The sequence below is a fragment of the Sciurus carolinensis genome, chromosome 2, assembly GCF_902686445.1.
Source record: "Sciurus carolinensis chromosome 2, mSciCar1.2, whole genome shotgun sequence".
In the NCBI taxonomy this organism is placed as follows: domain Eukaryota; kingdom Metazoa; phylum Chordata; class Mammalia; order Rodentia; family Sciuridae; genus Sciurus; species Sciurus carolinensis.
In genome coordinates this window covers 178,932,836-179,221,193 of record NC_062214.1, presented here as the reverse complement: position 1 = coordinate 179,221,193, position 288,358 = coordinate 178,932,836, and the positions used below count along the sequence as shown (strand labels likewise).

Genomic DNA, 288,358 nt, shown 5'->3' with positions numbered 1-288,358 from the left:
CTCACCAGAGCAACCTCCAGTTATATAATTACACACACCCACCTCACACACCACACACTTTAGATTTCTGAACTTCTATTCCAATCAGGAACAGCTAAGAAGAGAGGGATGATTCTTGTGCATGTTTCTCATTTTTCTGGTACATAGTCCAGGTCCTTCACTTCCTGTGGTATTTTGAGGAAGCCACCATTGCCTCACAGATACTGCCTCCCACCATGGAAAGTGTAAGAGCCCATTCCACCCTCCTTCCTGAACAACCACAGATGGACAAATGACTTATCTAGGTCAATTGAATGTCGTTTCCCAAAACTTACACTCATAAGTGAGTCTCACAAAAATGTTCAAACAGTGGAGGCCTTTGTTTATGGAATCCATAACAGCAAAAAGCAAATTATTCTTCCTGCAGGACCATTACTTCCATTCCTACCCTCCAGAGTTTGCTTGTTAGAAGACCAGTCCTTGGGTATCCTCTTGAGTCTGAGATCCCAATGCCCTTCCAATAAATTTCCTTTTGGCTTATGTCAGTCAAAGTTGATTTTTTCTATTTGTAACTAAGAATCCTGACATCATTACAGATTATGTAACTTTACCCAACCTGTCCAAAGAACCATTCCTCTGTATGACCCAGGTCCCAATTATCTACCGGGAGTTATGTCATGCATACTTCTAAGCTCTTCTATGTTTTTTGGCCTTCCAATGCCTCTTCTGATACACATAATGCCTGAGACATTTCTCTGAAATTCTGCCACTTCAAATATTCTGGCAACACAGGAATTCTTAGTGGAATGATCAGGATGCTCTATGAGATGCTAAGGAGTGTAGTAGCACCAGACAACATACAAACTTTTCAATGCTTTAAATTCACCACATTCTCATCATGGACCCAGAGCTATTTTATTTAGTTAGGTTTTCAGGGGATCCAGCTTCTATTTGTCAGGTTTATGTTGTTGATGCCTCCTGCTCTCACTAAGGTGTTCAGAGTCTTAATTAGATAGCTGGTGTAAAGTGCTTTGACAGCATCAGATGAAAAGTGCTAGAGAAATCCCTAGGGAATTTGTTCATTTTGGCTGGAAAGACACAAGAAAATTAGAAAGCTTTAACAACCCAGCTGAGGTTTACAAGTAAACTTTTGGGTTTGTGTGGTATGTTACAAAGTTTAAGTTTTTATTATTGTTGTCTTAGTTTTATTCTCCTAACTATAAATCAAAGAGTCACACCAAAACCCTCTGCAGGACACATTAAATTTAAATTCTCCATAATGGGTCTATGAGATATAAATAATCAAATTATTATCTGCAGATCTATAATCTTTTGAGCAAAGGGGAAACCTTCCCAGACTCATGTATTCAGGTAACATTTTGCAAGGGGAAAGCTGGGATTTTAATTCGAGCAGTTAAGAAAGGACACACCCACTGAAACACAGTTCCTGAGTAGGGGTCCCTTCCCCAAAATTAAACATAATATCCATTTCTTTCTTAGGACTTGGACTTGGGTTAATTTGAATGCTCTTCAGTAAGCCAAATCCTCTGCTTTAAGGTGGACAAATGATGAGAAAGTAAATAGTAGTATAAGTGGATCAAAAGCCTTTTCATTTAGAATGAAAAGATATGGCACAAGGCTGCCACTGAGCCACACGTCACAAGCAGTGACAACCCCAGAGAGGAAGGCAGATGTTGACCTGGGAGTTCTGTGTTGTCTTTTACTGACTCAGGGGGAGACCAGATTAGAATGAAGAGAACCCCAGCAAGACTGCAGCTCCAACCAGGAATCTGAGCCTCTGTGGGAGCCATGCTTTCTTGAGGAAGCTTTCAACATGCAGAGTTCACTTCTCCTTTCTTTACTACCCAAACCATATGTAGCCTTAAGTGTGGTCTTAGGTCATGATGTCTCCTTTTTCTATTTCTTATCTCATAAAAGTTCTGTTAAAAAAAAAAAAAATTCAGCACTGGGGACATAGCTCCAAAGTAATGTTTGTCCAACATGTGTGAGGCCCTGAGTTCAATCCCTAGTAGTGCAAAAACAATAAACAAACAAACCAACAACTATCTTTGATTCCATATTTGAGAACAATTCCAAAGAACTCATCCCAAGAAGTAATATACATACAGAAGAGAAATATACATACAGTACACATTTGGAAAAGGTCATGCTGGTCTCTACTAAACACTGCCATGTCTCACCAGGAGAACAGAAATCTATTTGTTAATATATAGTAGTTTCATTTCAAGTCAGTGAGGAAAAATGGGACCTAGAACAAATGGCTAGCCTTTTGGACAAAAAAAAAAAAAAAAAAAAAAAATTTAAATCTCTTTATGACTTTTTGTACTGGAAGAAATTCCAGATGGATCAAGCATTTAAACACAGTTAATAATATTATAGACATATTTGTTAAAAGAAATTCAGTGAATTGTGTCTATAATCTTGAATGAAAAATCATTTCTAGACATGACATAAAATTCAAGAATTATAAAGGAAAAGATTGGTGAATCCAATGATATAAAATGTTAAAAGATTTATAACAAAAATGTTATATTCAAAATTAAAAGATACATTATAAATTTTGATGAATTTTTAAAATGTGATGAAGAGGTAATTCCAGGAATTAATATTCCTCACATATCTACAAAAAATTTTAAAAGAAACAAACAACCCAATAGGAAAATCAACAAAAGATCTAAACAAGCCATTTGCAGAAAATAAAATAACCCCTAAATGAGGGAAAAATTGAAAGTAACTTATAGTTAAATACAAATTTGACCAATGTAAGTTACTGTTTTCCCTATTATATAACAAAGAGAAAATGATTTGCTAATTCCATGTTAGCAAGAAAGTAAAGAATTGGTCACTTGTGTACACTATTGATGAGAGTATAAATTGGTATCATTTTTTGAAAGGCAACAGGTAATGTCTAATAAACTTATACTTCTAAGAATTTATCCCATAAGTATATAAAATAAACATAAATATATATTTGCTACAGCATCTTTTGTAATAATCAAGACTCTGGACACATTCTGCATGCCCATCAATAGGGAATTAGTTAAATAAATTATAGAAAAATCCATTGTGTTACTTAGCTTTGCTTCACTGTGACCAATATATTTGACAAAAACAACTTAGAGGAGGAAAAGTTTATTTGAACTCGGGTTTTAAAGGTTCAATCCATGGTAGCCAACTCCATCCCTCTGGGCCCAGATGAGGCAGAACATCATGGCGGAAGGGCATGGCAGAGAAAAACAGCTCAGAATATGGCAGACAGGAAGCAGAGAGAGCTTGAGTGCAGGATCCAGGGATAATATAATCCCCAAGGGCTTACCCCCAGTGGCCTACTTCCCTCAGTCATGTCCTACCTGACTACAGTTGCCACTTGTCAATTCATTCCATTAATCCACCAAATGGATTAGGTTACAGCTCTCATAATCTGATCATTTTGCCTCTGAACATTTCTGAATTGTCTCACACATGAGCTTTTGAGAAACACCTCATATTCAAACCATAGCATCCATGCAATGAACCACAGTCATTATGAACATTAGAATAGATCAATATGTACTATTAGAAAAAGATATTCAAGATAGGTAGTTATCTACCCAAAAACTAGTTGTCAAAATATAAGTATAGCATGATCCCACTTATGAAAATAAAAATGTGCTTGAGATGTAGACTCATCAGACATTTTAGGGTAAAAAAAACACAGTAGGTACTATTAATTGTGTTTTTCTCTTAGCAGAAAGTTCATTTTTATTTTTGATCTTTTATACTTTTAATTTTTACTATGAGCTTGCTTGACTTTTACAGTGAAAATCTAGTTTAAAAGTAATAATAAGAAGATACAAACAAGGCCAGGGCAAGTGATGAAAGTTTAAAGACATAGCAAAGGCAGACAAGACCTGTTATGAAAGAGAAACAAAGATCTATATCCCTTCTAAAGGGGAAGCAAAAAAAGAAAAAAGTTCAAGGGTCCCAGCATACCCAAGAGGCTTCTGTCAGTAACAGAGGGCAACTTCTGAATATTGCCCCAAAATCCAATAATAGCCTGGTCTATCCATTGGTGCCGCTGCAAAAAGACTGGGAGAGGTGTGGACTCACACTGTGGCAGATGACAAGCAGCCTTATGGGAAGAAAGCTGATGAGCTGAAGGAAAAGTTGAAATGCTTTTCCTCCCTTCCTGTTTTCTCCTCACTTTATCTTGGAAGGTTATTGCTGCCTACCAAGCTAAAGGAAAACCTGATGCAGCAAAAAAGAGAGTCATCAAGGTTTGGGGGGACAAAAAGCAAGAAAAACAAAAAATAAGAGGATGAAGAGGAGGAGGGAGAGAACATGAAGATGATGAATAACTTGATTCTGGTGCAGTTTATTTTTCTTGTCTGCATTTAAACCTCCTATATACAGTGAAAGTACACAACTCACGCATTAAAAAAAATTGAAATGGTGGGCTGTATAAAATTTGTTTTTAAACCATACAGGGTTGTTTTGTATAGTTAACATGCAATTGAATGTGTCTTTAGATAGCCCTGTCCTGGTGGTATTTTCAATAGGCCACTAATCTTGCCTGGTACGGGGCAGGGGTTGTTAATTGGCATGGAAATTTAAAGCAGGTGCTTGTTGGTGCACAGCACAAATTAGCTATGTATAAGGATGGTAGTTTTTTTCCTCTTCAGTTGTCTCTGATATAGTTTAGACAAAATAGTTGTTCTGTTAGCAAATACCACTCTGACAAAAATTGCAGCTGTTTTATTGACTAAATAACTAAATAAATGAAAATTAAAAGTCTCATCTAACTTTTAAAATTAATGATTTCAAAACCTTTAGTCAATGAATATTTACAGAGGGTAGACTGTTCTCCAGACTCCGAAGATAGATATCTACAACACAAGCCCTACCCTCTGGGAAGGGAAGTACAGAGGAAGCCAGGCACCAAATAAATAACTGCCCAGATAGAGGAGTAGGTAAGAATGAGCCCATCTTTTGAGATGCCCAATGTTTTCATATGCAGGACTCCAAAGAAGCCCACAATGGACTCACTAGCACAAACCACCCTCTGTCTTTCTCATGACCTCAGACACCAGAGTTAAGACCCTCTAGCATACCAGGTCTTCACAGCCCTCCAGGAACTGAAACATAGCCATCCTTTGAAAAGCTTTGTCACTCTCTCAATGAAATGCTCACCTTTGGAAGCTCATCTCTCAGGCAACCTCAGTCAAGGGACCTCGCTCTCAGCTCAGCCCCAGCTCTACAAGAACCACAGGTGCATTAAGCCTCAGATGCAGAGTAATTACCAGGAAGAGGGAGAGTTAACAGCTGAGGCTTTCAAGATAGGCAGAGGGTGTCCCCTATGACTGCATAACAAGGGTTATTCTCCAAGTGCCACTGCCCCTTCCTGCAACACCCTCTTTAATACAAATGCCCTGGCCAGCTGCTCCAAAAAAGCTTGTTTGATAATTCTATGGAGAGCTCAGAGGTGATTTCCCAGCTCCTAGCACTTTCTGCTGGCGGGACTCCAGAGTTGGCATTCTTCCCCACACGACCCTGCTGTTAGAGGGAAAGATTGAGGTCAAGAAACAATTCAACCTGGCCCTTAGAACTGTGGGCCCAAGTGGTCCTTAACTGTCGGCTCTTGGTGCTTCACCCTTTGCTGTACAGATCAGCAAGAGGGACTAATGAGGTGATGTGGTCTGATCCCACTGGGCATGCAACCCTGCACAGAGATCCAAACCCAACGGTTTCATAAACTGGGGTAGAAATTAAAGACGAGGAAAGTTCTGCTAGCTGGGCAGGGGAATGTGTCAGCACCCTCACAGCAGGCCCAAGTGAGCACTGCTTTCGTAAATAGTTTTGACCTCTTTCCCTTCAAACTTGGTGTTATCTCAACAGCCCTCCAGAGGGGCCCTCTGTACATGACCAGCATGGAGCAAACCCTCCACCTTCACAGCCCCGACACCAAGAGCCACATGCGAATTTTCTGAATTGCAGGAATCCAGGGGAGAGGGAGGAAGGGAAGCTCTCACTATTTTCCACCAGCAGCAAAAAAAAAAAAAAAAAAAAAAAAAAGCACATTAACAGATCAGGATGGAGGCCCGGAGAGAGGAAGCAGAATGCTGGTCTCCTTCACAAACATGGCGGATATTGGACAACTCACTCTCTCTAGAGCACAGTCACCTTATCTGGAAAATGCTGCCTACCTCACAAGTTAGAAGGATAACCTGAGATAACAGTGAATGAGATTTGCCAACATAATGTCATATTAACATGTGTCCCTTGCTCCAAGGCAGCTGGCTCATACCCTCCATGCTCTTGGAAATAGGAGAAACTCTCTCCAGGATGTTGTCACATCATAGTCAAGAAGTGGGGAGGACAGGATGGGAAAAATTTCTGTACTATGGTGACTCAAATTTTATTTATGTTTTTACCTTCAGGGGAGGTTCAGCAGATAAAAAAGAGAGCGAGAGAGAGACATTTGTCATCCAAATGGAGTGAAATAAATTTCACAATTATTATTTTTCCATAGAAAATACCAGGTAAGAGGAAAAGAGTATTGTTTGTGGAATGGTACACTAACTGTGGTGATAAGGGTGTCTTGGGAAGGCTGCTCTACTGCTCCAGTCTCAGGTTCCTCATCTGTAAGTGTTCCTATCTCATAGTAACACCAACCCAGAACATGCTGGGGTACCTCGGTAGCATGGGGTACCTGCTCTATTGCCAATGGCCCCATTTCATCGTGGAGAAAATAAGGCAGAGAGAACTTCCTCCTTTGGGAACCAGAAAGTGGAGCAGTTCTCAGAGAAAAGGCTGACCCAGTAGTCCATTGTCACTGTCTCAATCCTACCTTTCTTTTCATTGTCTACATAATAGGAGACAAGACTCTTTACCGATCTCTGTGCCTCCTTGTCCTGCTCCAATCTTTCATTACTTTCTTTTTTAAACCTATCTATTTCTCAAAGGTGAAGTCGAACCTCATTTTCCAAAATATACTTTACTTCTACTTCACATTTTGGGCCCCTCCCTCAGGGCCCTTTCTACCATCCAGCTCCACCCACCAGCAGACTCCGCCCACCCACAGGACCCCTGCCACTCACAGAGCAGCTACTTTTCTTTCACTGTTCTGAATCTAGGTGACTTCAAATTTTACCTTCATTTTCACGTTGGACCATAACACAGTCAAGTGTTGCTTAAGATGTGGATACATGGTAAGAAATGCATCAGTAGGTCATTTTGTCATAGTGTGAACATTATGAAGAGTACTTAACACAGAGAGTACTTAACAAGATGGGGTAAGTCGACCCCTGGTCGTGGCCTCTTGATACAGTTGAGACACAGTAACCATTTGAGGTGAGAGGCAGCTGCCAGAGTAACACAGCACACTCTCTTACAGTAAACCTGTTTTTATGAGTAGAAGCAATATGCTTTAAAACAATAATAAAAATATAATACAGTAAATACATAAACTAGTAACTTAGTCTTTTACTATCAAGCTTTATGTGCTGTGCATAATTATATGTGCTATACTTTTATGGGACTGGCAGTACCACAAACACAGGAGTAATGGTCGTGTTATAATGTCGTGATGGCTACCATGCCACTAGGCAATAGGAATTTTTCAGCTCCATTATGATCATATGGGGCTACATCCTCATGGTCATCTATATGATCCATCACTGACCTGGACATCATTACGTGGTGCATGACTTTATTCAACTGGTGGCCGCAGGCCCAAAGATAATGGAAAATACTGAATACAGGGAAGGAGGCAACTGCTAGTTGGCTGTTGTTGGGCTGCTAAGCCTGGCCCATTCTCAGGAATGCCCCTTGAGGAAGGGGCAGCTGACCCTCCGACTCCTCAGGAGGCCATCTTCCAGGAACACTTACTGTGTTGCCAGCGTGTCTAGGCTCTGTGATAACAAGTCCCACTGAACAAAGCTCAGTAAGGCGTAGACTAAGGCCCACCTTCTAAGTGTTCATTTCCTGCTCTTTCCCACAACAAATGGCAAGAGGAACATTAGAAAAGTCTACCCCTCCAAAAGAAACCAACCACTTCTAGGTGAAATTAGAAATGGCCCCACTCACCACCAGGAAGACATTCCGTGTCTAAGTCTGAGCTGTTCACTGCTTCTTTCTCATTGCCTTGCGGCCCTTCCTGCCCAACCCCCTCCGCAGTCCTCACACCTCCACAAGAAGGAGCAACGCTCTTGAGCTGTAGCCCAATCTGAATCAATACACAGGAAAAAAAAGTGTTTCCCTAAAAGAGACAGAGTCTTCAGAGATGCAAGAATTCGACAACATAAACATTCACAATTTACTGCCTTAGAGTCACAGCCTCTCAAACACATTTTCTGATTATGGTGTGATTGCATTTACCTAATAAAATTGTATATTTGAGTGGAATTCGAGAGGAAAGAAATAGGCTGCTTCAAAAGTATAGTCTCGTCATTATACTGTGCAAGAAAGGAAATTGCTTAGAGCTTGGAAATGCAGGTTTAGCAGCTTCTGTCATTCATCTTTAGGTTTTGAGAATCTTCCGGCCTGGTTTTAGCTAGGACTCAGACTCAGCACCCATAGCTTTTTGGTCAGCCAGTTTTCTCTGCTAAGGGAAGCACAGAGCTCAGAAATGGGAACTTGGAGCTGATGTTATTACAGCAAAAATCTCTGCCTCTTTCACATCATACTCCATAAATCGTTGCCTTTTCCTTTTGCAATTGGTAATGGAACTTTCTGGCAAAAGCATCCTCTTCAGTTTGAACTTCCTATTTTACCCTGCTTTAGAGTTTTGTGATGATAGGTGGTCTGTAAAGTTTATAGACCCCGGGGAAGGCAGCCAGTCCCTGGCCCGGAATGCAAAATGCCTGAGAGAAATGTCCAATCTCTCTCCAAGTTTTTATTTTGACAAGAATTATAAAGAAGGAGAAGGGGAAGGCCTTGAAAAACAAATGAGCAACTTCTTTAAAAGCTTTCAAAATCAAATGTAAAATTCATTAAGAAAAGTAATGGAAATTTTATGGCTGGTGCACAGATAAATTCGTTGCTGCCTCTAAATTCATCAAGCATACATACAGAAGTGTATACCAAATTAATTGGAACTAACAGCCTCTTAGCAACTCTAACCAGCTGCAGGAGCCAGAGTAAACTAGTTGGAACAAAACAAAGAACCCACCTTCCTCCTCCTTCTTCCAGGTCCTGATTGAATTAAAAGCAAATCTTTCTTGACTTTAAAAATATTAAGCAACTTTCTTCTTCCATTCTCCACTGTTCAGGCCCAAGCGGGGTCAGAACTAGACACAAATGAGGTTTCTTTGGATATTAGGAACCCCAATTCTATTTCACATAGCTATAAAGGAGTTCTTGAAAGATATTCTAATGCTAGTGTTAGATGTTCTGATCTAGGTGCATGAGCTGGAGAAAGGAACATTGAATTTGAATAATTCTCATATTACTTTCTAGGACTATATGGAGAGAAAGTCCTTCACCTGTTTCTTCAAGTTAACGTTCTAGTTTTGATACGGTTTTCAAACAGGCCATCAGCAGATCAAACAAGAAAACCAAAGAAACTGGATAAGTCATTACAATTACTTATTTGAAAAAGTACAGGGAAACCATATAGTTTGCATCTTTTTTTTTTTTTTTCTTTATGGTGCTAGGGATTGAACCCAGAGCCTTGTGCTTGACAGGCAAACACTCTACCAACTGAGCTATATCCCCAGCCCAGAGATATATCCCCAACCCTGCATCTTGAATGTTCCCCAAAAGCCCATGTGTCAAAGGCTTGGTCCCCAGCTCATGGCACCACTGGGAGGTTGTGGAACCTTTAGGAGATGGGGCCTAGTGAAAGTTAGGTCACTGGACCCCAGCCCTTTCTTCTGTCTCTCTTTTTGCTTCCCCAATACCATGAGATGAACAGGCTTCCTCCACCAGGTACTCCACCATGATATGCTTTGCCACAGGCCTGAAAGCAATGGGCCAACCGGCCACAGACTGAAATCTCCAAAACTGTGAGCCCAAAATAAACTTTTCCTCCTAATAACTTGATTTATCTCAAGTTATCTGTCATAGTGATGGAAAGCCAACTAACACAGAAGCCATGTGCTCCTGAAAACGTCAGCTCCACCTACTTAATTAACATAAATTCTTGTCAAAGAATTCTAAATGGAATTTTATCAGTAATTATTAGTCATATAATTAAAAATTTAATAACATTAATTTTATTAATAACAAGTAACCTTTGTTGAGGACTCTTTTTATGCAGAGCACTGTGCTAAACATTGTACATCTATCATCTCATTTAACCATTCATCATCACAACCCAGTGAGTACCATACTACTATAATTCCTATTTTTTATGTTTTGGTACCAGGGATTGAACTCAGGGGAACTTGACCCCTGAACCATATCCCCATCTCTTTCTGTAGTTTATTTTGAGACAGGGTCTCACTAAGTTGCTTAGGGCCTCACTTAATTTCTGAGGCTAGCTTTGAACTTGATCCTCCTGCCTCAGCCTCTCAAGCCACTGGGATTATAGGCATGCACCATCATGCCCAGCTGTGAATCCCATTTTAAAGATGAAGATACTCTGAGAACTTAAGTAATTTATCCAAGGTCAGATAGTTACAATATTTGTTCTAATACAAAGTCAAGTTGCAAAAGCTCTACTATCAGGTAAAGGTAGACCTCAGGATCCTGTAGACCTTTGTCCTCAGGAAGCTCGTGGAGAATTCGAGTGAGTCAACAGAGAAGCTTTGTTTTAAAAAACACAGACGCTGGGTTTGGCCACAGAGTGTTACGAATGGATTTCAATCCTCCTGTGAGGCTAAACCTGAACATTGAGGCCTTTGCTCTTCTATAATAGGAGTTTTGAGTTTCACCTACATGAAGAAGGCAAATAATTTCCATATGATTCTAACAAGTGTTCACTTGGGGTTATTTGTCAAAGAAAATAATGATAATATGGAAACTTTCCACTTCTTTCTTACAGTGATTAGCAGTCTGGACAGTTACTCTAGAGGGTGAAGTCTTCAGAGGAGAACCACACCCCAGTTTGGGAGGGCTTGTTCCTGAAGAAGCCCTGAGGTAGCTACAGCCTGGGCCAATACTGTCCGCCAACTGGGGCAGCCTGTTAAGTCAGAAGCTTTTCCCAAAAGAATGAGCAAATCCTGAATAGAAGTGACTTTCACTCGCACAGTGTTATCAGTTCATCCATTCGATAAATATTAACTGATTCCCTTCTATGCGCCGGGCTCAAGGAAGATCTGGGGACCCAGAGGTGAGTGAGCTTAAGAGATGAACTTTCCCCACTTTAAATGAAAAGAGTGATGATTCAAAGAAGAAATTGCAGTCGTTTTAAATAAGGGGCTTCGGGGCAAGGACATGAAGGTAAATGCTTTGATAGTCTACACTTTCCAAAGATATGAGATATCTAATTAGGTCTCTGGAGAATTGGTAACTTCAGATTTGCAACATTTTGTGCATTTGTTTGTTCTAATTGTGTTTCTGGATGACTGCTTAATTAGCCACTTGTAGGGAATAGCAAGAAAGCAATTGCATACTGAGTGTTTTTCAGTTGTGGTTTTGGCAGGGACTCTGTATCTCAGATAAGAATTCATTTTTTTGTAACAATAAAGAAATTAATTAGTAGTGACTTAAACATATAAAGCATTATTTGTCTCATATAACAATAAGTTTGAAAGTATTTCCAAGAACTGGCACAGAAGCCCACAATTACCATCTGCTATACCAAACCTCCTTCTATCTTTTCCTCTACCATCCTTAACATGTTGGCCTTTACTCTCATGCTGGTTGCCCCTTGGTTTCCAAATGGTTGCCCCATGCCAGCCATCATATCTGAGTTCCAGGAAGGAGGAAAACAAAGAGGAAACAGTAGCAAATTCCAGTTTATATCTTTCTGGCCAACATTATCACATGGTCACTGCTAACTTCAAGGAAGACTAGGATAATCAATGCTTTGTTTGTCGTTATGTTCTAACAGCTTCTCTAGTAGAGGCAGAAAGAACAGAAACAGGTTGAGATTGAAAGGTTAGTCAATTAAGAATATTTGCCACTCCTTTCAACTATAAAAAATATCCATAGACCATATTCCAGTCTTCCTACAGGGTTTTTAAAGGAAAAACACCAAAGAAGGGGGAGTTGTCAAAACTATGATGCATTTTAAACATATATATTGTGCATATAAAAATGGACGGGGGTGAGGGGTGTTAATGCAATAACTATAGGTAGAACTCCATTTGGCAAAACCAGCCCTTGAGAGGCCAGGCCAAATGAGATGCCTGTCTTCCCAGTGCCATCTCCAACCTCCACTGAAAGCCCTAGTTATAGATCCCATAACCTCTAAAAGACAGCAGCAAGAGGACCTTGAGTCTTTCTCCCAAAAATATTTTTAAGTCAAAATTAATCCTGACTATCTTCACTACATAAACAAGAAGGTGATCTGAAATCGAAAGAGCAGAGAAAGTTCCTGAAAGAATTCATAAATTATGACTTCCCCCACATAGATGTCTGTCTCATATTCTTGAACTTTGTGATCTTATTCTGTGATCATGAGCCACATGTAACTCTCAAGTATTTAAGAGTATTTATTCACTTGCTTCTTTACTTTTTTTAATGTGGCCACTGGAAATTTAAAATGACTTATGTGGTTTTACATTACATTCCCATTGGACGGCGCTGACCTAGAAGGAGACGACATCTCAAAGAAGTCTCCCTGTAACACTCTGTTACACTTCGCCTCGTGTACCCTGGGCCCATCTCTGAGTTCAACCTCCACAGTTACATGCATGTTACAATTTCCCAGTTCCCATCTCTAGGGGCCTCTTTCTGCCTTTCTATCCAAAAGCCTTCTAGTGCCCTGGGAGCTAGCTCAGGGAAGCTTGGAAGTGCGCAGGAGCACCCTTCCATCAATAAGGAATGCTGAATGAATGTCCTGTCTCCAGTTGTCCCTCAGCAGGACAATTTTAAGGTATGCTCCACACTGTCTCTCAGAGGGTCCCCAATAAGACTGAGTCCCTTCTGCCTAGGCCAATAAGTTGCTCATTCCCTTAGACTGTATTCTCTCTTACCTCCGCTAGTCCCTCACTTGTTCTTCCTGGGATCACCTCCCAAATAAATTTCCTCTTCAACAGTCTGTCTCAGCTCTGCTTTAAGGGGCCCCAAATGAAAAGAGCAATTTAAACATTTCACAAATCCTTTAAAGGACCTGTGCCAAGTATCCTTCGATTTCACGATTCATATTTAATTTCTCTTCCTGAACTATTATCAGGAAAGATGTCTTCAATTACTACTTTTTTTTCCCTATCAACTCATTTAGAATTCATTGACAATGGCCTCTAAAAAAAAAAAAGGAAAGAAAGATTCTTCTCTAATTAAACAAATAGCAGATCATTTGAAAGAGTTTGAGGATTTTTTTCGATTTCCAAGTAATTTGCTTACATTTAAACTGTGCTTATATAGTGTTGGTTTAATTATCAAGTCATTAAGGACATTGTTTTGGCTCTTTGAAATATTTTGTTCTGCTTTGGGGCAGTTTCAGGGTTTTTTTTAACAACAGAGTCAAACATCACAGGACTTTTAAATATGGTTCTCATTGAGTCTGCAGGAAAAGACAAAACCAGCAAGGCAGCAGGGTTAAGAGGGACAGCACCAATCCCCAAATTCTATACACAAGTAGAGTCAGCTACAGGGTGTTCTGGAGGCCCCAACCTGCATTTTCTGCTGATGCTAGGCCTGCCTGGACAATACAGAGTAGTAAATAGTCTTTAAAAAATAGAAAAAGGAGGGCTGGGGATATAGCTCAGTTGGTAGAGTGCTTGCCTCACATGCACAAGGCCCTGGGTTCAATCCCCAACATCACCAAAAATTTAAAAAAAAAAAAAAAAAAAAAAAGATTTTAGAGCCCAACAGATCCAAATTTAAATCCTGTCTCCACCACTCACTAGCATGATCTTCTTCAGATCTCTGAAAGGCTCTTCTCTCAGAGCCCCAACGTTCCTATGGATAGAATATGGAAAGATGAGACTTTCAAGGAGTGAGCATGAGAAATATTTGTCCAGGCTGTTACATTTAAAGGAGCTTCACATTTAGATTGTTTACATATAAAGCATGTGTACAGAAAGTAAAAAGTGAAATTTTAAGGGTTTAAGCAATACCTATGTTTTTTACATTTTTTTCTGGAGTTTCTTTGGTCTTTTATATCCTAGTAACCTGAGAGATCTCTTGGGTTCCTCTGGAGACACACTCTGATAAGTATAATTCCTAGGTCTCCAACAGTTCTTTTCATCCCTTTACAGGGAGCAATTTATTTCAAACTACCCACTTTTTCTGCTTTCTCTTTATTTCTTCTTGGTGAGCTCCACATTCAGCTCTCCCTTGGGCCTTCCCATTGCAGCCTCTTTGCAGCCCTGGATTCTCCAGTACTCCACCTTTTATCTTGGGGTATGGCTCTGGAATTGGGCATCCACATGACAGTCATTCAAGAAATCAGTTCTTGGTGTGGCCTCAGAATGTTCTTACTCGTGAACTATCTCTGTGCAAGGCCCTGATAGTTACTTTCAAAATCCCTAAAAGTAGGCTCTGGACTCCACCAAGAACTGCTGGATCACGCACCCAGCAAAGCCCTGGCATATAGTACACACAGAACTCAATAGCTGCTAGATTTTCTCCTCTTCTACCCTCAGTCTTTTTGTCTGAAATCTCAGGAAGCTGGGACTTTGTTCAACATTTCATTTAATTAGAAATAAGTATTGAGGGCCTGCAAGGTTTACAGTACTCCGCTGGATTCTAAAATAAAGAGCAAAAGAGGAGAGCTCTAGAGGGACATGAAATGACATCCATGCCCTTCCAAGTATTTGCAATCTAGTTGAATCTAATTCAGAGGAATATATTGGGACTTTAATAGATGTTTGTGAAATAAAAGACATACATACAATGAAAAGCAAAACATCAGGGATTTGATGGAGTTTATGATACTGTGTTAGTCAACTTTGCATCACTGTAACCAAAATACCCAGCAAGAACTACTCAGAGGAGGAAAAGTTTATTTTGACTCACAGTTTCAGAGGTTTAGTCCATGGTAGACTGACTCTGTTGCTCTGGGTCCAAGGTGAGGCAGAACATCACGGTGGAAGGGCATGGTGGAGGAGAGCTGCTCCATTCACACTGGCCAGGAAGCAGAGAGAGGAAGGGGAAGGGGCTGCAGGAAGATGAACCTTTCCAAGGCATGCCCCGAGTGATCCGCCTCCTCCAGCCACGCCCCACCTGCCTACAGTTAATAACCAGTCAGTCCATTCAAGCTAGGATGGACTGATTAGGTCACGGTTCTCACCATCCAGTCATTTCACCTCCAAACATTCGTGTATTAACAAAGCAGTTTTGAGGGGACATGTCATATCCAATCCATAACAGATACTATGGGCTAATGCCACCTAGGAATTCCTACATCATGCTTTAGCCAGCCTTCCTTTCACACTGTTAAATTCCCCCACACAGGGGACAACAACAAATAGGAATTGAATAAGTGTGACATTTTCAATTGCCTAGAATATGCTCTAAACTCCAGTGGTGTTGCTGGTAACCTCCCTGAAGGTCGAATGGGCCTTTTCCATCTTCCTAAGTCCAAACCCAAATCTTAGGATCATAATACCCTCTGACTGGAGGCACTGTATAGGACAGCATGAGAGATACATGAATAGCCACAGGAGAGAACAGAGTGAGTGAAGGTAGCTAGATCTGTCAAGGGCTGCCTGTCCAAATGCTGGCTAAGTTGCTGAGGCCACTGGAGAGAGGCAATACCTGTGTCCTGACCACTAGTAAACATGGCCCAATCAGTGGACAGGAATCTGACCTCCCTCTATGCTAATATAAGGCAGCATATCATTAATTGATAAGAAAATAGTGATCAGAAAATGCTACAAAACTCAGAAGTGGAGTGATCTCATTAGGGGTAGAATTATAAAAGAGGTAACATGATATTACTTAACAAAGTTGCCCTTGCCTTAAACATAGCCCTCAATATCAAGTAATACCAGAGATCAATTTATTCCTCCCCCTACTTTCCACAGAACTTCCTAGAAATTCTTACCAGAGAGCTGCTTGCATTACCTCCCACCCCTTATAATCTCAATAAAGACTATCTCAGTGGGCAACTCAGTTCTGCAGCCAATTACCAACAAGCTCACAACCTGAACCCTCTTTAAAATGTGCATAAAAGATAATTAGTTGCTTCTTTAATAATATTCTTTTCATGGTTTCTTTCTGGGTATTTTCCATAATTAAATTGTCTACAGACAAAACAAGAATTGCTGCTATTAATAGCATTTGGCATTTTGTAGACACCTTTGAACGAAATGTAAAAAAGCACTTTCACCAAATGTTCATTCATTATGTTTCTTTTGAGGGCAGGGCACTGGACCTTTCTAAAAGGAGAGAGAGAGAGAGAGAGAGACAGAGACAGAGAGAGAGAGTTAGTTCAAGTGATCTAAAGGAGTGTGCATGTATTTGCTTCACCAAGAATGACAAAAAATGGTATCTCTCTCTCTTTTTATTTCGCTAAATTAACATGATATTTAGAGAAATTTTGTATTTTATGTCAATCACAATAACTTAAAAGTTCTAGAACCTCCATTCTCATTATCTATTGTAGCCCACCAGGTTATCTGCATATTTTTCTGCTCTTTGGCTGTGATCTACAGCCTAAAAGTGTTCTACTCCTTCATCTCTGTCTACATGGGCCTAGGAAAAAAAAAAAAAAAAACAATAATAAACATAAAGCAGTTCATGAATCCCTCTTTCCCACAATCAATCGACCTTCTCCTGTGTATGTGGGTCACACAATCAAGAGTCATTAGTCTTGAAAATTTGGCCAAAAGGGCAAAAACAGATCTATAAAATCAAAGATAAAAAATGATCTGTCATTTAGCACATATTCATACCTGTCGATATCTTGCCATCCCACAATGGCAGCCTCTAATTTCAGAAGAAACATAGAATATAAGACACAGGGAGAAGGGACACTGACTTCCTGGGAAATGAGCACTCCAGATGGTTCCAGCTTCTGATTCCTCTCTACACAATTTAGAAAAATACCCAAAAGCATATTTGCTATTTCCTGTATTTTGATATTCAAAAAAAGCTTTGAAGAATTTTGAAATTTGGATATCTAAATCATCACATTTCTACATCCCCAAAGGCAGAAAGAAATAGTATGCAAATTTTTGCCAGGGATATTATTAAATTAGATTATGGCCTAAGGAAATCCGTTAGGCTAGGAATTAACAAACACAGGGACAGGGACTCCAATGCTTGCTCTAATACTTGACTAATTGGTTATTACAGTATACTCCCATAGGAGACATTAAGTGTGCAGCCTAAGAATATGCATGATTTAAGGAAAAGAACACTGTGCTATAGATTACAGAGGACAAGAGAAGTGAAATGTTTAGTCTGAATAATTCGAACCATCTATACAAAGCAAATACAATTGATGATTACTCGACTCACTAATTTGACAGTTGCCATGTTTATTAGTCAAGGTTCTCCAGAGAGAGAGAACCAATAGGATACTGTATAAATATATATGAGAGGGGATTTATTAGATTGGCTCAGGTAATATGGCGGCTGACAAAGGCCCATGGCAGGTCAAATGCAAGGGGGAGGCCTTGGTTCTGTTCAAGTCTGAAGGACCCAGAATAAACGGAAGCTGAGGGTGTGATTCTCCCTTCAAATCCAAAAGACTGAGAACCCAAGGGCTCCTAGCATGAGTCCTGGGATCCAAAAGCCTAGAGTTTTGGTGTCCCAGGTAGCAAAACAGAGGCCATTCCAGCTCTTGTAGAAGCCAGTTCCCTAGAACACTGCAACATTATGCTGTTTCCCAGAAGAATCTTTAAAAATATATTAGTCAAAGTAATCCAGACATCTGCAAACCACTGAAGTTGGAGCATAATGGAAGATTTGCCAGAAAGAAAAATCCATGTGACTATATTTTTCTACCTGAGACTCAATAATTTCAGTTACTAAGATTTTTATGTATTAGTAATCCAAAAATGTTCAAATTGACTTTGAGATTCATAAAACCAAGTTTCACTAGTATATAAATTTAATAAATGTCCACTCTCTGTAATGATGTTTATTCTAAAATTACCATTTTCCTTATGAATTGTCATTTGGAAGATTTCTTATTTGTGGTGAAATACATATAAATATGTGTGTATATATACCATATATGTATATACTGTTCCATTTGTTCAGTAGCTTTCTGAGATCCCCAAGCACCTTGTTGGGAGAATAGAAAGGGAGATATCATAAATAAACTATTATTATTTATAATGTACATTCTTTATTCTCATGCACTAATGCACAATGTTATTTATTAGTTTAATCACTGTTGTGAGGATTGTTATTATTATTTCATGAAAGAAAACTGAAAATGGAAATTGGAAAACAGAAAAGAGAAAAATACATTCTATCTTGAGGACATGTAAGATTTACTATGTCTAATCTGCACACAGACAAACTATATTTATTTCTGCTGCAATGCCTTATTTGTCAATGTATTAAATTACCTCCTACCCCAGTAACCACTGGAGCATTAGTGACCATTGGAACATAAACCTCATTTCTTCCCATCATCTCCCACATCCTTCCCTTCATTTCTGGTCTCACTCCAAGAATTCTATTCCCAGACTTCAATACCTCAAGTTTCAGATTACTATCAGGCACAGTAAGCCATTTCAGCAGGTCCAGAGGGCCCAGGGAATTTGGGAGATTTAAAAATTCTGAGTGCATCAACTCAAATGTCCCCATTCCAAGTTTCAAAGTCCTCTCTCCTTCCATATAGGTCTTGACCTGGTATGTTGTATGCACCTGCTGGGTTGTGAATTCAACCTTCTCTGGAGATCAGCAGACCTCATGATTAAATATTGAGTCTGCTCTTTAACTTTTCATTCCCTCTGGCTGCAAGAGATGAAAGAATATTTATATTTACCAAGAAGTACCTCCGCCATTTACAAGTCAATGGCTTTAAATTGGCCAATGATCTCCCTCAGTGTTTCACCAGTACATCCACAACCACCAGTTTAGGTCATTCAATTATCGTGCTCATAATTACCACTTTCCCCAATCTCCCTGTGCCTAAGCTACTGATCCACCAATGCATTCTCTCTTTCACTGGTATCCCATTCCAACAGCTCAAAAGTTTTTTTCAAGTCACTTCCTAGGACCATTTCTTCCTTAACAGGTTTCCTAGGACCACTTTAGTCTCTGTTGGCATAGTTCAGTTTCCTGGAAACCATCCTGACAGCAGTTTTCCTGCAGAAAGTGTATATAGGGTAATGCTTGGCCAACCCACAGGTGCAAGGAAGTGAAGAGCAGAATTGGTCAGAGGAAGAGGCTGGACTGGAACAAAGACTTCACCCATCCCCTGGAGGTTCTGAAGCTGAGATCCACCTTGGGGAAAGAGGGCCATACCTGGCACTCCCACATCAACTAGTCATTGAACAAGGGGCACAACACAGAATAAGGCACCTCCCTTCCTGGGAAGTGACTCAGCTATGAGCCCTCAGTACAAAACACTACTGGAAGCTGGGGCAATAGGTGCTTGTCCTGAAAGGGGCATCTGGACAGAGCATGCACTATGGCATCCACTTCAGCCCTGAAAATTAGCAACCAGTATGACACAATTGATTAAAAAAAAAAAAAAAAGTCAGTACCTCCCAGTCTGCATCTAAGGGCTTCTCCAACCTCTTCTGCCGCAGCACCTCTACTAAGAATTCTACAGTCAAGCTGGTCTCCCAAACATTCCCTAAATAATCTTACAAACCTGGGGCTGCGGAGATAGCTCAGTCAGTAGAGTGCTTGTCTTGTAAGCACAAGGCCCTGGGTTTGATCCCCAGCACCCAAAAAATAATAATAATAATAATAATAATAATCTACAAACCTTCCTGCCTCTCAGCCTTGGTTCAGAACTTGCCTCCTGCTGCAACACTCTGCTCCTTCCTCACCTTGTTTCTGATTGTTTCTCATTGGCCCAAGCTCCACCCCATCCAGGAGGACCCTGCCCACTCAGCCCTCCTCTGGTGACTGACAGGGAACACCCTGTACTAACCACATGATGCTGAGTATACGGTGTCCATGAGTTCATTATTTTAATGTACATTTTCCTTGGCTTCAACTAGACCATAAGCTCTGCTGCTTGCTAGGACACAACCTTGGACAGCGAGTGTGCAAGTCTCTGGGCCTCAGCTTCTCCATATGTGTTAAACCTGAAACCTCATTACTTTAATGAGTATCTGAGTACCCATTATGTGTCATTCCTGACCACAATTCCTTTCGTTTTTTTTTTTTTGTTTGTTTGTTTTTTGGTACCAGGAATTGAACTCAGAGTCACTCAAACACTTAACACTTAGCCACATCCCCAGTACTATTTTGTATTTTATTTAGAGACAGGGTCTCACTGAATTGCTTAGCACCTTGCTGTTGCTGAGGCTGGCTTTGAACTCGCAATCTTCCTGCCTCAGCTTCCTCCCAGCTAGGATTACAGATCTGGGAGGGGGATGGCCTTGTTTAGAGAATATAAGAAACCAGAGAAGGTCAATGTACCTTCACAGCCTCAAGTGGAAGGAGAACGAATGGAAAGTAACAGAAGGACAAGGCAGAATTCAGAAAAAAACGAGAGTGGTGGCAACCAAGTTCCAAATCCCAAGTCCAGGCCCACCTTCTGCTTTTTCTCAGAGAAAGTCATTACTAACACCTAAGGTCTACTGTAATTACTAGTTTTAATTTAATTTTATCAAATCTGCAAGAATGCTCTCCTTTCTTTCCAAATATAAAGAGAAGTTCAAGAGGGAAAAAAAATAGAAAATTAAAGTCAGTGGAAAGGAAAAAGTGACTTTGAGAGTTGGTCTTTCAATCTGTGCTACTTCCTTTAGATATGAGGGCCCTAAGGCCATGTCCATTCTTTATTCCTAATTTGCTCTAGCCAACTCCCTCACAGGTGTTTGTCTCATCGACTCTAAAATTGTGCTCTTAGAATGAACTTCTCCAGGGCTCGGATAAATAAACATCCTTCTTCTATGAGATCATGTCTCCTTTTTATAAGATCTTTTTGTTCCATTCTACCGGAAATTCTTAATGTGTGCTTTCTCAATTTTGCAAATGGGAAGACCCTGGAGAAAGGAAATTAAGGTGAGGAGAGAAGGGGCAGGTGGGGGCAGAAGATAAAAATGTGGCCAAGTATAAATCTCAGGCCAGTCTATCAGAGTGTCTGCCTGGGGCTCATCTTGAAAAAACATGCTTACAAGAAAGACTTTGAACCCCACAGAGGAGAACCGTGGTCAGCAAATCTGCTGACTTAGGCTAAATACTATGTCTAACAAGTTAGAAGAGGCAGTAACTGCAGCTCTGCCTGTTCCTGGGTCTCTGTGGACCTACGTGTTTATCTTTGCACTGCTTCACGGCTAACCTTTTTCACAGGATCTTGAAATAAACCCCCGTAGGTCCAGCAGTTGTGCACAGGGACCCATCTTATTTCCTGACTGCTCCGCCACCAACTGCTTGGTGGATCACCAGCACCCTTCCAGTGGCCCTCGCTTCTGTGTCCAGGAGCACACCTAGTACCAACTCTGGAAAGAAAGACCCAGTAATGCTTCTGAAACTGGGCTTCCTACTGAGCAGCAGGTGAACCAAGGAGAGGTAAAAAGATGGTAAGGCTTCCTAGAGACAAGGAACTGACAATTTTACTTCAGGTACAGAGGCAGCACAGAGACACATGTGCCGCTGGAATTACAGCATCTGTGCTAGTCAACTTTTTGTTGCTGTGACCCAAATACCTGAAGAAAACTTTAGAGAAGGAAAAGTTTATTTTGGGCTCAAGGTTTCAGAAGACTCAGTCCATGGTCAGTCAACTCCATTGCTCTGTGTCTGAGATAAGGCAGAACCATCATGGTGGAAGGGTGTGGTGCAGAAAAATTGCTCACTTCCTAGTAGCTGTAAAGGGAGACAGAGAAAGTGGCCAGACAAATGATAAACCCTTCCAGATTATGCCTCCAGTGACCTCCAACTAGGACCCACCTCCCAGTAGTTCATTCAGTTATCAATGCATTCATTCAGCAAATGGATTAACCACTGATGAGGTCAGGGCCCTATTCGTTGCCTAAGTCCCACCTCCAAACCTTGCTGTATGGAGGATCATCCTTCCAACACATGAGTTTTGGGGACATTTTAGATTCAATCCATAACAGCATCTTCATGAATGGTCCATGGACTATGGCAGGTTCAATTCTTCTTCCCCAGTTTAGCTTGAATTTCCGTGCTTCTCCACAAGCCAACATTTCCATTAAAATTCACCTGATATCCCAAAGTAGAAGTACCTATTTTAAGTCAGGAAGTTGAGTTCTTTTGTCATGTCATATTACTTACTAGTAAGACAAGACTAAGCATGTCATCACTCCGCTGGGCCAGGTATCTTTTCCTATCATTTGAGAATGTTGGATCAGATTATCTCGGTAGTCCCTGCCACTCTCAAGTTACAGGATGACCCATGGGTCTCCTATACATGCTCTTCTCCTCAGCTTTAGAAACATTGACTCAGAATCTTTCACCTCTCCTCTGAATAAAGTTTAATTCATGTTGCATTTCACAGGTCCCCAGAGAGCTGTTAATTGGTCAAGTTGGAAATGGCAGTTAGGAAAAAAACAGACATTTCGGGTAGTAGCTAGTCAATGGGCATTTCCAGAGAAAAGGAGATTTGCCCAGTCCATGTTCCATTAGCTATTCATCCATTGAATTTGAGTTTCTTCCCTGATAGATGCCCAGTGATTTTACATGTCAACCTAATCAAATCAACAAAGTTGGCCTCAGGCTCTCCATTATCTGAAGAAGGAAACTGAAAGTGGAAAGGTGGGAATTCAATTTCGAAACTTCTGCTGATTTTGTCAAGTTTGCTTATCTCCCCACACAAGGAAAGGGCCAGGCCAGCATGGTGGACATCATTATCATGTAGTCACTCGTCAGTCATGTAGCTTCATGTTTTACCCATTCTCGTTTGAACATCATATCCTCTTCCCACTAATAAAGCATAATCTGCTTTAATTTTTGTTATTAAAATTTCATCATTTAATTATTTTTCATGAACATATTTCCATCTTTGTTGAATACTTAATTAGTAAAATAAAATTCCATTATTAGGTCAATGAAAAAACTAACACCTAGGAGTTTTTTTAGACTTTACTAGGTGTTATGCTTTAAGGGAAAAATTGAGTCATGGCATAGTTAAGTATATGCAGTGATGAATAGGTCTCACTGTTCTCTTGAAGTTTCTATGATTCTCTGAGTCTTGAAAGAGACTCCAAGTTCCTGGACACTGTTGCTTTTCTCCTCGACCACCTGAGAGTGGCCGTGTGCCACACCAGCCTGTCACTCTGCAGCTCATTTGACAGATCCAACAATCCACTCCAGCCAGCCGGTTGTTCTATCAACCTGTCCTTGAATATCTTAGGCAGCCCATAAATGAGACCAGCATGATGGCAATTCTGTGGGTATAAAGCAGATATTCTCAACTTATTTTTCTTTTTATTTTTCTCTAATTTTTAAACTAAAAATATATAGAAAAGTACAAAGAAAAAATTCTAATAATCATCCAGTTACCCCCTCCCACTCAGAACTGACTACTACTTAAATCTTGTCATATTAATTTCTAGTCTTTTCTTTAGTTTTTAATTTTAAAAGTCACTCATTTTGGTAAAAAAAAAAAAAAAAAGATACATCTTGTTATAAAGATGTAAAAATGAAGAAAAAGCACAAAGTCAAATGTAATAAAAGAGAATCCAAATCACACAGCCAGGAATAACAGCTGTTGTATTAAATTAAAATGACCACACCTATCTTTCCTTATCTAAATATGGATATTAAAAAGATAAATAAGTACAGAAAGAGAGGGAGGAGGGAAAATACATTTATAAAATGTAACATCTTCTTATGTATGCCTGTTCATTAAAAAGTATTCATTTTAAATTCAGTTTGGTTTTAAAAGAAGTAAAAGAAACAACAGTGAAATTGAAGAAACTATTGAACTTCAAATAAATACTTCTTTACTTTTTAATTTTTGAGAAGATAGCTCTGAGGCTAATAAAATTGTTTGTAAAACATTGGAGGATTCATTTTAAAAAAAAACTAATTATTAGAATGACTTCCATATTCTCATATCTCCTCCTATTCTTCCCCTTTTCTTCCTCATGTGAGTATTACCATGTCGACATCATCCCTGGCTATAGCACTCAGGTCTTGTTCTTTAAACATAATTCCCATATTTGTTTAGAATTAAGTCAGGGTTCACTACCTGTATTTCCCAGGACTTCTAATTACTGTGTTCCCTATTTCAATTCATACCTTAAGTAGCTTTCCTTGGTTGGAGCTTCCTTCAAGAAGTTCTTGTGAGAGCTGCACATTTTAGGCTTTTTATTTTCCTGTTGTGATAAGAATACTTAACGTGAGATCTGCCCTTCTAAACGTTTAAGTGCACAATGCAGTCTTGCTAACTATGGGCATTATATCGTGCAGCTGACCTCTAAAGCTTAATCAGCTTGCACAACTGAAACTTTATGCCCCTTAGACAGAAACTCCTGGATTCCCTTTCCCTCCACCCCTAGTGATTATTCTACTTAGGTTTCTATGTATTTGGCTATTTTCTGTACATCATGTAAGTGAATCATATAGTACAGGACCTTCTGTGAATGGCTTATCTCACCTAGCAAAGTCCTCCAGGTTCATTCTTGTTTTGCTGAGTCTGAATAAGATTCCTTTGTTTGTGTATGACACCTTTTCTTTACTCATCTGTTGATGGACATGTGAGTTGTTTCCAAAACTTGGACATTGTGAATAGTTCTGTAATAAATGTCAGAGTTGTAATATCTCCTTAAGCTACAGATTTCAATTCTTTTGAATAAATACCCAAAGCAGTATTGTTGGATCATATTATAGTTCTCTCTTTAATTTTTGAGAAGCTTCTGTACTGTTTTCCCTAGTGATTGCACCATTTTGCATTCCCACCAACAGTAAGAAAGGATAGGATTTGCAGATTCAGTTTTATCTTCAATTTGAACAAAACTTGTTATTCATTTGGCTGTTTCTTTCAGAGACACCCAATATTTTATGTTGATTGGTTTGTTTTTTTTTTTTTTTTGCCTTTCACATCTTTTAGTCTAGATTTCATTGCTTCAATGTTTGTCTTTTAATTACATTCACTCAGATTGTCTCAAGCCTTTTTTCTATGTTTATAATTCAGGTTTGGGCAATGTTTCAATTTTGTTCTTCACTAGTATCAATTATTAGCTCCATGGTCATATTGTTTAGTTCTTCAATTTAATTCCATATCACTTGTATAACTCTGTGACTTTTCAATTGTTTTATTATCTTTATTTATTATATTTGTTCTTACAAAGTCAAATTGTTCTAAAGTACAAAGCAATTGCAAAGAATTTTCTTCTGTCCCTTGAGTTATATTTTCTTTTAAAATGGAGTCTGTGTGATATACATCTTACATACATGCCTGTGTTGCAAGGAGAGGGGAGTTCTTTTACCATGGTGGGTTTGCATTGCTACCATGATGTTTATTTGTATTTTGTTCAGGCTCAATAGTACTGCACAGAATTTGTGTGATCTGAAATAAAGGCTTCATGGCTCCCTTCTCAACATACCTGAGACCTATTTAGGTCTGAGATGGTGGTCAGGAGAGATTTGGTTGAAAACTTCGTCCTGCTCTCCCTTCCAACATTATGATACCCAGGCTGATCCATGGTGATTCTCACAAAGGATGCAGATGGTGCTGCATGGGTCTGGTCCCTTACACGGTGACTTCAGGCTTCAGTGAGCTTCTCCAATTCTGAGTCTGACCATGAACCTACTCTCACATACCGGCTTCTTCCAGGATCACTTTCACATCCCTTAGTCAGAAGAAAAACATAAAGTCAGTTTGCTTCTGTTTGAATTTGGGACAATTAGTGAGAATTATCAGAATTTTATTGTCTCACCAGTCTGAGAGCTTCTGGAAGATTCCACCCTGCCCAGCATCTGGTGAGACTTTCTGTAGACCCAGTTGTTGTTGTTTAAGTTTGTTGTACCATATAATGTCTCTTTCTTCATTTGGTTATTACTTATGATATTTGGGGGACTTTTACTCTCTCCTTACTTCATCATGTTTGGGGGAAAGGATATACTTTTGGTATGCCATCTGAGCTCATGGCATCATATTCTTCCAGCGATGTTAAATTGTACAATACACTCCCATGTGCAGCCAGGATGGTGAGCAATATCTGGCAGTAGAGTCACACCTCCAACCATGAATGCACACTTGGGAACAAGGAAGAGCTGCCTGCTCTTTACATAACACTGGGTGAGACCTACTCTGGGCTACGCATTGTTTCAGACACTAAAATACAGAGACAAGAACAGGGCCCACTCTGAGTCCTGATGGAGCTTAAAGCCTAGTGGAGCAGACAGACATTAATCAGAGGACCACAGAAATAATGTAAAGTTAAGATTATTTCAGTTTTGTGAGATGCAAAGAGGTCATGCATGGATGATGGTGATACCAGCATAGTACTTAGTGCTACCCAACCATACACGTAAAAGTGGTTAAAACAGTAAATTTTGTTAGGTGTATTATACTCCAACTTTTACAAAATGAGATTAAACATTATGAGAGGGAAATAAATGGTGCTATGAAAGCATAGATGAAGGTAGGTCAGGAGATTCTACCCTGAGGAAGAAATGATTGAGTTGAAATCCAAAGGAATAATAGGAGGGAAGTTATTACAGGGATAACCTTGAAACCACTCCAATTTATAAAAAAGATAAATCATTCACAAATGCTGGTACTTTATTATTGGTATGGCAGGATAATAGATTTGAAATATTAACCAATATTTTTCATTGTATTGGCTCTCACCTTCTCACCTTCTTCTCGTTCCCCTCCCCAGGTGGCTAGGTTAGCCCGGGGCCTGCTCTACAGGGAGAAAGAAAGCAGAAAGACACCGCAAGGAAAAGATCAAACAGCCTTTAACATTTGATCTGGATTTCATTTTTTCCAAAGGTTGAGGAATTTAGGTGAAGCAACAAGAATTTAGGGGACAGGGGGGAAATAAACACGAACAAAAGAGCAAGACTTGCTTCAACTCCGAGATTTAAAAGGATTTTCCAAGCTTGAGATAGGAAGCCTAGTGGACAGCTAAGAGATCATGGAAGTTGGAATACTGAAGAAGGGACACCTTAGGCCAACCCCAGGAAGGTACTAAAGTCCCCAGGCAGTTGAGCAACATCTGAGAGCAAAGGAGACACCGAATTCTTGTCAAGAGTCCCGTAGGGCAGCAATGGCTGCCTGGTGTTTCTGGGACAGGTGGCAGAGCTAGGGACAGCTCACAGAGTTTACTGAACTCCAGTGTGATGAAGTAAGTCCCACACCCCTCTCCCCAAAGGCCAGTACAACAAGCTAATGAATCTCAAGCTTTGAAGAGGATGGATGTCTCTGTGGCAACCTGAATGAACTGATAACGGAAGACCAGATGGGTGACAGACATGGCAACAGATGCCGGCGTGGCCAGATGACATTGAGCATCACAAGACTACCCAGCATGAACACCAACACCTTAGCATCACCCCCTGCCACTTGCCACGCCAGCAGCCCCAGAACAAGAGACACCAACTGACTAAGATGAATCTCTGCCATCCTCAAAGAATAAGGAAACAAAATACAGTTTGAATGGCTCATGGGAGGATAAAGCAAGCTACGACTTTGATGATGTCTAGGCTGAGACTCATGGTAAAAGAAAATGACCTTTGACATACTCCTTACACTTCTTAGTGATGCACCTGGGTATCATAGCATGAAGATTTAGAAGCACGGAGGCAAATCTCCCCTCTGGACCATCAGACTGGTACAGTCCAGCACATCAGCTATGGGTGGTGGCCAGAATTGGGCCTCTCCTACAAGGGATTTATAAATGGTCACAGGCCAGCCCTGGTGCAAGAACTGGCAGGCTTGGCTGTCTTGTTTTAGCCCATAGTGCAGTTCCTTTCTCATTTGTCACTTGTTTTTAGGAATATTTCTTAATGACAGCCATGTGTCATAACTTTTCTTTGTCTTTGTCTCTCTTTTTAAACACAATGCTTAATATTGAGCACCTAAAACAGGAGCACATAGTAGACACTCAATAAATATTTGTTGAACAAAAAAATTCTACCTTTGTATGCTCTCTTAGAGTGTTTCATACCGAGTTAAATATAATTTAGATGAACTTCGACTTACTGCTGGGAGGCCTAAGTTTAACAGCTTGGCCAACTCGGCAGGAGATTTTAGATATGCCCAAAGACAGTCTAATGATTTTAGATAACTTGACCTGATTTTTAATATTCAAAAATTCAGATCCAACTGCGTTCTCATTTCAAAAAATATTTTCAACATCTGGAGTGCAGGATACTTAATTGATTGTTCCTATTGATACCCAGTTGACTAGAAGCCTGGAGGTTAGAACCCGCCACTTTTAAAATATAATCTAAGCTGTTCAGGCCTCTAAATGTAGTGTTAAACTCACACAACATGAAGAACGCTGTTTAATGTTGCAAGACATCCATGTAGGGATTCCAAACGGTGTGGACATGCCGCCCTCTGGTGGTGAAATGCTATACCAACTGAATTTATCTCACTGGAAAAAATTTCCTACAGTCCTGTGTAAAATAGTATTCACTATCTCTGGTGATAAAGTAGACCACACTCCAGGACTTTGTAAAATCTAAAAATGTTACTTATTCCATTTCTTCCTCATAAACAATCCTACTGGAAAGAATACTACTATCACCCCCATATTACAGATGAGGCAACAGAAGTTGCCCTAGCCCAATTTAGGAAATAAAAGAACTGAGATTCAAGTCCAGGTGGATCTGATTTCAAAGCCCACAGCCTTCCATAATATCTGTATCTCTAATGCCTTACACATAGAGGGTAATGTTCATAGCTGTATCTCTAATGCCTTACACATAGAGGGTAATTTCTTCTATAATTTGAATCTGAAATGTCCCTGAAGACTTGGTCGCCAGTCCATGACACTATTCGGAAGGTGGTAAAATCTTTAAGAGTCAAGACCTAGATGGATAAAGTTAGGTCATTAGGGAATTCCCTTGAAAGGGATATTGTGCCTTTGAAGGGGATATTGGGATCCTGTTCCCTTCCTGTTTCTCCCTTTGCTTCCCAGCCACAAGGTAACAGGCCTCCTCTTCCACATGCCTCTGCCGTGATGTTGTATTTTCTTTAGCCTATTATTATAAGGTATTTAAAACACCTCCTTTTTATATTTATGCACACATCATCTAGCAAGTCTTTATGGAAGGCCTACTATGTGCCAAACACTATTGAAGTGTGGTGAGGCTTGAACAGTTGGAATGATGTATCTAAAACCTCAAAGTCAGTCTGTCTTCTCTAAGAGCTGGAACTGGACAACAATCCTGCATCTCTTTGCTGTGTGTTATTTTGGAGCATGGACCCTGATTATTAACATCCCACATTATCTACATTACTTAATAGTTAGTAACATGCAATAGTTTTTTAAAAACAAAATGGCCGTGTTGTGTTTTTTAATTTCCATCCAAGCCTGGCAGAATTGTCAGCATTTGGAAATCTGAACTGCAGGCAATTTTTGTAAGTGTCAAGGGGCTCAGCTTCAGAAGTCATGAGCTCATGGTAAGATCCAGGATTAAAGTATAAAGACCCCAAAGCCACCTCCTGTTTTCCAGCTTAATGAGCCACTTCACAGCCAAATGTTCAGGAAACATGAGCAGGGAATGGGAAATTGGAGGGAAGAGCAGTTTGGGTATCCATCTAGTGGATATTATATTCAATTCAAAAATGAAAACATTCGAGTGTATGTTATTGAATCTGGATTCAGACAGCAAGAAACGCATGTCATTAAATTCCTATTTGTAAAACAAGGAAGCCGATAACCACTGAGATCCCTTTCATCTCTAAAATACTCTGATTGAAATGAGAGGAAAATTGCCTTTCTGCTCCTTTTCTCTGAGATCAGAGAATCAATGTGAAACAGACCCCACAGGGCTCTGAAATTTCTATCTCATTTTGTGACCTCAAATTTATTCAATCAACAGAGATCTTTTAAACAATGCGTGCACCCTATCTTAAGGTAGCTTCGCTGTTGGATTCTTAAAAGAAAGTTGAGGTCACTGATTCTGTTCTCCCTCAGGCAACTGCATCTGCTCGTTGTGCTCAGCTGTGGCTGAGTTCCTGGATGCCTCTTTCTCTCTTTTCTGAGGGATTTTCAGAAAACACATAATTTTCCTGAGGCTGAAAGGTCAAGTGCAGTGGAGAGGGAACAAGGAAGTGATTTTGGTGGTAAGGTAAGCCCTAAAAGGTCTTTCCTGCCTGAAAAGTATTGTTGCAGAGGGGATTGGCAGGAGGTCAGCAGACTCAGATAATCATTGCAGGAAGTTTCAAATCTGGTGACCAAGTCTCTCCCAATCACTAAGGAAAGTAGCAGCACAAAGCCTCTGTGTTCTCCCAGTGTCTACTGCCAGAAGCCAGAGCACCAGAGGCCAGCAGGTAGTGAGGGTTGGCAAGAAAAATGTTCCTGCAGGTCCATGCTTCTCCCAAGGGCTCTCCAAAGTCATCAGGGTGGGGTCTCAGTGGAGTGGGAGATCCCCACAAGGCCTATGCATGGGACAAGCTGGTTAAGGGATTCAAGGGCACCCTCCAGAGGACCTGTGGGCCAGCATGTCACACATACACTATATACTCCAGGCTTATCAGCAGAGACTTTGGGTTACTGTTAAGGGGATCCAGGGAATCCTGGCTGACTGCTAGCTGGGTGTTGGAACCTTTAACAACTGCTGGTCCTCTGTGGGTCCGCTGCCCTTTCTTTAAAGGAGATGGTAGGATTAAACAGTCTCCAAAGACCAATCCAACCCCAAATTTTCCTTTCACAATAGTGAAAGTAAACTGACAACCCTGTGACCCCCTTGGTCTTCAAAATCAAATCAACAGAAGCTGCACATCTCCAAATACATTTCCACCTTTCAACTGACTTACCTGCAGAATTGCGCAGGACACGTGAAATTTGCTTGGCTCCTACCTACATGTTTAAAGGTCACTTGTCCCTATGGTTTGGATTTATTAAATCTCTTACTATCCAGTCTTAGTAAAATTGAATCTAAATTAAAACTAGGTAAAAAAAAAAAAATAAGAATGGCTGGCATTCCCAGTGTGGACTGAGTGATTTACTTAGCACTGCCTAAGTCTCATAGTGCCTCATTTCTGTCTGAGTATAAAAATGTCTTCTTTTAAGGTAAACCCATCTGAGCATTCATTCCACTCCACATAACTTTGAGTGTGAACCAGTTTCTTAAGGTTCAAATACATGAAATGCTCTTCTGCAAGGCTACCTAGCCTTCAGATATACCTGGCAAGTTTTCATTTACTTGTCTTAGCTTAACTACAAACTGGGATTAAGTTCCATGGAGCATAACAGGGAAATTACACCTGTTGATATATGCACAAGGTCTTTTTCATTTTTGGATGAACACCTTTGGGCTACACGTACATTTCAAGTTGTAAAAATATGGAGTGTCTGGCAAAGGACTATGACCATTCCTCGTGTAACAAAAATTCATATAAGATTCTAGGAATTAGGGTTTTCTGATAGCTGTGTGTGTGTATGTGTGTGTGTGTGTGTGTGTGTGTACTGTTGTTTGTTTGTATGTTTGCAGGTATTACCTTATAAGAGTTTAAGCCCATGTTTTTATTTATTTAACAATTCTTCAAATTAAAAAAAAAAAAAGTCAAATTCTTAAACTCTGAGTCTATTCTTCCACCCACACTACTCTGATGCTAGGTGTCAGAACTGACCTGACCAAGCAAAAGGGGAGCCATCCTGAGCCCCACAGGGGTCTGCAAACACTACGAGTACGCTGTGGCTCAGAGTGACCGGCTACCTCAACATCACTGGCTCAAACTAACACCATCTGGGCACAGGAAATGATTCCATCCATCTCTCCACGAAGACCTTATCACAGAATGCAATTGTGCCCTGGAGTCTTGGAAGCTCTGTATTGCTCTGATGCCAGTATCAGAACTAGACACTGTTTCAGTGACATAACACAAATTAATCTCTCTCAAAGAGCGTAAATATAATAGCTTCTCTCAAAATAAGCAATCATTTCCCAGTAGTACCAAGCATCCATTTTTGATTCATTTCCTACTCCAGTTCACAGTTCTGAAGATACAAATTTCATGATGGTTACAAAAGCAATGTTATGCTATGTTACATCATAGCAAAGGGACATTGTGCAATACTAAACAATTCTTATAACTTTGTGTGTGTCTGTGTGTGCTAAGGATCAACTCAGGGCCTTGTGCATGCTAAGCATGTGCTTTGCCATGGAGGGTCGTCCCCACCTCCTGTAATACCCTTGAATTTATAGAAATAGTTCTCAACAGAACAAGTATAAAGCTTGATACTGATTCTCTATGTGAGCAACTAGACATTGAATGTTGGAACTGAAAATCATCATCACAAAATATTTAATGTGACTTAACTAAAAATTTTCAAAATTATAAATCAAAATGTTTCAATTTAATGTTACTTTTATTAAAGATGCATGTTCAATAATTATAACTTACACCTCACTTTTAATTTTAGTTTGGTTTGTTTGTTTGGGGATTTTTTGGTTTTGGTTTTGGTTTTTGGTGGTTCTGTGGATCAAAAACCCAGGGCTTAAACAATGGAACCAGACTAGGTGTCCATCAACAGATGAATGGATAAAGAAAATATGATTTATATACACAATGGAGTTTTATTCGACCATAAAGAAAAATGAAATTATGTCATTTGCAAGAAAATAGATGGGACTAGCAACCATTATGTTAGGTGAAATAAGTCAAACTCAGAAGGTCAAGGTCAGTCATAGGTTTTCTCTCATGTGGAAACTGGAGAAGAAAAAGGAAAAGTTAGGGGTAGGCAGGGATCTTGTGAAAATCAAAGTAAGGCCAAAGGGAAGTGAAAATCATGAAGGAGATCTCATGAAAATCAAAGGGAAAAGAACCAGGACACAGGAGGATGGGAGGAATGGGGAAGTGCTGGGAGTGATCTTAGCCAAACTATATTGTTATACTGTGTGCATGTAAGAATATGTAACAACAAATCCCATCATTATGTACAACTATAATGCACCAATGAAAAAGTACACCTGTGGATTTAAAAAAAAAAACAGGGTTTCATACATATTAGGCAAGTACTCTATAACTGAACTACATCTGCAGCCCTTTTTTGTTAATTTGTTGTTTTTAGATATACATGACAGTAGGGTATACTTTGAGATATTATACATATATGGAGTGCAACCCATTACAATTTTGATCCCATTCTTGTGGTTGTACAGGATCCATATATGAGCATAGGAAAGTGATGTCTGATTCATTCTACTGTCTTTTCTATTCCCATTCCCCCTCCCTTCCCTTCGTTCCCCTAATCCAATGAACTTCTATACTTCCCCTCCCTACCCTTCCTTCCTTGTGGATGTTTACCTTGTTATAGGTAAGCATGCACATATCAGAGAGAGCATTCAACCTTTGGTTTTTTGGAACTGGCTTATTTCACTCAGCATGATATTCTCCAGTTCCATCTATTTAGCAGCAAATGCCATGATTTCATTTTTGTTTATAGCTGAGTAATATTCCATTGTATGTATATACCACATTTTCTTTATCCATTCTTCTGTTGAAGGGAACCTAGATTGGTTCCAAAGCTTGGCTATTGTGAATTAATCTGCTATAAACATTGATCTGCAGACCTTTTTAAGATATTGTCACTAAGTTGCCCAGGCTGACCTCGAACTTGTGATCCTCTTGCCTCAACCTCCGAGTAGCTGGGATTACCGGCATACCCCACACAGCCAGTGTTTGAGTCAGCTTTTGCTGTGACTAAATGACCTGACAAGAACAATTTTAGAAGAGGAAAAGTTACTTGGGGGCTCACAGTTTCAGAGATCTCAATCCATAGATGACCAGCTCCATTCCTCAGGGCTCAAAGTGAGGCAGAACATCATGGTGGAAGAGTGATCGGAAAGCAGAGAGACTCCACTCACCAGATACAAACTATATACCCCAAAGGCACACCTGCATCAGCCACACCCTACCCACCTTCAGTTACTTCAGTTACCCCTCAGTTAATCCATTTTAATTCACTGATTGGGTTAAGACTCTCAAATCTAATCATTTCACCTCTGAACTTTCTTGTATTTCCTCACACATATGTTTTTGGGGGACATCTGATATCCAAACCATAACACCCAGCATGGTTTTTTAAATCTCTGGATGAACATGTTTAGGCTACATGTGGACTCTGAGTTATAAAAATCATTGCATTATTAATATTTTTTGAAAATTTGTATTAAAATTTCCTTTTTACTTTTAAATTTATTCGCATTTGTATTTTAGATGTGCATGTGTCTAAATGATGTACACTTAAGTTTACTGTTTAAAGTTTTATATCAAGATCATGATAGAAGTATAATATAGAAAAGGAGACCTTACAAATAAGTAAGTGTCTTAGTCCATATTCTGTTGCTATAATTAAATACCACAGAAGGAGCAATTTATAACTATAATGGTCTATTTGGCTCACAGTTTTGAAGGTCAGGAAGTACAAGGTTGGATTGCTGCATCCGGTGTGATTTTTTTGCTTGTGGGGACTCTGCAGAGTCCCAAGGTTGTTTTGGGCATCACATGGTGAGAGAGAATGGCCCAGCAAAGATCTCAAATCCTCTTCTTATAAAGCCACAGTCCCATCACTTCATTTAACCTTAATTATGTCCCAAAGGTCCCATGTCCAAATGCCATAGATGAATTAAGTTTCCATCTACTTGATACCTTATAGTGGAAACTAGATTTCAACATGAATTTTGGGTATTTGAACCACAACAATATGCTATAAAGAAAAGCAGCAGAAATTCTTCAAAAAGCAGTTTGCATGAATATTTTTTAAACTGTAAACAATGAGCAAATTCCTGTCAGGTATGACTCACATAAAATTCCTGATCAAGATATTATTTATTTTCTACTTAATGAAGATTTAATGACCGTTAAAAAAAATTAAAATTAGACAAGTATTCTCAGCAATTCACAACCTGCAATGGTCAGATAAAATTCCTACAACTAACCACAGGTTCTTTACCAAGTTAGAATATAATTACACATTACAAAACGTAAGTTACACACAGAAAAATCACAAAGGCAATTACTAAAACTGAAAAAGTGAGTGAAGGTCAACCTGTAATATTCAATGGAGATGAGTAAATTCTGCCTGAGAATCTTATTGTGATGTTTTTAAAACGATGACATTATGTATTCAAAATTTACCAAGCATAATGATGTTTTTTGTGTCACTAGAAGCACAACATTTGAGTAAAAATGGTTTCAAATTCTGATGCAAAAATGAATAAAAATATAATAAAAAATGATCATTCCCAACAGGATAAAATTCAAGATGAGGTTAGTAATTTAATGACCAACTAGATGAGAGAAGAAAGCATACTTTAAGAAAAAGTTACTGTTATTCTGCCAGTGTGGTGGTGCATGCCTGTAATCCCAGCATCTGGAGAGGCTGAAGTAGGAGGATTGCAAGTTTGAGGCTAGCCTCAGCAATTTAGGGAGATCCTCAGCAACTTTGATTCTGTCTCAAAATGAAAAATAAAAAGGGCTGAAGATGTAGCTCAGTGAAAAAGTAACCCAGGGTTGAATTCCCAGTACTAAAAAGAAAAAGTTATTATTATTTAATTCACTGAGTTGTACCAAGATCAAAATTCATATAGAAAAAATAATAATGATTACAAATGTTATTGAATGATCAGAAAAGGAAAACAAGTTCATTTTTATCAATATTTAACTGGTTTTATATCAGCTATGCAAATAGGCACAGAAAATTCAGTGCATGTGGGATCCTAATTAGAATATATTATACTGAAGGTATGTATAATATAAAAGAACAAATACAAAATAGTGATAACTCAATGGACTGGAGGCAGAGCAAGATGGCAGTAGAGTAAGCTCCTTCAGAAATCATCTCCCCACAGACACCAATCTGAACAATTATTCATTCACCAAAACCACCTTCACAAGAGCTTAGGAAGACATGTGAGAGACCATAGGCCTGGTTTTAGTATAATCTTAAAAAATGCATTGCAGAGGGCAGGAAAGAAAGAGTTGAGTGTATGAACCCTCTTCTAACTCCAAGCAGCATGGAGAGAAATACCTCCTTCTTGGGGAAAGGAAAAGTCCAATCCTTATATTTGAAACTCAGTACCAAGCACACTACCATGAAACCCTATGCCAGGCAGAGTCCCACAGCCTCTCCCCCAGAGCATGCACTAGACTGCTGGAACTGCACTGGCCAGGTAGCTGACTGCCTGCACCACTCCTCCACCAAACCCAGGCAGCATGAGGGTAGCAAGAACTCACCCACTGGTGAGCAGGGCACAAAAGTTAGCAGAGTACTTTGGCTTTAAGCTCAGTGTTGAGTCATCTTGGTGAGACCCAACACTAGGCAGAAATGAAGGCCCCATACTAAGACCCATGCTTGCAGATGGAGGAGCCTCTAGATCTGCTCTGGCTCTAGGGAATAACTGCAACCCACTGGGACAGACTCGAGTTCCTGCCCATGTCACTGCCAGCCCTGGAATGACCCTGGGGCACACACAACTTCACAAGACTGCACAAGTTCCTGTGCCTGTGAGACTCAGGTGCCATCCAGCATAGCCCAGCCTTGGCAAACAAGGGACTGTCTCCACCACTCACTCCTCAACCTCAGATGGAGCCTCTAGACCAGCTCTAGTACCAAGTTAACACCCATGCCCCAATGGGACACAGTCATGTTTTGGCCTGCATCCCTGCCAGCTGCAACATGGGCCTGGGTGACACCCCTGAAGCTGTTCAGGCACTAGCAGTTGTTAAGACTCAGGTGTAACCCAATGTAATATCAACCTTGGTGGTCAAGGGACTGACTTCATCAACATTACTCCAATCTCAGTCAGCATAGGGGAGCATTTTCTTGGGTAGGACGTTGTAGTAAGCACAGGACTTTGCCTTGGTAATCAGTATTAAGTTAGTGAAACCTAATACTGAGTAGATCCTAAAGGCCCCTATTTCCAGGTCAGTGCCTGCAAGAACCTCTGGAACAGCCCCAGAGTCAGTCAGAGACATGGAACCCCAGACTATTGAACATAATTCCAGTCAGCATCACCTGAGGTTGGTTGCAATGGTCTTGAGTCACAAGTCCTCCACAGGAGGATCAACCCATAGAAGCATGGGTCTTGGTCCTACCCAGTGCTGTGTGTCATGACAGGGTGGGGTTCAGGGTGTGACACAGCATTGCAGCATTGGTGGCTACAGGTGTGGCATAGAAGCTTAGGGTTGTTCTTTTCATAGTGATTCAGCCCAGAGGGCAGACTCTATACCCTGACCACAAGCCAGTGACTGTGGACAAGGCATGTGAACATGGCCCTAGGGAAAAGTATGTGGGGACAAACTACCCTTTTTAGGTATTCCCCCAGTTCTTGCTGAACAACACATCAGCTGTGGATTTGGGACAACCCTGGGCTTGGATCACCTTCTAGTACTGAAATAGCAACAATACACTACCAGCATAAATGTGGCAAACCTGGACTTACGGCACTCTCTAGTGCTGAAATAGTGGACTTGATTACAGGATCTGAGAAAATAAGCAAACTGCTTAAAATTTCTTGGAAAACAGGAACAAACAAAACCAGATTATGTAGATTATAATAAATACCCAACCCTTCAATGCACAGATGACATTTCATATTGACAAGTATCAAGAACTTTCAGGGAAACACAATCTCACCTGAGAGTCAAAATAGATCACCAAACACCAACCAAATGGTAACCAGCAAACTTGAATGGAGAACATATAAGAGTTGTTTTAAGGAAACTCAGAGAACTTCAAGAAAACACAGATAAATGATTCATTACTCTAATAGAAACTTAACAGAAAGATAAAAGCAGTGAAAAAATGTGTCCAAAAAAAGAATAAATTGGCATTCTTGTACAAAAAAGAAAGAAAGGAAGGAAGGAAGGAAGGAAGAAAGGAAGAAAGGAAGAAAAAGAAAGAAAGAAAGAAAGAAAGAAAGAAAGAAAGAAAGAAAGAAAGAAAGAAAGAAAAGCTGGAGCTGAAAAACACAAATTTGAAATGCAACTGAAAGCAGCAATTGCAGAATAAAGCAAACATAAGAAAGATTTAGTGAGTTTGGAGACAGGATATTTGAAAATACACAGCTAAAGGAGAAAAAAAAAAGAAAAGAATGAAGAAAGCCAATGGGAACTTTGGAACATTAAAAGACCAACTATTTGGGTTATTGGATTCAAGAAGGATTTGAGAATTCCACAGGGTTAGAAAGCTTATTCAAAAATATAATAACAAAAGTTCACAAATATATAAAAAAGTTCAAATGTCCAGGTATGTAAAGGTCAAAGGTCACCAAATATAACTCAAACAAGTCTACCCCAAGACATATTATAATCAATCTCTCAAAGGTTAAAGATAAAAGATTCTCAAGGTAGCAAGAGAAAAAAACAAATAACACATAACAATATCCCAATTCATCTGACCAAAAACTTAACAGAAACCTCATAGGCTAGGAGAAAATAGCATGAGATTTTCATACACTGAAGGAAACACACGCACACACACACACACACACACCTACAAAGAATACTGTAATCTAAAAACCTATCCTTTAGAAATGAAAGAGAGATAAAGACATTCAAAACAAAAGCTGAAAGATTATATCTCCACCATATCTGTTCTACAAGAAATGCTAAAAACCTAAACAGATTAATAACAAGCAGCAAAAATAAATCAGTAATAAAAGATCTCCCATCAAAGAAAAGTACAAGACCAGATGACTTCACTGCTGAGTTTAGACATTTAAAGAACTAATACTAGTTCTTGAATCATTCAAAAAAAATTGTAAGTAGAGAATTCTTCCAAATACATTCAATGAGGCCTGCATTACCCTGATATCAAAACCATGACAAGGACACAATAATAAAAGAAAGCTATAGGTCAATATCTTGATGACAGTAGATGCAAAAATCCACAACAAAATACTAACAAAATCCAAGAGCACATTAAAAAGATTATTCCCCATGATCAAGGGGGATTCATCCCAGGGATGCAAGGATGGTTCAACACATGCAAATCAATAAATATGGTATAACACATTAACAAAATGAAGGACAAAAAAAAATCATCTCACAAATTCAGAAAAGGTTTCTGATATAATTCAACATACCTCATGATAAAAACACTGAACAAATTAGGAGTAGAAAAAATGTACCTCAACATTATAAAATTCATATAAAATAAATCAACAGCTAATATTATTCGGAATAGGGAAAGCTGTCTAAGATCTAGAACAGGATAAGAATGCCCACTTTCATCACTTCTATTAACATAGTACCAGAAGTCCTGGCCAGAGCAATCAGAGAAGAGAAAAAAATTAAAGGACATTCAAGTTGGAAAAGAAGTTTCAAATGACTGAAATTATGTAAGGAAAACCTCAAAGATGCCACCAAAAAGCTTTTATAACTAACCAATGAATTCAGCAAAGCTGAAAGATACAAAATCAACAAAGGAAAATCAAGAGTATTGTTATAAGTCAATAGCCAATTACCTTAAACAGAAAATAATCTCATTTACAATTACTATAAAAAATACTAAGGAATAAGTTTAACCAAGGAGAGAAAGACCTCCAAGATGAAATAAATGAAACAAGGAAATAAATGAAATGAGAAATTGAAGAAGAGAAAAAAAAAAGTAAAGTCTTGCTCTGTTCATGGATTGCAAGAACCAACATTGTTTAAATGTCCACACTACCCAAAGTGATCAATAGATTCAATGTTCAATGCAATCTCTATCAAAATACCAATGGCATCCTCACTGATATAAAAAAAAATCCTAAAATTTGTATGGAACCACAAAAAATGGGATCATAAAAAATGAGATTCTATCAACCCAGAAGCTTCTGCACAGAGAAAATAACAATCAACAGAGTGAAGAAACAACCAAAACAATGAGAGAAATACTTGCACACTATTCATCTGACAAAAGGTCAGTATCCAGAATTCATAAAGAACTCCAACAACTGAACAGTAAAAATATGAGTAACTATTTTTAAATGGGCAAAAGACATGTTTAAACATTTCTCAATAGAACACAAATAAATGTCCAACAGGCATCTTTAAAAATGTTCAACATCACTAAATCACCAGGGAAATGCAAATCAAAACCACCATGAGATAGCACCTCATGCAAGTAATAATGGCTATTATTAAAAAGACTAAAGATAACAATTGTTGGCAAAGACACAGAAAAAAAGGGACCCCTTGCAAACTATTGGTGGGAATACAAATTTGTAAAGCCATCATAGAAAACAGTAGGGAGTTTCCTTGAAAAAACTGTCATAGGATCCAGCAATCCCACTACAGGTAATATACTCAAAGGAAATGAAATCACTTCCATCTTCTCTATAGCACTATTTACAATTGCCAAGAAATGGAAACAACCTAAATGCCCACCAACAAATAAATGGATAGAGAAAATGTAGTACCCATTTACTTTGCAATACTATTCAGATATAACTTGAGGCAACATGAATGAAACTGGTGATCATTATGTTAAGTAAAATAAGCCAGGCACAGAAAAACAAGTACCACATCATCTCAGTCATATGTAAATATTAAAAAGATGATCTCATAAAACTTGAGAGTAGAACAGCAGTTACCAGAGAATAGGGAGATTAAAGAGGAGGGAGGGATGAGGAGGACTAGGGTACAAAATTATAGTTAAATAGAAATAAGAAGTTCTGTTTTGCTATTGTACTATAGGGTAATCATAGATAACAATAATGTGCCATACATTTCAAAAAGCTACAAAAAAGGTTTTGAACTGTTTCTCCATAAAGAAATGATGTTTGAGGCAATTGGTACATCTACCCTGATTTAAACATGACACAACATAAGCATGTATCTAAATATTACTTGGAATACCATAAATATGTGCAATTTTATATTTTCATACGACTGTATTTTTTTAGAAAAAGAAACGTGGAAAACTGAGAAAATAATGTGCAATTTTGTACACTGATTAAAAAGACGAACAAAAGCAAGCTAAATGGTTTGCCTAATCTCACTAAAAGATTGGCAAAGAAAAAAGTGATGCGGTCAGAATTTTTGCCAAAAATCCAAGAGCACTTCTTTGTGCTACACGTGGCATGTAATTGCAATGCGTTGTAGGGAGAAATGGGTTCAACAGCATCAAGAGCAACACCATTATTTGGAACAGTTCAGATATGAAACTGGTATCTTCTGGATCTACCCAAAATGGACCATCATTATGAAACATTGAAACTTGACCCTCACCATAATTTGACACATAATGGGAATATAGATTACATGCTATCAAAGTAATTTGGGTTCCACAGAGAAAAGATTCAAGATGCCTAGCAGAGTTTGGCAGAATAATATTCTCAAATCAAAAGTGAAATTAATTTTGAATTTGTGCTGCCCATATTTTTTTATTGTAAACAAATGGGATACATGTTTTTTCTCTGTTTGTACATGGAATAAAGGCATACCATTTGTGTAATCATAAATTTACATAGGGTAATGTTGTTTGATTCATTCTGTTATTTTTTCCCTTCCCCCCACCCCTCCCACCCCTCTTTTCCCTCTATACGGTCCTTCCTTCCTCCATTCTTGTCCCCCTCCCTAACCCTAACTCTAACCCTAACACTACCCCCCCAACCCTCATTATGTGTCATCATTCACTTATCAGCGATATCATTCGTCCTTTGGTTTTTTGAGATTGACTGATCTCACTTAGCATGATATTCTCCAATTTCATCCATTTACCTGCAAATGCCATAAATTTATCATTCTTTATGGCAGAGTAATATTCCATTGTATATATATACCACAGTTTCTTTATCCATTCATCAATTGAAGGACATCTTGGTTGGTTCCACAATCTGGCTATTGTGAATTGAGCAACTATGAACATTGATGTGGCTGTATCTCTGTAGTATGCTGATTTTAAGTCCTTTGGGTATAGGCCAAGGAGTGGGATAGCTGGGTCAAATGGTGGTTCCATTCCAAGTTTTCTAAGGAATCTCCACACTGCTTTCCAGAGTAGCTGCACTAATTTGCAGCCCCACCAGCAATGTAAGAGTGTACCTTTCTCCCCACATCCTCGCCAACACCTGTTGTTGTTTGTATTCTTGATAATCACCATTCTAATTGGGGTGAGATGAAATCTTAGGGTGGTTTTGATTTGCATTTCTCTTATTACTAGGGATATGGAACATTTTTTCATATGTTTGTTGATTGTTTGTAGGTCTTCTGTGATGTGTCTGTTCATTTCCTTAGCCCATTTGTCAATTGGGTTATTTGTATTCTTGGTGTAGAGTTTTTTGAGTTCTTTATAGATTCTGGAGATTAGTGCTCTATCTGAAGTATGATTGGCAAAGATTTTCTCCCACTCTGTAGGCTCTTTCTTCGCATTGCTAATAGTTTCCTTTGCTGAGAGAAAGCTTTTTAGTTTGAATCTATCCCAGTTATTGATTCTTGCTTCTATTTCTTGTGCTATGGGAGTCCTGTTGAGGAAGTCTGATCCTAAGCCAACAAGTTGAAGATTTGGACCTACTTTTTCTTCTATAATCTGCAGGGTCTCTGATCTGATTCCGAGGTCCTTAATCCATTTTGAGTTTAGTTTTGTGCACGGTGAGAGATATGGGTTTAGTTTCATTCTGTTGCATATGGATTTCCAATTTTCCCAGCACCATTTGTTGAAGAGGCTATCTTTTCTCCATTGCATATTTTTGGCCCCTTTGTCTAGTATGAGAAAATTGTATTTATTTGGTTTTGTGTCCATGTCCTCTATTCTGTACCATTGATCTACCTATTTTGGTACCAATACCATGCCGTTTTTGTTACTATTACTTTGTAGTAGAGTTGAAGTTCTGGTATTGCGATACCCCCAGCTTCATTTTTCCTATGAAGGATTGCTTTAGCTATTCTGGGTTTTTTATTCTTCCAGATGAATTTCATAATTTCTTGCTCTATTTCTGTAAGGTACGTCATTGGGATTTTAATTGGAATTGCATTGAATCTGTATAGCACTTTTGGTAGTATGGCCATTTTGACAATATTAATTCTGCCTATCCAAGAACATGGGAGATCTTTCCATCCTTTAAGGTTTTCTTTAATTTCTTTCTTTAGTGTTCTGTAGTTCTCATTGTAGAGGTCTTTCACCTCTTTTGTTAGATTGATTCCCAAGTATTTTATTTTTTTTGAAGCTATTGTGAATGGGGTAGTTTTCCTAATTTTCATATTTATTTTAAAGTCTTAAACTATGTATTTTTAAAATTTTTGAGGACTTTTTCTAAATTGAAACAGATACAAAATATGCAACAAATATGATATTCTAATAAAATATGAAATAATATTCTAATAAACTTATGATTTTCCCAAACTATGAAAAAAAATTCATGTTCAATTAATTTTGAAATGAATTTCAGAAAGATTATCATAAAGAAAATCATAAACCAGGGTATATCCTTAATTGAAAATGACTGTTTATCAAATTGAGTTTCATACTTATTTTAAAATTCAGCACTAGGGCTGGGGATGTAGCTCAGTGGTAAAGCAAGAGTCTGTCATGCTCAAGGTTCTGATTTCCATCCCAGAACCTGTAAAAAGAAATTAAGTAAATAAAGTTCAGCAATGGACATTTGGAAAGTGTCGCCGCCCGCGGCAACAATTGCATGGGTATTTATCGGAGGGGCCTAGAAATAAACTATTTTTCCTATATTCACTAATGTATAGAGGAAGAGAGACTTTGAGAGAAAGATAGGCTTTGCTTAGAGGAAGAGAAACTTTGCTTATCAGGAAGAGAGACTTTGCTTAGAGGAAGAGAGACTTTGCTTAAAGAAGAGAGACTTTGCTTTTAGAGAAAGTTTTAGAGAAAGAGAGGCTTGCTACGCTTATCAGAGTTCTATTTCTTCTTAAACTCTGCTGCTTCTTCTTAGAGGTGTGTCCTGCATCCTGTGAACTAAAGGGTGCAACCTAGAGGTGTGTTCTCAGTTCTCCGCTCTACGATCTGCCTTCTGCCTCTGCCAACTGCTTCTTACTGCTAGCTGCTTCTTCTCTCTGCTAGCTGCTTCTGCTTCTCTGCTAGCTGCTTCTCCTAGCTGCTTCTTCTTACTGCCGCTTCTGCTTACTGCTGCTTCTCCTCTCTGCTAGCTGCTGCTTTTTGACTTCTGCCTACTGCCCACTAATATCCCCTCCAGGAGGTGGAGGGCAGGGTCACGCTAGTTGAGATCAGGCGAGGAGCCAGCTGCCCTATCACGGCAAAGGTCAAAATGAGCAGACCGGAGCAGGAGCACTCGGGAACACCTGTGCACTCGTTGTGTGCGTGGACTTAATTGAATACGGCCAATGATAAATCACCTGGGTGTGCTTATGTTAATCAACCTCCTCACTGCCGATGTGATCAAAGCAACCTCCGGCTGGCCGCCAGGCACCATCCCAGCACAGCCCACATGGCACAGTCCCCAACAGGAAAGAACAACTTCAGAGTGATGGACCTAGAGGTACTTTAAAGAGACAACTATAATTGTGGTAGAAAAATAGCAATTTAGATGATGATTTAAAATATGTTCTAGTATTTTCCTTGAAAAAAATAATTTAGAGTAATGAGGACCCAACTGGAGGAGAGTTTCTAGACCTTATTTTATGCAAGTATCTGATTTTTTTCTGATTTGATTTTTTTAAAGATTTCAATAAAATATTGCAAAGCAAGTTTTTAAAAAGAATGATTTATTCTTTTGCACACAACCCCATAACTCTCTTTGAATACATTAGTAATCTTTGTAGCTCATTTTTTAATTTAATAATGTTGTAAGAACTTTATTGGCAATTCTAATTGCTACAGCCTCAGCAGAGTGGTTTCCCTAAATTGGAATTCAAAAACCATATAAGAAACTCAATGTCTCAAGAAAGATTATATAATTTGACATTACCATCAATAGAACAGAAATTTTGTGAGAACCTTAATTAAACAGCATCATTAAACTGCTGACATGAGGCAAGCAAAATAAGAATGTGAAATAAAGGTGTTATTTCTAAGTTACATATGTCTTTAATGTGTGACTCACCCAAACATGACCAACCCATCAACAGAACATCTAGGGTTATACAATGATGACCACACAATTTTCTTTGATATGAGCCAATTTTCAGTTATGTAAGACTATAACTTTTTACATTTGTTGTGAAGTTGTATTTGTTTTGGCAGGAAGATAGAATATGATTTAACAATTTGTTTGCTTACTTTATAAATTTTAATTAATCATAATCATGGTATATAAGCCTCCATTTTATTCACACCCTGGGTCCTACCAGGTGTGTTCCTTGGTGGGGGAGCACATACTCAGCATCACTAAAGAAAGCCTCCTTACCTAATACACTACTTTGTATATGATTTTATGCAAGTTTATGTTCTTCTCTTTGTAAACAATATCCTTCAGAGAATATTTATTCATGAAATGAATACAGACATTGCTTTCAAATGCAACTTCCACCACCACTAATGAACTGATCATGAAATTACTAAAAGATTCAACACAGGAGTCTGAAAGATTCAAAAGTGATAAACAAAGTTGTCTATAGTGACTTCCTTCCCACAAGCACAGTTCAGAAAAGGGAAAAAAGGAGGACATTGACTGATCCTCCTCCGGCAGGTGATCAAAAATTGATTTCAATGGAGATACGTCACGTTAATGGTGTGTCTTCTTGATGTAATGGATACACATATGACATATGGTTTCTGTGGTCTTTCTCATAAAAATCTACAACCACAGTCCAATGAGAAAGTTGTCAGACCAATCCCAACTGAGGAACATTGTACAAAACACCCTACCAGTACACCTCAAAAACTGTCGATGTCTTCAAAAACAAGGAATGCCTAAGAGACTGTCTTAACCAAGAGGATCCTAAGGGGACAAAATTAAATATAACGTGCTATCCTGGATGGGATCCTGGAACAGAAAAAAGACATTAGGCAAAAACTAGGGAAAGCCCAAAAGAGGGAGAACTGGTTAATAATAATTTACCAATATTAGTTCATTCATTGTGACAAATGTACCATGCTAACTCTAAGATGTTACCAATAGGGGAAAACAGTGTGGAGTATATGGGAACTCTGTACTCTCTTTGTAGCTTTTCTGTAAATATCTAACTATTATGGGATTTAAAAAATTAGATATTTTTAAAATTTAACAGAGCATGCATGAAGGACAAAATGACCTCAGATGAGGCCACCTAGCAGTAAAGGAGAATGGAATTCCCTAAGAAGACTCACCACAGGATGGGTAGAGGCTGAATTTGTGACCAAGGATCATTCTGAGTCTCAGACTGTCCTAGGTGAGGCCTGGGCTGGATACAGCAGGGTAGTGCTTCTGGAACATTCCTACGTCAACCATCTTGACAGCATGGACATGCTTTGTAGGAAATGATCATACGTCTGTCACCAAGAGCCAAATCCTCAAATCCTCAGGCCATTTTCCCTCCTTATCTCTCCTGAAGGGGACACTAGGAAAGCACTTGTCCCTCCCACCCTAAGCAGGGACAACATCAGGGGATGACCACATGGGGGCATATGAGGCTGTCAAGAGCCTCAGGCAGCAGTGATCAGTTACCCTGGGAGGTAACTGGCAAACCACAGGTCTGATCTTCAGGTCTTTCCAAGCTGACCCTAGGGTGACTGAGGATGTGCCAGGCATATGGTCCCTCAGCCACAGCAGTGAATAAGACACATCGCAATTGATTTTCATTTCTGAACTTGGTGCCAGTATCCTCACTAATGGCTGACAACTTAATTCTGGTCTGTTAGAGGTCACATGTTCCTTGGTCTAATGAAATAAATGATTTTTGTTGTTTTGGTTTCATCATCTCCACTTTAAAATGGAATCCGTGCAAGATCTATTCACGCACACACACCCTCCCCATCTTAGGGTCCATCTTACACTGAGAAAGTCGCAATGGTACAATGATAGGGAGCGGGGGCAGTTCTGGGTCCTTTGAAGTCCTCTTTTGGTATTATCCAATGTCTATTCTCTTAACACCGGCAGTTCTGGTGACCTACCTGTGCTGATCTGGTTCACAGCCGGACTCTGTGACCTAGAAGAGTCTGAAAGACTTCAACCACGCACTTTTATTATAAATGGTTTCAATGGCCTTACCCCCCCCACCCCCAGTTTCCAGAAACCAGATTACTGGTTTTCAGGCCCTACTCCCGCTCTTCCCAGCTGTGTAAAAACTATCAGAACCTTCCACACCCCAAACTACACTCTGGACCTTCCTTTATCTGTATTTCCCATGTCCCCATTTTCACAGCTGTCTGTGCCTGGTGGTGTAAGGAGAATCTGTGGGGAAAGGTTTCAAAAGGCCCAGGCAGAAATCAAGACACAGCATTTCTGTATTCTCGAAACTTGTAATGTGTGGGAGGAATTTTCCTTCTGTACAGGACATTCCTCAAGACTGTTACCAGCACATAGACAGACACATGCACAGAGGCATAAGGCAGATCTCTGTGGGGAAGGATGATAGGGTTATGAAGATGCTCTTCCTCTTCTTTTCATTGCATTTCATCAATTTTGTTATTGCACCTTGGGGCTCTTTCAATCTCTCTATCTAAGCTAGCCTGCCTGGACTGCCATAAATCAGGATGTGAAGATGGGGTTCTAATATGATAGAAGGCCGGTGGTCTTATAAGAAGATAAGAGAGAGAAAGGATCTTTCTCCCCACTCCTACATACTGAGGAAAGGTCGTGTAAGCACACAGTGAGAAGGATTCAGTCAGCAGGCCAAGAAGAGGGCTCTCACCAGAACCTGAACATGCTGACACCCTGATCGCCACACTTCCAACTCCCAGAGCTATGAGACAATAAATTTCCATGTTTAAGTCATACAGTTCATGGTGTTTTGTTACTTCACCCCATGCCAACTGAGATAGTTACTGTGTCTTTTTTTTTTTTTAATAGTGGATTCTTGTAGAATTAAAGATGAATGTAAGTAGCCTATTGACTGGGTTGTCAACATTTATTCATAATAAAGAAATTTGCTTTATAGCAGCATTTATTCTGCAGTACAAGCACTTGCCTCATTACAACCCAAGTACAGTTTTGGGAAAAAAAAATATGTAGCAAAATGTTTAAGACCAAATATATACTAACTAAAATAACCACAAAATAACTGTCTGGAAAAGGGAGAGAGTCCAACAACAACAAAAAAGAAGGATTAAACTTGATGTAATCTTCTTAGAAAAGTTTTTGGAAGACATTAGAGTTGGGTTTTGTAAAGGAAGATTATCAGAAAATGAGTCACCCAGCTAAAGGAAATATATAGGATGGTCCAGGATAGTGTAAATAGGTTAAACTCACATCTGAAGCAGAATAGATGTATTCCAGGAGAAGGGAAAATATGATTAGAGATGCAGAGGAAAGGAGGGAGAAAAGACACTGACAGTCAAGCAGAGGAATTTGAACTTATTTCACAAATTATAGGAAACCCTTGTAACTTCTTGGGCAAGAGAGTTTGAGAAAATGAATCTGATGACTCTATCAGCAAGTTTATGTAACATGAATTAACGAGGGCTATGACTGGGATGTTGAAAGAAGAATTTTCAAGAAATATCAGATGACAAGAATTGCCAGGACTTAGGGATGGATTTAATTGTTGCTAAATAGTAGTTATCAGTTCTTAGGCATGACAAGTGGGATATGCTGACAAGGGAAATGGTGCAGACCTGGTCCATTCATGTGGAGGGACTTGGCACTCATACTGGGAGCACCAGTCCCAAGTTTTCCATAACTAAACACTCAAATATTCTGGAGAATCCCTAACACTGACACTGTAGGATCACAAGTTCAAAGTCAACCTCAGCAACTTAGTGAGATCCTAAGCAGCTTAGTGAGACTGTCTCAAAATAAAAAACAAGAAGGGCTGAGGATAAAGAATAGTGGTAAAGCACCTCTGGGTTCAATCACCAGTATTAAAAAAAAAAAAAAGAACAGGTACATATTTCTATGATTTATGAGTCAAACTATTTCAAAGTGAAAACTATTTCAAAAAATTAATAGAGGGCTGGGGATATAGCTCAGTTGGTAGAGCGCTTGCCTCACAAGCACAAGGCCCTGGGTTCAATCCACAGCACCGCAAAAAAAAAAAAAATTAATAGAAACAGTTTAATAAAAAGGTCTCCATATCATCTTCCAAGGCATGCCCCTGGTGACCATTCTCCAATTAGGCTTCATCTCCCACAGTTTCCACCACCTCCCAATAGTCCATTCAACTGCGAACCGGTCCACGCATCCATCTTTTGATGATATCAGAGCCCTGGTGATCCAATCACTTCCCAAAGCCCCACTCCTGAACATTGCTGCATAGAGGACAAGGATTCAACCAATGAGCATTTGAGGGACATTCCAGATCTAAACTATAACACTACACCCCAACACACACACACTCACACTCACACATACACTTCCCAGCTCTGTCTGATAAGAGATTGTAGAAGCAATAACACCCCAGTAGCAAGGAGTCTCCTAAAATGTAAATATCATTTTTCAGAGAAAGGGAGCAGGATTCCTTGGAAAAATGGCTAATTCCAGGGCTAGGTCAGGGAAGGTATAAAACATGTAAATAATACAAAACAGTAAGGGTGAGCTCAAAAAATGATGGGGTCATGTCACAAAGATGTAGGTGTCACTTTGAAGGAGCATCAATAGCCAATTTTGAGATAATCTTACAGTAATGATAATAAAAGACCTATTGAGTAAAGAATTGGAGAATATCATGCTATGACGTGAAATAAGCCAATCCCAAAAAAACAAAAGCCAAATATTTTCCCTGATAAGTGGATGATGATATAAAATGGAGGTAGGGTGAGGGGGTGAGAAAAGAATGGAGAAACTTTAGGTTACACAGAGGGAAATGAGACGGAGGGGGTATGAAAAAGGTGGAATGAGACAGACATCATTACCCTAAGTATATGTATAATCACACAAATTGTATAAATCTACATTGTGCACAACCATAGAAATGAAATGATGTACCCCATCTGTGTACAATGAACCAAAATGCAGTCTATAAAAATAAATTAAAAAAAAGAATCTGACCACACCAATGTAAATTAATTGATTAAGTTAATAAATAAGAAAATTCTGCCTCCACTAGAAAGTCAATAATAAACACAAGAAGGATTGATGGAATTAGAAAAATCACCATTTGGCATCTCTTACAAAAATAATTAAATCATGCAAGAATCATGAATGTATACATGATAAAAGTAGGGGATGATCATTAAGAATCTTGTGATACCTACTTAGTCTTACAGTAAGCCCTACAAGATACATATTAATTACAAAAGGTAAATAAAATACAACAGAAATGCCTCCTTAACCAAATCAAAATCAACTTTGCCAGGGACTCTCAAACATCATTTGCCTGCTTATCTGGTGCCCTGGAGAGAATTCAGCATTTCTTTATACAGAGTGTAACACCTAAATCTAATCATGACACAAACTGAAATTAGGACACATTCTACAAAATAACTGGCTTATGCACTTTAAAAACTCAATATCAGAAGATTCAGGAAAACACAAACACACACCCTACAGGAACTGATCCAGGTAAGAGGAAATTAACCAAACTGGATACACCTCCATCTCTTGGATTTTCTATTGTTAGAAAGGAAATAATTAAAGAAAATTGGTGCAATCTGAATAAATTCTGTGGGTTAGTATTGAATCAGTTATTAAATGTCTGACTGATAATAGTGCTGTGGTTATGTGAGGAATTTTTTTTCAGGAAATACACATTAACATATTTAGGAGAAAAACAACATCATGTCTGCAACTTAACTCTCAATTTTTATGCTGCTTGTTTTAATTACATATAAATGTGCATTTACATAAACATATTTTTGTGTATATTTGAAATACACATTCATACATTTTAGTATAAATCACATATTTCTTTTTGCCAATGCAGCCCCTTGATCTGAAATTACTATCAGTCATCACAGAAGTGATTTGCATTTATAGTAATATTATTTCCTTTATTTGAAGATCTTTCTCTAAAGTGGTCATTTTGCATTCATCCACCTCAACTCCTAACCAGTATGTGAACTTCTTTGAATCAGACTTTTTTCTTTTGGAACAGGCAATGGAACCCAGGACCTCATACACCCTAAATATCTAAGTCAGCTTTTCGTGACTATGACAGAGATGACTGACAGGAACAACTTAGAGGAGAAAAATTGTATTTTAGGCTCAGAGTTGCAGAGGTTCAGTCCATGGTCTATTGGCTCCATTGCTCTAGACCTGAGATGAGGCAGCACATCATGGGGGAAGAGTGTGGCAGAGGAAAGCTGCTCAGCTACTGGCAGTCAAGAAGCAGAGAAGGAGAGCAAAAGCATGAGGCGCATGGGACAAGATTTAATTTCCAAGGGCACAGCCCATGATCTAGTTTCCTCAGCCTTGTTCCAAATGCCTACAGTTATCACCTAGTAGTCCATTTAAATCATTAATCCATCAAGTGGATTAATCCACTGATGAGGTTACAACTCTCTTAATCCTATCACTTCAACTCTGAACATTCCTGCATTATCTAACATGAATCTTTCAGGGAACACCTCATATCCAAACCATAAGACTAGACAAGTGCACTGAGCTACATTCTGAGGTTGTTGTCATCATCTCCTCCTCCGTCTCCTCCCCCAACTCCTAATTCCTTGCTCTTCTTCTGACAGGGACAGGAATAGGGTCTCCTAAATTTCTCAGGTCACTCTCAAATTTGAGAATGATTTTTTTTTTTTTTTTTTTTTTTTTTTTTTTTGCGGTACTGGGAATTGAACCCAGGACCTTGTGCTTGCGAGGCAAACACTCTACCAACTGAGCTATCTCCCCAGCCCTCAAATTTGAGATCCTCTTGTTTCAACCTACCCCAGTAGCTGGGATTACAGGCATGCATAGCGATGCCCATCTGAATTAAACTTTTGAATACAATTGTTTAATTGTTTTAATTGGTTCCTTTAGCTTTATATACAAACAAATAATAGTTTGTGTGATAAATTTTATCATTCCTGTGTAGGAGAGAGATCTCTAGACCACTATCCAAGCCACAAATCCATATTGCCAGACTCAACATCAGATTAGCATTCTGCTAATCTGTAACAACAAATCGACAAATCCCACCATTATGTACAACTATAATGCATCAATAAAAAAAAGGAAAAAAAAAAGTAGCATTCGGTTTTTCCCTTAATATTGGCCTAAAATCCCCAAAACATCTGGCCCCAACCGCTTCTCTGATGTGCTTCTCCCTCCTTTACCTTTTTCTGTAACCATAGAGTTCATTGTTGCTCGTAGCACACAGTAAACAAGTTCTTGCTTTTCCACAACCTTCTCTCTATTCCTAGAAAGCTCTTCACTCCGGTATCTTCATGGATCATTCCTGCATAATCTCTCAGTCTTTACTCAAACTCAGCTTTATGGGGAAGACCAGAGCACACTTCCCAGGAAGTTTAAATTTAAATGACCTCCTTCTCCAGCCTCCTTCTTCCCCTTCCTGCTAATTTTTCCCCATAGCACTTACCACCCTCTAATATATTATAGTTTACTTACTTATTTTATTCTTGTTCTCCCCCTATTTAGAATGTTAACTCCGGGTTTCGTCTATTTTATTTACAATAGTGTACCATATAATAGGTGCTAAGAAAGAAAAACAAAGAACAGTTCCTGACATTCAGGAGCTGACCTGGCACTCACCACCAGGTTCTGTTATTCTCCAATTAGACATGAGCAATCTCATGGAATCCCAAGCACAGACAGGTTCCTCTGTCTCCAGAATGTGATGGCACACATAATTTTATCTAAGCACATACAAAAACAAGTTCCCTGTGCCACCCACAAAATGCCAAATACTTTCTCTTTGGAGCCAGAATGAATGACTACTACTTTTTTACCAAATATGGTTTTATTCTCATTCTAATCTCCCCTCCCTTAAGATTTATTGATTTATTTCTACCAAGTCAAAGGAAACATAGGCATCCAATCTAGAGCAAATCTGACTTCCCTAGACCCTCCACAAATCACCAAACAAAAGCCCAAATTCTATGATAGCTTCCTTAAAGCATCATTTTGATAGGAGACAGATAGACTTGAGTGGTGGGAACATGAGGTTCTATAAACTGGGACCACTATGCTGACAACCACATGCTTTCACTTTTAAAAAGCAATTTACCTGCAGCCCTGGCTGGCTTAAGTCTACGGGATATGTTGCATTCCTCTGCAAGCTATCTGTTATCTTCAGAAGAAATGCAGACACAAAATAAGGTCAATAAAAGGAACACAAGCTACCCTGAAGGGGAGGAAATTCTGTGACCCTTACATAAACTAGATCCCGGAACTTAGGGAGATAAGGCTAATTCCCCCAAAACATAAAATCTGTAAGAACACGTTCCAAGTAGAACTAGTCAACATGGGCCAAAACGACCTAGAGTTTTCATGGCAGTGGGGACTTGTAAGTATGATGTTATCTATCATGTTATCTGTCAAAAGTCAAGAATTGGACCTGGGTGGAATTCTCTAGAAACTTCCCTGGGACCCCCAATAAAACTTGAGGGCAGGAGGGGCACACCATTTTTATTCCTCTCGGAGAGGACCCACTTTCTCCCTTAGGAGTGTCCCCTGCCCCTTTCCTTTTTTTTCTAGAAAACTCCTGCCTGTTACTCTGAATGACATGTCTGAAATCTTTCTTGACTGATTGCAAGAATCAGGTTTTGAAGTGGGGGGAGGGAGACTTCTACACTGCCTCAGTTTCTCCGGGGACCCCAGCCCTATAACACTTTCTGAGATACCCTATGGTGTGTGTTCTTCCACAGTGCAATGAGTCCCAAAGTCCATGTGCTCAACTGCAGGTGTGTTCCTGTTGGCCTTTGACTGGGAGACATCGATAGTGCTCAAAAAATATTGTGGAAGGAAAGAAAGGGAAGGGGAAAAGAAAATTCCTAATGTAACATTCACTAATTAAACAAATTGTCACCTACTAAAGGGTTAAGTATTCTGAATTTAATAGGAACTCCAAGTTGCTTACCTTATAAAGTTCACCCAATTGAAGTTCTCATTGAAATTTAGTTTTAATCTAGTCTCTGTCCAGAACTAGAAGTTAACAAATCTATAAAAATTGTACCCAAAGAAGCCTGTCCATTTATTCAGGGTATAAAAGCACACTGGATTTTCCTTTATCTGACTCAATACTGCTTAGTAATAATAGATACACACAAAGTAAATGTCACTTTGATAAACTATCTTTCACCTATCAGCTTCAAAACTTGGTTTTAGTGAACATAATCCTCTACAATCTGTTATCTACACTTTGAACTTTAGGACCTTTAATTGTAATCATGGAATGCGACATGAACATCCAAAGGTTATTTATTCTGATTACTTATTATCTACACTATTCACTATCCTGAAGTTATGAGGGATAAAATGGGGTGTAAAGCCACTTGTTCATTTACTTCAAAAGCTCAGAAAGTAAAAGAAGACACAACCTTGCATCTCATCATATAGTTTCAGGATTTATACTTCATTTATGCATGAAAAAAGAAACACAAGAGAAATTACTTTAATTCACTCCACCCTATCAAAAAAAATAGAACAGTCTTCTCTAATCCCTAAGGGGAAAATATCCTGCTTCTCTCACCACTAATCCTGCTCTGGCAGATACCTTGATACAAATGCTGGCAGCCTGTACACTAAACAACTCAAATAAATCCCTAAGAACAGCATAGGAAATGATATACCCCACCAACTTTCCATTCTCAAGAAGGGTCTCTGGGAATTGTCTTGTCATCCTGGAGAGATAAGCAAGAAGGGTTTGTGTCCTCAACACTTTCAGGGGTTCTCAACATTTGCTGATTGCCTAGTTCATCTCAATGAAATTAAAATCATATCAATATCATGTACACAAAAAGGGACTGATTCCTCTTTCCATCAGAGCCTCTGCTGTGTTGTAATGCAAAGTAAATAGGTTTTCTGCAACTTGGAAATCTATGACAATGACCCAGAACACTTTTATATGGACAGACTGAATAGAGCACAGCTGAGCAAACATAAAAGAAGTTTATCAATTAATAAATAATAACATTAACATTTCGTACCAGTAGAGTAAGTACATAACCTTAACAGGGAATGTTGGCAGGGGACCTTGAGGCACGTATACTTAGCTTGGATAAGGCTGTGGAGAATTTACAGACTTTTTTTTAATTAAACAACATGCAGCATAGCAGACTGACCAAATAAATCTGACTTTCCCACGCCATCATTTGAACCTGCTTTGGAGACTCAGAATTTCCCCAGGAAGTCAAGGTCTTATGGAGCATTTGCAGAACATATTAGTTACTAATTGCTGGCTAATGGCAAAAGCTCTACTAGTTCTTAACCCTTTCCAATTAAAGGAATAAAACTAATTTCCATCCTTATAAGCAATCAATAAGAAATAATAACTGTAGAACACTACATAGTGTAGTAAGTGCCTTTTCCCTGAAACTCTTTTGAAATCTACAACCAACAGGGAAGGCGTATCTATCAATCAACGATAATTATCTAATGCTAGTAGGTGGCAAGTCCCATGTTATATTCCTACATTCAGAATCATGTGATTGTCACTGACCTCAGCAAGTTTACAATACATATGAGGCAAGGTTGTAAATGTTTGATAATAGACACTTGGAAAAATGAAGACAAAGGAGGTCAGGACTGGTTGAAGAAATCTCAACCAAGAAGAAAAGCAATTGAAACTGGGGAGAATGCTAGGGCTACAGCAAAGAAGTAAGGGCAAATGAGAAGAGGGTAGGGAAGCCCACAACAAGGCAAGATTGTGTTAATGTGGAAAGTTATAAAGCAATATTAAAAAGTGAAAACAGGGGCTGGGGAGATAGCTCAGTTGGTAGAGTGCTTGCCTTGCAAGCACAAGGCCCTGGGTTCAATCCCCAGCAGCTGCAAAAAAAAAAAAAAAAAAAAAAAGTGAAAACAGGTCCATACAGCACCCATCACAGGGACTTAACTCTGAGAATTCATAAAGACAAAAATTAAAAAGAAGTTGGACCTTAACTAAGCAGAGTACCTTCCCAAATCTTATGATCAGATAATCACCGATTCTTGTGTGGAAGGCAGAAATTTCTTTCTCAGTACTTCACCAAAAGAGAACTGTCAGCACATGCTCCTAATCTGTGAATCAACACATTTCTAACGTTCTTTATTCTATGAAAAAAAGAGGCCATTGATAATTTTTGAATAGGTATATGAAAGGAGTGTTTAAGAAAAATTAATATGACTGTGGTATGTGATTTAGACTGGCAGGAGAATCATCTGAGAATGTAACAACTAGACCTCAGGTGCATCATCCGGGTAAGGGAAATGTGACCCATTAAGGAAATTTCCAGTAAGAAAGAGAAAAAAGTAAATTAATACAAAAGTAAATTTTTAAATGAGAGATAAGATCAGATGAAAATGGGAGGAAAATGATTTTACTCTATGATTTAAAAACAGAGAAGCTCTGATGAAACATGTCAGTGACAGAAATGAAGGTAAGAGCCAAGGAGGTTAAGTAGAAAAAGAACTTTTTGTCAGATAATATCTTTCTTTCATTCCCCCCTGAGATAAAGAACAGCAGTTAGTTTTTTAGGGTGTTCCTGGGATGCGCGGGGGAGACTTCCTCTCAAAAAGGAAAAATTCCCAGATTGACAATGCTCTGATTGCAGATAGGTACTAGGGAAAACAGAATGCCACAATTTGATGAAAGAAGGGATGGTGGCACCAAGCCACTGCCCTGCTACCCAAAAGGAACATTCCTGAATCCGTGTTACATAAAGTATTTCTGTTTATGGCAATGCTGTAGCTATTACCTCCATCTCTACACTCGCCAACACAGCCTCTTTTCAGGTCAAGGAGGAAGAAAACAGTGCAATTCACAAGACTAGAGATAGAGGACAAGTGTTTGAAAGGGTTTTACAAAAGCTCTTGGCACATTTTCCAGATGATTATTATCTGGTGGCCCTAGGAAAAATTCATACTAGCGTCGAGATAATCTACACTGCCTATGATTTCCTTTTGTATAGGAAAGAATGAACTGTAGTTAGTTGTACCCTGGTTTCTGCATACCACGGTACTCTTTTACGTAAGTTTTTAAAGTAAATTTCTTAAAATCTAAAGTTTTAAAAAAAAAATTAAAGCTTTAAAAATTGTTACATTTTTCTCAATGCTCACGTCCCTATGTTCAAATTCTCTAAATAAAACAAATAGAGATGATTAACAGATATCATGTCTTAACCTCATGGGTTCCTTGATATTTACTTTGGCCCAAAAGCAAAACATAAAAGTGGGACTTCCAGCCTTGTGCCAATATCTGGCTCGGATGTTAAATTCTCTTAACTTCCACAGCCACCTGGCTTGCCCCAGGATGGACTACGCTTCCCAAGAGCACACGCCCGTCAATCACATGAAGTGTATTGTAGTCCTCACGCTCTGATTCAGGAGCTACCAATTAGCTGGGGCCATGTCGGTGAGACTGTGGTCCAACCAGGAATGGTGGTGTGGGAGCTTCGCGCTATGATTGGCCAATAGGTGACCTCGAGGCGGGGGCAATGAGGCGGGAGGGGCGAACACAGCGATTGGGCGAGGAGCCCGCGGCGGCAATTAGGGATTGGCTGCGCGCTGGGTCAGGAGGCCTGGGAAGGGGCGGAGAAAGAAAGCTAGAGCAGGAAGAGCAGTGGCGAGGCGGCGGTGGCTGAGTCGGTGGTGGCAGAGGTGAAGGCGACAGCTCCACGGGCTGGCAGCGGCCGCGAGAGCAGGATGCAGGTCCGGGTTGGGCTGACGCTACTGCTCTGTGCGGTGCTACTGGGCTCGGCCTCGGCGTCCTCGGGTCAGTATCCTTTCCCGCGGCCTAAAGGCCGGAGCCGCCGCCCCCCGGCCTCGTTCGGTAGTCGGGCGGTGGGGGCTCAGGGCTCGGGACTCCGCTGCCTGTGGTCACACTCGCACTGGCCTGTCACTCGCCGTAATCTTGGGCTTCGGTGGGCCTGACCATAGTAGGTATTTTGGGAGGCGGAGGAGGGGAGAGAAAGAAGGGGCGGTTACACTGCCCACACCTCTTTCTCAACGTAACAAACTTTACGTGGCTTCTCACGGATAAGGAATCGACTCCATGGGAATGAATCCCAACAGCTGGCGTAGACCCACCACATGAGCCCGACCCTTGTGTAGCTGATGTACTGCATTCAGCCTGGAAACCTGCGTTTGTGCTTTGTAATTGACACACTTGGAGCTGTCACTTTGGGCACAGCAGGGGCCAACAACCCTAGCGATTGACAGTGGTTTGGTGCGTTTGCCTAACACCTAAGGTAGTCCCTAGTCTGTTTTTTAAAAAACGGAGACTTATGATGTAACTGTAGCCACTGTCCAACCCGCTTTTTAAAACCTTCCTGAGAGAGTGGTGACCTCTGTCACAGTGTCTGAGTTGTCTCATGTTTGTTGACAGCGATTTTATCACTTTTGAGGGATACATGGTTATCACAAATTGAACAACAAATAGTTTCACCTTTTTATATAGATACAGAAATTCATGGGCTTTTGAATTTACTGTCAATTACCTAGTTTATGCTCTGGTTTTGAAAGTTGTTTTCTTTGTTAATGTCTTGGTTTGCCTACATCAGAAAACTTCTCTTGTGGGAATGTTGATTTAAGAAAAAAATAGTATCTCTAAATGTTGATAAACAATTAGTATAGGAAATCTGGAATTTGAATCAGTGTCAATTAACAAAATAACTGTTCTCTGGCTTTAAATTTTTTTGGAACAAGGCAAAAAATAAATGCCAACTCCCATTTTTTTAACAGAAAATTTCCCAGCTGGTTATTCAAATCCCCAAATTATCTGCCCTAGTTGTAAATCAATGCTGTAACGTCATCCTGCTTCTAAAATAAGAGACCTAAACCAAAATTCTGTCCATGATGTGGTTTAAGACACCATTTTAAAAGCAAGAACCATATTCAAACTACTTTACTGGCAGCATGCTTTGAGCTTCATTCTATTCCAACTTGTAGTGATGGTCTGTGTTCATGCCAAATCTTTAAAATCTATATGGTACATAACTCTTGAAGCACCTCTAGCAGTTGTTTGATTAAAAGAAGTAAGAAATTAAGCTGCTGAGTTTAATAGCAAAGTAACTGACCACTTTAAACAGAATTCCTCGTAGGTTTTGTTAAGAATTTGTTTTAGGTCTGGAATAGCTCAGGTATTTTTACAGGAACATGGTCTGTGAGTGATTCTTCACCCTAAAGATTGAGAAGTAGACTAATTAAAGATATGATATTTATCTCTGAATTCATTTATCATAGTTTAAAGAAAATTAAAGCATACAGATTTCCCTGTGTCTTCCTTTGACTTCGTTTCATATGCACAGAGCTCCATGCCAGTGGAGATGATATTTAAAGATCAACAGTTGGGTCTCTGAGGATCTTACAGTAAAATACTGTTAACACTAAAGTGTTAAATCTTGGGTGTATTGATGTAAGCAAAGATTCAAAAAAAAAAAAATGTCTGCTTTGATTTCCATCATTGTTAAAAATGTGCCAAAACATTTCCCTGGTGAAGGCAAAGTCTTAGCTGGACCTAAAATAACATAGATAGGCATGCTGAAAGTTAATAAAAGCCAATTGGCTTCCCCTATTAATGAATTCCAGCAGATTCAACCAACTGAAGATGGAAAATATTTGGAGGAAAGATAGTGTTTTTCCTTGTCATTGTCTTCTAAACAATGTAACAACTACTTACATAGCTAGGTATTATAAGTAAGAAAGGGTGTAAGTTATATACAAATACTATGCTCTTTTATATAAGAGACTTTTAGCATCCTCAGCTTTTGGTATCCTGGGTTTTGGGGGTTGAGGGTCCTGGAATGAGCTCTCCATATAAATAAGAGACAACGGTGTTGTACTGATAAGTGCAAATATCATAAAATGTGTGATATAAAGTTTTATGAATTAAGTGCTTGGATTTTTCATTTGGCTTTTTTATTCATTAAAGTGCTTATTTTATATAGAATTTCAGCCTAGTTTTAAGAGTTTAGAATTAAAGCTTTGCTCCTATATAAAAATCAAGTTTGGGGTAGTAATTTTAGTGTGAATGTTAACTGTTACCCAGGGAGGGTTGCATTTATAACTAGGTAAAATTTGGTTAACCAACAAAAATGATCTCAGTCCTATTATTAGCTATTACTTAATAGCTAATAAAGACGTAGGAATATGATACTTGCATTAGAAATGTTTCCTTTCCCTGTTAGTAAATAGAGGATTAAAAGTTTTTTCTCAAGATAATGGTGAAAAAGTGTAATGTTTCTCACTTAGAAGTACATACTTTCTTGGGACTAGAGATGTAGTTTAGTGGCAGAGGATGCAGGAGACCCTGGGTTCAATCCCTAGGGCATACAAACACACACACACACACACACACACACACACACACAGAAATACAAATAAAAAACAACAAAAAAAACTTATTTATGACATGCAATGTTATAGAATCTTTTTAATTAGATCCATTGCCGGTATTTCAGATAACAGTTATACCATAAATTCGGAGAGTAATTTTCAGAGAGGATATTGAATTTCACTGCTTTCGTTCCTTACAACATTTCCAATGAACAGGACAGATGGTGTCATCCCCTTTTGACAGATTGAGAAAATGGAGGCTGAGCAAACTTTTGACACTGAACCTTGTCTATCCAAATTAATATATGATGAAGCCAGTGTTGTACTTAGTTCTTAAGAGACCTCAGCTTTGGGATAAATCAGAATCAAGAATATTCCAGGATCTGTAGAGATCCTAAGCAAAGTGACAAAGCAGAAGACAGTATCTGGTCTCTTTTCACTTAAGACTTTGTTTTTGAAGGTGTGCTACCTGACAGGTGACAAAAAGAATGTTATAATCGCTTTTTCTTGAAAGTATCCCTGATACTTTGTGACTGTGTTAGCTGATATAATGAAAATTTATCTTTTTTAAAGGAAGGTGTACAGTTAATGAAGTAGTATGAATAATTGTATTTTGGATGTGATACTGGTGAATGAGAATCCATAACTCTTTATGGATTACATTTTTTCTTGTTGCTTGGTGTTTGTGTTCTGATAAACAGCATTACTATTTACTTTTTATTTATGGATAACTCCAGTGTTTTTCATCTTTAGCTGCATGTTACATATTGGAGTGCTTAGGGTATAAGCAGCTTTTTAAATATATGTTATATGAATATATGTATCAATTTGAAAGAGAAAATACTTATGCTTTTCGATGGCAACCTGGAATAGGCTTTCCTAGTTTAGTAACTGAGAACAAATTCTCTTATTTATCAACAATCTTACTGTTTCCTAGTTTGTAAAGAGAGAGGGAAAGAAAGACAGCATGATGCAATTCTCATGAAATAACCCTGATGTCACAAGTCATGTCTCTTGGAGTTCAGAAACACATTTTGCTTCTCTAATGCCTAACAGTTTGTAGTGTTGCAAATGTGTATGTCTTTCAATTTACTTATAGGTGTCTATATTACTTACCTATTGGTACCTTTGTGACCTGTTGTGACAAGGTACTAGATTTAGTAATTAGTAGAGTTCCATCTAATCCAAAGTTTCAGTCTTTGGGGATGTATCATACACATTTGCACACCTGAAGACTTCTCTTGATATATTAACTACATAATATGCTTAACTACATGTACACATACAACTGATAAATAATAGAGATGATTTTCTTAATTTACCTAAAGATATACTGAGAATGGAACTTGAACCATCTGTTAGAACTTGGGCTTAAGGTTATACTTGGGAAGAAGTTAACAGGAAGGATGATTGTTAATTGACATCACTACAAAATGTAAGGGCACTATGGACCCAACACATGCCATACCTTTCTCCCCACCTGCCAAAAACCAAACATACTATGAGTGTAATCTAAAGTAAGTGAATGTGAATACCAGCTGTAATTTAAATATCTTTGGATTGAGGCACTTTCATATATGGCAAAACTTAAGAGGTAGACTGGTTTTCTCAGATATTCAAAACAATTATAAAATAGAGTTATATATTTTTGCATGAGTTGATTGTATTTCTTTAAGTTAGCTTAGCTTTAATGACAATCCAAATCCAAAACATGTTTTTGTTATAGTTATAACTTACAAATAATATTTAGAATAGAACTATATGAAGTAAATATAACAACAACTAAATTTTCCAGTAAAAATCAGATGGTCTTAGAGTATCTACTGATTAATTTCTCATATATCTTATGGAGCAGAAAATACTGAATCTTACTCTTGTATAAAATCAACAAGATTGAACAAGAGATCATCTGAAATTTTTATTTTTTTTAACTGGCAATCTATGCAAAGAGCAAACATTTGCTCCTGAATGTTGAGTTATTTCATATGTTTATGTAAGAGCAGGAAAAAGAATAACAAGCAGTTAAAATAACAATAAGAGCTGGGAAACATAGAAAGAATAAAAGGAAAATCGTGTAATCTGACATAACCAAAGCAATCTATATGAATTTGGAAGAAAGGTGTAATTGGTGGCTGGATTTATTATTTATTTAGTATAAGCTGTCAATTTGTTAATAAATAGCTCTCATGTGGGTAAGTACACAATAATAGGATGCTACTTTTTATCTCTATCTGGTTATCTCTTCAGTAAAGTGGAACATAAATTCTAACATAATTGGCGACTCTACTGACAATTATCATTACCATTATTATTATTATTTGCCATTCTTGACATTAGCAAACAATTAACTGCTGATTAGCACTAAAATAAGCTAATGTAACTCCAGATCCTGAGCAGAGGAACAGAATAAGTAGAAGACTAGAATATGAAATTTGAGATTTATTTTTATGAACTGAATAACTCATTCTCAGTAATAGACTATATACAAAATATTTATAGAAATCAGATGGAATTAAAGTGTCTGGGGTTTGTTTGTTTTGACTGGAGCACAATTTGTTTTCCTACCTGGAGAAAGAAAAAAGTTACCCCCTCAACCTATTTTTTCTTTTCACTTAATTTTTTGAAACCAGATCCTGAATACAACCATTTTTAAAATAATTCAAGGTTAATCCAGCACTGATTACTTGGTTTATTTTTCAGATGTTTCTTTTAATAATACTTGTAACATCCCAACAGATAATATGACCAAGTTGTCTTAAAATTTCTTTACAGATGAAGAAGGCAGCCAGGAAGAATCCTTAGACTCCAAGGTATGTACTAAAATTTGCACAGACCAGTATTTACTGCATGATTTAAAAGCATGGATTTATGGACCTTAGAAAGGATATGAAATCTGTGTCTTTTGAGTAGCAGATGTAAATTAAAAAGAAAAGAAAAAGGTGATCTCAATATTAGTTATTAATTCTTCTCGTGACCCACACGAGAGAATAATAGATACTTCCATTAAGAATGTTGGCTATTAGGTTTAATTTCTACTTGAATATTTAGTGTGTGTATCTGAGAGACTTAAGACAGTAACATTTTTGTTGCCTAATGAGAGATTGGTTTTGATTTTAGTGTCTTGTGTGTATGTGTGTGTGTGTAGTTTCTTTTAATTTTGAGGATTGAACTCCTGCCATTTGTTTCCACTTACATAAATTTTCCCAAAAAAATGAGTTAATGTACCCATTGGTTGGTTAAATGAATAAGACTGAGTCTTACATATCCAAGGAGGACAGTTAGTTAACCCTAATCTCTAGAAGAAATGTAGATAAAAACGAAGTTATATATAATACAGTGTTATCATAGGGGAAACACAAGGTGTAATAGGAACATGTAGAGGGATAACCTAAACTGGACTTTTGGAATTAAGAAAAGCTTCCTGGGAAAAAGTAGCATCTGAATTGAAATTCAAAGAAAAGAGTGAATCAGGCAAGTGACGAAGGCATGTCATGAACAACAAGTGGGAGCCTGTAGGGATGAGCTGAAGCAGATGTAGCTGGGTTTGCAGAAGTGAAGGAGTGTTGGAGGGAGTCTTGTTTCTGTTGATAACTAAGAATACTTTATATTCTCAGACTGCTTTGCCATCAGATGAGTCAGTAAAGGACCATACCACCACAGGAAGAGTAGTTGCTGGTCAGATATTTCTTGATTCAGAAGAATCAGAATTGGAATCCCACATTCAAGAAGAGGAAGACAACCTCAAGAACCAGGAGGGGGAAAGTGTCACAGAAGAAATCAGCTTTCTAGAATCTCCAAATCCAGAAAACAAGGACTATGAAGAGCCAAAGAAAGTACGGAAGCCAGGTAGTCGGGACGTTTTCTTTACTTTTGCTTGATTTAGGAAAGAGATAACTGAAATTTTAAAACTAGTGAGTGTAGAAAGATGCTGAAGAAGTCTGATTTTATTGATTATTAACCATATGTACAGAGTATAGGTTTATGGCATTTCTTAGATTTAAATATATTAGTTATTCACTTAATAACTTATTAATAAGTTATTAGTTATTCACTTACCAGATTTGACCCATGTTACATGAACTGAATTCAATAGAGGAAATTCCATACGGGTTATATTAATACTCTAACATTTCTTTTTGGATACCAAAAATAATAATTTAAAATTATCAGGGCAGTACACAAAATAGAAGCACAGAGAGAATTGTCTACAGGTTGCATTAGCTGTTTTCAGAACTGTTAGAATTTTTACTACAATAACCTTTCAGTCATCCTAGATAATTTGAATTAGATATTTATCACTCTCCAGTTGAAGCTTTTGTAAACATGTAAACTGTAATCCTTTTTCTCCTTCTTGACTCTTCTTTTAAATTTAAATTTTGATATTTCTCACAATAGTGTGAGCTAAATGCCTGTTCTAAAAAATGTGTCTACCTTGCCTTATCCTTCCACCCTTCTGTCATTTAGTTTATTATTTCAGAAATCATGACCATAGCCATTTATTATTTCATTATTAACCACTCTCAGGAATTGATCTAGATTTGAACTTTTAAAAATTCAAATTCATTTTTTAACTGCAATGTACCTTACTCATGAATAGAAAAACCATTTTTAAAAAATTAAAAGTACTATAAATCCCATCATCCCATCAACTAGAAAAACAGCTATTAACATTATGGATACACTTACAGGCTTTTTTTATAGGTATATGAATACTTTTTTAAAAAATTATTTGTTTTTTTTATTTTTTACAGACCACATTTTGATTCATTGTACACAAATGGGGTATATCATTTCATTTCTGTGGTTGTACACGTTGTAGATTCATACCATTCATATAATGAATACTTTTTTGGTGAAAGTATGGATTTTATTAATATGTAAGGATAGAAAGTAACATCATAAGTACCAAAAGATTACCCAGAGAATTATGTGTTATATTTAATAAGTTGTGTAATATTTTAACTTACAATTTTAAAGCATCAGTGTGTTCTGTAATATTGTATCCTCAAACATTATCTTTTTACTGGTATTCATTACTTGACTGTATTAGGTCTTCCCTCTAAAAAATACATTCTAAATATAAATATTGCTATGCAAATCTATTTTTTTCACTTTTTTTTTATTATTATTATATACAAATGGGATACATGTTATTTCTCTATTTGTACATGGAGTCAAGGCATACCATTTGTGTAATCATACGTTTACATAGGGCAATGATGTTTGATTCATTATTTTTTTTTCCCTTCCCCCCGCAAATCTATTTTAGAATATGATCTTATTTCCTTTTCAAGTTAGAGATGAGCAATATTATCTAAACTTCAACTCTCTGAACTTTTAAGAAAACTAAATTTGGTTAAAATGTCCATACTATTTTATAGCCTGCAATTTGTACTTAACAGTTTGCCATGAACATTTTCCCATGTTATTACTCTTTTACAATTTGATGGCTAATGGCTATAAAAAAAATTACATAAATTTACCATAACTTAGAAATATGTTGTTTACTGTGTTCTGCTGTGAGATCATTTAAATCGTATCTTTATGCATATCCATGACAATTTTCTCAGAATCTTTTTTTTTGGTACTGAGAATTGAACCTGGGATGCTTTACTACTGAGCTACATCTCCAGTCCTTTTATTTTGAGACAGGGTCTCACTAAGTTGTCCAGTCTGGCCTCAAACTTGGAATTATTCTGCTTCAGCCTCCCAAGTAGCTGGGATTGTAGGCATGTGCTACCATACCAGGCTTTCTTAGAATTCTTAAAAGTAAATTTTGCTGGGTTAAATATAAATTTTAAAAATATATACATAATTATTAAATTACTTTTCAGAAAAATAATCCTGTTTACTTCTTTTGAGACTAACATTTTTTCCTTTACCTAGCCAAATATATATGACTATTTTAAAGTTTTGCCATGTATTTTAGTTTAATTCATTCCTTTTTATTTTGTATTAGGAAGAGTCTTAAACATGCACAGAAGTGGAGGGTAAAATGACCCCCTCATACCAACCTATCACCCAGCTTCAACATCTGTCAACATTCTGCTGTTCTAGTTTCATCTTTACCACCCCATACACTCTTGCCTTTTTTTTCTTTTCTAGAGAATTTTAAAGCAGATTCCACATGTTCTTTTACTGTTGTATGTATCTCTAAAAGTAAGATTATTTTTATAACAAAAACCATAAAGTTAGTTTTTATTCCTTTAGCACCTAATACCCAGACTATTCAATTTTCCCACTTGTTTCAGATGTCTTTTTTTAAATTTGTTTTTTTTTTTTTTTTTTTTTTTTTTTTTTACGTTTACATAGGGTAATGATGTTTATTTTATTTTTCCCCTCCCCCCCACCCCTCCCACCCCTCTTTTCCCTCTACACAGTCCTTCTTTCCTTCATTCTTACCGCTCTCCTTAGCCTAACTCTAAACCTAACCCTAAACCTAATGCTAGCCCGTCCCACCCCCCATTATATGTCCTCATCCGCTTATCAGCGAGATCATTCGTCCTTTAGTTTTTTGAGATTGGCTTATCTCACTTAGCATGATATTCTCCAATTTCGACCATTTGCCTACAAATGCCATAATTTTATCATTCTTCATTGCGGAGTAATATTCCATTGTATAAATATGCCACAGTTTCTTTATCCATTCATCAACTGAAGGGCATCTAGGTTGGTTCCACAATCTGGCTATGGTGAATTGAGCAGCAATGAACATTGATGTGGCTGTATCTCTGTAGTATGCTGATTTTAAGTCCTTTGGGTACAGGCCAAGGAGTGGGATAGCTGGGTCAAATGGTGTTTCCATTCCAAGCTTTCTGAGGAATCTCCACACTGCTTTCCAGAGTGGCTGCACTAATTTGCAACCCCACCAGCAATGTATGAGTGTTCCTTTTTCACCACATCCTCGCCAACACCTATTGTTGCTTGTATTCTTGATAATCGCCATTCTAATTGGGGTGAGATGAAATCTTAGGGTAGTTTTGATTTGCATTTCCCTTATTACTAGGGATGTTGAACATTTTTTCATATATCTGTTGATTACTTGTACATCTTCTTCTGTGAAGTGTGTTCATTTCCTTAGCCCATTTGTTGATTGGATTATTTGTATTCTTCGTGTAGAGTTTTTTGAGTTCTTTATAGATTCTGGAAATTAGCGCTCTATCTGAGGTATGGTTGGCAAAGATATTCTCCCACTCTGTAGGCTCTCTCTTCACATTTCTGATAGTTTCCTTTGCTGAGAGAAAGCTTTTAAGTTTGAATCTATCCCAGTTGTTGATTCTTGCTTTTATTTCTTGTGCTATGGGAGTCCTGTTAAGGAAATCTGATCCTAAGCCAACAAGTTGAAGATTTGGACCTACTTTTTCTTCTGTAAGATGCAGGGTCTCTGGTCTGATTCCGAGGTCCTTGATCCATTTTGAGTTGAGTTTTGTGTAGGGTGAGAGATAGGGGTTTAATTTCATTCTATTGCATATAGTTTTCCAGTTTTCCCAGCACCATTTGTTGAAGAGGCTATCTTTTCTCCATTGCATATTGTTGGAACCTTTGTCTAGTATGAGAAAATTGTATTTATTTGGGTTTGTGTCCATGTCCTCTATTCTGTACCATTGATCTACCTGTCTATTTTGGTACCAATACCATGCCGTTTTTGTTACTATTGCTTTGTAGTAGAGTTGAAGATCTGGTATTGCAATACCCCCTGCTTCGCTCTTGCTACTGAGGATTGCTTTAGCTATTCTAGGTTTTTTATTCTTCCAGATGAATTTCATAATTGCTTGCTCTATTTCTGCAAGGTACATCATTGGGATTTTAATTGGAATTGCATTGAATCTGTATAGCACTTTAGGTAGTATAGCCATTTTGACGATATTAATTCTGCCTATCCAGGAACATGGGAGATCTTTCCATCTTCTAAGGTTTTCTTGAATTTCTTTCTTTAGTGTTCTGTAGTTCTCATTATAGAGGTCTTTCACCTCTTTTGTGAGATTGATTCCCAAGTATTTTATTTTTTTCGATGCTATTGTGAATGGGGTAGTTTTCCTAATTTCTCTTTCTGAAGATTCATCACTTATGTATAAAAATGCATTGGATTTATGAGCATTGATCTTGTAACCTGCTACTTTACTGAATTCACTTATGAGTTCTAAAAGTTTTCTGGTGGAATTTCCAGGTTCCTCTAAATATATAATCATGTCATCAGCGAACAGGGATAGTTTGAGTTCTTCTTTTCCTATTCGTATCCCTTTAATTTCTTTGGTTTGTCTGATTGCTCTGGCTAGAGTCTCAAGGACGATGTTGAATAGAAGCGGTGAAAGAGGGCATCCCTGCCTTGTTCCAGTTTTTAGGGGGAACGCTTTCAGTTTTTCACCATTTAGAATGATATTAGCCATGGGCTTAGCATAGATGGCCTTTATAATGTTTAGGAATGTTCCCATTACCCCAATTTTTTCTAGTGTTTTGAGCATGAAGGGATGCTGTATTTTATCAAATGCTTTTTCTGCATCTATTGAAATAATCATGTGATTCTTAACTTTAAGTCTGTTGATATGGTGAATGACATTTATTGATTTCCGAATGTTGAACCAACCTTGCATCCCTGGGATAAAACCCACTTGATCGTGGTGCACTATCTTTTTAATATATATTTGTATGCGATTTGCTAAAATTTTGTTGAGAATTTTTGCATCGATGTTCATTAAGGATATTGGTCTGAAATTTTCTTTCCTCGATGTGTCTCTGTCTGGTTTAGGTATCAGGGTGATATTGGCTTCATAGAACGAGTTTGGTAGGGTTCCCTCCTCTTCTATTTCATGGAATAGTTTGAGGAGTATTGGAATGAGCTCTTCTTTAAAGGTTTTGTAGAACTCGGCTGAGAACCCATCTGGTCCTGGACTTTTCTTTGTTGGTAGGCTTTTGATGACCTCTTCTATTTCATTGCTTGAAATTGGTTTATTTAAGTTGTGTATGTCCTCCTCGTTCAGTTTAGGTAGTTCATATGTCTCTAGAAATTTGTTGATGTCTTCGAGGTTTTCTGTTTTGTTGGAGTATAGATTTTCGAAATAGCTTCTAATTATGTTTTGTATTTCACTCGTGTCTGTTGTGATGTTTCCTTGTTCATTCCGAATTTTAGTAATTTGAGTTTTCTCCCTCTTTCTCTTTGTTAGTGTGGCTAAGGGTTTATCAATTTTATTTATTTTTTCAAAGAACCAACTATTTATTTTGTTAATTTTTCCGATTGTTTCTTTTGTTTCAATTTCGTTGATTTCGGCTCTGATTTTAACTATTTCCTGTCTTCTACTACTTTTGGTATTGGTCTGCTCTTCTTTTTCTAGTGCTTTGAGCTGTAGTGTTAACTCGTTTATTTGTTGATTTCTACTTCTTTTTTTGAATGCACCCCATGAAATAAATCTTCCTCTAAGTACTGCTTTCATAGTGTCCCAGAGATTTTGATATGATGTGTCTTTGTTCTCGTTTACTTCTAAGAATTTTTTTATTTCCCTCCTGATGTCTTCTGTTATCCATTCATCATATAATAGTGTATTATTTAGTCTCCAGGTATTGGAGAAGTTTCTGTTTTTTATTCTGTCATTTATTTCTAAGTTCAATCCATTATGATCTGATAGAGTGCAAGGTAGTATCTCTATCTTCTTGTATTTACTAACAGTAGCTTTGTGGCATAAAATATGGTCTATTTTAGAGAAGGATCCATGTGCTGCTGAGAAGAAAGTGTATTCATTCTTTGTTGGATGGTATATTCTATATATGTCCGTTAAGTCTAAATTGCTGATTGTGTTGTTGAGATCTATAGTTTCTTTATTCAATTTTTGTTTGGACGATCTATCCAGTGGTGAGAGAGGTGTGTTAAAATCGCCTAGTATTTTTGTGTTGTGGTCTCTTAGATTTCTGGAATTGAGAAGGATTTGTTTGACGTACGTGGATGAGCCAATGTTCGGGGCATAGATATTTATGATTGTTATGTCTTGCTGATTTATGCTTCCCTTAAGCAGCATGTAATGTCCTTCTTTATCCCTTCTGACTAGTTTTGGTTTGAAGTCCACATTATCTGAGATGAGGATGGATACTCCAGCTTTTTTGCTGTGTCCGTGTGCATGGTATGTTTGTCCCCATCCTTTCACCTTTAGTCTATGGGTGTCTCTTTCTATGAGATGAGTCTCTTGCAGGCAGCATATTGTTGGATTTTTCTTTTTAATCCAATCTGCCAGTCTGTGTCTTTTGATTGATGAATTCAGGCCATTAACATTCAGGGTTATTATTGTGATATGATTTGTATTCCCAGTCAATTGACTCATATTTGTTTTTGACATGATTTGGTTTCTCCTTTATTTGGCTATTCCTTTAGGCTAGCGCCTCCTGTTGCTGATTTGCATCGTTGTTTTTCATCTCTTCCTCATGGAATATTTTGCTGAGAATGTTCTGTAATGCTGGCTTTCTTTTTGTAAATTCCTTTAGCTTTTGTTTATCATGGAAGGATCTTATTTCATCGTCAAATTTGAAGGTAAGTTTTGCTGGGTATAAGATTCTTGGTTGGCATCCATTTTCTTTCAGGGCTTGGTATATGTTGTTCCAGGCCCTTCTAGCTTTTAGGGTCTGGATTGAAAAATCTGCTGATATTCTTATTGGTTTCCCTCTGAATGTAATTTGATTCTTTTCTCTCGCGGCCTTTAAAATTCTGTCTTTATTTTGTATGTTAGGTATTTTCATAATAATGTGCCTTGGTGTGGGTCTGTTGTAATTTTGTATGTTTGGAGTTCTATAAGCCTCTTGTACTTGGTTTTCCGTTTCGTTCTTCAGATTTGGGAAATTTTCTGTTATTATTTCATTGAATAGATTGTTCATTCCTTTGGTTTGTTTCTCTAAGCCTTCCTCAATCCCAATAATTCTCAAATTTGGCCTTTTCATGATATCCCATAGTTCTTGGAGATTCTGTTCATGATTTCTTACCATCTTATCTGCTTGTTCAACTTTGTTTTCAAGGTTAAATATTTTGTCTTCAATGTCTGAGGTTCTGTCTTCCAGGTGTTCTATCCTATTGGTTATGCTTTCTATGGAGTTTTTAACTTGGTTTATTGTTTCCTTCATTTCAAGGATTTCAGTTTGGTTTTTTTTCAGTATCTCTAACTCTTTATTGAAATGATCTCTTGCTTCCCGTATTTGGTCTTTTAACTGTTGATTGGTGCGATCATTTAATGCCTGCATTTGCTCTTTCATCTCCTCCTTCAATGCCTGCATTTGCTCTTTCATCTCCTCATTAGCTTCCCTGATCGTTTTAATTACGTACATTCTGAACTCCCTTTCTGACATTTCTTCTGCTGTGCTGTCATTGGGTTTTATTGATGTAGTATCTAGGTTTGTTTGGGACATTTTCTTCCCTTGTTTTCTCATAATGGTCAGTTGTCAGTGGGACCCTGAGATATTGCAGTTTTCCACTATTGGCTTATAGTGTCCCAGTAGATTTCCAGTGTATCACCTCCCAGCCTTCAGTAGCCTGATGTCTTGGAGGAATCTGATAAAGCAGCTCATTCGAAGAATACTGCCCCTAGCCCCCTACTGGTTCCACGTTTTGGAACTGGCTCTGTGCGGAAATGCTCTCACTGTGGGCCTGCACCGTGCAGCTGGCCGTGTGGGAAGAGCCCACTGCCGGAGTGTGGAAGACTACCTTGGGAAGACTCAAGCTGCCCTGCCCGGCTCTGCTAAGCCACCTCTATCTGGGCCTGCCACCCGGGCTGAGCTTTACCCAGTGGGCAGACTCACCCGTGGCTCCACTTCAGTCCGAGTCTCTCAATGCCTCCCCTTCTTAACTCCTGGGTTGTGGAGTGACCGGGGGTGCAGTCTCCCTCTAGGCCGCCATCTTGGATCGCCCCGTGAAGAGAGCCCGCAGCCGGAGTGGGCAGAGCCGCCTGAAGAGGTCTCCGGCTGCCCTGCCCTTATCCCTGAGGCTGATTGCAGATCGAGGCTCTCCGCTGGTTCTTTGCAGGAGTACACTGCACTGCAGCGGCTCCGGGACTCGGAGCCTGCTCTGTTCAGACAGGCTCTCACTAGCGGGCCAGTTCCGTTCCGAGAACCTGGAGAAGCTGGCTGTGTGGGCAGGGCCCACCGCCGGAGTGCGCAGGACTGCCTGTGGATGACTCTAGCTGCCCTGCCCGGCTCCGCTAAGCCACCTCTATCTGGGCCTGCCACCCGGGCTGAGCTTTACCCAGTGGGCAGACTCACCCGTGGCTCTATTTCAGTCCGAGTCTCTCTATGCCTCCCCCTCTTAGCTCCTGGGTTCTGGAGCGACCGGGGGTGCAGTCTCCCTCTAGGCCGCCATCTTGGATCTCCTAAATTTGTTTTAATTAGTTATACATGACAGTAGAATGCACTCTGATACATCATATATAATGGAGTATAATTTCTCATTCTTCTGGTTATACATGATGTAGAATCCCAGTGGTCATACAGTTATATATGTACATAGGGTAATAATGTCTTATTTCATTCTACTATCCTTCCTACACTCATACCCCCTCCCCTCCCTTGCCTCCCCTCTATCTAATCTAAAGTAATTCTTTTTTCCTAACACCCCCCTTATTGTGAATTAGCATCTGCATATCAAAGAAAACATTCAACTTTTGGTTTTTTGGGTTTGGCTTATTTTGCTTAGCGTGATATTCTGCAACTCCATCCATTTACTGGCAAATGCCATAATTTCATTCTTCTTCAAGGCTTAGTAATATTCCATCAGATGTCTTTTTATAATTGATTTGTTTGAATCAGTATCCAGGCTAAGTAAGAGCTTATGTTTATCATAATCTGTAGCAGTCTCCTGCCGTTCTTTGTAAGTGTCATTGTATTTAAGAAAATAGTGTCCTTTGTGCTATACAGTTTTAGATTGAGTAGGTTGTATCCTTGTATTGTTATTTTAGTTTATTCTACTATTTGCTGTATATTCTATAAACTGGAAGTTAACTCTAGAGGCGTGGATATATTTGGTTCTGTTTTTTTGTTGAATATATTTCATAGGTGGTGGTATGTACCTAGTGCCTTACTTTGGGAGGCCTATAGTATCTGATGTCCCACTTTTGGTGATAATAAGATTCATCAGTGAGATCAATTGGTATTCCCTTGATTCAGCTATACCAGATTGCTTCTTTGACCTTTTGCCTAGAAGTTCTGACAACCATTTGTGTTTATTTTCTGGATAAAAACCATTTGGGGTTACAAAGCCATGATACTTTCTACCATTCCTACTGCATTGGTTACTTTGGATTCTTTTATAGAGAATTTTCCCTCTTGAATATTTGGAGCAAGCGGGATAAATTGTTGATAGTTTTTCCCTTGAAATGTTTTCAAATAATAAATCGATGCCCTTCCAACAAAGACCAAAGATGTACATTTTTTTTTGTATTGTTTGTTGCTTTGTTTTGTTTTTGAGCATTGTTAAGGATAGAGGGGGAAAACAAAGTATGTTTTTCTATACTCATTAAACATTTCTCATACCAGATATGTGGGAATATTTCTCCACATATCAAGCAGGCCCTGGATAGTAGAGTTCCCATTGGACACCATCTGGGTGCCCTCTGGTTTAACTCAGTCTACTGGAGAGAGCATCAGGTCCCACAGGTCGAGAGATGGATGAGTCCCACAAGAATATTTCCCTTCTCCCACCTCACATGTGAGTTGCAAGCCTCAGGTTGTTGTGCCCAAGTTCTGATTAACAGGTTGTAATTTGGAGTTCTCATGATCTCTTCTTTGGGTTCAGGTAATATGCTAGAGCAGAAAGTGAGCTAGAGAAGAACAGAGCTTCCCACCCTCTCTGAGTATGCCCTCCTCCAAGAACTTACATGTGTTCAACAATCCAGAAGCTCTCAGAACTCAGTCCTGTGGGGTTTTTGTGGAAGATTCATTATGTAAGCATGGCTGATAACTCATTTGCCACTCATTTTTTTAAGCTCAACTTTCAGCCCCTCTGAAGGGTGGGACTTAAAGTTCCAATCACATGGTTCCCCTGGCAACAAGCCCCCGTCTTGACTGTCTAGGAGCCCCCAGCTTCCAGTCATCTCTTTAGCAAACAGAAGATAATCTATCAATTTAGAGATTCTAAGGATTTTAGGAACTATATGTGAGAAAATTGGAAGGAATGCTAAACATACATTTCAAAATATCACAAGGATTATTGAAAATTCATAGATTTTTATGAATTTATGTTTTACCATATTATAGTCATTCTCTTTTGTTTCTCAGATCATCCCATTTTGGGGCTTTGGGAACCTTTTTTTAAGTTTATTCCTTTGTCCTTTTGACTTTCATAACTTTTTTCATGACCTTTTAATTTTCATAAATTTTTCAGGCAGGCCAAGATGTCTCAAACTCATCTTAATACATTTCCTAACTCAGAAATTAATCCCAGTGTTTTTCCAAGGAACCTGAGTTAATTTTCATGGTTTATATTCTACTGTTGAAGCCTTGGGGATGTGTTTGACCACTGAGCTCTTTGGTAGATAGAATTAGGAAATATTCATACTAATAATTCCAATTCAAATTAAATATCATAGGTGAGGCAGTGCAAAGGGTTGGGTTGACAAATTGAACTGAGAACAGTCAGAGCTCCTATCCAGTAACAAATTTGATTCATATTTTCAAAAATATAATTGTCACAAGACAGTCAAAGCAAAGAGAAGACCGAGATTGCCAGAGCTTTGCCCATGTCCTTTCTTGCCTCAGTTTAGGGCTCTGGCCTGGGTCTTAACTTGCCAGATCTCTGAGTGATACATGTGAGTGTCACTTCTACAAAAGAGCTGTCTTGATCATGAGACATCTCTAGTATGTTCTTGGTAATTGTGTGATTTTTGACATTTTCTAGGTAGTCATGCCTACAGTATACATCCCAGGTTTATGCACAGTGAGCATTCTAAACAGACCAACTCCATCCTGCTGAAGCATTCAGTGAGTAAGCACTGTTCCTGTAGTAGATACTTTTAATGTGCTTACCAGGAGGCCCCTCATTAGCATGTTTCTAAAGTAATTTGACTAAGTCATCTCTATTTCTTGGACCAGTAAGAGGAGAGAACAGATTGCACAACTGCCACTAGCTATTCCACCCATCCAGACTTTTGTTTGTTTCCTTTTACATTTGTGTTCTTTTTTGTTGATGCTGGCATTCTTAATTTCTAATGACATTAATGTTATATTGCTTTATCCTAATCTATATGCATGTATAGTTTCAAAAGAACAGCGGCGACCTTACCACTGACTATGGGGCCACTGAATGCAGTCTGAGATTTTTTTTTTTTTTTTTTTTTTTTTTGTGGTGCTGGGGATTGAACCCAGGGCCTTGTGCTTGCAAGGCAAGCACTCTACCAACTGAGCTATATCCCCAGCCCTGAGATTTCTTTGTAGTTCTTTTTGTCCTTAGTATATATTTTAGTAGGGATTTATAAGTGTTTTAAAATCACTTGAGTAATTTTCTGTGTGGTTATACCAACAACTTTATAAACATTTAGACTCATTTTAATTTGTTTTAGTTTTCATTAATGATTGATATTCATTTTTAATTTCTTCTTAGTACATGAAAAGGCTTACGCTCTTACACATATATAATAATTATTTATGCATGACTTTGTGTGTATGCAGTTCCAAATACGTGAGTCTTCAGTGTCTGGCATGCCAGCTGTCTTCTGTAACGTTATCTGCAGTTCTTTTCTCAGCAGTACCAACCCTTCACTGTTCCTTACCTATACCCTGCAATTATGCCTTGGGCCTTTGTTCAGGTTCTCCCCCATGCTTAAAGTGCCTTCCTTACCCCTTAAACAAATCCATCTGCCAAATTTCTGCTCATCCTTAAAGATGAACGTATATTTCCCCTTTCTGAAATAGTTACTGAACTAACCAGGGATGATTGAAGAGTTTCTGGATATGAGAGCTTCCTATCTGGACTCCCTGCTTTTACTCTTTCTCCCTAATGTGTCAGATTCCTGACCACAACCACACTGATTCTTCTTTTGCTCAGAAACCTCCCATGGCTTCCTGTCATGCTCAGAATCCAAACTTACCTTTACTAACAAGCCCTTACATCATCAGGCCCTTCCTCTGTCCAGCTTCACTTGCATGACTCCAGCCACACTCACCTTCTTAGTGTTTCTTGAACATCTTACACTTATTCCAACTGTGTTAGGGATCTCTAAGACCTCAGCCCCAGATTCAGTGATTCACAGTAAAGACTCAGAGGAGTCAGCATGTAGTTGTGTTCACAGCTGTGATTTGTTACACTAAAACAAAACCAGCCAAGGAAAAGGTGTATAGGGTGAAGTCTGGGGAAAACTGCATGTAAGCTTTTAAGAGTTTTCTCCCAGTAGAGTCATACAGGATGTGCTTAATTTCCCCAGCAAGAGTTACAATAACATATGTCAGACATTTTCTATCATGGAAGATATCATGGGGTTTTTCTTGAGGGCGGGTTAAGTTGGCACCCTCTACCTGGCATATGCCAAAATTGTAGACTCTCAGAAGGAAAGCAGATGTTTGGCATAAAGCTATACAGTATGGGTGAGCCACTATTATCAGTTAGAATGGTGAAAACTCAGCAGAATTCTAATTTCACAGAAGGGCAACCCTTGTAAGCAGGTCTTTTGAAAGATAGAAGTTTATACCTGCTACTTTTTTTGGGGGGGGGTGCTGGGGATCGAACCCAGGGCCTTGTGCTTGCAAGGCAAGCACTCTACCAACTGAGCTATCTCCCCAGCCCCTATACTTGCTACTTTAACTCTACACTACCTGATCTACCCCCTTGGTCACTGACCAAGGTATCTTCACAATAAACTTATTCTCAGTAAGTCCCAGCAGTAGTGAGGCCAACCTTCTGTACTGATTTTAGTTATGCCTTTTAGTCCTCTGCTTAGTAGGCTAAGTATACTTAGCCAGTTGAAACAAATCCTATTAATTGTAATTTGTCTATAGAAAGCCAGGTGGCTTCCTCCTCAAGTTTCTGTATTAATCCTTCTTTAACCTGTCCCATCAATTCAGGCACGCATGTCTTGTAGCCAGTGAGGTGAAGCTGACCTGAAAGCCGTCCAGGACCAGGGCAGTGTCAGGAGTGCAGTCCCACGGGTATCCATGATAACCCTGGAAACCCAAGAGTTTACAATTGTTGGGCACTTCAAGCAAGACATACGTTAGGATACCATGTAGCCTCCCTCCATGGGTAGCTTGTCCTTGGGTTCCTACTCCAGCCCAAATAACTTAGTCCAGTCCTTGGTTTCACTGGGTCTGCCAATAGGTTCCACTTGTTTTACTCTCACCTAGTTCATCTACCTCATGAGTCTCAACCACAGCCACAGGTTTTCTACGTGGAAAGTGCAAGCACCTCTTGCTTTTTGTAGTCATCCCTGTCAGGTGTAATCATGGGCTCACAGTGTGAATTCACTCTCTCCCCCAACAACTTGGAAAAGCACACAGAGTTTTCCTTTAGGAAGCAGTAGAAACTTCAGGAATAGTTTTAAAAAGCAAAGATCACTAATGCTGTCTCAGCTCCTCCTGCTTCCTCAGGTCAGGGGTTTCAATTTGTTTTCCTCAGTTATTACAAAATCATTGTTTCCATTAAGAGGTCATAATTTACATTTTTTCAGTCTTCCCCTAATCTCATCCATAACTTTTTTTTGGGGGGGATGGAGTGTGCAAGAGGGTCAAAAACATCTTCACAGAAAAGCATTTTTATACAATGTCACAAGAAAGTTGATGTTCATAAATTGATTCAGAGCAAAATCCTGGACTTTCAAAACATTCAAAATGGGTTTGCATCATATCCTTGCACCCCTTTCATCCCTGTCTTTTATCCAGGGAACAGCCTGGAAAAGAAGAGTCCCTCAAAGAACAGCCATACTTAATAAATTAGATTTTATGGAGGTGTGTGGAGCAGGAAGGGGTGAAGGAAGCTGAGTCAGGGTGTCACTCCATTGTTATAAACTGCTGCTAATTGGGAAGGCAAACACAAGGGGCAGCAGCAGTGTGATATGCTTGAGAGGGAGTCAGACTGACCTGTTCACAGTAGAGGATCCCTGTGATGGACACTGTCCCAACTTGGAACTTTTGGAAGTAATCACATGTTCAGAGTGCCATCAGTTTCTGTATCAGAAATATCTAGCTAATGTACATCTGGATTTCAAGTGATCCCTTCAAAGAACAAACTCTTTCCTGTGGGCATTTTCATGTGACTCAGACAGTTCAACCAAGCATTCATGACTTTTTCAGTTTAGGGCCCCAGAGAGAGGCATCCTAAATGTGCAAGGTTGCAGAGTGTGAGTTCTCTTCATTGAGCCTATGCCGGCATTCAGTTCAGCACAGCTCACCCTAAGGCTGAGCTTACACCAGGCAGTTTAGGTCAGGTTTTAGATCAGGCAATTAAGGTCAGTGAATTCAGGGTTCAGCAGACTTTTGTTCAGCAGTAACAGAAGTGAGATGCTCCAGAGCTAACAAGTCCAGGTGATAAGCAAGGCTTTTCTGAACCACTTTGGCTAGTCAGTGTTCAGAGTCCAAATCGTCCTACTCAAAAATACACCCATCAGGTTGGAAAATCATCAGCCTTTAAACATACCTGAACTCTCACACGAATTTATCAGCAAATGAAAACCAGTTTTTGAAGACTTCTTTTGTAGAGCATCTCTTTTTCTTATTATCTCCCTTTTTTCAGAGACTTCAATCAGGGAAAATCCACATTTTCTATAGCTGAATGATCAGCTACAGAGACTTATTCTGTTTCCAGTACTCAGAGCTTAAAATCTAACCCACCCACTGGTGGCAGAAAGCAAGTAATTTGTGTTCTCACTGATACATTTCTTTTTTACAGCTTCCCTTGATGATTCATGTAGTATTTTTGAAATCATAAATGTTTAATATTTTTAATTGATTTTTATCATATATCCAGATACATAAACTATTAAAAATATCCATTTTTTCCCATTTTGTACAGTTTACTCAAGCTCTCAGTAGTTAAGTTCAGCATTTGCTACATTAACCTTATAGCTGCCAGGTAAGAGTCAGGCTGTGATGCAGCGAAGGCAGGGAGGCTACTGTAGCAACAGCAGCAGCCACGCTGGAGAAAGCTGCTAGAGTGTTTCCTCCTCCCACTTCCCCCTACCCCGCCCCCATTTATCTAAAATTTTGCTCCAGCCCTGGGACCTGGTTTAGTTTCTCCCCTTACTTAGAGAAGAATGCAAGCTTTTAACATTTTTGGCCTAGCCTAGGGAACTTTAGGGTCCTTTATCCTCCCACTGGAGGAAAGAAGAAAATCAAAGAACATCACACATCACCTGGGCTACTCTCTTTTCACCTCAGTATAACCAGTGGGGCCAACAGCAGCCAAAGCAAACCGACCTTTCTAAAGTTGGTTCTGTCATTTTCAGATCTCACATGTATTTTTACCTCAGATAACAGAGAGCTACCCAGCTGCAACTTTGATATCATGGGCAACTCTAGCCACTCGGACACTGAAGAATCATTATATGCTGTCCCTTATCCTTCCCGTTTTAAAACAGTGCTTTCGGGGCTGGGGAGATAGCTCAGTTGGTAGAGTGCTTGCCTTATAAGCACAAGGCCCTGGGTTCGGTCCCCAGCACCCAAAAAATAAAATAAAATAAAATAAATAAAACAGTGCTTTCACCATATCTCAGTGAGTCTGGGTCACTCTCACAAATTCCACTTCTGTTGCCAGCTGTGCCAAGGGTGCCCAAGACCATCCCAAGTTTTGATGATTTGCTGGAAGGAAACAGGACTTGATTATGATTTTTTTTTGTTCCACATAATTTTTTATTTTTGTATTCTTCTCTAGATATACAAGATAGAAGAGTGTATTTTGACATATATACATGGTGTATAACTTCCCATCCTTGTGGTTGTACATGATGTGGAGTTAAACTTGTCATGTACTACATATGAATGTAGGAAAGTTATGTCCAATTCTTTCTACTGTCTTTTGATTATGTTTTATTACAATAAAAGTATACACAGAAAAATCAGCATAGGGAAAAGATACATGTGGCAAAGTCTGGGGGAAACAAGGTACAAGCTTCCAAAGGTCTTCTCCCAGGCACATCATACAGAATATATTTGACTCCCTCAGCAGCAAATCATGACAGTACTTCAGAAATGCTGCCTACCAGGTAAACTCATTAGAAACATAGTTCCTATGCTTTGGGGATTATTCATGTAATCACTGTCTACCTAGAACATACAAAAATTGTAGACTCCTTAAAGAAAAAATAGGTGTTGAACATAAACCATACATTTATACAAGCAATTTAGGCACAGTGAGTAGCTTTCATAAGTTAGAATGGTAGGAACTCTCCCAAATTCTTAAATTCCTGGACATCATCCAAGGACCTACCATATAAGCAGGCTTTTCAAAGGATAATAGCCTTCTGTGTTAACTATTTTATACACATCATCACAATCGATGTTTGTTGAATGAGTAAATTGCCATCAAGAGAGGAATGATTACATTGTGGTAGTCCCTGTTTTAGAATACTTGTAGCCATTTTAAAAAGAACGTGATTGGTTACAAATTAAGTTCATCAAATAGTGGTAGAAACCAAGGTTTATTTGGCTTGCAAAAACAAAACTCCAGAAGTAGGCAAGTAGGTAGTTGGTTAAGTGCTTTTGCCATCAGGACCTCCAGCTCTTTCTTTCTCCCCTGTTCACTGTCCTTAGTAGATTGACTTCATTCTCATGTTTGTTCCACATGATCAATTCTGGTGGTAGTTGCACCTCTAGGTCCTAGATCCTCAGGAGTGCCTGAATTAGCAAAGCCAAAGCCCTCCAGAACCCACTGGTAGAACTCTGCCATTTCTGCCCTTTCTGCCTCATGGAAGAATGTCAGTGATATAGTAAATGAAATCATCATATTATAAAATAATTCCCTGTTATGGTTTGGATCTGCAGTGTCCCACAGAAAGCAATGCAGCAATGTTCAGAGGTGAAAAGATAAGATTTTGAGGGCTCTGGCTTCACCAGTGAATTAATCCACTTGATGGTTTAATCATTGAATGGGAAGTGAAGAAAATGATAGGGAGGTGGGCATGGGTGTAAGAAGTAGGTCACCAGGGTATGGCCTTAGGGACTATATATCTCTCCCCAGTGCCCCCTGTCCCCACTTCATGGCTGCCATGAACTGATTAGCTCTCCTCTACCATGCCCTTTCATCATGATGTTTCTGCAGACAAGCTGACTGACCATTAACTGGGACCTTTGACACCTTAAGCCAAAATAAATCTTTCCTCCTCTACATTGTTCTTGTCGGGTGTTTTGGTCACAGCAGCAAAAAGCTGATTAACACATTCATGTAGTATGAGCCTGTATTAGTCAGGGTTCGCTAGAAAAACAGAACCACAGACAGTCTACTAGCAAATCTCCTCTTGTTCAGGAGAGGTTGGTCTTTGTTCTAATTAGTATTTATCTATTAGATGAGGTTGACCCACATTACAAAGGGTAATCTACTTTACTCAAAGTCTACCAATTTAAATGTTTTCTCCTTGGGCACAGGGTGCACTCCTGTAATCCCAGGTTCTTGGGAGTGCAAGTGTGAGGGCAGCTTCAGCAGTTGAGCAAGACCCTGAACAACTCAGCAAGACCTTGTCTCAAAAAACAAAACAAAAACAGTCTGGGGATGTAGCTCTATGGTAAAGCGCCCCTGGGCTAAATCCCTAGTACCACAAAACATTAAAATAAAATAAAAGTTAATCTCATCCAAGTGTCACCTTCCAGAAACATCCAGAATAATATGTGGGCATCATGATTAGATTAATTAAGACACAAAATTAAAAAAACAGATCCTTTATGTGAAAAAAATGCCCTTTTTTTTTTTTTTTCAGGTTTACAAATGAAAACAGTCCAAAACTTCTTTTCTGTTAACTGTCATTACCTCTGGAGAAAAGGAATTTGAAGTTGTAGATAAAGATGACTGATTTTTCTTTAATTTGGTACACTTTTCTATTGTTTGGATTATCTCCTAAAATGAGCACATCATCCTTATAATTTTAAACACTAAAAAGAAAAATGAATAAATAGAATAACCAACATCATGAAATATTTTAGTGGCACAAAGGGAATTGAGTTTAAACTTAATAAATCAGGTTCCAAAGGAAGCAAGTTGGTTGAGTAACAGAATGGTGTTTCTACCTCTTGCTTAGTGGGGATGGCAGGGAAGGAATGCCCTTCACCTAGTAAGCAAACAGATAAAAGTTAGGAGGGAAAGAAAGCATAGACCATGGCCTGCAGTGGGTTCAGACTTTAACTGGAGAGACTTTGTTACTCTTGTTTCTTTGGTTTGCTTTTATAAGAAATTATTTCTGCAAGAAAACTCTTTTAGAAGATCATTCTTATGGAAAACCAACCCATGCCTGCTCCCACCAGGGCCTCGGAAACTCAAATTACCTGTTAAGCCATTGTGTAGAGAAACTCATTGTTCTTAAATAGCAGTTTTCCTGGGCAAGTTTTACTCTGTATGATTTTGGGCTATGTTGTCACCTGATTGTTATGAAGTTTGTCACTTTGTATTGGGTATATGGGCCAGTGTTTGTTTTGTTTCTTTGTTTTATGTTTAGTTTCTTTTCATATAGAGTTGAGATTTGTATGAACTCTGATCTTATTTTTGTTCATCTCTATCTGACATTTTTCTTCTGAAAAATACATTTTAATCTATAAAGCAATGACTCCCTTAGTGTAGTGAGTGTTTACACATAGTTTTTCAACTGTGTTTAGCAGTTCACAACTGTATAGGCAAAGTAATCTGCCTGTAACAAATCACTTAACATTAGTATTTTCCCCTAAATATTTCCCAGGCAACAATAATGTTTCATTTGTCCTTACCATTTGCTTTATTTTCATTTATTTGTTTTTAATTTTTTAAAATTGACAGATAACATTGTATTATTTGTTATGTATAACACAATGTTTTGAAGTGCCCATAACATTGTGGAATGGTTAAATATTGCTAATTAACCAGTGCTTTCCCTTACACTGTCATTTTTATGCTAAGAATAGATAATAGTATATCATTATTGATTATAGTCACCTTGAAATACAATAGATTTCTTGAAATTTATTCCTTCTAACTATAAGTATGTATCCTTTGACCTTTCCCACACCCCCATCACAGCCAACCTGGCCTCGCAGCCACCCTTCATTCTACTCTCTACTTATGAGATCAGCATTTTTAGATTTCACATGAGTGAGATCATGCTGCACCATTTACTTTAAACCAAGTATGACAAGTATTATTTCCCTTAAATCATCTACACAGGTGTTTTGTTTTAGTACTCTGGGAAGTTTTATGTGTGTGTGTGTATGATTGGTTTGTTGATGGAGTTTTTATCTTGGTGTTTAATAAAATTGATAAAAACTATTACAGTTGTCTTGAGATTGCTAACTTTTTAACCCAAATTGTTTTTCAACTACATTTGACTACAAAAATACTTGATTCAGTTGCTATTTACAGTAGCATGAGATTGCCTCAAACAGGCAGTATAAATGGTTCATTTTCTTCTATTTAACAGAACACTGATCTAAATTCATAGATACAGTATCAGTCTTTAATGACACTGTGAAAGTTCTCAAAATGGGAACTTTGCAAAGTAAATTCTTGGTGTTTATTCCTATAGATCAAACTAACTTTTTTGTGTTTTGTTTTTATTTTATAATTAAAAATGAGTACAGGGTATGTTTATATTCCCCAAACATTTAATTCAATATATAACAGCAGTCTAGCCACATTTACGTTTTTCTTTCTTGAACTTTTTCCTTCAGCTTTCAAACATGCTGTATTTTATATATTAAAAACAAAAACCTTCCTTAAAGTTCCCCTCCAGTTACCATCCTATTTCTCTACTCCTCTTGATGGCATAATTCCTTGAGAGAGTGGTCTGTAATCATTGATTTCACTTCTGTGTTTCTGTTCTCTAATCCAGCTCTAAGAGGTGTTAGCCCCCTCCAGACCACTAAATCATCCCTTCACCAGTCACATTGTAATTGGTGGATATCTGGTCATTTCTTGGTCCTTATCTTAGTAATGCCTCACTACTATTTGTTCCCATCTCTGAAGATGTTTTCTTTACTTGGCTGCTGGTTCCTCTACCTGCCTAATATTGAAACATGAGACTCAGGACTCGACCTTCTGTCCTTTTTCCTGTCTACACTACTTTCTAGTTACCTTTAATTCCTTTCGTGTTGATGATACCCATGTTTCTATTTAGGGCTGTACCAGAGTTGATGTGACCAATCTGCTATCAACAGATCTTTGAGGCTTTATTTCAGGTTGATATTTTTAATTGATTTGATGACTCATTTAACAGTGGAGTTTTAAGAATGCTCCTGTGTTGTACAATTTCTTTTTTTAATTTATTCTTTCTGGATATACATGACAGAGTATATTTTGACATATTATACATACATAGAATAAGGATAACCAGTTCCAGTTAGGATCTCATTATTGTGGTTATATATGATGTGGAGTTACTTTGGTCGTGTATTCATATATAAGGATAGGAAAAATTCTGTCTTTTCTATTCCCATCCCTGCTCCTTTCCTTCATTCCCCTTTGTCTGATTCAGTGAACTTCTAAACTTCTATTCAGTCTTAGTTTTTAAAATTACAGTACTGCACAGATCTCTCTCACATGTAATCTCTTTGAATACTTGTGGGAGTTTTCTATAAGAATTCTAGAAGTAGAAAAACTGCATCTAAAGATATAAACCTTTTAAATCCTAAGAAATATGACTAACTGTCCCTTTTAGAGAGATTGTGCTAATTTATATTCTTACTAGTAGTATGAAAATACATATTTACTTAGCTGAATAGTGCTGAATGTTTTTGTTTTGTTTTGTTTTCTAGCTTTCTTGATTTTTTTTCTTTTTTTCTTTTTTTGATTTGTTTGTTTGTTTGTTTGTTTTGGTTTTTTGGTACTAGGGATTACACCCAGGGATGCTTAATCCACTGAGCCACATCCTCAGCCCTTTTTTTTTTTTTTTTTTTTTTTAATGTTGAGGCAGGGTCTCACCAAGGTACTTACGGCCTCACTAAGTTGTTGAGGCTGGCTTGGAACTTGCTATCCTCCTGTCTCAGCCTCCCAAGTTGCTGGGATTACAGATGTACATCACCATGTCTGGCTTTCTTGAATAATTTTAATTGACTTTGCAAGAGCAGATTTCTACTAGTTTAAATATAAAGCAATACAATAAGTTCTCATGTGCCATAAATTAAGGATCTTACTCTTAATGCTCAAAAAGATTGTGAGACCATCATCATCATAGACCCCAAATATGGTTCCTTATCTAGAAAATCTAAAGTTTTACACAAAGCTACAGAATTAACTTAATGTCACATTTTTCCCCCTTTCATTTTAAGTATCAAATTGTGCTGGCCATCACTATTTTAAATTGCATAACCAACCAGCTTGGTCATACTGAAAGAGTGATTACCTTGTTTCTAAAACTGATACTATTCTTGTACAGGTTTTTTAAAGGATAGCTTTGAAATCATTATACACTCTCTCCATGGGGAAAAAAAAATGAGTGAAATTAACACTATCATGAGGAATTTTTCCTTGAGATAAATGATTTGAAATTAGGAAGTCCCAGTCAGTAACTTTTAAAATTTTTAAGACAGGTCTAAAAGGTAGAAACAGCTGTGTGTAGTGTCACATGCCTGTAATCCCAGCTACTCAAGAAACTGAAGCAGGAAGATCACACATTGAAGGTCAACCTGGGCAACTTAGCAAGACCCTGTAACAGAGTAAAATTTAAAAAGGTTCAGTGGTAGAGTACCCCTGGGTTCAATCCCTAGTGCCATACAAAAAAAAAGATAGTAACAGTTTCCATTTTATAATTTTGCTTAGAGAAATAGCTAAGAGATTCAGAATTCTCTTTCTAGTAACTTGCTGTTAAACACATTATTTTGACAACTTTCAGTTTTGATTATATTGAAGCAGGTGCATCCTGGAGGTTCTTTCTGCTACAGCTAGTGCTGAATCAGCAGCATGCTAACACCTGTTGCTGCCAACATCTTTTTGTCTATCTCTAATTTTTCCTGTATAGTTCTATATGAAAGTATAAGTTTGGTGAACTGGAATTTCTATAATAAGGTATTTTTTTAAATTTTTTGTTGTTGATGAACTTTTATTCATTTCTTTTTTAATTTTATATTTTTAATTGTCAATGGATCTTTTATTTTATTTATTTATATGTGGTTCTAAGAATCGAACCCTACCCCCCAATGCCTCACACAGGCAAGGCAAGTGCTCTTCCACTATCCACACCTCAGCCCCAAGCTATTTGTTTTTAAGACAAATTTTCAACTATCATAGAAAAAAATAAATGTTCTTTTAAACCATTATATGCTATTTGGTTTGAAATTCAGTTTACAAGCTGCAGTTCTACAGATACTGTCTTTCCAAAACAGATTTGGATCTAGTAACAGTGCCTAGGGATGCCCATTTCAAAAATCTGTATCCAGAATGACTTCTCACAGGTTGTTGCTGAAGGATAATTTGCCTGTTAATTCCATTAGAGATAATTTCTTTAAAACATGGACGGATCAAAGGTGAAGAGGTAATTTAGAACATGCCCTTTTTCTACACTGGAAAGGAAAGAGGGATACTTTCCAACCTTTCAGAGTGAGGGTGCCAAGAATAACAATAGTAGCTGTGATTTCTTGAATTCTTATTACCTTAAATGATAGGCATCATGTAAAAAATTTAGTGGGAGCTAGATTATGATTAAAAAAAAAAAGTCCCTGGACATATGATAAGTGCTGTACTAAAATGCTATGGGATCACAGACAAGTGTATTAGATTGGGGAGCATTTTCCCTGTATACCTTTGTTCTCTTAAAGAAATTGACATGACATTTAGGAAAAAAGGAGTTATGCTGAGCACTGGAATTGATTCAGTTGTATTTTGCCTTATTGTTTGCTCCCTTGTTGGGCAGAAGTTTTCTGGTTGACTGAACATTCTAAGGTTTATCTCAAAAAGTTTGGGCTAGATGTAGATGTGAGTAGTCACCTGATAGTGCTCACCTGTTGACTCAACCTCAGGTCCTCCCTCATCAAAAATCAGTGCTTGAGGCTGGGGAGATAGCTCAGTCGTAGAGTGCTTGCCTTGTAAGCACAAGGCCCTGGGTTCGATCCCCAGCACCCAAAAAAAAAAAAAAAATCAGTGCTGGCCCTTTTAGGTTCCCCTTTACCATTCATATATTAAGTATCTTCTTCACCTTCATATTCTAAGAATTGAAATCAACAGCATTGAAACCATGAATACCAGAGTCATGGTTCATGTTTAGATTTTATTACTTTTCTTTCAGCTTTGACTGCCATTGAAGGCACAGCACATGGAGAGCCCTGCCACTTCCCTTTTCTTTTCCTGGATAAAGAATACGATGAATGTACATCAGATGGGAGGGAAGATGGCAGACTATGGTGTGCAACAACCTATGACTACAAAACAGATGAGAAGTGGGGCTTCTGTGAAAGTAAGTATTGCTCAACCGGAGGCTCATCCGTGTTGCTTTATGTTTAGGGCAACATCTTGAAGGCCTTTTTGGAGCCATCCTTTTCCACCTTGGTCAGGAATGGCCAACTGACCAGTTACAGCCTTAATGAATGAATTTCAAAACTGAAAGCATGTGCTGCCTTTGTTTTCAGACTAACACTCAGCTTATTACAGTCATGTCTTATTAAAAGGTTTTTAGTTTGTGTGCACAGGTAGTTCCATAAACCCTTTAGGCAAGGTTGCTGCATTAATTAGCACAAAACATTGTTGGCAGTAAAGAAAACAGACAGTTATGATGACAGTTAATAGTGATTAGAAGAAAACTAATTCCTATTTTAAATATTTTGAGTGAAGTATGCTGTGCCAAGATAATTTTTGACAAATACAATTTATTAATCATACCAAGTATAAATGTTAGTATAAAGGGACCAACCTCTACAGGCAAGCTGTGTTTTCAGGGGAACTTTCTAATTATAAAAGAACTACAAAAATCTTGAACAGACCCACTTTTAATACCAATTAACATTTTTAGCATAATGACTCTGATGCAATATTTGGGTATTCCTAGAAAACAATATCAAATATAGTCCATCTTTGGATATAAGCCAGTATGACTGGCAACTCCAGTTTAATACATCAGATTTTTCTGTAGTACAAGAATCCATTTGTGTTTGTTTAAAATCTTAATGAAATATATGTCTTTTGATGATCTCTGTGTCTGTTTAAAATTATATTACAGGGCTGGGGAGATTCTCAGTTGGTAGAGTGCCTGCCTCGAAAGCACAATGCCCTGGGTTCAATCCCCAGCACCGCAAAAAAAAAAAAAAAAATATATATATATATATATATATTACAGTAGCAAATTAATTTTTGAATAATCTATAACAATTCTGTGATTTTCAGTGTGATAGTAGAGAATATGAGAAAATTAAGGAACTTGAACATTAAATTTGGATCTGTATTTAATAAAAATATAGTTTTTATTATATAAATTAAATATAATTTTTATTATGTAATTAAATACTTACCTTTGTAAAAATATGGATTTCAGATAGGGCCAAGGTATCCTTTGTCTACAACAGTATTTTACTGTTATTATCTAATATCTTTCTGTTCTTATTTTAGCTGGCCTTGGCATATAATCTGAAATCTTAGTTGAATTATATATAAAATGTCAGTATTAATAACAGAAATGTACACTTTAAAAGCAGCTTAGTATTGCTTTCTCAAAAAGAAACTGATTTTTCAATGAATTTTGTATTTTTTGTTTTTGGTTTTTTTTTTTTTTTTTTTTTTTTTTAGTTGCAGATGGACACAATACCTTTATTTTGTTTATTTAGTTTTATGTGGTGCTGGGGAAAAAACCCAGTACCCAACATGTACAAGCAAATACTCTCCCACTGAGCCACAACCACAGCCCAATTTTGTAATTTTTAAGTCATGTCAGTAAATGCCACTCACACTTAAAACTAGTGAAAGATCATTTGTTGTGTTTGTATGACCTTCCCAAAGAAGGAGTCAATTCCAATGTTTGATAAATAATTGGAATAGCATTAAAATCCATTTAAATGCATGTGACATTTTATTTTTAGCTGAAGAAGAGGCTACTAAGAGAAGGCAGATGCAAGAAGCAGAAAAGATGTATCAGACTGGAATGAAAATCCTCAATGGAAGCAATAAAAAAAGCCAAAAAAGAGAGTATGTATCCTTTTTCTCCCAATGTAGGCTATTACTGAGAAAACAAGCGAAGTGCTTTTTTTAAAAAAAACTGTACTGCCAGAGACACAGATTTCATAAGTTCCCAGAAAATGACATGGTTCGTACACATTCATATTATGATTTTTATCAAATTTAATTTGTTTATATAAGATTATAAATATTGATCACAAGAATGAACAATGAGAAAAGTGGAAATAATTGACTAAGGTTGTAAATAAGGTTTTAAGAATCAAGAGTGCATATAACACTCAGGATTCAGCATAACTTAAAACAAACAAAAGGAATTGTCATTAAGTATATTGTTTGTTTCTTGGTTTTACTTTGGAATTTTCAACTGGAATTAAAGAATTTGCATTTTGAAAATATAAAAGAAGTGATTATATACTAACATTTTATGTCCTTTTCATTTTTGCTGACTTTTATTGTAGCCTGTGCACAAAATTGCAATACCTATTATTGGATTATTTATTGAATATCATCACATTACAGTTCTCTTATGGCAAACCTAGTTAACCTTTTTAATAGATTTTTCTAGAATTACTGTTAGTGTAATTAGACTATTCCAAGATACTCAGGTAATAGGAGTACTACTACTTTATCAAAATATCCAGAATATTTTCTACACATGTAAATAATATGATTTAACAGAAATAATATCAGGAAAGTTTTTATTATGAATGATAACATTATTTGTGCTGCATTTTAGTAGATTTTGAAAAAACTGTTAATAGCAGTTCCAAAACACTGCTAATTTGTTTTTTACTTCTTTATATTTAAAGAGCATATCGGTATCTTCAGAAGGCAGCAGGCATGAACCATACCAAGGCCCTGGAGAGAGTGTCATATGCACTTTTGTTTGGTGATTACCTAACACAGAATATCCAGGCAGCTAGAGAAATGTTTGAGAAGCTGACTGAGGAAGGTTCTCCCAAAGGACAAACTGTGAGTGCACTTTCAGTGAAGTATCTCTCTGCACACGGCATTTGCTAATTTTAACAATAATTTACCCTCTATACCCTCATGTATTTTAACAAGTAAAACTGCAAGACAACATCACTTTAAACACAAATTTTTGGGCAGATTATTTCACCGGTCTTCATGTATTCCTTTTCCTTCGGGTGAGAACACTTATGGTCAGTGAAGGCATTTTTGAGGTTATAAAATTGCCACAATTACATTAATGGCTTTTCCAAATTAGGTTTCTAGAGAATGAAATGTGTAGGTTATTCTTTTTATCTGAAATTACTTACCCTTGCATTTTCACCAAGTTATAAAACTAAGAAAGTAACCATTACTGATGTACCACCCAGACCTGAGCACTGATAATGTTAATACATGCATACCCTTCTAAGTCTTCCTCTTTGTGTGTGGGTGAATATATAATGTACAAATTTTTTATTAAAATGAGTTGCCTTTGTCTATGGTTCCATGACTTGCTCTTTTTACCTTTTAATTTCAGCAAAATTTTATATCATATAATACCCAAACCATATTTATATGGTTTGCAGTTCAAAAAGTTTTTTACGTATCTTTGGTCTGTACAAGTACACACTTGTCTAGAACTACACCTTATATTTGGTTGTCTTTTTCTAACATAGCACCATGTTTTTTTTTATTTCCCCTGTGTTAGGGGTAGGCAGTTTTCTGCAGAATGTCCTACCTCTGCATCTTAATAGTGTTCCTTTATTTCTCCATCCTCTATATTTCCTGTAAATTGGATATTACAGCTAATGACTGACGAACTCAAGTAAAATATTTTTGGCTGAACTACATTTTAAGGGATATTCTAGATTCATATTGCATTACATTAGTTGATAATATAATATCTGTGTTATCAATTAAAACATTAGTAATGCTAAGATTAACACCTGGGTTTAGGAGGCCATGACATTTATTTAAAATGTCTTTTTAATTCAGATTTATTCAGGCTGTGGGATTTGTCTAATGATAACCCAAAATTTCTATTCACAGAGAAAGTCTATTTTCAGACTATTCAAACAATAACAGGAAACATAAATCATTGTTTTCTACATATCTGAATATCTAATGAATCCATAACTCTTTCTAATTGTTTTAGTTTTAAAAAAGGATTTTAATTGCTCCCCTTTGTTTCAAAGCTTTTTTCCCTTATTTAATAAATCAGTTTCTATAATTATCACACATATTACATATATTCTTTGTCTTTAGAGGCATTCTGCAGTGAAGAATGGTCTTACTCATAAAGCAGCATTTTCCTCTAATAATAGAACCCTACAATGACACAAAAATTTACACATCGCACAGTATTCTCTCCATGATAAATTCCAGTTGATGCAACTTGCAAAGTCCCAAAATCACAGTGGCTTGACACTATCAAGAGTTCTTGCTCAGGCCTTGTTTGATAGAACTCCTAATTGCATCACTCTCTTCCAAGTGATGACACCTGGTCTTGTGCTATTTCCATCATGTAGCTTCACCATCAGGATCACAGTTTCCAAGCCATCATGAAAAGGAAAGATCTGGGAGAATCTCTGGAATGCTTTTTAAGGGCCAGTTTGAAAAATGGCTTACATTCTTTCCTGCCACATCCCAGGCACATAGTCCTACCTAACTATGCAGGAGGCTGGGAAATGTAGCGGAGCTTATGGATTTTGATGAGCACTAGCATTCTCTGCCACACTTGCTTTATAACTTTCATATCATGAAGGATGATCCACAGAAAGCAAAGGGTAGAACTTTACCAATGCACTGTTTGGTGGTTTTTCTTAGAAATTGTAATATACTCTAGATTGTGGAGTGGCCTTTCTCCATTGACTCCTTGCTGTCTTTTTATTCCTGGTATAGTTTTATCTCGGTGATCTCTTGTCCATTTTCATAGGTATCTTACTGTGCATAGATAGAGATGTATGTTGAAATAACAATTTGAGAGTTGTTTTGTCTTCATGATGGCTCTTCATAAAGATGAAGAAGAATCCTGTTTAAGTGTGTTTAGCTTTGTTTTTCTAGTTAATATTTTAAGATTGTCTTTGATCTTCAGATTAAACTCTAACTTGTTTAAAGTTACATTTAATTGTGTCATTTTAAATCCTGAATACATATCTGAGGCTCTTTAATTTCATTTTTGTGAATACTTGAATTCAATTTTTTTTAGCATTTAAAGACTCTTGCGTCTTTTCGTAGTGCATAGAATTGTGTCTGTCTTGGGTAAACTTTCACCAAAGGAAGAATTCTTATTTTTACCATTTTATTTCAGGCTCTTGGCTTTCTCTATGCCTCTGGACTTGGTGTTAATTCAAGTCAGGCAAAGGTAACACTATTTAAACTTTATTGTATATTATAATTTGAAGTGAATAAACATATGCCTATATTCAGCTAAATGTTCTTTTTGTTCTTTCTCAGGCTCTTGTATATTATACTTTTGGTGCTCTTGGAGGCAATCTAATAGCCCATATGGTTTTGGTAAGTAATGAATTCAGTAGAAGGTGAGTAGTGGTTTATAATGGCTACAACTTTTCCAGCCTTCAAGATTGAGATTTACTTAATACCATATGTTTAGTTGAACATCCTTCCCTTCTTGTTAATGGAGGTAACAAATTGAATCTACATGTGGATGAAAAGTTTCTCTGAGTTGGAATTGTCAGAATCTTTTTAGATTAGATTATTGTAGATTTTACATGTAATTTGATGAAAGATTTACTGTACAAAGAACAGTATCCTGTAAAAGACATAAGAGTATCTCAGTGTGTTACTAGATAGCATTGGTCACTTAAATAACTTAGTGGCAAATATGTAATCTTTACACCAAATTCTTTTTCTGTTAAGGTGCTTAATCTGCCTTCAGCTTTATAAACTGACTTTAAGTCATATGACCTCTGCTACATGCTTCTGTGTTTCAAATGAAAATAAGTTCATTCTTACAGGAATGTAAAAGATAGAATTAGTGAAAGAAATGAGACAGAAATCAGAGAAAGCCATCATTTATGGGATATGAGACTTAACAAAAAAGGAAAATATAGTTTTCTGGCCAACTGGATAGATCCTAGATCATTTTACCTGTGTGTATTCAAGAACTATTTAACTATTTAGGACTGAGGATATAGCTCAGTAGCTCAGTTGGTAGAGTGCTTACCTCACAAACACAAGGCCCTGGGTTCAATCCCCAGCACCACAAAAAAAAAAAAAAAAAAAAAAAAAAAAATAGTGCTCACCCTGAACAAGCTTTTAATCTAAAAAGGGAGAGATAAAGAGACCATTATAGTTCTATACTCTGAATGTAATACGACACTGGTATTAAAAGGGAACGAGGGGGCTGGGGAGATAGCTCAGTCGGTAGAGTGCTTGCCTTGTAAGCACAAAGCCCTGGGTTCGATCCCCAGCACCCAAAAAAAAAAAGGGAACGAGATCTACAGAGATATTTCTGAGGAAAGAAGAAAATAGAGTGTGAGGGTTTTTTTGTTGCTGTTTTGGTTTGGATTTGTTTTTTGTTTTTTTGATGACCATAGTAGTAAATAAATGGAAGAAGCAGAAGGATGCTCAGGCAGTGATGCAGTAAATACAGAGGAAAAACAACCAGAGGAAAAGTGATATTTGCAAGGAAATGCAAGCACTTTGCTATGACTAAAGAGTAGAACTCCCTGTAGTTCATGAGCTAGGTGGGAAAATGGGAATCACGTAAAAAACGCTCTCATGATGGCAAGGAGCTTCTTGTTAGAGGCTAAACTGCTAAAGGAAGTAAAGCAAGTGGAAAATAGGTATTTCTCTAACTTTCTGAAACATGTCTGATTTCTATCATGGTTTTTTCATCTGTGTAGTCTACAGTAACATTTATTTCTCTAACAGTAAATTGAAAAGTTCCTTTCAGGTGAATTTTCAGGAAACATGAAACAAATTTTTTGTGTAGCAAATGTATTTTAAATATTTTACAAAAATATTTTTTAAATTATACATACCAGTCTTCTTGGTGACTACAGAATTAGAACATTAAATATATACATGTTATTATACAGTTATGTCCTAAGGGATTATTAGAGTTTATACAGTTACTTGTACAGAATGATTCCAGAGAGTTAGTTGTACTTTGTTTTCTGTTCTTTTTAATTAATGATCTTCCCACTTACTCTGAAGTTATTTATTACTAGTATTGCTATGCCTGCTTCCAGTAATCTCATCCTCCCTATTTTGCTATTTTTTATTTCTTTGCTACTTTGGAAGATTAACTCTTTTGTTGATTAATAATAATTAATATTTTATAAGATTAAAATTGGTTCTAAGCAAAAGCCTAAGAAATTTTCTCTTATGATTAAAGTGCACACATAAATTTCATGGCATTTATTTTGATTGCTCTAGGAACTCTGTTTGCTAGTTCTTAACTATAGTGTACTTATTGGAGTTGCTGAATAAAGGACCTGAGAACTTAAAGCTGAGAATTAAATGAGCTGGTAATGTACTGTGATCAAAAGGCAGCAGAATTACATTCTGAGTGTACTTAGCTTTGTTCATTCCAAGAAAAATGCCACTGAATCATATGAAACTGCTCTCCTCTCACTTGAAGGTGTCTTTCAGGGTTATAGGTACTGGGCTGGCATCGGAGTCCTCCAGAGTTGTGAATCTGCACTGACCCATTATCGACTTGTTGCCAATCATGGTAGCTATTTTTTTCTTTCACCTTCTAGGAAAAAAAAATTTAAATAGATCTATGTTTATTGTAGCATGTGAAATTTCATAAATGGTTCTCTTAAGTAGAATCATTCTTAAACCTAGTTGATTGAAAAATGTTTCTTTAAAATTTTGCTTTGGGTTCTACTTTTTAAATATTTTGTGGGAAAAAAAGGTGATTTAATTGATTCCTATTTTGAAATGCATACACTACTGTAGAAAGAATTTATTTAACATCATGTTTGTCAGTGTTTGGCAGCTGGAATCCTTCTGATTTCCTTCCCATTTTTACTTTGTCCCCCTATTTCAGTTGCTAGTGATATCTCACTAACAGGAGGTTCAGTGGTACAGAGAATACGGCTGCCTGATGAAGTCGAAAACCCAGGAATGAACAGTGGAATGTTAGAAGAAGATTTGATTCAGTATTACCAGTTCCTAGCTGAAAAAGGTGATGTGCAAGCACAGGTATGTGTTTAAACATTTCGTGGAATATCTGATTAGTATTTTAATGTGGTGAGGAAGGCAAACATTCACTTATGTAAATAACATTTCTCATCTCTTTGAGCAGTTATATTGGAGTCACATAAGGCACATTAAAAGAAATACTAAGGGCTGGGGCTGTGCTCAGTGGCAGAGCACTTGCCTAGCACATGTGAGGTACTGGGTTCAATCCTCAACACCACATAAAAATAAATAAAATAAAGGTATTGAGTCCACCTACAACTAAAACTATTTAAAAAAAAAAGGGAAAAGAAAAAAATTCCAAGAGTTCTACACTCTCAAAAGATTGAATTTGGGTTCATCTGAAATGGGGCCTATGTATTGATAGCTCCTAAAAGCTGGGCCTATGACTCCCCCATGTCCAGCAGTGATAAATCACTGCTTCAATAGAGCAGCATTGACCCTGATGATAAAAGCTTTTACCAGAGTCACCAAGGATGAAAACTATCACTTGCCTAAACAAGAAGTCTCCAAGCTTTGTAGAGCTATTTATCTTATCTATTTATGCTTCATAGTTTATTTCGATGATAGTAAAATAAAAAGAACTTCAACATCTATATTTTTTCTATGACAGTTGTAGTTATTTCTGATTTAGAACATGTAGAAATAAGTAGATGCCTAGGGTCTTGGGAGGTTGAGGCAGGAGAATCGTGAGTTCAAAGTCAGCCTCAGCAACTCAGTGAGACTCCCTCTCTAAATAAAATACAGGACTGGAGTTGTGGCCCAGTGGTAGAGTACTCACCTAGCATATGTGAGGCACTGGGTTCAATTCTCACCACCACATAAAAATAAATAAATAAAAATATTGTGTCCATCTACAGCTAAAAGTATTTTTTTTTAAAGTTAAGCATCCCTGGGTTTAATTCCCGGTACCAAAAAAAAAAAAAAAAAAAGTAGATGCTTATTAAATATAATTAGGTTTAAGGCAAATGAAGGAAATCTTAAGTTGTTTAAAAAAAAAAAATATATAGTAAAAAGTAGATCCAAATCTTAGCTCATGGAATTTATAGCAAAATTTCTTGTCTGATTAAACATCTTTCTTTTAAAATGATTATATTTTAGGTTAAATTTTCTGTTATATTTACTTTATCTTCCTTTTCCATGTTTCCTTATCTCTGCTTTCTTTCCCTCTTGGTTTGAGTGCTGTTTGCTGTTGTATCTCTTCCTCTCCACTAGCATGATAGTTGGATATCCTTTTAGTACTCGTACCTAAAGATTGTAACTGGCATCCTTGTTTATCAGTCTAGTGTGGATAAGCACTATTAACCATTGTCAGGACAACACTGAATCCTTAGAGCCCTCTGTGTTTATCTCATATATATTTTTTAAACTCACAAGGTATTATTTTATACAGTTCATATCAATTTAAATGTATTCATACATTTACCTTTTCATTGTACTTTATTTATTATTGTATTGCCAAGCTTCATAGATATTTTCACTACTTAGCTGAAGATCACTCTTCATTCCTTTAAAGCAGGTTCACTGGGGATAAATTCAGTTTGCAAATGCCTTTATTTCACTCCCACTTCAGGATACCACTTAGTTCTTAGAAAATTTAGGTTATCAATTAATATTTAAATACTATAATTAGATAATCGATGTTAATTAATAGATAATATTTTGGATTAATTTTAAAGTAATATTAAAGACTAAATGTCTAGTTTTTTTTGTTTTGGCTTTTGGTTCTAGGGATTGAACCCAGGGTGCTCTACCACTGATCTACACCCTCAGTTCTTTTATTTATTTATTTTTATTTTGAGACAGGGTCTCACTAAATTGCTGAATCTGACCTTGAACTTTAAATCATCCTGCCTCAGCCTCCCATTAGCTGGAATTACAGGTGTACGCCACTATGCCCAGCTTAAATGTCTAATTTTTTGAGGAATGAACAGAAGCCTTTTAATGACCAAATAGTTTCTGGTTGGTCTGATGTTAATTATGTGCTAGTTGCTACCACTTGCTTTTGCCTTGTTTTCATTGATTTTTCAGGTTGGTCTGGGACAATTGCATCTACATGGAGGGCGTGGAGTAGAACAAAATCATCAGGTAACTACCCTGTTCCTGTGACTTTGCACCTCACTTTGTAGCAAGAAGTCATGCTCTGGAAGTACTTTTTGCTAGTCAATGCCAATATCAAACTTGTGTCATTTAAACATATATCATAAGTGTACTTTCAAAATCTACCTAACCCCTGAGGAAGTTAAAGAATAAAAATAACTGTGGAGTGGAGATAAGAATAAAAGTAGCTGTGGGAGTGGAGATAAGATTGCTTGTAGAGAATGTAAAGTAAGAACGGAGTAAAATATGAGCCCTGAAAAACTTCAGTGTTTAAAAGTCAACTGATTGGGGCTGGGGCTGTAGCTCAGGGGCAGAGTGCTTGCCTAGCACATGTGCTTGCTTAGCACTACATAAAAATAAATAAATGAAATAAAGGCTTTCTATCCATCTACAGCTACAATTTTTTCTTAATAAGTCAGCTGATTCAGTAAAAATCAGCAGAGGCTTAGATGGCACAGGTAGAGAATTAGGAATAAAACAAGTAGAGTGGCATTTTGTAAGCCAAGCTAAAAGAGTTGTTTCAGTACTGGAAGGAGAATGTTTGAACTATGCCAAAACGCTACAGAGAGGTGGAATGAGATGAGAGAAAATTTTTATTGGCAATATGAAGGTCATCGGCAACTTGACAGGCTTTCTTTCTGAAGTAGTATGGATGGAATGCAATTAAAATTGATTTAGAGTGCCTGTAGAGAGTTAATTTGAGAAGCTTGGCTGTGAAGCAAAGCAACTACCAGGTAACAGTCATTAAAGAAAAATTGAGTATCTGAAAGAAAGATGCATCTTCTGTGGTTTTGGGTTGGTTTGAAGGGGAAAGGATCAGAAAGAGGGTTAGATGAAATCAGCAAGGGAAAGAAGGAATAATCAATGCTACAAGTCCCTAACGAAGATGTACAATACAGTTGACAATGATGATGAGGGATTTCTACAGATGCCAGTATGTTTAGTTATGATTCTAAGTAGAATCCAAAATTTTTCTCTAAATAGTAAGAAGGAAATTGTATTCCTTTAACGAACTATGAAAATATGCTTCATACCTTGTAAAGACATCTTAGTTTCTCTTTACCCCGGTTACCAATAGTACAGTGGACAAATAAGTGTGCTGCTGTCAGGTGTCCTAATGCTTGCTCACATTACCTTAAATAACACAAGTCTTCTTGGGTCTGAAGTTTAAGGAACACTAGAAATTTCCTTGTAGATGTAACTATAAAGTGATTTAAAAATAAATAGTACCTTGATGTAGCTATCAGGTGAAATAAAATTCCTGGATGCACAGATTTCTATTTTGAAATATTCATAACTGGTGTTCTTGTTTTTAAAGCCACTGCCATATAACAAGATTTTTTTTTTTTACTGTTCCTGAAATAGATTCTTTTACAAACTAATTATTTTCATAAATTCTTATCTCACAGAGAGCATTTGACTACTTCAATTTAGCAGCTAATGCTGGCAATTCACATGCTATGGCCTTCTTGGGAAAGGTACTGTACATTCTGTGAATGTGTGATATAACAGCAAGAGGCGTTTGCATAGTAAGCACATACTATATTCAGGAGCTACTATTTACCAAAAATAAATATAAATAAATGTCCAGTGTCAAGGGTATTTTACCTTACCTTAAGGTAAGTGCTATTTTGAGGCCTTCTCTTAGGCAACTTAGAGATACGATAGCATTTGTTCATCAGTATGTTAATTCTCTGTTGAAATAGCTATCATTATCAGAGCGCCTACCTTTTGTGTCTTTTGTGCAATATTGGGGAATTTATCATTTATCTGTACATTTTTGCTAAGACCATCACAAATGCCTGTTTGCTCTCATGATTGATTGGAATCTATCTGCAGACCTTTTGGTTGTCTTAAGTATGACAGCCATGACCTACCTCTCAATTCAGTTCTTTTCTTCAGCAAGGCAGCATTATCTAAAGACTTAGTAGATTCCATGTCATGTAGTTGTCTCAAAGCTTCTTTTTTTATTATTTTGAAAATTAATACACTATAAACCAATGGGTATTTTCAGTGGAACCAAATGCCAAAGTAAGGAAGTTCAGATAGACTGTATCACCAAGGCTTTTACAGATAGAAAGATCTCAGCAACCACATGATCACAACTAGTTAATTAGGGTCTGGAAAGTTTATATTTAAATATTCCAACATTGTAGCATAGAAATGGATATTTCCCCACCTGTTTTTGTTAGGCATTTAAAAACTTGTCACTCCAGCCCTTTTGGCTCTTACTCTGAATTACTAATTAACTCTATCTCAAAAAAGAAAAAACAAATTCTTTATTTCCTTAATGTTTACATGGATAAAAAATAGCATTGGCCATTCTGTTTTCCTTTCTCTTGACTTTTTTTTTTATGTTCTATATCTGATATTTAATTGTGTGTTAAAACTTTTAAAATAACCTTCTAGTTATTTCTTGTCCTGAACAAAAACCCACCATTTAGCTTATGCTGGGGAAAGCAGTGGATGAGGAGAGAGAAAAGTGTACACTACTGATCATCACCTTGTCCTTATTCACTCGTCTTATCCCAAGCGTTCAGTTGCCCTGGGTAGAATGAGCAAGAAGATTCATCTGGAGGTTAAAGATTTCTTCTCTTAAGATGAATCTTTGAGTTGATGTTATATATTCATGTTCATAGATAATCATTAATTCAACATGACACCAAATATATAAAAATACTAAAATGTTACATACTAATATCTTGTACAGTATTCTAAACTTTGTGGAGAGATTTTTTTGTGACCTAATAGAAACCAAAATGAGATAAGAGCAAACTATAATTGAGAGAGGGTTTTTAGTCAGTTTTTTTGCTGCTGTGACTAAAAGACCCACCAGAACACTTGTAGAGGAGGAAAGGTTTATTTAGGGGTCTCGTGGTTTCAGAGATCTTAGTCTATAGAAGGCTGACTCCATTCCTCTGGGCTCAAGATGAAGCCAAAGAGTGTGGCAGAGGGAAACTGCTCTCATGGTGATCAGAAAGCAGAGAGTCTCCACTCTCCAGATCCAAAATATATACCTTATTGCCATGTCCCCAGTGAACCATTTCCTCCAGCCACCCCCCACCTGCCTACAGTTACTCAGTTAATCCCATGAGGGATTAATTCACTGATTAGGTTAACCCAATCATTTCTTATCCAAACCTTGCTTTGTCTCACATGTGAGCTTTTGGGGGACACTTTACAGACTAACCATAATAGAGGGTTACAGCTCTAAATAAAAACTGGGGTATGTTTTCCAGATGTATTCAGAAGGGAGTGATATTGTACCTCAGAGTAATGAGACAGCTCTTCACTACTTTAAAAAAGCTGCTGACATGGTAAGAATTCATGACTTTGTGTTTTAAAATGCGTGCCTTATTAATATTTAATAAATAACTTTATTATATTAAAGGATTAATCATAACAATTTATGCCATAAGTTGATTAAAAGTGCTTATGTCAGTATGATTCATGCAAATGTATTAACTAAACAAAGCCTTCCCAATAAGAAGCAGTTTTTTCTGGCAACAAGATTGTTATTAACTCTCTATTTAAATTTCTTTGAGAAATTTTCCTAATCAGGGAAATCTTGATTTTCACAATGAATTTGGGAGTTATATAATCTACTTTGTACTGCAAACTTGAAGTTTAAAAACATATAATTGGATTCCTTTGATAATCATAATACATGGCTTAGGTTTTCTTAGACCCACTGAAAACTGCACATGAATACTTGAAACCTTAGGTGCCTCAGCATGCACATTTCCTTCTCTGTCAATTGTATGTCACTTTATTAGATATCATTTGATTGCTTCCCAGAGGAAGACTGTTACTCCTTTTCTACCATGTCTTCTACTGCTCTAGTTATGAATGGATTCTAGATTATCATCCTTTGAGTCTCAAAATCTTAACTTAGTTCTGTGACACTCCACTGATCTTTTTTACCTGATAGCAGTATTGCTGTTATTATAAGACTATTATTCTTTCTTTTTGTGATGCTGGGGAGTGAACCCAGGGCCGTTGCATGCTAGGCAAGCACTCTACCACTGAGCTACATTCCCCAGTATTATATGACTGTTGACTCTACCCAATGATATTATCATCCTTCATTATTGGGGTAAAAGGTTAGTGATGAAAAACTACCAAAAAAGTTGGACCTTCTAATTTTAATTTTGATGAAATACATTATCATATTTTGTATTGTAAATTCTTGGTACAGATGATCATAGGATAAGTGCAAGAAAATTAAATCTAAATGAATATGTTCTTTGTAATCAAATTTTTGATAGTCCCCAAATATTTAAAAGTCAGCCTTATTGTTTTGAAATGAAAACTTAAGACATGTTTTAAATGTGCTTGAAAATAATTTATTTTGCAGTTATTTATTCTTGCTTATTTTTATTGAATTCTTTTACTCTTGTCTGACTTCTCTGGTTTGCAGGGCAACCCAGTTGGACAGAGTGGTCTTGGAATGGCCTACCTTTACGGGAGAGGCGTTCAAGTTGTAAGTGTTCTATCTAATGTTCTGACTTTAATAAGCAGTCAGCTGATAAGGAAGTATTCCTTAACTAGCCCAGTCAACCCAGGTGAGACTGTTCCATTGCAACCAGAGCTGAGCCTTTCTTTTCCTGTTGTCTCTGAGTTTGGCTCACTACCACCTTACATCCCACACTCCAGCCTGAGCATCTTCTGAGAATGGCTCTCTCTCTGGCTCTCTCTGAATCGGTGAAGCTGTTTCATTCTTCATCTCTGCTCTCTACCCAACTCACTCTCCTCATTTCTGCAGAACTTAAGCATCCCCCTTACCTTCTTTACTTAAGTCGAAGAAAATGCTTAAGTCTCTTGTTTTAGAGGGGGTAAGTTCCTCATTCTGCCCTTTGCCCCTTCAATCCACCAACTCTCTTCTCTCTGCAGAGTTTCTCCAAAGAATGAACTTTACTAAACTACTTCTGTTCACTCTTCAGTCTAGCAATCAAGCTTCCCCTTCATATAACTATTTATCTAGGTTACCAATAACCTCGTTAATGTCAGTCCAGTTGACTTTTCCTTACTCCGTTCCCTAAGGTTCTGTTATTGAAAGCTCTTGGTCTTCCATGGTTTCACATCTTTTTCTTCTGTGCTGCCTCCTTCTATTCATTTTAGAATATTAAAATTCAGAGTAATCTTTATTTTAACTTTTCTCTGTGAAATACATATGACCTTTGAAATCTAATAATCATATAGGGTCTGATAAGATATACAGGAAAGGAACAAATAAGGAGAGAATAATTTTCCTTACTTAATACTAGAAAAATTGAGGTTTAAAAAGAATTAGTTAGTAGAAAAGAGTGACTATTTCATTTTTTCAAAAATTTTTTATTCTTTTTAGTTATGACAGGAGAATGAATTTTGACATTTCATACATACATGGAATATTACTTCCCATTCTTGTGATTGTACATGATATGGAGTTACACTAGTCCTATGTTAATATATGAACATAGGAGTTATATCTGATTCATTCTACTGTTTTCCCCCATTCCCCCCTGTCTAATTTGGTAAACCTCCACTTATCCTCCCCCTCCCCCACCTATTGTGAGTCAGCATCTGAATATCAGAGAGAACATTTAGCCTTCAGTTTTTTGGGATTGGCCTATTTCACTTATCATGATATTCTCCAACTCTATCCATTTACCAGCAAATGCCATAATTTCATTTTTTCTTATGTCTGAGTAATATTCCATTATGTATATGTACCACATTTTCCTTATCTGTTCATCTGTTGAAGGGCACAGAGGTTGAACACATAGCTTAGCTATTGTGAATTACTGCTGTGAATGTTGATGTGGCCACATCATTATAGTATGCTAATTTTAAGCATATATATATATGGGTATATGCCAAAGAGTGGGATAACTGGGTCAAATGGTGGTTCCATTTTAAGTTTTCTGAAGAATCTCCATACTGCTTCCCAGAGTGATTGCACCAATTTGCAGTTCCACCAGCAATATGTGAGTGTACCTTTTTCCCCACATCCTCACTAACATTTATCATTGCTTGTTTTCTTGATAAGTGCCATTCTGACTGGAGTGAGATGAAATCTCAGTGTAGTTTTGATTTGCATTTCTCTAATTGCTAGTGATGCTGAACATTTTTTCATATATTTGTTGACCATTCATATTTCTTCTTCTTGAAGTGTCTGTTAAGTTCCGTTGCCCATTTATTGATTGGGTTATTTGTTTTTTTGGTGTTAAGTTTTTTTAGTTTTTTATACATCCTGGAGATTAATGCTCTATCTGAGGTAAAGGTGGTAAAAATTTTCTCCCATTCTCTCGACTCTCTTTTCATGTTCTTAATTGTTTTCTTCGCTGTGAAGAAGCTTTTTAGTTTGATAAAATCCCATTTATTGATTCTTGATTTTACTTCTTTGTGCTTTAGGAGTTTTGTTGAGGAAGTCAGTTCCTAAGCCAACATGATGGAGTTTGGGCCTCCTTTTTCTTCTATTAGGCACAGGGTCTCTGGTCTAATGCCTAGGTCCTTAATCCACTTTGAGTTAAGTTTTATACAGGGTGAGAAATAGGGGTCTGATTTCATTTTATTACATATGTATTTCCAGTTTTCCCAGCACCATTTGTTGAAGAGGCTATCTTTTCTCCAATGTGTGTTTATGGTGCCTTTATCTAGTGTGAGATAACTGTATTGATGTGGATTTCTCTTTGCATCTTCTGTACCATTGATCTTCATGTCTGTTTTGGTGCCAGTACCGTGCTGTTTTTGTTACTTATAGCTCTGCAGTATAATTTAAGGTCTGGTATTGTGATGCCTCCTGCTTCACTTTTCTTGCTAAGGATTTCTTTGGCTATTCTGGGCCTCTTACTTTTTCAAATGAATTTCATGACTGCTTTTTCTGTTTTTATGAAGAACGTCATCAGACCCTTAATAGGAATTGCATTGAATCTATATAGTGCATAATATTAATTTTGCCTATCCAAGAATGTGGGAGATCTTTCCATCTTCTAAGGTCTTCTTCAGTTTCTTTCTTTAGCATTCTGTATTTTTCAATATAGAGGTCTTTCACATCTTTTGTTAGATTGATTCCCAAATATTTTATTTTCTTTGAGGCTATTGTGAATGGGATAGCTTTTTAAATTTCTCTTTCAGTTGATTCATCACCGATATACAGGAATACAATTGATGTATATGTTAATTTTATGTCCTGCTACTTTGCTAATTTCTTTTATGAGTTCAAGAAGTTTTCTGGGGAAATTTTTTGAGTCTTCTAAATATAGAATCATGTCGTCAGCAAATAGGGATAGTTTGAGTTCTTCTTTTCCTTTTTGTATTCCTTTAATTTCTCTCTTTTGTCTAATTGCTCTGGTTAGAGTTTCCAGGACTATGTTGAATAGAAGTGGTGAACGAGGGCATCCCTGTCTTGTTTGAATTTTTAGAGAATGCTTTCAATTTTTCTCCGTTTAGAATGATGTAGGCATTAGTTTTAGCATATATAGCTTTTACAATGTTGAGGTATGCTTCTATGCCTAGTTTTTCTAGTGTTTTGAACATGAAGGATGCTGTATTTTGTCAAATGCTTTCTCTGCATCTATTGAGATAATCATGTGATTCTTGTCTTTAAGTCTGTTGATGTGATGAATCATGATCATTGATTTCTGTATGTTGAACCAACCTTACATCCCTGGGATGAACCCCACTTGATCATGATGCACTATCTTTTTAATATGTTTTTGTGTGCAATTTGCCAGTGTATTAAGAATTTTTGTATCTGTGTTCATCAGGAATATTGGTCTGTAATTTTCTTTCCTTGATGTGTCTTGTCTGGTTTTGGTATCAGGGTGATACTAGCTTCATAGAATGAGTTTGGAAGGGTTCCATCCTTTTGTGTCTCATGGAATAGTTTGAGGAGGATTGGTATTAGTTCTTTGAAGTTCTGGTAGAACTCAGAATCTCTCTGGTTTGGGACTTTTCTTTGTTGGTAGGCTTTTGATGGTATCTTCAATTTCATTGCTTGAAATTGATGTGTTTAAATTTTCTATGTCCTGATTTAATCTTGGTAGGTCATGTATCTCTAGAAATTTACCAATGTCTTCAAGATTTTTTATTTTATTAGAGTATAAATTTTCAAAATAGTTTCTGATTATCATCTGTATTTCAATAGTTTCCATTGCGATATTTCCTTTTTCATAACGAATTTTAGTAATTTGAGTTTTCTCCCTTTTTCTTTGTTAACTTGGACAAGGGCTTACCAATTTTGATGATTTTTTTTTTCAAAGAACCAGCTTTTTGTTTTGTCAATTTTTTCACTTGTTTCTTTTGTTTCAGTTTTATTGATTTCACCTCTGATTTTAACAGTTTCCTGTCTTCTATTGCTTTTGGTATTGATTTGTTCTTTTTCTAGGGCTTTAAGATGTAATATTAAGTTATTTGTTGACTTTCTATTCTTTTAATGAATGACCTCAATACAATGAACTTTCCTCTTTGCATTGTCCTCATAGTGTCCCAGAGATTTTGATATGTTGTATCACTATTCTCATTTACCTCTAAGTATTTCTTTATTTCATCCCTGATTTCTTCTGCTATTCCTTCATCATTAGGTTGTGTGTTATTTAGTCTCCAGGTGTTAGAGTAGCTTCTATTTTTTATTTTATCATTGATTTCTAATTTCATTCCATCATGATCTGATAGGATGCAAGGTATTATCTATTTCTTTTTATATTGGCTAAGAGTTGCTTTGTGACCTAAGATATGGTCCATTTTAGAGAAGGACCAGGTACTGCTGAGAAGAAAGTGTTTTCACTCATTGATGGATGAAATATTCTACATATGTCTAAGTCTAAGTTAATTTTGTAGCTTTTTTATTTAGTTTTTGTTTGGAGGATCAGCCAGTGGTGAGAGAGGTATGTTAAAGTCTCCCAGTATTATTGTGTTGTAGTTATTTGCTTCTTGAAATTGAGAAGGGTTTGTTTAATGTACATAGATGTGCCATTGTTTGGGGCATAAATATTTATGATTGTTATGTCTTATTGATGTATAACTCCCTTAAGCAGTATGAAACGTCCTTCTGTGTCCCTTCTGATTAACTTTGACTTGATGTTCACTTTTTCTGATATGAGGTTAGAAATTCCTGCTTGTTTATGAGATGCATGTGAATGATACGATTTTCCCCATCCTTTTACCTTCAGTCTGTAGAAGTCTTTGCCTATGAGGTGAGCCTCTTGGAGGCAGAATATTTTTGGGTTTCATTTTTTAATCCGATCTGCCAGTCTTTGTCTTTTGATTAACAAGTCTAGGCCATTTACATTCAATGTTGTTATTAAGATATGGTTTTAATCCCCAGCACTGCAAAAAAAAAAAAAAAAAAAAAAATGGTTTTTATTCCCTGTCATTTTGATTGATTTCTAGTTTTTAATTTGAATTAGTTTCTCCATTGATTCACTGTTCTTTTAGTGTAGTTCCTCCCTTTGCTGGTTTTCACTTTTGTTTTTAATTTCTTCTTTATGAAATACCTTTATTGAGTATGTTTTATAGTACAGACTTTCTAATCGTGAATTCTTTATCTTTTGTTTATCATGGAAAGTTTTTATTTCATCATCAATTCTAAAGCTTAATTTTTCTGGATATAGTATTCTTGTCTGGCATCCATTTTCTTTTAGAGCTTGGTATATATTATTCCAAGACCACCTAGCTTTGAGGATCTGGGTTGAGAAATCAGCTGAAATCCAGATTGGTTTCCCTCTGAATGTTGCCTGATGTTTTTCTCTGGCAGCCTTTAAAAACCTATCCTTATTCTGTATGTTAGGCATCTTCACTATAATGTGCTTTGGAGTGGGTCTGTTGTATTTTGTATATTTGGGGTCCTGTAAACCTCTTGTATTTAATTTTCCATTTTATTCTTCAGGTTTGGGAAATTTTCTGATATTATTTCATTGAAAAGATTGTGCAGTCCTATCATTTATATTTCTAAGCCTTTATGCGTCCCAAAACATCTTAAATTTGGTCTTTTCAGGTTATCCCATATTTCTTGCAAGTTCTGTTCATCTTTTCCTCCACAGTCATTGTTTTCAAGATTGTGTATTTTGTCTTCATTTCCTGAAACTCTGTCTTCCAAGTGATCTTGTCTGTTGGTTATGCTTTCAATTGAATTTTTAATTTGGTTTAATTCCCTCATTTCAAGGATTTCTGCTTTTTTTTTTTTTTTTCTCAGAATCTCTATCTGTTCATTGAAGTGATCTTTCACTTTCTTTATTTTCTCTCTGATTTCACTCTTTATACTGTCCTTTACACTACAGATGAATTTAACTGTGTACATTCTAAATTCCTTCTCTGCCATTTCTTCCACTGTGGTATTGATGGATTCTGTTATTGGAATATCTTGGTTTGTTTAGGAGAATTTGTTCCCTTGCTTTTTCATGTTGTTTGTGTGTTTACCCATCTAACAGTATGGATCTGAGGCAGTCAGGCTTCTACCCTGTGGACTTATAGTGTCCCTGAAGGTTTCCAGTGCCTCACTGTTTAGGAGGAGACAAGTAATAACAATAACCAATGCAAACAATATACAGCAAATAGTTCCTACTGTGACATCTGCAATGCTAATTATCACAATAACCAGAAATACTATGATCATTTACTGCCTACAATAAAAACAGCAAGTTTGCAAAAGGGTTTATAATTTCAAAAGGTGGACAAGAGAACAGAAGTGCTATAGGATGTGATGATTATGAGGAAGGAGGAGAGAAGATAGAAGTAAAAAATTGAATGAAAGAGAGAATAGAGATTGGCAGTTAGCAGAAGAAAAAAAGCTAATCAAGGGAAACGAGAAAAAATATGTAAAGTAAAAATTTTTTAATTAAAAATAAAACAATATAAAAGCTTAAATATACTAATCAAACATCCTAGTTCTCAAAAAACTAATCCATGAAAAATAACTGGCTTCAAAAATGCTAGAAATGAGAAAAAAACAAATATGAATATGTATAAATGTTCATGTACCATTAAGGTCACAAGCAGAGAAAAGAATTTTTAAAAAAGGAAAAAAGAAAAAAATCTTGATGAAAAGTTAAAGAATTCTTCCATTAGAGTTCAAAAGATTCTCAGCTTCTCTTCTTGGCAGTTTTAGGTGAGGCAGTTTTAGGTGAGATCGTCTGGAGTGTGATGCTCCACCCTCCAGACTGCTGGAGTGAGAGAGGTAATCCCAATGGTGGAATTCCTGGAGGCAGGGTTTAGGCTTAGGTGGGCTCCATGCTCTTCACTGAATGCCAACTGGTCTGGAGATTCTAAATCAGTGCACCTCCAGGACCCAGTACTTGCTGGTCCACATTGGGAAACTATACCCCAGGGACCTCCCCTGGGAAGCCAGTTCTTAGTCCTCTATGTCACTGGCAAACTCCACATTTCCTGTTCTCGGGTTCAGTCTCTAGTCTCTCCAACCCCTGCCCTTCAGAGTTCCTGGCCAGATATGTCTCCCCCAGCTGGTCCTGCAATGAAACCTCTTCACCTTTGATTTTCTCCTGTCCATTGAAGCACATTTTATGTCATGGGCCTGAATTTCAGACCAAACTCTTTTGCCAGCTGCTGGCCCCAGTGCCGTGGCTGCAAAATGGTTCCTTCCTTTGTCCTCCACACCTGCCTGGAGAGATGATGGCTTCTTTCCCACACAAGGATATGTGCATTGTCAGACAATGCCCTTGATCTTTAAATACTCCATACCCACACACGCCTCAAACCTCCCAAGATGTGGGTTCTTTTAATTCCCTTATCCTTCCACTTTGCTTGAGGAGGGACCACTCTGACTGGTGCTTTCAGCACAGCCATGGCAGCATCTGTGCTGCTGGGGATTTCTTATTTTATTATATCCAACCTCCTGAGTTGCAGATCTGCTTTGAACATCCAGTGTTAGATTCCAGTAAAGTCCCCCGCCTTTTTTTTTTTTGTTCACCAACCTTATGAAGAAGTGCCTGTCTGCTCTCTTGGTTTTATGTCATGGAGCAGCCAGGAAAGCAACCTCCTCTAACAAGAGCACCACATAAAAATAAATAAATAAAATAAATGCATCTGTCCATCTACAACTACAAAAAAATAATTTAAAAAATAAAGTGACTTTTTTTTTTTTTTTTTTTGGCAGTGCTGGGGATCAAACCCAGGGCCTTGTGCTTTCAAGGCAAGCACTTTACTGACTGCCCCTAGAGTGACTATTTCTTAATTCCTGGTCTGATGTTCTAGTATTCATGCTTTCTGAAAGCAAATATACAAATGTTTCACAAAGACTCTTATTTGCTTTTCTTTACAGTCCTAAATATTAATCCCCCAGTGACTTGAAGTATATCAACATCTGTGTATTATTAAAAAAAATTAGAAGGTCTCCTTTTTAATAACTCTTCAAAATTTAGTTTGTTTGCTTTACTCATTCCTTAAAATGAATGAATCCCCAAACTTCTGAATGTATCAGCCTTTTGAGCTTTTTCATCATTTGACTTCTTTTTCTGCAGAATTATGATCTGGCACTGAAGTATTTCCAGAAAGCTGCTGAACAAGGCTGGGTGGATGGGCAACTACAGCTTGGTTCTATGTACTATAGTAAGTAACATTGAAATTTATCATGAATTCCCCAAGATCTAAACTAATCCATTTTCCACTAGATGGCGCTATGATATGGAAGTGGGAACTACCCAATTCTGGCTAATTAATGTTCTCCCAATTCATTTTTTTGTGCATCTTATTTTTCACTGTAAAATTATTTTAATCAGTATTAATATATATTAATCTATATTAACCATGTTCACATATTTACTAAACATAAATATTTATAAATACATATTTATTATTAATATACTTTATATTTATAAGTATTTACATTTACTAATATAAATGTGAACCTGATTAATATAGATTAATATATATTAATATATTAATTTTTTTTGGTACTGAGAATTGAACCAAGGGGTGCATAACCATTGAGCCACATCCCCAGCCCCTTTTTTATATTTTATTTAGAGACAGGGTCTCACTGAGTTGCTTAGAGTCCCACTAAGTTGCTGAGGCTGGCTTTGAACTCGTGATACTTTCATTGGAGTTTATTCCTCATAGGGAAAGCTTCTCTGATACTTAACTAAATCTTATTTAAGGCTCTTTCACGTGATTTTTTTTTTTTTTCTTACAGACGGCATTGGAGTCAAAAGAGATTATAAGCAGGCCTTGAAGTATTTTAATTTAGCTTCTCAAGGAGGCCACATCCTGGCTTTCTATAACCTAGCACAAATGCATGCCAGCGGCACAGGTGTGATGCGATCATGTCACACTGCAGTAGAGGTAAGGGAGTTTCTAATGATTTGTATGTAGGAAATTGATTTATCCAATAGGAAGCCATACCCTTTTAGTTCTGGTTTTCCTTGCATGATTTTTTTTCTACAGTAGAAAAAGACTCAGCTTTTTAGCATTGATATACTGAGGGAAGACTGTGGGGGTCCGTGTGTAACTATTCTGTTTTGTCTGTTCCCATTAGCATCAGTGTTTATAAGAGCAGATGTTGGTGTCTATGGTATCTCTTGCGCCTCAGATAGCATCTGATAGCATCAGAAAAAAAGAATATTGTTGAATAAATGTTCCAAAGGGGAATGCTAGTATCTCCTAATCGGAAATTTTCCTCTTCAGCTCTCTCATATGCGACACTTCAGAGTGACATTGATAAATTCTTACCAAACTCTCTAAATCTGTTTAGTGTCCTTATTGTAAAGTGGGGCTGCTAAAAGGACTTACCTCATAGGATGGCCCTTCATCAACCTCTTAGGAGGATTAAGTATGTTAATATGCATAGTATATATAAATCATTAGAACAACACCTGTTCAGAGTAATGGCATATAATGCTCTTATTTTTATAAACCTGTTTATCTCTAAAGGGTAAATGAAAGTGAGCTGCTAGAGGTTCAAGAGCAAATTTAACAATCATTTGTAGCCAGGGCACAAAAGTTTTTTTTTGGCATATTTTATTTTCTTTTTTCTGTTCTCCCAGTTATTTAAGAACGTATGTGAACGAGGCCGTTGGTCTGAGAGGCTTATGACTGCCTATAACAGCTATAAAGATGGTGACTACAATGCTGCAGTGGTCCAATACCTCCTGCTAGCTGAACAAGGCTATGAAGTGGCACAAAGCAATGCAGCCTTCATTCTGGATCAGAGTAAGGTTCATTTTAGTCCTGCCTTGGGCCTAACTGCATTCAGTATCTTCTTAAAATATAGCAAATAACGAAACACTGAATTTTCCCAGGATTGAATCCCCAGAAGTGGCTCAGTAATTAGTCTTATTATCAGTATTGTTATCAGAACATGTTTGAAGACGTTTTGATATCCTGAATTCACTGACTTTTTTGAACTCAGTGTTTTATTCCAATTTAGTACCTATTATGCTCCAGATATTCACCCTAGTTGCAAATGAAGCATGAGATTCTAGTGCCTTTCCTTAAATGCCTGATTTGTATTTCACTTCTTTTTCTGTAGGAGAGGCAAGCATTGTCGGTGAGAATGAAACTTATCCCAGAGCTTTACTACATTGGAACAGGGCTGCTTCTCAAGGTGAGAGATTAATTCTAGGATAAGAGTTTTACCCAGTGACTTCTTAATTGATTTTCATCTCCTATGCACATTAAATCAGATCATTCATAACCTTAAAATTAAGCAGAGATACTAACTATGGCTTCACTTGTTTATATCATGATCAGTATTTATTCTCAATGGTAGTACTAGTACCAGAGTTTTTAAATGGAATCGTAAAGTCTTTGTACATTTCCATCATGCTGTGGTTCGCTCTTTGGTTTCTAATTTCAGGCCAGTTTATTGTGTAAAATGAGATTTGAGTAGAATTTTTTTTTTTTTTTTTTTTTTTTTGTGGTGCTGGGAATCGAACCCATGGTCTTATGCTTGCAAGGCAAGCACTTTACCGACTGAGCTATCTCCCCAGCCCCATGAGTAGAATTTATAATAGAATATCATCCTGAAACTCAAAAGGACTCTAACTTTTCCCACTCTTTTTCTTTTGAATATTTGTTTCTCTCACATAAATCTCCTGAAAATTATCTGCCTCTTCCTTCTCCTAAACAGTAGTCATGCTGAACCACTTTTTACAATTTAAATGATAGGATAAAATAGAGCATGAAGATTTAAGAGGAGTATTAGTAAAATAGAATATTAGCCAATTTGTTTCACCTCTTTCTATTACAAAACATTCTATAGAAAAGCTGTACTTCTAGTTTAAATTTTTACTGACTTGATAGTTTGAGGACTTTGTTATAGTTTGTGTACTGCAAATTAAAATTCTTTGTCTTGTACAAATATTTTAAGGGAAGGCAAATAACAAATTAATCTGTCTTAAGCACACTTTATTTATTGACAGTTTTGCATTTAACTTTTGTTTAAGGCTATACTGTGGCTAGAATTAAGCTTGGAGACTACCATTTCTATGGATTTGGCACGGATGTAGATTACGAGACTGCATTTATTCATTATCGGCTAGCTTCTGAGCAGCAACACAGTGCACAAGCTATGTTTAATCTGGGATATATGCACGAGAAAGGACTAGGCATTAAACAGGTGAGTGGCTTCAAAACAGGTGTTTGAATAACAATCATGACAAGGAAAAAATGCCTGCATTTGTATGGATAATAGGCTTTCTTTGGAATTCCATCAGATTTTAGGCCAATAAATTATGATTTGTAATATTTCAGAAGACTGCCCTTAATGCTCTCATCTTCCAGCACACATGTACACGTTAATACCTACACTGTTATATTTAGGGTATTAAATTAAAGGCAGATTCGTGACACAGAAATCAATGCCGCCTGTGTTATCACTTCTTGTTCAAGAAACACCGTCCTTGGGGTGGGGATATAGCTCAGTTGGTAGAGTGCTTGCCTCTCATGCCCAAGGCCCTGGGTTCAGTCCCCAGTACCACGTAAATAAATCAATAAATCAATAAACAAATGTTAAAAAAAAAAAAGAAACACTGTCCATAATCAGGCAAATTCTGTTGTTTCTAAATTATTTTGAAATGAATTAAAAATTTTCCTACTGATAAAATTATTTCCAATTCTTAGTCCTTCTACTGAAGTCTAATGCTCCCTAGAATTGTAGTGTTAGCATTTTTGCCTGTGTCCTCTCAGAACTTTGAAAAATTTTACTTCTTACACATTTTTTTAAGTTTACTTTTAAATTTTTCTTAAGTTTCAAAAGGATCTAAATTTCCACCTATTTTAAAAATTAAAATAAATATTCTTGAAATAAAATTAATAAATTATTGAATATCCAATAGACTCTAAATATCAAAATAACTTGATACCCAGTGTTGATTTTTTAAAAATAAACAAATAAATTCTTTAATTATATTTTCCTTGTCTCCTTAAATTTATATTTTTAGCCCCTACTTTCATAGAATTATATACTAATGCTATATTTTTAGTGATTTGGTCTTTAACTGGTCACCTTTTCATACTTATCTGAAACAGTATATACATTTATTTTTTATTTTGTTTGATCTCTGTTAAGATTCATAAGATATTAGTCACAGTTGACTAGTTATTAATCTGTTATTAATCAATAAAATAACTAAAATTTTTGTATTTTTTTAAAATCTGTCTGTGTATAATTGAGAATAGCACCAATTCTCATTTTTATTTTTATAAATGTATGAATTGAACATTGTTCACATAAATAAGTATATAGGAATTGGAAGAGTTTTATTACAACACAGTTACCATTCTTTTAACTGCTTTCAAGTGGTATGCCAAAAATCAGAGTGATCTCTCATTAAAAAGTATTTTTAGTGCTCTATCCCTGACAACTTTGATTAGGAACCCCCTTCACTAATGTTGAAAGAATTAGAAGCCGGAGACTGGCAGAAGAATGTGTTTCCTATCCCTGGAGCCATTCACTTTCTCAGTTTTTGAAGAGTCCTGAAAAAGCTTTGCCAAATTTATGAAATGATTTCATTATACCCTTTACTCTGTCACATAGGGGCATTTTGTTGACCTAATGTGTTTAAGGATGGAGGGAAGGTTGTTAATTTCATTTTGCTAATGCTATTTTTTGACAGATTATGTTTTTTACCACATTTCGCTATTTTATTTCTGTTTCAATATGTCAGTGTTAGTATTTTAAAGTTACCTCAATATTTACAATATAATCACTATTAAGTATTTAAATGTAGTTTTATCAGAACACTGGAGTGCAGACTCAGTGCCTTGCTTCCAGAAGATCTGTGCCACATGACACATCAGAGAAGGCTCTCTGCCTTGTCAGCCAGTCAGATTTAGTTTCTATCAGAAAAACTGACTTCATTTTTTTAATTCAAGTAAAGTTTGCTATGTGTTTGATGATTAATGATGATTACATATAAATTATGCATTCATGGGATATATTTAGCAGTAATTTAACTGAAAGAAATCAAGATTAAAATGATCATTGATAATGTTTTTATAATAGATTACAAAACATGAGGGGCTGGGGTTGTGGCTCAGTGATGGAGCTGGGGTTGTGGCTCAGTGATGGAGCGCTTGTCTAGTATGTGTGGGGCACTCGGTTCGATTCTCAGCACCACATATAAGTTAATAAAACAGGTCCATTGACAACTAAAAAAATTTTTTTTAAATAAAACATGAAAATTAATATACTCTTCTCAGTTTAATTTCTAATGTATAGAGAGCTAATACTATAAATTCTTATGAATAAAGAATATGACAAAAAGTCATATTTCTTCAATGAGAGGAGGGAAGGGAACTTAGGTTCAGATTTTGAAAATAGCTTATACAAAAATCACAATAATTGTTACTTTGTGTAATATCAAAATTACATTTTCCTATTTTTTCTCTTTTTTTAAATATATTGCTAAGTGTTAATCAGTTCGGCAAATATTATAGCTAGAAAAATGTTAAGTATTATAGAGAGATAAGAATTGGCTACAACTAGAAAAAAAAATTCAAGATATGATTTGATAAAGTTTAAATTATTCTATGGAATCATCCTCAGTCTGTGTTATTACATAAAATTTGATCTATGATCTTGAAAAATACAGCAGTCTAAAAAAATCATCAGATTTTGTTTAGGTATTGGGGATCCACCCCAGGGTCTAATGCATGCTAAGCAGGAGCTATGCCACTGACCTACACCCCCAGCCCTGAGTTACTATATTTTTTTTAAAAAAATCAGAGATGTTAACCATACTGTTACTATTACTTGAAGATACTTTCTTTTTAACTAATGACACAAGGACAAGAATAAAGAATAGCTCAAAGTAAATGCTTATATTTAAATATATGAGGAGGAAAATTATTCTGTGTGAGTAGCCTTTCTTTCCTCCATCTCATGAAATTCTTTCCTAAGAGTTTGGTATTTTTTTACAATCGTCAGGGCATGGAAAAAGTTGGATTTTTAAATGCAAATTATCACAACTCTCACTGTCCACTTTTCCTATATATCTAAATTCCCAACACTGCTTCCTGGGTCAAAATTAGTAGTGATTTGTTTTACCTTTCATAGAAATATGTCTAAGACAAGATACCCTACAGTGGGTTCATAATTAGTCAGTGTTGGAGACTTCTCCAAAACCAGTATTTCAGCGTTTCTCTTTGTGGTGACCCTGAAGTTTTTATGCCCTGGACAGAGCACACGAGAAAGGGGTGAGGTAGGAGAAGAACCTTTCTTTGTAAAGTGCAGAGAGGTCGCTGTGCACACAGGCCAATTCCCAGGCATTTATCTGATTAGAGAAAGCCTATATGTAAGTTCAGGAACTAAAATATAGAGACCTTTAATATTGTCCACAGAAGTACCTCTTGGAAATCTTGAGTGTGAACTGGAGATTTAAAATGAAACCAGAGTTGCTTACACCAAGTGAAGTTTTAAGTAGAAAAAAACAGCTTAAAACCTAGAGGCTATCCTTGGAATTCTCCAGGTTAGCAGTATACATGACTATAGCCAGCATATCTTCAAAGCAAATAGTATGTTACATTGGAGAAAATAAAGTTTTCTAAATTTTAATTAAATTTTTCAAAATTGTGCAGTTAGATAATTAAAGAAGTTTTACTCAAGTAAAGCTGGTTTTTTTTTTTTTTTTTAGATAAGGGAAATTCATTTTAGGTTAAAGTAAAACAAATATTCCTAATATTTAAACTAAATAAACAGTTTTACATATTTTGACAAGAAATAAATTTGGAATTCGTTACCTATATTATAGGATATTCATCTTGCAAAACGCTTTTATGACATGGCAGCTGAAGCTAGTCCTGATGCCCAAGTACCAGTCTTCTTAGCACTCTGCAAACTGGGTGTTGTCTATTTCTTGCAGTACATACGGGAAACAAACGTAAGTGGTCCATGCCTCTTTTAATTAAAATAAAAATGATATCACTTTCTCAGGCCTGGAGATTTGTTTAAAAAGTTGGAAAGCATAGGGAAGAGTATTCTGTGTTGGATCTCATTCCTTCTTCTGCCCAGGTGAAGTATCACAGGACCTCATCAGGTGAGAGTCAGATGTAGACATGAAGCAGTAACACAGTTTTCAGGTAGCATTTCACATCGGTTCCTAATGTTAAAGCATTTTTCTTTAATGCAGGTGTTTTCCAGTTTAGGGAAAAGAGACTAACGCATGGCAATTTGAAATAGTACTTAAATAAATCCAGTAAACATTAAATGAGATGACTGCCTGGTAGGACTTGAACCAGTTCCTTTAAAAAAAAAAAAAGTCGGGGGAGGAAGAAGAACCTGAGAATCTGTACAACCTGTTGTACCTCAGATTCTTCCAATAGTGAAACATAAGTTTAAAACGCCACCAAAATTTTCCTCCCTAAAAATAACTTGAATTATTTAAAGAGGCTATCAGTAGAACCTAAAAAGAAGATGGGTTACCCGTTTTCTTCAAAGCTACCTATTTTAGTTAAAGATATTACATGTAGGTGTTCTTGAGTTCTGTCAGTTTTAAATTTTGCTCATAGTACTAATAGTTCCTAATAGCAAATTACAGAATTTAACTCTGAAAACCCAAAATGTTCAAAACCCTTGTTAAAAACAAGGGCCATTTAACTTTAGTTTATTCAGTACCATAAAAGGATGATGTTTAATGTCTTTCAGAATAATTTGGTATAGCACTTTGACCTCAGATTCAAGGTCAGCTTTCCCTCCATGTTACAGATAGAAATGTAGTCCATGCTGCTCCAGCAGCAATAAGGAGAAATGAACTTCTCCCTTTTGCCACCTTTAGCCATGCTGCTGAGATCCTCCACACACAAGGCTCCAGAGCACTGCACATGTTAGATTCTGTCCTTCCTGTTGTTCATACATGTGTAATATCAGTTGCTATAATTGCTTTGATGAACCAGAATATGTCATACACTCTGCCAGTTGAAATTATCTTTTTCCTTTAGTTGAAAAGCCCACTGATTCTCTCAGGGACTAATTCAGATTCTTCTATCCCAGAGTTCTCATCACTAAGTATGTTCTAGGATTTGATATTGCAGTATGTCATAATGAGTATATTATATCTGCTCTTTTTAATATAGAAATGTAAAGACAATAAAATATCTCATAATCCTACCACCCAGATATTCCAACTTTTAAAAAGTACAAGTGTAATAAGTATTAAAGGACAAATAGTACAGAAAAACACAAAAGCTCCCATTTCAGGCCCCTCTTCAGTTGTTTCTTATAATTTTTTTCCCAGAAAAATTTAGCACCTGTACCTACAAATATGCATTATGGAGATCTTGTAAATTTAATACTGTTTAAATAAAGAATAAGCCCCATATTTACTAATTTGGGGGTGAGTGGTAGTCAGAAAATATCAGGAATAACTTCTCAAAAATGACAAATAAAATCCCATAGACTAAGAACATAACTGTTAGTTCAAATTCATGTGTTAATATACTATGAGTTTTAGTTAAAGCCTAACCAGAAAGCATTATCCATTCAGCTATTAGGCATTGAATTCTAGTCGTCTTTAGTTACATGAAAGGTAGCAGGAATAACTCAGCTGTCAACAGAACAGCTCTTCAGCTCGGGTGCAGCACCACAAAGAGATTACAGAACCAAGATGCTCACGTTTCGCCCTGTTCCTTTATTATGCCAATGTTTCTTTCCATCTTTTTCTGCGGAAGATGATTGGAAACTGGTACATTAAATTACCAGTGGCAGGAGGGGAACCCTCTTAGACATTGTATATAGTCAATCTCTATAATAACCCTATTCCTGAGACACATTATTGTGAACTTCAGTCGAAAGCTTTTAAAACCTTTTTTTAAAACATGTTGAAAAAGCAGTTAATTAATTCAGCATTTATCTCTAATATGTGATGTAACTTTCATGATTCCTTGCCTGGCATTGAAGTGATGATGAGTTTTACATTGTTTTCTTTAAGATTCGTGACATGTTCACCCAACTTGATATGGACCAGCTCTTGGGACCCGAGTGGGATCTTTACCTCATGACCATCATTGCATTGCTGTTGGGAACAGTTATAGCTTACAGGCAGAGGCAGCACCAAGACATGCCTGTGCCCAGGGCTCCAGGGCCACGGCCAGCTCCACCCCAGCAGGAGGGGCCACAAGAGCAGCAGCCACCGCAGTAACAGCCACCATGTCCAGCCTTGACCAGTGAAAACAAAGGAACTTGTTTGCTGAGAACACTTGCATTTGATATAGAACTTGGGATCAGTGGCCACCTCCTGGAAGAGGCACAAGGAAGCATTGAATTCCTAAAGCTGCTTAGAATCTGATGCCTTTATTTTCAGGGAAAAGTAACTTAACTAAGTTGAATGTTTGTTTCAGTGCCATATGGAATAACAACTCTCAGTGGCTTTTCACTTTTTTTCTTTATTCCTTTCTTCCTTTTTTTTTTTTTTTTGGAAACACATGAGACACTCAAAGTAATTTCTGCTGCATCCGGCTATCTTTCTTTATAATCTTTTTGGTCATTCTTTCAGTGGGCATAAGTTCTTATATCAAACATCTTTGAGGTCTTGTGCATTGACACTAAAAACTGATCAGTGTAAAAAGGAAAACCCATATGTTTAAAAGTCTGAAAGTAAACTTGCCTTTTAAGTTAAAAAAGAAAAAGAAAACAAAAAAAGATGTCTTCAAAGTATTTTGGAACTGCAATAACTGAGAAATTTTTACCAGACCACATGCAAGTATACATATGCCTCATACTTTTTATTTTAAAAGGGAAGGTTGGGAAGTTTCTTATAGGTGATGGTCACACTTCATACCATGCTTTTGTCCTTCAAAGACTGAAAGGCTTTAAAGAGTTCTATGTGAACATCACTTCTTTGTAATAGAATATATGTAAAACTCTGTGAACTGACTCCTTGCACTAACGTGAATTTTCCCCACCTACTTAATGTAATTTGCTTGTTTGAGTGGTACAGATCCTCGACCCAGAAGCCAGAGGTTGGACGAGCTGAGAGAAATTAAAAAGCAACATTGAAGATCTTTGGATGGGTACCAAGATCATAGATACACTTTCCCAAAAGTTGAAGTATTTGTTCCCAGATTTTATTTTAAAATACTTTGCATTTTTTACTGCTCAAAGAAGATATCAACATCCTGAATTCTTCAATATGAAATATCATTGTCAGGGTATGGCATACAGTAACTACCATTATCATACTAAACTCGGAGAACTGAAGATGGATTAAGCTCAGTGACTGACAAAAGCAAAGGCCTGTTTGGACTATTTTGTATGTTCAGGTTGCTTTTTATTTCTAATAGTTTTATGTTATAATAAAAAGTTAACCATTTGCTTAGTTGTCACATTCACCATCTTCCCACTTAATGTTAGGAAATTCAAGGCTACTACACTTCATGCTTATGTGATTAAATAGATGGGAGAAAACAAAAATAACAAAAAAGAAAATTGAGAACTTCATGTAATCTCTCACATGAAAGAATTAAACCAAATTTATATTTCTTTTTATGGTTAAATGGTGGTATTTGCCATTCAGTATCTATTCTGAGCCTACATTAGTGAGCAGTCCAATGTCAGTCCTTGTATATTAACCTTTGGACTTTTTACCCACAATCCCTCATCTGTCAGAAAACTTGAAGAGTTTATTTCTTGTAGAGTTGTAATGCTTTGGTTTTTGAAGTTGGAATTTTATTTAGAATTAGATTTAATTAGTCTATAATGAACATGAAGGATTTAAATGTGAAGTTGTATACTTTTCTGTATGTTTGGAATATTAAGGGAAACCTGGTGAGCAAACTTCTCCCAGATATTTGCTTCCAAATTTGAAGAGGTGGTTGCATATAAAAGCATATCTGTAAGAGGTATGAAATGTTGCCCTCAAAAGTGTAATGTTGCTTTGGACAACTCTTATAGTGACCCCCTTGATCTCTTGCACTTAGAAACTTGAGTGCAGATGGAACAATTTGTGAGGGTCTTCATGGCTGCCTCAGCCCCCACTCTTCAGAATAAGTATAATCTATATAGCAGCCACACACAGTTTTTAGAAGGCATTAATTTAATTTAGAAGCTGAAGAAACTGGGCATGATGGCACATGCCTGTAGTCCCAGCTACTCCAAAGGCTGAAGCAACAGCCCGGGCAACATACTGAGAGCCTGATTCAAAAGAAAAGATTTGTTGAAAAACCCTGTAAGATGACTACCAACTTCCAGTTTTTTCCTGCACCATCCACCTCATTTCTCCTTAGGTAGCATTTTTTAAAATCTATCTTTACTTCCCTCCATTAATACTTGGAGAAGATATTTCTTAAACAGCATGCACTTGGGCTGGATGTGAAAGTATAGTCTTATTCTTCATGTAATAACAGACTTCCTGTTAGTTTACTCCTTACTGTGTCCTTTTTTATTATTAATACTGCAAATATCCTTTCCTTGGTTTGCTTCTACCTCCTCTTTTACCCTGGGCCACTTGCTTTTAGAAATTTGAATGGTAAAATAACTCAGTTCTTATGGCTTCCTTTAAAGACTGTCTCAAAATACTTTGCTCCCTTTTTCTTTTTGTTCATGAGACATGGTACCTAAGCAAATAGGAATTGGGTTTGGTTTTTCTCCTAAAATTAATGCACAATACTTATATAATCAAATGGCATCCATTTGAATAAAGTGACAATAACTAAAGCTAGTTAATGTCAGTGACATTAAACTAACTCCAGGATTCAGGAGTTTTAATGTTAGAATTTAGACTTACCAGATAGAGTGTGGCTTCATTCTCCATGGTAGCCCACCTTCCTGATGCCTTTTATAGTCTGTCTTTCAGCCTTCGAAGGTAATGACATTAGCACTCTAGTCAGCTTCTCTTCTCTTGTGCATTAGCTTGGTTGGTTAGCCAACAGTTTCAGTCTTGAAACCATCCATTTTGCTTCTATTTTATTTTGCAAAGGTGGCACTGGTGGGTGTTTTTTCCAATTTTTTTTTTTTTTTTTTCCTTTTTGTGTTTGAAGTTTTTTCTGTTTTCTGGGTAAGGCTTACTTTAGTTTTGATTAATAGTCAATGGCACAGAAAATGGAAATCAGAATTCATTATTTAGTACTTAAATCAGATAAACTTTATGAATCAATTATCTTGATGTTCTTGAGGATTTGTTACCCTTTTGCATATAAGGCTAATTTCTGGGACTTTTACCACTAAACTGTTTTGTCTCTACCATTGGGAAGCTTTAGAAACTTCCACCAGTGATCTGGTGATGATCTGATGGTTCATTTAGTTAAGGAGCCTCCAGGAAAACTAATTATTTTATATAGAGAATTTCACTTGTTTTTCCCTCTCTTCTCTGCTTTTTATGTTTGCTCTTCAAACCATTGTTTTGGAAGTATGCATGCTGGCCTGTAGATGAAAACCATAGTTCTTCATGTGTGTAGCATGTGTACTAATGTCTAACTACATCTGCAAAAACTTCCTCTACAGAGGTTTGGATTAACATTTCACATGCACATTTCAAAAACAAGATGCTTCATTCAGGTAAATAGCCCCTTTACCTGCCAAGAGTAGCAGGGCTATTTTTGCTCCAAAGATAGCTGGTATTTGTTTTGAAAGTGAACCTAATATATATTACACAATATTTGGACCAGAAGTATGCAAAAAATAACCAGAGCAAAAGAAAACTTCTATTTTTATGCAAACTTTTTCATCAGTCATTGCTCAAATATGAGTGAAAATATGCAATTAGTGAATGCCATATTTTCTGAGGCACTACTTGGTTTTTAAATGTGTAGTTTCATTGAAAAGAAGCTAAATTTCTCCATCCACTTGATATTTTAAGAAAATTTAAAATGACCACCCCAAATGACAATATTTGGGTCTTAAGATGACTATTTGTACAAGTAAAAAGTCTGATTTTATACACAAGAAAGATTCCTTGGTTATGTGCAGGGAGCCATCTCACATGTACTGTTTTTACTAATTTGGATTGACAAGTTAACACTATTTCTCTTTCATTAAAAAAAAAAAAATGTTGTATGATTCAAGTAACCACTATACATACTTAGAAGAGGAAGTTTAAAAAGACCATGCTGGCATTGTGAAGGGATACCATGTAGACTTTTTTGTGAATTTATTTTGTATTTAATGAAATGCAGTATAAAAGCTGGTGACGTGTAATATAATTGTGTAAACAGACAAACCCTGTTAATAGAGAGATGTACAGATTCGTTTTATACTGTATCTTGAAACTTGTGAAATAAAGATTCTGCCTCTGGTTTTCCTGTATCCTGTAGTGTACCACCACAAAGCACTTTTCCAACCACTCCTCTTAACTAAGGAAACTTCAGAAATTTAGAAGCTTCTGGAAAACATTTTTGGGGGGCCCTTTGAATCCCTGAAATTCATTGAAATCATTTTCAACTTCTGAAATTCAGATTCCTGTAAGCCAAATATTGTTCTAGGGAGAATATGAATTTGCCATTTGTTAAATCTCTGATGTTTGTCCTAAATCAGCCTGTGGTAAATGATTCACCTTAAATTAACCCAGTTATAGCATCATTTATCCAAAGTGCATTTGCTCATTCTCTAGTCCCAGGAAGTTTTTAAAGTTTGCAGAGATGTCAACTTACAACACAATAAAATCTAGTTAGAATAAGTAAGAAGATCTGAGTAAAAGGGAAATGGAAAATAACTATTAAACTGGGAGTGAGCTTTGTATGCAAAATGCGAATCAGGGACGAATGTAGTTCAGTAGTAGAGTGTTTGCCCAGCACGGTGAGGACCTGGCTTTAAATCCCAGCAGTACCAAAAAAAAAAAAAAAAAAAAAAAAAAGGAAAATCAGAAATGGGATACATTTTGGCCCTCAGCTTCATAACAGCCAACTCAGAGGTGATCAAGACAGAATGTTACAGCTTAGAAGGCCCAGAACCTTGGATAAAATGGAGAATGCAAATTGTGGCAAGTTGGATCTTAATGTTCACTTCAAGGAGCACAGCCAGCCACCCCAGGTGACCTTGGGTGAAATGAAAGCTGTGGGGATGCTGGACATGAGAGGTATACCAATAGCAGTTGGGCCATTCAGCCTGGAGTTGGGTGTGATGCCTACTTACCACTTAGCCCCTTTCTGAGGAGTTGTTAAAATGCAGTGCTCAGACTTCGTTGAATGAAACTTGATGAGAAACAGCCTCTTTAACTTCCTTTGTGCTAATTTAGATTGCCTATACTAGCTTTGAGATTTGCTTGCACTAAATTACAGCCTATACTTGACTGATGTAAAAGTAAAAATTTAGAAGGTAATTTCTGTAGTAGAAACTATGAAAAATAAAAGAAGGAAATTTTTTTTTAGTTTCTGGATAGTTTCCATGAATAAGCAAATAAAAATAAAATGAAATTTAGTTTAAAAGGAAGTGCCGCTGTGTCAGGAATCTGTCATACCTCTGTGTGACTTCTGTCACCACCTAAAAGCCATCAGATTGAACAAGCTTATAATTAGATCCTGAAAATTCTATGAGCCTAGTGTATTGTTAGTGTTCATTTTGAGCAAAATTCTGATTTTCCTTAGAGGACAAATTCTTTGGATCAACTTCTTTTAAACATGACCTAGTGTTAATTCTTAATTGTATACTAAATCCTGTTTCTAAAAGCCCCACATATTTTTTTCTCATGTAAATTGAATATATCATCCTACATTAGCTCACCTTCAAAACATTCATGTAAATATTTGTTGTTGCCCAATCCAGCCTTCTTTTGCTTTCTCACTACCTCCGGGTAGAACTTTGTTGAAGTTAGCCTCGCAGGGTTGAGCATGATTTCTTATGTGCCTTGTAAGCATTCGGAGATTCAAATCTCCTAAGGGTTCTGACTTTGAAAATGAAAATTTCATTGACTTTTATATGATTCAAGATTTAAATATGAACAGAAACCTCCTTTCTTGGAAACAGATTTATTTCAGGATATGAAAAGCACAGCTGTGAGTTTCAGAGTCTGGCCATCTGGGTTTCCCCACTCTTGCCCCATGGCCTTGCCCATAGTATGCTTCTCTAAGGAATTTTTGATTAATTGAATTTTTCCCCCTAAATGAAATCTGAGCCAAATAGAGACTAATCCTGATTGTGCATGTGTATGCACCCATGGTGGGAGCAGAGGGAACCTTCTAGCCGGTTTTGTTTCCTTTATACACTAGTGTAAAATTTACTTGAAATTTTCCAACCTACACATATATGTTCTTTTATATACTATTTGGTCAATGTTATTTGACCTGTAACTTTTTTTTTTTTTTTTTTTTTGCGGTGCTGGGGATCAGAACCCAGGGCCTTGTGCTTGCAAAGCAAGCATTCTACTGACTGAGCTATCTCCCCAGCCCAACCTGTAACATCTTAAACCATGCTTGGAAATTTATTGACAGGACTGAGAGAGGTAAGAACAGTGCAGTATTTCCCTATAGTACTTTTTCTTCTGGTGCTAGGCATTGAACCCATGGCTTTACAGATAGACCCCAGCTAGCTTAATAGTCCCATTTTGGCTAGAAGTGAAGTATATGCTGTAAGTGGAACTGTCCACAAGAACTGTTAAGAACAGCCTTTCTTTTTTTAAAAGCAAAGAAAAGGGTAATTGAAGATTTAAGTTTAATCGATATCTGTATTGTATTACTTATTTCAGGCAATTAAAGTCCCATAACAGAATTGATATTTTGTGTACTTAGGTTAGCTAAGGCACAGAAGAATCAACTAGGTCTCACCAAACACAATATAGTAAGTCATGAACAGAACATTATGTCTTAGAGTAGTGAAATAGAGGAAAGGCCTAGAACAGGCATGAAACCCTAACTTCAACTGCAGAAAAAGTAATTACAATTCCTTTGACCTATTACTATTATTAAAAGGAGCTTTATAATTGTGTCCCCAGGTCAGGACAAGAGTCATGACAAATGGGACAGATACATAAGGAGCAGATCCAGATACAACAACCTCCACAGGCTACAGTGGGGTGTTGCACTCCTAGGTGCTGCTCCTCTGATGTTTGATCCCAAGAGATTTAGTGATCAGTCCTAACCCCACTGAATGGCCCCAAAAAGTACAGAGGGAATAGTAAAGGGAAAAAATGCCTGGACCGACTGGGTGGCCTTCAGCAGACTGCTCACTTCATGTGGTTCTTACAGGCAGCATAGCACCCAGTCTCAAGCTGCTAGGACCCTAGCCAACCACAGAAGATCTTAAAGGCTGGAAGTAATCAAATTGACTTTTTTCGCTAAAAGCAGACTCTTACAGGCCTTGATGGTGGAAATAACACACTCGTCATCCTAAAATGGTTAACTCCAGACAATTTATAGGCCAAGTCACCCTTCATGTTAAAAAGACTGATCTTAAATTTATAACCTAAGGTTTCATTTTGTCCATCAGCCTTTATTACACTCTAGACTATGTTCCAGGCACTGAAATGTAAAGTGAATTTAAAAATGAGCACAAATGAAAAGAATAAATTGAAAGAGGCTCTTGTCCTCTGGGATCATCTTCACCACTAACTAAACACGACATCTGACCGACACTAAGTGCTTTACAAGTTTTATTGAACTGAAAAATCCTCCTTGATGTTGGCACAGTTCATGTCATTCCCACTTAACAGAGGAGGAAGCTCAGGCTAAGCAACTTGTACTAGATCACACAGCTAGTGTTAGTCACAAAACTGGAATTCAAGTAAAAGACTGTCTTGGCTATAAAACCCAAGTTCTTAACTATGATGCTATTCCATTGTCCTTAATGTGGCGTGGTAAGGTTTATAACGGAGGGGCCAACATAGTGCCATGGGGAAAGAGCAACAGCAAAATTTGTAAAATCTGCCCTGTCTATGTGTCAACTTGTCCACTCTGTCAAGCTGTTATACTCTTACCACGCACTTCTAAAGCAGTGTTAACAGGTATTCCACGCTGCTTTACAATTTTAAAGATAAAACCCATCTGGAGCATGTGAGGGTTGGTTCCTCTCTGGTCCACCATGTCTAGTGTCGGGTGGGGTGACTCAAATGGTATGAGGAGCCATTTGACTAGAACCTAAACCTTTTTCCCATTAATATCTGCCAGGGCCAAAATATCCAAAATAGCTTCCACCCTGAGGTGCCTGGATGGGATGGGACGGATGAGCCAGAACGGCTGTAGACGGGCTATCCACTTCATGTGTGGTTGTCTCAAGGCCTGCAAAATTGTCTCCAAGCTAGCATCCTGAGTCCAGGGGGAGAACTCAGCCTCCGAAATACCAAATACCATTCCCACCACATCAATCCATCACTTAGGCCAGTTCAGATTCAAAGGATGCCATATGGGAGAGCAACAGACTCCATCTCCCCATGGAGAGGATCAGCAGGGGAGGACAAGGAGGAAGAGTATTGGAGACAAGGCTTCCACAATCACCTTTTCAAGACCAAGGTTGTTTCCCTGATTTCAACTTTTAGGAGCTTCTAATGTAACTTACCAGCCCAGTTTGTCTACAGATTTATAACTAGACCTCCCACGTCCATTTTCCTGAAATAGCTGAACGAATGAAAAAAGATTAATGAAGGGTGTATGTTATGCTGTGTTAATCATATCTGTTTCGATTCTTGCAACTGTTCCTGCCCTAAGGCTTTGCCTCTTTGCCCGACGTCTTCCCCTGACCTGGTTCACTCCCCCACCCCCCACCCCCGCCCCCGTCTCTATTCAAACTTGCCTGTGCCTACATTAAATCAGATCCATCTGTTATTTACCCCTCTGTTTTTTCTTTATAGCCCTTCTTATCATTGTTTACAATATTTGTGTAATCTTGATCTCCCAGTTGGTAAATCCCAAGAAGACAGGCACCAATCTGTCCTATTCAGCAGTGTGTGTCCAGAGCTTGGCATAACGCCCAGCACACAAATTAATTTGATTAATGTTTGAATTAGCAGATGGACTTTCCAGCAGAAATAACATTATAAAAGATGGTGAAGCTCCAGAGTCAGCTCTTAAGAAATCCTGCTAAATACAAATGTACTTGAAGGGTTTATGTAGTATTGTGTGACTTGGCCATTTTCCCGCTCCCTGCCTGGTTCTCCCGAACGCAAGCAAGCAGGAGAAATCCTCTCTCAGAAAACAACTCAAATGAGGCAGAGGAAACCCGATGTATCTGGCAGGTGCTTTTGAGGCTTCTGGGAGAAGGAGGGGCTGTGCTCCGGAAATAGGGGCAGAAGGGTACTACATTGAATTTGGCCCATTGAAGTGACAAAGACCTTTGCAAACTAAAAAGCAAGAAAACACTGAGTACTTAAACCACCGTTGAAAAGAAACCAAGACAACCTCTACCCTCCTCGCCCTCAGTGCTGCCTGAATGCTTACTCCCGCAAGGCTTTGTGCCAGGAAGCACGCCCACAGACCTGGGGGTGCTGCTGTGTCAGCACTGGGTGCACGCAGACTTACACAGGACATGGGCCTTTCCATGCATGTCTTCCTTCACCCTGTAAATGGATACTGTCGTGAGATCATACTAAGGAGAAACTCAGAAGGAATAAGTTGGTGGATTTGCTTAGGTTTTCTCAAGTCTTCCCCAGTAACGATATTCTGGCTAAAATACATTAAAAACTGAAAACTAACCAGTGTTCAATATCTTTTCATTACTGAAAGGGTCTCACTCCTACCTTAGGATTTTGTGGCTGGAGGCCCTACCCAGCTCTTTTCATTCTATCTGGTTCCCTAGGTTGGTTTTGTTTTTGTAAAGAGTAGGGCAGAACAGAGAACTGAATCCACAATGCAAGCAGTCTCCGCTTACTCTGTCTAGCATTATCTCACTGAAGGGTGAACAATTAATTGCACTGGGTTCTAGTATAGATGCTCTACACTTGTGTGTGTGTGTGTGTGTGTTTATGTGTTGACTTTCAGCCTCACGGCTCACAGGGCTACTCAATTGAAACGCAAATGCTGGCTCCTCTGAAAAGTGTGTCTGTAGTTACCAGAATATCCTCAAGAGGGCACCAAAGGGCTACTGCTGAGGAAAGTTGAGGCAGAAAAACTTTTCCAGAACTTTTTTAGAAGACTTTTCTGGGGATAGATGAAATCCGAGGAACACGTGCTCCCTAGCTTCCCACGACAAAATCATTGAAACCACTAGACACATTATCTGGGCTTCTATTTAGCATCATTAATGCTTCCTCATTGCCTCTATTGTGTTAAAAAAAAAAAAAAAAAAAAAACAATGAAGTAGCAGAGGACCTATACTGGCTGATAGTAACCTGACAAGTCATCTTGTCAGTCCAGTTGTGTGCAAGAACATAAGAAACAGATCCACAGACTTTGTAGCCTCTCCCACAGGTCCTCCACGGGCAGCTTCCCCAGACCCCCTCCAGGTTCTCCCACATTCCAGTGTCGCTCCTTCCACACCCAGGAGAGGGAGAGAAGCAGGCACTGAATGTGGAAAGTGTCAGCTGAAAGTAACTGAGAGGTGAGCCCCAGGGGCAGGAGGAGTGTCTGTTACGGAAAGTGACCCCATTCTCCCAGGAAGAATCTCCAAAGTGCTTGTGCTATTGTAGTTTGCATTTCCTTTACTAGTGATGTAACCATCTTCCCTGTGTTAGAAGCCACGCATTTCTCTCTGTGCCATTAAGCAGGTTTGTTCATTTTTCCTATTTATGCCTTCAGGAAATTAACCTCTTGCTTAAAATTAACTGCCAGTTTTTTCCACTTTGACTTTTTTTTGGGGGGGAGGTAGGGGTACCAGGGATTAAACTCAGGGGCACTTAACTACTGAGCCACATCCCCAACCCATTTTTGTATTTTATTTAGAGACAGGGTCTTGCTGAGTTGCTTAGTGCCTCACTAACTTGCTGAGGCTGGCTTTGAACTTGCGATCGTCCTGCCTCAGCCGCTGGGATTACAGGCATGTGCCACCGTGCCCAGGTGACATTTGTTCTTTCACTTTGATCATGCATCCTTTGTCTTGCATACTTCTTGTTGTTGTAGTTATACAGTCATATGTCCCAATCTTTTCCTTTATGGCCTCTGGGATTTTTGTCTTTTTAAATGTATGTTTCCAAGAAAGGAAAAGATGGAAAATAGGAAGAAAAATAGAAAATAGGAAGATGGACTGGGATGGAAATTGGTGCCTTGTGTAGGCTAGTAAGCGATATTCTAAACTAACAATCTTTATTTATTTAAATGCATTTAGAAAACAGGGAGGAGGACCCAGGGTTCACCTTCCTTAGAATGCTGCTGGCAGCCCCTGAAGCAAGCCCCTGGGATAGGTGAGGAGTCCCTCACCACCTTTCAGTCACATGCCAGATTCTCCCTGAGAGGGATCTCTTCTACATGCAGCTTTGTTCGTCTGGTTGCATTTCAAAGATTGTTTGGGTGCTTTGCTGACTCCCTCCCGCCCAGTGCTGGAGATCTATTGAACCCAGGGCCTCACACAACCCAGGCAAGGGCTGTAGCACTGAGGCCTCAGCTGACAGTCTCTTGCCTCTTACTCTGAGACTGTCTTCTCTGACCTACTTCCCTCTTGATGAACAATATAAACAGAAACTATCTTCAGTCAGATGCAGGAAGCTGGTTCAAGGCTGGCAAGGGTTGGCAATGGTTTTGAAGGAAGAAAACAAGCTTGACGGACTGCTAAAGGAAACGGCTGGGTGTGGGAAGGGAAAGAGCTTCCTCATCTCCTCCTGAGAGCAGAGGTCACATGAAACCATTTGTGACCACCACATATTTTCTAGATAAAATGCTTAGCATTAACCAGCCCTGTTGGGGGCTATGCCATGCGGACTCGCCAAGATGGCACCTGGCAGCCAGTCAGAAGTTGTTTTGGTCACATTGGCAGTGAGGAGGTTGATTAACATAAGCACACCCAGGTGATTTATCATTGGCCATATTCAATTAAGTCCACGCACACAATGTGTGCACAGGTGTTCCCAAGTGCTCCTGATCATGCCTGCTCGTTTTGACCTTTGCCATGATTGGGCAGCTAGCTCCTCGCCTAATCTTCGCATAATTGGCGTCAGCCCTACCCTTCACCTACTGGAGGGGATATAAGCCGGCTCTCCTTAATCGCTGGGGTTCGGAGTTCGAGGTTCAAGGCTGGAGGCTGGAGGCTGGAGGCTGGAGGCTGGAGGCTGGAGGCTGGAGGCTGGAGGCTGGAGGCTGGAGGCTGGAGGCTGGAGGCTGGAGGCTGGAGAAGAGCCAGGGTTCCCGGGTTTCCTGATTCAACAATAAACCGTTCCGAATTCAAGAGCCTTGCTACTCATTTGTCCCTCGTGCCAAATCGACGCCGCTGGTCGGCGTCACAGCCCTCAACTGGAGAAGGACACACAATAATTTTTAAAAGACTCTGCTTTCATCGTTACCCCTTCATTCCTCTTTTTCTCAAAGGATATTAATTGTAATTACATATGAAGGAGGTGAAGAGTTATTCTAAAGTGTTATTAGTGCCAAATGAGTTCATGAGGGGCAATTAAGGAATAGACTTACTAAATGACAACATTCGTGAGAATGTTTTTAAATCTAAAAACTATTAAGAAAACACAATTCAAATGTTTCTAAGTTGAGAGAGAGGTGAGATTATCCTTGGAGTGATTCCTTGGAGAACTACTGAGAGTTATCCATTTTATGTCCTGCTCCCTACACATACAGCAGTTTCTCAGAGCAGCTCCCAGTTTCCAAGCTTCTGGAAAGATGGCCTTCCCTTGGCCCAGATGCCAGCAGTCTCAAGACTAGAAAATTCCAGAAGATCACCAAGAGCCACCACAATTTCTCCTTGTTGCAAGCCTCCCAGCTTTTCTTCCACATCCATGTGCACAGTTCTGTGGGACATGCCATGCCCGTTCTAACCTACTCGTAGCTAGCAATCCACCCCTTGGACAGTGGGGCATTGGGCTAAGGGAGCATTCTGTAACTCTCTTTTCCATTGTTCACAACCAGAGGGAACATTTTCTGTGCTTTTCCCCTAATTCCAACTCCCTCCCCAGGAAATTTTAATACCACAGATACATCTGTTCATGCACTCCATGCACATCTGTGCATTACAAATAAAAAGGTTTCTTTGCTCCTGCCAAGAACTCATTTTCACTCTTGGTGGACAATATGACCCCTGTCGAGTATGGTGCAGGAGATACTGCAGCACTATTTGTAATAGCAAAAGATTAGAAATAACTTAGCTGGGGAGATAGCTCAGTTGGGAGAGTGCTTGCCTTGCAAGCACGAGGCCCTGGGTTCGATCCCCAGTACCCCCCCACACCAAAAAAAAAAAAAAAGAAAGAAAAGAAATAACTTAAATGTCAATCAAAGGGACCAGTTCTCTAAAGCATGCTACAACCAAGGACTACAGTGACGTGTAGACTCAAAAGGGAAGGAGAACTCCTTCTTTGTATTAATATGATAAGATCAAACTGTGCAAGGAAAAGAACAATGTTTACAAAATGGTGCCCTTTTATAAAAGGGAGAGGAAGAACGGTTATACTCATTTGCACATTCCTAAATTATCACTGAAAAGACACATGTGGAATGAGTGACCTTGGTGTCCTTAGAGGAAAGAAAACTGCATAATGATGGGGCAGCAATGGAAGATAAAATTCTGACTATGCCCTCTGACCCATGGGATTGTGTTACAAGTTCAACATCTAAATTTAAAGATGGCATTGATGCTTTGGGTGTGTCTTATTAAAATGTTAGCCTTGCAAAATTAGTAGTATTCCTCTGATATTGCCAATTGAAGGACTCTCTAGTTGGTTGGATTTAAGAACCTGAGAGCACACACCTTTTGCCTCTGTTATCCATTTCTACAATCTTGGAGTAAGGTTTTTGCACCTTGGGGGTTTCCAAACACCCCCAAAACCAGCTGAGCTTGAAAGTGGAATTTCCCTAGCTCCCCATTGTAATTTCTCTGCTCAAACACAGCCTAATTCCTACATAGCCAGATGTGGATTATCCACACTGTAGTTTATACAACTTCTCACACCTGCCACGGTAACTTTATCCTTGGGCAAGGAGTCATTGCCTGATCGGATGAACATTCTGAGGCCAAAATTTCCCCCAAATATTCCTGCCATTGATGATGACTCATTTTCTAAACAACCAGAATCATAAGCCAGTGAGGAGCTCTTTACAGAGTGAATTTCTGTTATTAATGTTGTCACCCAATTGGATGGTACTCTGCATGCTGTTGAAGGTTCAGGTAAGCTCCTTTCTGAACTTACTCATCAGGTTGCCATCATCGGTAAGTATTAAGCAAGTGCTAACCATGGACTCATGGACTGGAATCGGGTCCTACCACTGGAAGCAAAACAAGGCTTAGTCTCAAAACCATGGTCAGGACTTTTTGGTAATGATTAAATTGTAAATAATCATGGGCAACAAAAGAAAGTCACTGACATGTTCTTCATAGGATGAAGATGCACTCTGGATATTCTGTGCTGCAGCCATTGTTAAGAGCTGAGTGGCTGAAATGCAGGAGGCGGGGTTTCTAATCTTCCAGCTTAAACAGGTGCCAGTTTAGGGCTATTTCATTTTCTGTACAAGATCTTTATATAATAGCTTTGCCAAAATCCTTAAAGATGATAAAATTTTAGCATACAGGGTTTTATTTGGTGAGGGGGTGAAATTGAGGATTGAACCTAGTACAATGGTCTACCACTGAACTATACCCCCAACCCTTTATTTTAAATTTTATTTTTTATTTTGAGGCAGGGTCTCACTAAGTTGCCCAGGCTGACCTTGACCTTGCCATCCTCCTGTCTCAGCTTTCTGTGTAGCTGAGACTATAGGCCTATGCCACTGTGCCCAACCTTTTAAGATTTTTAAAAGACAATTTTTGTCAAAGTATAGGGGTGTGTTACTTTAAAGTTAGGATATGTTCCAACAGATGCATCATTAGGTGACTTTGTCATTGTGCAAACATCACAGAGTGCACTTTTTGATGGCATCAGTCAATCAAGATGGCCTTGGATGCCATCAAGAGACATAAAAAACAGAAGATTTATAGAGCTGCAGCTGGATTAATATGGCATATTTGTTTTACAGTAAACTTTTCTCATAAGTACAAGGAATACACCCTAAAATAATGATCAATAGCATAGTAAATGCATAAACCAGTACATAGCCATGCATTATCAAGTATGATACACTGTACATAACTGTATGTGCAGTAAACTACATGCCAGTCAGAACAGTGAGTTTGTTCACATCTGCATGACCATAGACACATGAGGAATGTTAAAAGGCTACAGCATCACCAGGCAATAGGAATTTTTCTGCTCCATATAATCTTCCAGGACCACAGTGGCTGAAATGTTACGCAGTGGAGGGATGACAGTAGTTGCTGGTCATTCCACTCTCTAGAGAAAAGAAGCTAGTTATACACTTGGCAATTGAAGTCTTCTGTTCCTTTGATGCTTATGAAAATGTGTTTAAATTTTCAAATTGGATCAGTATTAAGTAAAAAGGTAAAATACTATCTTTTAGATTGATTCTGGATATAATGAAAACAGAGTTGTTTATCATTAGTGTGGGGCGTTGGTCTCAGAATCACACAAAGAATTGCTGGATAAGCAGACAGCTCCAGTGATCTAGCTAACAGACATTATTAATTAGCCCAGCTGATGGAGAGGAAGAGCACTTCTTCTCACTATTTAAAATCAATTTCAAATTAAAATTCAAATCTCTAGGCCCACCCTAGGCCAGGGGAGGTCAGGACACTTGATTGACAGCCTCACTAAAACTGTGTGAATTGGGAAAGGAAAAGAGAATCCGGGAACTGCAGCCCAAAGAGAAAGGGATTCAAAGTCATCAAAATCCATAAGTTCCATTACAAACACCATATTTATTTTGTGCTCTTTTATTCCATCAAGGATACTCATTCAAGAACCCAGAATGTCCAGAGCTATAAATGAGGGAGTTCAAGTCTTTTCCTAGAGAAGCTGACAGTCTAGCTGAAGGCCAGATACAATAACACACCAGCCTGTAAACTTAGAGACTCAGATCTAACCAAGTACAATTGAAAACACTGAGCAAAAAAAGACATGTCTGAGGCCAAAACTGTGGGTCCCTCCATGACTTCTATGACAGTCTGAGATGGAAGAATGTGCTGCATTTATTCTCAACTATCCCAAAAGGAGGATAATTTTTAAATTCTGAGAACCTCCACATTATAGTTGTCATATTTTTATATATTCTGTTAATGAACAAAGAAGGGCCACGAAGGCATTTGCCAGCCCCTCACAATAACCTTCATGTCCACCAGGGGGAGTAAGTGCACACATTTTTAACCTCTAGTCTAACTACCAGTTTGTGTATGGGACTGCTGATAATTCCCCTAACTTGTTGATAGTTCTCCCTGCACCACTAATGGAGGGATAGACTTTGAATAGCCATTTTGGTGATATCTGTGGGTTCAAAGAGAAGTATCAGCTTTGGAATCTGAAGATCTGATTCCATTTCTGCTTCTGTGTTTGTTGACTGCAGATGGTGGTGATCATTGACTTTAAGTTGAGATAATGGACACAATAATAACCATGCCCTGCCTGCCTTCCTTATGCTGCAACCCCCAAGCTTCCATGAGTGTCCACAAAGAAACCGCTTCACCCTCCCTGAATCTTTGTCTAGAACTCCCCTGTCTGTGTGCTCCCCTACCTCCCAACTCACTTCCCCAGTGACCCAGTTCTGTAAGCAGAGATCAGAACCCAAATGTGGAGCAATGGAAGGGACTCAGGGCACAATTTGAAATGGGTATAGCAGTTACTTAGTGAGCAGTTAACAATAATGGACAGGTGCTCCTTCAGTACAAGTAGATCATAGGTGTCCCATAATTGTTTGTTCCTTGTTCTCTATAAATATCCTCCAAGGAAAATAAAAGGTCCAGATCTTCACCATCCACTAAAAGAGTCGCCAAGTCCATGTGGCTACCGAACACTTAAAATGTCACAGTCCAAGTTGAGCATACTGCAAGTGTAAAATTCATACCAGTTTTCAAGACTTAACTTGAAAAATAGGTGTAGAATATTGTTTTAGTGTTCTAGCTGTTTTAACAAAGTATCATAAACTGGGTGGCTTATAAGCAATTGAAATTATTTCTCACAGTCTGGAGGCAGGGAAGGACAATATTGAAGCCCCACCAGATTCTGAGCCTGGTGAAATTCCACTTTTTGGTTCACAAGTGGTGGCTTATCTCTGTGTCTTCATGTGATAAAAGGAATGAGGGGATCTCTCAGGTCTCTAACAGCACTAATCCTGTTCATGAGGGCTCCAACCCCATGACCTAATCACTGCCCTCATTCCAATACGAACCATGACCTTGGTGACTAGGTTTCAACATATGACTTTGGAGCCAGTGCACACACCTGTAATCCCAGCAACTCAGGAGGCAGAGGCAAGATCACAACTTGGAGGCCAGCCTCAACAATTTAGTGAGATCCCATCTCAAAATTCTGAAAATTTTTAAAAGGAGCTGGGGATATAACTCAGTCCTACAGCACCTCTGGGGTCAATCTCCAGTACACCAAAACACAAAAAAACATATGACTTTGGTGTGGTACAAATATTCAAACAATAGTAAATTACTTTTGGTACACATGGTATTGGGAATTGAATTAGGGGTACTCACCACTCTGCTATACCCCCAGCTCTTTTTGATCTTTATCTTGAGACAAAGTCTCACTAATTTGCTAAAGCTAGCCTCGAATTTGTGATCCTCCTGCTCAGCCTCCCAAGTTGCTGGAATTATAGGCTTGGCCACTGGATGCCAGGCAGTATTTTATTTTAATAATAATTTTTATTCAATTATGTTGAAATGATATTTTTGATATCAGATTAAGTAAAAATATATTAAAATTAATATGGCTGCTGAACATTTCAAGTGATAAATGTAACTTATATTTTTATTGGATACTACTGGTCTTAACTATATAGGTTTTAAGTTTCTGTCCTGGGACCAAGGCTCAGTGGTAGATGCTCAGCATGCTCAAGTCCCTGGGTTCTATCCCCAGCACTACCACCATACATACAAAAAAGTTTGTGTCCTGCTGAGACTCTCATTTTTCTCTTATGAGAGATGAACAAGCATTGAAAAAGCAAGGAGGGCTGGGGATACAGCTCAGTCCGTAGAGTGCTTGCCTTGCAAGCCCAAGGCCCTGGGTTCTATCCCCAGCACCGCCAAAAAAAAAAAAAGGCAAGGAATTTTCCCAAAGAATCACCTAAGATACTTATAAAAAGGGAAAAGATTTCTAACACCCCCTGCCCCCACCCCACACATACATCTTGAGAAATTCTCATTCAGCAGATGTGAGGTGAGACTTGCCAATCTCTGTTTACAAAATGCCCCCAAGATTCTGCTTTCCAGAGAAGTTTGAGAGATACTAAAATAATTGAAAAATATAGGTAAGTACATGGAAATGATATCCAAGATAGCAACAGAAATAATATTCCATGATGCATTTTTTTTCTTTTTTTTTGCAACACTGGGGATCGAACTCAGGGCCTTGTGCTTACAAGGCAAGCACTCTACCAGCTGAGCTATCTCCCCAGCCCTCCATGACACATTTTTGTTGATAAGACATGATTACATAAGTACGCGTGTGTCGAAATACACACGTATGCATACTTGTGCAGAAAAAGTTCTGGAAGGATGCTCGCCCAGCTGCTCTTGCCTCCAGGAAGTCTAAAGGGAAGAAGAGGTGCACTTTCCATTTTAACGTACATACCTCAGGGTTTGTTTACACATCATTTAAAGGAGGAGAAGGAGAGCCCTTTGTGATCTCAGCAGTTCCCAGGGGTTTGGGGGAGGGTGAGCAGAGGCTGTCATTTTCACTCCTAGCCAAGGGCAACACCTCCTCGGGTACCTGGGCTGGAACCGTGGTCCCTCCCAGGAGCCCCAGCCAGCCTCAGACTGCAGCTCCTCCCTCCACAGCCCCCAATGCAGGGGGAGCCCTGACTTGGAAAGAAAGCTTTCCAGATTGTGGCTTGGCCCGCCACAGAGCCAGAGCTATGAGGTCACCCAGCGCAGCTGCGAACTATTTCAAGGAAACAGGTGGCGTCTCTGACCTCTTCCAGGCTGGGAGTTTGCTGGGAGAGGCCTCTTTCAAGGGCGTCCTCGAAGGCCAGCCACGGAGGCCTCTGGGGCTGGGAAAGGGAAGCTCAGGGTAACAGGGTGTCCTCGGGGAATTGCAGATAGTACTTCCTCCGAAACCCAAGTCTCCATCCTGGCTACACTTTCATTCACTTGGAGAGCCTTGGAAATGATGGGCTGGAGCTGCAACACCAAATCAATAGGATCACTCTCTGAGCCCGGCCCAGGCACCAGCACTAGCACCCCGGGGGGTGCCGGGGATTGAACTCAGGGGCGCTCAACCACTGAGTCACATCACCAGTCCTATTTTTTTTTTAATTTTTTAGATGTTGATAGACCTTTATTTTATTCATTTTTTTTTTTTAAATATGTGGTGCTGAGAATTGAACCCAATGCCTCACTTGTGCTAGGCAAGCACTCTGCCACTGAGCCACAACCCCAGCCCACCAGTCCTATTTTGTATTTTTTAAATTTAGAGACAGGGTCTCACTGAGTTGCTTAGCACCTTGCCATTGCTGAGGCTAGCTTGGAACTCTCGATCCTTCTACCTGAGCCTCTGGGATTACAGGCATGTGCCACATCACACTTGTCTAGACATCAGCTTTTTTGATTGAAAGGTGCAGTTTGAACCCTCCCATCTAATCTCTGCAACTGAAGTCCCTGGATCCGCAGCCTTCCCCGGAAGCTTGTTGGAAATGCAAACTCTCAGGCTCTACCCTAGCCCTAGAGAATCAGAATCTGCATATTCCAAGAAGATTCCCAGATTTTCCTGCACTTGGAGATTTGGAAGCACTGCTGCTTGCTGTAAGGCACTGGAGGTGGGGATGAACACACAGGCTCTACTCTGGGGGCTTGCAGACCAGGTGAAATGCTACCTTAAATCCTTCACTTTCTGAGGTGCATTTGTTTTATTGATATAATGAAGATAATAAAACTTTCCTCTTAATTGTTGTTTGATGATGCCCCTAGAGCACCTGGTACTTAGCACTCAGTGAATATGAGCTACTATTTTGTTAGGATCATTACTATGTGTAATCCTGAAACACAACCTGCTCAGTTGGCCAGGTTGGTGTGAGATTATACAGGCCCTGTTTCTCATCCAGCTTGGCCCCCCGCACACACCGCCATCCATCTGCCCCCCACCACCCCAATACCCGCCCCATCTTGCCAGCATCAAATGTCTTTTCTTTCCAGGGGCTCAGACACAGGGACCAGAAACTCCACGGCTGGATCCACACTGTCTCCAGTTCAAGAACTGTTTTTCCTGTTGAAATCATGTGATTACTCCATCGTTAGGAAAAGAAAAACAATAAAAGGGTGTAGGTTCTCGTAATTGCTGTGGAAGCTGCAAATGTGGAGTGTTGCTGTGCCAGCTGGAGAGAAGGGCTTGTGGTAGGGGTGTGCCAAGTCCCTGCCTCCCAGGCTTCTTGGTCGCAGTTCAATTCTGGATGCAGAGTCAGAGAAGCTGTGTGTTGGCGGCCTCGTGACAATTTGCGGATGGTTCACTGATAATGATGAGTAGTGGACAACAGTTTTCTCCAACAATAGTACTTTTATAAAAAGCTCTTTTTATTTACTTAGCAAACATTAAACATTTTCCAAGGACGAAGCATTGTACTACTATCTCATTTCATCATCAAAATAACCCTTGGAGGTTAGAATGACATCATTTTGTAGGCAAGAAACAGGCTCAGAGATGTTTTAATCCAGGTTTAAACAGCTGTTAGAGTGACAGAATTGGGATTCATGCAGAGTCCACAGTCCATTCTGGATCATTCTATTGTATTGAATTGTCCCCAACCCAGGAGAATACCTGGCTTTGGAGGCCAGAGCCCTTACTAGTTAAAGATTTAATTGCTTGTTAAATGTTGTGCTTTTTCCTCGTAGTGTTGAGAGAGGCACTGTTATTCTGTCAGTTCCTTTGCCATCTGAGACAAAGAATATTAATCCACTACGAACTACAGTTTTCTATTTTGTGAATTATAATAGCTTAAAATCATCTGCTACTTTCTTCCACCTTTTCATTCAAGAATCATTTGTTGAGTACACTAGAAAATACATGGATCAGTAAAAAGGAGAGATGAATCTTGTTTCGAGGGATCAGAGTGTGACACAATGAATACTGGTTGCTGGGGGAGTGGAAAAATACTTTGTGGTTTTATGGAGCATAAAGGAATTTTAGGCAAAGGCGCAAAGTCGGCTCTTATCTCCCTGTTCTTTTTTATTTGCTTGTTTATTTTCAATCACTAAAATACAGACCCCTTGTAATAAAAGTTTAATTGAGATGTATAAGAATGGACTTGATTTTAATATTATTATGGTTTTTGTTGTTATGGGGGTGCTGGGAATTGAATCCAGAGCTTTGCACATGCTGGCAGGTGCACTGAACTACATTTGCAGTCTCCAAACTTGATTTTGAATTTTAAGTGAGTTCAAAATAATGATTTTTATAGCATCTAACAATTCCAATCACTGTGCACCAAGCACTGTCCTAAACACTTGATTGATTATTAACTCACTCAATGCTATTGATATCACCGTTTACCGGTGACGAGTTCTGCTCCCTCTAATGTTGAAGTTTGAACACTAGAGAAGCACACCAAGGCAAGCATATTAAGCAGGTTTTATTTAAAAGTAGTAATAATACAGACTTCTCCCTAGGGGGAGAAGGGGGCCATGGCTGATGTTCTAGAATCCCAAGAAGTGAGCACACCCTACATCTTTTATAGGTTAAGGTCTCTTTTGTTCTCCAGTTCTTTCCCCCCTTATCTCTCCTTCCTGCCTACACATGACTAGGCCTGGTTTTGCAAAGATGGCTTTCGTGGCCTCCATTTCCTCGATTTGACCCGATCCCCTATTTCTACACTAACTGCCTGTACCCAGTTCTGGCTTTACTATTTTTGTGTCTCTTTACCATGCTTTTAGTTGCCCAGTGATTGTCTTCATTCTTTCTATCCAGAGCAAACCAGGACTGTTGTGGCACTAAGTAGGCAGGAGCTCAAACAGAATTTATGTAACAAATAAATTCTGCCATGGGGATAGCATGTTATGGAGAATGCCTAGAAAATCTAGAAAATCATTGCATTCTACACTACTGATTTCAAGTTCAATGAGAGTTCACAGAAGGGAAAGACCAACATGAACCAGATGTGTTGAAAGCCTTAAAGATGTTACAAGTCTTGAGTTGGAAACAAGAAATCTAAATATAAATAAATTCAGCATCTTGGTAGCAACATTTCCCACTTGGAAGAGTAATGGATGGGGGTATTGGAAGGAAGGAGTCAGGTCCTTGAAAGGGATTTCTTCTGTCCCATCTACCTCTTAACCTTAAGCAAGACCAACCCTTTGGATTTTGGTTGACATTGTCTATCATCTTAGCATGTTCCACAAAGTGCCTATGCCATAGATATTTGGGGAGTGGGAGCAGTTTGCCATAGAGACAAAGCTAAACCCTGAATTATGGACCGATGTTCATTAAGAATTCATAGAAAGGAGAAGGATGGGAGCAGCAAGCTCTTACTGAGGGGTTTCTAGTGGATACAGAGTTCAGGAGGGCTGTGGGACATAAAAACACAGATTCTCCCTCTCCCATGCCCCCCAGTGTTTTTCCAAATTGCCAGTTAAAATGGCTCTCGTCCTTTAGACCTGCCAACATTCCACTGCCATTATGGGTGGCCATTAGCCACATGTGTCTATTAAAATTTTGGTACAGCTTAAAATTTAGTTTTTCAAGTTGCAACTAACTACATTTCAATGTCTAATGGCTGACATGTCTAGTGGCTGACATACTGAATAGCTCAGATAAAGAGCTATTCAGTTAAGCAACACGGATCTGGGGAGTAAATCTACCCTGAGTTGCTGAAGGTGCAAGTATGAGGAGTAAATGTGTGATATTTAAATGTTTTTCACAGGCTAAGCAAAATTCCTCCACACTGTTATACTTTTAGCTGCTACACCTAAGTACTTAATTAGCACTTCCCATTAACAGTTTCTACACTCTTGGGTTGTAGGCTGTGTACATTTTGTTTTTCCAATCCAGTGGTTTTTAGTATATCCACAAAATTATGTAACCATAGCCACTATCTCTACTTACAGAACATTTTCATCACCCCTAAAGGAAACCTCATTTCCATTAAGCAGTTGCTCCCCATTTTGCCTTTCCCTACCCCTAGAAAATCACAAATTTGCTTTCTGTCTCTATGGATTTACCTATTCTGGACATTTCAGATAAATGGAATTATACATTATGTGTATTTTTGCTTCTGGCTTCTTTCACTTAGCATAATACTTTTAAGATTCATCTACATTGTGGAATGTATCAATCAGAACTTTACTAGTTTTTATGATTGAGCAATATTCCATTTTATACTACATTTTGTTTATTATCGGTTAATAGCTTTTTTTTTTGCAGTTTTCAACTATTTTGAGTAAGGATCACATGAATATTCATGTACAAGTTTTTAAGTGAGCATGTTTTCACTTCTCTTAGGTATATAAATAGGAGTCAGAATTTCAGGGTCATAGGGTAACTCTAAGTTTAACTTTTTGAGGAATTGCCAAAGAATTTTGTAAATCAACTATACCATCTCATCTTGTGTACATATAAGAAAGATTTCATTCTTTTCTCTTTTCTGAACTGCTTTATATACAGGAACTACCTACTCATAGTATTCGTAGTTGAATTGAATGGATGATCACCTACATCAAATGTCCATCCGGTCTGGAACTGGTGGATGCACTGTTGCAGACCAGGATAGGGGTGTGGGCCTAGTTTCCTTTATGCCTGTCAGGTCACCTTATTAGCCTGTCAGGAATTTTAGTATGTCAATTCATGTTTATTGAGTACCTACTCTGTTCAACTTAATAGGTCAGGTTTTGGGAATTCATTACTAAGTAACACACTGTCCTATAGTTGAAAAGGTGGTCACATAAGCAGATCTCTAGACTGCTGTTGCTCAGTGCCTGGGAGAGTTAATGAAGGCTTAAGTGCTAAATAGGAGTTGTGTTAGTTAGATGTAAAGGGGGGCAGTTGTCAAAGAAGAAATGTGATGCAGGAGGCAGGACTAAGTAAAGCATCTTTCTAGGTAAGGCAGGGATAGATCTAAACACAGGCAATTCCTGCCCATAGGAAGATTCCAGATCCCACCGGATCCAGATTTTTCATTCACTCATCACTCTTGGACTGAGATTAGTACAATGCAAGCAGGGTTGAGCATTGTGCCACATCGTCATGGGGTAGCCTCATCCTCTGACTGAAATAAGCCCTCCGTTCTCCTTTGGGATGATGGTGATTCTGCCGTTTACCAGTGACGAGTTCTGCTTCCTCAGGTGTTGAAGTATAACATCAGAAAAGCACGCCAAGACAAGCATATCAAATAGGTTTTATTTAAGGTAATAATACAGCTTCTCCCCGGAGGGAGAAAGGAGCCATGGCTGATGTTCTAGAGTCCCAAGAAGTGAGTGTGCCCTGCAACTCTTATGGATTAGGGTCTTCTTTGTTCTGTTATCTCCCCCCACTTATCTCTCCTTCCTGTCTATGTGACTATTCCAGGAGTTGCTGGTGACAGAAAAAAAGGTGAGCAGCAGATGGTAGGGGGAAGGACCAAATGGAGATTCAGGGAGGGGCTCAGGGGACATTAATTAGCAATTCCCTGCCTGCAGCATTTTGGGAGGGGTAGTTAGGCAGGTATCCTTGGTGATCAAAAGGGCTCTGGAGACACTGACAGTCCAGTCTCCCAGGGGCAGTCTCCAACTTCCCACAGTCTGATGGCTTTCATGACTTCCATGGCTTCCATTTCTTCAATTTGACTCAATTCCCTATTTCTACACTAACTACCTGTCCTCAATTCTGGCTTCAGTGGTATGATCAATTCAAAAGGAACTTCCGCTTTGGCAAAAGCCACAGCAGTGAGGCGGGGAGCAATGGCATACACCTGTAATCCTAGCTACATGGGAGGCTGAGGAAGGAGGAGCACAAGTCCAGGGCAGCCTGGACAACTTAGTGAGACCCTGTCTCTAAATAAAAAATAAAAAAGGCTGGGGATAGAGATGTAGAATGACCCTGGGTTCAATCCCCAGTACCACAAAGAAAAAAAGAAAACCTCGCAGCTATGAAAAGTGAGCAACTAGAATTATGTATCTATGGGCTGTTGTCTTCATGTGCTCCTGGCACTTGAAGAGGGATGCCTGTGGGAGAATTGTCCTCACATGGTCTCCACCTTGTTATGCTCTGGTGTTCCAACTAGGTGAGGCTCAACCCATTGTCTAGTTCATCTTTTCAATACAAAATGAATCAATTGCTCACTGATATAAACTAGAGAAGACATTTTTGGGCTGCTCAAAGTACATGACTTTTAAGTTCATCCTAAGGTAGAAGCCAAGACTTTCAGAAGAGGGCAAGCTGGTTTTCACTTGAGTCTGTAAGTACTTGTCTACCAATCCAAATTTCCCACTCCCAAGTTCTACTTGCATAGAATAGAACTAGGGAGAAATGCCTGCAGAAAAATGATTTCATATGCTGTGCTATTTACTTCTACTTATTGCCTATAGGTGTATCCAGGGGGTGACTTTTAGAGTGGCAGAACAAAGGCCTGGTGATATCCAGATTTATAGCTGTTGTATTTATTTTTTAGAAGGATTCTGTTCAAGTGGGTGGAAATGTTGGGCGGGATAAAGAATCACAGGGGGAGGGGCTAGGGATATAGCTCAATTGGTAGAGTGCTTGCCTTGCAAGCAGAAAGCCCTGGGTTCAAATCCCCAGCACCAAAAAAAAAAAAAAAAAGAAAAAGAAAAATGAAGTCAAAGCGACAGGTAGGGGTGAGGCCAGGGGACCAATAATAGGAAGTCCCCAGCCCCCAGCCTCCAGGGGGTGTGGGTGATACTCCAAGGCGATACCATTTGCCCCCCACTCCCGTTTTATTCGAGGCGACACTTTTCCCTCCTCCCGGTATTTGGCTGGCCCCATTCGGTCCAAAGCGGACAGGATCCGACTTTCAGCGCCCGGATCTGGGCCGGGGCTGCGGTAGGAACGCCAGGCAGCCGCGCAGGAGGCGCGGGGAGCAGATCCCGGCCGTGCCCGGCGGGTCCCACCGCCCAGCTCCCGAACTGCCCAATCAGGGCGCGGCTTGGGCGCGCGCCGCAGCCAATCAGCAGCGGCGGGAGCGGCGCCGGGAGCCGGCGGGCGCCCAGCGAGCCCGAGAGTGGGGAGCCGGCGGCTGCGCTGCGGCGAGGAGGGACCGCGGCGAGAGCCTCGCGGCCGGCGGGATCCCCGGGCCCCACCAGCCGGTCTACGGCAGCCGCCTGCCAGTCGACTTCAAGACCCTGCGGACGGCGTCTCAGGTAACTGCCCCGCCCCGCGGCGGGGGCACCGCGCTGGGAGGAAGGGGCCCCGCAGGTGGAGCGGGCGGGGGGCGGCCGACCGCGAGGTCCTAGCGCCGCGGCGCTGCTCCGCACCTCGCGAGTGCCTCCGAGCCACCGCGAGGCGCAGCACTTCACCAGCGCGGGCGTCCGGGAGTGGGAGAGGATTAGGTGAGTCGTCCGGGGGTGGGCGGGGGTGGGCGTAGGGGGACGACACCTGCGACCCCCGCACCCTGCGCGGCGCTTCTTGCCACGGTGTCTTCCCCGGAGATCCGGGTCGTGCAGGACTGCTTCGCTGGCCTGAGTGGGGAGGCGACAACAGGTGTCCCTGGGAACGGTGCCTCCCCCCGCACGCCTGAAATCCCAGCCTTGGCCTTCCGCCTCACCTTCGGGGTGTCGGGGGACGGGACCCCGGCCTGGCCCCTCAGGCGCGCTGCCCGCTGGACAGCGCCCAGAGGCCGCCGGGACCCGGGCTTTGGATGGAGTTTCCAACGCGCGTTGCCAAGCAATTTGCCGGACACCGCCTCTGGCTGGGATGAAGAGAGTTGGAGATGAGACTCTGTGTGTGTGTGTGTGTGTGTGTGTGTGTGTGTGTGTGTTGAAGAGAGTTGGAGATGAGACCGTGTGTGTTGAAGAGAGTTGGAGATGAGATTCTGTGTGTGTGTGTGTGTGTGTGTGTGTGTGTGTGTGTTTTCGTTCTGGTGCAGCCCCTACTGAAAGGAGCTGCCCCAGGGCTATGGGTGAATCATTAACTATAGTCTTATGCAGCTACTGGCCCCTGCCTTCCTCTCTCTTTTCCTCTCTCTCCTGGCTCTCCCCCTCTCTCCTTCAAGTTCCCTGTCTCGCGTTCCTAATTTATGAAGTGGCAATACAGATACTGATTCCGATTAATTACACTTGCTTTGAGGATTGTAGGAGCCAATGTCTGAAAAACAGAGCACAGCGCCAAGCACTCAATAAACGCTGACTCTTCTTTATTGTATGAAGTGGATGGACGTTTAAAGAGTAAATCAGATGTGTCTGAACTGGCCCAACAACCACTTTGGGCTCTGAACAGCTTTCTACACTTGAAAGGGAAAAAATGCTATTATTAGTATTACTGATGATATCATTTAAAGGTAATATAACCTTTAGAGGAGGGTAAAAAAAAAAAACCTACTTCATTGTGATGTTGAGACAAATGGCCTTCAACTAGAAACCAAAGCTTTGTAACCCTTGAAAAAATTAGTATGAACATTACATGAAAAAAAAAAAATCAGAGTACTTTGTTGAAGGCTCATATGGGCTAATTGGGGATGGGATAGGTTTTTGTACTTCCTACCCTTCCTATGAACAAATAAGTAAAGTTAAAAAGGGAGAAAGAAACACAAAGGAAATGCACCACACAACAAAATACTAGCATCTCATAGAAACCTGAAATTGCATTTGTTACTTTCAGACATTTGATCCTGCATCCGATCTGGGTGGTCTAGTCCAATCCTTTGCCACTGTTTCCTTTTCCTTTCCTTGTTTAATCTGAAGAATCAAATGAACATTTGACTCCATTCACTTTTTTTTGGGGGGGGGTGCTGGGGATCGAATCCAGGGCCTTGTGCTTGCAAGGCAAGCACTCTACCAACTGAGCTATCTCCCCAGCCCCTCCATTCACTTTTTTAAAACCTAAAATATTAATATGTAGCAGGCTTCCTTGGGGTTCTAAATCATCAGCTACTTGCTTTCTACCCTATGACAAACCCATAAGGACCATCCTAAAAGTTCTTTAGGGTGATGTCAGTTGCATTTGCCTGTCTTACCACACTTTCCTAACCCTGCAGCCTGGGACCTGGGGAGAGAATGCAGACAGAATGAATGCCCCAGTTCTCCTACGGTTTACAGTGTCTTTTCCAAGTGTTTTAAAACACATACCTCCTCTTAGAGAAAGCGAATGTCTTCTCAGGGGGTCAGAAACTCACTTTCAGAGAGATAGAAATCTTACAAGTCTCAAATTAATGTGACAGTTTTTTTTTTTTTTTTTTTTTTTTTTTTTTCCCCAGTTGTTTACTAAGAGGCTTTTACTCTGTTCATTGGAGTGGGAGGATATGAAAACTCGCTGCTGGGGATGTAGAGAAGCGTGTAGCCTAGGACAAGGCTGCTGAGTTCAGAACTAGACCCCACCTGTGAGAGTTTAGGCTCTGACTGAGGCTGGGAAACTTGGACAAGCTGCTTCACTTCTCTGAGCCAAAATCTTCTTGCTCTTTCAAGTGAAGACTTGCATTTATTCTTATTTTAGTGGATTCTAAGAATAGTGTTAATGAATGAGAAACCCAGTTCTAGGGACATAGTTACTGATGTAGCATCTAGAGGAGGTCTTCTAGGTGAGAGTGATCAGTTACACCTAGGCAAGATAAAGGCCTGATTGAGAGTTGCTCAGTGTCAAATTATGAGCAAATATTCTGTGCAACTAGGTCTGCAGTGGAATTGGGAAGAAGGATGGAATAGTTAGGAGAAAACATCCAGACAGAGAGGAATGACCAAAATATCCATGGTCAGCTTAGGCTAAAGAACAAATAACCCCCAATGATGCTGCATGTCGAGAGTAGGTCAGTTGTAGTTCTGTCCTCATCTGTCTTTATTTGGGGACCCACTGAATTTATAAAACAGACTCTCTGGGACAGTCCTAATCTCTGTCGGGAAAGAAAGTGACAGAACAAAACTATGACAATTCAAGTCTGCTCAGAAGTGGCAGCATCCCTTCAGCTCTTAGGCTGTTGGCCAAGGTCAATCACATGGCCATACCCAATGTCAGAGGTATGGGGAAGTGTAAGTTTCCTGCAGATAGCAAGATGTGACAGTATGTGGTCAAGTATAGAAGGAGACAAGGTCAGGGAAGTGGCCCAGAGGCAGATAATGAAGGACCTTGGGTTGTGTGCTAGGGGCTTGGGACTTTGTTCTTTGGGCAGGGAGCAGCAACTGAAGGTTGTTTTTTTTTTTTTTTTTTGTTTGTTTGTTTTTTTTTTGCAGTGCTGGGGATCGAACCCAGGGCCTTGTGCTTGCAAGGCAAGCACTCTACCGACTGAGCTATCTCCCCAGCCCCTGAAGGGTTTTAAGTTGCGATTTGACAGGGTCAGGTTTTCCCCCTGAGCACACATCTCTAATGGCAATGTGGAGGGAAGATTGAAATAGGTGAGATGAAAAGCAAGGGATTGTGAGGGCCAGAATGAATATAGTCGCCTTGAGTCTCTCACTGTCTTCTTTCATGTGACATGAAATTCCATTACTAGAAAATTATTTGTTTAGCACTTGAGTGGCTTATCTTCTCTGCAAGTCCTCTCCTAGAAAGCATATGCTCTTTCAACCTAAAGTTATCTTGAAAATCATTAAAGCAGCAGTTCTCAGACTTTAGTGTGCACCAAAATCAGGGAGGGCTTGAGAAAAATAGATTGCTGGCCCCATCTCATCCCAGAGTTTCTGAAGCAGTCAGTTTGGGTGTAGCCTGAGAATTAGCATTTCTGACCAGTGCTCAGGTGATACTGATGCTGCTGGTTCAATGACCACACTGTGAAAACCACCAAAGGTAGAAATTAAGATGTGGTTGAGAGAAGGACCTAAATGGAAGCGTCCCAATGGAAGGAGAAAAAAGGCTGGAATGTTCTAGCATTCTCCATGTAGCAGTTTTGCTGTGTTCTCTGGCCATGAGCAGTGGGGTTTTTGTATGAGTGACTGAGTCTCTAGGTTTATATTAAATTGCAAATGTAATTATTCTAGTGAGGAAACAAATAATAGTAACAACAAAAAAATCTCAGATTCAGAGAAGTAAGAAGTATCCAAGTGCTGCCTTGTTCCCTCCCTCTGTAATTCTGCCCAACCTCTCCATCTTGTCATTGAGCACACACCCTTTAGTTTGGCTGCAAACCATGGCTCAAGCCTGTCCACATATCCCCAATCCTGGTCCCTCATGCTTCTTGTCATTCCAGTCAAAATTTCTTCTGGAACTGAGCTTGCCCACTGGGTGGACACTTGGCTGAATTTTAATACAGTCCAACCAAGAAATTGCTTGTTTCACTTGAGGTAATCTTTATAAATAAACATCTGTCTGTGTGGTCATACAAATTGTAGTCCATCCTCTCCACTCCCTAGACAAATAACTCCCTGAGAACCCAAAATCAACCCATCCCAAATCATTTGACTTATTCTAATAGGTGGAGCAAGACACAACAAATTCCCCTAACTCTGACTCATCACTCTTACGATGACAGAGCATTTAAAAAATGATTGTTAAGGAAGAAATATGTTAAGGGGTGTATGTGATTCAGGAAATAAAATATAAATGTTTCTTTTTTTTTTATTACATTTTTCCCTATCATGAAAGTAGCAAAAGTTTGAAGTTTACTTAGGGCCCAGGTAGCAGTAGTATGCCCATCCAAAAGACAACTTGTGAAGTCATGAATACTTCCAGAGTCAACACTTGGAGTGCTTGCTAGCAGATTTGAATATTTGTTTCAAGGTGAGATGAGTACAAAATGGTCCATTGGAGCATGGATAGAAAAAAATCGAGATTCTGTATATTCATTTTGTTTGAAATAATAAATATGGTGGGTTCAAACTATAAAATGAAATGAGATTTGAAAAGAGCCTTAGAAAAATTTGAGATTTGACAGATAAATCACAACTTTAAAGTTATTATTTTTTTTCGGTACTGGGGATTGAACTCAGGGCCTTGTGCTTGTGAGGCAAGCACTCTACCAGCTGAGCTATCTCCCCAGCCCTAAAGTATTTTTTGAGACAGGTTTTTTCCCTGTCTCTGAAGAGTTCTGGGTATCTCCAGAGGTGGATGAGAAAGCGTAGATCCAGACTTTTGTCCAGGAGACCCAAGGCCAACTGTTTGCCTCTCCAGGTAATTCTGAAAAGCCATTTTTTTCTTCTTCAGACTTGACCTCTGTCCCATCTTCCCTTTGTCAGCTGAGAATTACAACAGTTCCTTCAATCTCAGGTTTCCAAAATACTTGGCCTAAAGTTTCAAAAGATGCAACAAATAAAACCCTAGACTTAAAAAGAGTGAGAGAGCCATAAGAGAAACTAGCCAAACTGGGCACAGTGTTGCTTGCCTATAATTCCAGTGACTCAGTAGGCCAAGACAGGAGGATTGCAAGTTTGAGGTCAGCCTCAGCAAACTAGAGTCTCTCAGCATCTTAGCAAGGTCCTGTCTCAAAATTAAAAAATTATTTTATAAAAAGACTGGGGAATGTAGCTCAGTGGTAAAGTACTCCTGCGTTAAATTCCCAGTACCCAAAAAAAAAAAAAAAGTGAAAGAGAAACTAGCTAGAAGGAATTTAAAATGCTGTGTTTGTTCATTAGAAAGTGTCACATGCCTGTAATTCCATCAACTTGGGAGACTGGTTGCAAGTGTGAGCAATTTAATGAGGAGTCCCTAAGCAATTTAGTGAGACCCTGTCTCAAAATAAAAAATAAATTAAAGCAAAACAAAACAAAAAGGGCTGGTGATGTAGCTCAGTGGTAGAGTATCCCTGTTTCAATCCCCAGTTTAAAAAAAAGAAAGAAAAAAAAAAAGTGTCACTATCTCTAATTCATTAGAAACTATCACTGCCCCCATGGTATAACACTTATTCAGCAGTTTAATATTTAAGAAATGTAAAAATAAGATCACTAGATAAATACTATCCTTCTTTATATTATCTCTAGCAATATCAGGAGGTAGGTGTACAGTGTTAATGTTGTCTTCCTGAAATACAATAACTAAGACACAGTTGACCAAAATTCTATATTGGATAGGTGATGAAAGAGAATCATAGAAAGCTTAAGAGCCCTTGAATTTTTCATTCATTGTATACACCTTCCTCACCCCAACTGGTCTCATACTAACCTGAACTTGTTACTTGTGGTGGCCTCACTGACCAGCAAAATGTGGTTAGTGTTCCTGTGATATTTAGTCCCTCTGAGAGGTATGTAGCTGCTTAGCAGATTGCTACTGGCCTAGTAAAACCTTTGGAAGGTAGTTCATGTGAACGGGCATTGACCATCTTCTGGGCATGGGACACTGAGGAACAAGTTCTGAGGAACTCAGAGAAGTGTAATGCTCACTCTTCTCACTTCTGACATAGCCTCTGTTTTGAGAGTGAAACAACATATTTGTGCAAAACCATTAATAATTAAACAACAATGAAACCAACAGTAGGCAAGTAATCAAATAGAGTACCAAGTGCCATAAATTCAGACAGGGAATCATTTTGAGGTTGTACTGGACTGGGAAGGTTCTTGAAGGTTGCTCTAGGCTAGATGCAGAAATAGAATTTAGCTAGATGGAAGCACTGGTTTTGTAGGAATTGAATCTAAGAGAACTGAGGCTCTGCATTGGTGGGCAATCGTGTTTCAGGTTCACTGACAATATGGCTGTGTCTAGAGTAAAAGAATCCAAGTAGGATAGAAGGAGGGAAGTTTGAACTAGTCACTTCTTAAAGTCTCCCCCTCTTGATTGCCACCTGACCATGCAATGTCATATGTTCTTGCATATGACAGCTTGTATACTCTCCTAACACATTAAGATTATTCACTAATAGATGAGTGATACTGCACTCTGATTTCCTTCTTAATATGTTCATTTTATTAATAGGAAAGCACTTTGGAGCTAAGGATGTCAAACCTGTTTATAAATAAAATCTAATCCTACCATAAACTGTGTCATACTGGCAAATGATCAGTCTCTCTACATTTCCAAAGTAACCCAGAAAGGTCAAGTGACTTGTTTAAAGTCATGAAGCATCCCCTGGCATTTCCGTGTTAACTGATACCATCTCCCTTGATGTTTGGTGGTGTCTAGTTTAAGTTGTTTTACAGATCACCATAAGCATGGTAGTACTAAGAACTTAAGACCCTGTCATCTAGTTGGAATCTCTGTGGGCTAGCATAATATTCCATGGAAGAACTATAACCCCAAAAGTTCTCATTAATTTTAAATTGAAAGTGAGATAATTACACCTTCTCTTTCAGACTCAATCCTTGTGCTTACTGAAACAGGATACAATTTTAGTGCTGTGGGTCTGTGCACATACACCATCTGAATGAAATGACATTAAGTTTTTTTTTTTGGTACATGGGATTGAATTCAGGGCACTCAACCACTGAGCCACATCCCCAGTCCTATTTTGTATTTTATTTAGAGATAGGGGCTCACTGAGTTGCTTAGCTCTTCACTTTTGCTGAGGCTGGCTTTGAACTTGGGATCCAGCCTTCCAAACTCAGCCTTCCAAACTGCTGGGATTACAGGCATGTGCTACCACACCCAGCTGACACGAAGTATTTTTCACACCAAATGCCAACCAGTATAGCAGGCAGACCTGTCAGTTGCTTTCAATCTGCCTGAATTTTGAAGTGAGACACTAGTTTGATAGACACCCTTACCAGTTTGATAGAATCTTTTATTGGCTTCCTTCTGAAGTTAGCTAATTGCTTTTTAGAAAATTAGATGCTTTAAATAAAGATTGATTTTAGTTCACTGTTTGTAGTAGAAATTGTTGTAGAAATTGAGTCTTTTTTTCTGAGTTAAGCTTTTAAAAGAGAAGAATTATAATGCTGTGATTAAGTGGATAAGGCTGTGGTGATCCATAGACAGTGAACTTAACATATATATTGTTTAAATGTTATCTATTACATGAACCCAGAGCTGTCAAGACTACAGGTTCCTTGTGTATATCTCTACCCTTGCCAAACATAAAATATTAATTTTTTCCATATCATTCCTTGTTGCTACATTTCCCTCTATTTCAGATTTTGAGCACTTGAAGGGTGTGAAACACTTCTGTTGCCATTGAAATTATCAAAATCACTATCAGTTGCTGTCCTTCATTGAGTACTACTAGGTGCTTAGGTCCTCTGCAACATCATCTCATGTTATTTGCACTTCAGTTCACTAAGGTCAGGAATGGTGGTATCTCATTTTGTAGATGAGACGACATCTGGGGTTAAGTAATTTGTCAGAGGTTGGGGTGGAGCTGGGCTGTGAATCTACCTCTGTTAATCTCTTAATTCTGATCTCAGTCACTACAGTATCTGGAAACTAAAGGAAAAGTGCTCTAAAGAGTTAATGGGTGCTAACTGTCCACACTGCCCTTATTTTGAGGCTATCTCTTCACACAATTGGTTGGAGCACACTTCTTTCTCTTATTTCCTCTTCCTTAACAAAGTTGTCTTAGAACGACTTTTACAAAAAGGGCGGGGGGAGCAGTGATGTATTTGAGTAAATACAGCCTGACTCTCAGTCACACACCAACGTAAGTGGTGCTGTCTACAACAACCAGGTTATATTCCTCTAGCTATACCATCCCTGACAGTCAGGGGTCCTGGAGCTCAGATGCTCTGCTGCTAGTTGGTTTGAGTTCCTGATTCCTGAGCAGGCCTTGGAGATGCAGTTCCAAATAGTCAGAGCTGTTTGCTGTCATATATCAGCTCTGTCTGGATGACATGAATGGTTATAGGACAATGCTCAGGGGAGCAGGGATTTTGATCCCCTGTCATTTGGTTACCTTTTTCCTATGAAGAAGTTAGACTAGGCACTTCAGGGATGGGTCCTAGCCATAAAATAGTTAGATAAAAGTATAGGTTCATTTATGCATGTATGTCTGTACTTACAAGGAAAAAAAAAACTTAAAAGGGAAAAAATGTATGTCTCATGGATAGAGAGCATGGTGAAGTGGTAAGGAGGATAGACTTGGGAACTACCTGTCCAAGTTTGAATGGCGAGGTCTTAGGTAAGTTATTTAACCTCCCTCTCAGTTTTTTTCTCTCTATAAAAGAAATAATAGGGGCTGGGGAGATAGCTCAGTCAGTAGAGTGCTTGCCTTGTAAGCACAAGGCCCTGGGTTCGATCCCCAGCACCCAAAAAAAAAAAAAAGAAATAATAGAATCTGCTCCATAGACTTATTATAAAGACTACAGGAGTTGTTTAACTAAATGAGTTGTAGAGGACTTTGACATCAGCATCTGGGAGATAGGGAGTGTTATATAAGTGTATATCAAATAATACATAAAAATAAAGTGGTAAGTGAATATCATTGTGTGTAGGTTAGACAGCACCATGATAGATGCAGCCCACGTGACTGCTTGAAGGGTACTCAAGATGAGTCTGTGCAAATGAAATCTATGTGTACCAGGGGAGTGGTCCTAGGACTGAACCAGGGGGCATTGGAGCTCCAGTGGAAAAGGTAGGCTGGCTCTAGTTCTCTAGTTTACCCTTTCCTTCACTTTGCCAGGGTAAAATGAAGTGTGGCTCTTTGGGATGTTGGCATTTTCTTTGTACAGTGTGTTATCATTTGAGCCCTATAATGCTATGGTTAAATACATGGACTTTAAAGTTAATAGAATAAGAGCAGCTATCATTTGATGTCTTACTAGTTTTGTGCTTTTGGGCAGGTTGTTAGTCTTTAAGACTTAGTTTCCTTACCTATGAGATGGAACTGGTAGTAAAAAAATTTAGTTCATAGGTCTGAGGGCTCACTAAATACTGCATTAATGCTATGAAGTTGTTCTTCCTTTATTCACTGTAAAGTTCTCACTGTTCATGCCAAGTTGGAAGTGAGAACAGTGAGAGCTTACACATTTTTAAAGTCCTTTGAATTTTCCCAGAGATGAAAGCCATATTTTAATTTAACTCATACTGTTACTATATTTCTTCTTTTTATTCAAATAAAAAAGGGAGGTCAGGGAGATACTGCAATAAATTCTGCATGCAAGTCAGGCACTTAGGTTTCCTTCATATTTGAAACACTACATCCAAAGATCGAGTGACTCATGTATGTAGCACTTGCTACATGAATCACAGCTGCATGAGCATTCAGAGATGTGAAAGCCGAAACAGGGAAAAAAGGGATATCCCTGGCAATGACAGTGTTTTAATAGTATACACATTAACCTCATGCCTGCTCTTTGCCACCATGAGTCATGAAAGAAATTACTTACTCTCTTCTAATTAATAGACTAGCTGATCTTCCCGATGGTTTTAAATTTGAGTTTTGTGGTTTATTGGAAAATGCATCTAAACTATTTTGTTTCAGAATAATATTATTCTGAGTCTATTTTTTTAAAAAGTCTCTTTCTCTAATATGCTAAATAAGAATTCAGAGATAGGGAAAATCACATTCCGAAGTCTTGTCTCTCCATTCCCTAATTAGTGTGTCTGCTGTGTTTGCACTTATAGTTGATGTGCTTTGAATTTGTGGCTTTTCTCTTTTTCAAGAGTTACTGTTAGTGAGACGGCCACCAAAAGATAAACTACTATTAGTGGTGGCAGGACCAAATACATGTAATGGCGTGGTTTGTTTCTAAATTCTAACAGTGTTTTGGAGAAACCTTTTCCAGATGGGCATTGTTGATGTGAGGACTGAAAGAAGAAAACATTAGAAACAACAAAGCAGAAGAAAATAGTTAATAGGAAAGAGCTTCTAGTGATTAAATTTTTCTTTCTGGTCTTTCAGGTTGAGGAAATAAAGAGAATAGGCCTCAATTGTGGGAAATTTCCATCAACTTGGATAAAACAATAGAATAATTCTTAGCCACTAAGGTGCAAACCTAGCGAGTCACAAGGTCAGAGGATCCTGTCCCATTTGTCTGTGGTGACAGCGTCTCCTGCCTCCACCAGGAACACCTTACCCTTAAACAATGGAAGTGTCCCTGGGAAGTTGAAGTGCACGCAAACGTTATTTTTACAAATCATATCATTTTAGAAGTATACCAGTGTTTGTGCTTTTCCATGTTTTCCAGATTGTCTTTAGTGAAAATATGTTCTTTTTATAATAAAACTATATAGAAATTAGAAAAATGAATAGAGAAGAAGGAAGAAACTAAGAGTAGGGGATGGGAGAGTTGTCACTGTTTACAGGTGCTCAGTTGTTCACATTTTTAATGTGAGAGCTCTTTTGTTCTACCAGTTGGGACATTTCCTTACATATCTGCTCTCTAATTTACAATTTATTTTAAAAGGGTAGAATATTAATAGTGCATTTCAGGGACTGGGGCTGTGGCTCGGTGGCAGAGAGCTTGCCTAGCATGTGTGAGGCACTGGGTTTGATTCTTAGCACCGCATACAAAATTAAGCAAATAAAATAAAGGTATGCCAACCATCTACAGCTACAAAATTAAAAAAAAAAAAAAGTGCATTTCATATATCAAAACCCAGACCCTGCTTTTCTAGAGCCAGCCCTCCGTCAACAGTGCTCACATTGTGCCAAGCCCACCCAGTATGTCCCAGTTCATCGCATCTGTCCTTGGCAGATGGAGACACCCACGTGCCCTGCCTTCAGTCAACAGACAAGAACTTGGGATGTGCCTTGTTTGTGAGAGGCCTGGTTCACAAGGCTAACGCTGCAGTCAGCCTGGCCGTGCACAGCTGCAGCCCAGGAGGCCAACTGCTGCAGCCTAAGCTTTAGTGTTTGGATGGGTTGTTTTGGTTCTATGCCTGTGTGTCTGGTTTGTTGGGGAAAGAGGGAGGGGATGGATTCTCAGAAAAGGAAAGGCGATAGCCTCCACATTAATGAAAACGGAAATAAGGAATTATCAGTTTAGGGTCAGTAGAAGCCACAGTGCCTGGCTTCCTTCTGTTCTCCTCTCGAATGATCTTGTTTTGTTTTGAAGTCTTGAAAGTGACTTGAGCTAGATAAATTGTTCTGGGGTGGGAGCTTTTAACAGGGAGTTCCCTAGATCCCTAGGGGATTTTTGGATGGACTTTGGGAAGGCCATTTATGAAACACCTTAAATTGCAAACGATGGTACGTGTATATACATTTTTCCAGAGACATGAGGCTGTGACTTAAATTAAAATTCAAAGAGATGCGAAGAGCCATATAAAAAAAAAAGAGAGAGAGAGAGAGAAAGGAAGGATGGAGGGGAGAAAGGAAGGAAAGGAGGAAAAGAACCAGTTCCAGGGAGAGGTCTTCAAGTTCTCATTATTCATCTTGCTCTTGGCCCTAACTAGATTGTTGATTCTCATTGGGGACACATGAATTTAGTGACAGTAGCTGTGCAAGTGTGTGAAGCACCTTGGCACACCCCCAGAAATCTGTCCTGTAGAAAGAAGGTAAAGGAGGTGCACGTCTTCAAATGCTGGAAACAAATATCCAGCTCCTATAGCTTGATCCTCATGCCTCCTGCTTGCCCCTCTCTTCGTTGTTCTTGTGCTCCCTTAATTCAGTATTACCTGAAACTCACACCAGTTTTGAACACAGATATCATTTTTACCTGGTCTTCCTCTGAGTTTTAAGAGAATCATGTTGATTTTCCCCACAATGGGAAGTTGAATTTGACCCAGGCCTCTAAGAAGGTAATAAGAGAACTCCCAAGTGACTGCTTATCCTGTGCCTGACACACAAATGTTAACCTTCCCCAGGATCTCAACCTTGATTTTTATTCTACTCACATTATTCTGAGTGACTTAACTGAAACCCTTCTTTTAGTGACCTCTGAATTAGCAACACTCATCTTTCTTCTGAACTCTAGACCTGCCTCTAGCAAGACCCATAGACACCTCAATGATTGTTGTACAGGCCCATCAAACTCTCTGGTTTTAACATTGAACTCATCTCATCACTACCACCCCTGAATTGTGTTCTTCCTTCTGAGTCCTTGTCTTGATGAATAGTACAAAACTGATCCAGTTTTCCAAGGTTCTTTTTCATCCACCTACCAGTAATCCTTTCTTCAATCTAAATGAGCCCCAAAGAGACTTTATCCTCATGTCTTGCTGATCTTATATCCTAAATAGCTATAAAACATCCCTCTATCCCTCATCTTTCAGTGCCTGATCTCTATAATTACTAGCTTATCTTCCCACCTTCTAATCCATCTTCCTCATTGCTTCCAGAGTGATCACCAAATGTAAAGCAAACCATGTTTAGTAGATCTCTATTGCCACTTAAATCGTTTAGTTGAACTCCATTGCCTCTGTGAGGAAATAACCTCCTTAGCCCAGCCTACAAGACTCTGCTTGACCTGTCTCCTTCTGGTCTTTCCTACCTCCTGCCTGATGGCTCTTCTGGCTCATTGCTTCATCACACCAAATTACTTGTGGTTCAGAAAAACAACATGCTTTCATTTGTCTCCTAGGCTCTATGTGAGCGTATTACATTTTATTGCAGCTCTTTTGAGTGGGGGCCTTATAAGAGACTATTACGCTTCAGATTTCTAAGATGTGTACAAAACAGACACTGTAGGCCATCTCTGCATCATCCTATCTCTAACATTAATGCTGAATCTTAGGACTTCTATGAACTCCAGCCTTCTTTCTGAGCCTCAGCCTCCCTTCATACCATGGCTTACTCTTATCTACAGATCCCTACCCCATCTCTGATATGTACTTTAGAAGTTGGGTTCAGTAGATGTTGTTCAAATATGGGGCTAGGCAGAACACCTAGAGATAGACCTGAGGATCAGGGATATCTGTTGTATACATCTTTGCATAACAAACAGTGATTTTTGCCTGTTACTGTGACTATTTAAACATGGGTAAGTGAAATGATACCCTCAATTGACCATATTGTATTGTTATGTTTGTTCTCATAGATACCATACTGCCAGTTTGAACTGCTGGATCTTAGTCCCCTCTATCCCTAGAATTTCACTAGCAACAGGAGATGCTCAATGGATGCTTATTAAATGATTGAAGAAATGAACAGGCGATGTTGTCGCAGAATTCCAATAACCTGCAGAAGCTCTGTGAGCACAAATAATGGTGAATCCAACAAGACCTATTGGGTCATCCCATCTATCTTCTGTGCATGAGATTGCATGCCAGAATGGATTCCTATCCATATATAAGCCTCCTATACTGACTGCCCCTTAGGCACCCTATTTCCAATCCTCTTAGCCCCACCAACTCTGGGTTGTCATGGTGACTGACTCTGCTTTTCTGAACCATTCAGACACCTGAGGCTACTGCTAGGGGACCTCCTACCCTTTCTGGGTTCAGATGAAGCAACACATTGAAGGGTATAGAATCTGTCCTATCTAATGCAGCAGGAACCAGAAGATGTACCCCAACATTGGGGAAGTTGGGTCACCATTTGGTGAACTCTGACCAAAGGGGAACAAAAACAGATGGGAGCTGACAAATACATTCCCTCTCCTAGCACCACCCCCTCTAATGGGAAGGTTTTGAGATGCTAAAGTCCCTATAGCCTCTCTGAGATGACCAGGCAACAAGCTATATTTCATGTGAAGTCATGGCCGGCTAGTCCACTTCATCTTGTATTTGCTTTTCCTGTTTCATTCTTCCCACCTCGACTCTGGCTTCCCTGGAATTGCTGTAAGATACTGGCATAGAAGCTTGGTCTCAAGCTGTTTTCTAGAGTCTAGCCTAAGACATAGTCATCCTGCCCCCATTTCCCTGGAAAAACACAAGCGAGTGAAGGTAAAAGAGGAATGGACACCATAGGTTGGTCAGGAAGTCCCCAGTGCTTGAATCCAGCAGAAATTAGCTGGGAGTCTGAGATTTTACTCATTTATCCCCTGTCCTTCCTTATCTGTGGAGCAGTGAGTGGCATTGGCCACCCTCATTTAGGGGAACTGGTTAGATGGGTCCATTAGTATAGAAAGATACATCTTCAGGAACCCTGTGCAGGTTGGCCACCTATTCCATGATTGCCTGTTGTTAAAAAAATCTAATTTTATTTATTTTTATTTTTTTTATTTTTGGGTGCTGGGGATCGAACCCAGGGCCTTGTGCTTACAAGGCAAGCACTCTACCGACTGAGCTATTTCCCCAGCCCCCAAAAAATCTAATTTTAAAGAAATCAAATGTATTTAATTTTAAATGGGAACGATCCAGTGGGATATCAAATATCCATGAAAATGGATCATTATGAGATCTATGATATTATTCTATAAATCTTAGCTCTTCTGTTTATTATTTGTGTGAACTTGAGAAAATTGGCCCATCCAAGCTTTAATTACCTCACATGGAAGATGAACATTAATAGCATTTTATCTCATGGAACTGTTATGAAATGCATGAGTATTTTATTTCATGGAGCTGTTATGAAGATTAGATGATGCATGTAAAACCCTTAGCACTCAAAAGATATTAGTTTTAGTTATTAGTATTTGCTTTTTAAAACACAGTTTGAGAATGATGTGTTAATCCCTGTATGTATAGAAAACAGATTTAGGGTGATTATTTCATAGTCCTTAGAGGTTTTATTGGGACTTCAAAAAGTATTTTCTTGACCTGGAAATTTTTTCTAGGTAATGAAATGTGTAGGCTCATCTTGCCAAAATGAATGAGAAGGCATGATAAAAATAAACAAACAAATAAACAAACAAAACAAAAAAACTTCCATGGAAGCAGTGTTTGCCTGTTAGGTATTTTAAGTCTATTTTCCATCTTCTAGATATTTTCAAAACCTTTGCAAACAAGTTTATGTCAACCTAATAAATTTATAGAAAGGCAGAAAATTTTACAGTTCTGCAATGGTCAGTCAGAGGAGTATGGCCTAGAAGATTCCAGGAATAACCTTGCCCCTGGCCTCAGGCGAGTTTCACTTATCTGAAGTAAATAGAAAGTATTTCCTCTGTATAAGCATGTAATCAAGTTAACAATGTGTACACTGGTAGTTTTTTTTTAACCTTCTATTAAAAAGTTGTATTGAATCATTAAACTTTAAACTGTAATTGTGGTTTATTATTAATTCCTTGCAGTCAAGCTTCCAGGTCAGCTGTTCTACTTTATTCCAGCAATGCTTGTTGCTTTCCTCTGTGTTACAGCACTGAGCATTGGAAATATGACCAGGAAGGGCATGTCCCATCCCTTATGGAACCAATACTCCTGTGAATCTTACAAAAGTCACTAATGACCATCTGAGCCCCTTTCTGTCTCCCAGTAGTATTTACTAGAGAAATCTACCTTCTAAAAAACAGTCTCTTGCCTCCATGACCTTGAAAGCCTCTGTTTTTTTTCGGTTTCTCTGTCTGGCTATCACTTGAGACTCCCCTTTTTCCAAATCCCCTTCTATGTGTAGGCATGCTCTGAGAGTGAGTCAACTTCTTTGTCTACCTTTTTACTTCCCATAATGATAACTTACTTATTCCTTTGGTTTCATATATCATCTTCCTTGGATGACTTTAAAAATCTAACTTTTTACCCCTAATTTTTCTGTAGGTGCCAAATCTACATTTTCTCTAACTACCTTTTGGTTTTACAAACATTGAATCTCAACATATCCCAGAAAAGTTTCCCTTCCTCACTTTCATTTAATTGTCTTTTTGGGTTGCTCCTAATTTCCTTAGAATATGTACTGGGACATTCTCTGCCTTCAATTCAGCTGCTAATGGCACTACATTCTTGTAATCACCCAAGCTTAATTCCAATTTCTTATCACTGTTGTTCCTTTCATTCTGTTGAATGAAGAATAACCCAAGGATTCCTATAGCTATAGGCATTTTGTCTATTTTCATATTTTGCTCAGAGTTTTCTCCTGCACATTCACCATTTTCCTGCTTTTTCCAACATGTGGATGTGGTGAGGAGGTGTGTGCTATGCAGGGCTGCTGGCTTGTACATCTCCAGGGCAGAGTTCAGGTAAGGGGGTTCAGTTCTCATTATACCTGTCTGAGTGGTGCCACCTGGAGTTGTGCAATGAGGGTGAGGGCATCTGCAGTGCTGGAGGCCTGAGTGGCAGGGAAAGCATTGAGGAGAACTGGCAGATCAACGCAGGAGGAAAGTTTCATATCTACAGAAGCAGGAAGGATGGTGAAATCATTTTTCTTTCTATCATCTACTTCGGGGGAATTTTCCTACCTGGGTTGTTTTTCTACACGAGTCCATATTGAGCTAACTTCACTGGAGAAAAAGCCACCACACTTGAGATTTGTGGCCTGGAGCTATTTTCCTCTAACCCTTGTTATTCTTGGTGTAAAGAATGTTGACAGGAGTTTCTAAAATGAAGTTCTGTGATCTTGCCGCTGTACTGATAAATTATGATAATCTCACACTCTCATGTCACAACTGGACTTCTTTGAACATGATTTCCATGTGACCCAAAGAAGGCCATGCCTCTGGTCACACTGCTGTTCATTGTTGACAGAAATGGGTGATTTGAGCACATCAGCACAACAGCAGTGTCTGCTGTTCAGGGCTTGGGGAGAACCATGCAGGCAGGCTGTCCCCGCAGCTGCACAGGTTATTTAGTACATCCCCAATGGCACTGCTCACAGAGATGACCCTGTGAACGGGGCCTCAGTATTGTCCAGCATGGTGGCACTACTTCCCGCACCTTTCCTTGCTCATTTCCAGGCCAACCAGTGCCTTGCATCAGGCTGGCCTAGCTGTTTCCTGTCTCACTACTATCTCACACCACTACTTCCCTTTTCACCCAAATTTCTAAGGTCTCCCCTTTCCTTCCACTTTCACTTCCTGAATGCCATCACCACAGGAATGAAATCATCAAGTTCTTATTCTTTCTTTACCACGCTAACTCCTACTCATCCTTTACTAGTAGAAATGGCAGTGGTTATGGAGTCTATTGATTGAGCACTTATTATTCACTGTACCAAAGCCTTACACTACAGCATCTTTTTTCATCCTAGAGGAATCTCTGAGGTAGATACCATCATATAAAACAAAGTCTTAAAGAATTTATGAATTATCACCAAGAATATTTTCTCCTGTATTTACCGAGTTCTTCGGCAGCACTTTTATTTATTTTTTCAACTCTGGGATTCAAGGCATCTCATGGAGAAAAGCCCCTTTTCTGTTTCCAAGTGGCCAGATATTGAGTGGTCTGGGACCTCACCTGGATAATCCCCCTTCTTAAGGTCAGCTGTCCCCCTTCTTAAGTAATACGCATGAGTAATACCCATGGTTACAGTTAACAGCCAGACTTGGCCTGCCTGCCTGAAGACCTTGTGCTCTGAATCCTCCTAAGATCCAGGTTAGATAACAGTCTTCCATGAGACCTCCCTGAGCTCCTCATGCCTCAGACCTGAGATCTTTGGTCATTCTCTCAAATAAACTGCCTTGTCCTTCAAGCTCCAGGGCCTCTCAGAGGTGGTGGAGAGAGCCTGATGTTCATTGCTTTTTCTGAGGTTTACAGCATTTTAAAAACTGAATTTTCAAGACAAGATTAGAAAAAATTATGATCTTTTTGGGTATGTTTCCATTTAACCAAATTGAAACCTTTAATATATATTCACACATACAAAACCCCACAATGTTGTCTAATTTTGTTAGACACAAGGGAACTACAAGAATTACAAAAGATATATGTTGAACTCTATGCTGAGTCGTCTGGTATTGGGACATGAATTAAGGTTGTAGGAGGCACTTCTTTCAGTTCTTTCAGTGTGTTATTTGAAATCCTTCATGGTTTGAGGCTATTGGCCAGTCAGCCTTTCTGGAGTCTATATTTATTTCTGAATTCCTAACATTTAGTATAGGGTCAGAACTTGGCACATTGGAGGCTCTTAAACTGTGTTGGGTGAATGAAGGAGTCCAAGAATTGTCTGTGAATTGCCTTAGAAGTCAGGAAGATTTGGGTTGGAATCCCAGAACTATCATTAACTACTTTCTGAACTTGAAAGTTCAGAGCATATTACTTAACCTCTCTGACCTCAGCTTGTCATCTCTAAAATGGTGATATTATTAATAGTATTTACCTCCTAAAGTTGGTGAGAGGAACAAAAGAGATAAAGTATGTCATTTATGAAATTGCAGAAGTGAGCCTGTGTATGAATACTGCTTGGGTCCAGAGTGCGGATGCTGAGAGATAGATCATGGGCATCATTGTCCGCAAAATTTTCCTTCCTTGTGCCTCTGCCCACCTGATAGCCACAAAAAAGAAGGGCTGGTGACCTCATGTGAGTCCCCAAAGCACTTGACTTTGTTCTCAGGGACAAAGCCCCTTTCTACATTCTGCCACTTGGTAGACAACAATATACAGACCTTACTTTTTAAATAATGTGCTGCAGTCTGCCAAGCATTCTCACCCACATTATGTCATTTAATAATTACTCAGAATTTTAAAATTGACTGTAGTTTCAGGAAATTCCTGCTCTTGTTATAACATGCCTGGCACCTGCCCCTCTCCTAATGGCAGAGTTATTGCCAAGGATATTTTCTCCTATATTTACTGAGTTCTTTGGCAGCACTTCTGGTTTTTTTCAACTCTGGGATTAAAGACATCTCATAGAGAAAAGCCCCATTTCAGTTTCTTTTGGAGCTGGGGTTGTGACTCAGTAGTAGAACACTCACCTAGCATGTCTGAGGTAGTGGGTTTGATTCTCAGTACTACATGTAAATAAACAAAAAAATAAAAATAAAGTTCTATCAAATGAGTCTCTTTTCAAGTGGCCAGATATAGAGTGGTCTGGGACCTCACTAGATAATCCCCCTTCTTAAGTAAACAGAATGATAATCTTAATTGCATCTGTAAAATTCTTTTTGCCATGTAATATTCACAGTAGTAATACCAAGGTGTGGAGATCATGGATCATCTTAGAATCTGCTTGCCATGATTTATCTCTCCCATTTTTTCCATTATGGTTGTATGTAATTGCAGCACTAACATACAAATAGCTTATGTACAAACCTAACATATAAGTGACTAAAATAAACAAATAAACTACATATATACATATACATATATATCTATATATACATATCTATATATATGTATATTCCCCCCCCCACCCCACCCCAGATAACAAGAAATAGGCAAATGGTTACTGATATCGTTGCAGTGGCTCAGTGACATCAGGGCCAATGATTGTGTTTCTCTTAGCCTGTTCTCCGTATGATTATTGTAGCTCCAGCTTTGTGACCATATTCAGAATAGGAAAAGAGAAAGTGAAGACTGCATTAGCTACAGCTTTCTTCTTCACTGGGCAAATAAAACAAAGACCCCCCCCCAAAAAAAAAATTTCTCACAACTATATTCTTTACCCCACATCTTCAGTAATGTCTAATTAGCTGGAACTTAGTGAAGTGGCTACCACTAGGTACAAAGGGAGCTGGGAAAGCAGGAATACAAATTGTCATTGATTTATATCAATAATGATTTATCTTCAGTGCTGGATGTTGAGAGAAAATGGATGTTGGGGACACAGCTGATACCATTGTACTAATTTTATGGAAGGCAAAATGTGGTGTAATGGAAAGAGTACAGGATTTAAAAATAGAGGATTTGTGATCCTGTAATAATTCTGTCATGGTTAGCTAGGTGGCCTTGAACTCATCATATAGCCTCTATCAGCCAGTTCCTTTATATATCAGGTGAGGGAAATATCTGTTTCAATTATCTCAGGCTGATTGTAAAAATAAATTGAAATGATCCATTCTGGGGCTTTTGACTTCTTGTCAACATTTGGTGTAAAAATAAGACTATATTTCTTTTATTTTGGAAATACTGTGTACTTAAATATCATTCATCTCCAAAATTGAATGCCTTTTACAATCTATGGCATTTTAACCTCAATGAAATATAGTAGTAAGCCTGTTGTGGTAGCATATGCCCTTAATTCCTGAGACTAAGGAGGCTGAGGCAGGAGAAGCCCAATTTCAATACCAGCTTCATCAACTTAGTGAGACCCTCAGCAACTTAGCAAGACCCTGTCTCAAAATTAAAATATAAACAAGGCCTGGGGAGGAAGCTCACTGGTAAAGCATCCCTGGGTTCAGTCTGCAATACCAAATAAACAAATAAATAAAAATACATATAGCAGTACTTTGTTAAGGTTCTTATAAAGCCACAGGATTATGGGCAGGAAATGTAGCTACCGATAGAACCCCAAAGACTCCTGTAGACTCAGGAAACCGACAATCTAATATTAGAACATCCACAGTGATACACTCATGTCTCTAAAATATAGATGAGAAGAAATTATCCACATTAACTCATTATCTTCATATAGATGAAGTCCAGTATCCTCATTATAAAATGTGAAACTAAGGTAAGCTAAGAAGAATTTGCTAAGATGGAGTAAGCCAGTACCTTTTAAGAGTTCAAGAGACTAGAAAGTGTTCTGTACACTTTAAAGTCTGACCTCCTATCAGGGTCATTCACTGATGTGACACAATATTCAGGTGCCTGGGGATGTCATTCAAGGTCACTTCCTCAGGAATGCATCAGAGACCAGAAGTTATGTCTAACCTGTTCTTCAAGCAAAGTGTGACTTTGATCTGGGACTCTGAATGTGGGACAAGGGAATTGTTGGATAGCACATCCATGAGGGTTGGTTATTTGAAGAAAAATTACACAATAGTTTATTTTGTAACTATAACTATAGTTTATTTTGTAACTATAACATTGGGATATACATGCACCTATTTATCTGTGTGTGATGTATATGTGCACATATTCATACACATATAATATGAATTTAGAAAGAGAAAGACACCTGTGGGTAGGGGACTATGACATAAATTCCAAAATTGAATGCCTTTTACATTCAATAAATGATTGAAAATTCAATAAATGATTGAAAAAAGGAGTGGGGATTTATTTTATAGAATCATGTGTAGTTACTACAGTTGATACCTGGCATTTGTTCCATTTAGAGGTCTTTCTCAGATGTGTTTAACTTGAAGCTGGATGTTCATTCCTTTCTCCAGTTTCCACTGAAAATTGGAAGGAGAATGGCCAATGTCCTTTTTTTCTTCCAAGAATGAAATATTTAAATGAAAGAATGAAAGAAAAAAAAGGTTGAAATATGAAGAGCAAACAACCATGGTCAGTAAACTCCCTATCTCTCTTCAGAGCATTAAGGTACCTGTCAATGAAAATGTGTGTGTGTGTGTGTGTGTGTGTGTGTTCTCCAGGAAACTTTGTCAGGTTCTATTAATGATAACTGTTTTCTCATAAAGGAGAATCCTTAATTTGATTCAGGTCTTTCTCATAGGGTCATGGGACCTTCCACCCTTTTGTTTATTCTAAGAATTTATGAAGTTAGCAGTATGGTTACTTTAGCTTCCTGATTAACTTTTATGGTTTTTGTAACCCACTGTGACAGAGATCTCCAAATGTAAAACCATGTCTGATATTTTATATTTATAATTCTGTATACATAGTAGATGCTTAATGAGTTAATAGAATGTCTAGCTTTAGAAGAAAACTCTATAAATACACAGAATCCATGTAGTCTTATTTTCCCATTTTTCCTTTCACCTAGTTTTCCTTTGGACCTTTAGATGTTTGATCTTTTTTTTATTTGTTCTAATTAGGTATGCATTACAGTAGAATGCATGTATGCATTTTGATAAATCATACATAAATGGATTATAATTTCTCATTTTTCTGATTATACATGTTGTAGGATCACATTGGTCATGCAGTCTTATATGTACATGAGGTGATAATGTCTGTTTCACTCTACTATCCTTCCTACCCCCATACCCCTTCCGCTCCCTTCACTCCCTTCTACCTAATCTAAAGTAAGTCTCTTCTTCCCTGGGGTGGGAGGGCATTATGAATTAGCATCCGTGCATCAGGGAAAACATTCAGCCTTTGTATTTTTGGGTTTGGCTTATTTCGCTTAGCATGATATTCTCCAACTCCATCCATTTACCAGCAAATGCCATAATTTCATTCTTCTTTAAAGCTGAGTAATAACAGATGAATGGATAAAGAAAATGTGGTTTATAGATGTTTGGTTTTGATAAGGAAAAAACTGAGGTCTGACTTGGGAGTTTAGAATTGGTACCAGAATCTAGTTTAAAATATTTCTTCATAAACCTAAACAGATATCTGGGTAGTATTTGCCAGCAGCCTCAAATCCAACAAGTAGATACCAAGATTTTCAAGGAAGCTATCAAGTTGATTACATATGAAAAAGAGGAAAAGGGGAAGATGACCAAAAATTTATACAGCTTCTTTTGGGTCACTAGCCAAGCAAGGACCTAGTATAGCCAACCTAATAAAGTGAAACATTGTTCCATTGTCTGGAGGGACAGAGTTAATCTTCATGGTTGTATGAAACTCTCCTGTTATTCTCATGATTTATAAAAAATTTGTAAAACTTCTAATTAAAACTTCTAATTAAAACTTCCAGGACACCAATATAAAATTACCTTTATTTAGATTATCAGGACTAGTCTCTCTTAAAAAGTAAACACAAATCAGAAATTAATGTTTTAGCAGAATACTTCTAATTCTGGCTATAATTGACAACAAACCGGCTCTTCTTCAGTAAACAACCACAAAATATCCACATGTATGAGGCAACTATTTTCAGGCATTGGTCAAGATTTCCATCCCAAGGGAAGGAAAACTCGTGAGGTGAACCCCATGAACCATTACCTTGGCTCTCTTTCATGAGAGAGTTTCCTGACTATAGTGTAGTCAACTGAAGTCTAAACTGAGCACAGCAGTCCTGTTGAGCTAAGGAAATAGAGATTCAAGTTTGGGGCCATTGAAGCAGCTGGAATCTACAGGAGAGGGCATGTTCTGTTTGGTGTTGCTCTAACAAAATGCCTTATGCTAGGTAATGTATAAAGAAGATGTTTTTTTGACTTACGATTCTGGTGGCTGGAGGTTCTAAAAAAGCATGGCACTAGTGTCCTGGCAAGGGCCCATGATGTGTTAAAACATGGCAGAGAAGAGGAAAGGAAACCATTGTGTTCAGAGCAGGTAATGGCATGTGGTAAACTTACTTTATAACAACTTGCTCTTATGAGATGGCCCCGGGCCCTAACTACCTTCCACTAGGCTCTACCTCCTAAAAGTTCTGCCACCTCAGTGCTGCTAGTCTGGAGATCAAGCTTCTAGCACATGGGGAATAAACTATATTCCGATCATAGCAGGGTACTAGACAGGAGAGAGTTGCATGAGGAAGGAGAGAGGGAAGCAGAAGTGTGTCTGGGTGTATTGGGAGAATCCTTGGCAGTACTGGAGTGTGTATCTACTGACTGAAGCCTTATAAAGCTTACTAAAGGTGACTGCTGCAAGACTAAGACGGTAACAAGGTACACTGGTGGTCCAACAGCCCCAGTAGAAAGACCTTGTTAACACTTTATTAACATCTCGAGCATTCAACCAAGATACAGAAAGTGTGTGTCTTAGGGGTAAGGATGATGCTTTCAAGGAGGACTTGTAAATTTTTTGAATATAAAAAGCCAGTAGTAGTAATAATAATAATTATTATTATTATTAATTATTCAGTAATTATCCTAGGCTCTGTGAGCCATACAGTATTTGTCACAGTTACTTAGCCATGGAAATCAAAAACAACCACAGATAATATTTAATATATGTGACAGCATGCCAGTATAACTTTATTTACAAAAAATATGGCCAATCCCCAAAAATCAAAGGCCGAATGTTTTCTCTGATAAGTGGATGCTGATACATATTGGGGTGGTGGGTGGGAGAGGGTAAAGGAAGAATGGAGGAAAGTTGGATTGTGCAGAGGGAAATGAGGAGTGGGGAGGAGGTGGGGGAAGGAAAGATAATGGAATGAGACAAGCATCATTACACTGTGTACATGTATGATTACATGAATGGTATGACTACACATCAGGTACAACCAGAGAAATGAAAAGTCGTACCCCTATTTGTGTATATTGAATAAAAAAAAAAAAAAAGATGGAGGGCCAGACCTAGGGTATGACTGTAGTTAGTCAACACCTGCTCTAGAATAACACTTGTATTTAGTCCACATAAAAAGGCCTAGAACCAAATCCTTTTAAACTCTGCAGAGGATCTGGTAGAGTTTGAAGGTTGAATCTTCTAGCAATTACAGGGGCCTAGGAAACAAATTCATCCAACAAAGTGAAAGACCAAGCTGGTACAAGCTCAAGGTGAGAGCCAGTAGTCAAATTACATGCTAAAACAAAAATCAAGAGTCTGCAGAGGAAAAATCAAATTCAGAATGTCTTCAATGTATCATCAACAATTACTAGGTATACAAAGAAACAGGAAAATTGTAGTTAAGGAAAAAAATATTCAGTAGAAACTAATCCTAAATGGCCTAGATGTTGGATTTTTTTTTTTTTTTTATTGTATACAAATGGGATACATGTTGTTTCTCTATTTGTACATGGAGTCAAGGCATACCATTTGTGTAATCATACGTTTACATAGGGCTATGATGTTTGATTCATTATTTTTTTTTCCTTCCCCCCCACCCCTCCCACCCCTCTTTTCCCTCTATACAGTCCTTCTTTCCTTCATACTTACCACACTCCTTATCCCTAACCCTAAACCTAACCCTAAACCTAATGCTAACTCTTCCCACCCCCCAATATATGTCCTCATCCGCTTATCAGCGAGATCATTCATCCTTTAGTTTTTTGAGATTGGCTTATCTCACTTAGCATGATATTCTCCAATTTCATCCATTTGCCTGCAAATGCCATAATTTTATCATTCTTCATTGCGGAGTAATATTCCATTGTATATATGCCACAGTTTCTTTATCCATTCATCAACTGATGGGCATCTAGGTTGGTTCCACAATCTGGCTATGGTGAATTGAGCAGCAATGAACATTGATGTGGCTGTATCTCTGTAGTATGCTGATTTTAAGTCCTTTGGGTATAAGCCAAGGAGTGGGATAGCTGGGTCAAATGGCGTTTCCATTCCAAGCTTTCTGAGGAATCTCCATACTGCTTTCCAGAGTGGCCGCACTAATTTGCAACCCCACCAGCAATGTATGAGTGTTCCTTTTTCACCACATCCTCGCCAACACCTATTGTTGCTTGTGTTCTTGATAATCGCCATTCTAATTGGGGTGAGATGAAATCTTAGGGTAGTTTTGATTTGCATTTCCCTTATTACTAGGGATGTTGAGCATTTTTTCATAAAACTTTTAGAACTCATAAGTGAGTTCAGTAAAGTAGCAGGTTACAAGATCAATGCTCATAAATCCAATGCATTTTTGTACATAAGTGATGAATCCTCAGAAAGAGAAATTAGGAAAACTACCCCATTCACAATAGCATCGAAAAAAATAAAATACTTGGGAATCAATCTCACAAAAGAGGTGAAAGACCTCTACAATGAGAACTATAGAACACTAAAGAAAGAAATTAAAGAAAACCTTAGAAGATGGAAAGATCTCCCATGTTCCTGGATAGGCAGAATTAATATTGTCAAAATGGCCATACTACCTAAAATGCTATACAGATTCAATGCAATTCCAATTAAAATCCCAATGATGTACCTTACAGAAATAGAGCAAGCAATTATGAAATTTATCTGGAAGAATAAAAAACCTAGAATAGCTAAAGCAATCCTAAGTAGCAAGAACGAAGCAGGGGGTATTGCAATACCAGATCTTCAACTCTACTACAAAGCAATAGGAACAAAAACGGCATGGTATTGGTACCAAAATAGACAGGTAGATCAATGGTACAGAATAGAGGACATGGACACAAACCCAAATCAATACAATTTTCTCATACTAGACAAAGGGTCCAAAAATATGCAATGGAGAAAAGATAGCCTCTTCAACAAATGGTGCTGGGAAAACTGGAAAACCATATGCAACAGAATGAAATTAAACCCCTATCTCTCACCCTACACAAAACTCAACTCAAAATGGATCAAGGACCTCGGAATCAGACCAGAGACCCTGCATCTTATAGAAGAAAAAGTAGGTCCAAATCTTCAACTTGTTGGCTTAGGATCAGACTTCCTCAACAGGACTCCCATAGCACAAGAAATAAAAGCAAGAATCAACAACTGGGATAGATTCAAACTAAAAAGCTTTCTCTCAGCAAAGGAAACTATCAGCAATGTGAAGAGAGAGCCTACAGAGTGGGAGAAAATCTTTGCCAACCATACTTCAGATAGAGCACTAATTTCCAGAATCTATAAAGAACTCAAAAAACTCTACACCAAGAATACAAATAATCCAATCAACAAATGGGCTAAGGAAATGAACAGACACTTCATAGAAGAAGATGTACAAGCAATCAATAGATGTTGGATTTAGCAAAGCCTTTAGAGTAACTATTTTAAATATGTTAAAAGAACTAAAGGAAAATATTGTCACAGTGAGTGAATTTCTAGGGCATCTCAGCAGCGAAATAGAAATTGTAAAAGAATTAGTTGAAAATTCTGAAATGGAAAAGTTGAATAGGATGAAAAATTCACAGGTTGAACTTATAGGACAAAGGAAATAACAGAAGAGTCAGTGAACTTGAGACCAGATCAATATTAAGTGATGGAGATTTTCTAAATGTTTGCTGTACTTCAATGGAAAGTTAAAAACAAACAAACGAACAACAACAACAACAAAAAAAAAACTGGAAGAAATGGAGAAAAGGGAAGAAAATCATGTTTGAAGTAGTGACCCACTTTTTCAAATTAATGAAAAAATTTGACATAATCCAAGAAACTACAGATTTATAAGATGAATTGTAAGAAAGCCACATCTGGACACACCATAGCCTATTGCTAAAGACTAAAGATAAAGAGAAAATTCTGAGAGCAATGGGAGAAAAAAGATAACATTGTATGCATAGAGAATTATAACCAACTCCTCATTGAAAACATTCAGACTGAAAGGTAAATCACTGAGGGAAAGATTCTATGTCTAGTGAGACATAGTTTCAAAAATAGTTGTGAAATAAAGAATAGATTGCTTTTGAGTAATGTTTTCCAACAAAAATATAGTATAAGCTGCAAATGTATTATTTAAAAATTTTTAGTCATTTCATTTTTAAATGAAACTAATTTGGGCTGGGGAGATAGCTCAGTCGGTAGAGTGCTTGCCTTGCAAGCACAAGGCCCTGGGTTCGATCCCCAGCACCGCAAAAAAAAAATAAATAAATAAATGAAACTAATTTTAACAATGTACTTATATGGTTTCGTTTGTTTGTTAATTCTGCAATCCCACAGTGCTGGGGACTCGAACCCGGGCCTCCAGCATGCGAGTCAAGCACTCTACATGATAGGCTATATCGCCAGCACCAGTGTACTTATATATAATTCAATACATCTAGTGTATCATTTTGACATGTAATCAATACAAAAATTATTAGATATTTCACACATTTTTATATTTCTTGGATTCTGATATGCATTTATTTTACTCTTAAAGAACAACTTAGTTTGTACTAGCCACATTTCAGTTTTTCCTGTGTTTAGTGGCTACTAAATTGGAATTGAATAGCATAATTTGAGATATATTGATATATGTATAAAAAAAGGAAGTAAGCATGTTGCCCCATATCCAAATTCTCTCCCCAACTCCTTATACCTAGTGTTTAAATGAATCTTCCTAAAACATTTTCCATTTCAAAAGACTCAGAGATGCCTTCGTAAACAAGTTAATTAATTAATTAATTCAACCATTTACTCAACACGTATTTACTAAATGCCAGACCCCCTGTTCTAGGAGTTGGGGATAGCAAGAAAAGGGTAGTTTCTTTCCTCAGGAAACTCACAGGCTAGTTAACATCTTAATCACATTAGCAAACAGTTTTGTTTTAATTTAATATGTGAGTATAGGTTAAGATACTATCAACATACAGAATAAATGGGAGATTAGTGTAAGTCGAGGGCATTTTATATTACAGTTCTTGGTTCCAAGCAACAGAAATTACTTTGGCTAATGTAAGAAAGAAAGGAATCTATTGAAGATATTGGAGAGCTCATTGGATTAGCAGATGACTGTAAAACTTGACTTGAAAAATAGGAACCACAGAATCTTTCCAGCAGTGGACAGAATCAGAGTCACACCCTCAGGTCTGGTTAGGATGCTGCATTTGGTACCATCATCACTGAATTGGGTTGTGACTACCTCTGGACTTGCCCTGATCTTCCATTGCTCGCACACTGCTCTTGAATGCATGCAAGGCCCTTGCACCATTTAGTATTCCTTCAGGATTCTAAGAGTTATTAACAGTGAATAATTTGTCATGAGGAATGGAAGAGAGTATTTTTTTCCTCTCAAAAAAGGGAAGGTTTTTTGGATTTTCGAATGGCCAAAAATAGCAAACATGTCCACTGTAAAGTTTTCAGAGCAAAAGAATCTGTCTTCTCTGTCACTGAATTCAGCAATTTCCGCTTGGTGTCAAAGATTGTTGAACTAAACCTGAGACAATGCATGAGCTAAGACTTGAAGTTGAGTAGAAGCTCATGAAACAAAAGTGGAGAGAACATTTAATATCAAATTTAATTAATAAATATGTAAACACATAGTTGAAGAGGATAAAGTATATAAAATAATAGTCTTTTGGAGAAAAATAATTATTTGTAAAAAATGTAAGGTTCACATGGGGAGGTAATGGCAGGAAATTAGAGATGTAGATGGGGAAGAATTCCAGTGTGCCTGTATCAATGCAGTAATATTTATTGAGCCCCTAACACATCCCAGGTACGCTATTCAATGCAAAGGTATATCCACAGACAAAGCTGGGGTGCCTCTCCTTTAGGGGCCTTTGCTCATTTCTCACATCACTTTATCCTGTGAGGGCCATCAAGGAGTTGTTAAGTAGAAACATAGCATGGCTGTTGTCAGGTTTTAGGAAGATCACCCAAACATAATAGATGGGATAACAAGCTGCAGGGATGATATTGAAGGTAGGGAGATAGGTAAGAGACTAGTAGGATGAGAGAACAAGAGGGACTGAACCAAGGAATTGGCAGTGGTAACAGAAAGGGTAGTTTCTAGAGTCCCTCAAACTGGTTCTGAAATCTAAGCTGTCACTGTTCTAAGTCTTCCTTGTCCCACACACCTGGTACCACTCCCAACTTTTCAGATAAACAGGGCATAGCTCACTTGGCTAGCCATACCCTTCCTGTGCCCCCATCCTAAGTGACTGCTCCTCTGCTCTTGCTCAGAGCCCCCCTTTCCAGTTTAAGGTGTGGTTCAAGACCATCCATTGCTGAAGCCCTCAGGAGTCTCTGAATGCCCTTCCTCTCTACTGTTGATGGATAACCATCTGAGTAGGTTAGAAAGCAGTAGTTACTATTTTATGTCACTGTCATACCTCCCTGCAGCTGACTATCAGTTACATAAAGGTGTTGATGCTGTCTTGCTTTTCCTTGTACCCTTCGAATTTAGAACAGTCCCAGAACAGAGTGCCTGGTGCATCTTCCTGATAATATCAGCCCCTGATTTTGTGGAATACACTAGAGGGACCTTCCCAGCTGTTAACTTCCATCTCCAGGCTCTTGCCTAGCAGTTTGAGCAATGTTAATCTTCCTTAGTTACACTTCTTGAGTCACTCTGTACTCCTAAACCTTGAGCAACTCCTCATTTCCCATTGAATCTGCACCTCTCATCTCATTATACTGTCCCAGAAGCAAACCTTATTGAGGTCTGATAGTTAAATTTCACTCACGCTGATCCTCTTTCCCAAGGACATCTTTGGTTATCCTTTGGTGGTCCAAAACTAAGAACATCCTTTAAATTCAAAGAAACCTACTCAGCCCCTTACAGTTTCAGTCCTCAAAGATTCCCCATGGCTAGACTGTTACAGCACTTGCAGTGTGTCCTTCTGCAGGCAGTTATTCCCAGACTTGGGTTTACCATTCTGTATCTTCGTCTCCCCAACTGGCTACTCAAGGGTCACCATTCTCCAAGGGCATCTGATGCATGTCCAGACACATAGGGGTCCTGAATGCATATTATGGGAGTGACGTAACACAGATCTACTTTGATGACTTCAGTCTTATCAGAAAATTTCATTGTCCACCCCCCAATATTCAGGTGTAAGGAATACTGAGAAAGAAGTATCTCTTTGGAGTGGCAACCCTAAAACTTCAGTGAAATTTGTAGTGTCTCCTTGTTGGTATTGCTGCTGATTCTGAGTCACTTTTCATTTGTGGTGACTCTAAGCCTCACTTTATGATTCACATTCTAAAAATGGGGTGAGGTTTTTACTGAGGAACTAATCCTAGTCTGAATTTAGCCTCACAATTATTGTGTTCCTTTGTGGATTTTGATCTGCAAGCATAGCACTTCTCAAGGTCTAATGTCTTAGTGTTTATTAAATGTGGCTATTCCATGGCAAATGCCTAGAATTCATTTCTTGGGGTTATGAGGGGGGGTCCTGTAATGTTTCACCAGACTTTCTTGGGACTATTTTCTTATTTGTAACTGGCCCATGTATGATCTGTGATGAACAAGTTAAGTAAGGGTAGATAGATATTTGGGACCCTTTTTCATTGATACTTTCTGAGTAATGTTTCTCAGCTAGAATGTGTCCATAGCAATAAAGAGGAAGTTTCAGAATTGACCTGTAACTGAGCATTTGACTCCACTTGGCATCTAGGGGTATTGCTCTTACAGTAACTGAACAGGGAAATCACTAAAAGCTGAATGTGTAAGTGACAGAAGTGGGATGGTTTCCTGACATCTGCATTCTAGTCCTAAGACTTCCACTAAGGAGCTGTGCAGCCTTGGGTGAGACATTTAACAACAGCAGTGGTGGCAGTGGCTAACATTTACAAAGGGTTTGGAATAACGCCTGGTGCAGAGTCTGCACTCTGTAAGGACATCTGCTATTATTGTCATTGTCATTGTTATACAGGGTTTATTATACCCAAACACTTCACATACATGAGATCACTTAGCTTTAGAATTATGAAGTGAGTTTTGTTATTCTTGCTGTACAGGGATGAACTGAAGCTTAAAGAGGTTGAATTATGAATAAAATACTGTACAGCTCTCAAATCCAGACAGGAGCTCTTCCTATCCAATATTCTTAATCTTTGTGGTTACACCTGATTTCCTTGAACCTCAGTTTTCTCATCAGTAAAACTTAGGAGCTGCACTATTGATCTTTAAGACACCTCTGATTAAAATTTCTAATTTTTTCCCGGTACCTTTACCTTTTCCTTCTTTCTCCCCATCCCCTCCCCCATCTCACTGGTCCATGAGTTTCACTGGGTTCATCATCACGGGATCAGCAGGATGTTTTTCCCCCTGAGTTATGATGCTGCATGTGTCAGCACATGGGCTTGTTTTGTGGCTTTCTTTTAGAGAGGGCAGGGTGGGGGGTGCGGTTTACATGCTGCTGCTATTTTGGGATGAGGAATCTGACTCTTCGTATTTGCTGTCTTATCTTGGCCTACAGCCATAACCACATTGAGTGACACTAATATTTGACAGGGTTCAAAAAAAAGCTTCATAGGCAGAAGCTCATGGGAATCAACCCTTTGAGTGTAGGCTCTGCGTTGCTCTCTGGTAAGATCTGGTTTGTGCACTTTCAGGTGGTTTGAATATGTCCACTCTTGTGACTGGTATGGATCCCAGGAAAGGATCTGGACTAGAGATTTCTGGGTGTTCCATCCTCTCTATGCTTAGGGTATTCTGGTAGATTTCCACATGGGAAGTTTCTCAGGCTATTTTATTGTTATTGGTGTTTGTAAAATATTTTAGTTGGGTGATAGTTTCTATATATTCTGTAGTACTTTTTTTTGTGTGACTGTAACCTAAGGGTTCAAGTGTTTTAGCATCCAAAGACCTGCATTAAAGGGTTGTACTTATTCCTTCCTAGCTTGATGTATCTAACACACCTGCTTATTGTGAATTCTACTTGATCATTTTTTATGTGGTATTTTATTATGGAAATAAAGGTTACTTAATCACTCTTCTGAGGTTCATGGATTCTTCTACTTAGAAAAAGCATTTTAGGAATCTTAGGGTACCCAGTAAAGGTTTGAGAACACTAAAACTGTTGAACAAGCAACTTATTTTCTCTGCCCAGATTTCTTCTGTAAAAGAATTATAGTACCATCTGTCCTACTTAGCTGAAATGACTATTAAATCAAATGAAGGATTGTCTGAAAATGTATTTCTGAAAGTCATAAATTTTATAGAAAATGAATTGTTTTAGGAAGTATAAAATAAAACTGTTAATTATAAAAGGCAAACGCTATTAAATGTTTCTATTTGATTTTGCCCAGTGTAGATTATTTGTGAAGATAGTAATGCAGTAGAATTTCCTCAGCTTTTCTTGTTACTGTATGCCAGTGGGAAGGCTGAGTTAAGTCATTCTAGAAACCATCTAAATATTGTGAGTGTTCAGTTAATAAGAATTGATATTGCTCAAGACAGTAGATCTTTTGTGGAAGCACATTAATTTTGCATTAATTCCAATTTTATTAATTCATCATTAGATCAATAGCTAGGTTCAAGTGTTAAAAGACATTAAAGCATAAACAAAATTATAAGCCAATTAACTATGCTTCTGTATACATAGAACATAATTGCAATGTAAATAAAAAGTTGACATTTATATGCTAATTCAAATTGGCCTACTTGAAAATGTGTTTCTTTAACTCATATTTTTCACTAAAGCAAATATTCCCTATCCTCTTACTCCAAATGAATAAGATGATTCCATTTCTATTTTTCTTGATTGGTAAACTGTGCTTGGAGATACCATCTGGAGATTATTGGGTTTCTGCCAAAGATTTAAATCAGGCTTGCAAAAAGTTACCTGCCTAAGGCAAGAAACTACACTAATTTAATAGAAAAGAACATGCTTTTATTTTACCATCTGGTAAAACAAAGTGAAAACACTTTGAAAAGTTTTAATATTTGCTTTACAATGATAGCACTAAATTATAGATAATAGTATTTCTGAAATAAAAAGATCAGGAAAATTAGGGACTCTAGTTGCCAAAATTTGACTGATGATCAGAAGTTTGATATGAAGGTTTATCCAGAGATCTTGATGCTAATGGCAGATGTTTCAGCATAATGAAGAAAAGGCAAGACAGGAGTAGAGAGAAATATGGCAAGTTATAAACTATCTCAGAATTTTTCGTGGGCAGTGCTGAAAGTCCTAGACTGTGTGGATTTGGTATGATGCAATGATTATCCTTTATAATTTACTTTTTTTTTTTTTTTTTGACAGATATCTGCTTGGCAGATTAATCAAGAAAGCAAGGAAGGCTAATTTATGTTCTGAGTACTTCCCTCGGCAAGACTCCTATTACAGACTGTAGGCCAAGTTTATTGTGCTGTCATACACCCCTCCTCCCAGATATTATTCTGGGGTTCATCCAAGGTCAGCAGTGTGAAGATGACCAGTGCCTTCCTAGCATGACGACCTTGGACCACATAATTGCTACCCATCAGTCAGAGTGGGTCTCCTTCAATGAAGAACCACTCTTTCCTGTCCCTTCTGAGGGTAAGGAGTGCTTTCATTTCCTAAAGTGACAAGATTGGCAAAGAACCATGCCTGCTTGTTGTGACTTCTACTTGGTCATTCTTTGAAAAGGATCTTAACAAAGAAGAAAGCTACTTTCATCACCTTCCCAAGATATGTGAATTTTCCCACTTAAGTCTAGAAAATAACCTTAGGAACCCAGAAAAGGACCTGTAAATACCAAAGGTATTGATTCTTAAGGGACATAAACTTTATCTTTAAAAAGTACTTCATTGTCAGCCTTTTTGGTGTTTACTCCCATCAGCAATTTGGATTTTCTCAGTTTTTAAAGTGAAGCTGTTAAAAGTGACAGGCTCCAGAGCCATATTGCTTGAGCTCAAATCCTGGCTTCATCATAGATGAGTGATGTGCCCTTGGGAAATTTATTTATTTAACCTCTCTGTTTTGTTTCATTATCTGCAGAAGAGGGATAATCCTGCTATCTGCTTGGGACGGTTATGTGAGAATCAAGTGAATTAACATGTAAAGTGCTTAGAAGGGTGTGCCTTGTAGAAGGAGCTCAGCATGGTCATCTCTGGTCACAGTGAAGGTGATTATAGTGTCTTTTAGGGAGCTAATGCTCACGGATGAAGGCCAAGGCAAGATCCAGGGAATATTTGCAGAGCCATGCCAGTTGGTCCTGTACCACAGCTGCCATTGCCAGCTGAAATCATCCCACCTTCATTTACAACACCTGGAAAGTGTGAGTCTACAGTGCCACCCAACATGATTTCCATATGCCTACTGAGTCCTTAAAATGTGGCAAATCGGAATTGAGATGTTCTAAAAGTATAGAGTACCTAGCCTGAATTTTGAAGACCTAATTTAAGAAAAAAAGTGAAACAGCTCATCAACAGTTTTTATATTGATTACATGTTGAAATTATAAATTTCCAACATATTGGGTTGAAATGCATATTATTAAAAACGGTTTCTTGGGCTGGGGATTTAGCTTAGCATTGCGTGAACAAGACTCTGGGTTCAATACCCAGCACCAAAAAAGGGAAAAAAAGTGTTTCTTTTTACTCTTTAAAATACAGCTACTAGAAAACTTAAAATCACATATGGTTCACCTTTTATTACTGTTAGGCAGTTCTACTCTAAAGACTTTGGTCAGGTTACCAGTTTGTTTGACTAGTGATATGAAAAAGGATTTTCATGTTAGTTCTGTGCTTTTTAAATTTTTTCATATAAGGGGCTGGAGTTGGGGCTCAGTGGTAGAGCGCTTGCCTTGCACGTGTGAGGCTCTGGGTTCCATCCTCAGCACCACATAAAAATAAATAAGTAAAGGTATTGTGTCCATCTATAACTAAAAAACAAAAGTTTTCATTTACGTAGGTGGGTGTGATGGTACATACCTATAATCCTAGTGACCCAAGATACTGAGGCAATAAGTAAGATTGCAAGTTGAGGCCAGCCCCAGCAAGTTAAAAGGCCCTAAGCAACTTAGTAAGACCCTATCTTAAAATTTAAATTTTTCAAAAAGGTCTGGGGATGTAGCTCAGTAGTAAAACACACCTTGGATCAATCTCCATTACAAAAAAATTTTTTTTGTGGTGCTGGGGGTTGAACCCAGAGCCTTGTGCACACAAGGCATGCACTCTACCAACTGAGCTATATCCCCAGCCCTAAATTTTTTTTCTTCATATGGTAAAATTGGTGGGCTTTTACATAAATTTGATGAATTTTAGCACATGTATAGATGAATAGCCATCACCATAATCAGTGTATAGTTCTTTTATTTTCAAAAAAATTCTTTCAAGAATATTAAATGTTCCAGGACCGATAAAGTGATACAAAGCTACAGAAAGAGTCTGTGTCATATTCATATGTCATTAGTGCAGAGTATGCATCTGTTGCCTGAAGACATGCATAGTTTAGACTACACAATTTAAAATTTGAATTTAAATGTCTTTAGTATAAAGAAGAGCACTACTGTTCAGCCTAAGTCTCCAGAAGTCCCTATTGCCTTTCATTTGTTCTGTTCAACTCAGTTATATTTCTTATTTGACTTCTCTAAGTATTTTAATTTGTAATCCTCAAACTCTGGAATAGATACTGAGATTAAAAATAGTGAATAAGACTCCATTTCTTAACCTGTGTAGATACAACTGGGAACATGCTAATACAGTTTTTGTACATTATTGGAGAAACCGCTATTTAGCATAGGGATGGATCAGCATGGCTGTTTCATCTCCTCATCCACTATAATGGTAAGTCCTGTGGTCATACCTTGCCCATCTTTCGTGTTTGCCTCTGTCAGACAGTTCTGATGAGTGTCCTTCCTCACGTGGCAGTGTCTGGTGTCTGTTTCAGGGGTCACGGAAGAACACCTCCCAGTACTGTCAACTTCTTCAGACCAGTCTGAGAGCTCCTCTGGGGAGAACCATGTGGTGGATGGAGCCTCTCAGGATCTCTCCCACTCAGAGCAGGATGATTCCTCTGAAAAAATGGGCCTCATTTCTGAAGTGGCCTCTCCTCCTGAGAGCCCTGAGCAGCCCTCACCTGACCTGGCCTCAGCCATCAGCAGTTGGGTTCAATTTGAAGATGACACACCCTGGGTCAGCACCTCACCATCTTCTAAGGAAACAGGTGGGACAGGCAGGAGGAAAAGTTCTGCCTTGGTATGTGTGAGAAGTACGTAGGGCTGCCAGGATTCTATTTTACTTGCTCCAGAGTCCTAAAGCACCTGCCACATAGGAGAAAACAGACAGAGATCACATCTGGTTTAATTACATAGTTTTGTTGAGAGATGCACTTAAAAGAATTTACCTGTTCTGGGCATTTTCAGTCTTTTACCCCTGTCCTTGTTTGTTGACTTGTCTTTGAAACAGTACACATTTTTTTTTTTAACTATTAGGAATTGTAATTATTTACTCAGCACCTAAATTGTAAATTCTTTATGTATACAAATGAATCTCTCTCAAGATATGGATCACTAACCATATCTTGTAAAGTCTCCAGTGAAACTAGTTGGACATGAAGATTCTCATGTTTTAGACTTCTGAATTCCAAATCTTTAGGAGGTTGAAAATAGTAAATCACTGATTTTGTGGCATTTAACAGGCTAGAAGTTGTACTGAGAAACTCAGAGAAGCCAGTTGTTTGTTCCCTTTCTGGCAGTCTGGCTATTCGTTGTTGTATCATGGACTGAAGCATCAAAGGTGATTGGATAACTTTTGGGTCCATATTAGTTTCTACTTGCTGCTTTAACAATGTACCACAAACTTAGTGGCTTAAACAACATGAGATTATGATTTTATAATTCTGTGTCATTTGTGTCCTGGGGCTAAAATAAAAGTGTTGTCAGGACTGCATTCCTTTCTGGAAGCTCTACGGACAAATTCATAACCTGGCCCTTTATAACTTCCAGAGGCTGCCTACATTCTTTGCCATGTGACCACCCTTTTCTCTGTCTCCAAAGTCAGAAATGTAGCATCTCTTCTTTGTCTTCCAAAGTGACATCTTTTTGCCTCTCTCTTCCATTTTAAGAGAACCTTGTGAGTACATTTGTCCCACAAGAACAATTTTTTCATTTTTCTGTTTGTAAGTTAAATATTTTGCTAGTTTATACAAATGATTTGTTTTTCAAATGTTTTCAACACCAATAAAATTTTTAAGAAGATATACAACATGATTCAACCATATAGTAAACATTTCCATTTTTACATAATAATTTGTACCTTTATGTATATTTTTCATATGTAAGCATGAGATTTTCAGTTGAGTTGTTGGTACTGCTCAAAGGAGCATAGTGATGTAACAGTTCCAACAGACTTTCTGTCTGACTGGAGAGGGTAGAATACCTAACCTTGGTTAGACACTGGACTGAGCATTTATTCATGCAGGGGAAAGTTATCCAACATTGGTGCTATAATTTGAATGTTTTGTCTTTCCAAAATTCATGTTGAAATCTAATCCCCATTATGTTGATATTTAGAAGAGGGAAACCTTTGGGAGGTGAGTAGGTCATGAGGATGGAATCCTTGTAAATGGGAGTAGTGCCCTTATAAAAGAGATTTGAAGGAACTGTCCCCACATTTGACAAAACAGTGTTTGTCCCTGCTCTAGGAGGGCACAGCTAGAAGCTGCCATTCTTAAGGAATGGATCCTTGCCAGACACTGAATCTATTAGTGCCTTGATCTCAGACTTCACAGTCTCCCAAACTGTAAGCAGTAAGTTTCTATTGTTCATAAATTTCCCAGTCTATGGCGATTTGTTATGGCAGCAGGAACAGACTAAGAAAATAGTAATGAATAAGTCCAAAAGTATATTTTTTATTTTTAACAAGATACTTTTTTTTTTTCAGTACTGGAGATTAAACGCAGGATTTTGCATAAGCTAGGCAAGTTCTCTACCACTGAGTTACATCTCAGATCTTTTATTTTGTTACTGTTATTTTATTTTGAGACAGAGCTTCACTGAGTTGCTCATGCTGGACTTACACTCTCAATGCTCCTGCCTTGGCCTCCTAAGTAGCTGGGATTGCAGGCATGTGTCACCATGCCCAGCTAATAAGATATATTTAAAAATACTCTCTCAGGCACCATGTTTAATACTTTAAGTCTGTCATCTCATGTACTCCTTATAGTAATCATACGAAAAAGATATTAATATTATATTCATATTTCTGTGGGGAAACTGAAACAAGTAGTGGTTTGGGAATGTGCCAAGGTTGTATGCTAGGAAGCAGCAGAAGAGAGCTCCATTACCAAGCAAGCTGACCCCAGAATCTTGGTGCAGCCTAGGTGTGCTGTGCAATTTGTGCCTTTCTCTTCCTTCTGTTGCTGCTCTAGAGCCTTTACTCCATTATTAAATGGAAGGTGAGGGATGAGAGGCCAGCATAGGAGGTGAAAGGTAGGTGGAATGGTATTTCTCCTCTTGCCCTAAAATAGCCTTGCCTTTAGGTCACTGATTATATTCATAGCATTCAGATTTTTTACATCTTTTTCATATCTTACTTTTAGCCTCATAAAAGATTTTGTGGTTGATCAAAACTATTTATATGTCAGATGGGTCAGTTTGCTTCAACTCTTCCCCATTTGTTATTGTAAAACTAATTTGGGGGTAAGTCTTAATTATGTTGCCCCCATCTAACTAAGGATACTATCTTACTTATAGTGGTTTTTAAAAATTTTTTAATTTTTAAAAATTTGTTATACTTCACAGTAGTTTTGATGTATTGTTAAAACTTTATTCTTTAAGGTTACAGTTGCCAAATTATGCCTATTGACCCCAGGCATTTTCCAGGAGATCTGTATGGTCAAAATTATTTTCATGATAATTCTAAGATGTTATTTGCTTTTTTTACTGCATTGGCATTTGTATTGATGAAGAAGTAATGGTGAGTTAAATTTCTGGCCATTATGTACTCATAGTAAAGAAAAACTCCAATTTCACTTAACAATATACTTAATGAAGTAATAAAAAGCATTAATTTTATTGCATCTCAATTCTTCAGTATATCTTTTTTTAATATCCTTTGTGATATATTGGGAAAGAAACCAAACACTTTTGCTCCATACCAAAGCATAGTGGTTGTTCGAGGGGTTCTTATCTTGAAAAAAATTGGGGTTTAAATTGTTTTTGAAACTTTTAATAAGTCAATTTAAAAATTAGAATTATTTAAAATTATTTTTAAAAATCAAAATAATGCAAAATATACTCAATGAAAACCATATCCATATTTTAAAGACAAGATCCAGTTAATACTTGCATGACTCACACACTAATCCTGGCTCATTCCAGTAAAACTTTATTTATAAAAATAGGCGATTAACCTTTTGATCATAGTTTGCTGGTTTGTTTTTTTTTTGAATTATTACGGTAATAACTGAGTTTTTCTCTAAAATATTATTTTAGTTGTTGATGGACCTTTATCTTATGCATGTATTTATATGTGGTGCTGAGAATCGAACCCAGCGCCTCACATATGCTAGGCAAGTGCTTTACCACTGAGCCACATCCCCAGCCCCTACAGTAACTGAGTTTTTTGTACCCCCTTAAATTTTGTACCCAAGGCAAGTGCATCACTTGCTTTACCCTAAGCCCAGCCCTGAATTGTTTTAAAGATATGAGATTTATTGGTATTACAAGAAAAAAAATCAAGAAATCACAATTTTCAACTGCATGAAAACATAATTTTGGCTTGAAAATTGCTCAGACATTAATAATCCCGTCTGTTTTCTTATTTAAAAATTTCACTCAACCCTGCCTTAGGAGGAGTTTGTAGGATGATTTACCATTAGACTTGATTCTTGATGAATAGGCAAACAGCAGAAATAAGCCATGCATAGAACTAGCCCTTCACACACACACACACAAACACACACACACATACACATACACGTACACACTCCCTCTCACACAGGCAGTGCTTCTAACCTACAAGCCTAAGAACCACAGAGAACTCTGCAGCATTAGAGTGGTTAAAAAGAGAGAGAGAGAAAGAGAGAGAATAAATTTAACAGCCAAATTCTAAATATCCTGCCAGTATCCAACTTGACTCACCAATGAACCTACTAAATAAAGGACTGCAGGATACCTTCCTGTTACTCAACTCCCTGGGTTTCCTCCCTTAGGCTGTGTTTAACAATAAGGAAGAGTGGTTGGTAGAACTGAAACCAAATGATAAGCAGAAGAAACTAGGCCTTTAGCCCACTCAGCATGGATAATGTAGACATCGCTCAAGTTAGACCATTGTTCTATTCTGAAGGCTGTTATTCAGCTCATATTTTAATTTGAATCTAAAATATTTGGATACATGTGCCTTGTCAAAAATACCACATATATAATTGCAGTCATTACACAGAAATAACCCAGATGTGCAGCAAGTATCCTCACAATGGAGAAATTGTGAGATGTCTTGTACACACTGCTATGTGCCCTGTTCATTGACTGTGTTTAATTTTGAGATATGATAGGCTGAATAACAAACAGTACCAAAAGACACTAGGTCCTAGTTCCTGGAATCTACATATGCTACCTTATTTGGAAAAAGGGTCTTTACAGATGTGATTAAGGATTCTGAGATGGGGAGATGATCCTGGGTTCTCTGTGGGCTCCCTAGATACAATCATGTGCATCTTTATAAAAAAGTGCCAGAGGGTGCTTTTGCCCACACAGAGAAGGAAATGTGAAAGTAGAACATAAAGATTTGAAGATGCAGGGCTTAAAGATTAGAGTGATAAAGCCGTAACCAAGAAATGCCAGGAGCTATCAGCAAATGGAAAAGGCAAGGAACAAATTTTCCTCTTGAGTCTCTGAAGGGAGTATGGTCCTGCTGACATTTTGGCACAGGGATTCTGATTTCAGACTTCTGGCCTCCAGAACCATGAGAAAATAAATTACTGTTGTTATAAGCTATTGAGGAAACGAATGCACTGTCTTTAAATTCTTTTTTTGCTTTGTGTGTGTGTGTGTGTGTGTGTGTGTGTGTGTGTGCGCGCGCGCGCGTGCGCGCATGTGTGGGCTGGGGTTTGAACCCAGGGGTGCTTTACCACTGAGTGCATCCTCTGTCCTTTTTATTTCTTTATTTTGAGATAAGGGTCTCCCTAAGTCACTGAGGCTCAAACTTGCAATCTTCCTGCCTCAGCATCCTAAATCTCTGGGATATCAGGCATTGGAGCCCAACTCTAAATTCTTAAAGTAGAACCATTTGCATAAGGCTGAAAATGAATCTGTGTGGTCTAGAGGGTATCTGTAATAGCACAGACCATTTGTTAAGCAGTTCGGTGCTAGCCACTGTGCTTTATTTCCAAGCCTACAGCCCTTTATAATTTATTCAGTGAGTCACTGTTTTAAGTACTTACTCTCTGCAGTTCTGCTACATGTGGATATTCAAAGGCATATTTACTGCTTTGAATATAACATCCATTGAGCTTCTTCCTGGGTCCTCTAGTAGGAAAATGGCTAATCTGTGCCCACGTGATTTCCTCCATCTGCTTCCAGTTGATAGTCAACTGCATGTCTTTTCATGCATGTCTTTCTACAACAGCATGTCTTTTTTTGTTGGTAATGTTTTCCATTTCATGGTAGCTGAGAATTTGGAACTAGCTCTGAGAAAGCAAAGGAAAAGGTGGGTACTAGAAGAATTGCTTGCCTGAGTGTTTCGCTTTTATAGCCAGATCCATCCATTGTCTTTTCCTGTGAAACATTAAATCAGAACTCAAAATTCCCTCCCTTGCTAGTTATCATTTACTTCTGGAGCTTCCCCAAAGCTCCTAATTAATTTTTCCCTAGACTAGTGGTACCTACTTAGAAAATTCACAGAGAAGCACAAAATTAATATTAAATAGGTGGCCATCTAGTGCTGTTTAGTCTAATCTGACAACAACAACAAAAAAAATGATTTGTGCATCAGTTTCTCACTTATCTACCCCCCCAACATGTTTTTCTTTGTTTATTAATTTCCGTAAGTCAGGTCCTGGATCTGTTTGGGACCATAGTTGCACCCTTGTGTATCAAGCAAACTTTTTTTAGTTGGATAATTCATAAATGAAATGGAATTGGGACAAGAGAGGTGGTAGACATGCTGTGCTTAAACATGAAAGTGATTTGAAATCTTCAGTGTAAGTGTGGAGTATATTGGTTTGTCTCCATGCATGGAGGAGATGAAGTTCAGCCAGAGAAAGTAAATTTTGGCTTCAGCTAACTTCCCAGTCACATCAGTAGCACTACAGCAAACTGATTCCTATGATACATAGCTACAATTTTCAGTTTCTCCCATTCCCATGTCTTATTTGCTTCTGTTTAATGACCAGACTTTCAAATCAAATCTGCCCTGGAGTCAGAAGAAAATAAAATAATGTTTTTTTCTGGTTCCTGTGCCATGCAGTCTGCTTGGGGTATCCTTCTCTGAGAAGGTAGATATTTTGGCCTGAGGGAAAAGACAGGGAGGAAGAGAAGTGGGTCTAATAGTACTGTTCCTAGCCTTGATTTATGAAAGGAAAAGTTTAGCTAGCTATTTCATACCTGAATATCCTGGTTTGCAAAGAGAGCTGGGACACACAGGGTGTCACATACACAGGAGTGGCTAGGTGAAGCAGTCATATCTGGGATACTTCTTCTCTTCCCCCAGGTCCCTTTTTTCCACTCTGAAGTTTGTGTGGCAAATGAAGAGCAAAAAACAAAAGAATATATCTTTTAAGCTGTTCTACCTACGAATAAAGCCAAGGGAGCATTGGATTTCAGCCTGGAATGGGAATGTACTATTTGTACTAATTAAAATGCAAGGAGACTGTAGGCACAGTGGAATTAGGGACAAAGAGACTGTCATTAGTGGTACAGCTTTTATGGCATTTAAATGGCCAGAAGCTGCACTGAGGAGTTTAGAGAAGCCAGGGAGTCGTTAGTCCCTACCCTGGTGACCTGGCTACTTATTTTAATGTGCACTGACACATGACAAGGGTGATTGGATAACTAGGAGCAACCATTAGTGGGGCAGACAACTCCAGAAACACTTAAATCCATCAAAGAAACAACTTTCTTCTGGACTTTAACTAGGGCAGGATTTGGAGTGAATAAATGCCATCGTGGTTGGTCTGGGAAAAGGGAGATACATGGTCTTCTTTAGAAATATATGGTTAAAATAAAGTGAGGTCTACAATATCTTTTTTATAACCACACATATGGGAAGGAGGGCTGGCATCAATTTTTTGGACTTGAGGGTACTGGGAACAAGGGGGCACATAAAATTATCTTTTGAATCTCTTGTGAAAATTGTTTACTCTATTAAAATCCCTTAAATATGGCAGAGGACAAATGTAGGGTTCATCTATTTAACTTAAGGATTTGTGTTAGACTTTAAACATAAAATACTTAAACTTCATACTTATATTAGCCACAAGAGCATTGTTCACATTTCAGTTTGAAGATGCCATAGTATGCAGGTATACAGTGAAAAATATTAAAAAAAAAAAATTTAACAGAAAATTCCTTTACTCTACCTGGGCTAGATGCAGAGATATTCTGCTAGAAAATGAGTAGAATCAAAAAGCAAAACAAACAAACTTCTGGCAAATCTGTTTAAATTCAATTGAGTCTTCATATTGTTCTCTAAAGAAATATTTCTGAAAAAGTAACTAAATTAACTGAGTTTTTTTTTCCCTTTTGTGTCATTTAGAAATAGTGATTCTGACTTTTCCTAGATGAAAAAGTTTTATTAACTTATATAAGGCCTCTCCTGTCTCTAGTATGTCACCATGCATCATGAAGAATGTTGTGGTCAGCTTACCTGTGACCTTTTAAAATGTTCATAAGGATTCTTGCCAAGCAAAGATTTAGGGTATGTTTGCAAATGCTTGCAGACAAATTGAAAGAGCGAAGTTCATCCTCAATATTAAGAAAAAAAACTAAGGCACTAAATTAAGGCTTCCTGTTCACTCATCATGTTATGCACTTGATCTTCCTCCACGGACATGGCAATTTTTCGGCAAGGCTGAGCCTGAATTGGACCCATTATGCAGATACTGCAGGATGTGCATAATTACAAATATAAAAAAACCCTTTCATTTCCGGAGCACTTGTCCCATAACCCAAGCAAAACACTAGTATTCCCTTGTGCTTCAAACTTCTTCCCTAAAAGCTTGGGCTAAGGCTCTCCCATTGTGTCTGGGGAAGCTAATTATCTGGGCAAGAGAAAGAGTCACTTGTTTGGAGGAGGATCAGAAATGACATCAGCCATGTAAGAGGGAGGCAAGGGTGACAACTGAAAGATTTCATCCCAGAGATTAGCCCAGTGGTTCATTTCTGTTATGTTGTTCATTCTGGCTACTGGGGGTAGAGAGTGGGTGGGGTGCCATAAGATCCCAATCTTTGAGTGAATATGTAGACCAGGCCTATTACATTTTGCATGCATATGTATTTCCCTCCTAAACAGAGGCAGTCTTATTTTCTTTTAATACCTTGAATTGTTCTGTGCTTCTAAATGACCTTTCTGGAGGATATACGCAGGAATAAATTTCAACAGAACCTTTCCTCTCTGCTGGTCTCCACTCTGCTCTCACCACTCTGCCTCTCTTGTTCCAGACAAATTCATTGCTATTCTTGCTGTGTTTTCTGCCCTGAGGACTCTTCCTTCACATTTTCAGAATTTTGTGCATGTGTGGCTTCCTCATGGAGGTCCAGAATACTCTATGTCCACTCTCCAACTTTTTCCTGCTTTAAATCTCTTCACAGCCTGTGCCTCTACCTGAATTTGGTCTTACATTAACTTTTTGGTTTATCCATTGTTTCTCTATCCCATAGAGGGAGGCATTTCATTTCTCTGATTTACACTCTGTGCCAGAAAACGGTGTGTGGAACTTAGTTTGTGCTTATTTAGTATGTGTTGAGTTAGTGAATGAAAGGTATATATGAAATCTATTGTAGACTCCCTAAATGACCTCCATTGATGGTACAAATGAGCATTAGGCAGACCATGATGGTTCCTCTGTGAAATCATTTTTTTTTTTTTTTTTTAAGAGAATAGACAAGGAAACCAGGCCAACCTCTTACTCATCATGCCCTTTCTTATAAACTATTATCATCAATTTATAGTTTCCCATTATTAAATACTCAATACCTGCATACACATAAACACCCACATACATATGCATATTGTTTTAGTTAGCTTTTTCATCGCTATGACCAAAAGACCTGGCAAGACCAACATAAGAGGAGGAAAATGTGGGGCCCAAACTTTCAGAGGTCTCAGTGCATGATGGCTGATTTCATTGCCCTGGACCTGAGGAAAGGCAACACATCATGGTGAAAATATGTGGAGGAGGAAAGTGACTGGGGACATGGCTATCAGGAAGCAGAGATAGCTCTGCCCACCAGAGACAAAACATGTATACCCCAAAGGCACGTTCCCAGTGACCCGCTTCCTCCAGCCACCCTCTGCCTGCCTGTAGTTACCACCCAATTAATCCTTTTAAGTGGAATTAATATACTGATTAATTTTTAGCTCTCATAACCCAATCATTTCATCTCTAAACTTTCTTGTATTATCTCACACATGAGCTTTTGGGGGACACCTCATATCTAAACCATAGCACATGCACATACCACATACATATATATGCATATGTAACATATATACTTAAACATGCAAAGCATATGCACATAGCGTACACATACACATAGACATACATACACATCCAAATATATACATGATATATATTTTTACCTGGGAGACTAACCTTCTAAAAAGCACACTTAAAACTGTCTGCTATATTTTTTATTTAAAGGTACAATCATGATGTGGGAGTTGGGAAGAGCTCTCAGTTCTCTCTTAAGAGGAACCTTAAAATTTAACTTCACTATTTTCCTCTTCCAGGAAATGTGCCAGCTCACCAGGGAAGCTTTGTGGCCTATCATACTTGCAATGTGGAACATAAAACACAATAAACTACCCAAGCATGCATCAATTAACTAGGGCATTCATGCAAAAAATATTTAGGTGCTGGGAATACAATTATGAAAAAGTTGAACACAGTTCCTGCTCTTGCTGAGTTGAGGTTACCTAAACAGTTGTGCAGTCGGTTACTGATGAAGCCTTCTGGGAGTGAATAAGAGTTCCTCTGAACCAGTACTAGGGACAGCTGCTTCATATTGCTAACTGAAATAGCAGGAGAGTCACAAAAGAAGAATGGAATTAGATCTGTTTTGAATTCACTGATAGGGACCTTCGCAGCATTGAAAAAAAAATCATTGTCTATTGATTAGACATCAAAGTAAAAATAAAGGACATGACATCAAAACATATGTAAGTACTTAGCATTTTAATCTACCAGAGGATCCCAAAGGAGAAAAAGAGCAAAATATTGTATTATCTGACAGTTTATAACCTTACTTTTTTTTTTTTTTTGGGGGGGGGGTGGTGCTGGGGATCGAACCCGGGGCCTTGTGCTTACAAGGCAAGCACTCTACCGACTGAGCTATCTCCCTGACCCCTTATAACCTTACTTATTTTACCAGTGTTGCACTGTACAATAGTCACTGTTCAAGGCACTTTGGGTACAGTTGAATTTTCCTGACTCATGAAGCGCATGTTCTGCTGGGGGTGCCATACCAGAAACACCGTAAAGAGGTAGATGTAGAGTAAGTGTGGTACTAATGTTATGAGTGAAAAGGAGAGAAGAGCGAGGAGGCAGAGGAAGCTAATGTGGTGAGGAGGTTGTGAAATTTTTTTATAAGGCAGAGTTTAGGAAGGGACCTTCTATGCAGAAGGAGCAGCAAGTGAAAAGCACTGAGGGTGGTCTTGTTTGTGATCTGTGACTGGAGCAGAGTGCATGGGGGCAAGGGAGAAAAGAGAGATGAGGCCCGGAGGTTAAGATCTGAGGCACCTGGGTCCTTGGAGGGCCTGGTGAGGGTTTTGACTTTTATTACGGCTAAAGTGGAAGCCATTGGGAGGTTTTCAGCAATGCTTTCATGATCCAACTTCAGTTTGTTTGTTTTTTACAATACTAGGAATTAAACCCAAGGACACTACTGCTGAGTTACATCCCCAGCCCTTACTTTTTTTTTTTTTTTTTTTTTTTTTTTTTTAAAGAAAGGGCCTCCCCTCTAAGTTGACCAGGCTGGACTCAAACTGAGTAGTTGGGATTATGGGCATGAACCACTTTGCCCTACCCAACTTCAGTTGAACTTTATTGAAACTGTGTTCCTTGCTGTAGTATGGTGTTTGAAAGTGGCATGGTTGAGAATAGGCTATGAGGAAAACAGATGTACAACAAGGAAAGTCAGGTAGGAGGCCAGTGCACTGATCCAGGGGAAGATGGTGGCTTGGTCCAGGGTGGTACCTAGGAGATTGACATGATTTGGATTGTAGATAAGTTTTGAAAGTAGAAGTAACAGAATTTGTTATGTATCAAAGATGAGAAGAATTGATGACACAGTGGTTTCAGTTTGATTACTGAAGGGATCAAAGGACTGGTTTGGCAGGGGTAACAGTAACTGAGTTTTGAACATGTGAAATTAGATATCTTAATGGAGATTTCAAATAGACGAGGACCTTAGGGCTCTATCTGGAAATGATAGTTAAATCACCATTTAACTCATTTTGAACACTTCTTTTGTCCCAAGCGCTTTTTCAGAGTACTTTGTTAGTACTAACTTAATCCCCTAATGAAGTTTTTACTCTTAGACCCTTTTACAGATGAGAAAATGGAGGAACAGATGAATTAAGTAATTTGACCCCAGCTACAGGGCTGAATCCATCCTGTGAACTTGGCAATCTGGATTTAGGACCTTTTTCTTTAGGTTTTACAGGAAAGGAGCAGAGACAGATTTTGATCTTCCTTTCACTTTATTCTTTGCTGGGTGGATGTGGTTATAAAGCCTAGTGATGGCAGCAACCCACTGCTGTCTGGCTCAGGCATCAAAGGTCTGGCCCCTGGGAGAAGAGCCAGATCCAGGCTCAATAAGTATGCTTTTTCTCTCATTTCAACTAAGCTTGTGGCCTGAGGACTTTCAACTAAAAACCTAAAGAAAATAACTCATCCAACATTTTGAAGCTATCAAGAAAGTGTATTAGGACCAAATGACCAAATGAGAACAGTTTATGAGATACAGGAACTTTGCCTGTCCCAGTCACATTCTTCTTGGTTTCTCTTTCAGGAAAACATTGGCATTTTGTCTAACAAATGTAAAGAGCCAATGTGAAAATACAAATAATTAGAATGCCTTCCTTTTTGACTAATCAGTCTTTTTTGATATGTGATTTTAATCACTATTGAACAAATACGAAAAAATTTAAAATATATTTTAGATTATAAAGAATATCACCTAGTTTAATAAATAGGATGTTGTCACCACACAGAAGCTTTCCAGGATCTCATCACTGTCTCCATCTCACCCCTTCCCTCTCCCCTGTATCACTACCTTCCTGAGCTTCGTGATAATAACTACAGTGCTTTTTTTGACAGCTTACTACCTACCCATGCATCAAGAGTGATATTACTTAGTTTAGCTTAGTGTTGAACTTTGAATAAATGGAATAATACTATAGTTATTATTTTGTGATTTACTCCTTTAACACATTATTTGTGCTCTTTGCCCATGTCATTACCTGTAGTTGTAATTCTTTTAGTTTTTATTGCTGTGTATCCTACTACATTAATAAATTAATCATATACCATGATTACTTTATCCATGTCGTTCTTCTATTGATGGACATTTGGGTTGTTTCCACTTATTGACAGTTAAGAATGTGCTTCTGTGAACATTTTTTTGTTTGTTTTTTCCTGAGTATTCTTAATCTAAATCCTGGTGAAACGTGCAAATGGTTCTTTCATTGAAAAAGTTAGGGGGGAACTGCTGTATCATTGTATTCGTCATCAAGTTAATCAAATCGGGGCTGGGGATATGGCTCAGTTGGTGGAGTGCGTGCCTTGCAAGCACAAGGCCCTGGGTTCAATCCCCAGCACAAAAAAAAAAAAAAAAAAAAAAGTTAATCAAATCGTTTTCAAAAGTGGTTCCTATTTATTCTCCTGATGGCTGTATCTGTGGCTCCACTTCCCTATGTTTGGGACTCTGATTTTTTTTTTTTTTTTTTTTTTTTTTCATTTTGTCAGGAGGAGAGAAAGAGTCCATTTTTATGGATTTCTTTTTAGCTACTATGCTTGAGATACCTTGGAATTTCAAATTTGACATGTAAAATCTTTTATAAATTCTGGGAAATTCTCAAACAGCTCTTTTTCAAATTTTGCCTCTCTCTCATTTTCTTTCTTGTAGGAGCTGAGATTAGATATCAATGACAGGAGGTCAGTCTGTACTCCATGTTTCTCTCTCTCTCATTTTCTCTTTTTAAAAATAAATTTTGGACTGAGGAGATAGCTCAGTCGGTAGAGTACTTACCTCACATGCACAAGGCCCTGGGTTCAAGTCCCAGCCACCAAAAATATAATAATAATAATAATTTTCTATTATTCTTTTTTTTTCTCTCTCATATTTTCATACTTAGTTTATGTTGTCTGTTCAATTTTATGTTTATGGTAACACAATTTTTCTTCTCCAGAAATTTATTTAGTTCTTTTTCAATTCCACATGCTCCTTTCTCATATTCTTAATTTCTTGTTTCCTTAAACCTATTAAACATAGTTATATTTTCTGCTTAATAATTCTATTGTCTGAATTCTTTGCAAGTCTGATTCTGATTCTGTTAGTTCCCTGCTTTCAACACCTTACTTGCATCTGTTCATGGCAACTTTATTTCTTATGTATTTTGTGACTTATCATTTATTTTTATCATGTGTACATCCACTTAGGGACATTCTATCTGAGAAGACTAGTTTGAAGATATCTTCCTCCAGAAAGGATTAATATATGCTTTTCCTGGGTAGTAACCTGAGGCTACTACTAATCTGGAAATATTTCAGCTAAAGTCCCAGACTGGAGGATTTTCAGGCCATACAAAATGCAAAACCTTTGTGGACCCAAACCCTCTGCAGACAGTTTTCTTTGCTATCTCCAGCAGGAAAGTGTGGGTTATTCCTAATTTACTCATTCTGTCTGTTGGGAATTCTCATTTATGCATCACATTATCTGTTAGATTTTCCATCCTATGTTGGCTCTGGGTTCTTTCTCCTTCATCTTCTTCACATGAGACTTAAAATACTCATACTCAGGGATCTCTGGTTTCTTTACAATCCTCAGTGTGGGTATGAAAATCAGGTAATACATTTTGCTTTTATTTCTGCTTCCACCTTTCACTTGGCCTCTTGTTAATTCTTTCTTGCTAGCCCTGTGATATGTTTTAAATAATATTATTGTATTTTACATAATATTTAAAATGTCTCCTTGGGCATAGGGTTGTTTTATATATATAATATATATATATATATAATATATATATATATATATATATATATATTTTTTTTTTTTTTTTTTTTTTTTTTTTGGGTACTGGGGATTTAACCCAGGATCATTGTACCACAACTAAGCTACCTTTCCAGCCCTTTTTATTTTTATCTTGAGATGAACTTTTGCTACACTGCAGAGTCTGGCCTCAATCTTACAATCCTCCTGTCTCAGCCTCCCAAATTGCTGAGATTACAGACATATACCACTACCAGTAATAGAGACTCTTATGGAATGATTTATAGTACTTCTACTGACGTGATCAACAAATATTGAGTGCCTGCATTATGTCAGGTTTGATTCTAGAAATGGGAGTATATAAGTGACTAAAATAGATAAAAATCCCTATTCCTAGTGAGTTCAATTCTTTTTTTTTTTTTTTAATTTTTGGGGGGTGGGTACTGAGGATTGAAATCAGGGGCACTCAACCCAGCCCTATTTTGTATTTTGTTTATAAACAGGGTCTCACTGAGTTGCTTAGTGCCTCGATAAGTTATTATGACTGGCTGTGATCTTGTGAGCCTCCTGTCTCAGCCTCCCTAGCCTCTGGGATTACAGGTGTGCACCACCATGCTGGCACAGGAGCTTGAATTCTAAATTAGAAGACATGGACATGTGGCATGTCAGTTAGTAATGACATAAGGGAAAATAAAGCAGAGAAAGGGATCTTGCATCTTTGGAGACAACAGCTCAGGAATAATTGCAGAGGAGGTGACATTTTTAAAGAAAAGAGGGTATGAGCTGTGAATTCTCCTGAGGAAAGATATAAATGTTTTATGAATGCCTAAGAAAATAAGGAATACAAATTCTATATGTTATATCACAAGTATTGCTGTTTGTTCTTTTTTCTCTTAAATCTTCACTTTTGTTTCTTAACCTAATTGTAGTTTTGGTTTTCTGGCCAGAAGAACTGACTGCATCATTTTGCAGAGTTTCTTAACCTTTGACTTTCTTTCCCTCTATATAAATTAAGACTACTGCCTACCTCACAGAATTGATAGATGAAGCTACCTAATATTTGTAAAGTGCCTGACCTTTGAATGGGTACTCAATAAATGGTAATTTCCTTCATGTGTATTCCTTCCCAGTCCACATTCTTTTTAGCACTTAATGGTAAATTTGTAGTGATTATTCTTCAGCAGCACCATGGAGAAAGCATGTGGTAGGCAGTTAAGACAAATTAAGAGAATTAGCAAGTCTGATGTAAAGAGAAAGAAAACACATAAAACACTTTCTTGGGCTGGGAGTGTAGCTCAGTTGGTAGAGTGCTTACCACACATACTTGAGACCATGAGTACAAACCCCAGCACCACACAAAAAACAAAACAACAACAAAAAAAAAAACCCACTTTCTGAAATGGTTTTGAAAGGTTGATTTGGTGTTCTGGCTAAGGAGATAAAGCCAAGTCCTATGCATATTCCCCTTAAAGATATTTTTTGTTGTATCATGTGCAAGTCAGCAGGCCCAGCAACTCTCCATTTTAATATTTAACAGTCTGCAGAGTCTGCAGTTATGCATGTGCAAATATGGTCTCATGTCTACTCTTATCCAATAACCCAAACTTGCTCTAATTTTCTGATGTCAATTGGTGAGGGTTCTTTTCAGATTATCGGTATGCTACTAAAAATAGAGTAAATGTAAAGTAAGGGTGAAACTGCAAGATTTGTGTAGTTTGGGCTTGGATGAAGCTGAAATCTAAATTTAGAAATAAAATTAGACCCTAAAGTAACTCAATCTCCTATGAGATTTTCTTTGATTCAGGAGTCCCGAGACCTGAATTTTAGTGCTGCTTTTGATAGTCTCTCTTCATGGAGTTAAAGTCAGCCAGTTTTCCTTGTCTGTATCACAAGGAATTTTTCTTGTCTTTTTTTTACCTTGGATGACTGTTGAGATTTCTTAGGATCTAAGTGACATCAAAACAAGAGAAGCACTACTGATAAACTAAGGACACCTATTCATCTTGTATCCTCTTGGCTTTTGGTCTATTCTCAGCCCTCCCATTGACCATGCCCTGCTGGACATGTCCTTCCTTTGACTCCTTGAAGAGATGTCCTCTGACCTCCGAGAGCAGCTGGACAACCCATTCTGAAGACACCAGCAGTCCTAGTGTTGGCCCTTCATACACAGATCTGCAGCTCGTCAATGCTGAGGAGCAGACAAGTTGCAGAGCTTCCGGGGCTGACTCAACTGGTAAGCTAGAGCTCCAAGTACTTTGCAAATCACTTAACATTCCCAGGTCCTCTTTAAGATCCTCTTTAATCTCTACAACCAGCTTTGTTTGCAGAATGAGTTCAGGGATAGTCATCTAGTCAAAAAGCTAACATCCCAGAGTGGTTTGAAATTACACTAGGAAAATGTATAAACAGATTGATTGGTTGGCTGATTATTCATATTGGAAAACCATTTGACAGCATATCTCCGTGTGTTATTTTCTTTCAACTTGGTACAAGCACCATTTCTGTCAATTTATTTTCTCCTTGGATTACTGAACTGTGTGTAATATGCACAGGGCCGAATCTTTGATCCTACCACCCACGCATCTTGCTTCTGCAGCAACAGGAAGGTGAATTTAAGTGAAGAGAAGAAATGTTAAATGAAGCAGAACGAGAATCAGGACTCAGCCACTGTGTTTAAGGCTACACATCATTTTGCAGTTAAATGCTTATTCCGTTGTGCCTTAATTGGGCTCTATGCTGGTCTGCGATGTCTCATGGTCTCATTTATTAAACTTTCCAGTAGGCATAGGATAAATTGCTGACTGTCTTTGCACATGGAATATGGACCTGCAACAAGCATTGCATTGTGCATTATGGGCGAGATTTGGGGTGGTATTGGAAAGATGTGTGTTCTTAGTTCTTGGTTATTTGACCCAAAGGATTGTTTTCCTCTGAAAGTGATGAAGAATTACTGCTAGTTTCTCTGTTTAAGAAATTATACAGTGTGTCAACAAAATTTGTTTTTGCTTTTCAAAAATAGTTTTTAGGAGTTCTTCTCCAGATCATTTTTTTATATTTGCATAGCATTTGCCCTCCTGCTGTGTACTCTTGGGTTCTACAAATATCAAAAATGATCCTTCTTGTAGACTAAAGGGTTCAGACAGGATTTGTTTGGTATTTAGTAATATTGCAGAGTATCCTAGTTCATCACAGCTGCCTTCACAAACCACAGTTCTTTACAGCATTTTGTCTTCATGGATACTTCTTCAATTCTCATAAGTCTAACATGACTTATAAGAATTATAAGCCCACAATCTCCTTTCTATTGTGGGGACCAACTCCTGGACTGGAAGGCCCTGGCAGCAACTGAGACTGTCAAGAAGATGGGCTGAGTGTACCTTTTAATTCTTATTGCTCTAGTTGCTCTTTTTGCCCTCTGCCTTCCTCAGGAAGCCTTGGAAAGGAAGCATACAGTATACCTATTGGTTTAGAGTGTCTGACTCCAGAGTAAGACTCAGGTTCAAGACCTGGTTTTGCAGTGTACCAGCTGTGTGACCAGGGACAACTTCCTTACTTTTTTTTTTTTTTTTTTTGGTGGTACTATGCTGCAATCCCTAGCTACAACTCCAGCCTGAGATCCTTATTATTTTTATGAATCAGTTTCCTCATCTGACAAGGGGGAATGATAATGGTGTATACCTTACCAAGTTGTTCTCAGTTCCAAGTGGGAGTTTATGTAGAACAACTTACGTGATGCCTGACACAGAATAAATGATATTACGAATGTCACATCTTCTCTTTTCTGCTACAGGGTTCTTATTGCTTTGAAAAGGTGCAAAATGGAGCCCTCACAGAGGAAAAAAGTGAGGACCTCTAGGTTCAGTCTCTCTTTTTTCATTGGTCTCTGTACTTTCTCATTCAGTGAAATTTGCTTTAATTGTTGGAGGTTCAAGTGATGAAAATTAGTGTCCTCACTTCAATCTGATGACCACCTCCTCCTCATTATGATGGTGATGATGAAGAGGATGGGGATCAACCCAGGGCCTTGCATATGCTCAGCTGCTGAGCTATAACCCCAAACCTTGAATTGTACGTTATTAATCTGTCTTCAAAGTTTTAAATTATTTTTAGCATCTCCCTTTTCTAAAGTCACATTAAGTGTAACAGTTCACATCAAGAAAACCTCTTTCTGGGTCCTGTTGATTTTGTCAGGGTCCTGGCAGGAGGCATATGGTGCCCTCCAAAAGGTTATTTGGAGAGAATTTAATGAAGAGATTGCTTACAGAGGAAGAAGAGTTAGAATCAAAGAAGAGCCAACCTAGGCTCTCCCTGGCTGCACAATGTGTGAGCATAATGGCTGGGCAGATGCTTTGTGCTTCATCTCTGTGTGGAAAGGCATTATAGTGCTCCAGGTGAGCCTGTTTCCCTTGACCTCTGTTGGTTGGTAGTGGGCTGCAGTGAGATGAACTGCAGCTTCCTCCCTGTCATCTGTGCAAGAGTTCTTCAGGGATTTGGCATCCCCACAGGACAGTCTGATGCCCAACACTGTTGTGGAGGGAAAAATTTTGTGATCAACCTATATTTTGTTCTCATTTTCTCACCAAGGGATAATTAGAGGAGGAAGGCAAACAAATCCCCTCACCTTGGTTTGATTAGAGTGTGGTACAGAGCTGAAGAGTGGTTTTGATGTTTGCTCTGGGGTTCTGCTCTACAAGGCAAACAAATGGCAAGAAATTTGGAATGGGCAAGGTCCCCGAAAACATTTGCTTCTCCCTCACCCGTCTCTGCTGTTCCCCTTGACCTACATGAGAAAGGCACACCCTGTCATCATAAGGCACAGTAGCTATGTAATGCCACTGGGTTTACATGGTTTTATAAGCAGTAAGAGGATCAAGGGAGTAAAAACAAGCCTGTCTTTGAAGTCCATTCCAACCAGGGAAGAAAAAAACATAAATATTTGTAATAACACAAACTGCTGTTAAGTGCTGGACTTTGGTTTGAGTTTCATTTTACATACAAGAAAAGTGTAGATTTAAGTGTGGGACCAGAAGGTACAAATAAATGCAAACTGAGGAGCATCAAGACTGAATGAAGCACACAGCAGATGTTTCAATGAGTTTCTGTTGAATGGATACTTGAACGAATAGCAAGAGATTGCAGGTAACAAGAGTCATCTGAGTCGCAGACATTTGTATCTCATTCAGATTTAAGAGTCTAGTATTCTCCAAAGTGTGTGCCATGAAGTAGCCCAAGAAAAACCAGGAAGTTGGGAGCCTGTGTGTTAGGTCATGCTGTGCCGCCTGTGTTGGAGATAACATACATTAGCTTATCAGGGACTTTGAAAAAGTCCTGAAATGATTTTCATGAATTATGCATATAATGTGCTTATATATACATATGTGTGTGTATATACATATATAGTTTTATATATATATATAAATACACACGCGTGTATTTAGTTTACCATTTGGTCAGCTCTCAATGTACAGAAACCCAAACACACAAATTGGCAAATTATACTTGGAACTCCATGCCTTTGCTAAAGTGTTGGAACACCAGAAAACTCATAAAAAATTTTTTTTCTTTTAAATGAGCATGTCTGAACTACTTAGCTTTATGAAGTTAGCCCCACTTTGTCACATGCAATGCCAAACCTCTTGGCCTTTCAAATTTTTTTTTTAATTGTAGATCCCACAGACCCAAGACTACATTTTGCCAAACTTACTTTGTATGTCAACCCTCATGGATTTTAAAACAAATTTAGACCAGATGTTCTTGATTCATTTGCATTTAACTGATCATGGAATTCTGCCAGAGCAGTAGGTTATCCCTAGAGATTTCAGATTTAAGTTTTCCTCAGATATAAGCATTTATGTCAGGTAGAGAACTGTGGACTAAAACCCCCAGGTTTTGTGGAAATGACTTTGTTAGCTGGTCAGGAACATTCTCTTTTCATTATTTGTTCACCTACCCTGAGGCAGGGCTGCCTGCTTGGTCCTAATCCTGGTGCAGCTGGTAGAGCTTCAACTAGAATCAGCGGCCCAGATTCACGGGTAAACAGTGCTTATCTTGTGCACGATGGAATTACAGGGAGTTTGTGTTGTGTAGGCACGTCTGCATTTCTGATTTTTTTTTTTTTTAACCTTGAACATATTTTACTTGGAAAAAAAAGACAAATCAACTTTAAAATTCTCCTTAGCTGCAAATTTCTGAAATACTCATATTCTTGAACAATATGGAAGAGCAGCATATTGTATTTTAAAAACAAATTAGATCTTCTTTCTCTTTCATGAACAAATACAAATTTTGGCCTCATTTCTTTTCCTGTATATTCTTTATACATAAGTCGTGCATTTGGAATTTTAATGAGGATTAAAAAATAAAAACACTAAAGGTTTCTTTTTTTTTTTTTTTTTTTTTTTTGCGGTACTGGGGATCGAACTCGGGGCCTTGTGCTTGTGAGGAAAGCACTCTACCAGCTGAGCTATCTCCCCAGCCCCACTAATGGTTTCTTGTTTTGAAAGTTTCTCCAGAGAGATTCGGAAGTTCTTCAGAACACAAATGTTTATTGAGTTCCTACCATATACCAGTCACTGAAAATGCAGAGAAGAGTGAGTTATATGGTATTTTCCAATGAAGAATTGATTGCCTACAAACAGATTATTTGCCATTAAAAGGATTTTTAGCCAGGCATGGTGGCACATGCCTATATTCCCAGTGACTCAGGAGGCTAAGACAGGAGGATCTCAAGTTCAAAGCCAGCCTTAGCAACTTAGTGAGGCACTAAACAACTCAGTGAGACCCTGTATCTAAATAAAATACAAACTAGGGCTGGGGATGTGGCTCAGTGGTCAGCTGCCTCTGATTTCAATCCCTGGTTACCCCCAAAAAGGATTTTTATGTAAAATTCTTATAATTATGTCCAATAATAGAGCATCTCTATGTACCAGGAATGTACTAAACACTTTATACATACACTATCTCATTTAATCTTCACAATTTGAAAATCACTTTTCACTTTATGGATACAGAAACAACAGCAAAGTCACATAACTAGAAAAGGTAGAGTTGGGATTCAGACCAAGTCTGTCTCAGTTCACCCTACTCTGTGCCAGGTGTGCTGTGGACAGCTGGTATCTGGCAGATACAGGTAGTTGTGGGATAGAGTCATTACAGAGCCTTTCACAGGAAGCAGGAAGGTGCTGCTTCCTTGGCACTTCCCAGGAGCTACATTGCAAACTTCCCTTATGTGTTTATTTCACTGGAGAACAAGTGTTTTTCCTTCGCTGAACTGAGGCCTTTTTGGAAGAAGGTCCCATGTTCATTTTATATCCCCTGCACACTGCCTGGCAGAGTGAAATGACACAGTAGATCTTTGTGGGATAAATCAACTGTTCTGATACAGGGCTGGAGAGCGAGCCTTCATTACCAAACCTATCCTCCAGTTACCTAGGCTTAGTTGTGTTTGCTCGCTGAAAAGTAATTTCATGACTGGAAGAATGATAAAAGAACAAGTAGGGGCTAGTGTGTTTTCAAATGTTAGGCTGTCATCCAGAAATCCCCATTCATTTTGTTTTTCTTGATCTCGATTAAGAAGACTTTAAGCTTTGTTTTGCCTTAAAGGTTCGTGGATGTGGATATGTGTGGTGTGCAGTTGGAGAACTGCCGCCCAAGTTTGGATGACTCAGAATCCCTGTCCTATACATCCCTTGACCAAAGTAGCTACATTTTACTTCCCTGTTTATTCACCTCAGAGAATGCAAAGAAAATGAGTTGGGGAAAGTTTGCCATGATATTAAAATTATATCTTGTAGTTATTGGAACCACATGTGTGGAGGAAAATCAAGAAAGAGCTGTGGAGTTTAAGATGCTGTCTTCCAAACACATGGCCTAAGATGCATGTTTTGGAACCCCTTAATAAAATCCTGTGGTCCCTAACCAGAGATTTTTGTAAGTCCCTTTTAGAAGTGCTCATGCACTAATCTCAAAGAGGAGGTGACAACCGTAATGCCTGTTTGATTGCTTTTGTGGTGTTCTTCTTGATGCTGCAATCCTCCTTTATGAATGAAGACAACCATTGTTCAGAGTCATGCTAGTTAAGAAACAAAATAACGATGGACATCCAGCCTTGTCAACTTTGTGCCACTCTGCCTCTCCTGGGGCTGAGCTCCTTGGAAGGACCTCTTCCCTGTCCCAGTCCTAGAGGACCACCTTTCAGATGCTGTGTCTTTCAGTTACAGGCAGGTGATCGAAACTAGATATTTGAAACTATCTAGAATCCAGAGGGGCCGTGAACTTGGATGATTGACATTTTCATTGTTTCTTACTCTAGGAAAGGTAGTGAAATGAGGAATTCCTTTGATTATGGATAGGGCAACACACCACAGTAGAATTATCAGTGCCTCCCATTTAGTCACCAATAGAAACCACAGATGTATCCATAACACACTTCAGTAGTGACAAGTATCTCAAAATATCACTTATCTTTTATCATTGCTACTTGAAAATGATAGCAGTTATTGGCAATATTAGTATTCACAGTACTATTAACACACTAGTACTAATGTGTTAATAAAGAAGTATAGGTATAATTATATAAAAAATTTATGAAATTTTTTTTAATGTTGGATATGTATTTCAATATAAACAGCTTATTTTTAAGTCCAATGTCCTCATTCATGCACTCAATACACTGTCATGAGAAGGAGGCTGTAGGCTTTATTAAGCTAACAAAGGGTCTATGGCACAAAAATAGTTAAGAACCCCTGCTTTGGTAACCCCCTGATACTTTCACAATGTAGCACAGACTATGATTTTACACTAATTGATTCACTGGTGACACAGAAGAGGGTCCGTGTGGGCCGACCATTTGTCTAGTACCTGACTGTGTAATGATGAACAAGATGGACATGACACCGGCCTTCAAACAGTTTATGGTCTTATGGAGGCCTGCATGTATCTGAGGGTAGATAAAGACAAGTGGAGAATAGTAACAGGTTCTCTGATAGGGCAGGTTGAAGGGAAACAACAGAGGTAGCTGCCTCTAAACTGTGGAACGGGAAGGTTCTCTGGACAACTGAGTTCAAAACCAAGAACTTCTGAGTTTGAGAGAACGTTTGCAAAGGTCTTAAAGCCAGAGAAAGCATAGTGAATTCAAAGGACTGAAAATACCTTAATTTGACTAAAATATGTTCAGTAACAGAGTGATGAGAGATCTGTCCGGCCAGCAGTCCCAGTCTTACCTTCCGTGACGATGGAGATGTTTTGTATTTGTGCTGTCCAGTACAGCAGCCATTAATGCATGTAGCTCAGGAGCACTTGAAATGTGACTAGTGGGAAGAATAAAATCTTAAAATTAATTTAAATTTAAATAGCCGCATGGTAATAGTGGCTGTGTACTATATAGTACAAGATCCCAGATTCTACATAGAGAGGATATATAGGGCCTTGTAGGCAAACTCATATTAAGCAGTTAGAAATGCTTCCTAAGAGCTGCACGCAGCCTTTAAGGCTTTAAGCCTAGGAATGATTGACATGGCCAGGTATAGTGCGGTTTGGGGCAGGGAGAGAGACACTGAGAGAGTTCATGGCCTGGACCAGAGGGCTGGACAGGTGAGAGAAAACTAGAAATAGATTCAAACTGAATACAAAACTGAAATAGATTCAAAACTATTTCAGATAAATAAATAAATAAATAGAATCCCAAGCCATTTTCCCTGTGATAGTTAAAATTTTCCATCTCTTGTCTCTATTCTTGCCCTTTACCCTGAATAGCTCCTTTTTTTTTTTTTTTTTTTCTTTTTTACCACATGACAAAGTCCTATTGATTGTTTAAAATTCAAATGATGTTTTTTCACATGGTGGTTTTTTTTTGGGGGGGGGCGGTGACTGGGAATTAATCTCAGGGGCAGTCGACCACTGAGCCACATCCCCAGCCCTATTTTATATTTTATTTAAGGACAGGGTCTCACTGAGTTGCTTAGCACTTCTCTTTTGCTGAGGCTGGCTTTGAATTCATGGTGTTTTTACTTTGTGCCAAATCTGGTTCTAGATACTGGGAATTCAACTGTAGGTAGTCCATAGCAGGTTCTCTCCTGAGTTTGGCTTCAGATCACAAATCCTTTACCACCTATTCTGCCTTGGGTACAAGGATTCTATGTGTGGACATCATCTCCCAACCAAACTCTTAGGTCTTCCAGGACAACAGTGATGTTATCAGTTTTGAATTGTTCCTTTCTGATCTCTAGCTCAATGCCTGGAACTAAGGAGCAGTCTGGTGAATGTTTGTATAGCAGTATCTCCTTTGCTGCATTGTATTAGCTTTATACCATTTCCTTCCACCTAAGGGGAAAAAAAGAAAAACTTACTTCAAAATATTTCGGTTCCAAGTTCTTGAGTCTGGACAGAGAATTAAAATATAGAAATAGTTCTGGTCATAATTATCTGAAAATTTTATTTATTTTTGCAGTACTAGGGATTGAACCAGGGCCCCACACATGCTAGGCAAGTGCTTTACCACTGAACTACATCCTCAGCCTTTTTTTTTTTTTTTTAATTTTGAGATAGGATCTCCCTAAGTTGCCCAGGCTGGCCTTGAACTTGCCATCCTCCTGCCTTAGCCTCCTAAGTAGCATGGGATTATAGTATGTGCCGACCTGAATATTTTAAATGTGGGTAGCTTTTCAAATAGTCATCAAATTCATATGTGAATGATTGTATCTCCCACTTTAAGTGACTTTCCAGATGAACAGTATAGCACTACTTATTTAAATAAGTTTAGTAAATGCTCACTAAAGCTCTTAGGCAAATCAGCAGCCAGAAAATTCAAGTTTTAAAGATAATTATGTGCTATATTTATTTCAGATAATAAAATGTTAACAAACTCAGTAAAATAACCATGGACAGAAAATACTCAACCATGGTGACTGAAACATGTTATTACTTGAGTAGCACCAAAGTCTCTGGAAATAGATGTCTTCTTGTTTGATTTTAGGATCATACTGATTGAGTAATTGTCTTCTTCTTTTTTTTTTTTTTGGAGAGTTGGGATGCTGGGATTGAATCTGGGGCCTTGCACATGCTGTGTGCCACAGAGCTACACCCTTAGCCACTGTTTGACTTCAGTGATCACAGAACTTTAAAAGTTTGAATGAACTTGAAAGTTATTATTTAGTAGAATTTTCACATTTCCTGGGTGAGAAAACCAAGGCCTAGGATGTGTTAGGAGCAGAACCAAGCCTTATAATTCTTGTCCTCCTCCCATTCTGTGGATCATTTAAAAACCTAACAGATTAGCCAGCCACAACTGGCTATTTTTCACTTCATTTCTCTTTGAAAGTTTCTTCCTTCTCTCATTTTTCTCTTACTCTTTCTTTTTTCCTGAATTAAACAATGGACCACCTTTCTTAAAGTTTCAGTTTATTCACGCAAAAAAACAAAAGCAATGCGCCAATAGAAATGGAAGCCCTCAAATCCCAGAAAACTTTTTTTTGGGGTGGGGAGGATGCTGGGTATTGAACCCAGGGCCTTGAACATGCAAAGCAAGCACTCTATATCCCCAACCCTATTTTTTTTAAATAGTAAGTTTGACACCATAATGAGATATAACCACCGAAAGTTTCATTCCCAGTCTAAAATGTTTTAGATCATTCATCTCTTCCTCTGGTGCTGAAGTCCTATGGGACAAGGTCTAAGACTTTGTGATTCTCTTTGGGGTCTCTTTGTAGTGACCTGCATCATCATCTCATTGGATATGTGTGAAGTTCTTCTTTACATTAGAGGGCTATTCTCACCCGCCTGCTTTTGCTTCAGGGGCACCTCTTCCTTCCATTCTCAAATACTTCAGATCTTAAAAAGTTCCTCATGATCAGTATTTTATTAAAGGTTTCCCCTAAAAAATGGGAGTTTTTTTTTCATGTTTGATTCAAAGGAGAGTATTGAGTTCATAGCTTACCCTTGGTCAAGTGAGGAAACTACAAGTAGTTCAGGTGGCTGAGCTCTGGAAAAAGCAGCTCTTTGTTAGCTTTCAGGGCCATTGAGGACATCTGTCGTAAGACTTATGAACTCATGAACAGATCAGTGTCATCACCTTGCAGTGCATCTGGAAACGCAGACAAGTACTCTGCACAAGGTTATAGATGTCGAAAACATACCAGGCCTTCCTAGTTGCAGCACCAGCAACATTCTTTAGTTGTTTTCTGTGAAATTGGTGTTTGATTTTTCCTTAGTCATATGCAGAGTGCTATGTGTAGTATTTTTCCAGGGCTGCCAATAGCAAAGTGCTACAGTCTGGGTGACTTAAACAGAAAAGCATCTTCTCACAATTCTGAGCTTATCCAAGATCAAGGTGTTGGAGGGGTTGGTTTCTTCCAACGCCTGGCTCCTGGGCTTGCAGTGACCAGTCTTCCTGTGTCTTCATATGGTCTTCCCTCTGTGAGTCTGTGGCCTAATGTCCTCTCTGTAAAAGGGCAGTTACACTGGATTAGGGACCACCATAATGACTTGCTTTTAACCCCATTAAGCACCTTATCACCAGATACAGTCACATTTTGAGATCTATTGACTTGGAAGGGTTAGGATTTCAACAGATGAATTTGGGGGATATAGTTCAGTCCATAACATTATGTAAACAAAACTTAGAAGTCCCCTTCCATCCCTGACAAAGATGGCTAGATTGACACTGTAAGCCTGTTCTGTATAGTATTTCTGCAGCATCAGAAGCAATGCCCCTTGCCATAGAAACTGAATTTTGGATCTGATACTCCATTTATAGCCTACTTCCCACAGATACAGTAAGGAGAAAAGAGTTGTTGTTGCCTAACAAATCCTTCAACAAGCCTTTTCACCTATATCTACAGAATGACTTGGTGTTTCACCAAGGGGCTAGTTTATCCTGCTGGACTCTTTGGCTTACATGCCAGTTCAAAACTAAATATATTAGTTCACTAAAGAAAAAATACAAAGAAGCCATATAAAATGATTAATCCCAATAATCAGGTAAGCAGATTAAACAATAATGTCTATTGTCTTGGTAAAGTTGAGTCATTGAAAATATCTGGAATTGGTCTTGGATAAATGTGAATTCACATGAAAGGATATACTGGAAAAACATTTCTACAGGGCATTCTAGAAATCTGTGTAAGTTTAAATGCCATATTTTAACTGTTAGTTTATCCTAAGGAAATAATTAAACATGCACCTATGTGTGCAATGCAGCACTGTTTATATTAGCTAAAGCAAAGAAAGCCCAGCTGTCCAACCAAATAGCAAATAAAGTATGATGCATTCCTACAGTGGAATGCTGTGCAGTTATGAAAGGTATCCCAATTATATTGTTCACTGAAAAGAAGGATTGCTGAATAGAATGTGGAATAGTTTTGCTATATTGGCCTTTATATAGTTTTGCTGTATTAACATGTGTATGCATGTGTGTGTATCTCCAAAATATATAGAAAAAAGTTTGATAGGCTCAAAACTGCTAAATGTTTATCTTGAGGATATAATATAGAACTGTTATTCTTTAGTGCATTTATTTCTATAGGACATGAATTATTTATAACCATGGAATAAAAATCAGAAAAAGAGTAATATAAATTATTTAGAAATAAAATTAAATATGTCACTGGAGCTGTTTTACAATATCTTTGTGATAAATGTGTTGATGTGTTTGGAGACTGGTCTGTTTCCTGGGAAGGTGGAGACTGACTGACTTTTTTGCTCTTGGAACATTTTTGTTTTCTATGTAAAAGAGCCATGTGCTTATGTTTAACTTTTCATTGTCACAATGCTAGTTGCTTATTCTTTGTCAGAAACTGACTTAATGTAATAGAAGCCATCATCTTCAGAGTTTGACAAACCAGGGTTTAAAAACAGTTCTAAGCTGGGCACAGTGGTGTGTACTTGTAATTCCAGCCACTCTGGTGGCTAAGGCAGGAGAATCACAAATTCAAAGCCAGCCTGGACAACTTGGCTCAGTAACTTAACAAGATCCTATCTCAGAAGTGCTGAAAATGTAGCTCAGTGGTAAAGTACCTCTGGGTTCAACCTCTGGTACCAATAAATAAATAGATACACACATGCATACATAATGTACCAGTTCTACCACCTTTCTGTTCTGTGACATTGGGAAAGTCATTTAACCGTAGTGACTTTTAGTTTCCTCAAATATACAATGGAAATAATAATAATAATAATAATAATAATACGGAGCATGTAGGTTTTTTCGAAGGATTAAGTAAGATCAGGCTCCTGAAATTCCTGGAATATAATGAGTACTATCTTTTATGAGAATAGCAGTATAATGTACTTTTCAGAAGTCTTCATATTTTGAAGCCAGGACTTAGTAGAAAGAAAATTTTTGAAAGTTGCAGGAAAACAGCTAAATCTATTTAGAAAGTTTCCTTTTATGCCCTTGGCTAGTTTTTATAAACCATCTTTACCAAAGGGTAGTTTATTTTATTCTTTTAGTTCTCATGACCCAGGGGTGTGTTCACCCAACATATTTTGTGAAACAGCTGGTATCTATGGCATTTTGCAGCAGAATTGGGATACAGAAGCTTTTCTGAGAAGAGTTGGAAGGGAAGAGAGGACAGAGGAAGGAGGACTGGGTGGGGAAGGGAGCACCCCAGGTCTGTCTGCTTGTGCTGCCTTTCTTCGCTCTTCAGGACTGATTTGTTTGCACAAATATGTTGCCTCCAGCAACACATCAGTTGGAGCTGGAATGTATCCCTGGAGACTTACTGCTTTTCCTTTTTCCTCATTATTGTCCTCTTCCCACAGGATGCTAGAATTGAGGGGCATTTTCCACCTTGGAAATTTCTCTCCATGGAAATTTCTCCCCCACCTTTCACTGAATGTCTGCCATGTTCAAGGCCCTGTGGCATTTCACTGCATTTCTAACGCAATCAATTGCAGTCTTTATTTTCAGCTCTTGGACTGTGTCCTTCTTGAAACTTCAGTCCTGATGATTAAGCAATGAAGATTATATTACTGGTGAAAATATTCTCAATCACTCCCTGCCCCCCCACCTCTTACAGTAGAATGATACTCCTGCCCCATTGACAGCAGGCTTTGCCTTGTGACTTGCTTTGGAGTCACGGAAATGAAAGTGGAAGTGTCACTTCCAGCACCAATGTCCACATGCTCCCTCTTATCTGTCAGAGCCATCCATTACTGCCCTGCATACCTGCCACCCTCAGACCCCAGCTGGGACTCTTTTCTGGTGCCCCTCTGGTTTCATATATCCTCATGCCCAGTTTCTAGTACCCAGACCAGGAACCACTTCTCCTTACACTGTGATGTTTCTGGGTGGACTCCAAGGAATCCAAAAAATCAAAACTCCATTTCAGCCTCTGGGTTGTCAAGAATACACGTTGACCAAAGAGGATAGGACAGATTTCATTTAACAGTTTTTAGCTCAGTTTATAGCTTTAAATACTTAGACACGTTTTCTGTGGACCTGCATCTGAATGCTTTTTTCAAAGGCTCCTCCATTTGGGTGGTAGGTAGGAAGCAGGGGTGCAGAAGTCAGGGCCTGACCACTCCTCATTGCCAGAAAAGTTGGAAAATGTGGTACAACTCTGCACCCTGATAGAAAATGCAGATATTCATGAGAAATCTGTTACAGAAGTTATTGAAATTTGTAGTGCTTACCTTCCCGATTAAAGGGTCTGGTTTAAGATCCATAGAGATACTGTGTTTTTCCCCAGGTGTAAAACAATTTGATGACTTTTGACACATGTACACACCTCTGAGGTCATCTCCACACTTAAGATAATGAGCATATCCACATATACACACTCTCAAGGGTTGCTTATGTCTATTTGTGATCCTTTCCTCTTTCTCTCTGTCCCTAATCCCTCCCCAAGTATCCACTACTCTGCTTTCTATCACTACAGATCATTTTACATTTTCAAGAATTTTGTATAAATGGAATCATAAAATAGGTTCTCTAATTTATCTGACTTCGTTAACACAGTTACTTAGCATGTCATTGATGTTATTTGGATCAATAATCCATTCCTTTCTATTGAGTAGAATTCTATCATTACTACAGCACAATGTCTTATCTTACTTAAAAAAGAAAGACAGAAATGAAGATAACTTTTCAATGTTTGAGTAATAGGTAAATCATTTTTTATTGCTACTTTGTCCTATAGTCTGAAAAAGCTAAAAATAAAAATGTTCAACCTATATGGAACAGGCCAGAAAGAACAGCCTGGAGTATCTCCTGCGTTACCCTATTGCAAACAAAGGACTCGATTATAGAGCAGGTGCTGTGCTTTTCTTGGCTCTGAACTTTAAATTGATAGAATATTAATCAAGTACTGGCCACCTAATATATAGATCTAGCATCCTGTCCTGGGGCTTGAGAATACAAAAGAAACAAGGTGGTTCATTTGTGGTTGAGAGACTTTCGTTGCCTTTGCTGGTACCCAGCCCCTGAAACTGCACTCATCACTGTCTGCCAGGCTAATCCCAGCACAGTACACCCCTGGCCATGTCCCTGCTATGTTCATAAACCTACAACAACTTCCTCTGCCCAAACGCTGATCTTCTTACCCTGACATTCATGTCTTACTCTGGAGTTTAACTTTTCCTAGTGATACTGCGGTATACCGGTGACAAGTTCTGCTCCCTCTAATGTTGAAGTTTGAACACTATAGAGAAGCACACCAAGGCAAGCATATTAAGCAGGTTTTATTTAAAAGTAGTAATAATACTTCTCCCGGGAGGGAGAAGGGGGCCATGGCTGATGTTCTAAAGTCCCCAGAAGTGAGCACACCCTACATCTTTTATAGGTTAAGGTCTCTTTTGTTCTCCAGTTCTCTCCCCCCTTATCTCTCCTTCCTGCCTATGTGACTAGGCCTGGTTTTGCAGGTGGGATTAAAAAGTAAGAAGCTGATGGGACAGGGGGACGGCCAAAGTGATTCAGCCAGGCAAGGGCCCAGGGGGCATTAATTAGCAGCTCCTTGCTTGCAGTCCTTGATTAGGGCAGGTAAATTTGGTAATCAATGGGCTCCGGAGATCCTTGACATTCCAGTCTCCCAGGGGCAGTCTCCAACTTCCAGAGGCAGATGGCTTTTATGGCCTCCATTTCCTCCATTTGACCTGATCCCCTATTTCTAGACTAACTGCCTATCCCCAATTCTGGCTTCACTAGCCTCAGTTTCTCATCTGTAAAATGCGGTATTTGGGGATGACTTTTTCTTAAGTGAGATAATACAGAGTACCTAGCATGGTGCCTTGTGGATATTCAGAAATTAAGATTTTCTTTCCTTCTGCCCTTTTTTCAGCCACTTCCCACTGTCAAATGTGTTCTCCATTCAAACCAAACTTTTAGTTCCCCATGCATACTTCTTCCCTTTGGACCTTGGTGTACAATGTTCCTTTGCTGTGGGTCCAAATGCTATCCCTCAGACAGGGTTGAGCTCAAAAGCTATCACCCCAGGAAACTGGTCTTGATTTCTTATCATGCCCCCATAAGGAATAGGAAAGACCAAGGCTCTTTTTGTATTCTTGCTCTCAGTACAGAATGCTTCACCTCTGGCCACCAAAATGTGTGGCTGTTTGTACTCTTTACCCTCCTTTGTTTTTTTCTCCATTGCATTTAACCCCCCTCGACATTGTTTCTGATTGTCTGTCTTGCCCATGTGAACTCGATGTGCACAGGGACTTTCTGCTGCCACTGGCCTATCACTAGTGCCTGACACATATGAGATGCTCAGAAATCATTTGAAAAATTAGTGACTATTCACTACCACATCATACCATAATCTGTATGAGATATTTCCAGAGGAGAAAAACAATATCAGTGTCTAATATATTCTTAAATTGCCTCAAACACTTTGTCCATTATAGTGTACAGAAAATACTTGACTGAAAGACAGAGGTCAACAATGAAGAACAAATTTCCCAGGGTCTATATTAAAGGATACAGAAAATAGGTCCTATCTGCAGCTGTTCCCCCACCTACCTTGTCTGGGGTAAAATTGAAGCTTTTGTCATTTAAAAATCTAAGCCTCACCCAAAGGGATGGCAGTTAGGGAGAACACAAAAGGAACTCACACCTGACTGGCACCTGACCACCCCCCATTAGTCAGCTGACCCCAATACAATAAGCCCCAGGAAATTCCGTATCCATACTCCTGCCCCACCCTAATGGGCCAGCTGACACCAATACAATGAACCCCAGCAATTCTGCTCCTGTCCCACCCTAAATGAAGCCTATAAAACTCAGACCTGGAATTAGCCCATCGCCATTTGCTCTGATTGACTCCACCACTGAATAAAGAAGAGCTTGCATTTGTCCATCATTTCTACTTACATATATAACTCGACTTTAGTTTCTAGGCACATCAGATACTTTTGTAAACACTGTCTATTGTAAAGCTCACAGCAGTTTTCACAACTTTCACTACTAAGTATTCCAGTTAGAATCTTGCAACTAGGATGAGGAACCTTGGAAGGTTTCCACTGTTTTTCCCACAGCCACCTCCTTTCCTGCCCTACTCCAGTCCTCCTTGCCCCCTTTTCAGCCCATGTTCTCCCTTATCCTGTTGCTGGTCCCTCATCTGAGGTAAAACCCCTCTGCTTTGGCTTTCATGCATTCACTCACTCCAGTGCGAGCCACCTTGTATCTTTGAAACCCTGTTGACTCTCCCACTGAGCAGCAGTATGCCCTAGCAAAGTCACCCAACCCCTCCAAACCTGTTTCTTCATCTGGAACATGATGGTTAATGGTTCCACTCTGTCTAACCACATCACAGGGTTTATTGAGGAATTAAATGAGGTAGGAAATGTCAAGAAAACTTATCAGCCAGGACCAGTTGCAGGTATTATTTGAAATTACCTCTCTCCACTTTCTATAGTATGCCAAGCTTTGAGTCTTATTTTCACCTAGAATGTCTTTCTCAGTAATCTTCTGACTTTTTGCCATCTGCCTCAGCCTAGACCTGAAGGGCCTTTTCTCCTTCAGAACTTGTACCAACAGCCTTAGAATTCTTTGATTCCTTGACCAACTGACATCCTCCTTTGGTCAGTTTTTAATCCTAACTACCAGACACTCATAACCTCTGGGCTGCTGGGCTCTACTCACAAAACAAAAGATCTTAAATGAATCCTGTTGTCTGTTCAGGAAACTTGCTCCTTCCTTGGTCAGTTTTAGAATCTTGCATTCTAAATAAATCTTAAATAAAACTTGAACTAAGGCCTCTTCCCCTAACTTCTCTTTCTTTTTTTTTTCCCTCCAAAGGTATAGACAGGTTTTATTTAGGGAGGTAGATACACATTCAAAGGAGAATGCAGGCAATCTCAAGAGTGAGAAGTGGTCCAGTCTAGGGCTGGGGGGTCCAGTATTTATCGACGGGCTGCATCAGGTGCAGGACTGGAGCGAGAGTGGAACTGCACAATTCTCTCCCCGTTTTCCCTGTGCTTGCATATTTCCCTCACTTTTCAAGGGCATGGGCCAACGTGTTGCTCAAGTTTTACAACTGTGCTTTTTTCATCTCATTTCCTTTAAGATTTACTATTTCTCTTTCTTTATCCTGAATCCCCATCTTATTTTCGCCCCCACCTGAGACTTTGATCCCTTAATCTCAAGGGTTGGTGAGAGGTGAAGATCCATTTTCTGTGGCTGCTTCAGACTGGCAAGAGGTGATAACCCTGCCTAATCAGGAATCAGAAGTCTCATCCTGACTGTTTTAAAGGAGACACTGGTCTCAGTTGCAGGGATGAGTTGAAATTCTTACGTTGCCATCCTCTTAACATGTAATTGTTTTAAGCAAAGTTTAAGCCTCTGAAACACCACATTGGGCACCAAGAGATATCATAGCAGAGTGTCTCCTGAGAAGATCCAAGGAGTTCCCAGAGAGGAGGGGGACCTCAACTCTGGACCAGTGTAGTTCTTGGCATATGTGATAGAAAAGAATTTCATCACAAGACAAAGGCATAGACAGGTTTATTTAGGAAATAGGTACACATTCAGTGGAGAATGCAGGCTATCTCAAGAGTGAGAAGCCCCCTACCTTTTCTTCTTTCTTCATTTTCCTCTTCCCATGACCACACAGAGTGTCTTGAAGAGTTTCTTGAAGAGAGTCTCTAGTCAGTGTTTATACAGAGAAATGAGTCATCATTTTTAATGTTGACCCTTATAACTGAAACTAGCAGCATGTCTTCAATTGAGAATCACCAGCTCCCTGTGGATGGATGCCTGACTGCTATAGAACATTTCTTGCCCACCCATCTTGCTGTCTCTAAGGCTTCCTTCTGCCTTGTTTCTGCATTACGGTTGTCAGGGGTTCCTAGCTCAGCTTCACTTGTAGAAGCAACTACAACCAAGGTATTCAAACCCCTATAAAAGGACATATTCCTTTTTTCTTCCAGGTGCCCAGAACGGGTGTTTTATAGACAATTGGCAATTGGCTAAGAAGAACTGGAAGTAGAGAAAAAGGACAATGTAAAGAGCTTGGCCTCCTGAATATTAGGAGGAGGTTGTTTTCACTGTTTTAGATGTTCTAGAAACTTGGTCAAGATGTGTATTCTCTCTCTCTCTCTCTCTCTCTCTCTCTCTCTCTCTTTCTCTCTCTCTCTCTTTTGCATACTGGGGATTGAACCCAGAAGTACTTTACCACTGAACTACATTCCCATCCCTTTTTTATTTTAAGACAGAGTCTTGCTAAATTGCTGAGGCTAGCCTCCAACTGTGATCCTCCTACCTCAGCTTCCTGAGTTGCTGGGATGACAGGTGTATACTACCACATCTGGAAGGATTGTCATCTCTTAATGATTCAAGGCTGGATGGTGAACTTAGTATACCTCTGTTTCAAAAACCCCATGGTGTGTGTGGTGGGGCTTAAATTGTGCCCTAATACTAAGTGAAGAAGAGGAATAAACAGTCAAGAAAGACAAAATGAGCAGTCTTTCAATCAGTCTAATATTTCATTTCTCCCTATGGATGCTTCTTAGACTCAGTACTTTCAACAGAGAGGAAGAGGGCCAATTATTAAGGCCCTGCAAGTGACACAGGGACTAGAGAAGGCTGGTTGGAATCCCACCTGGCCTTTTAGTATCACAGTCACTTCTGGCCTCCTTGCCATGCTTAAACCTTGACACCCATTCGAATTGGGGTTTGCTTAAGAATCATGTGAGCTGCAGTTGTGTGGCATCTGTCTCACTCTTGAGCTTCTTGACTTTAGAAGAACAACTTGGGTGAAAACATTTCTGGGGCTGAGGTTGTGGCTCAGTGGTACAGCATTCGCCTAGCATGTACGAGGTACTGGATTCGATCCTTAGCACCACATAAAAATAAATAAACAAAATAAAGGTATTGTGTCCATCTACAAACTAAAAAAAATTTTTTAAAAAGACATTTCTAACCATCTGCTTCCAAGAAGAAGGGGAATGCAGTTTCAGAACAGATGTACAAACCTAAGTCTTGACATAGAAATCTGAAGATCGCATGTAATTATAGAATGATCCCTCCTCTGATTTTTGAATGGCAGAGATAAAAAATGTAACTGTAGACTCTGTTTAAAGCTAGAAAACCATGTTGATGCCAACTAAGTAGCTCATTACAATAGGGTAGAAACTCAGTATCACCAGGGCCATGACAGGTTGTATCCTAGGTGAAGCCCAACATTACCATGAGCTAGGTTTTCCTCGCCCCCTGACTTTGACCACTACCTGCTTGAGTTGAACACTGGCTTCCCTCCCTACTAGAAATCTGACCTAGCAAGAGACCCTTAACTATTCTGAGCTTTAGTTTCTTCATCTACAAAATCACAACACTAAGAGTATTGATTTCATGGGATTGTTGTAAAGGTAGAATAAAAATGTATTTAGAGCTCTTAGAATCATTATTGTTATAATAAATGTATTTGATGGATGTCAGTTTTTCCAATAAAATAATAATAATTATAGTTATTTTCTCTGTCTTGGATTCATAAAGAACAAATTCAGTCTTTTTTCCATATGACAGTTACATCTTCCCTTTAAGAAGAACAGCTAAACATCCCCAGTCCCACAGTCTACCTATCAACCTCATTTTATCAAGAAGATAGGGTTGTAGAAGATGATGAAAAGTTCAAGTAACTTAGAGAGGTTTAATGTAATCCAGGTGATTTAGAGAACTCAACAGTAAAATATTTTTAATATCAAAGTAATGATGACTACTCCCCAGAGTTCCTGTCTCCCAATGAGAGTTTTTTAAAAGAGAATCTAACAAGAAAATGGTTAGTTTTTCTTTGCTGTATTCAAAGATAGTGCTTGTTTATGACTTATATGAGCTAATTACATCTTTTTAATGTAATTTATATTATAGAATCTTGGACATTTTAGAGTATGAATGTGACTTTTTTTCAGAACTATTCCAAACCTGCAAAGCAAGCTGGATAACCCTCATCAGTATTAGGTGAATGAATATGCCTGTCCCCCAGGCCAGGGGGGAGGGCCTGGCCTAATCAGTGAGCCATGACTTCCACAGACCTTTCCATCCCTCCTCAGTGATGACATTGAAGACTTCCTCAGGAGTGAGATTTTGGCAGGTCATGGGCCTGGGAAAAATCCAGTTGCCTACTCTAGGGGGTTATAACCCAGTAAATATGTTTATGACCCATTTTATTGCCATCTTCTGAAATTAAAGGAAGATCCACTCTCTTTAGAAATCAGTCCCTCTCGGTCAGCCATGGAGTTTGTTGCCTGGGAAGATGACAGGACAAATCTTCATTGAACTGTGAAGGAATGGGGGAGGGGTGCGCGTGCCCCCCCACAGTGACTGGTAGTCGTTAGGCCAGGATGTGTGGGCTCCTTGGAGCCTTTTGTTTGGTTTCTATGGCTCTAACCTTGATTAGCTGCTCTGCATGGGGAGAGGGAAAATGAAGCTTTTAACTGTAGTTCAGCAATTTCAGCATAGTTCTCTTTTTTTCCACCCTCTGTCCTAGCCTGGATTTAAACATAGAACTCATCTTTGTGGAGTGATTTGAGGGTCTCTGGTTGAATTTCTTTGTTTATATTGGTGGACAGTAGATAAAGGTGTGGGAGTAAAAATGGGAGACTAACAATTTTGATTGATGCTGGTTCTTGACTTTCTCCCCTTCCTGTCAATAGTGTCGAGCTGTGATACTACAGAGAGGCCATACTGGAGTCACCTTGACGTGGGACTCAGTCTTGTCTCTGTCTTTTCTAGGTAGTCTCCCAACCAGTGAAGTAGTAGGGCCTGAATGGAATAAATGAAAAAGCAAAGGTAAAGAACTTAGCACATAATACTTTGCATTTATATTTCCAAAGACATATGGGACCAAAGTCTCCTTGTTGCTACCAGCAAGTACCCAAAGCATCTGTGGCAGTCTTGAACTAACAATAAATCCTAGAAGCCACTGAGAAAGACTGGTTTTTAATCTCTTTGTATGGAAAGATTTAGTTGCTTTAGCCATGAGGTGTTGTCACATGCCAGTGCATGCACACGTACGCGCACACATACACACACACACACACGCACGCACGCACACGCACCTGTATTCCAGGTGCTTTTGACTCATACTGGATTTCTTAGATCTGCCTGCATGCTTTGCCTTGTCTTGATAGCACCATTGGGGAAGAACCAATAGGAAACGACAGAGCAGGTTGCAAATGCAAGAATTCTTACTCAGCCTCTTCCACTTCCTTGCTTGCCCTAACATAATCATTAGGCAGCTTGTTATGTCTAGTTTTCCATAAAGGTAGAGAGAAGTCTTGCATAGTCCTGTATGTAGAGTCAGCTAATCCTGGAGCACTGGTGGGCTTTGGAGTAGATGTTAACAGATGGGTGAAAGGAGGCAATCCCTGTCCTGGGGGAGCTAAGCTGGGAAAAGAAAACTAGCTATAGTTTTAACCACTAATTAAGTACTGACTAAATTGTGCTACTGATCCAGTGTTACAGTTCTCTGTGGGTGAGAGTAAATTTGAGTGTGGAAGCTGACCCCTTTAGTACCAGTGCTGTGTCTCACTGAATGATTGAGCAATATATAAAAAAATATGTATTTTTAATAAATGCATGGGCAGCTTTACACACTTAAAAACTTAGATGTTTTAATTTGAAAACATTTTATTATAAAACCTTATTATTCAAAGACATTTAAACATTCAAAGACATTTAAAGAGGTAAAAAAGAGAAACCTGCATCTGTAATCCCACAGTCCCAATATACTTCATTTGTCAAAGACTGAAGCTCATTCATAGTCTCTCCAGTGTCCAGCCCAGTGTCTGGCACACTAAGGGTGTTTGTGAATTTGAATGTCCACTACCACCACTTGCTCTTGCACGTATCCAGACAGTGGCTTTGTCAAGTGCCAGTCCAGCACCACTGACATGCTACATTCTTGACTGCATTGTTGTGTTGGATGCTTCTCACAGTGCTGAGGGGGTCGTGGTAGCTGAAGCTCAGTTATTAGAGGAGCACTTCGGAGCCTCTCATTCAGTCCTTCCGTCTGTGGATGTTTCCATTAGGCCACAGAGCCTTTATGAGATACAGTGAGGGCCGAGCGGAGGATGCCTGGATCAGAGTGCTCCCCCCACCAGGCCTGCCAGTGTTAACACTCCATTTCTTTGCTCTAAAAGAAGATGAAAGCTGGCTAACTCCACAGAGAGCCTTCTCACCCGCAGGGTGTCAGTGCCAACAAGTTTGAGGCTTCTGCCCACCTGCTTTTCCGGTAAAGCAGGCTTTCCTGTTGGTACTTGTATAGCTTTGAAGTCGGCCATGGGCTCAGTTGAGTAAGACAGCTTAAAGCTGATTCGGGTTCCCCTGTCTAGGTTTTCCCCCACTCCTTCTGGCCTTCCCACTAAACATTTCAAGCCACAGGTAGAGTGATTGATCCATTCTTTTGGTCCAAGTTCACTGGATGTTTTCATTTCCTAGAGCTATTGTAACAATTTACCACAAACTATGTGACTTGGAACAACAGAAATTTATTCTCTCATACATAGTCTTAAAGACTCCATATTCAAAATCAACATTCAGTAAGGTATCATAGTTGTTGGCAATCCTTGGCACTCCTTGGCTTGTGGCAATATAACTCCAATCTCTGCTCCATCTTCACATGACCATCTTTCCTGCATGCTTTTGTGTCTCTTCTTATAAAGGACACCAGTGCTTACATTTAGGGCCTACTCTAATCCGTATGACCTCACCTTGATTATATCAGTAAAGACTCCATTTTCAAATAAGGTTACATTGACAGGTTCTGAGAGTTAGGACTTCAACCTGTCTTTTGGGGGACTCAGTTCAATCCACTATACTAGGTGTGCTAGTCAGCTTTCAGTCACTATAATGAAATATCTGAGATAGTCAACTTACAAAGACAAAAGGTTTATTTTGACTGCGTTTTAGAATTTCCAATTCATTATATTGGGCCATTGCTTTGAGCCTGCATACGGTGGGAATGTGTGGCAGGACAGAACCACTTACTTCATGACCAGGAAGCAAAAAAGAAAAAGAGGTGGGAGCCAGGGTCCCATGATCCCCTTCAAGAGCATGCCCCCAATGACATAATGACCTCCCACCAGGTCCCACCCCTCAGACTGTACCACCTTCCAGCGGTGCCATCCTGGAGATCAAGTCTTCAACACATGAACTTTTAGGTGACATTTATACAAAGCATGGCACTAGGTGGTTCCTTCATGCAACTCAGTTCAAGTCAGAGACCATAGCAAATACTAATACATTTTTCTCTTAGAGAACGTTGATACCCTTTCACATCTTTAATGATACAGTTGAGTTGATCTTGCTTCTCCCTTGTCCCGGCCCACGGGACATCAACGCAGGACGGCAAACCTAAGAGAGAAGGAATGAAGGGACAAGAGACACAGGGAGTGACAGCAAGACAGGAATTCTGATCAAGCTGCAAATTTTTATTGTTCTCACGGGTATTTATGCTGAGGGAATGAGGGTATGACGAGGTGCAGGCTGGTTGGCTGTGTTCTTCTATTGGGCTCCTGATAGGCTGCAAGTTCGCGCCGGCGGGAAGGTGAGGTTCGCACCGGCGGGAAAGTGAGGTCCCGGAAGAGACGCCGTGGGCGCCATAGGTGCCATACTGTCAGAATTATCAGCCAGGAGTGGGGGAGGGGCGCTGCTGCTTATTGTAAAGGTCAGAATGTTCCCAGAATGAGAACTTCTTGGTCCCTGACACTCCCTCTTGCCCTGGCCCCATCGGTTACCAACACTACTTATTTGCAAATTAGCCAGCTGCAGTAATTGAACCTGGGAGCACATAATGCCCTTTTTCTATTCCTACATCCAATTAAATGTAAATTCATTATTAGTGACATTGTTCAGTTTTATATGCCCAGCATCTTGTAATATTAAAAACCATCATTAGCTTGAGACAAAGTAAAGCCAATGATCCCTTTACTTATTTGGTAACATTTATTGAGCAACTGCTTTTATGAGGTACTCTGCTAGATATGGAGGAACAATGGTGAAACTAGTAACTTCAGTTTATTGAGCATCTATTTGTTTGAGCCTGAGACATGCTCTTTACATATTTTTTTCGTGAATCCTCACAAAAGTTAAAAGATAGATATTCTTACTCCCATTTTATAGGTGAGAAAACTGAGGGTAAGAGTAAAAACCTTGACCAAAGTCATAGAGCTCACAAGTAGTAAAACCAATGAACTTGAATGATGTGGTGTGGACTAGTCCTTCACCTTTTTTTTTGTTGTTTTTCAATTCGTTTTACATGATAGCAGAATGCATTTCAACTCATTGTACACAAATGGAGCACAACTTCTCATTTCTCTGGCTGTACACAATGCAGTGTCACACATGCCATCATACATGTACATAGAGTAATAATGTCTGTCTCATTCCATCATTCTTCCCACCCTCTCCCCTCTCCCCTCCTCCCCTCCCCTCACTCTCCTCTGCCCAATCCAAAGTCCCTCCATTCTTCCCTCCCTACTGTTATGTATCAGCATCTGCATATCAGGGAAAACATTTGGCCTTTGGATTTTTGGGATTGGCTTATTTTGCTTAGCATGATATTCTCCAATCTCATCCATTTACCTGCAAATGCCATAATTTCTTCTTTAAGGCTGAGTAATATTCCATTGTGTATATATACCACATTTTAAAAAATCCATTCATCTGTTGAAGGGCACCTACACCTAGGTTGGTTGCATTATTTAGCTATTGTCAATTAAGCTGCTATAATCGTTGATGTTGCTGCATCACTGTAGCATGCTGATTTAAGTCCTTTGGGTATAAACTGCGGAGTGGGATAGCTGGGTCAAAGATGATTCCATTCCAAGTTTTCTCTTTCTCCACCTTTTGACTGAAGATTTCTAAGTGATGTTTCCCCCAGAAATCTTGAGTGATTTTTTTATTAAACCAAATGATCTTTTCAGTACGGATATTAATGATGTATGTAGATGGGAGAGAGCAACATGTCATGGCCAAAAGCAGAATCAGAAAATATCTTTTATTTTTAAATAATAGTAGCATTCCAGTTAACAGATGAGGAAGTAATGAAAGAAAATCAATGTTTTCCAACCCTGTGAAGCACTACTGAACACTGATTCTCAGTGGTCGCTAAGCACACAAAACCTAGTTGCCTCCTGATGGAAGTATACAAGATGTCTGTCAACTAACTAGACCATCCAGAAGTCAAATTGAATTTGATAAAGTCTCTAGAACTAATTGTGAAGTGACAGGAAATATAGGGAGCAAAGGAACATGCTAATCATGCCATCAGCAAAATGCGGATTATGGGATAATCTGTATGGCAAAGCAGCAGGTTCCTTAGCAAATAAATTGCAAGAAAAAACTAAAGGTGGAAGAAGAAACTTCAGATTTAAAAAGACAACACCTGTCAACTAATTATAGAATTGACTTAAACAAAATGCAAATAAATTTTTGAATTTAGAGGAATGTAATGCACATGGATATTAGCTAATATAAAGTAGTTATAGTTCATTTTTAGATATAATAATATTGTGATTCTGTTTAAAATCTGGATACATGTCTTTTAGAGAAACATGCAGAAATATTTGTGAATGAAATGAGAATGATACTGAGAAGTTGCTTCAAAATAATCCAAAGTGAGTACTGATGCAGGTGAAGCAAGCTTTGAATAAATTAATAATTATTGATACTAGTGACATGTGAGGGTTTGCTGCACATTTCTCTCCACTTCTATGTATATCTGAAAATTTCCACAAACAAGTAAAAAAAAAAATTTGTACATATTCTAAAAGGAAGTAGTTCAGAAGGTCTGATAATACAAGAGGAATGGAGGAAAAGGTCTGTGTTCACAAGAAAACAAACTGATTCCATTTCCCAGTTGATTCATGTTCACTGGCTAGTTAGTGTTCTGGTGGACCTACCTTCTCTGGGAACAGCAGCCAAATAGAACATGTACTGCAGGGTCAAGAACAACAGAAGCAACTTGTTTCCTCTCTGGAAGCAATTATCATACTACACTGCCATCATAGCAACGATGGTTATGACCCGATCAATATTAGAGCAGTATTATGCAGAGTGCAAGATGTTTTACATGTCTTTCAGCTCATCTTCAATCATAGCCTTATGAGGTAGATATATCCTCCCCACCTGAGACCCGGAATCTGAAATTCCCACCTGTAACTTGACCAGAGCATAGGTAGCAGAACGGGGGTTCCAATGTCCTGTTCATCTCCCTTGTATGCTTGCTTTTCTTGCCCACTACGACTCTAGAGCAGCCAAAGCAAGTGTTTATGTCTTTAAAATGTTGCCTGTTTTAGCGCAGGCTATGATATCTATTCTAGGTGTAGATTTCTTTCAGGATGGACATTTAACCATCACATGTAAATGATAAGAAACTACTCATACCTCGTTAGTGGTGATCCCATCGAACATGAAGATTACTCAACATTAGAGAAACAAATACCCAAGTAGTGAACAAATTTCTACACATTATTCTAGGCACTGTGCTGAAAGTTATAATCTAGTATTGCAGTAGGAATCAAAGTGGGAGAAGAGAAGATATTAGTTTCTCTTTTTTTCAACACTTTGAGCAAAATACATAGTCTCTACTTGCTTGTAATCACCTTAATCCATTAAATTCCAAACTTTCAATTCTGAGAGTATTTGAATAAAGTTGACACAGTGCTTAGGGTGTCATATGATTTATGTCATAAATCATAATCTAGAACTTATGGATATTATGCTCATATTACATTATAATACATTAGTTATATTCTTATATGTATGTATGTATATTACATTACTGAATATATATATTACATACTGAAGCTTTTCCAGATGTTCCATATCTGAGATTATGGGACAAAACAGGTTAAAGGAGTATAAGTTACCCTTCTTCCTCCTTCTCTCAGTTTGCCCCTCTGTAATTTACTGTACCTGCAAGGCTTTCTTTACTTAGGAGGAAGGTAGGGAGCAAAAAAACATGAGAGAGGGAGAAAGAGAATTAGCAGAGATCGGGTCAGTGCACTGGGCTGCAAAGCAAACTGAGATCCTGGGTGCTCTCCCAAACCACGGAGATGCTTCCCTGTCTGTTAGGGGGATGAAACCCAGTAAGGCTAATTTTGAAGTCCTATGCTTTTTACAGGAGAATTCATTGAAAAAATAAGAAGGTATTGATTCATGTTGTCTCTGGACAGTTTTTTTGAGAAATGAGTCACATCATTTCTTCTAATGACCTTTTAAATTCTGTGGAGGCAGGCAGGAAAGCTATATCTAGTTAAATATGAGTTTCTTGTTCTACCTTGTGTATTAATAATACGTGAGATTTGTGATATATTGTGTTCTTTGTATACGATGGTTAGAGCCCCATATGTAATAGGGAGTTCAAATGTATGCACATTTTAGAATTGTTTCATTACTGACTAACAAGGTATATACCCTTAGAGAAGACCCACATAATCTTGGATATTATTTCTTTCATCAGTAAAAAGAAGGGGTTGTACAAGCTTCTCTCTTCAAATCTTCATTGTGAAATATCATTTTACTATTTCAAATGATTGTGAGAGTTACTGTATCTGTTTTTAAAAGATTTTATTGATCCTGGCTAGAATTTATAGGAATCCAAGGTGAGCTCTTAGAACAGAACTCCAGTTACAACATTATTCCTCAGGGGCAATGGGATCCATTTTATAGTTCTGCATGGAGGATCACGCTGTGGCAAAGATCAGGGTTGCCAATGCCATATTTACTTCATCAAAACAGCAACTGGTGTGTACTGGTTACATACTCTTAAAAAGTTTCCTCACTTGGTAATGGGGGAAAACAGCACCAGCTTCATGGAGTTGTTGAGGGTAAATAAGGCATAGTAGGTCAGAAATATTAAGAGAAGTGCCTGGCACAGAGTGCTCAGTAAGTGTTGGCTGAGGTTGTGGCATTATTACCACCATTGCTACTGATCTTCCTGATGACCCATGAGGAGGTCCTAGTGTCCTCTGCCTTCTGTGTCTGAGCATTAAGTGTGGAAGTTCCACAACTAGAGCTGGAATGGAAGCCAGGCATTCTCCCCCACTGGAGTCATGAAGCCTACAATGACCCAAGCAGGGGACCCTTTTATAAAGCAGTAATACCATATTTTAGAACTGTCTTTTACTTCTCTTAGCTCCAACTTGCCAAAAGCAATTCTGTATGCTGATATGGAAAATCTCAAATATATCATTAAGTTTAAAAAAGTACCAAATAGCACATGATGGGTATACTTTAATCCTGGGTGTGTTATTTTAAAAAGGGTATTCCCATATGCTTTATGTGCATAAAAATGTCTAGCCAGATAGAGAAGAAATCACCAACAGTGGTTTCCTCTGGGGAATGGGACTGGTTGCTGGGGATAATGAAGAGATTTTTACTTTTTATTTTATGCTCTTATATACTACTTGAACTTTTTTTATAAAGAAGTTTTATAAGTTTTAACACTTTTAAAAGGGGAAGAAAAGTTTAATAACCCATTAACCCATGTGTGTAATTTTATAATAGTGTTTCCAAACTCAAAAGATGCCTTCCTGTCAAGCAAAAATAAAAAATAAAAAAAAGAAGAGGAGGAGGAGGAGGAAAAGATACATAGTATACTAAGTCCCCAAGTTTGGAGGATCAAAATATCTTTTAGCTTATTAAAGATTATGAAAGGCTACAGAAGTGAAACCTCCATTTTTTTTTTTTTTTTTTTTTAACTTTTCTTGCACTTACTAACATCCCAGGAAATTCTGTCACATGGCATATCAGTTTTGGAAAAGCTATAGAAATTCCAGGAAAAGTGAACAGGCCTTAGGTCAGCTGCAAGTGGAGGAAAGGTGTTGGTTTGTTTAGGAATGGTGGGAGACTTTCCTGGGTCTTGAATTCAAGCAGACGAGGGTCCAGATCTCAGGTCTTCCATTAGTGGGTCTCACAAGTTGCCTGCTTCTGTGTCTCAAGTTTGCTCGTGTGTGAAGAACAGCACCTCCTCATAAAGGCATTTTAAGGTTAAATGAGCAGTGTCTGGTCTATAAAGGGCACTAATGTTAGCTGCCTGCTCTTCACCCTTTGCTCCATCTCCCTTGTGTTACTGCTGCTCTCTGTGCTCATGAATACACATGCTTACCCAAGCAGGAAGATTACTAACACACCCTTTCATTCGTGGAAGTCTTCATTTCAGGTTTTATCCATGGCCAGGCTGTCAGGTAGCAAGTTCTAGCTTTTCCCATGTGAATCCAATATTTCTAACATCTCCACTTACAGATTCCTATTTCAAGAATGTGCCTTTGGTCCAAGGCAGAGTTCATAAACTCTGGGAGATTGTTGAGAATCCTGTTTCTCTAAAATTGAGTCTAAAAAAGTTAGACTCTAGAAATGCCTTCTAGAGGTTTGCTCCTCCAGGCCTTTGCAGGCCTCTGCCCCAGGGTAACCATTCACTCTCCTGTGAATGTCAGTGTTAATTCTCTAACACAGCAGAAACAGTTTTCAGGTTTAAATTTAAAGATGTGTGGGATAAAACATTGCCTTTTCAAAGTAACCTTTGCACTCCGTTGTTGGAATCCAATCACTCAAGTGCTACCCGCCTCCCTTCAGTGCCCATGCCTGGGCAGACTGAGCTTAAAGTTCAGGAAGTAATAACAAAAGGAATCAGAAGCAGATCTCAGGCACGGCCTCTGAAGACTCTCCCTGTCTGCGCCTTGCCTCTCCCTCCTCCTGGGTGTGTCTGCCTGGGAAGGCCAGTGAGTAACCTGCACATTTTTTTTCCATCTTGGCCCTTCCCACCCAGATGAGAGCCCAGAGTGGCAGCCAGGCAGGCAGACTGCGGGGAACCCTGTTCAAGCATGCAAGGAGCACACCTCCACCTGCACCCACATCCTGGACCCCTGGCCACCACCCCACGCCAGGAGGAGACCTGGAGAGGGACTTCCGGGGTCCTCTGCTCCCAATGGTAAGGGCTTCCAGCTGCAGGACCGCTTCATTCACTTTATTTGCTTTAGTGTTGGCTTTTCTTTTCAATTGTGTTTGGACAGGAGAGTTTCTGCAAGAATTGAAGGTGTTAGATTTGGTTGATTAGTTCTTGGTGGGCCCAAGACAAAGAAATGTCTGTCCAGCAAGATTATTAGAACTTGTAACCTGATAGCCTGGCCTTGGAACAAAACTTAACACACTAATTACCTCTGATTGTTTTAACTTACCCTTTTGGCCCTATACAGGGAAAATGCTACATAGCTTACCAAATAGTTTTGGTAGTTTTTGAGGAAGAAAAGGCACTAAGGATTGTGGGCATTTTAATACATGGGCACCTCTAATTGAAGTGTAGCTTGATTCTTACCAGAACTTTAAAATAAACCAACATGACATTTTGTTCAAAACAAAATAAGCAAACAAAACCCGTTCAAAGTTTTCAGTGTAGAGTAAGAGATGTCAGAGCTGGAGTTTGAAAAGTATTGAAAGATTAGTTGTTCTGATGAAATATATGTGAACATGGAAGTATTGAATTAAATCTGTGGTACTCTGGGGAGGGAAAGGTCTGATGTTCAATATGGGATTCATGTGGTATTTATGGGAGAGAAAACAGAGATCTTTGTGCAATGTGTTGAAAATTCCTTGAGGGGAGGATTGGAAGGCTAATGGAGGAGGCTGGGGAAGCAGGTTTTCTGTGCAGAGTTAATGCCAAGGGCTTCTATCCGATTGCTGTGGATGAGAGGGTAACTCATAGTATGAAGCACTGCATTGTTAACAGGCTTCTGTGTTTGAGTGTTTCTTCTAAAGACAAGCCCCAGATTGCGACTGGCATGTGAAGGAATAAAACTGCTACCTCTAGTTCCTGGCCTAGCCCAAACTTTAATAGCTGGGAAGAATTCAAGAAAAATGTTGTAGGTAAGATAAGTCTTCGTGGAAAGTTAATTTCATTACACCTCACTGTAGATATTTGAGACAGCCCTCTTCTTTCAACAGCCATGAAGAATTATCTCCCAATTATGAACATAAAGATGCTGAGCTGAGAGGGTTTACAGTTTATAGGATAGTGGAATAGGAAACTACAGTAGGAATTGCCCAAACCAGAGGCACTGCTGTGACACATGTAGATATTTGACCTGTGCCCAGATGTCTCTGCAAATGCAGTGCAGGTTCATTCTTGGCACCTCCATGCAAGCAACTTAAGTATTATCTTTAAGGAGCAACCTGTACCTAACATATCTGGGTTTTTGGAGCAGCAGAAAAATAACATACCAAGAAGGCACACCTGAACTTTCTGGCGTGTAAAAAGAGCACAAAGTTATCTGTGTGTAAATGTTGGAGTGCAGAGGGGCCCAGGCAGTGTGAAAATCCCTCTTCTAAGTTTATGAAGATCACAGTATATCTTTTGCTAAAGAGAATCACTGATTATCACTGCTCCTATGGTACTAATGCTGAATTTGCTTCCTTACTGCTTTGGATTCCCTTTGCCTAATTAAAAGCAGAGATTTACGAGCACACAGTTGGCTAGCACATTAGAAGATGATCCACGAATGCCCCTCATTTTGAGATCAATTAAGAAGTGAAAATGGGAACCATTATGATGATTTTACTTGGAGAGTCAAGTTTTCAAGTTGTGACTTTCCAGTTATGATTAAAAAGCAAATATACACCATACTAAGCCTCCTATGGAGTTAACAGCACTGATAGCTATTCTGGTTCTCAGGCATTTGCATATTGAATACAACATATTATAGTATAAAAATGCCACCATTCCTACCAAACCTGTTTCTGTCCCATATCCAGTGTTCAGGGAACACAATAGAGTTTAGAAAGAGTGTGGGCAATAAATCTTCCCATTGAGACCTGTTACACATGTTTTCAGAATTTCTTGACTTTCATCATAAACCAAATTGATTGCAATGTCTGCTCAAATCTGACTTTTCTGAGGCATCTTTATGAGGAATTTAGCATCTTTATGATGAATTTTTTTACTTCATTGTGTTTTGTATCTACTCTTATTGCTTAGGCTGCCAACCAGATTGTAAAGTTAACATATAAATAGGAACCAAAGTATGCATTGGAGACAGCTTTATCTTTGAGCAGGGTGTACTTTCTCTTTTCTGCTTGTGGAATTTCCTCCAAAGAACCTTTCAGGCACTACCTAGAATTGGCTAAGGGTCTATACCATCCTGTTTCTGGTTTCTGGAATTGTTTTCTCTTCCACCCCCTGCTGTTCCAGATCTCACACATTGGTGTTTAAAGAATTTGGCTCTAACCAGAAAGTCATGGTGATTTTTCTAAAATAAAGGAAGCAACACCTTTGTTACAGAGGCATAGTAAATACCACTACATCTCAGTCAGGCATACACCTCGGGCCTAGATTAGGAAAAATAGTTGTGAATCCAGCCCTGGTTTTTTTCCAAAGTGGTGATGGTCAGGGAAAGGGAGAGAGGAGTAAGGAGGAAGAATGGAGAGTGCTTAGTCAGCAGCCCCATGGCAAAATTATATTAGCATCAAACTATAGTCTCCAGTGAGCTCCAGTTTCCTGCTTCTCTGGGCAGTTTGCTGGTCTTATGTGGTATCTTTTCCATGTAATATTTCTTCTTGTGCTTTGGTGTTCCTCATGTTAATTCCATTTAGGATGTAGCTCTGATGATCATTGTCACAGTTCATCTGTAGGCACATCCTAAGCCACAGAGATATTTTCCTGAACAGATCCTCATGAGATTGGCATGTCACCATTTTCAAGTACCCCAAAGATGATGTAAATAATGCTGAGAGTATATAGATTGTTTTTGCTTTATTTTGAGAAAGAGGTCTTGAGGATTTGGTAAGATGAAATCATAGAGCTAGAAACGAGGAAGTGTCAGATGAGCTTTAATATGAGGACTTTATACTTTTTTGAGATGAAGATGAAAACTTTGGTCCTCACTTAGAAATCTCATTTGGCTACAGGTGGTATTTTTCTCCTATTATACTGTATAATATAGGTTGATTTGTGAGAATTGTCCCAATTACTCTCCTCTTTTAAAAGCATGTTCCCTTACAACATGACTTTGTGGCTCCTCTTATCAAGTAGTAAAGTCTTTTTTCCCAGCCCCCAAATCTTGGCTTTATTACTTATTTTGACCAATAGAATGTACAGAAATAAAGGTGTGTGGTCCCTAGTCTAGGTTTTAAGGAGGCCTTTCATACTTCTAGTTTTTCTCCTGGAATCCCACTCAGTCAATCATGTAGAAACTCCTGGGCACTCTTGCTGCAACCCAGAGACCCTGTCACCCAGCTGACAATGATTCTATATCAGATGTGGAAGTGAGGCAATCCTAGGCCAGCCAACTGTCCGCAGACACTTGAATGGGTCAGCAGAGATCAAGCAAACCCATCCAGACCCATAGGCTCATGAGCAATAATACTTACTGTTTTAAGCTGCTGAGTTTGGAGTAGTTTGTAAAGCTAATGATGAATTGATATATTTGGTTACCTGGACCTGGTACCTGTGTTCACTTTTGGGTCTATTAATATCAAACACTTAGTTCAACATGGAAGAGATTCAATCAGTGATGAAAAGCTTCTATGAAATGAGAGGAGGTCCTCAATTCTTATGATTGTCAGCCTTTTTTTGAGGTGTTTTTAATAACACAGACCTAGGCCTTGTGTCAAAGTATTCAGTCAGTTATCTGTAGATGGAGGCAAGGAATTTGTAATTTACCAAGGTCTAGTGATGGGCCAGAATTAGAAACTAATAATGCAGTGGTTTGTCAATTCTTTACATTTCTGAAAGCTGCAATGATCCAGTTCACCCAGTTGATTTAGGGGTCCTTATTGACCTATATAATACTGTCAGCTGTAGAAATAAACTTTATTATTACCTCTGCGTAAGAGCACATTTATTCTGATGCTGGATGGAGACAATCGCAGGTGAAGACCTATGGCTAGAATTATGCATCATTCATCATTGTACACCCTGGAGCTTAGAACATGGTGCCATTGGTGCCATTGTATACCCTGGAGCTTAGAACTTGGCATGGACTCATGAATAAATTTTGGACTTTGGGAAAGTAATAGGCTTCTGTTTTTGAGGACTTTATTTTCTAATAAGGAAGCCTATTAGAGATTTATTACTTGTTATGTATTAAGAAAACAAAACAGTATTTTAACCCTGAAACTACATTTATTGCCTGTAGTTGTATCTGTGTGTGTACCTATTATTGCTATGATAACACTGCATCATAAATAACTACAAGATCTCAATGGCATACAGAATATTCATTTTTTAACCCCTGTGTCTGCAGGTTGAAAGGGAAAATTGGCTTCTTCTAACCTGGCTCAGATGGGGGTGGCTTTACTTGTCATGTCCCTTGTTCTACCCTTGGCACCAACTGCTAGCTTAACATGTTCTTCTCTTGGTGATGGAAGGGATAAGAGCACAAGCCATTCTTGCAAGCTCATTACAAGCTTCTGATTATGTCATAAATCCATTAACATCATATTGGTCAAAGCAAGTCACATGGCCAAGCTTAGTGTCAAAGGGCAGGGAAACATATCAACTTTTCTAGAATGAGAAATGACAAAATCTTGTGTCAAAGGGAATAGATGGAGAAGGGTGAAGAAATAGGACTACTAAAGTATTCTCCTCATTTCTGGGAAAGAGGTCTAGGAAGGAGTTATACCTTTTCCTTCTTTGGAAGGATCATGGAGTCCTAGAAGGATCCCAGAAGAACCAAGAGGCAGAGAAGAGTCCATCTTCCAGAGCCAGCCTGCTCCTTGTGATGTGGAAGTAAATACTGGACTCATTGTTCTTCTGTTCTATCTGATGGAATTTCAAAGGGAAGGGAATGCCTGAAGGTAATTCAAGCTTGATGTTTTCAGATGCCATTGGAATTCCTATAGAATGCCTCTTTTCCATTCCACCCCATCCTCCAAAATATAAAGGTCATGGATCCCTGGCTTGACTGCTCCCTATCCAGTTCCAGGAGGGTTATTATTTGGGTGGAGTTGTTACTTTAGATCAAATGACATCCCTCTGTTATAGTCTTCTCTTTTTTCAAATAAAATGTAACCAGTTTTCATCTGTTCTGAACCTTGGACCCTTTCTCAAACCCAAAGTTGGAACAGTTAAAAGAGGTTTGGGTGAACATCCTTTCCTAACCATTTTAGCCTGTTTGCTGGTGTCCTGAGCCTTTCTCTCTTGTTGAGATGGGAAACCAGTGTCCTAACGTATGATTGAGATTCTCAAAAATTCTCCAGTGTAGAAATAATGTTTTATGGTGTCAAAGATTAAGAATAATAATGGAGCACTTTATTTCAGGCCACAGATTTATAGGCTTTGCTATTGATCATTCTGTGCCTTTGGAAATGTGTTCTCTAAGGAAAGTAAGGTATGAAGGATTATGTAACCTTTCTGAGATCACATCTAGTGGCCAGCTGAGATTAGCAACCTGTCTTCCTGCTTTTTCAGCTTTTGCTTGGCAATCTGATTGATGCTGCCTTGTTTCACAGAAAGCTTACCAGGATATCCTTACCTACTGAGTTTATCCTCCTAGGAAACCCACCTTCCCAGTATTTGTGCTCTGTGGGAAACAGGAAGTCTAGCAAGGAGGCGTTCCACCATAGAGATTTCATCCATCACAATACTAAGAAAACAGGATTATAGGGCATTTCTAAATTGTATTGCCTGAAATTTCTTCATTACTGCCTTGACCACAGATCTAAATTAGGCAGAAGTCCTCCCAAGTCCTTGTGACTGTGCTGCTTTTGTGTATTATCTGAGCATTTCTGTTGCCTGATAAATGAAGGATGCAAGCCTCACATTTAGCAATTGTGTGCAGTTCTCTGGCAGAATGTTATTTCTATTTTTTGTAAAAAACACTAATTTAATTAAACAATTTATTTAAACTAATGCCTTATACTAGTCATGATAGGATGAAAGCAGGCATTTCTAGTGGTATTTTTTTTTTGTCAGATTAATACATGCAAACAATCAAATAATTGCAGTGGCTCAGAATATATAGGGTCTGCTACAATTAATGAATAAACTGGTTACTTTGGATAAGATGTTTCCTTGCTGGTGACATCTTTGCTGGATACCTCATGTCTCCTGTGTACGCTGATTTTATAATTTATATCCTACTTCTCCTCTTGCTCATGGCAAAGCCCATGTCTGCCTTATTTACCAACAAAAACCTGGGAGCCAACATAAATAAACAGACATTGAATGTCCTGAAAAACGAGTGACTGCAAAGAGGACTACATCCATCTCCTAAGAAAAATTTGGGGTTCTTCCCAGGTATTTCTGCTAGAGAGGGGGAAGTGAAGAGTTAATGTTCTTTAAGGGAGCAGGAGGGATTTGGATATGGATCTCAGCAGAGCTAGCTGCTTGAATCACATTCTTTCTGCTACTATAGCAACAGGTTGAGAATTCTGCCAGCATTGTTGCCTGCCTACACAGAAATGCCCCAGTGCAGGCCACTTCATTGTCTGGGGGACTACTGTTTTTTCTATGATGTTTCAGTGAAGCAACTTCTTTGCGGGGACAGAGGTTAATACAAAGCAGGGGCTAAGAATCATGGAAAGGCAGAGATATTGTTTTGAGTGGAGTGACATTTGCAATCTTTTGTCCCTTGCAGAGGTGAGGTGGGGGAAGAATTGAGGTTTAATCTGTAGTCAACAGAATCTTCTCCCTTCTTTAGGAGGCATCTCTTCTGAGAGATGCCCCCTGGCCACATTTGGAAAACTTTCTCTTCCTATTATTACTAACAAATACAGTGATAGTCAAAGCTCTTGGGTTATTGCCTATGTTCTCTTCTAAGTTGGAGGTGCCAGAAAGGACCAGGATGTAGGCTTTTCCTCAGCATTTATCAGACTTTCCTAACCAGTGCTGAGGCTGTGTTGTTTACTGAGAAGAAAAGCTAACCACGAATGAGAAATGGTGTTTTTTTTTTTTTTTTCTCCTCTTTAATTTTGTGTAACAATATAGTAAAAAAGGAGAAAATGGGAAAGCTACTAAGGAAAGTTGCTTAAATAGCATTAAGTTCCCAGTAGGTTTCCCAAGCACTTGAAAATGCCCAGCCTGTGATTTGTTGCTGCTGTTGCTTAGCTCTATGAGAGACAAGGAAGGTGCAGGTGTTGGTTGTGATTAGAGTTTAAGGCTAATTGTAGTTCTTGTGAGGGCTAATGGATGAAATCAATAGACTTTATTACCTTGGATCAGTTGACTATATTACCACAGTACCATTATTAATTCTACAGCTCATTTTTATTTTGCATGCACATGGAGAAATCTGCCTGGTTCTTCTTTTTTCCTGGTTTACAAATACATTCTGGTAAAAAAACCCTGAACATATTGAACCTTTTTTCAGAAACTACACTGGGTTCTATTATTAAAAATTCAATTCTAAAAATCTTTTATTTCCAACCCACTACATACCATTTGGATATGGGATAAACCCCTTCATTGGCGTCCCATCATTAAAACCTCGTAGTCCCAAATGTCCACTGAAACTGCCATTCTTGTGGCCATGTAGTCAAAGGGTTTTGGGCTAGGAGCCGAAGTCTGGGAGTCTATTCTAGCCGGGAGTGGGCTTGGGCCACCCATCTGGGGATTTTAATTGTATTATATATAAAATGAAAGACTCCAAGAAGGTTTCCAGGATTTTCCCCAGATCTCTCCCTACATAAAAAAGTGGCACTCCAGTTTTTTATTTGTTTGTTTTTACTTTACTGAAATCTTTTAAGTTGCAAGGCCCTGGAAAACTGTGCTGCTTGCCTCTTCCAACTCGCATACACTCTGTAAGATCTCGGCTTCAACATTGCTTAGGGCAGCCTCCCCTGATTCCCGGGCAAGGTCAGGACTCCAGGTCTGTGTTCCTCATCCTCATGCACTTGTTCTTTCTTTCATCACACATATCACAGTTTGAAGTAATCTATTTCATGTTTTTTTTTGTTTTTTTTTTTTAATTTCATTTTCTGTCTCACCATGAGACTGAGGACTCAGTCAAGCATCCATCTGTTTTGTTCTCCATTGTGTCTGTAGTCAGTGTTGGTTGGATAACTGAAGGTGTGGTGAAAGGCTTTATGGGGCTCCAATGATTGTATCGCAGCTTCTGCCCACAAGGATCTTTTTTTTTTTTCCTCCTATTTCTTTTTGGTACTGAGAATTGAACCCAGGAGCACTTTACCATGTTAAGGAACAAACAGATTTGACTGGTGGGAACACAAGGTTAAGAAAATAATTCCGTAAAATGGGCCCACTCTGCTGACCCCCACATGCTTTCTTTGCCAAAAAGCAATCAATCTACCTGCAGCCCTGCTTGGCCTAAGTGGACAGGATATGTCACATTCCTCAACAAACTACCTGTTATCTGCAAGGAAATGCAGGCAGGAAATAACTTTGATAAGAGGAACCCTAGTTACTTTGAAGGGAGACATTTTGTGACCCTTTCCACAGACCAGATTCTGGAAGATAAGGATAATTCCTCCTAACTATAAAACCTGTAAAAATGATTAAGAATCCAATTAGAACCAGGCAGCATGGGCCAAGGTCACCTAGAGATGTCATGGCAATGGGGACTTGAAAGTCTGATGTCACCTTGCTGTCAATCAAGAGTCAAGAGGTGGACCTGGGCAAGACTCTGGAAACTTCCCTGGGACCCCCAATCAAACTAGAGTGCAGGAGAGACACATTGTCCCTCTCTCTGTGAGAGGACCTACTCTCTCCTTGAGAGTATCTTCTTTCCCTTTTCCTGTCCCTTCAATAAACTCATTCCTGTTACTCTCAGCAACATGTCTGAAATCTTTCTCACTTGGTTACAAGAATCGGGGTTAGAAGGGCAAGTCTTTGCGCTGTCTTAGTTTCTCGGAAGGCCCCAGCTCTGTAACACCCAGCCCTTTTTAAAAATTTTTTGAGACAGAGCCTCACTAAGTTGCTGAGGATGGCCTCAAACTTTCAGTTTTCCTGCCTTAGCCTCCCTAGATGCTGGGACTGCAGTCATGCGCCACCATGCCCAGCCCACAAGGATCTTAAGATTTATTTTCTCTGCTTTTCTTCTCTTCCTTTACTTCCACTTCAGACCTAAAACATTGTATTCTATAGGAAACTCAAAGAAAAAATTCTGGGTTATTTTCTTTTAATCTGATCATTTGGTAAGTTTTCATTTTCCTTGATTAAACTGATAAGTCTATTGAGACAGGATCTGTGAAAGGAGGACAGGCCTTGGAGATTATAGAAGAGTGTGTGGAATGGAAGTGCTAGGCAAAAAGAGAAAGAAGAGGGAAAGGCTGAGAAAACACGGGCTATGCCTTTTTAACTATTTTGTCTAGAAGGTCTATTTTCGTTAGATTTTCCAAGCAAGGACAGAATTCTTAGCATCAGTGTTAAGTGATAGTATAAAACATTTGCTACCAAAAGATAATTGCATACACAAGAATATCTAACTGGACTGAACATAAGAAATCATTTTGCTTTGGAAAAAAAAATGAGTTATTTTCTGTTTTCAAAAGAATTGTCAGGTTCCTGTAAATCAGTACAGGAAAATGCACCATGAAACCTGGAGCCATTATATCTGTTACACTTAAACAGTGAGTAGCAATTTTTATTCTAAGCAGCAAGCCTTAGTTTAGATCCCAGGAGGGAAGAGTGAGAATTCCTTAGGTTGGAGGTGTGATGGATATTCATCAGCCAGAAACAGGAGGTTTGGGGGAAAGTTGATTGAATTAAAAGATAGGACTTCTTTTGGTCTCATTGAGTTTGCAATTTGTAGAGGAAATGGCTTAGGGGAGTTTTAGTAAGTAAATTGAGTTTCAGTATAAAGCATAAAATACCTAGCTACAGGAAACCAAAGCAGCTTTCATTTATTTGAGAACAGGCATAGATAGGGCAGGTAAAACAGGTGAGATTTCTCCTTTACTCCTCTCCCAAAGAGGTCAGTTTTAATGGCAAAGGACAATTTTCTCTACATAGTTGTTGCTGGTTCCTTTTCTTATTAACACCCACAGACAGTGTGATCATAGCTGCCTTTGGGCTTTGTACATTGGGACTAAGCTCATTAAACCCCAGCCAGATCATTTCCCAGAGCCATTTCTGCAAGAAGAGAACCACTAAAACAATCATATAATCTCTTTTCTTTATGGAGAGGGAGGAATTTTAGCCAAGAATGCAAGGTGTGTCTGAGAGCTTTATACCTTCACAGCACAAATGCCACACACACGCATGAGTGCATGTCTGTCCTGCTTGTTCACTTACTTAGGCAGAGACAGTATGGAATGCCATGTTGACCAAAGACCAGGAAAGAATTGTGTAGCCAAACCTTAAGACACATATGTCTCCCTGAGCAGTGTGGCTTTTCCTTCATTTACAGAAACACAAAACACAGGCAACATGGGAGTGTAGGGCTTTCCTCCCTGATGTCCTGTGATAACTTTAATGAAATTCTTTGCAAAGCAAATTCCATTCTTTTCAGTGGCAAAGCCTCTTTTAAATCTGAGCTCTGCCACTTCCTAACTGTACAACTAACAGGTTATGTTATTTAACCTCTCAGTGGCTCATGGTCTTCATCTCTCTATGAAGTTCATATTAATTTTTTGAAGCAAATAATGTTATCTAACAGTTCTTGTTTTTCCACAATGCCTGGCACACAGTATGAATTTTAAAATTGGTTTGTTTTTGGTTTTTTTTTTTTGCGGTGCTGGGGTTCGAACCCAGGGCTTTGTGCTTGCAAGGCAAGCACTCTACCGACTGAGCTATCTCCCCAGCCCTGGTTTTATTTTTAATAGACACCCTTTTCAAATTAGAAACACCGCCTTTCCACTTGGTACTTCTCAGTATCAGGGGTTCTTTGGGGTCATGGAGATGAGGAGGAGGGGTGAGTGTAGCAGAGGTGATTGGGCGGGAATGGGGGTGATGGAGACCTGTGCCCACATTCTTTCCCTCCCTTCTTCTGTTGCTCTTTCTAGTTTGCAACACTATTATTGGGTGGTATTATTACCATTCAGGGGAGAGGATAAGGTACATAACTCAGTACTCCACAAATATCTGGAGTCAAATTGGTAAGAAAATTAGTTTTATTCAGAGCCAGTTTTGAAGAAAGAAGAAACTTTATTTAAAAAATTCCATCTTCAGAAAACTCTAGGGCAAAGAAAGCTTTTAAAAGAGAAGAGGAGGCAAGAGTCAGGAATGTACTATGCAAATTTAGTTCTTTTGTGCTAGACTGCCTGGGGCAGGGAGCAGTCTCCACTCTCAACTTCCTTAGCATCCATCAGACTGGTAGAAGGGGAGGGGGCAGCCCTTTACTCTCAGCTTGATGAAACTGTCCTCAATGTCAGAGGGCCTCCTACTTTACTGTTTCAATACTACTACTTTACCTATTCATGCTGGATACAAAAAGAGGTGCAATACAAAAAGGCATGTAAATTCAGCTCCACCTTCCAGGAAGTGAATCTAAGTTCCAGGCTCACTTTTCCCTGTTATCCAGCTACTTTATGTGTACGGGCTGTTAACTAAAATCCCAAACCAAAAGCTACCACTGACACACACTGATCATTCAGGAGATATCAGTGGTACCCACTGACTTCAGTGTGGAAGACAGAGAAGTAGTCATAGAACCATGTGGCACATAGGAAAAGTCAGGGGTTAGCGTCAAAAGTTAGCAGATCAAGTGTCAGCCTTTCTAAACTATCCATCCTCTAAGTACTTTCAAGCTTGTGAGGAAGTGATATGAATCATTGGACCTGGAAAGAGAGTACAGGGAAGAGGAAACAAGAGCTTTCCTGTCCCTCTCTGCTGTGAAAGAATCATTACTACTGTGCAGCAGAGAAGATAGCCATGGCTCTGAGCTTCTGTAGTCCTAGTTTCCTAACTCATAAGATAAAGACAATGTTGGAGTATTAAATGAGATAATGTATATAAAGCACATGGCTTTAGGGCCTGGAATTTAGTAGGTACCCATAAATGTTAGTCACAGTTAGCTCATGAATAATTCCTAGATATGCAGCTATTGGGAATCCAATTAGACTTCTTAGTTCTGTGTAACTTAACCTTTACCATCTGTTCCCCCTGCTCGCATGTTGACTGCAGCAAATGGGGAGGAGGTGCCACTTACACAGTTAGTCTTGACTGTTTATAGGTGGAAATTAATTGACCACCTTGAGGGTTCACAGGTACTTTTCTATCTTTGCCATAGATGGTGCAAGAGAAAAGCAGGCCAGAAGGTTATGTGTGAGGTGGTGATGACTGCAGGATGGTACTATATACATGTGTTTTTATGTTTAACATGAATTCATATTTTATTGTTTCTTTCATTTGTGTCTTATCAAAAACTGTATGGTATTCTTAATTCTTTCTGGCCAAACTAGAGTGGCATACATGGTTGTCTTTTACAATAAAAAGTAGACAAATGGATATGAATTGTAGAAATATGGATATGAATTTGTCCTGTCTTTAAAACAGGATCATCTTACCTGTCCCCTCACTTTAAAATGTGGAAATTGAGAACTGCAGGTATTAAATGAATTCTCCAGTAGCTGAACAGGTCTTCCAGCCCTCATACAGGGTTGCGCATACATTGTCTCTTGGCATGTTGTTCTTCCAAAGTCACCAGGACGTAAAACAATTTTAGGGCCATTGTTTTGAAATGTAATGGGTAGTCATCTGTGTGGAGGATTCTCAAATAAGATAACATCACCTTTGACCCATCTCTTCCTGTCTTTGACCCATTATCCCTGAGTCTCCATGGGAAATGCATGTCTGTCTACTATTCAAAAAAGGTAGTGATGAAACAAGGAACAGTTCCTGTTTTTCCCACTGAAGTATGACTTCCCTGCCACACTCTGTGCTCCTAGGTACACACCGTGATCAAAACAGAGTAATCCTGAGCTCCATCATGGTCTGGGGGGCTTACCTTATAAGAATAATTTCATAGTGGAACCTCATCCTCTACGTCTGCAACTCCAAGGAAGCATCAGATCTACAGAGCACAACACCTGGATAATAAATGCTTTTTAAAATTCTCTTAACTAAGTAAAATTTTTTAAAATATATAAATAAACAAGAAGGTATAAAAAAAGTATTTGGAGAAAATATGCATGCAAAATATAATAGCTGACGATTAACCAAGAGTTAGCAAATTCCAGAATTATCCAGACAAGTCTAAATTTTTTCTCTCAATTATAGACTATCTTTTTAATATCTTAGATTCAATCTCCTTTGTTTAAAGCTAATTGAAGCCAGAATTAAGGACAGGTAGTTAGTGTAGAAATAGGAAATCGGGTCAATTCGAGGAAATGAAGCCATGAAGCCATCTGCCTTTGGAAGTTGGAGACTGCCCCTGGAAGAATGGAATGTCAAAGATCTCCGGAGCCCATTGATTACCAAATTTACCTGCCTTTATCAAGGACTGCAAACAAGGAGCTGCTAATTAATGCCCCCTGGGCCCTTATCTGCCTGAATCACCTTGGCCCTCCCCCTGCCCATGGCTTCTCACTTAATGCAAAACCAGGCCTAGTCACGAAGGCAGGAAGGAGAGATAAGGGGGGAAAGAACTGGAGAACAAAAGAGACTTTAACCTATAAAAGATGCAGGGTGTGCTCACTTCTTGGGACTTTAGAACATCAGCCATGGCCCCCTTCTCCCTGCCGGGAGAAGTCTGTATTATTCCCTTTAAATAAACCTGCTTAATATGCTTGCCTTGGCGTGCTTCTCTAGTGCTTAATCTTCAACATTAGAAGAAGCAGAACTCGTCACCGGTAAACGGCGGTATCATAATAATGATGATTATAGCTGTTTTCTTTAATGTGCCAGTATAATAAATGTTTTTCATGAGATCTCATTTAATTTGCATAGTAACATGAGGTAGATATGATTTCCGTCATTTTATTGATAAGGACACTTGTTGCAAAGGGGACCTGATGGTGGTGCCCCAGATTCTTGTGTTCTTGCTTGAGAGGATTCTAGACAAAACATGAGACTTAGCAAAAGAATAGCATGGTTTATTAGAAGGGATCAAAAGGAAAGGGGACACTTTGAAGAGAGAGAGTGGGTGCTTTCAGAGAGAAGGAGAAGGATGGTGTGCCCCTCCTACCCTCCAGTTTTATTGGGGGTCCAAGGCAAGTTTCCAGAGAGTCCTGCCCAGGTCCACCTCTTGACTTTTGATTGACAGCAGGATGACTTCAGAAGTTATATCTCTACTGCACATGGTAAAGGTCCAAGGTAATTCTGGGTCACTTTGGCCCATGCTGACCAGTTCTAATTGGAACTTGTTCTTATAGATTTTATGGCTGGGGGAATTATCCGTATCTTCCTGAATCTTGGAATCTGGTTTGTATAAGAGTCACAGAACCCTCCCCATCCCTCCCCACCCCCTCCCCTGCCTCTTCCCCCAGGATAACTTGTGTTTTTATCTCAACATTTTGGGCCTGCATTTCCCTGCAGATAACAGATTGCTTGCTGAGGAATGTAACATATCCTACTGACTTAAGCCAGGCAGGGTTGCAGGTAATTTTCCTTTTTAAAGAAAGCGTGTGGGGGAGAGGACAATGGGCCCAGTTTATAGAATTGTCCCCTTAACCTCGTGTTCCCACTGCTCACACCTTATGTTCCCTGTCACACAGAGGCTCAGGGTCAAATTACCTGATGTGGGTGTGTGTGGGAGGGTGGGGGATTTGAAAACCTATTTCTGTCCCCACAGAAGACAGAGCAAGGTTTTAGGGGAAGGTTGTTGATCTATTGCTAAACCATAATAGAGGCTCCTGTCAGAAGCCCACCCTGTTCTACCTGGCTAGCATTACCCCAGCTGCCAGTGCTTCTGAATGTGGAAGACACAACCCGTTAAAGCCCACTAGGAAAGAAAGGCATCTGTCCCCAATCCTTCCAGCGATCCCTCAGAGTATATGTCTATGGATAAAACCACATCCTCTGGGTAAATCTGGTTGTCCATTGAGAATTTTTTTCCACCATTAGTTCTTTCCTTTTTTTCTTGCACAAAAAACCATCCTCTCCTTAGTGTCCTCTGCCCCCACCCCTTGAGTTGCCAGGGACAGGTTCAAGAGTTGCCACAGAAGTGGCTAGGCCTTGTCAGACGCTGAGAGGTACACCTGTGAGTAAATACCCCACCATAGCACAAGGGCTCTATGGCTGTGCTTTGCTCACAGTCCTTATAGAAATTATTTTTGGGTCTGGGCTTGATTGCTTAAATCCAGAGAGTGTAAGTCTTTTAACAGTGACTAATGACAGTGCTTAAAACTTGTAAATTTCTGTTTGAGAAGTCCTTTTAGAAGCAATTTATATTCAGTAGACAAAAGCCATTCTTCTTCCTTTTCTCCTTATCATAATACTGGAACTTAAAGATATAATAACTTTAAATTCATTATTCCATTTATCAGTCACACTCGTGAGTTAGGAAATTAAATGTCAATCAGGCTGTTTTGTTTAAAGATTACAAACCAACAGGAGTCAGATGGACCCAGATTTCTCTAACTCTGAAGTCCATGCTCTTACATGCTACATTGTACTATCCTTTTTTTTTTTTTGGGTACCAGAGCCATTGAATCCAAGAGGCACTCTTCCACGGAGTCACAGCCCCAGCCCTTTTTTATTTTTTGAGACAGGGTCTCACTAAATTTCAGAGACTAACCTCAAACTTGAGATACTCTTGGCTCAGCTTCCCAGGTTGCTAGGATTACAGGTGTGCACCAACACACCTGGCTTTTTAGAAAAAAGAAAATAAATTTATACTCCGAGTTTTGACTGTTTTTAAAAGTCAACCTTAAGGAATGAAAATCTGCTACCAGTTAGATTATGCTGAAGGTTAACATTGCCCCTTCTGATTTTTTTTTTTTTTTTTTTTTTTTTTTTGGAGGGGGCGGTTACCAGGGATTGAACTCAGGGGTACTCAACAACTGAGCCACAATCCCATCTCTATTTTTTATTTTATTTGGAGACAGGGGCTCACAGAGTTACTTAGCACCTTGTCGTTGCTGAGACTGGCTTTGAACTCTTGATCCTCCTGCCTTAGTCTCTGGGATTACAGGTGTGCGTGCACCACCATGCCCAGCATATTGTCTGTTCTGAAAGCTCTTCCAAAAGATGCCGTCCTGAAATGCCTAATGTGATAATTGCATCAGAGCCATATATTGCACTTGCTTACTCATTTGGAGGAATAATTTCTGCCTGTTATTTTTAACTCTTTTGTTGCCTTGTGCTCATATTTTGAAACATGGAAGGTCTAAGAGAGTGATCATTGAGATGACACTCCAACACCCAGTTACAGCAGTCAGGGTTTCTGTAGGTGCCTCTCCATGTTTACTTGCCAGGATAAATTTGACATTTGGAATGTGACTTCTTTAATATTCCACCCAAATTATTGTTTCTCTTTTATTGAAATAATCAGTGCTTTTTATTAGAGCAGCAAGCTAAAAATGAGGTAGTAATTATCATGCTTAGGCACAGCTGCAAAACTCTCTTTCCTACTAATTGGTTAAAGGGTTATTGTTCTATTGTACTTTTTCATTGTCTGCTATATTGGAAGATACCTAGTATTAGCTACATTTTCCCTCCATTTCCCTAAGAGTAGATGAAGAGAAATTGCTGTTGTTTTTCCTCGAGAGGCAGAGCCACCTCTGGAGATGACTTTTTAAAAGTCATGCTGTGATCATGAACTGATTAGGACTTGGTTCCTTGAAAATGAAATTTCTTAGTTAGATGGTTTGACTGATCAGAGAGGCTTGATAGGGCTTGATGCCCTAGGTAAAAATAAAGAACATCAATATGAAAAGAGTGAATTAAGGAGTCAATAGGATTCTTTGGTTAAAATAACAAAAACAAGGGTTGGGGTTGTAGCTCAGTGGTAGAGTGCTTGCTTGCCACATGTGAGGCACTGGGTTCAATTCTCAGCACCACATACAAATAAATAAAAAATAAAGGTCCATTGACAACTGAAAAACATTAAAAAAAAAAAAAAAAAAAACCTTGCCTAATTAGAGAATTTAAAAGGAGAGTTTGTTGGAAGGATTTGGTAGGAGGTACTCACAGAATTGAAGGGAAAGCTGAAAAATCAAGCTGAAGATCCAGACTCAGTATAGGCAGGAGCCAGAGCTGCTCTGGTTTCTCTGGTAAGGACTTGCAGATGGTTTCTTTGAATGCCACATCTTGATGAATGAGCAACATGGGCTTTCAGTTTGTTTCACTTTCTAGAGTCATTTTCACTGGACCTGGTGGCACACGCCTGTGATCCCAGCAGCTCCAGAGGCTGAGGCAGGAGAATCCTGAGTTCAAACCAACCTCAGCAAAAGCGAGTTGCTAAGCAACTCAGTGAGACCCTGTCTCTAAATAAAATACAAACTAGGGCTGGGGATATGGCTCAGTGGTTGAGCGCCCTGAGTTCGATCCCTGGTAACCCCCTCCCCTACAATGGTGATTTTTCAGGGAAAAGAACTTTGTGGTGATTGGGCTTAGCATTTGGCTTAAGAGAGCAGGAATCTTGGTGGACCTTCCCATCAATCAATCTTTCTAAGGTAATAAGTCTCCAAAATGCTTCTTAAATAAGACTCTGAAAACACTAACCATAAAGGAAAAAAATTGATGAAGTAACTCACATTTAAATTTAAAGTGTCTGTTAAGCAAAAGTCATCATTAAGAAAGTTAAAGGCAATCCACAGCATAGGAGGACATATTTGCAAAAGATACCCCTAACAAATAACTCATGTCCAGAATATATGAAGAACTTCTGTGAATTGAGGAGAACCCAGCAGACACAAGACAAAAGCATGAAAAAGCTTATCACAAAAGCCTCTTCACAAAGGAGGTTATCCAGAAGACCAATAAACATATGAAAAGGTGTACAACTTCATCAGGCATTAGTGAAAGTCAATTAAATCCATTGTATGACACACTACAAACCCACTGTCAGCTAAAATCTAAATGACAGGTAAGGATGTAGAGTAACCAGAATGATCCACTGGGTAGCAGTGTAAATTAATGCAATTAATTTGCAAATGATGACAGCTCAGTGCTGCTCCTGGGTACCCAAGAAAAATGTTTACACACATGTACCAACAAGCACATACAAGAATGTTCACAGAGGGATTGGGGTTGTGGCTCAGTGGTAGAGCACTTGCCTAGCACATGTGAGGCACTGGGTTCTATCCTCAGCACCACATAAAAATAAATAAATGAAATAAAGGTATTGTGTCAAAAAAAAATGTTCGCAGAGATGCTAGCTATATTTGCCAAATTCAGAAGCTAGTAAATGAACTAAGTAGTAGAAGGGATAAATTGCTTCACATTCACACAAGTGAATGCAATAACAGAAATGTAAATTAGTATACTGTATGCAAGGACCACAAATGAATCTGACAAATATCAAGAGAACAGACTGTATGATTTCATTTTTAAAAAGTTCAAGAATAAGTTCAAGAACTACCCTGTGGTCTTAGGAGTCTAGACAGTGATTACCCTGAAGGGAGGGGCAGTTCATGAATGGACTCCAACAAATGGGGTCTTCTGGGGTGCTGACTGTGTTCTGTCTCTTGAGCTGTTAAATTTCCTAGGTGTCTTCACATTGTCAAAATTCACCGAACTTTAAACATAAGATTTATATTCTTTTCCATGTGCTTTATACTTTAATAAGAAGTTTATAGAAGGGGAAATAATGGGAGAAAGGCTAAAGTAATAGTGCTTGGGTATAAACCCTGACTCCATCCCTCCTCATATACGTGACACTGGGAAAGTTACTGAACTTTGTCATGTCTGGTTTTTCATCTGATAAAGGGAGTAGGAGTACTACCTTGCTGGGTCTTTGGGAGAATTAAATGAGATAACACATGTAAAATGCCTAAAGCAAGCAGAAAATAACTTTTAGATACAGTACTTGTATCGTATCATGACTGTTCCATGTGAGAAGTGCTTGGGGGATTAAAGAAGTGCAGGTTGGACATCCTTAATCTGAATATCTGAAAAATGAAATGCTTTAGAATCCACAATTTTTTGAGCCGAGTGCTGTGGTGCACTCCTGTAATCCAAATGATTCAGGAGGCTAACAGAGGAAGATTGCAAGGTCCAGGTCAGTCTCAGCAATTTAGTGAGACCGTGTCTCAAAATAAAAAGTAAAAAGGACTGGAGATGCAGCTCATGGGTAAAGTACCCCTGTGTTCAATCCCCAGTATCAAAAACAAAAAAAAGAATTTTTTGAGCACTGATGTGGAAAATTCCACAAGTGATCTCATGTCACAGTTTTTAAACATGCTGTATAAAATAATCATAGACAGAGATTATGTATATATGATATATATGAAATATAATGAATCTTGTGCTTAAACTTGGATCCCACCCCCAAGATACCTTGTTAGGTATATGCAGATATTTTAAAGTCTGAAAAAATATAAAATCTGAAATATTTCTGGGCCCAAGCATTTAGTATAAGCAATGCTCATCCTATATAAACCCTGGTCTTAAGATTATAAGTAGAAAAAGAAATGTAAAAGAACAGTTGACTCTACAAGAGAATAGCAGTAATTTTCAAATATGTATTTTAGAAGAGAATATCAGTAAATTCCAAATGAGTAATACAGATAAGAAAAACAGGAATTAAACAGGAGCAATTACCATAGGTTAAAGTGTTCTGGACCAAGTTCTCAGAGTTGTTGGAAGTCAGAACAGTGGTTCTGGGTAGGAGGAGTGACTGGAAGGAAGTGCTTATCTGGACTGGCTATGTGAACGAGCTGGGTTGTGAAGGATTATAGCACCATGCACTTGGGACACATGCATCTTCCTCTCTGCGTGTGCTCCTTCCAGTAGATGAAGAGAGTGCTCGTCTGAAATCTGGTTGATTTTTGGTGACAGATAAGTTACTTAAGCTCTCTGAATTTCATTTTCCTCACCTACAGGCTATAAAACCTCCCATAGACTTGTGTCTCTAGGATTAAAAAGTCAGCATATGTAGAACACTTAGTTCAGGATGGGATGGTGAAATATTTCATGCACCTGATCAGCAAACTGGGTTAGAGGGCAACAAGCAGAGCCAAACTTTTCCTGTGTTAAGATTTGGAACTTCTATCTGGGGTTCATTGCTTTGTTTGGGGAATGACCTTTTGTCTTGTTATTATGAATGGACTTGTCACTGTGTCATGCAGTGTGTGTTGCAGTGACTCAACCAATGGGGCAAAGGACATTTCTCTGAGCCGTGGCTCGACACTTGTCCCCACACCACCACCGTTGATTTCCTTTTCCTGTGTTTACTAACAGCCATGCCTACAAGTGAGCACAGTGCCTAATCCAGGTATGCACTCAATAAATATTTACTGAATGCCTGTTAAGTGCCAGGTGCTCCAAAAGAGCATATAATGAGGACTAAAAACAGGGTAAAAAGTGAAATAATTGAAACATTGAAGACTTTGCCTTCAAATAGCTTATGATCTAGTAACAGAGTATATACGTTTCTTCTGAAAGCTACTTTCTTTTTTCCTTTTCTTTGCCTCATCTCCACTCAGTGTATGTTATCTCACATTCCTAATCTTAATTCATACTCATTCTGTGCGTTTCTCTGTGTGTCTTTGTGTACGCACACACACACACCCCTCTCACTGAACTGCATTCCATATAAGCAGGTTAAAAATCATTTAACATGGTGTCTAGCCAACAAAAGCAATCAATTCATGTAGTATATTTTCTCCTTACTCCCTACCTCCCTGAAAAACTGTTGAGGGCAGTGTATTATGTTAATTATAATTATGGAAACAACCATTGATTAGGTTCCTTTCTGTTCAGTGCACTCTGCCAGGCACTTGTCTACATTATCTGTAACTGTCACAACATCTACCCTCCTACAAGGCATTGTTATCCCATTTTATAGGCGAGGGACCTGAGACTTGGGGAGCTTAATTCATTTTGCTCATGTCACCCACAGACTATTTGTGGCACAGTGCAGCCAGCTCTCTCTCCATGTGTCATGCTCCTCATAGAGCTGTTTAAAGTGTTTGCTTTGATGATTAAACAATGTAAATACCTTCTGTGTCAGTTTGTCAGTCAACTATGCACATACAAAGCCTTGTAGGTGGTAGAGGTTCACATTGTGGTCACTTTCTTACTTTAATGATTCTAGTTTGGAAATGTCAAGAAAGAGTCAGCCTTACAAATTCTGAGCTCTTATTTTATAAAGACCTTCTTCTTATTCAGCAGCACTAACCTAGTGTACCATTGGAAGAGATACTTAATCTGTGTCATTATCTTTATTAGAATCTTGGATGCAGGTGAGTCTCCAGTTTCTGCAGGATGAGCCTATGTGTATTGAGAAAGTTTGGTCATTTTGGTCCTATCTTACTGGACTGTCCCTCTCAGATTAACTTAAATCTTATTACTAGTCTCTGTTCTAGAAACACAGATAGAAGTATCTGATGCAGGTCAAGGTGAGCATTGCTGTGAGCTGGGCACAGAGCAGGCAGCTGATAAGGCACTTGTTTCTGAGTGGTTATTCAGAAGAAGTCACAGACTAATGTGGCTAGTGCTCTCACTGGTCTTAATGTTGCATCCTGGCCTCTAACTTTCTCATGAACTACTCAGATTGAGACAACTACTTCCTTCTTCCACAGGGCTGTGATATGTGTTGTGGTTCAAGTCACGTTAAGTGAGGAGGGAGGTCAGAAGCTGGCCCATCACACTCTCAACTTCTTAAAGGCAGTGCCAGTGTCAGGTTCCTTTTTACATTTGACTGTGTTTCACAGCAGAAAGACTGGGTTAAATATTGTGTCTGTTTTTAATAATTATATTCTTAGCACATGGCATACTACCGGGTAGCAGATAGTATATGTTCAATGTATATTGAATGAATGATTATAGTCTTAGATATTGTTTTTTTCTGTGAATATTTTTATTATTAAAACTGACATAATAGGAGCTGGGATTGTGGCTCAGTGGTAGAGCAAATGGGTTCCATCCTCAGCACCATATAAAAATAAATAAATAAAATAAAGGTATTGTTTCCATCTACAATTTAAAAAATATTTTTTTTAAAAAACTGATATAACATCTATATTAAGGGTTGGTGCAAGATTAAGTAAATGAATCAAACAATGGTAAATTCTGTTGTAATAGTAACTTCTGTGGTTCAGCTAGTGGTTTTGAGATTCAGCATGTTGCTGCATGTAAAAATAGTTCATTTATTTTTATTGCTATGGTAATATTCTATGATAAAAATCTATTACAGTCTGCTTGCCCATTCTACTACTAACATGTAGAATGGGCATTTGGAGTGTTTCCAGTTTTTTCACTATTATGAATGAAGCTATTATGAACATTCTTGAGCAAGTCTCTTTGGGACATATATTTTATTCCCTTTTGTACACAAATGTAAGAGTAGAATGGCTGGGTTGTAAGATAGATGAATGTTTTAATTTATTAGAGGGTGCCTAATCATCTTTTAAAGTGAGTTTACCATTTTCTACATTTACTAACAATGTACGAGAATTCTACTTGCTCCATACCTTTGTTTACATTTGAAATTATCATGCTTCTTCATTTTAGCCATTTTAGGAAGTGCATAGGATCTCATTATATTTTAATTTGTACTTACCTGGAAACAATACTGTTGAGCTCTTTGGCCTTTGTCTCTTTGGAAACAATACTGTTGTATACTCTCTGGCCTTCACATAGCTTCTTTTTGGCCTATCATTGATTTGTGAAAGTTTTGTTTTTGTTTTAATGTATTCTGGATACAAGTCTTTTTCATTGGCTTGCCTTTTAACTTTTTAAATGGTGTCTTGATAATTTGATGAAGGGAAATTTATTTATACTATTTTTTTCTTTTATGGTTGGTACTTAATGTGTCCTAAGAAATTTTGCCTACCCTAAGGTCATGAATATATTTTTTTTTCTGGAAGTTTTCTAATTTTAGCTTTTAATATATATTTATGAACATTCTCAGAATAATTCTCACATATATAGAGACAAAAAGGTTAAGGTCTATATTTTTCTATGTGGATATCCAGTTGCTCCAGCACATTTCATTGAAAAGAATTTTTCCTTCCTCATTGGTTTCCTAATACCTTTGTCAAAACTCTGTGTATGTGTAGTCTACTTCTAGACTCTTTATTCTATTCCATACATATTTGTTTTTCCTGTGATACTATTTATTTAATTACTAGAACTATATAGTAAATCTGGAAATTTGTTAAAGTAGGTTCACCCACATTTTTCTTCTTCAAGAATGTGTTGCTGGGTGCAGTGGCACATCCCTATAATCCCAGTGGCTTCAGGGGCTAAGGCAGTAGGTTTGCAGGTTCAAAGCCAATATTTGCAACTTAGCAAGAAAGACCCTATCTCAAAATAAAAATAAAAAGAACCAGGTATGTGACTCAGTGGTTAAGTGTCCCTGGGTTCAATCCCTGGTACCAAAAAAAAGTCATTGTTAATGTTTTGATAGCAACTGACATGTTGTCAACAAACCAAAAAAAAAAAAAACCTGGAAAATTGGATTGGAATTGTACAATTGTATTAATTCTTTTTTTTAATTTGTTCTAATTAGTAAGACATGACAGTAGAATGCATTTTGACACACATACATAAACGGAGTATAACTTCTTATTGTTCTGGTTTTATATGATATAGAGTTATACAGGTCATATAATCATATATGCACATAGGGTAATAATGTCTGATTCATTCTACTATTATTCCTACGCCCCTCTCCTGCGCCTTTGTTTAGTCCAAATTATGACTATTCTCCACCCCCAATTTTATGAATTCTGTACATCGGTTTCAGAAAGTTTTCCGTCTTAACATTTTTGAGTTTTCAAATCCATGAACATGAAAGCTCTTCATTTACTTAGGCCTTCTATAATTTTTCTCAGTAAAGTTTTATAGTTATGTGTTTCCATTACTTTCCCAGGGGTGCAGAGAAGTTGCCTCAAAGGACAGAAGTCCAGGCATACATTTTAAAGAGACTACCATCATCTGGTACCATAAGCAGTTTGGTGTCACCTGAGACCGATGTGAGCCCTACAGGGAACTTATGAGTACTTTGGGCTATTGTTATTTTCAGCTTCTCCTTCATCAGCTTTGTTTACAGCACATATGTTTTTTATTTTGGTGGTAAAGCTGCTTTTTATTTCTTTCCCATGTCCACATTTTCTAAATGTTCTTCAATGTCATGTATTAATTGTATTGTTTTAAAAGTTCTATATAATTAATTAGATTACAGATTAATAGACCTCAGGTCCATTTCTGGCGAATCTTTCTAAAATTATATCCAAGTCATCTGATCCTTTCATCAGTGAATGCTGGAAGTTTCTCTGTCCCAATTTCATTTTCCTCAGTGAAACTCCTAGTGCAAATATGCTCAACAGGCTTTTCTGTGACTTCTCTAGGAACTACTGTCCAGAGCAGTAAAATAAACAACAGAACATGCCTGTGTGTAGTGTGATAAAGGTGTAGATCAGGGACCTCAACCCTGCTTGGGAGTTCAGTGACTTCTAACTGATGAAGTGTGGGTCCAGGGTGACTTTCCTCAGAGGAAACTCTTCATAAGCTTGGCATTCAACTTCTGGGGTTTTGTCCACTAGATGCAGTTGAGGCTTCAGAGACCTGGTGCTGGAAGAAGCCTCCCTCAGTCTGTACTGTGAATGGCATGTGGAATAGGGACCACAAATAGGCTGTTACCAGCTGCTCTGCTTTGTCTTTGTGGAAGTTACCATCTGGAACACCTCAAATCCTTGATAGTTCATTTTCTTTCCACCAGGGAAGTGTCACTTGCCTGATGGCAGTTGAAGTAAGCTCCATCGCTGGAGTTACAGAAGCCTCCAAGGAGCTATTCCAATTTACTGTCTTGTCAAAATAATCACTATATTTCCCCCAAATTACAGAATCCTAGATAGAGGGAATATTTTCAGCTTTTTCTCAGTGTTTCATATGCATGGCAATGAATGTCAGTTATTTGCATTGCTTTATATTGATTAATAAATTTAGAAATATATCCTAAGCAAACAAACAAAACAATACTCCAAATGAATGAACAAGTGCCTGCTTATCTTTCTTATCTTTCATTGTAATAATGAAAAATGAAAATAGCTTGAGTTGTAGAGTATGCCATATTTCACAAATGGCATTCACATGCATTCATGTGTCCCATTTGTCCTCATAACCATTTTGTGGTATAGGAAAATTATTACTATTCTTTTTTAAATGAGTTAACTGAGACTCAGAGAAACTTGTACAAGCTCAGTCAGTTCTAATGACATTGAGCTGCAGACCCAATGCTGCAGTATATCAGAATGGTTAAGACTGAGGTGTTGCAAACTCAAATATCCTATATTCAGATGCTAGGTCCTCCCCTTCCTAGCTTTTTGTGACTTTGGTCAGTCACCTAACCCCTCTGCCTTACTATCCCCATTGCTAAACTAAGGGTAATGGTAGAACCTATCTCATTCAGGTGTCTTAGGATCAAATGGGGTGGTTTTGGTGCAGCTCTAGACAGAGCACCTGGCACACACCAGTTGTCTTGGAGATATAGTGGCTTAGCACCATTCCACCTATCTCTCCTGCCCTGAGGTCTGTACTCCAGAAGTCTCTAGAATGCTCCAGGCATGCTCCAGAAGGTACCATGGGCTCTGAAGGATTAGAGAATCTAATCCCAAATTAAATACTTTGAAAAAAAGCTCACACCACAAAAATCTCTTTCTCTGGTTCAGTTTTCCCCTTATTCTGAAGGCAATGTGTGTATCTCTTACTTGATACTCTTAATTTAATTTTTAATTTTTTTAAAAAATATTTTGTTTTAGTTGTAGGTGGACACAACACCTTTATTTATTTATTTTTTTTTAATGTGGTGCTAAGGATCAAACCCAGGGCCTCATGTGCATGCTAGGCAGGTGCTTTACTACTGAGCCACAACCCCAGCCCCAATTTTTAATTTTTATTTATTTATTTATTTGTGCATGTGTGTGGTGCTGGGAATTGAACTCAGGATCTTGCACATACTAGGCAAATGCACTACCACTGAACTAAATCCCCAGCCTGACACTAAATTTTGACCAGAAATCTTAAGAAGGTTTTAGATAGGGCAGTTCCATTCTTCCTTTCTAAATATTTTAGGAATTATTTCTTCTTTGTTTGATTATAGCCTTTATCAAATTCATGCTAACTAGTGTCTACTCTTGAAGACAGTATAGAAATTCCCATGTTAGAGCTGGGGTGTAGCTCAGTGGTAGAACACATGCTTAGCATGCACAAGACCCTGGGTGCAATTGCTAGTACCAAAAAAAGAAAAAGAAATTCCCATTCCTTACAGTACACGTTCTTTGAAAAGCACACTTCTGGATTTTGTGTTGTGCAGTCTGCCCTTTAATGTAACTAGGATTCTTGCTTATTTTGCCCATTTATGTCCTTGCTTGAATTCTCACCTGCAAAGAACAGGAAGGTGACAGAAGTTGTGCCTGGCTACAAAGATGATTCTATCTGACCCCCTGAAAAGGCCTACAACATAGGCTACAAAGGCTACTATTTTTGAGGAGTAGAAGGAATCCTGTTTGTCATCATTTCATGGTGTATCACGGCTGGGCAAGAAGCTTTAGATTTGAAAATAGCAGCCCTGATCCCATTGCCTCATCTCTGTCTACTGAAGCCTCTGACTTTAAATGTCAATAGGAATCAAATTTATTTTATGTACCAAATCATCAGCAGTAATCCAGTATCACACTTTATTACTTTCTACATATCCTGGATGTTCCCATGAAGGTGGCCAAACACTACATCTACATACTATAATTAATATGTTTTAATACTCTTCCCTCCAAATTCTTTCATCATACATAATACGTAAACTAACAGCTCCATCAGAAACTGCCAACAACTGCTTGTACTTATTTTCTTCACACTTCCTATTTTGAATGCTAGCCTGTGAAAATTCTCAATCTAGGCTATTAAGCAAAAAATTTTGGCTCTAAAACTCCTGATAGAATAATCCCTATAAATATGTGTTTTATGAATATGTACATGCCAAGTAGATTGAAGGAAATAAAATATGGTGATCTGTATCATCAACAGGATTTAGATGCTTTTAATTATCTGTATGCCCTTCTGCACCTTTATAATTTTTTCCTTACAAATCAGGAAATTTAATCCTTGTGATATTTTAGAACTTGATGAATGGAACATGGTTTTATAACCAATGTGCTTTGAAATATGGGTACATGAGATTCAGTGTACATTGATCCCTTAGTTACTCCCACCTGAAGCAATGAACATTCAATCCTATGGCCCTAGGGACAGATGGTATCTTAGTTTATTAGTAACAAAATAGCTTAGACTGCTAAGTTATAAACAATGGAAATTTATTTCTCAGGGTATTTGGAGATTGAGGAGTCCAAATCAAGGTAACTGCAGGTTCAGTGTCTGATGAGGACCTGCTTTCCACTTCCAATATGATGCCTTAGAAGTTTTGGTCCTTTCATGATGGAAAGGGCAAAAGGGCCTACCTAGTTCCCTAAAACCCTTTTATGAAGGTTCTGTCCTATACGTGAGGACCTCATGACTTCATTGCCTCTGAAAGGGGCCCACATCTAAATACTGTTACATTGGGTCTTAGATTCCAGCCTACAAATTTTAAGGGAATACATACATTCAATTCATTAGCAGAATGGTAGCAGATAAATTATGTGACTTCTAAAAGTTCAGGATATATAAAGGTATAGATATAGATAGATATAAATATAGATATGGATATAGATAGTGCCTTTCTACTTTCCCCTATTCTCTAGTTACTTGATTTTATTTCCTTTTCAGAAACACATCTGATGTCCAGGAGACTATTGAAAAGGCCACGACCTCTTTGATCTGATATGTAACTAAACCTCTCATCACAGATCCACAGTTGGTATAGACAAGTTTCAGTGTAATATATTTATAAATATATCTTTATGCTAAGGGCACTTTCATATATCACCAAAATGTGTCCACTTAGGGCTAGCCCACTCAAACAGAATGAGGAGTATAGACTCATTTGGAACCTAAAACTACCTCAGTATTTGAATAGTAATTATAAACCTAACCATACATTGATTGAGCACTATTGAATGTTGAGAAACATGTTCATGTGTTCTTCCAAGTAACTCTGTGGACTAAGTAGAAATGATGATTATTCCATATTATAGTGAGGAAATTGGCACAAAGCTTTTGGTAGAGCTGAGACTAGGCACAAAACCTTCTGTTCCATAGCTTTATCAAAGGCCCAATAATGCCAAGTATCTCTCTCCAAAGTCTTCTCCCATGGGCACTTGGATTCTAAGGAATGATCATGATAATAATATCAATTACTATATAATGTTTGCTGAATACACTTCATATACATGAACTCAGTCCTTATAGCAACTTAAGAGAGAAATACTTTCATTATTTCCATTTTACAGTTGAAGAAACTGATGCCTAGTGCTTTTAAGTAACTTAACCAAGGTCAGTGGGTGGAGTAGGCAGGATATGAATGAGTGTGAAATCTGTCCTCTTGACAGCCTGACAATGCAGCCAGATCCATCTGCTTCCCACATGTTTAAAACCTGCATTGACCCAGGCCAGAGAGAGCAGTTTTCTCAGTAAGAGTCCTAGAACTCCTTTTCCTTCTAAACTTAGAGTTTGAAATACGGCTCTTGTATTACTTAAGCAATAATAATACTGTTCTGTCTCCTTGTGAAAAGAAAGAGGGAGAGTAGAGAGGAGTAATAAAATAAATATTTTTTTCTCAGTAGTCAAAGTTTGGAGAATTCTGAAAACTTATATTAACCCATGGTTCCTACAAGGATCTTTTCATCTATCTCTTGCCTGGTTGCTAAGGAGCTTATATTGCAAGCAACAAAAACCAACTAACTTTAAGTAAAATAAATTTATTCTAAGAATGTAGTAGCTTACAGAATCAAAAGGAAAACTAAACACTCAGGCTTTTGGAAGTTGGTATATCTGCTTTTACTGTGTTACAAACCACCCCAAAATTTAGTGGCTTGAGCAAACAATCATTTGTTTAGCTTCTGATTCTGCAAATCAGCAGTCTGGGGAGGACTTGAGCATCCCCAGACTGTACTTGGCTCAGCTGATCTCCTCAGGGACTCACTCATGGGTCTGCAGTCGGTTGCCTGCTCAGCTACAGTGTCTTGATTCTCGCTGGAAGACCACTCACATGATGGACTCAGGGTTTCAAATACATTTAAAAAAGCAAACCCCAATGCATGAGCACTTTTCGAATTTCTGCTTGAAGAAAATCACATGACCAAAATCAGAGTCAGTGTGGGAGAGGACTGCACAAGAGCACAGTTTGAGATAGGAAGACTCTCTAGCCATTTTTAGTATCTCCAACACATGGTAGGAACCTAGGCAGCTTTAGCTCAAAGTAATATGAACTAATGTGCAGGCTCTTTAGAGTTCCTCCATCTGAGTAACTTAGTTCCCACATTTCTCTTTCTTTGAATAAGTCCAAGATTTCCAAAGAGAATTTGACTTATTTTGTGTTACATGCATGATGAATGGGGCACCATGGTTGACAATTCGTGAAGACTTTATTGAGAAGGAAGAGTTCCCCAAAGGATAGTTAATGAATTTGTAACACAAAGTGGTGGGGAGGGATGCAGACCAAGCCATATAGTATTACTTTCCTCCAATGTTCATTATATTGTCTTTGTCCTTCCCCTCTGAACCATGTGGGTTGACTTTCTCTCTATTTATTGAAAGCAAAAGTAGCAATCTCAATTTGGTACTTGATCAATAAACAATTTTAACCATTTACATAAAAGACACTTGCTATAAAACTAGTGATGACCCTGGCCTGGATCCAGATCCCATAGGCATAGACTTCCCCTCATTTTTTTTTTTTTTTTTTTTTGGTACCACTGAGCCACATTCCCGGCCCTTTTTAAATTTTTTTTTTTCATATTGAGATGGGGTCTTGCTAAGTTACTTAGGGCTTTGCTAAATTGCTGAAGCTGGCTTTGAACTTGGGATTCTTCTGCCTCAGCCTCCTCAGCTAATAAGATTATGGGTGGGTGCCACTGCCCAACCCCTCTTCTTATATTGCTGTGCATTCACTAGATACCATGTGTATAGCCCAAAAAAGGATGTGAAAAATTGGTGTTCTGATGTGAAGTCACATAATCCATGTCCCCAACAGCAACTACGATAGTTATTTCTTTAGGTTTGTTTCATAATTTCTGCTAATTAGAAGGCTGGTTTTAAAACTTTCTAGAAAACCAGTAAAGATGGTGGTGAAGTCAACTTTGATTAGATTCAGCAACAGGGAAAGCCTGAATAGGCTGTTAGCATTACCATGGGGAGCAAGGGCATTTGATTGAATTGCCCAATAATAGAAGAGTTGAAGGAAATAATAGATTCTTCTTATTTGCAAAAATACTGTTCTTTTTGGACTGATAACAAAGACCATTTTATCTGGTTATAATAGCCTGTTCTTACAAAAGACAGAGAGGAGGTGTGTGTTTATGAACCATGCCAAGTATTTGAAACATGCCTAGGGCATTAAACCAGCTTTCTCCAAATGTTTGATTGTATTTCTTCAAAGGTTTAATCATGAACTTATAATATATGTGTATTTATTAATAAATATATTATCAGTTTACTTTTAAATTATAATAGGTGCTTTAGTTAATGTTATATAACATATTTAAAAGACAGGTTAGAAAGTGAACAAGCATTTTTTAAAAAGAGAGTAAAAGTGGAAGTTCCAAAATATTTTCTTCCCACACTCCAGTGGATCATCCTACTGTCTAGACTGCTAATTTTTTTTTTTCCATACCAGATTGAACCCAGGGGTGCTTAACCACTGAGCCATATACCCAACTCTTTTTATTTTTTGATCAGGGTCTTGCTAAATTGCTTCGGGCCTCAGCCTCCAGAGCTGAGGTATGCACTACCACACCTAGCCCTACTAAAATATCTTACATCTGCCCAACTTACAAAGGCAACTCCAGTACCAAGGGAAAATAGAAAGTCTGGTGTTTAGTTCTGTCCAATGTGACTTAACAGTTCCTTTATGGAATGGATTTTCATACTTGTTATGTTCACAGTGACCTTTTGAATGCATATATCTGTGTGCTTAAAATACAAACTTTGTATCCCTTGTAATTCTCAGCTCATTGAGGGTTCATTTCTGCAATAATTATGGAAAGTCTTGAACTCATGGAATCATAATATGAGGCAAATATATCATTTTCTTTCTTCATCCCCATTTCCCTTCCTTCCATTTTCCCTCCTTCCTTCTTCCATCATCATATTGATAATAGTACAACTTAAAGGCATTCTCCTTCTCTGCTTCTTTCTGTTTTTTCCTTAAGAATTCTGAAATGGTAGTAGTTATTTTTTCTTATTATAGTAAGTAGTATTTATTGAGTACTCTTAAACAGTGTCCATTCAGAACCTCACTTAACTTTAGAATAACCCTTGAAGTGGATGATGTTATTTCCCTAAATATTTGAGAAATACCAAAGTTTAGGGAGGGTTAAGTAATGTGCCCAAGAGCTCACAGTTTTCATGTGGTAGGGCTGGGCCTTTCTGACTCCAGAGCCCAAGCTTTACCCTTTGTTGTCTGTAGTGGCCCAAACAGGCAGTGGAGACCATCTGAGTTCAGGAGTCAATTGAATCTTTTTCTTATGAGTCTTATGTCCATTCAGGAGACATTTGTATATTTATGATGAACAGTGCATGCTGTAGCAAGTGAGGAAAATTGAAAGACTAACATCTGGAAATAACTTTTTACTGTGTTTGCCCATGGATTATCTTATGAGGTTTTCAGAAAAATTTGAGAGGTTTAGGAGTACACCTAGATCTTTGCCTGCTTGGAGAAATCTATTCTATGAATTAGTTGTTTTTCTGTTTTTCTAAGCTGTTATCTTAAATTGATGAGTTTTTAGTTTTATGAATTGCATGTATCACCAGTTTGAAGGAATGTCTCCTCTGATCTTGGTAACTAAAAGAGAGTTGAACAAATACTAAATGAAATCAAATGACCAAATTCAAACTCAAACTCAATTGAAAAGAAGTGGCCTACTGCATACTCAAGCTATTTGGTTATTTTGTTGTTATTGTTATTGCTGGAAAATCTATATAAAGAGAAATGAGCTTTGGTAATATAGGTGAAAGAATCCTTATAGGAATTTGCCCCTAACCTTCCTATTGTTAATCCCAATCACTCCTATTATACTTCTTGAATTTCTTCAAGAAACTATATTGTGGCTAAGGAAATAAGTGGAAGACAGTCAGACTTGGTAGAGACTTAGAACATCTGTTCTTGTCCTCATCCCCAGCACACATGCACACAACATATGTAATAATGTGTGACAGCTCCCAACTGTTCTCTGCCTTTACCACCAGCCCCCTGATCAAATTTAGAGAATTAATTTTGAAGCAGGAATTCCCACCACTGATTTTCAAATGATCAGACTTTGAATCTGGTCTTCAGTAGAATGGCATGACTGTATAACTGCTCTAGGACTGTGAAGGGAAAGATCCTGCTGTGCGTGCCTAAAGTTAGCAGGGCAAGACCTGCTAGTGGGGCTGGTGACTCCCAAGCTCCACTCCAAGACTAGGGGTGTGCCCGTGCCCAGCGTGCAGCTGGTCCATGGCTCACACTGTGGAAGTAAGACTTCCAAGTTTATATATAAAGAGAATGATGGGTACCAGTTCTGCAGGGGCAGACAGTGATTGGTAGGATGTTAGTGCTGGTTCAGTGCAAACCTGTGTATTAAAGAGGCCAGTGAGGGATCTAACAGAGACATTGGTGAGATAAACCTCTTGGTTAATTTCATTTGGCCCAGCTTAACATCCCCGTTAAAGCATAACTTGGTTTTCTGTTACTCACTGACATATCAAGGATGATAATCACACCCCTATCCTGGATGTTCCTAGTCCTTTGTAAGTCCAGTCCTTTCTCTGTACTCTAACCATTGTAGTTAGGTGATAGTAAAGATAGTGTGGTGTGTCTTTACCTTTCTTAGTACTTCCAGGATCTGGGAATCATCTTACAATTGCCTGAAAGCTAATTTTACCTTTTGGCCCAAGAGGGATGAAGCTCTTAGAAGTCGATATTCCTGATCAAATGAAACATCACAGTTTAATCCCTATTAACCCTACTTTAGGGAGTAACTGTTCACTGAAGTCCAGGAACTTGACTGTTCACCTGTCCTTCAGGGGTCCAGAGATTCCTTGGAGCTTGTTAGTGTCCTGGATTGTTGCAGGGGTGCATCCCAATGTGGTGATGGGATGGGGGCGATAAGGATGTGAAAGAACACACTGGCAGTTGTGCAGCCAGTGAATGTCTCCTGTCCTGGTTGCATTAAGAGCCTGGGCACTATAGTTTTGTCACGCCTCTGGGGACTTGACACTGCTCCACCAGGAAGTACTTTTCCTGGGCCCCAGCCCTAGGACTTTCTGGGCATGAGAAGTATACTCTCAAATCAGTCAGGATAGAGTCCTCTTTTTCCCTTGCTCCTATCTTAGTTCTCCCTTACAGTGACTGCTGGATACCACTCCTCTTTTAGGCTCCTGAATCAAAAAAGGCCTTTCTAATTCTTTTCATACTGTGAAAGAGTTTGATTATCCTTCACTCCTTCAAGGGTCCAGAGGTTTTTTGAGGCTTACAAGCCTCCTGGGTTGTTGGTGGGATATATCCCCACATGGTGATCATACCCTCTGAATCTCCTATTTTATCATAATGCTAAGTAGGTCCCAACATACTTAATGCAAGTGAGATGCTCCCTTGATAAGGTCCAGATGATTAGCTCCCTCTCTTACTCATACACATTTACACAGTAGGGGGTGACATCTCTTGACCTTTTGCCCAAAGACTTCTCTGTATAAATAGATGTTAATCCTTGTTTAATTAATATCTTTTCCCCATTGAACAAAGCTCTTAGAAGTTGTATATCAAGGTAAGTCTTGCCAATCTCAAAGGCAATAGGAAAAATTAACCAGATTTTAGCTTAATGAATAAGCATTTAGGAGATAAGTGAGTTAATGAAAATTAAAAGCAGGGCTTGATTTATAATCTCACCTTGGGCAGTTTTCTTAAAATCACTAAACCTCGATCTTCTTGACAAAATGAAGGGTCAAGTTTTACTGTTTCTAAAATCTTTTTAAGCCCTAAAATTCTATGTTTCTCTTTTTGCTTTACAGATTATTCCTTTAGATATTTAATGTGTACTGTGTATCTGGGGCTGATTATACAGTTTTAAGTATATTCTCCAGTATAACAGTAATTGCTATTTCATGTTGAGAAACCTGTAATAATCTAAGAACATTTGTCCATGCCATTTCCAAGAGATTCCAGTGACAATCTCCAAATAATTGTTCTGCATTTGTTGTTGCATTAACAAATTAGGTTAACAAATGGGGAAAAGAAAATGTCAAAATTTTGCTGTGTTCAAAATACAGAAACTACTAGCTTCTTTCACACCATGACTACCATACTTCTTACTTGTCCTTCAGTTTGGGTGCCTTCCTTTTTAACTACTCCATTTCTTATAATCTTTTGGGAACTTAAGATAGATTGTAGTATAACAGTAAAAGAAGCAACCATTTCTCTCTAGTTTGCATCAGTGAAGACACTAGGAATTTCTTAGATACTGGAAAATTTCCTTTGTGGTAGGGAATTAAAACCTATCTTTATACATGGCTGTGTTTGGCATTAACCCAACTCCTCCTAAAAGCAATTTAGAGGTAGCAAGTGGAAGGAATAGTAATTAAAATAAGGCTGAATTTTTGGTTTTGGTTTTATTTTAATAAGTCAATAAAATGGAATTATGGATAATAATTAACTTTGTATTTAAAATAAGTAGCCTTGCCTATTTCTTACTGGAGAATTGGGCCAGCCTTTTATTCTCCCTAATTGTTTCCCTTACTGACTGCACTAGTTGTAACCATTTTAGGAAGGATCTGACTGCTGCTTTCTTAAAACAGACAATAGCTAAACTGTTTGTTTCCTTTCTTTAAGGTTAATTAGTAGTAAAGGTACATTTTAAACATTATTTCTTTATTTTGTGAGTGATGTAGCATTGTTTTTTCTTTTTTTACAGACTGCATTTTGATTCATTGTATATCTTTTTGTTTCTATGGTTGTGCACAATGTAGATTCATACCATTCATGTAATCATACATGTACATAGGGTAGTGATGTCTATCTCATTCCACCATTTTCATACCGTCCCTCCTCCCTCTCATTTCCCTCTATGTAATCTAAAGTTCCTCCATTCTTCTCTTACCCCCCACCCCACTACCCCCATTATATATCATCATTCACTTATCAGGGAAAACATTCGGCCTTTGGTTCTTTGGGATTGGCTTATTTCACTTAGCATGATATTTTCCAATTCCATCCATTTATCTGCAAATGCCATAATATTATTATTCTTTATGGCTGAATAATATTCCATTGTGTATATATACACCACAGTTTCTTTATCCATTCATCTGTTGAAGGGCATCTAGGTTGGTTCCACAATCTAGCTATTGTGAATTGAGCAGCTGTGAACATTGATGTGACTGCATCACTGTAGTATGCTGATTTTAAGTTCTTTGGGTATAAACTGAGGAGTGGGATAGCTTGGTCAAATGGTGAGTCCATTCCAAGTTTTCTGAGGAATCTCCACACTGCTTTCCAGAGTGGCTGCACCAGTTTGCAACTCCACCAGCAAAAAGTGTGCCTTTTTCCCCCACATCCACACCAATGTATATTATTATGTGCGTTCCTGAAAAAAGCCATTCTAATTGGAGTAAGATGAAATCTTAGAGTTGTTTTAATTTGCACTTTTCTAATTACTAGAGATGTTGAGCACTTTTTCACATATTTATTAATCACCTGTATATCTTCTTCTGTAAAGTGTTTGTCCAGTTCCTTGGCCCATTAATTGATTGGGTTCTCTGGGTTTTTTTTGTTTGTTTGTTTGTTTGTTGGTGTAAAGTTTTGTAAGTTCTTTATAAATTTTGGAAATTAGTGCTCTATCTGAAGTGTGGGTGGAAAAGATTTTCTCCCACTCGGTAGGCTCTTCTTTTACATTATTGATTGTATCTTTTGCTGAGAAAAAGCTTTGTAGTTTGAATCCATCCCATTTATTGATTCTAACTTTGATTTCTTGTGCTTTGGAAGTCTTGTTAAGGTAGTCTGATCCTAATCCAACATGATGAAGATTTGGGCCTACTTTGTCTTCTTTTTGGTGCAGTGTCTCTGGTCTAATTCCTAAGTCTTTGATTCATTTTGAGTTTGAGTTTTGTGCAGGATGAGAGATAGGGGTTTAATTTCATTTTACTGCATATGGATTTCCAGTTTTCCCAGTACCATTTGTTGAGAAAGCTATCTTTTCTCCATTGCATGTTTTTGGCTCCTTTGTCTAGTATGAGGTAACTGTATTTATGTAGGTTTGTCTCTGTGTCTTCTATTCTGTAGCATTTGTCTGCCTATTTTGGTGCCAATACTATGCCGTTTTTGTTGCTATTGCTGTGTAGTATAGTTTAAGGTCTGGTGTTGTGATACCTCCTGCTTCACTTTTCTTGCTCAGGATTGTTTTGGCTATTCTCTTATTCTTCCATATGAAGTCCCTGATTGCTTTCTCTATTTCTTTGAGGAATGACATTGGGATTTTAATTGGAATTACATTGAATCTGTATAGTGCCTTTGGTAGAATGGCCATTTTGACAATATTAATTCTGCCTATCCAAGAACATGGAGATCTTTCCATCTTCTAAGGTTTTCTTCAATTTCTTTCTTTAGTCTTCTGTAGCATTGTTTTTTAAAAAGAAAGGATACCAATTTAAAATTTAAAATTTTAAAAATTTGGTTGGTGCGTTATGATTATACATACTAGTGGGATTTATTAGGCCATATTCATACATGTACCTAAAATAATATGATCAATACCATTCCCCAGTACCTTCCTTTTTCCTCCCTAAAGCCTCCCCTGGTCCACATGCACTTACTCTATGTGAGACATTTGTTTTCAACACAAAGCATTATGAAATATTATAGTCCAGTGCTTTCTAACACATATATAATGTGTAATGAAATGTATTATTCTAGTAGTAGTAGTAAGAGCAGCTCACATCCAATGAACTTTTATTATTTGCCTTTTAGGTAGGATTTTATATTTTCCCAAATTCGTAGATGGGAAAACTGAGACAGAAATTAAAAATGTATCCAATGTCATATATCAAGTAAATATTTTTCTTTCTCTTTTTCTTTTTGTATTAGGGATAGAGCCCAGGGGCACTTTACTATTGAGTTATATTCTCAGCCCTGTAAAAAAATTTTTTTGAGGCAGGTCTCCCTCAGTTGTAGTGGCTGACCTTGAACTTGGGATCTTCCTGCCTCATCACCCCCAAATGGCTGGGATTATAGCCATGTGCTACCATGCCCAGCTAGTAAACTGCCAATACATAACTGAAATCAAGGCAATCTGAGTTAAGATTGTAGGTGCTTGTAATTATTTACTTAAAGTAAATACTTCACTCAGAAGTATAGCCTGGTCAACTTCCATGTGAATAAACATGCATTAATAGCATTGTCTCACCAGGCACAGTAGCACGTGCCTATAATCCCAGCTCCTGGAGAGGCTGAGGCAGGAGGATCACAAGTTTGAGGCCAGCCTCAGTAATTTAGCAAAACCCTGTCTCAAAACAATAAATGAAAAGGGCTGGGGATGTAGTTCATTGGTGGAGTTTAACCTGGGTTTAATCCACAGAACCACCAAAAAAAAAATAAATAAATAAAGAGAGAGAGAGAGAGAGAGAGAGAGAGAGAGAGAGAGAGAGAGAGAGAACATTATCTCTAAGTGGCAACACAGGATCCCATTTTAAGGGTGTAACAATTTATATAATCAGTCTCTCATTTTTGAACCTTTAGGTTGTTCACAATTTTTCAGTGGTCCAAATATCCGCTATGTACATTGTTGCATGCTTGTTATTTTCTTAAATTCATATAAGATTCTTGAGTCACTGTTTTTGAAAACTTCATATGAATTCTGGAATTGCCCTTCAGGAAAGTGTAAAATTTCCCCCACTGTCACCAGTAATGGTTATTTGTTCTGTATCTCTCTGATACTAGGACAATTGTATTTCATTGTTTTATAAGGTTCAACTCTTTAGACATTTATGTTTCTTCATCAGTAAATTATTTGTTCATTCTCCTTATCCTATTTATTTGTGAAGGTATATTCATTTTTTAAGGACACACATTCATTATATATTATGATCATGAACTTTTTATCATACATAATGCAAATATTTATCAACAGAAATTTTACATACAGATAAATTGTCTTTTTACATGTGAAAGTCAAAAAAAATTCTCTCATAAAATGAGACTCAAAAGAAATATAATTCAGCATGTGTAAAAACAATCAAAACCGTCTCTCAGTCAAGTGAAAAATGAAGCAAAATTAAATCACAGTAGGAAAACCAGTGTCAATAGGAATGATTTTTTTTTTTTTTTTTTTTTTTTTTTTTTTTTGCGGTGCTGGGGATTGAACCCAGGGCCTTGTGCTTGCAAGGCAAGCACTCTACCAACTGAGCTATCTCCCCAGCCCTAGGAATGATTTTTTAAAGTAGCTCTTGGAAGTCTCTGGTTGCACCTCAAGAAATGCTTTATTTTATGTAACCCATAAACCATTTCTGCTTTTCATTTGTATCAGTATGTTATGTTATTGAGGAATTTTTTCTTTATACATGATTTTGAAAAAAAAAAATTCTTTTTTTTTTATTTTATTTTTTTATTTTTTTGCTGTGCTGGGGATCGAACCCAGGACCTTGTGCTTGCAAGGCACCGACTGAGCTATCTCCCCAGCCCGTGGAAAAACAAATTCTTGATTTCTTTCTTTTATTCTTTCTTTCTCTCTTTTTTGGGGGCTGGGGTTACTGGGGATTGAACCCAAAGTGCTCTACCACTGAGCTCCATCCCCAAATTCTTTATTTTTTTACTTTGAGACAGGGTTTTGCTAAGTTGCTGAGGCTGGCCTTGAACTTGGGATCCTCTTGCCTTAGCCTCCCAGTCCCTGGAATTTTAGGTTTGCACCACCATACCCGGCTCAAATTCTCAACTTCAGAAATTTGACCTACATTTCACTCCTAACTAAAAGATAGGTTTTTAAAACTGTTGTAATTATGGGGCCCAAAATGGCCAAAGAAGAGAGAATTTTGAGACAGACTTTCAGTGTTTTTCAATGACCATCAAAGAGAAAACAGAATCTCTAGGAATTAATTTAATTCAAAAAAGTCCTTTATAATTTAAGAATATTTCATTTAAGTTATGAGTCTAAATGCATCAAAACTGTCTAGAACTTGATGTGATTTTAAATTACTTGATTTGAAAAGGAATTTATTGTAAGAAAATTATCTTAAGTAGAGACAAATGCCTTTTTTCTCCTTTTTTGACTCAGAAGGAGATGAGAAATGCTATTTCAAGGACAAGATTCCCAGCACAGGGGAACCCTTTGGCAGGAGGATAAATGGCTTTGGCAGAAAGCTGCCATCCCAAAAAAAACGGACTTCAGCTTGTTCTAAACCAGGGTGTGGTGATGAGCTCCAGGCACAAGCAATACCCCTGCTAGCAGGGTGGGCCAGCCAGGGGCTGCTTGGGTAGAAACACAACCTTCTGGAAGTCCACAAAGCTGCCTCATTAGAAATGGGTGATTTTTGAGAACCACCCCTTGCCCAGTTCTCTAGGGAGGATGAGTTACTATTCCTAGGAAGTGATTATGTTAGTAAAATATTACTAAGGTTTGCAATGTTTCCCTTACCTCCATTACAAAATAAGTTATTAATAACAATAATAATCAGTTAACACATTAAATACAAATACTATAAACCCAGGTTATTTCCTGACCCTTTCCCTTCATTTGTCAAAAAATAAATCACTTGTACATCCACAAAACTGAATTTGAAGGAGGTTCTCATCTTTAATTTTAAAATGCTTTGAAATCCTTTTGCAGTGCTGCACATACAGAAAATACCTTGTGCTCTTTGTATTTCTGGAGCAGGTGTGGATATGTGTGTATTTATATGCACGTATTTAGCCTACCTTTCCCAAATGACGTTTTTAACTAAGAAAATTGCTATCTGTTTGAATATAGTTCTGGCAGGATGGTGACAAGCCAGCCTATCCTTGTGTAATTACATGTACAATTTTGTGTGGCATTGCTGATTCGTTGTGCTTGGATGTAATGTGCATGAAGGTTTATCAAGGCCATCAGAAATCTCAATCTTTGTGTATCCTTTTCCCTTTGACTCTGAATGACTGGCAGTAGAAATAGTGGGTGGGGTGATGGCAGAGATCCCCATACACTTTCCTCCAGAGTTGGAAAATGGAAGAGCTACTCCAAAGCAAAGTTCCTTTTCACATTCAATCAACAAACCTTTGCTGAGTGTTTACTCTATGCCAGATGTTCATCCAAATCAGCTCCTTCTTGCTAAAGGTCTTGTTTTTCTCCTCCCTTCCCACAACCTCTGCAGACACAAAAGGTCCTTATTCTACTGAAAGGTCTAGATCATTCCCTCATTACCACTCATGTCCTGTACCCACTTCCTTGAGGGACTTGCTAGGGTGGAGTTTTATTTGTAGTAAACTGTTTATTATCCATTAAATAAGCCCCAAGATGGACATTTTAGAGAAAAAAAAAGAGATTATAATATGAATATTTCGCATGTTGTTATAAACCTGTGAATGACTAGGTATTTATTACTCTATTGTGTGCCTTAATTTCTTTCTTTTTTTTTTTTTTTTTTTTTTGTGTGTGTGTGTGTGTGTGCTGGGGATCGAACCCCAGGGCCTTATGCTTACAAGGCAAGCACTCTACGGACTGAGCTATCTCCCTAGCCCCTAATTTCTTAACATTCATCCCACTTGTTGGATGTTTAAAATCTCCTTTTATTTCTTCCTAATATAAAAAATGGACATCTCTCTTTTTCAAACTTGATTCCTAACTCGATTTATTTCTTAAAGGTAGAATTACTAAGTTATAGTTCATTAACATCTCTAAGATCCTTAGTTATCTCACCAGACCACTTTTCATAGTGTTTCTTGCAACTTAGTCTCATTGAGGGTCTGTTCAGTGTTCTTCTCATGCCACCCTTTCTCTTAATAAAAAATGAAAACTTCAAAAATCTTTGATTTTGTTTTGTTTAATTTTTTTTTTATTGTTAGTGATACTGGATATTCTTCTTGTGCTTATTAGACATTTTTACTTTCTCTTTCATGAGTTATCTGTTTATGTCCTTTGCCCATATTTCTGATGAGGTTTGTGTTTTTCTTATTCATTTATATGAACTTACTCCATACCTATTGATGATGTTACTGTTTTGTCTAATATTTTTATCATATTTGGGCTAGAGTTCTTCCAAGTACATTATTTGTAGTCATATTATCACTGACAGAAATTAACTTTTTAAAAAATGAGGTCTGGGACTGGGGCTATGGCTCAGTGGTAGAGTGCTTGCCTAGCACACGTGAGACACTGGGTTCTATTCCCAGAACCATGTTAAAAAAAAAAAAAAAAGAAACTAAACAAAGAAATCTCAAGAGAGATTTAAAAAAATTTTTAAATGAGGTCAGTTTATATTGTTTTATATAGGAGGTAGTTTTCAGTGCTTAAAAATTAAGATTATACAACTTAGAGGTAAGTATAGAATACATCTGTTCCAGAGCTTGGTCCTACCAGTTAATGCTTCTGTATTGATAATACCATTATCATGTTAACTTCATGTAAGATGGTGTGCTCATTACAAAATTATGAGGTCTGTGCTCAGACCAAACACTTGAGACAGGTATTTAGCTGCTTTGAAACTTAATGGATTCCAGATAAAATTCTAGTATTCCCTCATTCACCTGCTTCAGTTTTCTACTCCGCAGGGCCTGAGTGGCTGCCCCTCATATGTTCTCCTTTTCCTTTTAGACAATTCTTCCTCACTCCAGGAAGATGAAGAGGTAGAGATGGAGGCCATCAGTTGGCAGACCAGCAGTCCAGCCATGAACGGGCACCCTGCATCTCCCGTCACCTCTGCTCGTTTCCCCAGCTGGGTCACTTTTGATGACAATGAAATTAGCCTCCCTTCACCACCAGTCACCTCTCCTCTGAAGCCAGATATAACATCTATTACATCTGTGGTCCCAGGTGTACCTTTTAACTCAACTGGGTCTTTTAAGAGGGATCGTCCCAAGAGTACTTTGATGAACTTTTCGAAAGTTCAGAAGTTAGACATTTCCTCCTTAAACCGTCCACCTTTCATAACTGAGGCACCACCTTGGAGGGCAACCAATCCTTTCTTGAATGAGACTTTACAGGATGTACAACCCTCCCCTATCAACCCGTTCAGTGCTTTCTTTGAGGAACAGGAGAGGCGCTCCCAAAACAGTTCCATTTCCAGTACCACAGGCAAAAGCCAAAGAGATTCACTCATTGTCATCTACCAGGATGCCATCAGTTTTGATGATTCAAGCAAAAGCCAGTCACATTCCGATGCTGTTGAAAAACTTAAGCAGCTCCACATTGATGATCCTGATCATTTTGGCAGTCCAACACTACCCGATGATGACCCAGTAACCTGGATTGAGCTGGATGGCCACCCACCTGGACCAGCTCTGGCCCAGCCAAGGGACGGATGGCCAATGATGCTGAGGATCCCTGAGAAGAAAAACATCATGTCCTCTAGGCACTGGGGACCAATCTACATCAAACTGACAGATAGTGGTTACCTGCAGCTCTACTATGAGCAGGGCCTAGAGAAACCATTCCGTGAGTTCAAGCTGGAGATCTGCCATGAAGTCTCAGAACCCCGGCTTCAAAACTATGATGAGAATGGTAGGATCCACAGCTTACGGATTGACCGAGTCAGCTACAAGGAGAAGAAGAAATACCAACCCAAACCTGCTGTGGCCCACACAGCAGAGAGGGAGCAAGTGATTAAGCTGGGTACCACCAGTTACGATGACTTCCTGAGCTTTATCCGTGCAGTTCAGGACCGTCTTATGGATCTGCCGGTGTTATCGATGGACCTAAGCACAGTTGGCCTGAACTACCTCGAAGAGGAGATCACAGTGGATGTCAGAGATGAATTCTCTGGCATTGTGAGCAAAGGAGACAACCAGATTCTCCAGCACCATGTCTTAACACGGATCCACATTTTGAGTTTCCTCTCCGGGCTTGCAGAGTGCCGCTTGGGCCTTAATGACGTTCTCGTGAAAGGAAATGAAATCGTTTCCCGGCAGGACATCATGCCCACCACAACCACAAAGTGGATTAAGCTCCATGAATGCCGTTTTCATGGGTGTGTGGATGAGGATGTGTTTAGTAGCTCTCGAGTTATTCTCTTCAACCCTTTGGATGCATGCCGGTTTGAGCTCATGCGGTTCAGGACAGTGTTTGCAGAGAAGTCCTTGCCTTTCACACTCAGGACTGCAGCCAGCATCAACGGGGCAGAGGTGGAGGTGCAAAGCTGGCTGAGGATGTCAGCTGGCTTCTCCTCTAACCGTGACCCTCTCACCCAGGTTCCCTGTGAGAATGTAATGGTGCGTTACCCAGTGCCCAGTGAGTGGGTTAAAAACTTCCGCAGGGAAAGCGTCCTGGGGGAGAAGTCTCTGAAAGCCAAAATGAACCGAGGGGCAAGTTTTGGCTCAACTAGTGTGTCTGGCTCTGAGCCCGTCATGAGAGTAACTCTGGGAACTGCCAAGTATGAGCACGCCTTCAACGCCATCGTGTGGAGGATAAACCGACTGCCTGACAAAAACTCAGGTAGGTCATGGTTTCTCTTCTATGGAAACGCCCATGTGCTCCCTGAAAGCTGGGATCACCTTCCATATCTTCTTCCTCTACCAAGCGCTTGCTTTTGTTGTGTGGTGGGAATGGTAATGGATGGGGAGGGCACCAGAAAACCTGAAACATGTGTGCAAAGTAACAAGCGTAGTGACCTAGTTCACTCCATCTTTTCAGCTCCTTGATATCATAAATCTTCCATAAAACTATGTATTATTCTGCTCAGCTAGGCTGCTAAGCAGCTTTCCAAGGAAGTTTCTGAATGTTTATTCTTTTGGGACTCATTAAATTATTAACTGTGGTGCTCCAGATCCCTCCTGGAAGGCCTCTGGGTTCTGAAGAGGCATCTTTCTAGCTGTGTCCTGCATGTAGGTGAAAGGACCGTTTTGTGACCAAATCATAAGATTTCTGAGCCCAAGCACTCTGTGAAACCTGTCAGTCATAACATCTCAAACTCAAAGTTAGCCTCTGGGACTTTGGGATGGGCAAGAGAGAAAGTGACCTCCAATCAGATTGAAGATCCAGACAGAGTCCAAATGGGCTCAAATTCCATCAGGCAAAATGTAAAGCAAGAAATGTTTATTTAAACAAACAAACAAAAAGCATACCAATCCTAGCTGACCTGCTCCCAGCTCTAGGAGATGCTGTTGTGCTTGACTGAGCCCAGAAGGCAATTACTTTTCTTGTTGATCCAGAGAGATTCAGTGACTCAATAAAACCAGGCAGCAACCAAACCAGCTCTGATAGCTTTCTTTCTTACAATAGGTCTGGGTGACCCCAGTGGCAGGAACAAGCTCATGATCCATGAGCTTTCAAACCACTTCTCTCCTTACTTATGATAAATTGTGCCCATCTGTTAACAAAAGTGGATTTGCTAGTGGAGCAAAGAGAATAAGGTTTGATTGAAATGTGAGGCTATGCTTTAGTTCCTTGTCATTATTAACTCCTAACTGTGCATTCGAGTGTTCCTCTTCTGCTCAGCATGTAGAGTGGCTGTGTTACTATATCCTAGGTGCAGTATGACATGATAGCAAGAAGCAGTACTGTCTGGTAACTCCCCAGACAGCACAGAGAGCTGGCGCACACCAGGCGCTCTGTGTCAGACACTGGGTGTAGCGGTGCATCTGAAAAGACAATAGGGTCTCTGTTTGAGGCTGGGTTTGCTGCCCTCTATTCCTAAACTGACAGCATTTTAAAAGCAAGGTCTTCCTCTTCGTGCTTGCTTCTTCCCTTCTCTTGAATCAGCACTATGTTCTCTGGTGAATGCACTGCCATTTCTGTAGCAGCCACAGGCTCTCGCAACCTTCCATTGAAGGAAAAACCCTTAATCCCCCTATGGCACAGAAGCCCTGGGGAAGAGAGAACTGTGGAATTACTGCACTTCCAAGCTGGAAGCAACCATGGGGACAACTCACACAAACCTCCTCGTTTTGCAGATGAGAAATTAAGGCCCCAGAGGTGATGTCTCATCTAAAGTCTCACAGCCACATCCAGGCCTGTTTTGTCAATACCACAGCCCCTCTTACATAGCAGTAGATGAAGCCAGACAGACACAAACTTGAACTAATTTCTATTACAAGAACAAAGATTTGCAGTTTTCCCAGTGCATACCAACATACCTCAAAGTGATTTAAAATATTTAAAAGAACTATATAAGGGTTTTTGATTGTAAGCAACAAACACTGACCTTAATTAAGTAAAGGAGAGGGAGGGAGGAATGAAAGAAATAGGAAGGAAAGAAGGAAGGAGAGGAAGGAAGGAGAGAGACAGCTGCATGAATACGAATAGCTCAGAGAACTGAAGAAAAGGTTGAAAAGATAGACATCAGAAAGGAGAGCTCCAGAATAGCCTCATAACTAGTGGATTTCTCCTCAGGGTGCGGCCACTGGGACAAATGATCACCACCATTTTCTGTCTTCTTGCCAGGAGGGTCCAGGCATTTTGACTGATCCAAGCACCAAGATGATATTCAGCACCAGGGAAGATTATTTCTCAAAAAGAAGAGAAAAAAGATTGCTACCAGAAAAAGTAGAAATGGACACAGGACAGGGACAAAGCAATAGGTCTTCAGCAAACATACTTCTTAATGCTTCCCAGTGGAGAATATTCAGTAGGCTCAAGGCTAAGTAAATGCAGCAAGTATATGTTAGTAATTTACTAGAACCTTATTTGTGGGAGATTTTTAACATACAGGGCAGCATAAGGATATTTAAAGATGTCTCTTACGTAAACCCGCAATGCCCTTCACTGCTTTTTCTGTCATGGCTATACACTATTTTTAGTAGTGAAACTCCCAAAAGAGCCTTCTTGTACTACTTCTGGCCCATGGTGTGTTTCCGTACCCATTCAGGAAATTAATAGTATTCTTTTCTGGAAACTTGAATTGTATTAGATTTATATCCTGGTCAGACTGCAATTTCCTACCATAATTAGAAATCACTGTGCCCAGCCCTTGCCCTCCCATCCTATGCTCCATCCATGAAACAAGAAAGCTGATGACAATCTATTCGTAATAGCCCCTTTTCTGAACTCTTCTGTCTAGGTGTTAGTCTTGGCAAATAACCTTTTACAAGTTATTTTTTTGTAATGACTTCCACCTCCTTTTACAGGGACCCAGCAGAGGTCAAAAGGCCCAGCTGACTGAGAGGCCTGAACCTTTCCACACACACTCCCATCTACCTTGGCCCTGCTTCTGCATCCTACAGTGGGCATGGCAGGCAGACAGCATGGGCCAGCAAATTGGCACCCCTGCCTGTTCTGGTAGCCCAAGTATGTAGCCACATTGGGCTTATTCCAGTCTTTTCCTCAGTTTCTCCCTGGGAAACCATGTAGCTGCCTCTGAATACCAAACTGCCTCCCACCAGCAGGGCCCGCAAGTGCACAAGCCCAGCTAAAAGTTCCAAGGATTGCTGCCACTCAGATCTCAGCAATTTTTCTTAATCTTAGAAGATGCTGGAATAAGTCCTGCTTATTTCACAGGTCTCACAATAAGAAATAAAACATTCTATCCTACAGAGGTAACTTTGCTGGAATTCTAGTTCTCATTAGATCAGGTAAAGATAAAACCATTCCAGTAAGAATAAAGCCTGAATTTTAATGTTACATTTTCTCAGTTTCATCCAAGAAAATAACATAATGTGTGGGCTTTTTTAGCTCATTACCATGAATTAAACTATACCAGTTTTCAAAATTACACTTAATTATCCACCAGCCTCACACATCTAATAGTTGAGGCTAGGAATCTAGGGAAAAATGTTGCTTTCAGAGTGTGCTGTGAAAGGAGGGAGTCACTTTTGTAAAAGAAATGAGTTTTCAGTATTCCAACAACATGCAAATAAAGGTAGTTGGATAAAAACAGCTATTGAGAGACTCTTCTACCTATGTTGTAGTGTTCTAATTGCATAACAACATATCAAGAAGAATTTAGGGCATGGTTTAGAATCAGAGTCAGATCTGAATTGATTCCCAGCTCTACTACTTAATGTAGTGTGACCTCAGGCAATGAATTTCTTCTCAGAGAAACCCAATTTTTCTCATCTGTAAAATAGGGCTATTAATACCTCGCTCATTCAGAATGAAATTAGATAAGTGCTTTTTAAGTGTTTAGCACACTATCTGGTCTGTAACAAATGTCCAGTGAATGATAGCTATATAATTACATCTGTGGTACACAATTAAGAAGACATAATGAGTGGATTCATTTTCAAGTGATGTAATTTCTACAATTACATGTATCTTATTTAAATTCCTTTCCTAAAAAACAGTATAAATTTTTCAGTTAATTTCACAAAGTCTTATTTTCAAGTTACCATTGAATTATGTTACATTTGTTAAACAGCAAAACAAATACTTCACTCTGTAATGTTTTCCTTGGAGAGTGGGTGTGTACTTTCTTACTTTCTGATATTGAAAGTCCTGCCCAGACCAGTAAAAAAAATAAAATAAAAAGTGGGGATGATTGTTTACTTGGAAAACTGGGGTAATTAAGGGGTTGTTTCAGTTACACCATTAAGCCAAAGCTAGAAAGCTCTGGCACTTTCTAGCCATGACCTTGGACAGCTCACTTTGCTTGGAAAGCCTTTGTTTCCTGGTCTGAAAAGTGAGGATAATATTATGACTTCAAGGGATTGTTAGGAAGATTCAGTGAGTTTATCTGTGGAAAGCACTTATCCCAGTGCTGGGCTCAAGGCACTCAGCAATCATTTCCTGCTGTGCCTGAAGAATGACAGGAAACTTCAAGGGTTAAAGTCTCAGAACTAAGCTCTAATTTTTCTTTCCTCAAAATCTAATGACAATTCTCAAACAGAAATCAAATCCTTAATTTGCCATCCAGGTCTAATTACGTATAGACTTATAGAATGGGACAGCAGGCGACTGTGCCCAGCATACGCCAGCCCACCCTTTCCTTGTCCCTCCCATCATCTCCCCATTCTGCAGTTGAGAAATTGAGACCTGGAGAGAACAAAGGACTTGGGTGTGGACTCTCTGCCACTTGCATGGCAGCTGGAAGCCAGTGCATGGTATTCTGATATGGATTAGTTGTTCTGAGGAGTGTACCAACATTCCCTAATACATGTGTGCTGTCTATAAGGTCTTTGTCATGTATGTCATTCACCCACAGAAATATGCTAAAAGCCTTTTCGAAAATACCAATGCTATTAAGAAAATTCAACTCATCCTTCAAAGGAAAGCAATGATTTTGCTCCAGGTGGCTGTCATTGATGTTTTATTATGTGCTAAGTGCTGATCCCTTCTATTCTGGTCTTCCAATCTACAGCCCCTCTTAGTGTTTGTACTGCATCCACATATCACCCTGATCAGAGAAGGCAGAATGGTCTGTTTTCTCAGGCTATGGGTTTTATTGCTAGGATACCAACCAGTGGTAATTAGATGGTGTTTTATCAAAAGGACTAAGGCACACAGAGCCTGCTGCAGGAAATTCTCCACTTAGCGCAGAACCCTCTCTGTAAGACTGCCAGGTGCCCAGCCTGTTGGTCTTCTTTGTTTCTGAAGCAACTCTTTCGACCTTTTTTAAAATTTTAAAATTCATCCCCAAAGAACCTGACCCCTGGATTCTTTCTTTCATAGCTTCTGGTCACCCACACTGTTTCTTTTGCCACCTTGAACTTGGTTCTGACCGGGAAGTGCCTTCCAGATTTGCCAGTCATGTGGATGTTGAGTTCAGCATGCCCACAACTTCTGCCTCCAAAGCCGCTGTAAGATCCATCTCTGTGGAAGATAAGACTGATGTCAGGAAGTGGGTCAATTATTCCGCACATTACAGCTACAAGGTAACCTTGGGGGAGGGGTCTGCCTGATGTTTCCAAGTCCATCGCTTCACACCACTGCTCTCCCCCTCCTTATTCCTTTTAGCAATGCTTACCATTGTGCAGAGTATGCTTTTAGCATTCCGGAGGAAGTACACATACATAGCTGTTGATGAATCTGCTCTGATTTTAATGACTAACCTCTTATAAGCCAGAAAAAGGTTGGAAAAAATAAAGGGGCTATTTACAGAGGAGAGTGCAATGTCTCTGTCCTTGTGAAAAACAGCAACAAAAAAAAACAGAGGGCCTGGTGTGGTAGTACACACCTATAATCCCAGTGGATTGGGAAGCTGAGACATGTTCAAAACCAGCCTCAGCAACTTAGCAAGACCCTGTCTAAAATAAAAAATAATAAGGGCTGGGAATGTGTTCAGTGGTTAAGTGCCCCTGGGTTCAATCCCTGCTACCAAGAAAGAAGAAGAAAAAAAATAATGGGGGGAATTTTATCATTACTCATTTGTAATATAATTTGTTTCAGAATAGTGAACTTGGAAGTGGAGGAGAGTTATCAGGAACATACTAACCCAACACACATATTATCAACATGAGTTGATGAAGTGGATCAGAACAAACTTAGGACACATGTGAGCTGGGTATGGGGCTGTAACAGTATAAAACTCAAAAGCCAAGCAAATTTCTACAATGGAATAGGGCTACGGGAGGAATAATAAAAATTGGAATTTTCTGACAAATGTACAAAGCAAAAATATCCTGAAAACGCAGTCATTTGATAGATTAAATGCCAAGGATTTAAGGGGAGTTATTAAAGAAGGATTTTGCAAAGTGGTTTAATAATCTCCTATTTGCAATGATATCCTTGGATTTATGTGGTGATTTATGATTGCTCTTTCCTTAGTTGTGTGGTCTAAAACATTTAACTACCAAAAAGAACAAATACTCCATCTTGTGGTCAGGAAAAAAATAGCATTTCCCTTGAGCATGACCCTGTGCTGTCTTGAGTCATACCCTCCAAGTACCTCCAAAGAGGTACTGAGAGAAGCAGCCTTAATTATGAAATTCCTGAGCACAAAGGAGTTCCTGCCTGACTTATCAAAGGCTTTAGTTGAAATGTGTTATTTTCAAGGGGAGATTTATATATTGAACCCTTTGTAATGACAGCATATTTTGCAGAGGATATGGTAGGAACTGTAAACACTTCAATACTTCCAGTTTGGAGGCTTTTAAAAGTGATAAAAATATTTGGAGAGGTTTAAACAATCAACTACAAAGGACATTATTCATCTGATAAACCTTTGTCAATTGCCTACTGTTTTTCTACGTTATTGAGTAAAATGGTGAACAACATCTTGCCCCTGTCCTGTGGAGCCTGTGAAACAATAGAGCCAGACTAGTGTACATGATACAGTGGAAATATTCTTAGGGGAAGCACCTAAGTCTACTTAATAAGTCCAGAACAGAGACGACCTTTGAGTAACTGTGCATGACAAATGATAAGAATTTTTCAGGTAATCCATGAGGAAGAGGGAATTTCAACTCATGCAAAGAACATATATGCAAAGCAAAAGTCATGATACACTAGTGCCAGTAGCTCCAACATGGATAACCCCAACATTAGTAAAATTACAAAGAATCCTAAAGACACTTCTGAGATTCTTTTTAGTTTGTTTTTGTGCACTTTCTTTTCTTTGTTGTTATTCTTTTGTTTTGATATTTTCTCCAAAAATTTTTTTGGCAGGTGGAAATTGAACAAAAAAAGAGTTTGAAGCCAGATTTTGAAGGAGATGAAGTAGAAAATCCCAAGGAGTGTGGAATACAGTGACAAAGCCTACAGTGAGGAACCCGATCCAAGAATCATGACAAGGGTGTCTTCCTGAATAGCTAAGGTTTAAGTCAATACCTGCTGTGGCCACTCCATGTTGGGAACAGTCCCTCAGACCTTCCCATTTACAGTCCCCTGTATTTTAGCAGGAGCCCTGAGGTGGATGCTGTGGAGAGGCTTGTTGAGTCTGACCATACCTGAAGCACATGGTTCACCTGACTTTTGGAGTTTATTGTGTAATCGAGCCTCCTTGTCTTTTCTCTGCTTATATCAGAGCCACTGGCGTATAACTTTTTGTGACTGTTAGGGTCTGTAAAAGAACCTCCAACATCAGTGTTGGCATGATTTCTTTCTGATATACATCTGTCACTCATGAATTTCCGTAAAAAGAAAAAAAGCAGTCTTAAGAATTCATATCTGGGGGGCTGGGGAGATAGCTCAGTTGGTAGAGTGCTTGCCTTGCAAGCACAAGGCCCTGGGTTCAATCCCCAGCACCGCAAAAAAAAAAAAAATTCATATCTGTCACCAGGCATAGTGACACAGGCCTATAATCCCAGCAACTTTGGAGACTAAGACAAAATGATCATAAGTTTGAAGCCAGCTTCAGCCATATAGTGAGGCCCTCAGCAACTTAGTGAGACCATGTCTTAAAAAATAAAAAGGGCTGGGGATGTGACTCAGTAGTGAAGCACCCCTGGATCAATCACTAGTGTTTTTTCTTTTTCTGTCTGTCACTTCACTCCCACTAGAAAATGTTCAGAAAAGATTCACAACAAATTTCTTCTTTGGGTCTACTAGGCGCTTTGTAGAGATCTCCATTTTTTAAATGTTAACACTACGCAACAAATTTTCCAGATGTTTTCCTCCTGGTTCAAGATTGTTTAGATTGAAACACTTCTTCCACTTCTGAGATTTCAGTCTCAGGATTTGCTGTCCTGAATCACAATAGATAATGGGAAAAGACCCAATAGGATATATTTTTATTCTGTGATTGGATTGCAAATGGATTGGACTGGATTCACATTCTGTTGAAGGAAAAGCAAAATTGAACTTATTTCCTTTCTCTTCATTCTGACAAAAAGGGACATTAATTGTAAGGTAATATGTCAGGGAGAGAGCTTTCAATCTCATTGAATTCCCAAATTCACATTGAAAAATATAGGCCACTTCTGATTCCTGAAACACACACACACACACAATACCTCAGGCAGTTGTCAGGGGCATTTGGGAGTTCTTTTTATACCTCATAGCTAATATACTGTTGCATGTCTCTTCAGCTCACTTTATAGGAGATTTAAAAGATAATTTTAAAAGACGGAGCTTTCCCACAAAATTCAGAGTTTGATAATCACAGTATTGTAATAGATCAAAAATGCAGAAAACTCTAGGGTAGGGGTGGGGAAAAGCCATATTTATTAATGTTGTGAACATTAAATCCTGATTCTAAGAGTCAGGACACTCCACCTTCTTTTCCTGCTTACCTCTGCTTCTTATTTGTACCTTGGTGTTTTCTCTCTTGAAGAATGGAGTGAGGGAACAGAAAGTACACTTTTATCAGCTTTGTAGATAATAGAGAAATAGATAATATCTCCAGTTTGGGACTGAGCAGTTTCAGGACTAACTTATTCAATGAACATCCATTGAATTCTAACTATGTACTTAACACTAGTTATAAAAATTGTTAAAATATTTTGAAGTATCTAAGCACAGGAGTGAAACTAAAAGGATCAGATTGGGTAGACATTAATGAGAAACCCTGTTTCTGAGTTTTTAAAATGCAACCCTCTAAATACAAAGTAGAATATAGTGTGTGGGGGGGTTGTGAATGTGTGTGTTTACATGTGTGTGTTCATGAAAAAGGTCATTAGGAAGATATTTCTATAGCCATTCATGTAGAAATGTTTTCTTAGGGAAATGGTAGTTCAGTTTTGAATTGGGAGAATGCTGTAACTATTCATAAAACTAATGCATTCAACCTATGTCAAAAGAAGTTTAGAAAGTTCTGCAGAATGTATTGATGAGTGAGTACACATCTGGATGGAGGTTTGGATTCAACTACAGATACTGTGTTTTAAGAGAGACATTAATAAATTGTGCTCAGGCAGGTGATCAGGGTTGTGCAGAGTCTGATTATATAAGAAATAGGGGACTAGCTACCCTGAGGAACAGAAGATATCTCTGGAAAGGGAGTACAGAGAAGGAACTGATAAAATAGCTGCCTCAAAATTTCTTTTGAGCTATAAAGAGGAAATGGATTTATTTTGTGTAGCTTCGGAGGGCAAAAATAAGAAAAATAAGAATAAAGAGGAACTTTAAAGATAACAGATGTCTCCTTTAATACAAGAAAAAATTTTCTGATGAGTTGTTCTAAAGAGGAATAAACTCAAGTGTAAAATTTCCTGTTGCTGCCTGTGCCCAAAGGTTATAATAACCGCCTATCCCAGGTGCTATGAAAGGGACTCCCATATTTGAATTTGGGTTCGATGATGACCAAGATCCCTTCTAAGTAGTTTCAACAGGAGTAAGTCTCTAACTCCAGTGGTCTTTTCCTTCTTACATGTTTACAAATTCTTTGGAATACAGCAGAGCCCGCTAAAAGGCTTTGTCAAGGGATTCCAAAGCATATCCTTTCTCTGGTTGTATTAAAGGCACTTAAGATTCCTATAGGAGCCCCTTGGGTTGGAAAGTTGGTAAGAAGAATGAAGGGTATCCACGCACCTTCCTTACCAAGTTGAGCACTGTGTCCTGATCCCTGCCTCCCTGCTAGCAGCACATGCAGATGGCTAATGGGTCTCAACCCTGCCCCCTTGGCTAATTCTCATGCCTTCTCCCTTTTGCTTGGACTGTGATTTTTAACCAAGAGTTGGGAAATCCCTTCCATGCTTTCTACATTCAAGCCAGCCGATTATTACTAATTTTTTAAAACCTACTACCTTGGTTTCCTCAAATTTGTTTTGCCTCTGACTAAAATCAGAGGGAACTGATTTGTGGTAACATTTCAGGGGTTGGGAGATTTAATACAATGTATTTTTAGTGTTTTACTAATAATCTACATAAACACAGCTGGGCAAATTACATTTTTGATACACAAAAACCACCCCGGACCTGGTTTTTTGTGTGTGTGTGTGTGTGTCTCTGTGTGTGTGTGTGTGTGTAGGGATTATAAAAAAAATCCTAGTCTATTATCAATAATGTGAAAATATTAAAAGTGAATTCATTTTACCAATACATAGTGTTACTACAGAACATAAATTAGATGTCAACATGACATCAAGAGCTATGCTTTCTTTCTAGGGCTTGCTTTTCAACTACACAGTAAAAGAGTAAAAGAGGACACAAAATGTATTCATTATGATAAATCAAATAAGAGACTATAAGGCATTTTGTGGGGAAATCATTCAACCCCCTTTGCCTGCTTTTATAGATGTAGTTACTATTCCTTATCAAAAGTTTGCACTTTGTTCATATTAAATATTACCTGGACAGTTGCATTGTGCTTATTTATTTTCTGTTTGGTTTTTCTTTTACTCTCTACCTTCCTGCGTTATTATTAGGGCTCCTAGTCCTTGAGAACATTTTTTAATTTAAAATATTTCATGTTTGAAATGAGACTAATTTTAGATCCAGTGGTTAGGAGCAGAATTTTCTTTCCCTAGAAACTCAAGTTCTTGAGAAATGTGATACGTGAAGACAAGGAGCATGTCTTATTCTTTTTGTTCCCAATACCTAGCACAAAGCTTGGAATTTAATAAGGTTCAGCCACCATAAATCTTTACTGGTAGGGCAAACATTCATGAAATAAAGGGAAGTTATTTGACTTTTAATAAATGTTTGTCAAAAGAATACTGCTCCTGAGACTCTAAGACTACCATCAAATACTCATATTAAAGCAAACGAGCAGCTTTTATTTTCTGGAGGATTTAAATAATTTTTCTTTCCTTTTATTCTTGCCTTAAGAGTCAACTAATAATAACTGTCAGCATTTAAACACTTCATGTGCTTCCAAATTTGAACTACTATGTACCATATTCATATTGAGAAACGTTTTTAAGCCCCAAAGTGCAAAGGCACAGATGTGCTGTCCATAGCCAGATTGATTCAGTTTTGGTGCTGCAAGTCAGACAGATCTGTGGGCCTAGGCCTTGCCCATTAGAGCGGCCCAAAGCAGAAGAAAGCATTTGACAGAGTGCACAGCCAGTCTTGGTGTGCCAGGTCTGTGTTCTCCCCAACAGTAACCACAACCGCTGTTACTGTCACCACAGTGCTAGAGGTCTGAAAAGGCTAGAACTTGTCAGATGAAATCATGATCAAAGCTGATTTACATTGTAATAAGTTTGTTGGTGGAAAAGTGGAGAATATGCTAAAAATTTTTTTCTTAAAGCCTTGGGAATTACTAAATTGGTGTGAGTAGGAAGCACTGCCATCCAGCCTACATATACACATTCTCCCAGTTGGAATTGGTAATTTTAACTCTTCTAAGAATTATTATTATAAGTTAATTTCAGCGTATCTAGAGTTTAGGTTATGCAAAAAATGTAATGTAACAGGGAATTCAAACAAAACCAACAAAAAAATTTTAAATATCATCTGGTAAACAAAGTGTCTCAATACCTCACTACCAAATCCCCTTCAAACCCTGACAATTCTTTATGTGAAATTATGACATTCTCACCAAGTTTCTAAAGATGTCTTCTAAACATTACCAATGCCTAAATACCCTACAAATCACCAATTCTTAATTATGTTTTTTGTAAATGAGACTGACTTTGAATATTGTGATTCATATTTATGTACTTAAGAATTAAAAGTGAGGGAGATATATAAGGCCACCATATATGTAGAAACCAAATGTGTATGTGTGTTAGTAATATTTTCCCATGTGTTAACTCTAGCAAGAATGTGGAATTTTTACATTTCTTCTAGAGTGCCTTAGCAAATCTGCTTGGGAAAATCTAGTCCTATGTTTTGAGAATTGGAAAAGAAAAATGTATCACTCCACTTGACAATTCCAAGCCTAAAAAGGCAGAAAACTTTCATAATAATATGTTTGGCAGTACCTGGACAGAGGCAAGTAATAACCGGATATAATAAAAAACTATGAAGGAACAGGCTAAAGAAAGTAGTATTTCAATATGAAAAGGTATAAAAAGAGATGGAGAATACAGCTTGAACAATAACCCTCAAAATACTTGAACTAGAGGCCATATCTTAAAGCTAAAAGTAAGCTATAGGAAAAAAGATCGCAAGGCAGGGATAAATAACAATCATTCAGGTCAAGAAGTATGTGTCCATTGTCTACTCTGGTCAGGGTGCTGCACAGCAGCCAAACAAGGACAGAGGATTATTTATATAAAGTTGTTGGTAGGTTTTTCATGATGGCTTTATTAAGGGAAAAGCTGGGGTTTCTATGAATCTTTAGAACATTGTCATGGAGACAATCACTATGCTGACTGACTTGTTATTTTCCCAGTTGGACTTCACTTTCCATAGAGGAAAATAAGGGAGAGGACTGGACTAATTCTTTCCTCAGATTCTTTCCAGCTCTAGTGTTATGGATTACTTCACAAAATATCCTTTAGTGCTGGTTTTTTTTTTTTTTTTTTCTTTTTGTTTTTGGTGGTGGTGTGTGTGTGTGATATTTCCATGCCAACAATACTTCATATATTCTTACAAACCAAGAAGTTTGAATTTTGAAGACCGAGAAAACCAACTGGTTCATCTTTGTTTCTTTTCATGTCTCTGCCCTTTACTATCTGCCGGGAGGATGGAAAGAGAAAAAACCCTGCAATTCTCTATTTTACATTTGCCTTCAAAACACCAACCAAAGAGGATGGTGAAGACCAGAGGGGATAGATGCTCTGGAAGCTCCACAGGCATCAACCCTTAAAGCAGTGGTGTTAGTGTGAAGAGAAGCAGACAGGTCTCCAAAATGGACGAACACTAGGATTTGGATATGACTTGAAACAGATGTAGTCCTAACCCTCCAAGGTACTGAGGATGTTGGGATGATCCTTGATTTATAGCCAACACAACCTTTATACAAAAACTGCAGGACTTGAGAGAGGAAATTATACTCAGTAAATATTCTGGGACTATTTGTGAGTTATAGTAAAACCAGAGGAGAGGAAGGACACACACACCTCCTTTCTCTTAGTAACATGAAAATGTAATTTAAAAATTTAAAAACAAGTACAAGCTACCAAATACAGCTTCTCTTGTGTGGTGGATGTGGCTTGAGTACGGTTTTAGTTTCTTTTCTGGTTGTACTTCGTGTCAGGTGTAATGAATAGATTCCAACTGCACAGAGCAAGGAATTCCAGCATCCTCTTCCTGTTCACTACTAGTTGTGCCTCATTTCTAGTTGTGGACACAGTCCAGCCACATGGGGACTGAAGCCTTAAGCACTTCCACTTACCTCCATGTACTTTAGGATGGCCAACCCAGAGGTATCCCCTGGTTCTGGGAAAGCAGATTTGCACTCATCTCTCAACAGGAGCCTGTTGGGCTTAAGGGTCTTAAAGAACGGGGTGAGAGAATGAACTCCTCTGACCCTCAAACAGTGTGCATTTAATCTTCATGTCCACTTGCCAGCAGAGTCTGAGGACAACTTTGCCATATTCAAGAGATAAGTCAGAATCCATGTTTTAACCAAAGGTGACAGAGGAGTGCTTCTCTTTACCCTCCTTTTTTGAAATGTCCATGGTGAATTTCAATGTGCCAGGGTGGAAGAATCCAGGATCAGTGAATGATTCAGCCTGTTCAACCTTGTGTTTTCCTTTGTCATCCATCCTCATTCAGTGTGACTTATTGCACTGTTGTGGCTAATTTTATGTAAAACCAGTTTACTTTTAAAAATGTGCCTATGTAATAAAGTCTTCACACTGGCCATCTCTGTAGAGGTGAGGTTTTATTTTAGTTCTGCTTATTATAATCTGTAATGCCTCTTTTTGAGCTTTGAAAATGAACTGTAATAAAAGTTTTTAAACAAAGTGTCTCACTGTGCAATGTTTAATGAGGATAGGCATAAGGAAAAGTAAATGTTTATTTATAAGGCCCATCACCTAATTAATATGGTTAGTGGTTATCAGCCAACAAGTTAAGTAACCCATTAATTATTCTTGTTAAATTTGTCATGTGTATAATTTAGTCCATTCAGGATATATTTAGTGAATTCCTATTTTGTGCCCAATACTGTGAGAAAATAAATGAAAATGATATAATCCTTGAGGTTTTCTTGGAGGTAAGTATATAGATACATAAGAAGTGTAAAAAAGCATGTAAGAAATAAATTTACATTATGGTCCTGGCATATTGTCAGTGGTCAAAAAGTAGTTTTCAGTTGAGATGAGTCCTAATTACAAATGTCAACATAAACTCAGAGGGAAAAAAAGTGGTATGGACTAGAATACTTAAAGTTTTCACAGGAAGGATAGCTTTTAGGTGAGAACTGGAGGTGAGGTAGACATTTGGCTCTCTGGCAAGAGGAAGGGAACCTAGGGTTGGCAAGAGACAGGAACAAAATGGTATGCTGGGTTAGCAGATCACCTAGACCTGGTGATGGTTAGGCTGAGCTGTCGTAGTACAGCCTGCATCCAGCCTGAGATTGGACTCAATCTAGTAAATGCTATGAAGCTATTTTGGAGTCCCACCAATGAGTCATTTTTCTAGAAAGACAAGTTTGTCAACAACTACTAATCAACAGCATGCTAGGTATGTTGGACTATAGGAAATGTCAAAGCAAGGAAAATATAAAGTTTTGGGTTTTTTTAATAAAAACGAAACAAACTGAGCTTTGTGATTTTGTTCACATTGACAAAGGACATTTTATTGCAAAGTGAAAGCACCTACTAGGGGAGAACTCACACCAGCTCAGTTGGCCCCTGCTGTCTAGAGATCTCTGCCCTGAACAGAACACAGAACTTCATAGCCTAGTCAGTATAGAATCGGGACTAGTATAATATCAGGTGCACAAAAGGGTGAAGAGCCAAAGAACAACATAACTTTTTCTTAAGTTGGGGATCTGTCAAATATACCACTTCTATTCTTCCATCCCTTGAACAAGTTTGGAGAATTCCCTGTCTAGGTTCCATACCGTTACAAGGATTAGGCTTGTGGGGCTCCCCTTTCCTTTAATATCCTGATAGAATACTCAAGTAACAGGTCAAGCATGCTCACCAGTGTCCCAGATTTGGATAGAATTGAGAATGAGAGGAAGTGAAGATGACAGGTAAATGTCCTTAGTGTCATCTGCCATTCTTGTTTTAAACTCCTTCCAGTTCCTTGATCACCTCTAACTAACACATCTCTGTTTCTCCCCGCTGGGGCAGCTTTCTCTCTTTCCAAGACACAA

General features: G+C 38.6%; 2 protein-coding genes and 2 non-coding genes across 11 annotated transcripts; 3 read left to right on the top strand and 1 right to left on the bottom strand.

Annotated features, from left to right (window-relative positions):
- Positions 1-52,019: 52,019 nt before the first annotated feature.
- Positions 52,020-52,088, bottom strand: Trnaa-cgc (transfer RNA alanine (anticodon CGC)). The gene has a single exon. It is a non-coding gene; the product is annotated as a tRNA-Ala (tRNA).
- Positions 52,089-57,938: 5,850 nt separating this feature from the next.
- On the top strand, positions 57,939-123,771 carry Sel1l (SEL1L adaptor subunit of ERAD E3 ubiquitin ligase). The gene is made up of 21 exons (XM_047538993.1): positions 57,939-58,108; positions 63,442-63,479; positions 64,284-64,515; positions 88,005-88,172; positions 89,785-89,890; positions 90,691-90,853; positions 93,144-93,197; positions 93,290-93,349; positions 95,453-95,534; positions 95,856-96,010; positions 98,039-98,095; positions 99,517-99,585; positions 101,347-101,424; positions 102,528-102,590; positions 110,566-110,653; positions 111,237-111,385; positions 112,087-112,252; positions 112,572-112,646; positions 113,488-113,660; positions 117,295-117,423; positions 119,470-123,771. Exons 1-21 carry the CDS (start codon positions 58,039-58,041, stop codon positions 119,677-119,679), a joined length of 2,385 nt encoding a protein of 794 aa, XP_047394949.1. The 5' UTR covers positions 57,939-58,038; the 3' UTR covers positions 119,680-123,771.
- An 8,867-nt stretch (positions 123,772-132,638) lies between these two features.
- Trnaa-ugc (transfer RNA alanine (anticodon UGC)) lies at positions 132,639-132,713 on the top strand. Its single transcript has one exon. It is a non-coding gene; the product is annotated as a tRNA-Ala (tRNA).
- A 13,020-nt stretch (positions 132,714-145,733) lies between these two features.
- Positions 145,734-280,510, top strand: Ston2 (stonin 2). 8 transcript variants are annotated; one of them, XM_047536995.1, is made up of 8 exons: positions 145,734-145,874; positions 179,679-179,954; positions 182,288-182,563; positions 198,808-199,005; positions 228,974-229,135; positions 271,045-272,880; positions 277,990-278,192; positions 279,925-280,510. In XM_047536995.1, exons 2-8 carry the CDS (start codon positions 179,867-179,869, stop codon positions 280,006-280,008), a joined length of 2,847 nt encoding a protein of 948 aa, XP_047392951.1. In that variant the 5' UTR covers positions 145,734-145,874; positions 179,679-179,866; the 3' UTR covers positions 280,009-280,510. The 8 variants fall into 8 exon arrangements, with proteins under 8 accessions (XP_047392951.1, XP_047393005.1, XP_047392985.1 ...); XM_047537013.1 differs by lacking the exon at positions 145,734-145,874 and adding an exon at positions 145,994-146,063; XM_047537004.1 differs by lacking the exon at positions 145,734-145,874 and adding an exon at positions 167,472-167,592.
- Positions 280,511-288,358: the final 7,848 nt, after the last annotated feature.

Excerpts from the sequence above, each read along its gene's own strand:
- Sel1l (XM_047538993.1), top strand. The coding sequence starts at position 58,039 with ATGCAGGTCCGGGTTGGGCTGACGCTACTGCTCTGTGCGGTGCTACTG. Across the intron at positions 89,891-90,690 it reads AAAAAAAGCCAAAAAAGAGA|AGCATATCGGTATCTTCAGA; the intron begins GTATGTATCCTT and ends TTATATTTAAAG. Across the intron at positions 102,591-110,565 it reads ACGGGAGAGGCGTTCAAGTT|AATTATGATCTGGCACTGAA; the intron begins GTAAGTGTTCTA and ends CTTTTTCTGCAG.
- Ston2 (XM_047536995.1), top strand. The coding sequence starts at position 179,867 with ATGACGACCTTGGACCACATAATTGCTACCCATCAGTCAGAGTGGGTC. Across the intron at positions 229,136-271,044 it reads GGGGTCCTCTGCTCCCAATG|ACAATTCTTCCTCACTCCAG; the intron begins GTAAGGGCTTCC and ends TTTTCCTTTTAG. Across the intron at positions 272,881-277,989 it reads ACTGCCTGACAAAAACTCAG|CTTCTGGTCACCCACACTGT; the intron begins GTAGGTCATGGT and ends TTTCTTTCATAG.